This window comes from Diplotaxodon limnothrissa, linkage group LG7 (genome assembly GCF_057381915.1).
Source record: "Diplotaxodon limnothrissa isolate DT_005_m linkage group LG7, D_limnothrissa_male_GT1.1, whole genome shotgun sequence".
In the NCBI taxonomy this organism is placed as follows: domain Eukaryota; kingdom Metazoa; phylum Chordata; class Actinopteri; order Cichliformes; family Cichlidae; genus Diplotaxodon; species Diplotaxodon limnothrissa.
Window position 1 is genome coordinate 22,221,584 of NC_140602.1, and position 265,326 is coordinate 22,486,909.

Below are 265,326 nucleotides of genomic sequence, written 5' to 3' on the forward strand. Positions count from 1 at the left end.
TCACTAGAAATGCATGCCACAGTTCACAAGGGTGAAAAGAGTGAGTATAAAATAGGAGTCAGAATGAAGGCGGTTAAGCTAGTCAATGAACTTTTGCTTGCTAACTGTAACATTAGCATCAACTTATTAAGTTATCCTTTAAAAAATACAAAACTTACTGAAAAAAACTGTATGTTCTCAAAACTCTTTCTAATCTAATCAGGAATTTGAACATTTGACCAACTGATAAAATGAACTTAATCTGTCATTCTCACTATATTTAGTAAAATCTAGTATATTTGAGGTAATTTCCAGCTGCTAACATAGAGACTATACTCCGCCACCAGAGGGCGACTAGCATGTCATCGTTCATGCAGTCTGTGGTGAAACAGGAACAGTTCAATCTAGTATGCTAATGTCATCTTATATGTTAACTCTGTTCCCTCTGTCTTCACCTTCCTGTTAGTTATCTGTTTTTACCTGAAAAGACTGAACTTTTGTTTAGTTAAACTGAAGCTGCAAACACACGACGTGCAAGTGAGGTTGAACCACTAATCAGTGTGACTCTAAACTTTATTGTTCTGCCACATTCCCCATAAAGTCACACTGGTTCTTAGCTTGTCATGTGGAAACAGCTGCAGCCCACCAGTGTTTGAGTCAGAAAACAACATAAATAGGTCAGTAGGGGAAAAGTGTCCCAGCGCATTTCTTTGCATTACAAATAACGAGGCCAAGAATTTGAGCTCTGCCTGGGTGTTTGTTTGCCGTCTCAGCGTGAAAGAAATGAAAACGTCCGACTTCTGCCTGATACAAAAAATAGGCCATCAGTCTATGGGTCTCATTACAGTATGGATTTATTTATAAGCCTGATCGATATTGTAAAGCATGTTTGATATATATTATCTATGTTTTTATTACTCAAATGTTTATTTCTTAGGATGTAAGCGTGAATGCCACAGATGTGTGTGGTTTCTTTGCTTTTGCTTAAGATACTTTCATTAATGTTTTAAAAATGTACAGCAAGACCCAAATGCAGGACACAGGAGGCAGACGTGAACAAAATAACAGCAGGTTTGGTCACCTGCTGGCTCACTGAACTAAACCGGCACCTTAATTGGCTTTATTTTTAAAGTGCCTGATCCCAACAGTCACCTCAAGACCCCTTAAATTGTAATGCAAAGAAACCCCCACCAAGAATCAGATCACCCTCTTTGAGCAAGCACTTGTCAACTGTGGGAAGGAAAAACTCCCTTTTAACAGGAGCAAACCTACAGCAGAACCAAGCTCAGGGAGTCAGGGGGTCACTGACTGTTCCCCAGGCCGGTGTGACTTTGGCCTTATGCACTTAGACTTAGGTGACCATAGACTGCCACCACCAAAATGGTGGGCATGGTAATGTCACATAGTTACCTAATCACTGAGTTTGGAATTTTAAAGATAAAGAAACATATAGCCAATAAAAAGAAACAGAGATGATCCCGCGTCAGTGCTTTCCTACTCCTTGATTCAAATTTCTATGAGCAAAGTAAAATTCTGCTCATCTGTCACTTATTCACGCAGAACCAAAGGAAAAATTCATTCATGAGCCCACATATAAATGCTCCCAATACAAGCACAGACATTACTAATGAAAAATGACCTACAGCGAAATGTAAACACACTCTGATCAGTTAATATTATACATGGGAAACAACATCAGCATCCATCCATTTACCCTGTTTGTGGCATCATACCCAGAACAGGTTTGACCAAGGAGACAATGTTATGCTATTTCAGCCATGTTTAGTGGGTTATAATTTTCTTTTTAAATCTCCATCACTCACAGAAGAGGAGCTAAAGACTAAGAGATAAATTTCACACTTGAGATTTTAACTCCACATTTTAAGCTGCCTTCACTTTAATGCCATTACAACTAGGGCTGGGCGATATATCGAGTTTTTTTAAAATATCGATATATTTTCATACGAGATATAAGATGTGACAATATCGTTTATATCGATATAGTCTATGTTACGTTATAATTATACTTGTGGAGCCGCAGGTTTGCCTCTCTTTCGTCCACTTTTGTCTCTACGCAACGTTACTCGGCCTCGCCTCTCCTTCACTGAACACAACTCCGCCTCCCCCATAGCTTCACCTGCAGGCAATGACAAGATGAAAGCGGAAAATCTCCGTTAGCGAGTTACCGTGCGTGGAGCTGGACGGTGTCAACGTGTTAGCGAGCTAACCGCGCTAACGAGCTAACCGCGCTAACGAGCTAACCGCGCTAACGACATGCAGCCCGGAGGGGCTGCACGGCCTAAAATCCTTTCATTTTCTCAGAAATCGACAGTGCACCTTATGTATGAATTCTGGTTGTGCTTACTGACCGCGAACCGATTTTATGTGGTACACAGCGCTCAGCAATCTGTCAAAAAATGTTTTAATATGACTTTGCTAAGCTACGGAGTTGCACCGCTTGATGGATTGTCAGAGGACTACGGCTACCGAGGAGGAGCCTCGCGGAGTGATACGTGTTCAGTAGTGATGGGTCGTTCGCGAACGAAATGGCTCTTAGAGCCGGTTCTTTGACGTGAACGACGCGAGCCGGCTCCTTATCGCGAGCCGTCACGTGTTTTGTTTTGTTTTTTTTTCTTTCTCTCAGCCTCTCTCGCACTTTTTTTCCGCTGCACTCTGCAAGCGAGCCTTGTGCTTTACGCTGGGCAGAGGGGGGGAGGGGCGGTAGTTACACTCAGTAGCACAGGAACAGAGCCAGAGAGAGAGAAAGAGAGGCAGGGACAACAACATTAGAAAGGTATAGTAATCATCCACAACTATTTTCGGTTGCAGATGATAAAGGATTCAGAAAGTTTATTCATGCAGGCCCATATGACAGAGAATATGCATGTTCTTTTTGTTTTCATATTATAATTTATATTTAATTGTGTTGTGGTTTGCAGTGTTTTGTGTTGTTTTCACTTTAAATTTGTAAAAGAAAAAAGCTGAAAATTTAAATAGTTAAAACTTGAAATGTGAATAGTTGATTTTTGTATTATGTGATTTATTTATTACATTTTATGTGGAGTGAATAAATAAAAGTATATTTACGGTGGCCCCTAGAGACAAAGCACATACAAACTTCAAATCACGTACGAACTCTGAAGCATGTACAAACTCCAAAACACGTAAAAACTCCAAAACACGTAAAAACACGTACAAACTCCGAAGCACGTAAAAACTCAGAAGCATATAAAAACTCAGAAACACATAAAAACTCAAAACACGTACAAAAGACAACAGAAGTGCTCCAGGATGCTGGGCGCAGTGTTGAGCCTTTGTTATCTTGTGGCTACACAAGCCAGCAAGTACCAACGACCAGATTTGGTGTGTGGTAGTAACAGGTAAATGAACTTTTTTTTAAATTATTTGAATATATATGAGTGCCTGTGTATAAATACACAAACAATACACACATTCTTTCAATTGTGTAATTTAAGTGATCTAGTAGCTCTGCTTTGGAAGTTCAGTTCATGCTAGAAATGTGTTTTGGAGTTTGTACGTGTTTTGTCTCTAGGGGCCACCGCATATATTTATATATAAACATATATAAATAAAACCACTTTTTTTACGTTAGTAATTCCTTTTGTGCATAATTTTATATTATTGTTAATAATAAATTAATTAAAGCAACAAAACAACCTGAAGAGCCGGTTCGGAGCCGAAAGAGCCAGCTCTTTTTAGTGAGCCGAACCGAAAGAGCCGGATCTGTAAAAAGAGCCGGAAGTCCCATCACTAGTGTTCAGAGACCTGTTCAGAGACGTGGTGCAGCTGTGAAATCTGTCTCTTTGTTATTACGCTCAGCATCTATTAGTTTACATTTTGACTGCACAATAGACTACTTGCACTAGGGCATGTGACGTATTTCCGTTTCCAAATAGTACCGCTTGTGCGTTTCCGGTACGTTTGCTTATCTATCGGTAGCTATGCTAATGTCGCTTCAGAATGAGTATAAAAAGGAAAGTATTTAAAACAGAACATTTTCAAAAACAGGAGAAGAAATACTCCGAGCATTGCTGTGTCCCACTTTGTTCAGCTTCAGCCAAATTTAATGGCATACTAAGTTTTCATGCCTTTCCGACCCATTCCGACTTGAGAAGACAATGGCCGGTAAACATACGCCGGGATCATTTCACGATCACCTCTCACACCAGGGTCTGCTGCAGACACTTTGCCAGTGATCAACTCATAGAGCCAACAACCCTCGATGGTCGAAGGAGGCTTATTAAAGGTGCTGTACCAACACTTTTTGAGTGGAATGGCTATAAAGTTGAACCACCGCGGCGTAGTGTTTGGGAGAGAACGGAGCGACGCCCTGAACTAGTTCCTCCTGACGATCAAGAAGAGCAAAGTCTTACAAGAGATCATGACTACTGCTCAGTCCCTGAGCCGTCTGCATTGGACATATCTGCATCAGCTGCAGAAGACCTGTCCAAAGACGTGGAGACTCTGAGGAAGGAAATACAGGAGTTACGTGTCCAGCGAGAATTTGGGTTACAGCGTTTTGCTGGCTCCGACACTGACATCCGATTCTATACCAGGTACACCTAAGTTCTATTCAAGCTAACTGTTTAAAATATACCAAGGTCACCATCAGTTAAATTTCGAAAGTTTTTCCAGTCTTAATGAAAACAAAATAGATATTTACTTTTCATCTCTAATCTGTATGCTGGTTCGGTTAGTGACAAGGAACTATTCAAACAATCAGGCATTGCTGAGAAGTTGACTGAAGACATGGCAGTGATGGTAGATAAGGGCTTCCTAATCACTGATTGTTGTAAATGCAAAGTGTACTGCCCACCTTTTCTATCTAAGCAGAAGCAGATGCCAGCATACCAGGTTAAGGAGACGCAGGCCATAGCCAGACTCAGGGTACATGTGGAGCGAGTCATTAGGAGGATCAAACAGAACAAACTTTTTGATAGCATCATTACCATGTCACATGTTTATAATATCAACCAACTGTTTGCAGTGGCATGTATGCTGTCAAATTACCAGAACACAGCATTAGTTAAAAAATGGGTTAAGTGAGACAAGATGGATTTTTCCCAAGACACCAGTGCCAGTAACTTATGGAAAATGACCTGCAGCTGAGGCCACTACAGTTGCATTTCTTCCTTCTCAGCTGACAATACTTGATTACAGAACTGGTACTTGAGTGCTGATAGTTGAGTTTCAGTTATTGATAATTCAAATTCATTGCAAATGTTTAATGTTAATAATACTGTTTAATTATATTACTATATTACTATTCAGATTCAACAAAACTGTTTATCAAAATTATAAAGTAAATCACTAAATCGTTTTAAAATCATAAGTGACATTGAGCTTTTGGAACATCAAAAATACCATTTGTCATTTTCTACAGTTCAGTTGTGTTATTGTCTAAATGTATATCAGTATGCTAGGCATGGAGTTTTAAATACTTACCATGTAAATAAGTTCTGCACAAATTCAACGTTTTAATGTGTGTTTTTAAAAATTAAATTGATGCCATTGCTTAAATAACAGTTTATTGATGTCACATAAAGGTAACATGTAACAACAAAAGAATTCATGAAATATATTGAAAATAAAACATCAGTTATTTTGTTCCAGCCAGCCTGAAGGATCTGTTTTTCTTTTTGCTATGTTTTCACTGTTCATTTTTTCAAACACAGGTATCTTGGCATATATATGTAAAAAAAGAAATAGTCTGCCTTTTCTCTGATTGCATTGTGCACATCTGTATCCATGTATATTCTTTGCACTAGGTAGTCCTCTTGTGCCCACACAACAAAGTCACACCACTGCATCCCACTGATGAGCAGTTGTCCTTGCACTTGCCAGTAATATGCGTGGCTCTTTTTTAGTTTAGGGGTACCACATTCCATCTGCACATATTTGCAGTCAATAAAGTTTTGTACATTGGGACATTTGAATTCGACGAAGCCAAACTGGGGGTATTCATTGGGGTCAAAAACAACACCATCAGGAGATGCAGCAAGCAATGGGGTGAATGACCAGACCACAGGGTGAGTAGTTAACATTCATTAGCCTACTATACTCTGCTGCTATTGCAGGCTCCATCTCAGTTCCTCTCCTCATGTCTGCTGTCTGCCTTGTTCCCTTCAATATACGCTCTGCTAGTGACTCGGCCGAGCTCTGGCCTCTGACGTGACACACCTCCCGAAACCTAGAGGCAGTCACTCTGGGCCTGCGGAGCTGATGCCACTCAGACGAAGAGCTTTGCTCACGTGTAGCTTCCTCTATTTTGTGAGCCATTTCCAGAGTTACAGACAAGCTTTTCAGATGCAGAAGCTCTTCTTCTGAGCACACAAACACACAATCTGATGGCAAGATGTCATACCCCTCCAGAGGCAAGTGCGGTGTTGGTGGTGCATCGCGGTGTAGTGTGATGTACCGGGTTGTCAAAACCGGCTGCTGATATGACAGAACACTGCCCTCCTGCACCAGCCCAAAGGCACTTTCCACAAGGGGCTTGTCAGGTCTCATGTTCATTGTGGTCACAAGTGGCCTGTCCTCAATATTAAATTTTGCATATGCCTCCGTTATTCTGAACAAGCAGGGATCTGGTAACGGACCCACCATGCCTCTGTAGAAGCCACTCCTAAAGAAAACATCAATGACAATAATGTAAGGAAGAAGGTTGTTATACTGAACAACAACTAAACTAAAAACTAAAAGGTGTAAAACAGTGGTGCATAAGTTAGAGACTGGGATGTATATGTACATGACTGAGTTAGCCGTCTTCAGAAAGTGTAATGTTGTATGTAAATTAATACCTATTCTGACACATGTATGTATGAAAAAAATAGCAACATACATTTGTAACACGTGAAACCAAATTTTACAAATCTAATTACCGTACTCCAGTCTGGGCCATCCTATTTGGTACCGGCTTAGTGAAGATCATGGAGTTGATGGGTCCTGGCTTCACACCCTAACAGAAGACACATTTACTATGGATGGTGTTGCTGTTCATATGTAAACATGGACTAATTCAAAAACTTTAACCTCATTTAAATTACCACTGTCCGTGGCTTGTGCCATTGCTGTTCAGATTCCGTGCAGCTATGCACAGGGGGGACAACCGGCACTCTGAGTTGTGAGTAGTGTGCTGTTTGGAAGAGCAGTGCCACTGTGTGATTGCACATAACAGCGCCTGCCACACAGGAGCACTGGCTATGTGTCAGTATCACCGGCGATGAATCCAGAAGCTTAATCTAAGAAGAAAGAACGAAAATTAAAAATGTAACATCTTCATGGAAGAGCCGAACAGGAACATAGTTCAGTGTTATGGTTACGCACCCTCCTGAATGCTTAGTGTTTCCTTCTCTCCCTATTAAAACAACTTAACCATGCTTGATAACTGTAATAACTTAGATTGTGTATATTTGCAGTATTAACTTGTTGTCAAATGTTTCTGATCACCCAAACACACGTTGATTTAACTATCTGACTAGTCAAATTAGGAGTGATAAAGCAGGGAGACAAGGAAAACATTCAAGTTGATGGGCCTTTAGGAATGAACTTAACTAATGCTTAAATGAACTGAACCCCACTGAACGGGGATTAACAACTTTACACAGCTTCCTGCCTACACTTAGTCTGTGTGGTGCCTCACTCTTCCTCATCGACCTGTAGCACAGGGCTCTCACACCGACCTCCCCTGACAACCTGTCTTTATTGGACACTGAATAAAGATACAAGTACCATTAGCATTATTTCTGTATTACTCATTTCAGCATGTCTTAAACATATATATTTTACACTTAGCAAGAGTAGCATTAGGTAGTTAACTACCTCCATAGTTAGCCAACTACCTAACGCCATTATAACAGTGTCTAACTACAAAAGTGACATTAGTTAAGAAAACCTCAACTATAGTTTAGGACGACATAAAACACCGTTTAAGAAAACATGTAATGTAGAGAACTGACATCAAATGAAGGACATAGCGGAGTAACGTAGTGTTTGCATTTGACGTTAGCTAGCGTTTCTTTGTCGGTTAATTTACGTTTTCTTACCTTCGTAGTTGTGTATATATGATGCAGCATATAACTTAAATCCTTTATCTAATTTGCTGGCGGGGGTAGTCGTCACTCTGCAAATCCGATGAACATCGGTGATGTTCAATTTTGGGAGCTCTTGTAGGCAGCGAGTGTAGAACGTCGCCATGGTTTAACCGCACCGGAAGCACTGGAGCAGGACTACATAGAACGCGGAAGTGTTAGTGCAAGTAGTCCATTGTGAGCTTTTTGTTATGCACAAAAACAACATTGTTTTCTTTTATTTATGGACCATGATTATTTAATAAATGCTGATAATTTATTTTTGAGTAATTTCTTCATGTACATCTACGCTGTATGTAAATAAAAGTGCCCGTGTGACAGCTGGGACACAGTGTGACTAAGAACTCTCTTTTTGTTCTTAACTTATGGCTTAAAAAAATAATAATATCGAGATATATATCTTATATCGCCATCCAGGTAAAAAATATCGAGATATGAATTTTGGGTCATATCGCCCAGCCCTAATTACAACTTATATAACATTCAGATTTAGTGTTTCTTGGAATTTTTATTGAGAAAAGCAATGAGCCGTGCCGTAAAATGCTCTGGATACTGTCATTTACACCACAGGGACTCCACAACAGGGTTTCGCACACGGTTACATCACGACAGAGCTGTTTCATGGTGGTTGGCGGGGGGCAATGACCCCCCGTGTCCTCTGCTCGTCCAGACAGGCCGGACCTCCGACAGTAACGCTGTGATGTGCCAGGATCAAGTAGCCTGGCTGCAACTATCTTGTTACTAATCTGATAATCTGTTTGGCACAGGAGCTGTTTTCCATTCCTCCTTACATAACTGGGTCTATGTTGGGATTCATACTGGGCCAAGATGACCACTGAGAGGGACAGACTATCACTTTTACAGGAAGAGCAGGGCTTTGCCGTCACTTTAAGGGGGTGTAAGTTAAATTTGTCTCTTTCTTCAGAAGGGGTCAGAGGTCAAAGTCATCTATAATGTACAGCTCTAGGGTGATTTGGAGCATCATGATCTGCACCAATGACAAGTAGGATCTCCTTATATCCCACGTTACCACATGGCTTTATTGACTCTAGACCTAAAGCTGTTGATGATACTTTCAGTCTGTGTGTGTGTGTGTGTGTGTGTGTGTGTGTGTGTGTGTGTGTGTGTGTGTGTGTGTGTGTGTGCGTCAAAGCATGACTACGATTGTAAGAATGAGAGTTCAATTGCCAGAGTGTGAACAGTGTTCAGCCAGCTAGACTGTGTGATATTATTTGTTCAAATTGATTCATCTTTGTAACTAATCTTAATCATTGTGGTTTTGCAATACACTGCAGTGCAGGAGATCGGGGAGGAGTATCATCCAAGAAGGCATTAGTTTAATTCTGGCAACGCTGCATTTTGCCTGTGTGTAAAGTCGGTGACTTTCTTTTCTTAAAAGAGCTTGTAAGCAGAAACTTTAGTCAGGGCCTGAATAAGGTAATCCTGAAGAGTATTGATTTAAAAAGAATAAAAACTAAGAGTTTTGGTCAGTCTCTTTGGGAAAACAACTCAAGAAATACTAAATGTATATAAAGATAATTGAAGGACATTTAAACTACATTTTAAACTATAATATTCCACAATATTATCAGGCAAATGTTTTAAACCTGCACTTAAGTAAATGTAGAGGCATCATAACTAGTTAAAAACAGATATGCTCTAGTCTATAAATGTACATTAATTTCTTCAGACAGGATACACACTGGATGAGTGAAACCTGACCCTAATAAATTAACCTGAGTAACTCTAACCCCAGACTTTATTATAAGGCCAAATTTAAATCCGATGGAGTTTCAAAGTGTCACTGCACACCAGCTCGTACTAGCACATGTTTCCAGAGGGACTTTGATGGTGAGATATGTCATGATGTCTCAAACTCCCCCTCTGCTTACTGGTTAAGCAAACGTATTTAACCTCCTAGGACCTGGCGTCCACATATGTGAACATCACATTTTGGGTTATTTAGACCAAAATACTCAATTTTGCTCTACAAGGGCCTGATATCCACTTACGAGGACGTTATACTGCTACTGTTCTATCAAAATTTTAAACGAATATCCTCATATGTGGCTCTGATTTTTCATAAAAACAACAATAAGGTAAAAAAAAAAAATCTGGTAATTCTTTGTTTTTACATTAATTGGGCCCCAATATGCCCAAATATCAAAGAAAAATTTAAAATGCAGAGTTCGGGTCTTAGGAGGTTAATGCAAATATAGTCATTGGTTGGAAAAAATAGTGGTTACTTATGTTAAACTGGAGAATTTTTCTTTGTGTGCTTCTTATGTAACTGGCTGGGCAAGGAGAGGAGAGAACCTGCTAGTGTGCGTGCTTTACCTTTAACGTCAGTGTTATTTACATGTCAGGGCGCACCTTTGCGGTATAACTGGTTTGAGCGAGCTGTCGGAAAACACGAAAATAAGCTTCTTATCTGATGAGCACTTTTGTTTGAATCATTTTTACACATACACTGGAGGGTGAGACTTCAGAGAAGACATTTTTAAATTTTAGTTTTTTATTCCCTTTGCTGTTTTTTTTTTTTTTTAAATCAGGGATCATTTCTTTCCTCTTGTCTTTCTTGTTTTCTCTTTCCCCTCATCCCCCGAAGAATTTGCAGCAGGTGGCCGCCTCTTCCTGAGCCTGCTGCTGCTGGAGGTGTCTTCCTGTTAAAAGGCAGTTTTTACTTCCCCACTGTTGCCAAGTGATGGCTCATAAGGGGGCTTGGTTGTTAAGAATTTCTCCAGAATACTGTAGGATGTACCTTACAGTAGAGATTTTTCCTTAATAAATAAAATCATTATTTAGAAACTGCATTTTGTATTTACTCAGGTTATATTTGTTTAGAATTAAAATTTGTTTGATGATCTGAAACACGTAACTAAGCTTAATTTCCAACAGAAAAGAAAGAAGAAAATAGGGCGAATACTTTTTAGACAGATCTATAGGCGTGTAAGGACGTTAAAAATCTTCTTTAAAACATCCATATGTGAAAAACTTAAAATGTCTTAGGAAAGATAAGTAACAAGTGAGAAAACTTGAGGAATATTGCTAAAATTGCTCCTCGGCTCTTTGGCCTATGTCTTACAAAAAAGGTGAATTAAGGGAAGGAAGCAGAATAAAAACAAAGAAACAGAAATGACACATCACGACTCTCATTTAATTTCATCCGTGATTAGTTTTATTCGGCGCTTTAGTCTGTTTTTGTCGGTTTGTTCACTTTGTTTTTGTTGAGCTGGGGGGAAAAAAAACCTGCGAAGAATACCCATGATGCCTCGCGCGACTATAAAAGCGCCGTGTTTCGTTTGCGGGCTGCAGCAGTGTAGTTGTACCGTCGGGTGGTGCTTTCATCTACAGAAAGTGGAACTACAGACTTAACAAACACCAAGTTTGCTCCGAGTCCCCGAATGGTGAATACATCTGCGGAGTTTTTGTTGAACAGTGATTGCTTCGGTTGTCATAAAAGAAGTAAATATCCGCGTTTCCTCGAAGCCATCATGTTGAACACCGAGGAAAGGTATGAGGATGTTTGTTTTTCTTTATCGACATACTGAAAGCAGATGTTTGCGCTGCTGTCAGCTGCTCATATTAACGCTGTCTCTGTGTTAAAGGCGCTTAGTTTGTAAAACAAAAACAAACAAACAACCAACTAGTTAGCACGGAGCTCAGTTAGCAAGGCTGGAAGCATCTAGAAATGATTCCCCTGACAGATGTCGAGCCACTGTAAACACAAGGAGCTGAAGGTTTTAGGTTTATGATATTTACCGAGCAGGTTAATGGCGAATTTTATTACCGTCTTTAAAAAATAAGCAGGACGAGTTCACCCAGACGTTTCTAACAGTGTTAAAGCTGCTTTATGCCACATTTACACGGTATTTTTCCCGCTGTATAAAGCAGGTAAGCATCCACTAACTGTGAGCTATACGTGAATTCAATTGTACGCTGTTTTATTGTTGGAGGTGGAGGTCTTTAAGGCCGTGAAAGCCCCCTTACACCACTTTTTAGCTTTCTTCCGGGAGCAAACAAGTTGATTCTTGTTATTGAAAATATAGGAACTATAGGCCTGCATCTGCACCTTTTTTTTTTTTAAATTTGTGTTTTGTGCTTAGTGTTTCTTCCTTAGTCGCTAGAAGTTAATGAGCTCCAACTGTGAAATTTTCTTAAAAAAACAAACAAACAGCCAGACCCAGACTATTTTAGTTGGTTCACAGATTTCATATAGTTCATATTAATTTTTTAATCCAACTCCTTAAGTGATTACATTTCCGGATGTAATGTACTCCTCACCTTATTTCAGTAGAAAGTTAGTAGCCCTAACAGATTATTGAAGGCATTTTTCCAGCTAATTATTTATTTGGATATTTGCTGTTTCCAATCCTGGAATCATTTAGATGACTTAGTTTTCCTCCACTTCTAATAATATCACTGTTTTAATTGAATAATAGAAACATCTCGTTTTATAAGCTGATAAGGTCTTTATTGGGGGAACCTCATGACATTTTTCCTAATGGGGAGTTCACCTACTATTAAGTAACTGAGCAGATTTGTAGGAAGCAAGATGCCTTTTAGCTGGAAAATAATCAGTGCTCTCTGGTGGACAAACCATGTATTGGAGATACTACTGTTTTTTTTCTTCTTGTTTTTCTTTCATGAACTCTGATATTTTTCCTTATTACCCAACACATGCACTGATTTATTTCTGTGTAGACTGCCAGGGTGTCAGCTAAGTCTCACTGAACTGTGGGAAGTCTGGACAGTTATTTTGACTTTATCAAAAATAAAAATAACAATTAGTGGCAGCGTGTGTGGTTTTGTTTGTGCCTGGTTTTCCCCACCTCTGTGTGCATAGTGATATGCAAGCGCTAAGAGAATTATATTATCTTCACTTTATCTGGAGTGTGTAGTACAGTGGCTGTTCAGTGAGTGTTTACACTGGTGGTGTTTTGCACCTTATGTTCCTGCTATTGCATCATCATAGTCCTACAGGGATTTGGTGTCTTGTCTTTTGTTATGCAGCACCCACCTGTTTAACCCTTGTTGGGAGTGATTACAATGTTAGACGTTAAATAACTATTTGACCTTTTGGTTAAATGAGCATTTGCAGCATTTAATTGTAGCCTGTGTGTTTTCTTTGTATGCCTCTGCCCTCAAACAAAAAGAGAGCGAAACAAGGCCTGTTTTTGTCCTGTGTGTTTATCATCTGACACGCAGAGCAGGGAGAAGGCAGAGGTCCATTGATGCTGTGAGCCAGAGCAGTGACTATATTAGCTCTCTGACTGCTATGGCCTCGTCAGCAGAAGGCATGCACTGGCCTACATTAGAGCAGTTGCATAACCCCATTCTCTCCCCTGGTTCACTTCCCAAGAATCAATGGAATCTGCATGTGGAAAGTGTCTAGGAGTGCATTCACTCGGAAACGGCTGGACTTTCTAACCTGTGCTACCTGAGTGCACTAAGTGCCTTTTTAATTCAGTGGTTCTGGGCTCTGCGCTGTTTGCTGGTATATCCTGGATCAGTCATGTTCAATATTTCGTAACAAAGCCAAAACTGTGCCAAGCAGCATCAGCTGACATCTGGCTTTAACAGCCGCCGGTTTTATAGTTGTCCGCAGGGAGTTGGTTACATAAACAGGACGAATTCCTAACTGCCAGCATGAAACAGACATTGATGGTTTTGAAGCAGTTGGAGATGAAATGCTTAATCACATAGGTCATTTAGCAGTAATAAGTAGCAGTTATTATTCTTAATTTGTCACGCAAGATTTTTATTTTTTTGCTTTGCTTGTGCTCGCTTCTCAGATTTAAGCATGGAGTATTTTACCACAGTCACTGTCAGCCTGTTACCCACAGGGTTTGAACTGTTGGCTGGACTAAGCATGAGATTGAAGATGGAGATTGTGATGAGAAAGGTTGCTTAATTTGTTTATTAATTACAGCTTAATTACACCCCCAGCTAATGCGGGGGTGGGCAACTCCAGGCCTCGAGGGCCGGTGTCCTGCAGGTTTTGGATATTACTCTGGGTCAACACACCTGAATCACATGATTAGTTTGTTACCAAGCATCTGGAGAACTTCAGGACATGTTGAGGAGGTAATTTAGCCATTTGAATCGGCTGTGTTGGATCACACATCTAAAACCATCTAAAACCTGCAGGACACCGGCCCTCGAGGCCTGGAGTTGCCCAGCCCTGTGCTAATGTCATTTTTGGGGGGGTCACACTGAGTAAAAAAAAAAAAAGCTGATTCATTAAATTTTGGGCATTTTAAATGTCAGAAAGTTGGATTATCCACAATATGCTCATTGGCTAGTGGCAGTCAGTTGTTAGCTATTGCATTTTCTTGATTTATGGTGTCACTGGATATTATGCTCTTGCAGCTGCGGACACCTTTTTTCGTTAGATTCACATTTCAAATATGCAAGTATGTCAGTGAGAGTGGCTCATTGGAAAATGCTCTGCCTTTACCTACACTAATAAATATATTATTATTGCAAGTGTCAATAAAATTATGTGTATGTAGTATTTATTTTTCTGTGTTCTCAGCCCCACCCCGAAGATCCACCCATGTCTCATCAGATATGATGGTGACGGGGAAAAAACGGTTATTTTGAGGCTTCATATTAGGACCAATGGTTTGTTCAGGTTTGTTACCAGCCCCATTTGCATGGCTGGTATTGATTTCACCTTGTGCGGCTGTATATCGTTGAGAGAACTTGTGGTCCTGTAGATGCCTTTGACTGCTGGCACAATCTCAAATACTTTGGTGGATGTTTGTGTTGGTCTGTTGACTTGTAGATCAACTGATTTTTGTGACTGTGACTGTATCATAAAACTTTACAGGTCTGTAGTTGAAATCAAAAGTAAAAGGTCTGATTATAGATATGGTTTGATAAAGTGGCTGCTGGTGTTTTCTGTCATGAAAGGGGTCTCAAAGTCCCTCTGATTCAGCTGCAGTCTGTGCGCTCTCTGTCAGCCACAGAAATACTGTAGTAGCAGAAAGGCAGGCACTTAATGAGATACCCATCCAATACACAAATGCCCTCAAGTCTTTTGAAGCAGAAACACCCTTTTTGCTGTTGGATAATTGAGTTGATGTTTTATGTCAAACTGCTTGCACAACAGGCATGAGCATGCATACTTTTCCCTTTAGTCATGGTTCAGTTTTGTATGTAATTCTGAACATTTAAGACCATTTGTCATGGATAAAGACAACACTACAAGTATGATAAATCAAGATAGAATTTAATAATGATTTGTATAAAACATAAATGGCCCCACTGTCATTTTTCTGGTTAAAATAGCTCAGTTGCTTAAGGATTGAAGGTCGAGGAGCCAGGACATCTTGTTTCACACTGAACTGTAGAGCTGCTCCAAGGCCCGGTGTGAGATAAATAAGAATTATTTAAACTGTGAATCATCCAAAGGTACTCTAATCCAACAATAAAAAATGTGGAGCAGAAAATTAGCATAATGGGTCATCTTTAAGCAACTGCAATGCTTGAATTCAGTGTTGCAGAGCTGCTAGTGCAGATACAGGCTTTTACACTTGTATCTGAATGCATATCTCATCTTAAATGCACATCCTGTCATTATCATCAGCAGATGCATTCATTAATATATCTGTTATCTTGTTAATATAACAAGCTAAAATCTTCTGATTGTTCGGATTGTGTCCTTCAGCTCTGTTTTGAACTGTGGTTAAATATTGACCTTATGTGTCGTGTTCCTGAGTAACAAAAACGTTACATTTATGTCTCCACTGTACTTCACTGTTTGTCTGATGATTTTACTATGAAACATGTTCAACATACCCAGGATTTATTCACTTTTCTGGCTTTCCCACCCTAAAATCAGAACTGAAGGCAGCAGTCAGACAAAGGTGATCGATAAATGAACCCATGATTTCCCAGTGTAGTTTCTATAAGAGGAGGTGTGACATCATATGACCAGTCAGAAACACAGAAGGGGCTGCTGCTAGCAGAGCAGCTAATTTTTAATTTTTTAATTTTTTTTTTTTTTACACATAACTGTAATGCACAAAGTGCTGTATGATATTCTGAGCTTCAAGCACTTTAGACAGTGAGATGGGAAAAGAGATGGTATACCCGTAACTCCAGCATATCTGAAACCAGGAAGGAAATCTGGTAAAAATACTGTGCAAGATAAGACTTGTGAGTATCATAGCTCTACCTTTAAGACACGGGACAATCTGATAGATTACAGTAAATGACTGTTTAGATGTTCAGCCCAGATTGCTTTTAACAGTCTGAGAGCCAAAACAAATCAAGGTTCATTTTGTATTCAGTAGTAACTTGACCAACAATTTGATGACTGCTAAGTTGCGCACGTAGGGAAGTAACATGTGAAACAAACAGAACTTAAGAACGCATTCTCAGAAAATCATCGCAATTCAGGTTTGTTTTTCATGATGTTTGCAGAAAAGGTTATTGAGATTGGTCCAACTGTTACGGAGAAATGGGGTACAGACATCTATATAGATAATACACCATTTAAAATGAATCTTGGGTTAAATCTGAAGTTTCTAGCACCGCTTCAGCACATACAGTTTAGGTGCAGGGGTCAGTTCTATGTTTTGGCAGAGACGCCTCCTTTCACGCTGACGTTTCAGAGCACGTGTGCCTTTCCTGTTTCTCGATATTTCTCCGACATGTTGCTCTGACAGACTTACTGGTGTCGGCAAAAGTCTAAGGACTGTCCTTATTTTCCTACAGTAAATAGTTGTCCATGTGTAAGACCTAAAGCCCTTTCCCAAAGCTTTTCTGGAGCCAGGAAGCTTGTTTATGTTCAGTGTGGATTTGAGTCGAGTCGTTTTCCATGACTAATCTTGTAATTACAGCGTTAAAAGTTGGTTTGGTGTGTCTTGGGCTTCTTGGAGGACCTGCCAGAAAGCTTCCTGTTTTGGTTGAGTTGTGTGTTTTTTGGCTTTTAGCCAAACTCTGGATCAACTGCCTGTCCAACCCGAGGTATTCATCCCCGTGAAACAATTCACCTGAATCAGTTCTCATAACAACTTGCACCTCAGGAAGCGCAAACTGGCAGTGCAAGCGTTCATCCGCTTTAAAAATAAAATAATAAATTCTCTTGAATACAAACATACTCTCACCAGTCCTGCCAAAATGATGATAACGCATCTCTCTGCAATACACAGATGATCCTCACTAGCAACTTAATGCAGCACAGGCTTGTGAACGTGCTCAGTCTTCACATTAATGGTCTACAGAGCATAAAGTCAACCTTCTGGAAAAATGTAAACTAAATGGTGTTTTTGTCACTTGTGATTTGTTGGGAGACGACTAAAGGCCACAGCCCTTCAGCTTGAGTGGCATATTGGGATAGGAGGGTGTAGAGGAGGGTGTTTAGAGTGTGGCTGAAATGTCAGAGGACAAGAGCGTTGGCTTTCAAAACAAGCTGGCATTTCCATCAAGGGCAGACTGTCTGAAAGGGAAGATGGAAAAAGAAGCCTGCCTTGGCATCTTGCTCTCTCTCCCTCCATCTGTGTCCTACCTGTTGACCCAAATACAGTCGGTATCAGTTTTGTTTCTGTGGAATCGACATGCTCTATTGATGAAGAGTCTATGACCAATTTTTATAGATTACGTAACGATTATTTAAAGAAACTGAGTAACCTCCAGTTAGAGGGTCCTAAAATTTTACCCACTATAATGCACTGGCACATTTCCTGTGCACAGCTAAGCACAAATAATGAGACGAGCAAACAGAGGGTGTGTGCAGCAGACATGAACAGGCATAATACGCTTTGTTTTCCATTGCTCTGTAGCTCTGTACATCAGGTCGTGGGGGTAACCTGTTTGGTCTGCAGGGAAACTGTGGCACCTCCCTCTCATGAAAGGCACATGCTTGTTTGATACATGTGACTGTTCTGTTGCACATGACTTGGATATGTGTGTATACTTGCAAACAGATCAGTCCATCTGATGCATGTTTAAGAGAGAACGTGTCAGGTTTCACTGGCAATCGGGGACAGAATTGAGTCAGGCGCTGTTGCATAGCTGTCTACCTAAAGTTTGACGCCATGAGGACCGGGAGCCCTCCCCGTGTCCCAGCCCGACTCTGGCAGCGCCGGCCGTCTGCCAACGTCTGGTGTGAGATGCACGACTGTAACTCGAAACGCAGACCATGCTTGTTTCCGAAAGCCATGAAGGCTATTTGCAGAGGTGTTTACAGATCATGCGCTTGTTTATGATACATTCCCTCCACTGCATGTGGTGGCTCTTTGAAGCTGTAATAAATCATCGGCTTTAATTCTGTCAGTGACAGACTCGCTGTAAACAAACAGCCCGTGGAGGAGAGTCCATGAACTGGAGCTCAATACGAGCAATTTAAGAGTTTGTAGCTGGTTTGCATCACATGATTGATATTCAGACATTTGTGATTTTAATTTACTTTGAATTAGGGCTGGGCCATATCACATACCGTTCACGGTAATACCGGTATAATGTTAGGCAATGATAAGAAAATGAAATATCGCTATAAAATCTGGGTAAAACGCGCATGCGCAGTGCCTTTGTTTACATATGCACATGGCGGCGACGCTGAATGAGAAGAGCGTTTAATGAAACGGATGAACCAGAATTGGTTTGTAAAAATGCTGCAACTTCAGTGGTGTGGAACTGGTTTAGCTTTCGTCCATCAGATACACAACAAAGCACTATTTTTGGTAGAGCATGCTAGTGGGCCGTTGTTATTACCGTATTTTTTGGAAAATATGGCACACTTAAAATCAATCCTTTGAGTTTTCTGAAAATCGACAGTGCCCCTTATAATCCCGTGTGCCTTATGTATGAATTCTGATTGTGTTTACTGACCTCGAAACGATTTTATGTCGTACACGGCGCTCGGAAATTTGTCAAATGTTTCAGTACGACTTTGCTAAGCTACAAAGCCGCACCGCTTGATGGATTGTCGGAGCATTACGGCTATCGTAGGCAGGAGCCTCGCGGAGTGATACGTACTGTGCTTCAACATAATATTACCGTATTGTATGTGTATAACCTCTTTTTAAGTTTTGTGGATATTATACATGGTTATGCTGAGGATATGTTGGACAATTTCCACTGGAAATGCCTTTTGGTTAAACTGTCAACAAGGAATTTACATTTGCACTGCAAATTTTTTATATAACTTTAATGCACTTAAAAAAAGCTGCTTGTGTAAGTGAAAATACATTCATGGGTTTTGTTTGGTTTTTTTTGCACTAATAAAGTTGTGGAGTTGTAAAGTATTTTGTGTACAGGGAGTGCAGAATTATTAGGCAAATGAGTATTTTGTCCACATCATCCTCTTCATGCATGTTGTCCTACTCCAAGCTGTATAGGCTCGAAAGCCTACTACCAATTAAGCATATTAGGTGATGTGCATCTCTGTAATGAGAAGGGGTGTGGTCTAATGACATCAACACCCTATATCAGGTGTGCATAATTATTAGGCAACTTCCTTTCCATTGGCAAAATGGGTCAAAAGAAGGACTTGACAGGCTCAGAAAAGTCAAAAATAGTGAGATATCTTGCAGAGGGATGCAGCAGTCTCAAAATTGCAACGCTTCTGAAGCGTGATCATCAAACAATCAAGCGTTTCATTCAAAATAGTCAACAGGGTCGCAAGAAGTGTGTGGAAAAACCAAGGCGCAAAATAACTGCCTATGAACTGAGAAAAGTCAAGCGTGCAGCTGCCAAGATGCCACTTGCCACCAGTTTGGCCATATTTCAGAGCTGCAACATCACTGGAGTGCCCAAAAGCACAAGGTGTGCAATACTCAGAGACATGGCCAAGGTAAGAAAGGCTGAAAGTCCGACTCAGACGCCAGCAAGGTGGAGGTGGAGTACTGGTTTGGGCTGGTATCATCAAAGATGAGCTTGTGGGGCCTTTTCGGGTTGAGGATGGAGTCAAGCTCAACTCCCAGTCCTACTGCCAGTTTCTGGAAGACACCTTCTTCAAGCAGTGGTACAGGAAGAAGTCTGCGTCCTTCAAGAAAAACATGATTTTCATGCAGGACAATGCTCCATCACACGCATCCAAGTACTCCACAGCGTGGCTGGCAAGAAAGGGTATAAAAGAAGAAAAACTAATGACATGGCCTCCTTGTTCACCTGATCTGAACCCCATTGAGAACCTGTGGTCCATCATCAAATGTGAGATTTACAAGGAGGGAAAACAGTACACCTCTCTGAACAGTGTCTGGGAGGCTGTGGTTGCTGCTGCACGCAATGTTGATGGTGAACAGATCAAAACACTGACAGAATCCATGGATGGCAGGCTTTTGAGTGTCCTTGCAAAGAAAGGTGGCTATATTGGTCGCTGATTTGTTTTTGTTTTGTTTTTGAATGTCAGAAATGTATATTTGTGAATGTGGAGATGTTATATTGGTGTCACTGGTAAAAATAAATAATTGAAATGGGTATATATTTGTTTTTTGTTAAGTTGCCTAATAATTATGCACAGTAATAGTCACCTGCACACACAGATATCCCCCTAAAATAGCTAAAACTAAAAACAAACTAAAAACTACTTCCAAAAACATTCAGCTTTGATATTAATGAGTTTTTTGGGTTCATTGAGAACATGGTTGTTGTTCAATAATAAAATTATTCCTCAAAAATACAACTTGCCTAATAATTCTGCACTCCCTGTAGTGTCAGTTATATCGTTATCGCAAATTTTCAAATGTATATCGTGATAAATACTTTTGGTCATATCGCCCTGCTCTACTTTGAATTGTGGTAACAGGTTTGAAGCAGTGAAGAACTTTCTATATATAACCATGCAGACCACTGAGTCTCAGGTTAAAGGCCACAGTGTTGCAGTCAGGCTGTTTCTGCTTCTGAGTTTGATGCAAATATACAAAAACGGCTGTAGGAGTTTCTGTTAAGCTATGTTTAATTATGTAATTTAAGTTTCTCTTTTTTCCAAACCTCAAAGAAATGTTAAAACTTACTTTATTTGGCCACATGCATGAGAACCTATATGGGGAAAACTGTATAAAGGCAAAGTTCAGTTCTGGGTTTCTGGCGAAGCACCATCTTTACAACTAGTTGCACCCAGAAACTGCTAGCAACCTCCAGTAATCACATGTCAGAATTCATTCTTCCATAGCAACCACTGGTTGCCAGGGTGCTGCAGACCAGACTCTATGCCTGTGTGACTGAGGCCTTACTGAATGAAGAGAAACTAGCACAGCAAATATCAGATGATCTTGAAGTAGCTCATTATAACAGCGTGAAGTACAGTAGAAGGACACTGGTGACACTTGTTGGGAAATGCTTGTTGTGCTTGCAGTAACATGACCTGTCACAAGCTGATTTCATTTATACCGACTGTGTGAGGAGCCTCAGGAAAAGACAAAAGCGTTGCTAATATTTGGTTGCTGTAAGTGAGACAAATGCAAAAATGTTACCACATTTATATCAGGCCTGTTCAACTCATTATTCTGCTATATTTTATTATTTCTTTAGCTTTTAATTTGTAAAGTTAGTAAAGCAATGTTTATAGCAGCATCAGGCATAATTCTTCACAGTGAAGATTATAGCTGATGGATTTTTACACTGATATCTGATCAGAAGTTGGAATGAAGCATCCTCATTTTTAATGAGCCTAACATCTCTGAGGTAGAATACGTTTTTAAAAAAATTAATAAATGTCAGCAGTGTCAGGTTTTCCACATTCCAGTGTGTCTACTAAGCGTGTTGAGTAATTAAATGCTGAATCACACTTCACAAGGCTTTCCAGTAACCACTTCTCGCCCCTGGGCAGCAGGTTTGACATCCCTGGCTTTAAATGGATCCAACAAACGAGCGGGCAGTATCGTGCTAAATCTCGTTCTGCGAGCTTGTTGCTACAGGTGCTTCATAGTTGCTAGTTATATGAACATGCTTAATGAAGTTAAAATAAGGTGTGTGTGAAGTAACAAGCTAAGAGGTTTACATCAGCAGTGGATCATTAGCCATTAGTCATGAGTGCCCAAGTTTCACTTCTGTCTGTCTGAGTTAGAGATGCCCTGCAGTGTTGTAAGTGCGTGAAAGCATTCCCATAAAACTTCATTTATCTAGCTGTGGTCTTGGTGATTAGTCACTCTGCAGATTTTAATAATGCACTCTGGTTTCTCCTCATTCGCTGATGGTTTCTGTTTTGCTCTGTCAGGTATAAGGGTAGATCAAAGAGCGCCAATCGTTTCCATCCAGTTTAGTTTGGCAGGTTTGCAGCTCTTCATTTAAGTTTCTGTGAAGTACAGTCACAGTAAACAAGAACTTTAAGGCAGGAAACATATGTCTCGAAAACATTTCCATCTCACTATTTTGTGGCAGTTGTAAAAATGTATACAAAATTGTTTTGTTTTTTTTGTTTTTTTTTAATTTACACGAGTATTGAAAAATGTTTCTCCATGCTTCTCTCTGCAGTTCCTGGTTAGGGGGGTCTCTGATGCCATGCTCCATCCCTCAGGCTCCGGGGCCTCTGTGGTGCTCCTGATGCCCCTCACCCACAGCTGAAGATCCCGGGTGGGCGAGGGACGGTCAGGGATCACTCTCTCGGCGTGCTACTGCACAAGGTGAAGGTCCTCAATATTTCACACAGAGCTATAGTCCAATTTTGTAAATCATCTTCTCCACATGTGGCCACTCTAACCAACACACATGCAAAGTGGTGCCATAATGCAGCGGTCCCCAACCCCCGGGCCTCGGACCGGTACCAGTCCGTGAGTCGTTTGGTACTGGGCCGCGAGAGTTGAGGCTCAGGTGTGAAATGTGTGGTTTTCAGGGTTTTTATCGGTTTTCAGCGTTATTTTGTTATCGTTTTTATCGTTAACTCTGTTTTCCTGGGTCTTTTCACGTGTGTTATGAATAAATCATCTTTTTTTTCAGTACCGGTACTAGTTTTATTTTGTTGTATTTTCCCGCGACACCTTAAAGGCCGGTCCGTGAAAATATTGTCGGGCATAAACCGGTCTGTGGCGCAAAAAAGGTTGGGGACCGCTGCCATAATGCATGCAAAATATCAGCCTCTTAATGCTGCTGTGGTGAGAGTCCTACATTAGTCATCAGGGTCTTTATTTCAGATTAAATTGGGTTTAATAAAACTGAATGGGGTTTAGGGGGTAAACACTGGGGGAAAGGGTTGGCACGTGTTGCTGTAATTCACTATAAGCTTTTCTGTCATAACTGTTAAGTGCTTCACCGCTCAAGGTCATTTCTGACTCACTGAGCCAAACACAGGAGCGCCTGTCTAACGAGTTATACCCTCATTTCCCAAAGTTGTTTTATTTAAAGCTAAAAAAAAATCCTTTAATCTGCTCGTCTGCACCTGCAGTGGATTTAACAAAATTATTGTAGTCCTCTCTCCCCCGGACATGCTCAAATGGTATGTTTGCCATGCAGAACACAAAAAAGCACCCAAGTGAAAATGTATACTTTTATAGCTGTCTCATATTTGTGAACTTCTTGGGTGGGGTTGCACGCAAACTCACAAACGATAGAGAGGAAACAACAGTGTTTGTGTGTATGTCAGGTTGCTCCCCAAACATGTGACTGACTCTCAGGAGGATTAGAGCTTTAGGATCAGGCAGATCAGTCACAAACTGTCATTAACATCTTCATCTGTGCAGAGTGTGCAGCCCTTTCTAATATTACTGCTTCAGCAACAGCACAGAATGCTGAACGTGTTCACACTTTCACTTCTATTTCGGCACACGAGAGTCATGCATGACTATTTAGAGTGACGCTGCTGATCAAAGGTCCTGAAATGGACAGCATCCTGTGAAGGGCAGCTATTAAAAAACGAACCAAGACTTTACCTTTGCTGTTTGCCATGCTTTGGTTTAGTTTCAGTTTCATGAAACAAAGAGCTGTGCGCCACTAACTTGTTGGTAAAGACAAATGGTTTGCTAGTTCACAGAAGATCACACTTGTCTGCTGCTTCTTTAACCACTTCCTCTTTAACTGGTTTCATTTCAGCACAGTTCTCAGACAGAGAGAAGTCTTCTTCAGACTTTTGCCAAGCTTTCAGCCTCCTGGCATGTTTACACTTGCTGCTTCACCCTCGCACCAAAAGTGACACCACAGCTGGAGGCGTGTGCTGCAGTTTGATGTTTCAGCTTTCGTTCACCCCTCAAACTTTCAAAACGTTGGCATGCACAGCCAGGATAAAGATGTGTACGCGTGGATGTGATATTCCTGCTAGAACTCAGATTCCCAAAAAAACAGAGTAGGAGCTTGAAAATATGCCCCTTTATGGAGGAACCGGGTGGGGGTGGTGTTTGTGTTTATTGTCCTTAGAAAGTGTATCATATAGCATCTCACTCTGGTTTCACAAAGCTGGATTAGGATCTATTCTAAATCTCTTCTTCCTCCCTGTGCCTCCAGGATGAAAAGTTAACTGTGACTCAGGCCTCTTCAGTGAGTGGGAGCTCTACTCTGCTCCGCTTCCACTACCAGCTGAGCGAGCGCCGCTCAGCCGCCTGGGATACAGCTCTATCAGGAGACAGCCTCTTTCTGGAGATTCCTGCTGGACCTTTGGTGGAGGGCAGCAAGGAGGGGTAAGTTCAAGAGGGATATTGTTAGAAAAGCACAAAATGCCAGACCTGACCAACACTGTTCTTTGACAATAAAATGTGACTTTAATAAAGGAGAACAGAGTTTATAAGACGATCTTTTAAGTTCCAACTTTCCTCATTTTATTGTGGTTTAATAAGAAGCCACCCTGCTTTTTATTTGCTGTTGTTAAAACTCTAAACTGTCTCATCAGGAAGAAATTTCTGAGTCATTTTCAGCTTTGCCTCAGATGTGTAGAAGCATTTTAAGCATAATGCAAAACATTGTTTTTGCCTCTTCCTATTCCACTTTTAGTTTCAATGGAAGTTCAGGTTTAAGTTTGGAGGCTGGAGAGAGGAGAGTTTGGGTCCCTCACAGGACACATTTTTCTACATTTGTTATATTTGAACTGTTAGTTATTGTTGGAAACTACAAGATTAGGTTCATTAACCTGTCATTGTTTGTGTTAGAGTACATTTTCTGGCATTTTCGAAACAATTTTTCTTGCTTACTGAATACAAAGTCGTGACATGAAAAAACTGGACACTGTTAAGACAGAAATGGCTTTTGTGAATCTTTCATATTTTACTGAGTCCAGCAGAAAAACGAGCAAAACACAAGCTCTTCTTCTTCTGGAGTTCTGGGTCATAAAGCTGCTTAAATGGGACATTTCTTATGTTGGTCTAGTTTTAGAAATGTTGACATACTGTCCCAGTGTTCTCCACCAGAGCAGGTTTTATGCCAGGATGTAAGTTGTTTATGAGAAGCTATTTATCATGGTGCTTCAAATCTACTACAAATTAAAAGGCTGTGCTAATAAGTTTCTGCTTTTAGAGCCTGGCTTTGTGTTTGTCTGTAATCAATGGTGGGACAGAGTAACCTTGCCTGGTGCAGGCACCCTGCCAGTCCTAAAAACAGCCAGCTTTGCAGCTGCCACTGCATTATTATGTAAAGTTGCAGTGCTTATATAAAAGAGGGGGGGAAAAATACTCTGTGCGTCATCCCCGCTCGTCTCTTCCCTCGCTTAGCGGCTGACTCTGTATCTCTGTGTTCATGTCATCCACAGGCTCACCGTGCTGCTTGAGTTTGCAGAAGAGAAGCTCAAAGTTAACTACGTCTTCCTGTGGTTCCATAAAAACAGAGAGGATCGATGTAAGAGCTCCTGTTATTTTAAAATGCACTTCCCTTGTTCTTTCTGAAGCACGATTTGCCTTTGCCAACCACTGTATACTGATGCAGAGACCTTATCCAGGTGTACAGCCAATAGTAAGAGTGTATAAATACAGTGCTAGTATTCATACGCTATCAGTGCTACTAGTTTTTTGTGTATTCTTAACAGTTACACGTTTGGACAAAGATAACAAGAGTAAATACAACATTTTTAAATGGTTTCATTTATTAAGGGGGAAAAAAAGCCCCCTATGCTTTGGTATGATCTTAAACAGGCCACTCAGTGTGGTGGATCCGAAACAATTCTGCAAACATCAGTGGGAGAAAATTCCTCCACAGCGCCATAAAAGACTCATTGCCAGTTATCACAAACGCTTGATTACAGTTTTTGTTGCCAAGGGTGGCACAGCCGGTTATTAGGATTAGGGGACAATTACTTTTTCACACAGGGCCAGGTGAGTCTGGATGACTTTTTGGCCTAAATAAATGAAATCATCATTTACTGAGAGGTGCTTATGCACAAAGACTGGACCACTTAGAGTCAAGGTTAACACTCCAACTCAGATCATTTAATATTTGCAGTTCCATTATATTTTCCTATATTAGAAAAGTATTAAAGAAGGAATCTGAGCTAGAATATGAGGCTGGTGTGAGTCTCAGTGTAAATAAAAAGGAGACCTTATCATATGTTGGTTTGAGCAGTATATCCCAGCTCCTTAAAAGATACAAAAACTACTTTTTTGAGGTTTTCTCCAGTGAATTATCAGAAAAATGGATAGAATATCCAGTGTTCCTGTGTCAGATCTTTAAATGGAGCAGTGTTGCTATTGAAATAAGATAGATAGATAAATAGATATAGACATAGGAAAAAAAAAATGAGATGTTTAGCTTCACATTCTGAGACGTGGAGTTGGCACAAAATTGATTTGGTTGCAGTTTTTAGGGCTTAAATGTTACCTCAACAAATACACTGAGCGTTCTCCCTCATTTCCTCTCCAGTGTCCATCATCAAGACGTTCCACTACATGGGCTTCGAGATGGTGAAGCCGGGTAACCCCATGGTACCTGCCCGGCCTGATTTGGCCTTCATGGTTTACTCTCTGGAGAACAGCAGCAGCTCTGACGAGGAGTGACTGTCACATTATCCCTGACGCCTCCCTTTCCCACCCTCACCCCCCTCTCCTCTCCTTTCCACCGTTTTTATTTCCTCTTCAAACAATCGAACCTGCCTCAACTTTCCCTCTGACACACCTCTCCTCCCCCTCCTCTACGAGGTGTCACTTTTTTTTTCTTCGTTTTTTTTTTCCTTAGACTTATTTTAAGGAGGTGTTCAGGAGCGGCAGCGTGTCTGTGCGAGAGAGCGCAGACACTGCTGCTTCACCCTCCTATCTCCCCTTCTCTGAAGATAACCGTATTGTGAAGAAGCAGCATAGCTTGAACTAAGTTGTCACATGCAACGTGGGGATTTTTTCTTTTCTTTTTTTTTTTTCTTTCCTGCTTCCTCTCTCGGCCACATTGTTTATGCTGCGGTTGACAGGACAACCAACTGCTGGACATCCAGGAGAATGTTAAAGTTCAACATATCTCTCCTGACAGCTTGTAACGTTGCAGAAAGGAGACTTTGTGTTTTTGTGTGCTGTTTATCTTAAAGCTGTGTTGATGGGGGAAGCCTGGGGTGTGGTATGGTTTTACTTTATAATATAGACGATGATCTGTTACATTTAGCATTAAACACATGTAAACGTTTCTTTAATCTTCCTCAAATGTGTCGAGGCATCATTCCAGCACGTCACTCACACTTCTTCTTTTTTTTTTTCCTGCTGAGCCTGTTCAATGCCATCGCCTTCACCTCTCCCCCGCCCACTAATTATGTCAGTGAGTTGCTAAGAAGCTGGAGAAAGAGACGGCTTCACTTCACAGAAGCAGATCCTCACAATTTGCGATGACATTTAAGTCTGAGCGTCCTGGTTTTCATAGAACGTGACGAGCAGCCATAATTTGTGCGTTTTTTTTTTAAGACGTAATTGTCAAACAAGCTGAGCAGACTCGTGTCAGGCATTTCTGATCTGGAGATGTCACATTTTGAGAACAGAACAATCGGCTTTGTGACTCAAATATGATAAAGGTGCAATGAGAGGCCGGAAATGACGCTCGTTCAGTCCCGCAGATTCTTCAGCACCGCCTAAAGTGTTGATCGAAACTGGGTTTTCAGTGCCTCAAGATGCGAGTGCGAATGCTTCTTACACTCAAGTCTTATTGAAGGAATGTGTCCATTTTTCACCCCAGTTTCAGACGCATGTTGTGTGAGAGGAACGTTAGCTCGCCATCGGGGTACAAGCAGGGACTCTTCAGGTGCTTATCCTATATGCAAGAACGGTTAAAACGCAGGCGCTTTTTGTTTTTATTTCTTTTTTCCATTTCAGACTTTGGTTTTATGGTTTTAAGTACTCTGAATAAAACGCCAAAGAATTCAGTTTGTCTGCAGTCAGTTCAAATCCAGCTAATCTGAACCTAGCTTGTGTTTATGTAAAGCAATATTAACCTACATTCCCCACGTCAGCCATACTTCCTGTAACATGACCGTCTGTCCAGTGTCTGGGTGAGATGGGGCAGGGCCTTGTTTTTGTTTTGTTTTTTCTTCTGTGTTCACATCATACCAGTCTTTATTGCTACTGATTGAGCCCTGACTATAAGCTGTTAGGAAATGTCTATATGAAGTTTTCCAGAGGTATATTTTTATGTATATTTCTCTATGGTGATAGTTTTAGGGTTTTACTTTTTGTTCTAACTAGTTGGCAACCATCCAATGACAATCCGCACTTGTATTTCATGCAGGGGGAATCAATAAAGGTTGTTAACTGAAACATGCTTCCTGTTTTCTTTCCTTCAAAGAAACACACATTTTGCTTGCAGAGATGTTAAAATAGGCCATACAAAACATGGATGTTTACTGAAGATATGATAGAAATGATAGAAAAATCTATGGGGAAAAACACCAGTCACTAGTTTAAAGTTATAGTGCGTAAAACCTGAATTTGACTGAATTTGATAAATTTAGCTCATTGTTGGTATGAGAAAGGTGGATTTTATCTTGAGGCAACTGTTGTTGTGATTTGGTGCTATATAAATAAAATTGGTTTGAATCTTTTGCACATTTTAGTTGTAACAAGTGGTTATTTGACTTAATGGCGCCTTTCTGTCGTCTAGAAGCAGCCACTCAAAGAACAGCCGCTCACTGGATGTTTCTCTGTAAAAACCAGAGATGATTGTGCTGGAAAGACCCAGCACAGATCAGCAGTTTCTGAAATATTTGGACCAGAGCCACAGTCGGTCACTTAAATTGCCTTTCTTCCTCATTCTGATGCTGTTTGACCCTCAGCAGGTTCCCTTGACTGTGTCCACATGCCTAAATGCACTGACTTGCTGTAATAGTATAAGCAAAGAAACGCTGCAGAGAAAACAGACAGGAGGCAAGAAGAGCTTTTTAATGTGTGAAACCTTCGTGAACACCGAGACAGTGCAGTGATGAGGCTGATCTGAGCAAGTGAAAGTTTGTTTTTGTTTGTGTTTTTTAATCAGCTGTCAGTAGTTTCAGACAGCCACTGTCACATACACTTATATCCTACAGATCACTGTTGACTCCTCACCAAAAATCGCTACCAGCTCTCAGGTCAGTTGATCAAGAGGACTATTTTCAGCTGTGGTGGGCCTGAGCTGCAAAATACAAAACACTTCCTAAAGCAGAAAACTCAACATTCTGATCTTCACTTTCTTTTCTGTGATAGATTTTCACCATAAGCACAGTAATCTCTGTGAGCTGAACGCAGGCTGTTTCATACATCCAGTTTCAGTTATGTTTCTCACTTCTGTATCTGTATGATGTCAAAAACAGGAGATATCCCTAGCACAGATCTCAGCCACACGTCTTTGGGGGAAGAGTGGCCCATCACACCCGCCATCCCCACCTTCTGTTTGTGTTGGGCAGCCAATCGAGGGAAGCAAAAGGGCTCAAACAGAGGATGAGCTGATATTATACCCTATAACCAGCTGTAAGACTCCCAAATTAACCTCTACACTCCTGTATAGTCTACAAAGTTTTTTCTGTGTGTTCATGTTTAGCTGCTGCTTGAGGCACCATTTAAGTGCTCGTGCTCTTCCATGGCCGACAGCAGCTCGCATGTTAAAATAAAGCTGTGTCACTAATCCCCTGCACTAAACGTCAAGAGTCAGGCTGTCCCCTCCTGGCCTTAATCTTATGTTGGCTTTACGTAAAGTCACCTCAGATGGAGGCAAGTAAGTGGTTACAGCATCAGCTGCACTCACAGCACTTCTCAGAAGCTGCCCATGTACCTGCGTCCTCCCATCTCGGTTTCTAGCACTGGGTAGCGAGTTAAAGTCAGACAGTGGACAGCTAATCCCTTCAGAAAGCATTTAAACTGATGCAGATCGGATGTTCTAATAAAATCTGCTTTTCTGTGCTTCTCTACTCTCACCACTGCAGACAAAAAATACACTTTTTATCAGCTGTTCCGGCCCTTTCTGTCACATTAAGTGATCTTTTTTTTCTCAGTACTTTAAGGGACTAACTGTCTAAGTTTAGGCTCACAAACCTTATATTTATTATCTAGGACTCTTGTAGAGTAGCTTTGCATGATTTGCAGATCAAAACAAGAACTGTCCGAGACCGTGAACCTCCAAGGCTGAAAATTCACTGTGCACAGGAGTGTGTTTATGAATTCCTGGATCTTGTTGTGTGGATTTGCATTAATGTGTGGCATTACTGAAGAACATCAAGATAATGACTTAAATGTTCGTTTTTGTGCTGGCAAAAAATGTCCAAATACTGTAGCTCCAGGATGCCGATGCAAAACTAAAACACTTCCAAGTTCCAAGGCCCCCTTTTCTAAAACTTTCCATGCACATTCTGATATATCTTTTTTGGTAGGCCAGGGAATAAAATGGGACATACGTAACTTATTTTAGAGCCTGTTCTCCAAAACTGCTCTCTTGCTGCAACCCAAAGGCAGCCACGAGAGTAGCAACAGTGACTAAAAAGCTGAAAAGCTGCAGGATGACAGCCTAAAAGATACAAACATCACTATAAAGCTGACTCAAGCTGCAGACTCAACTGATAAATGTCTGGAGGTTCAACAATATTATATCTTCATTAGAGTGTGACTGCCACATATCGATCACAACAAGGAATGCCACAACCATCACGTCCTGATCGACCATCTCTTATCCAGTCTAAACGTAGCATTTCCCCATTTAGCAAATATGAACATATCATTCATTGTGTAATTGCCATCTCCCATTTCATAGCAGTTTAAAGTATCCATTACAACATTCATGCAGAATACATTATGTCCAGCTGTGTTGGCCTAAGACTGAATTTGCTTTAATCCCATATTGATTTTAACTGTAAATCCACATAAATCCTAATAAATGAAAAAGCTAAAGAAGCTTTTAATGCATCTGAAAGACTAGAAAAAAGCACTTGGGTCTAAAAGGTGACAAACAATCCAGGCCATCATTATATAAAGTTAAGGACTTTATATAATACTGATAACGATTATTAAAAACAGGTTAAGTAGCGTTCATCACCTGATGTGTATTTTGCTTTGTAATCTGACACGTGCATCATTGACCCTGGGTTTTATGTCTGTACTTAATATTTGGTTCTGACATGTGTTTCATTGTTCTTAGTTATTCTTTATTCCTGTTGATTCCCGTGTTTATGGCGTTAAACAGTAAATGGACTCATTCTCCAATGGATGCATCAGAGAGTAACTTGGGGTATGCAGGCTGGAGCAGAGCCAGAGTTCAAACTACCAACCTTCTGATTAATAGCTGACCTGTGGCACCTCATGAGCTACAGCCACCCCTCGTTCCCTTTAAATTTTGTATTCTTTGTATGTAGTACAAAAAAAGCTTTAGTTATGATTGTATTCTAAGTTTAGTTTTAGTTATTGCTGCTTTATGAAATCTAGTTACTTGACTTGAGTTGCAGTTTATACTGAATTCCTCGTGTTTCAGTTCATTCTACTATGTTTACTATGTTTTGTCAAGTCTACTTGGTTGTTTTTTCCTGTTCAGTTACTTCCTATTTTATTTTGGTGAGTCCTCAATCTCTTGTGCTTTGCTATAAGTTTTAGTGTTTTTTGTCAGTGGCATTGGTTAGTTTCCACTGTTCCTTGTTACCCCTATGTTTCCATTTTCCCTGATTACGTCCTGTGTATATAAAGCTGGTAAACTTGTGTTGACTGTTAACTTTAGCTCATGTCTGTTTTGAGTTCTGCTGGTTGTTTCTTGGGTTCTGCTTTCTGCTGAATTTAATATAAACATGCTGATGACAATAGTGGCTCCTAACGCTTGCATTACCACTGGGCTACTTTGGATTTCACCTTCCACATCTTGTCTAGTTAGTCCTTCAGTCCCTGGTACTTCTCAGTCTACTTTCCTTGTGATGCTAATGTCAGCTGGGATTCCTCATCTATCTTCTCCTCCATGTCAATCACCTCTCCCATAAGACCTTTGCCCTGTTGTTGGATGTCAGAAGTTTTGCTGATGGGTTAAATCTTGGTCAGTAAAGGTCCACAGGCTTAAACTGCCTTTTTACAGCAAGGATATCCCATAATATAATCCAGAAGAACTTAATCATATCGATGTATGTTGCTGATGGTTATTTATTTATTTTAACTTTGCCTTGAGAACAAACTATTGCTGGATTAAAAATGTTACTCTATCACCAAGTCAACTATTCTGGAAACACGTGCATAGAGAAAGTTGCATCTGTAGCTTGTAATCGACTGCGAATCAACTTTCAGTAAATAAGTGAGAGAACAGTTTTCACTACGCTGACTGGAGTTCAAAGTCGTGAAAACAGTTGTCTGTCCTATCTGCTGCCCATTATAATGGATTAATCTTGGATTAATCTAGCACTGTTGTCGCACAGCAAGAAGGTCCCGAGTTCAATTCCACCATCAGGCCGGGGTCTTTCTGTGTGGAGTTTGCATGTTCTCCCCGTGTTTGCGTGGGTTCTCCCCCAGTACTCCAGCTTCCTCCCACCATCCAAAGACATGCAGTTAGTGGGGATAGGTTAATTGATTAATCCAAATTGCCCATAGGTGTGAATGCGGGAGTGAATGTGAGCGCGAATGGTTGTCTGTCTCTGTGTGTTAGCCCTGCGACAGACTGGCGACCTGTCCAGGGCGTACCCCGCCTCTCACCCTATGACAGCTGGGATAGGCTCGAGAGTCCCCCGCAACCCTGAAAAGGATAAGCGGAAGCGGATGGATGGCCTTATTTTTGCAGTTTTACCACTAAATTGTTAAAATCTGAATAAAAATGATTTCTTAAACATTGCACCTCCCTACAGACAGCTTGCTGACGTCGTGGTTTTATTGAGCACTTTCATGGTGAGAGTGAAGGCCAAGGAAAGGGTAATCTCTCCCTCCCTCTAGTCCTGCTTCAGCATTGACACAGCAGCCTTGAATTGAGCAGAGTAGGTGAAGAGAAAGACAGTAAAAGCTCTTACTGTCACTGTTATCACAAAGTTTAAACCCATCACCCTCCCTGTTAGTGATGCAGACTTCACAGACGTGTAGATGTGTGCAAACAGGACTTCAGAGACATGTAGAACTGAAGGTTTCCTTTGAAACAGTGTTCATCCTCTCATGTACACTTTCACTGTCTGCCGACTCTCATACAAGCTCACTGTGTGTCAGGATCAGGTGTCTCTCCTCCTCGGACAAAACCTGCGCGCACTCATGTTACTGTATGGCTTCTTGGACACAATGCACAGCAGAGGCTGTTACCCACAATCCTTTGTCTGCAGAGATCAGCAAAGCCAGCCTGAATTTAGAGTTGCACAATTAGCTGCCCCAAGAGTCAGCACTAAGTAGGCCACAGCATGTCTGCTTATTGTGAGCGTCCAGTCTTTGTCATTACCAGACACACTGAGCAGTGGCGCCTTCTAGTGTCACTATTTAGAAATGCATTTTATTTTTATTTCTCCAGGTTTCTGTTTAGCAGGGCTGCTTCTTTACTGCATGATTATTTTGGTTATTTAACAGCATTGCTCACTGACTGTAGATAATAAATGCCTTTACTGAACTTTTTACAGTCTTAAACTGTGGATTTCATTTAATTTTTATCATAATATAAATAAATTAATGCAAAAGAAAAAAAGAGAAAAGAAACAGAACCATATTGGGGATATCATCTCTCTTTGACATCCTGAAGATTTAAGAATAGAAAAGACTTCTATGAGTTCAGAACAGTTTTTGGCTTACAGAGATTGCTTACACTTTCATGGGCCTCATTATTTTTCCTTGGTTAGTGTTAAAATCTTGACCAAAAGTACACCTTCACGGTTTTTCTTTACCCAAAAATGATCAGCACTCGCCTGCACACGCTCAAATCAAATTGGTTGAAGATTAATATTTCTGCAGTGGATCTAAAATTTTCTAGGAGACAATTAACCACATCATTTAGAGATGTGATTAATCGTCCTTGTGCATACGCTGACCTCACCACACTAAAACACCCCACTGCTCATTAAAATGAGGTCTAACTGTGTCGGTATCGCTTTGATTTATTTCCTCTTGCTGTTTTTAATATTATTGTCTATTTTAAACTCTTTTTATTGGCCTTGCAATTTTCTTTTTTAATTTAATGTCTAAGAAATCAGTTTTTAATTGCTTGCAGTGCAGCACTCTTGCTAATGTCTATTGTGATTTAGGTCAAGACGACCTGCTGAAGTTCAAACTGAGCATCAGAAACTGACAGAAAGTAGTTTGAAGTGACCTTGAACATGGTACCGTTGTTGGGATCTGCTGGGATTTTCTCACATAATCATCTGTCTATGCACGGTGTGTAAAAGTCACCAACATAACCAAAGCTTTGCTGACTTGGTAACAAAGGCACCAGCACAGAAAGTGAGAACCAGGAGCTTCATGGGATAGGTTTCCATAGCCAACCAGCTCCTGTAGGTGTAATGTATAGTTGGCCCGGTAAACATGAAGGGGTGTATAATGTTTAATTTGTGGAAGATGGAGACAATAGTCAACATTATCTGCTAATTCATTGGTTTGAACAGTAGATGGCGGTGCTGCATAAAACAACAACCTGAGATTCACCCTGGCAGCTCATGTGCTCAGTAGCTTCTAAATCCTTTATAACACTTGAATAAGCTGAAGAGCAAGAGGGCCAGTACAGACCAGTGGGTTTAGCTGGTATATGATAAGCACCAGTTACCTTAAAAGCTGTAGCCCATCAGATTTTATGACTGCTACATCAAAGCAAATGTGACTGAAACTATTTACAGTACATGCTGGTGCTGGTGGTGGCCAACACACTGTGTTGCTGCTGCTGTGGGATAAACTGAACCAGTGGTTCAACTCACCGTACTACAAGGCACTGAAGTGAAATTAAATCTCTGAAGTATAAACTGGTATTTCAAGGTATTAGTGCATCATTCATTTGGTTTACTGTGAGTTTATTTTATTGGGACAGTGTACAAGTACACCAAATCCTTCTGTGATGAAAACCAGATGTTGCTTTGCACCCGATTATAATCATACATATGTTTCCACCTGGAGTCCCTAAGTGGCCTAACATGTTAGATAATGCAGAAAAGCAGTCATGCCAGGAAACTACAAAAGGAAAGCAGAGTGAGACACAACATCCCTTGAAGTGACGAAGAGAGCAGCCATCGATGTCATCGGTGGAAAACCCATATTAGGTTTGACAGGTCAATCATTCAGATGTATATTAAAAGGAGGCAGGTAAAGGAAGGAAAAGCAGTCGTTTATAGACAAGGGGAAGCGGAGAAGACTTTCACAGAGAGCATAAAGAGGGAACATGCAGAAAATGGCTTTTTTTTAGCAGGTGTTTACTTTGTGTGAAAGTAAACACAGCAGTGTGTTAGAAAAAATGATGTCCTATTAGGTAAGATTAGCTCAGGAATCTTGTGACGCCATCATCTTTCCTCCTATGTGCTTGAAGCAACTTCAAGAAGCTGTGGCTCTTGAGAAGAGCTATAATGTTGGGGAGTGACAAACTAAAGTAATAGACCAGTAACAGAATTGCAGAATCCCCCCCCCCCCCAAAAAAAAAAAAAGAAACAAAACAGGACGTTGTGTAAAATGTAAATAAAAATAGAAATCATTGATTTGCAAATCTCGTGAACCGGGTTTATTCACAGTATACACATCAAATGCTGTTTAAACTGACATTAATAAGAAATATAAGCTCATTTTAAACAACACATCTCAAAAACTCTGAGACAAAGGGGGGGAAAGCTAGAAAAGTAAGTGGTATTTAAAAGAAACAGCTGAAGGAACATTTTGAAACCAGTTAGGTTAACTGACAACAGGTCAGGTCAGGTTTTCAGAAGAGGTTCCTCAGTCTTCAAAAAAATGTATCTACGAATTGTGCAACAGTTTCAGAAAAGTGCACCTCAGCATAAAAATGTCTAGACTTTGAATATCTCATCATCTACAGTAGATAATATCACAGTATTCTGAGATTCTGGAGCAATTTCTGTACACAAGGGACAAGAGTGAAAATCAGTGATGGATATCCGTGCATGCCATCCTTGAAAACAGGCAGGATCCTGTCGTGGAAATCACTGCATGGCTTCAGGAACACGTCCAGAAATCCTTGTCTTTGAACACAGTTCACTGTGCCATCCACAATCCAGGTTAAAGGTCTGTGACGCCTTAAGTGAATGTGCATGTACTGCAGGAACAAGTGCAATCTATTCAAAAACTATTTTTGGGATTTTTCACTCAACTGGACAGATAAAAATCAGCTTTAGTCACGAAAAATCCCCCCAAGCCTGCTACGTTTATTGTCAGTGCGATGAGTCAGCTCACTGTATGTTATCAGTCAAGTTTCCATTTTTAGAAAGTCCATGAAAGCTTGAAAGCCCTAAACAAATACTAAACACACCTAAAGTTTTGTTTTTCCAGGGGGGGAATTCATTTACTTCTACAGATCTGATCAGTAAAAGCAGAGATTGTAGCTGATCGTGTACACAGCACCGTAGCGTCCTGTTTGAGGTTTTTCTCTCTATTGCACAGCCCAGCTTTGTGAACGTCTGCCAGGTTATCAGATATAATCACATCATCACATTGCACTCAGGGTATTGCCACAGGAAAGTAGAAAGTTACAACCACTCACAACATCTCAATAAACAAACAAATGATGGCACCCTGTTCATTCATCTGAAAAGACCTTATTGCAATTGCTCTGTTTTTCAAATTTCTGACATCTGAGCTGAATCCAAAGCAACCACGCTGTGACTTTTTGGGAGGAGTCTCTCCTGACAATCTGTTTTGACATTGTTTTGACAAACCAGCTCTTGGCTGAGTGGCAGCTCTGAGCTATCAAGTTCCCTCTTTTTGCCTTTAATTGTACGGTATCACTAAAGGAGTCTGCTCCAAAGGGATTTTTATTGTCTCTTATAAAAATTGGTGTAGTGGCATTTTAGTGTCAGCACTCAGGTGAAATAGGAGACTGTGAAGCAGAGGCGGAGGCAGACATTTGATACACCCGGGGCTTAGCCCTAAAGGGTAGTATGCATGTGGGATTTTGGGGGGGGGGGGGGGGGGGGGGGGTTAGAAATGACTGAAAGATTAATAGGCTCTGTTTTGAGTTTTGTTCAAAAAAGAATGACTTCATATAGGGAAAAAATATATCACATGTGAAGGACACCTTAAACTAGGTTTTTAATTAAGTAGCAAGGCAGAACAAAGTCGGGGCTGTATCAAGACACGAGGACTAAACCACAATTCAGCCAGACCCAGAACTGATCTGGAATTAAAACAGGACTACAACAGTTCAAAATCAGGACTACTGAGGACTTAAGACAGAACAAGAATCAGAACTAGATGATAGTAGCACTAAAAATCATCATAGACCTGCACTACACTTATTTTTTAATTCTACCAAAGTACACTATTTAGATTGAGAAAGGTTTATATAAGAAACACTAGGTACGAGATACATGAGGACCTATGATACGGTGATACTTTTGGTAAACAACCATTTGACTAACATGTGTGTCTCACCTGCTCTTGTTCCCTCTCTGTTCTGTCCTCATTCTCCATCTCCCTCTCTGCTCCTCTCTCCCTCTTTGTGCTGACAATCAAGCCAAACACCAACATCATCAAATCTACAGTTGAAACCAGATATTTATGTACTCTTCAGATCAAAACACAAACACTTTTTTAATTGTAACATCAAATCAGACTAAATGTTTATTCTTTTTAGATTGATAAATATAAAAACATATTTGTTAACTTTAATAAGAGTAAAGAGAGAAATTGTCTGTGTTTCTTAATTGCAAATGGCACCAAATTGTATTCAAAATTGAGCCACACTTATGGAGCTCCACATTTCTTTTCCTGGTGTTTTGGTTGACATCTCTTGATGTTCCCATGTCACAGAAACAGGCTCTGTGTTTTGCCTTATATGCATCCACAGCTGTGCCACCAATTTACTCACATGGACTCTACTAACCTATCAGAAGCTTCTTCAGCTCAGAATAGAATCGTCTGGAGTTTTCTTATTAATTAACAATAAACTTAGTGTATATGTGCTCCTAAATTTGATGAAAGTGATAAAAAATAGACAGCTCTGTCTCTCTTTATTCTGACATTTGACTAATTCAAAAGATATTTCAATATTTACTTATCCAAAACAAAACAAGTTTACTCTAAATTGATGTTGTACAGTAAAAAAATGTTCTTGTGTTTTCCATAAAGTGTATGTAAATATCTGGTTTAAACTGTGAATATACTGCTGTGTATTGAAATTCCTCTTGTTTTGCATAGAAATATATTGAACAACATACAAAGCATAATATATAAAATAACACCTACCATCTAACATCTTCTTTGAAAGAAGCCCCTTATGTCCATTCTTGTATATTGTAACGCACTCAATTATTCTTTTACTCTTATGCTGTTTTGTGGATCACAAGGTTTAAAACTACTTATAAACACACACACACACACACAGTAACTCCACCAGAGTGCCAATTTCAGGTCCCTTCTGCCGGTCCAGGCCCGGGTAGAGGAGCAGGGTTGGAATTGTGACATTAAAAAACAATAATTGCTAAAATAAATTTAATTTGTAGTTCTAAATAAATTCTAACTGCATTTAGAACGTTTTTTACTCACTCTGTGTCTCTTCCATGATGTTATTTCTCTCTCCAGCAATGTAGGTTACAATTACATTAGCATGACCAATTATTGCAATTAGGCGATGACGTCATTTAGCGACTTCTACCGACTTTTAGGACAGCCAATAGCGATTTGCCTTACTGAGGAGTTGGCAACACGGATTCAGCTAGCAAACGTATAGAACTGCAGCCAATTCCAGGTCATCATCTTTTAAAGCATCAACACCTGCTGTGCTGTGATATACACTACAATGTTGCTCAGATACACACTTTTAAAATTTGCTGTCCTTGTGAAACTACTACAAAATGTAGACAAAAACATAATAAACAGTATTAGTTAAAGGACTGAAAGAAATACGATATAACTGAAGTCTACAGTGTATCTGTGTTAGTTTCCTCAGTTTAAAAGTCTGTTTAAATGAGCCTTTACCAGTCGGAGGGTTGGTGGTTCGGTTCCAGCCTGTGTGTATCCTTGGGTAAGATACTGAACCCCAAGTTGTTCTCCAATTCATCTATCAGAGTGTTAATATTAGATACAAAGCGCTTAGGTAGAAAAAACATAGAAAAGAGCTTGTATGAATGGGCAAATGAGGCATGTTATATAAAGTGCTTTGAGTGCTCGACTAGAAAAGTACCATATAAGAACCAGTCCATTTACAGCTCTGCATCTATCCTTAACTCATGCCAAGAGAAAAAACCCAAACCATATGAACAGATTTTTATGTTCCCATTCTTTGACTTTGATGACATTTCTTCTCATTATTATGGCCTACAAAGTCACCTTAAAAAGCTAATAAATACACTGTGGGTTAATTTCATGGCCTAAAAGAATATCATTGTTCACAATTCAGCTCAGCAGTCCTGTGGTCAATAAACATTGATCAGGTATACTTATACTTTTTCTATAGCTTTTTTATGTGTGACACATTGTCAGTGAGTTTGGACATCCAAATAAAATACTTTATCCTGAACTGTGGCAATTAATCTTTTTAGTCTTTGTTGTATATTTAATTTTATGTATTATTTAGTTTATCCAGTAAAATTAAAATCATGCTGTCACAAACAGACAAACAAGGAAAAACATAATTTGTGTAAATAATTTTTTTCCTTTGGTCTTTTGTTATGCTTGATCTCTTTTTGTTTTCAGCTCCCATGTTCTGTTTTGATCTATATCTTTAATTTTAGCTCTTTTTGCCAACAAAGACTTGTTTTTGTCTCGACTGTCTCTGCATTTTGCAATTAGGTCCACTCCACTACTATCACATCACATCTCTTAGTGTATTTGGTGACAGATTTTCTAGATCTTCCAAAATATCTGCATGTGGTTTATTCCCCACATTTCCCAGACATCAGGAAACATGGTGGCCCTCTGAATCTACCTTTCAGCTCTGTTCTATTTTTGTTCTTAATCTCATGAGTCATGAAGCACTGATCATCAGACATAATCCGGAAACAGTCACACGGTGCAAAATTCGTAAGGGATTTTGAAATGGTGGGATGCCCAAGGAGTCAGGACTGAAGCAGGTGTGAGACAGGTGTATTTAAGATTGTGGGAATTTTTCATTCATTCCAGAAAAAGATTCGCCATTTGGGAAAGTACTACAAAATTAAAAGCTTATCAGACAAGTCATAAACATAAATCAATATATGTCTAGAAGTATTAGTAAAATAAGTTACAATGTAAGTGTAAAGAACTGGTAACAAAGATTTAAACTTTGTGTAAGTCATTTGGCACAAAGCAATACAGAGAACAGTGCAGCTAGCTTAAATAAAAACACAGGTAGCTAAAAGCTAGCCAAACATTTGTCATAAAACTCCATCAGTCAGTACTTCTGAAGATCTTAACATAAGCTTAAAGCGCGTGCACTACAGCAGTAGAAAACAACATCAAGTACCACTCCTGTCAGGAAACAAGAAGAAACTGAGGCTACAATTCACACAGGCTCATAAAATTGAACAACAGAAGACCATAAAAACCTTTTCTGATCTGACAAGTCTCGATTTTGATTTCTGCTGCGACATTTAGATGGTAGGGCCAGAATTTGGATATTTGGATAAGATATGTGCATTACGGCGGTGCAGAGAGCAAACCTTCAGCATTTTTATGCTATTGTGTGAACATGAACTCAAATCTCAGAGGAATGCTTTCCTACTGAATCTGTGCCAAAAAGAGTTATGTCTCTCCTGAAGGTAAAATGTGTCCAACCTGGTACTAGTACAAGGTTTAACTAACAAAGTGGCTGGTGTATATGGTCTGTTGCAACTTAAATGTATTGTCGTATATCGCTGTATTAAATCTTAGCTAAAACATTTTAGTGAGCAGGCTAATATTAGCAAAGGTAGCTAGCAAACATTTTCTATATTCACCACCCTAGTTATTAGAGAAGTCGTGTACAGGTATATAAAATAAAATGTTTAAGTATGAATAAATAATATTATTAGTTTAATAAGTTAAAGATTGAAAAAAAAAACCCTGAAAACAGAAGTTAAAATTGTTTATTTTTATTTTAATAACCCATTTTCTGTTGTCAAACTTTTATCTTCATTTCAAAGATGCAAGAATTACTTTGAGAAGATTTCTGTGGAAACTTAACAGGCTAATGCTATTGATTATTTTTATGATTGTTTTCGGTGTAGAAAAGTAAAAGTGGATCATCTGGGTAAAGCATGGTGAACCATGTTGTTAAAGAAAGCTTGTAGTTTCTTTCCTTCTCTCTCCGTTGTGCTTCAGTACAACCAGGGATTATTTTGTGATTAACTTGATTCATCTCGTGTTTTTCATCCAGTTATGCTTCCATCCACGAATTTCCCAGAAAAAGTATGAGGTAAAGACCGGCAGTGTTTTTTTTTAGTTTCATGAGTCATAAAAGTCACATCATGAGATATTATTAACTGTGACACAAAGAAAAAATTAAAAGGAGATTATGAAAAGACGGGATGCCCGACTTATTTGCACGGCTGGGAAATGAGACAGGTATTAGACAGTGTGTCATATCAGGTGGGTGTGAGACTGGAAGATTTCCCCAGAACACATTTGAGATATACTGTATGGGAAATAATTGTTCACCAGACAGAATATTTAACAACATTTACGTCATTCTTTGTGGCCACCACAACTCAGCACTTTCAGTCTTATTTCAGTCAGATGTAAAAGTGCAAAAGAAATAAAAAAAAAATCATCAGGTTGGCTGTAAAAATAGGACTTTAATGGAAACCCAAACAGAGTGGATTCCCGTCTTTTATAAATTTTATATAAAAAACATTAGTTTGAACTAAAATATATATGTTATTTGCTTTGTGTGTGTTCATGCTGGTATACAGATGTTGCCACTGTGAGACGGGGCCAATTTTCACCCTGTTTTAAATAGAAAAATTTCCAAGTGTCAAATAGCAAGAGGTGTCTTTGTTACTGTCTCCTCTGTTCCCGAGGATACTGATTTTTTTCTTCATCCTATCTCAGGTTTCTCATGTCAGTAGAGCCCTGTCGGCCTCCTGGCTAAACTCCCCTCCATTTAAACGTTTCTAGTCGACTGTCTCCATCACCCCGGTCTCTTCGCTCAGCTCCTGATCCTCTAATTTAATGACGCTAGCCTGAATGCGTGAGCAGAGGGCCCCACGACACGGAGTAGGATTCCAGCTTTCAGGGCCGAGGGGAGGATTTCCTTTTCAACATGTCTGGCTGGTAAATATGTCACCGGGCTGGAAACCGATCCTGTGAAAAACAGGTGGGATGTTTTCAAACCCGCTACAGAAGTGCATGTGATCTGTCTTTCTTCCCACACACACACACACACACACACACACACACACACACACACACACACACACACACACACACACACACACACACACACACACACACACACACACACACACATTGAATGTAAAGAGAGTTAGTTCCCTGCCAGCAAAGGTATTATCTGTCAAGAGTAAGCAGCGCTGGAGTAGTTTATCTGAGATCGGCTGCTAAATCTTCTCTCATAAGATTTCTCAAAGATTTACTGTGTGTGGTGTGTCCGTACCTCAAAAGGAGTTACATTTCACTGAACACCCCTGCGGTGGAAACGAAAATGAAACGACAGTGACCTTTCCAATGACAAATCCATCATGACACAAAGGTGTGTTGTGTGAAGCCAGTATTGACTTACAGCCAGCCCGCTGTCATCACACGCCTCAAAGAAGAAAAAAACCTGTGATTAATTCTTATAATGACGTAGCAGAAATGCTCCGGTATACTCCGAGTTTTTTATAACTCTGACAATAATTTATTGTTTGATTCCAACGGCTGCGACCAGGGACCAATACTTGATCAGTTTGTTGTTATTAAAAGCTTCAACAAATTACAAATCCTCCAAATTCACTGCAACTTTGGATCCATGTACTGAGGTTACCAGATACAGTTTGGCTTTTCAGCGTGCATTACAGAGGTTTAGGTAATATAAGAGAGGTAATATAAACAGAAACATATGTAACTGATAACAGACACATGCATTTCCTTAATCTGATGCCACTATGTTGAGAGTTTTAGGTGTTTTTTGAGGTATGGCTCTGTCCACATGTGCACAGGTGTTTTGGAAAGCACAGGTTTTTCTGTGTTCTGTGCTGTGAGGATTAGTTTGAAAAGATTTACAAAGGCTTAGAAAATCAAAATGTTTATCAGGGAAGGAAAAGGAGATCAGATGATTATGATAAAGCATGGTGATCTGTGACTTTGATAAAAACCTGTAGTTTCTTTCTCTGTCTTTGCTTAATTATTGTGACATTTTTCACACATTAAGTTTAAAAAAATGGAAATGAAAAAATGCCGCTGTTACCGGTGTCACAGTTGCATCGCTTCTTTGCCCTTTCATCTATTCCAACCACTAACTTAATTATTTTCTTTATCATTTAGCAGTAAACACATTTTGTTTGTTTTTACATTTAAAAGAAAAGTATTATACGAAATAATGTAGGTACAACCAAGTAACAGCCTAAAAACACAACAACAAAAACCAAGTCCCAAAATCTGCAGTTCCTCTAGTGGCCACTTGAGGTCAAGACTGCTATGTTGAAATTTCCAGCTTTAGAGCATTCAAAAGCATGAGCACAACCTGCTACAAAAACAGTCCTCACCCCCCATTAGATAACTTTCCCCTCTATACTAACTCAACGGAAGTTTGAGGTGAGTGAAATCCTAGTATTTAATCAGTGTGCTCCTTGGTATTGTGTCTGTGCAGTTTATGGCTGTATCTTGCTAACTAAACTTTCCAGTGAAGACTAGGGACGTCAAACTGATTCTACACTGTAGGCCACATACAGCCCACTTTGATCTTAAGCAGTGAAAATCTGTTTTCTGTCAGTGTAAAGAAATCGAATTACACTTTTACTCCCTGTTACATCTTAATATTTTATTCACTTCAGTTTTATTTATATAGCATCAACTCACAACAAGTCACCTCAAGGAGCTTTATATTAAAATATATAATATAGCATAATATAAGAAAGATGTTCAATTTTAATAAGTGTTGCTGTAGTAAATGAAAGAAGCCGCTCATTGGGCTTAAGGAAATAAATGTGTTAAATTACAGCGAAACGTTCTGGTAGCTCATCGCCCAGACTGTCCTATTATAAAGCAAAGTTTTTATTCATTCACAGACAATATTCTCTTTTTGACCCACTGTAAAAAAAACACACAAATAAAACAGCGGGGGGAAAAGCAACTTTTCTATCAGTTCATTGTTTATCTATTACTTTACCAGTAGGAAAAGTTGTAAAACTTTTACAGTTAAAACTCCAAAATGTATTGGATTCACTGCTGTGCTGATTCTGGCCCCAGGCCTTATGCTCGACTCCTATGACTGATAATATCACATCACACTATTTTATGATCAGTTTTGCCCCCCCCCCCCCCCCCCCCCCAAAAAAAAAAAAAAAAACCCACCCAAAACAATATGACAGCTTCCAGCCAGGGGTGCCTCTGGAATTTTTTCATAGTGGAAGTAGCTTAAGATTCACTTTCCCAGAATGGAGTAACTTACCGGTAATGTCAGCAAATTTGGAGGGCAGTGCCCCCTTGCCCCCCCCCCCTTGGTGGCGCCCCTGCCTTCAGCTTTCATTGTGAGTTGTAGTTCAAAATCAGTGTTTGATGCCTTGGTGTCCACACCCATATTTTAAACTGTCCCTGAGTACAACATATGTGCAGCCAATAAATATCATCATCAAGGAAATCATTTACTAGTTAAGACACTTAACTTTTAACCAAAAAGAAAAGCACACAGGGGTTTCTGCTCAAAAAAGTATTAGGGATCAACAAAGTCATTAGGCTTCATCCTCTGGGGATCATTAATGCTTGCGGCCAGCCATCAAACTGATGCCGAGATGTTTTGTCTTGGCCCAAAGTGGTAGACTGACAGACATCGGAGACGTCGCTGAGGCTCTCTAAACAGCCCAAAGACAACACTGGAAGTGCCTGAGATGTCACAGAACAGGTCGTGAGAGATGTGAATCCATCCTGGCATCACACAAGAATGTCTGCACATAATTAGGTCTCTTGGTAACATGTCTCTGACAGCAAGTGGTAATTAAATCAATGATACACTCATGCTACACTATAAAAAGTCCCTGACAGCCCTTGGGTTTGTTTGTTTTTTTCCACACTCAACATTTGGTTTATCCCACATAGAAGGATGTAAGATATCCACAACACATTCAGCCTCGTTGTCTAATAGATCTTTGGTGGCATATTTTAATCATGCACAAAATAATAGAAACATGTCAGTAAAGTCAGTTCTACTAAGGACACACTGGGAAGCTGGAAGCACATCAAGGCCCAGACATAGACCTGCGTTCACTTGCTTGTATTGTGAGTCAGTTGTGTTTGTTTCTTTCTTCATTTTTAATGGTTATTTCTCTGCTGCCCTTTTGGCCCAGTCAGTCTTGGAAAAACAAAAGATTTTTAATCTGACGCGTCGATAAGAATTACATGATTGCATCTATAAAACAATAATAGAAAACAGACAGTAAAATTAAGCTTTCTGTGTCATTTCAGTGATCTGTATTAAATAAATAAGGTAAGCCTTGGCTTGGATTTCATCTTCAAAATAAGTACTTGATTCTGCAGGTAGTACTGATTTGTATATTGGTCATTTTATAACTGGCTTAATGCAAAACACCATACTGTAAAAACCTCCACTAAATTCAGTCGTAAATCTTCCAGAAGTACAAAGATATTTTACTCCAATTTATGCATCTTCCTGTGTGTGTATATTGGGTGTGTCAGTATTGGCCACACCCCTCAGTACGTCATGATCTGAGTGACACTCTCAGAGCCAACACGTTAATTCTGCTCAGAAAAAAACTAACTAACAAAAACTACTTTTATTGCTCAGGTCTTGACGTGAAAACAATCGCTGTTGGTTCACAGCAGTCTCCCACCTCCACCCACCAGCATCACTGCTATAAAGCGCCCATCCTACGGTGTACGTGAACGCGCAAGCGCGAGTCCACGCGCGGTAACAGCACCGCGGCTCGTAGAGGAAAAAAAGGGAGAGAGAGCGAGAAGAGAGCACAGAGGAGCTGGAGGAGCTGCTGTGGGAGGAGGGCAGACGTGACGGGAGCACCCAAAACAGAAGCTGCCGGGAGTACGACACGGACAGAGGGACCGGATCTTATCTGCGGCACATTTTGGAGATTTGAGCAGCCGGATACGCGCTCTGTTAACGACGGCGGCTTTTTCCCTGCGGTAAAAAAAAAAAAATCAGCACGGGTGTTTTTGGTGAGGAGGTCTGCTCTTCCTCTTCAAAAAGGACAGTCTGTGGCGGAGGGCTGTGCTCAGACTGAAGGCACGGTGGAGGAGGTAAGCCTTCCTTTTCTCCTTTCTTTCAGCTCTGTGTTGTTCAGCTCCCGCTGTCAGTAAGAGCAGACACCGGGGTGAGGAATGCCAAACCTCCGTCCTGCGGAGCTGCTGTTTGCCCCGATCAGTCAGCTCATCGGCTGCAGCCTCCTGTCCACCCCCCACCCCGCCACCCCAGTTCAGATGTTTCACCAGGACACCTTAACCCACACCGTCATTCAAAAATACCCTCCACCTTATGATGCCTACACACACCCTACACCTTTCTCACGTCACTCTCTTCCACCGTTGCCACCGCCTCGGATGAATGTCACCCTGTTTTCTTACATAATGCAGTAAATGTGCGGGTACGGTTACAGATGTTGGCTGGTGGATGCGAGACTCCACATCTGGCGGGGTGCAGCAGATAAACGTGACGCACTGGTGTAAACGGACAAGGCGCTGACCCGGGCGGGCTCTGTGTCGCAGAGGACGGGCTGCTGGAGCTGCAGCTGCGGGGCTTTGTTTTTGTGTCATCTACCTCCCTGCTAACGCGCTCTGTGAGCTCCATGACGCTCGGTGGTGAAATTTTTTTTCGTCAAGCGCGAGCCTCTCAGCTTGCTGACATCACGCTGCTGCTGCTGATGGGGCATGGCTGCTTTTTTTTTTTCTTTTACAGCAGGGCAGGATGATGTTCAGCTGCTGTGGACGAGGCTCAGTATAGATCCTGTATTATGTCCTGTTGATCAGCGTGCACTTAGAGCAGTGTTCTGCTTTACCTTCAGTCTAAACATACTTTGATTCCGGCCTGATCGTAGATTCCGAATGGTTTGATTTCGAAACGTAGGTAATTCAACTTTTTAATGCAATTTAGTGACTAAAGAATGCACTAATTTGACACACATCCATCAGATCAACAAGTCTGACACAACTCTTGTCGACAAAAGTAGAGCTGTCAACACCAAAGAGGGATTTTAAGCTGTAAGCCTGTTACAGATTGGAATGAGAGAGCAGGTAGAGGAAATATTGGTGTGATGTAATACCAAAAAGTACAAGCCATTTTGTGATGTTAAGTCGGGCTGAGGATGAAAATAAAATAATGCTTGAGTGAGAGTCTGAGTCAAAATGAGGTGATTTCAAACCAGCTGACAGGTTAAAACATGCCTGCTTGGCCTCAGTCAGACCACCGGTGCCATCAAGGTCTCCATCCACTAGCTCCAAAAGCCCCAGTACTACTTCTACCACCCTCCTCCGCTCCCTGTGGCAATCTGCATGAAATGCCACAGTGATGGCACTTTCACGAAAACAGATAACAGCACTTTTGGGTGGACGTCTTTGACAGGCAAGGAGAGACAAACACTTCTCACCACCTCCGGGTGCTCTTGAGCTCAACTGTCTGGTTTCACTCTCCCCGTTGCCGGTTCGGGATAAGGAACATGCTGCTTTTTTGCAGTGTCAACTTTGCTGACGTTAACATTTCATGCAAGTCATTATGTAAGTGGCGAGGCCCTTGAGAGCAGAACTGAAAACATTGCTTTGACAGCTCCAGCTGGCTGGCGAATGGGCTCGTGAGTGCGCCGAAGGAGCTCCAAAGCGGCCCAGAGATGTTTCGTTTTTAAATCTGTGGCAGATGAAGACATTTGTGAAAGCGGAAGAGCAGCCATTGAGGCTATTTTTCCTCACAAGTTAATATAAACACTACAACACATTCAGAGCACTCAAGGCACTAAAAGAGCAATACCAGTCATTTCAATAATTCATAAACAGTGGAAGTCTTTAATCTATTTTCTACAGCTGTTTTGAGGCTCTGGACCAATGTGTCTAGATTTGGGTTTTTCTTGACTTTTTAATGCAAAATGGATAAATCATAGTCTTGTGGTTCATTGCTCTCACATCTGCAGTTTGTTTGGTTGATGTGAAACAGGAAAGCAAATGGAAAGGTGTGAAGGAAGGGTTAGAAAAGAGAGGCTTATACGGTAGTATGAATAGGGAATATTTACCAAGCCAAGTGTCTGAATTTTTAAAGAAGAAACGGGTCAAATCTGTGCAGCTGCAGCGTAAAATTGGTTATTGTTATTGTCATAAATAAGCACGTTAAAAGACTGTTGATCAGACAGTTTGACTGATAGCTTAAGCACAACGAGTTAATTCAGTTCAAATGGATTTAAGTCCGTGAACAACTACATTTATGAAGAGAAATAGCTTCTGTGTGAACAATCTGGACCCTCTTTGTCTTTGCATGAGGTGCTGACTCATTCTTGAACCTGCTGCAGCAATACTCAAGGCTTCATGTAAAACAATATCAGGATGAGGTTAAGGCCACATATAGCATGTCAGCAGCTATGTGCATCTCTAAGCTGGTGTATTTATAGAGCCATTCACAATGGTGTGAATGGTGTGTGTGCATGCGTGTGTGTGAGGCATCTATCTTTGGATTCACGCTGACAAAAAGATTTTGAAAAGATACTGCAGTTAACTAGTCAGATTTCAGTTGTCACTAGTTTTATTTTATTTACCATGGCCATGGCTCGTTTATGCACCTTTTTTTTTTGTTATGTTTTGCCCTCACATTTTCTAACCCTGATCAGACAAATGTAAATGAAAATATGAAGGCCTTAAATTGATAACTATTCCATATTTATTTATGTGTTCGTTGTATTTAGACCCCTCTATTGTCTGCTTCAACTATAGTATGAGATTTCTCACAGTTTTATTTTAGGTGTCACCCACATGGACTGTGGTGGTTGTGGTGTGAGAGGAAACAAACCTTCACAGACATTGTTCAAAAAACAGTCACTGCGATGCATTGTGGAGCACCGAGGCATGTCTGTGCACAGTTTGACGTTTTGCATTTACTATTAGATTCTGATGAACATAAAAAGTAATGTGTTTTTTTTCATCTGTTAGATATAAATTCATAATATAAAAGATATAGCGCTATCCCAGAAAGAACCAAAGCTGTCTGTTCAAAGCAAGAAATACATGTTGTGGTTTTGTCCGAGGCCTCAACTGTTGTCCAGAAAATGTTAAAAAAGTTAGCCTGATTAGATCGAAAGTGTGTCAGTCTTCATAGACTCCCATGTTGAACTCTGAGGCATTTGCGTGCACCTGTAAACTCAAGTTATGAAAAATCATATCTATATTTTATCATCGGAGAACAAAAAAATTAAAACACATAGAGAAAATAGACAACTTGACCACCAACTGAATAAAATCTTATCCTCTTCCTCCTCACCTCAAGCCTCATCTCCTGACCTGAAGTCGGGACTCCAACACATGCAAACATGCAGAAACATGCTTGTTTATTCCCCATCATTTTTGCAGTTGCGTATTGTCAGCAGATTGCACATCTGTATCTGAACCTGAAGCATTATCTCATTTGGGGTTCTCCAGTTATGCGCAGCCATCTACAACAAACCTAAGGCAGCAAGGGAAATCCTTGCCAACACTGCACAAATGTAGTAGAGACCAACATATTTGTTGGTCTTCTTAAAAGGAGTTTATAAAGCTTCATTTCCTATCTATTTTCTAGAATAAAAGCTTTAGTTGTTGTGTTAACCCCCTCTTAAACTCCTACACTCGATCCATGTTTAGAAGAGACCTCCTCTTGGTGGTGCATCCACTGTTGCCACAATGTGTTGGTGGAACACCACTAGAATAGACCCGGTGCTTTTACGAAATCAGTTTCACTGCCTGATGAAGGAGTGTATGCTGGAAGACGCTGACGTTTTCATTTTAGATTCGACATACTCATGCCACGAGATTAAAGACATTTTAAAATGTTATATAAAGAAGACTGTCTTGGCTTTCTTTAATGCCTTCGCTAATCTGTCTTATTCCCAAAATGATTTGAAGGAAGATACAATGTAGCACTGGCAGAGTATTGATTGTGTAAATCCTGTTATCAGTGGTGGTTTAGCTTGTAGTCTCGTGCATCTGATGTTGCTGTGTCCTTCAATTTGCTCCTAACAAACTCATTTTTACATACACCAGCACACGGGTGCATTAAAATAAACAGTCGCACATTTTCTCCAGCCGGCTGGATCACTCAGTCAAACACGATTGCTGTCACACTTCTGCTGTTAGTTGAGGCCGCCTTGTGACCTGCTGACCTCTGTCACACATGTGCACCGTGAAGACAGAAGCTGGCTTGTTAAGAGCGTGGATGCTGTCAGATACAGAGTCTTTAAGTGCTTCATTTCATTGATTGAAGTCCTTCTCACAAACTCCTGAATCCAACAAATAATCCCCACACAGACACGTTTATCCCTTTTACGTCCGTCATCTGCAGGTGGGGTTAATTCACGAGCGCATTTTACTTGTTAGGTGTTATTTAGAGAAAAACATTCAAAGGAGCTGCGTCCAAACCAAAGAGACAGCCGGTGAGAATTCCTACCTCTCTTTTGTGCAGCTGTCTGATGAGATTAAAATACCTTTCACTTTTGTTTTCTCCAGAAGCTTCTTGAAAGGATTTACTGCAGTATAAAAAGTGTCAGTGGTGCAGATTGTTAGCATGATAGCAGAAGTCCTTTTGATTCCAACATGGCTTGTTTCTTGGTGGGGGCTCCGCTGTTTGTTATTCCTACAGCTGCTCAAAGCCCGGCTCTCCGTGGATTTCTGCATCCATTATCGCTTCTCACATCTCCTTTGTATTATTCATTAACCTCATGCTATGGCTGTCACTGCTTTAGGCACCATTTAACGAGTATTCGCCTTGTGGAAATAAACACGTCTTGGTTTTATTGGTGGGCTTATTTTGACATAGAGAATAGGCACACTTGATTGTGGTTCTTACAGTAGGTAGCAGCCGGTGAGGGCATGGATCAGTCCCCTGGCACTGCCCGGGGGCAAAGAGCAGCCAGCGGCACCTCTCCCCTCCATCCTGCCTAGCTGGTTACAGATGGAGAGGCAGCAAGAGAGACTTTGACAGGGAACGAGGATCATTAAGCGAGCGAGTTTAGGCGTTGATACATGTTGAAGGATTCCTTTTAAATCAGCCAGCAGTGAGACTCCCTCTGCAGATTAAGACCCTGTCTCTTACCCTTATATGTCTCTACTAGTTTCTGAAGGCAGTATATTTATGGTATATAACGAGGAATTTTCGGTGGAACTCTGACTTTAAAAGCTGTGTGTGGTCAGCGTGTTGTCAACTACTGCATGAGAGGGTAGACCTGGGGACAGCTAAGGCTGATTAATAGGATGCTAAATAAGGCTTGTGTAGAAACAGGTTTAAAACAAAACCTGCGTATCAGAGAAACCAAGCAGCTCAGTGTTTTTATCTACTGTCACCCATCGATCACCAACAGTGGACTGCCCATAATAATTTACAATTTTAAGCTTTACCCAACAGTCACAGTGAGTGAAATTGGCTAAACAGACCAAAACCATTTTTATACCAGGCTGTAAAAGTGTTTATTTCACCTCTAAAGTTTGGCATTTTAGCCTGGGAGTCAATGGGATTTATTCAGTTTTGGAAACAGCTTCAAGTAGCCATTGGAGGAACTTCAGGTTTTTGGCAGTTCTGCAAAAACTAACCACAGAGAATGTGACAATTGGCCCAAGAACCTGGAAACAGTGTCACTTACCACAAGAACTCAAGTTGATCCTCGCCAGCTACACGTTACGTTTAGCTAAACTGCTTTGTCCCTGGCTCCAGTAAAGACCTGTCCTAATAATGCAGCTGGCAGCCTCCAATGAATTATATCATGAGTTTTAGTTTACTCCCTGTGGACTGAACCACTACAAAGAACAATTTGGGACAGGAGATAAGATACTGCTGTCTGAGTTTGTGCTAAAGTCCTATATTAAAGACTGCTGCATATTCAAGTATATATGCATACATGTATCATTTTCTCTCTCTTAATTCTCCTAAAATCATTTACCAAGTGCAACAGTTTCAGCTGGCTGTTATTTCTGTGAATAGAACGATCAAAACACTGAATTTGTATGCCAGAAAACCAAAACGCTAACGAGCATTAAAATGTAAAAGTAAAGGACGTCTTTTACGTCACATACAGTTAAGAAAATAATTGTGGTATCTTTAAAGTAGCATTTTCTACTGTACTTTATGGCTTTTGCTTAGCAGGGCGAAATACGCAAGTAGTCAAATGAGTCTGGTTCACAGATTATCTTAACCACTTTATTTGGAAATTATGCCTGTAGTGAGTACACTCAAATGCTGTAATTATCTCTAAAACTGTTTGCATACTTTGTAAAGGCGCGTTGAGCCATTTAAAGATGAAATGGAAACATGTTCTCTGAAAAGATCCATCACAATTGACAGTTTGGGTACATAAAACCTATAAACAAATCCTATAGGACTGTGTTAATATTGGTGCCATTTACCCTCTTTCATGATTATCAACTGGGAGCGAGCAGAGTTATCACAACTGATATAAAACCCAAATTGTATGAAAGTGGAATTTCCCTGTGAACATTTCCAGTTTGTCTCCCTTTCCTTGTCCACTTCTGTGTGGCTTAGTGCTCACATGATCCACATGACCCCAGACCATACATTTAAGTGAACAGTGGTCTGTCAGTCATTAGTTCCATTCATTTCTTAAGATTGCAAGTTCACTGTGTTAGAGCTCAAATGGCTTTTGAGTAGATTAGTAGGGCGACTAAAGGCCATTTCCTTGGAGTCATCCATAAAATATCACATTGATCTTTTTTTGTTTGTTTGTTTTATTGAGTTTATGTGTTAAGCAGCTGAGGGGAGCCAGAATCCAAACCTCAGCTCTTGGAAACAATGGACGCACCTCAGAGGAAGTTATCCAGAAATGCTGAAAAATCTCAAATTCCTTCAGTTATTATTATTATTATTATTATGCTCATATGAAGTTATAAGCAGCAACTGAAAATGGTTGAACATGCACTTAAAGCCCTCGAGTGAGTTCAGGTGGCCAGTATTAGGCCCTGCCGTGTGTTTTAGCTCTGCTCATGATGCTGATGCTTGCACTGTTTGTCTCACTGTGTTAACACCAGATTGATGGAGTCGCTGCCCAGATTGACAGATCTAGCTCAGCCAGCCACTCTCCCCTAAAGTCTGCCAGACTCTGCCTGTGAAAATGCCTGTGAGGTTAAATCAGTAGTAATTAAAACTCTTGCCCCCCTCTGCAATTAGCACCGTGTCATTTTGGGGTTCCGAGGCAGTCGATAATGTCACATCTCACTTGTGTGTCAGTGGTTCGCTTTTTAAATGTTTTTGACATGGTGCCTACAGACTGAAGGGGGGCTGCGTTATTCCACGCTTGTGTCACTTCCCTAAATGCTGAACTACCATCTATAATAAGTGCTTGTTTCATATTCGTTCTGTCAGTTAGTTTGCAGGCTGCAGAGTCTGGCTTCAGTCACTGCGGCCTCGGCTGCGGGTCGGGAGTCGTAGCCAAATGACGCCCTGCTGAAGGGAGCTGGCAGCCGATATACATGCGAGAGGAATTTGAATACATGCACAGTACGAGAAGCAGGCAGGACAACCATGTGACCTGCTGTCTGCCACTGCTTTGTTGCAGTATGCTGTTGGCAGTGTGTGAGAGAGAGAAAGAGACAGTAGTGGCCAGAGCCAGAACAAAGCAGTCTGTGACCAGAGTTGGGTGTGGCGCTTTCAGTTTGATGAAGTCGGGATCCTTGCTGCTGGATTGCCGCTCTCTCAACACTCAACGCTTCTTCTGGTCACCAAACATTGCATAAATTTCCTACCGATTCCAAAAAACTGCAGCTACATGTAGACTGAATGACTGTGAAAAAACTAAGATAAGAAATCACACTTATTTATCTCAAGACATCTCAGGCTGTCCCTCATCTGTTTTATACATGAGCTATTCATTAAATGAGGAAAAAATAAAGAACGCTTAATGCTGTCATATTTTTCAGGGAGTGGAGCAACGGGTGTATTTCTCTTGGAATTATGGTTTTTGCTTCTTAAAATCTTGATTATGCCCCAGGTAAACATTTTAAGAAGATGGTTTACAGAGCATGCTTGTCACAGCACTATAATGTCAAAATCAAAACCTGCACCCAGGGAAATACTCAGTACTCAATGCTATTTTCAATACCACAGAGTTAAAAAAGCCAAAATTAAGAGAAATCATTTTTAAAAAAGAAAATTACAGCAGTACTGGTTTATGTAAATTTAGCCACAGCCTTGTGACTAGGGCTGCACGATTTTGCATAAAATGAGAATCACGATTTTTTGGCTTAGAATTGAGATCACGATTCTCTCACGATTTTCTTTTCCAGTATAAATATTTATTGCACTTATTAACTGCACATCAACTTCGTAACAGTTTAGACTGAACATAAAAACAATAAATAAACATAAAAACAACAAATGTCTCACGTTTTGTCGTTGCCGCAAAATGTTGTACTGCTTGAAATTCCGTCTCCACCGTTGCTCGACGCTGCGTGTATAGAGCAGGTAGCGCAACAATAGAAAAATAGTTGCGGGACGGCACTGTGTAGCGTTTGTCTAGGGTGTTGATCATTTTCCTAAATCCCTCGTTTTGCACAGTGTTGATGGGAGCCATATCTTTGGTCAGGTGATAAGTGATAGCCTCCGTAATTTCTTTGTGCCTGCGGGAGTTCGACGTGTATAGGGAAGCGCTGTATAAGGTTCCCGTTATTGATGTTTGGTTGGTTGACCGGGACGGATTTTCTTCCTCCTGTCACTTTCTCGTCATCCCTGACGTGCTCTCCGTTGTTTTTTTCCCTGCTAATTTTAGCATCACACGGCACAGCTTCTGTATCACGTGGTATAAGGCTCCGCCCTTGTCATTTGTTGAGCAGGAAGAGTGAGCGCTTGTTTTCATGCAGATTACGTCCCGGATCAAAATGCGGTACAATCGTCATCGTCTTTTTTTTTTTTTTTTTTTTTTTTTTTTTTAAATCGTTGTCATTTGGAAATGAGATCGCACATAAGTATGAATCGAGATCGCGATTTTCTAACGATAAATCGTGCAGCCCTACTTGTGACTGTATTTTTGTTGCTGATCAAATACCTGTTAAGGCAGGCTGGCACTGTGTCTGTGTAGTTGTTGGTAGACCTTCCTTAGCTTCAGTCTGGGAGATTTAGAGAAACATAGTACTCTTTAGACACAAATAATTGTGTTATTGTTTTAATTAATATTTTCTATTAACATAACAATTGTTGTCTAAACCCACAAATAATGTTATTATTCTATAATTAGCCATAGCTGCTGGCTGCTACCTTAATGACAAGTTAACATTAATATATTAATATACATACACATAATATATATTCATATTTATGATGCCTGCTTAATACTTCTATGTTGTTAAAACAATGGAAAGATTTAGTGACATCTTGAAATTCTTCATAAAGACCAGGGTATCAGTGTCAAGTTAACTGTTGACTACTGTTGATGTGTTCAGCTGCTAGTGAAGGGAGGGGCCATGTGACTTTCAGATGACTGCTCAGATGGAGGCGGTTATCACAGAGTTGTTTGTATCGATACCTGCAAATTAGTATCTAATCTGATAGTAAATTTCAAGATCAGTTAGTATCTGAGTGTCATTTTTTCTGAGAACACTAAGAAAAACCCCTACAATAAAAACAAGTAGATTTGTGTTTTGAGCAGTTCAAAAGGTACTGTAAGTACTGGTCCTGATCACATTCCTACTAGAGAAAAATGTTCTTTTAAAAATGCAAGTTATTGTGCAATGCTTTCACAGAATTGGCCCATTTAAAATTAAATCAGGCTCTGTGAGGCCCATGAACTGAAATGAGTTTAACACCCCTGACATGATTTTTAGTCTTAGTCAGAAATTCAGGTTTTCTGTGTTTCTGAAAGGAAAAACAGTCAAAGGTGTCTTGCTGAGATCAGTGTAAAAAAATGTAAACTATTCCTGTCCTAACAGTCTTTCTTTTTGCCCTCATTTTCTTCTTGGTCACATTTTCTTCCATGCCTCTTTTCTTGCGTCTCACTTTCCTTTGTGTGGCTATAAAAGCGTAGTCATTCTGCCAAGGTTGTCTGAAAGTTGCTCTGTCCTGCAGCCTGTCCTACTTTGGTGCACGACTCTAAACTGGGACGGCACAATACGAATATAGCAGGTAGGATCCGGTGGTTCGGTGGCCTTAGTCACGGGATCTATAGATGCAGTTTGTACGGCGTCTCTGTCTCAGTGTTCAGTCATCGTCCTGTACTGGAGTTTGCTGTAAATAGCCCAAAGTTACCAAATCATGTGTTGCATGTGCAGGAAGTGACATTGTCTCACAGGTCCCATGTACATGTGATTTAGCTTTTTTATTTTACACACAAACAGCATTAGAAGAATTTGGTCAAAGCTTTCCTAGAAATGTACCCACCATGTCTGCGGAGGTGCATGTCCGGTCATGGTGTAAAGTTTTAAAAGTGTTGGTGGTTATGACGCACCTGCGGTGGAGATTTACCACAGAAGCATAAATCCTACTTGATGTCCAAAAACTAGTCAGTGCATCTTCTTCTGCTACATAATCTACCACAACAACACCTATTCTGTTAGTCCTCTCTCAGGTTTACAGTTATGATAACTATTTAGTACTTCAATGTTGTTGAAACTAGAGCTTTACTGACCTCTGGAAATCCTTTGTAAAAGGACTTTGGGAGAATTTGGGGGCTTTGGTCAAACAGAATGGGTTATTTTGAAGACTTTGAACAATTTTGAAGAGAATGTTGTCCATTTTTGTGACATTTACGAGACTAAAATGATCATCTTAATGGTAACTGAACAGATAATTGTTAACACTTAAAAGGTTAACGGTTAAATGTGTATGCTGAGCAGGTAATATTTATGATAGAGATTTAATACTTCAATGTTGCTGACATGAGAGCTTTACTGACCTCTTGAAATTCTTAAAGATGTAAAAATCAGTGTCATGTTAGTTGCGCTACTATTGATGTGTGTTCAGCTGCTATTGAGGGGAGGGGCTATCTGAAGTTCCGTTTAAGCTGGAGGAGGTGAACACAGAAGTGTTGGTATCAATACTGTTGCAAAAAAGTATCTAATTTGATAGTAATTTGTACTAACAGTATCCAAGTATCATTTTTTCTGATAGATGTACTTGTCAATGTTGTTGAAACTAGAGCTGAACGGTTATTTTGAAGACTTTGATGAAGATTTTGATGAGAATTTTGTACCTTTTTGTAACATTTGGAAAAAATCAACTGATTCTTTGATGACCACCTATAACTGATAAAGGCATACCAATGAAGCAGCTTAGTCCTCTCTATTAGGCTCTTCATTAGCTCGTGTCTGTCTTGTTTGGGCTTCTAAACACTGGCCGCAACAACAAAAGCCTGCAGCCGCTGTGTTTTCATGGCCGCCCGTGTTTCCCCTTTCCTTTGTCTTATTTTCATCTTTTTTTATTTATATGTTAATAAAGCAATTAGTTAGTGTTTGGATGTGCAGGCGGTCAAAGCTCGGTCCTTCTTCTTCTTCTACTTTCTCCTCCTCCTCTCTCTGCTGCACGTTGTTCATTCATTCAGGCTTGTGGTCCTTGTGACAGCGTAACCTCTTCAACCTTCCCCGTCAGGCAGCAGTTGCTAGGAGCCAGACTCGCTCGCTCGTTTTCAAATAAGCAGCTAGTTGGTAACAATAACCCGACACTGCTGATGAGCTTCACAGAGGTGCATCAGGTAAGATGGATTTTCACCTAAATGTCTGTTATTGTGATGAAAAATGTTTTCACTGTCTTCAGGTGCTGCTTTTAGATCCGCCTCCACATTGTCCTAAAGAAATCTCCAGTTGTGTCTGGGTTGTTTTTTTTTCTCTTTCTCCATTAGTAAATGATGGCATCAGCAGATAGAAAGATATAAGACAGCAGCTTTAAATGTGGGTTATTTTTGTCTCTTTTTTCTGGACAATTAAAAATTGAAAATGGTTTTTATTCGCTCCACAGTGAATCCTTTTTGTTTTGAAAAACTGCCAAAATATTCACAGGTTTCAGCTTCTAAAATGTCAGTGCTTGCTAGTTGTCTTTGTCTTTAAGATACTGATTATGTCGAGTTGATAGATGAATCCTTAACAAATATAATGGTGTGCTGCTCTCCTAATGAGCAGTGGACACTTTCATGTATTGTAACATTGTAAAGCATGATGAACACTGTAAATGATGGAAACCAGTGTAACGTAGCAAGGATGAGTGATAAACAGCTTGCAGAGACGATGAAGAAGGAGCGACAGTTAATATTTTTTGTGAAACGTACAGTATGAATTCATCAGGGAGTCTGCCGTGTCTGCAGCTGTGGCGCTAATGAAAAGCTCTCAGTTTCCTCTCAGGCAGCAGATGCTCTTTGGTGCGAAGAGGAGAGCCGAGCAGCAGCAGAGCTACAATCTCATCTGGAACAATGATGAAAGCCGTTGGTATAAAACCATCCATGGAGGGAGTGCTCTCATTGGGCGGCAAAAAACGAAGGGAGACTAGTGATTGGCTCGAGGGTTCGGAGTAGCTGCATTGTGGTTGGCTGTTGTCACGGCGCTTAAAAGTCCACCAGAGAAAGAGAGTGTGTACAAATCAAGCTCAGGACAGATGCATGACTGTGTGTGTGTGTCTAGTTTAGATCAAGGTGGAAACAGTGGGGTTTAATTTAGTTTGAGGAGGGTGTGAAAGCTGGCCCGCTGTGGCTACATGGGGGTGAATAAAGGGTCTTTGAGTCATAACACGCTCAGCAAACACACACACACCCACACACACACTCACACTAATAACATATGTCCACAATCACGTGTCAGATGTCATCTTCCTGCATAGCTGCATTTTGAAAAATGACCATGTGAATCTGCATCTGCTGCAACACCATGTATCTTAACTATACAATATATTTTTAATCTGTTGGATTGCATTTATCATTGATTATGTAGATGTAAAAAACAAACAAACAAATACAAAAGATGTTTAGTCAGTTTTACACAAACTTGATGAGATCTACTGGCTAACACCGGTTAGCACATAATCACATGACAAAAGTCATGTGATTTGCATGTGCCACGCACTCAAGCTTAAACAAACGTTTGACCTTGTTGCGTAAAATTGTGCTTAAGCATGTCTGTGTCAGTTGTGTATTTACTAAAGCAAAAAGTGTGCAAATAGGCGACGCACTTGGCACACTTTAAAGGGATGGGTTGTGTTCAGCTGGGTTTAGTTCAACAGAAAGTAAATAGTTCCTACTTGAAACTGCTCAGAGGTTTGTGGATTTTATTTTGAGAACCTGTTTCATAGTTTCTGGAAAAAGATGGTTGCTGAGTTTGTGTTTTTTTTTTTTTTTTCCTTCATTTTTCCAAAAGAGGAGTGCAGTTTAGTTTCATTATATTAAAGAGACGACAGATTTCTGTACACTGATGTCTCCAGAGCTGAACAGCTGATTACAGAAAGTGGCTGGATGGCTAAAAACAGACCAGAGGAAGTTACCATGTAATATTTTATCTGTAAATTAAATGTTTTAGATTAGTTTTTACGATAAATCTTTAATATTTGTTTACTTATATCAAGTCATATTGTTATTGCACATTGCAGGCCTACTTGAGATACGCTTTTTATCAAAATAAGCATATTTATATTTAAGTAGCTTCTTTTTTAAAAATTTTTAACAAATATATAAAATACCCCATGACGTATTGTTTCAGCGCTATAAAAGCAGGATTATAAAATGAACATTTTTGTTTGTGTGTCTGAACTGAATAAAAATGAGCACAGATACAGGTTAGATGTGGTTCATGCTCGTACAATCATCCTCATTAGTACATGCTATATTGGCAACCTCCATTCAGGCTTTTTGAGTTTGTTTGTCTCCCCCACCACAAACCCCGGAAATTTCAAAAGCCAAACATCAAGTGCCAGGTTACTCTGTGCTGTCTGTTAGGTTTTTTTTGTTTTTTTTATTCAAATAAAAAAAAAAAAGCTCTTCAGCATCATCGCTAAAGCCACTTGCTACTTCCTGTTTGTAGATTAGGTCTTCCACCTTTGTTACTCTCAGAAAAACACAGGATATCCAAGCAAACCCCAGCCCTAGTGAGCCTTGCTGATTGCATTATTTTTCTGTTTATTTGATTTATTTGTTTGTTTTTGGTGAATAGTCTTTGCAGAGTCTGCTTTCCACATCTCTGACATAATTTGTATAAATAAAAGACACGAAAATCTGATGGATCCTTGCTTTAAATTCATCTGTAGGCTGGGCTCTGAAGGATTAGAGACCTTGGATGTGTTCATTACTGAAGGAAATTTTAATCTCCGACCTCTTCAGTCCTTCTCCAGCTGACTGACAGTTGATTAGGTGACCGAGGCAGAGGAGGGAGGCAGAGCAGCTGCTGCCACAGAGAAAACAATCAGCGAGTCACACACTGGCCTCTAAGTGGATTTGGTGGCTGGATGGAGAAACGGAGGAAAAAGGGAGGGGGAGGGGAGACGGCGTCTGCGCTATATGTCTAGATTGCCTTGTGGACTCTCTCTGTGTGTGTGTGTGTGATTAGATGTGCCTTTTGTTTTCATGATGTGTGAGTGTTAATCCTGTGCAGTGATTTTGTGTTGCCAGCAATGTGTTGAACATGCGTGTTTGTTCAAGATGAAATTTTCATGTGGGGAAACTGGGTCATTCCACCAACAAATCAATTGGATGCAATGAAATTATTGAGGTTTAACAGGAAGGTTACATTTAATAGCAAATGCATGTGTATTTAATGCAGACAAGCATTGAAATCTGGTGTTAATATAACTGATAGAAAATCATAGTAATTTAAGAAAATGTGGTTTATTATCATTGTTTTTAGAAAGCTTTTGAAGTGTAAACCATCTTTGATCGGTAAAGCTTCTACAGACAGTTGCAGAGATGTGTTGTATTTGTGTGTCTGGGCTATTACTTATGAAACTGACCTTGTGGGTAAAGCTAAAAGCCATATGTGTGCATGTTTAAGGGTTCAGGCTGTATTTGTATCTGCATCTGATATAACACTGTCTGTTATCTAAGAGATAACTGAGAGCGAGGGCAATTCTGTCAAATCACTGGGCAGTTTATGTTCCTACCCTTATTTATGGCCACCATGCCTGATTAGAGACAGAAGGAACATGATTGTTTATATATGTAGGAGAAATCAGCTTCTACAGGGAGTGCAGAATTATTAGGCAAGTTGTATTTTTGAGGAATAATTTTATTATTGAACAACAATCATGTTCTCAATGAACCCAAAAAACTCATTAATATCAAAGCTGAATGTTTTTGGAAGTAGTTTTTAGTTTGTTTTTAGTTTTAGCTATTTTAGGGGGATATCTGTGTGTGCAGGTGACTATTACTGTGCATAATTATTAGGCAACTTAACAAAAAACAAATATATACCCATTTCAATTATTTATTTTTACCAGTGACACCAGTATAACATCTCCACATTCACAAATATACATTTCTGACATTCAAAAACAAAACAAAAACAAACCAGCGACCAATATAGCCACCTTTCTTTGCAAGGACACTCAAAAGCCTGCCATCCATGGATTCTGTCAGTGTTTTGATCTGTTCACCATCAACATTGCGTGCAGCAGCAACCACAGCCTCCCAGACACTGTTCAGAGAGGTGTACTGTTTTCCCTCCTTGTAAATCTCACATTTGATGATGGACCACAGGTTCTCAATGGGGTTCAGATCAGGTGAACAAGGAGGCCATGTCATTAGTTTTTCTTCTTTTATACTCTTTCTTGCCAGCCACGCTGTGGAGTACTTGGACGCGTGTGATGGAGCATTGTCCTGCATGGAAATCATGTTTTTCTTGAAGGATGCAGACTTCTTCCTGTACCACTGCTTGAAGAAGGTGTCTTCCAGAAACTGGCAGTAGGACTGGGAGTTGAGCTTGACTCCATCCTCAACCCGAAAAGGCCCCACAAGCTCATCTTTGATGATACCAGCCCAAACCAGTACTCCACCTCCACCTTGCTGGCGTCTGAGTCGGACTGGAGACTGGAGCTCTCTGCCCAGCCACGGGCCCATCCATCTGGCCCATCAAGACTCACTCTCATTTCATCAGTCCATAAAACCTTAGAAAAACCAGTCTTGAGATATTTCTTGGCCCAGTCTTGACGTTTCAGCTTGTGTGTCTTGTTCAGTGGTGGTTGTCTTTCAGCCTTTCTTACCTTGGCCATGTCTCTGAGTATTGCACACCTTGTGCTTTTGGGCACTCCAGTGATGTTGCAGCTCTGAAATATGGCCAAACTGGTGGCAAGTGGCATCTTGGCAGCTGCACGCTTGACTTTTCTCAGTTCATGGGCAGTTATTTTGCGCCTTGGTTTTTCCACACGCTTCTTGCGACCCTGTTGACTATTTTGAATGAAACGCTTGATTGTTCGATGATCACGCTTCAGAAGCTTTGCAATTTTGAGACTGCTGCATCCCTCTGCAAGATATCTCACTATTTTTGACTTTTCTGAGCCTGTCAAGTCCTTCTTTTGACCCAGGAAAGGAAAGGAAGTTGCCTAATAATTATGCACACCTGATATAGGGTGTTGATGTCATTAGACCACACCCCTTCTCATTACAGAGTTGCACATCACCTAATATGCTTAATTGGTAGTAGGCTTTCGAGCCTATACAGCTTGGAGTAAGACAACATGCATGAAGAGGATGATGTGGACAAAATACTCATTTGCCTAATAATTCTGCACTCCCTGTATTGAAGATTGTCTGAGTTCAGCTTTAGACAGGTGAGAGGTTCAGTCATTCCCAAGGGACTAAACTTGGGAATGACTGAAGTAGGGAAGTAGAGCTAATTTGAGACAATCTAAGCTGAAGTGGTTCAAGCATCTGTGATGTTCCTGGTCCCCTCCTAGGTCAGGTGTCTCTTTGGTAGTATAGGAATGACTCTGTATTCCTAAAGCTGGAGGTGGTTGCTGGGGGTGAAATGCTCCACATTTCCTTATTCCAGCTTCTCAAAGTTTGTTTTTTGTCATGAATGATGGGGATATCCCACACTGAAAAAAGCCTAGCCTAGATGTATCATTCCTTTCTTCATGAGGTTTGTCTGGAACTCAGAGTCCCACTGGAACTTAGCCCTGTTGTTTTCGACCCCCTTTGGTGGTCTCCCATAAGGAGTTGGGGACTTCTAGTCCATATGCACCACATATGTTCCTGTCTGGTTTCCCAACCACTTAGTTATGCTTCTCAGTGTATGTGTCTCACCTTGCATCTTACATTGTGCTGCTATGTTGTGGATGGTCTCTGGAGCACCATTGCACAGTCTGTAACTTGGGTCCTGTTGGTTTTGATAGAGTTCTGCCTCTTTGGATCTGCTGCTTAGGGTCTAATCTTGTGCAGCGACATCAGATTCTCTGTGCTGTCCTTTAAGCTGTCCTTTATTAGGATTTCTTCATCTCGGGTCCTTCCTCTGTCGATTGTATATCCCACACAGGTGGTTGGTCATCCATGAGAGTTCCTCCTCATCACTGTCTATCTCCAGTTGCTTCATCCTGATGTTATTTGTGACTGCTCCAAGTCCCTGTATTTCTTGCTCTCCCTCTTTCAGTTGCTCATAGAGCCTCAGAGTGCTGGACTTCACGTGGAGACCTCTGTGCATTGTCAGTTTTCATATGTTGTCATCAGTGGTATCCATCTACTCCTGTGACCAGCTTATTATTCCAGTTGGGTATCTGGGTTCCTTTTGGCCTGTGGGATACCCAGGTACTTGTAGCTGCACTGTATCTCTGCTATTATATATTTCCAGTTGCTCCAACGCTGGTGGATGCTGGTGAGATGGATCAGTGAGTCGATGTCTGGCTGATGGTCACTCCACTTCTGAATCTATATCCATATCTACTGTTAGTGCTGGGCTGGTTTAGGTGATTGAGGCAGTGCTCAGGTTGGCCTGCCTGGCCTTAGAGTCCTAGTACTGTTCTGATAACCACCTTTGACCCTATGGGGATATTTGTAATGTGTTTCTGAGCTGTGTTCATGTATAGACTTATGCCTATTCAGGTTGGCTGAAATGCCTGAGAGGAGCTTCCACGTTGTGGAGAGGCAGGTAATTGGCCAGTAGTTCAATGGCATCTTACCCATGTAGAGATCCTTTATGATCAGGATTGTTCTGCCCTGTGTTATTTCTGCCTGGATGAGTACCTGCTGTTAGGAGCCCCTTGTTTTGAGTCCTGTTTGGCTTTGTCAGCTATTAGGCTTAGATTATATCAGGTCCTGGTGCTGCACATCCTTCTTATAATAACTTCCATCTATGGGCTAACCCCAGCATAGTGGAGCCTACCCAATACCCGCCTGTAGGATATGTTGTAGTGGCAGCCATAATAGATCTTTATGATGCACTTATACAGCATAATCAGTTCAGGGTATGGTAAGAAATTGTTGTTATTTGTACCCTGATAGGAACACAGCTGCTTTAGGTGCAGGAGGATACTGAGGGTAAACTAAAATCTCAACATGGCTGTGTCTGTTGATGATTTGCATTTGTTTTCTGCAGCACATCTTGACGTAGTCTGTGGCTTTATTTACCTCGAGTGTGTCTGTGTCTGCTGAATGTGGTGAGAGTTTGTGGTTACACTTTAAGGGAAGTGTAGAGAGCTTTGTCTGTGTCTGTTTTTGTCTCGCTGCTCTTGGCTGGTACAGAAAATGAATATACTCAGGTCACACTTGCAGACTGCTAAAGGCAGATGTTACTAGTTATTCCTCTTTTTTTTTCTTGCTTTACGCTGTCTCTCAATTTGGGGGGAGAGGAAAAATAAGAGTCACGATGCAGTGAAACGTAAACTTAAAAAAGAAAATGTTATTATACCTTTAAATTGCACACTTCATCCCCCCTCCTGAGTGAGGAAACAGACTATCTGTTTCACCATCGCATCCATACGTGATTTATTGATGAGGATGTAATAGGCTTCTTTGTTCCCAGAGAGGATTCACACACGTCTTTTGTATTATTTATATTAAAGCGTGAAAATTCACAGAATGTGGCCACATGTTTAGATTTTTCAATGATGTGTTTCAGTCATGCCAATGATATTTTTGTAAGTGTTAAATTGTCTGTGGTCCCACCCTGTTTTCTAAAACGTGCCCTGAGGCCTTGTGGGAGATTATTTTGGCCTGATGGCTGCATTCTTGGGACTAAATTGAGTGTACATAATCCCACGTCACTGATATCGCCACAAATGCACACATGCACACACTCTTAACAGCACTCATGTCTGCCCTCAGGGGCTCTGCGTAGGAAGCAGACTGGTGGCTGATACTGCAGACGGACCCTCGGCCGTCCCTGCAAACCTCTGCTCTTTAAAATGTCATAATGAATGTGATCTGTCTAAATGCTAATAATCTAAAATAGCTGGCGGCCATGAAGCCTTATTACAGTATTAAAAAATGTGTTTGAACATCTCTGACATCATCCTGCAGGATTTGGCAGACGCTGTAGAGTAATTTGATGCTGTTTTTCGTTTTTTTTTCTGTTCTCTCCTCTTTGGCCTTAACTGCCTCTTTTCTTTTTTTCCCCTTTGTAGCTGACATAAAACACATATGTGGGCTAGAGGCAATGTGAGCATTTTCAAAACATCCTCTGAGGAGTTTTGGAGGACAGTCCGGAGTCGCAGGAGCGAACAGAAAGCTGCGAGTTTGTCACATAGTTTCTGCTTCTGGGCTCTAATCCTCTGAGGATCAAGTTCCTCCGTTTGATGGTCATATCTAATCTGTACAGGATTGGTCTCGGGAGGGCACACAGGGTGACTGAGACACAGCTGCTGCTATGGTAACCTCGTGGCCCAAGGATAGTCACTGGGCATTTGGTTTCAGGAAAAACTGAAGGAGATGTAATTGAAGCATTTCTGTATCTCAGTCAATGAGGACATGATTTTTGGGTTTGGTTGTTGTGATGTGGCAAGACAGTGACATAAGAATGAGTCCTAGAAGCTGGAAATAAGTTATCATTACTGTACTTCTGGTTCTCTCAACTCTTTAGTCATTTTTTCAGTGGGTTTGTGGTTGGATGTATAAAAGAAGGCAGACAGTTCACCCAACATTTGTTTTACGACATGAAATATGTCAATAAAATCTCACTTGTGCCCAAACGAGAAGATAGGCACATGCATTGTCATCATGGCGAGCATATAGGCTTAGTGGTGTTGACCCTGCAGTCATGTGACCTTGCTGTTGTTAGTTTATATCCGAACATTAGAGTTTAACCTCCGGTGATATCGTTGAAAAATCATGAAAGTGGTGTTTATCAAGATTATCTTATTGAACAAAATCTGTGTTTTCTATAATAATAACAATCCATAGGTTTTAGATTTTGTTGGAAAAATCTGGTTGTCTTGAAACCAAAGAAGCATAAAAATGAGCCTCAAAGCCCTTTTGACATCAGAGGATCTGTTTATAGTTTTGGATATTGCATTTAAAAGATATTAATCGCATTTGTAGTCTTATTGAGAATTTTGTGTGCACCTGTTCTTCAGTATCAATCTGTCTTTGAAGGACAGTTTAAGACTGTACTTCTCTGCTTGAGGATCTTTAGGATTTGATAACTACAGCATGTGCTGATCTCGTTGAGCTAAGACCTTGATTTATGACCCTATTTAGAGTTATCTTCGCCAAAGACCCTTTTGTGGTCCCACGTTAGCCTCCAGGGTCAAAACATACCGCTGACTCTCTTTTGACACGTCATCCATTTTTCAATGATAGGACGCAGCGGAGCGTTGAGTGCCAGAGGTCTTCGCTTAATAATACAATCGCTCGGTCCACAAAGAGGAGCTCCACATTCAGTTGGTGCTGTCACACCATTACTGTTATACAGTTAATTCTAACACTATTGGCTTCAGTGTGAGTGAAAAGGAGAAGGAAGATAGGTGAGAATATCAGAAATATTTCATTATTTTCTAAAACCCCAAGAACTCTCCCTCTTCAGCATGTTGTTGCATGTCTTAAAAAGTCAAATGTCACTCATCCTGTCAATCCTTAATGTAGTAATTGTCGCTATAAAGGATAAACTGTACAGCCATACCTTTGTAAAAATTGTAATTCATTCTCCCTATTGTGCCAAAAGAGTGAAAAAAAATCAAATCAAATCATCATCAGAATTGTTTTAAACTGTGTTGAAGGCCTGTACAGTACTGATGGGGCAGAACTAAGCAATGGCCACTGTCACGGGTCGCAACAATAGGACCCAAAAGCTTTGAGACAGGCAGGATAACTAAAAGCAAGCCCTTTATTATGGCTGGTACAAAATCCACAGAATACAAAAGTCCACAGGAAAAGGAAAGCAGGTTCCAAACAAAGTAGACAGGAACACACTGGGAGGAAAAACGGACAAAAGGCGGGGTTTAAAATCTCACACGTGAGGTAATCAAGGTAAGTGGACACAGGAGGGTCATGGGACACAGCTGAAACGAATTAAAACAAGAAGCAAGAAAGTACTACAAAACTGAATACTAACCTAAGAGGAAGATTTGAAAAGACACAAAAGGATGTCGTGGTAGTTTTGAATATACTAAAACATCAAGACTCAAATGTAACTGTAAACGCCAACCACTGCATGGAATATCCGTCCATGCATTTCCGACAGACCTCCCTCACCCTGGCCACCTTTTCCAGCTCCTTTCCAAGCCAGCTGAGTGATATAATCTCTCCAGTGAGTAGAGATTATATATGTGAATCTTAAATGACGAAGCTCCTCACTATCTCTAAGGGAGAGCCCAGACACCCAAAAAGCTGAACAAACTAAGCAGTACTATTTTGTTGTTTGTCACATGTATCTTTTTTTTAATAGAAGTGACCCCAAGTGCTTTAGAGACAGGTCACATTTACCTGCCAGATCCAGAAAAACCCAGCTGAATGGTTCAAAGGGGTGTTTTTGTTTTGTTGTGTTCGTTAATTATTGTGGAAAGTAAAAATGACAGTGATTTAGTTGTCATGAAAATTAGTTCAGAATTGGCAAATTAATAATGAGTCATCTCATAAATCATGACACACTGCTCTCCAATACATAAGGTTAAAAAGAATCGGTATTGGTATGGGCAATACTGGCCCTGTATTTACTTGGTATCGCCAAAACTTGTGGTATCACATGCTGAGATCAGGGCTCCGCTGTAAGATTCCTCTCACTGTTGTGACAGATGAGAATCTAAAAATCGTTTTACTGACTTTTAGAGATTTGGAACCTTTTTATTTTTCGTTTTGTTTTTCACGTTCACATTATTTGTCTTTCCCCCATCATCTCTGCAGAGTAGCTTGAGTCAACTGAGTTCTTTTAGATTCAGAGCCCTGTGTTGTAATGAAGGGTTAAACCAGCCGTGGAGCCTATGTTAGAGCCCCATTATTATCTGTCATTACCCCACAGAAATCTGTCTCTTCTACTTGCTTTTGTCCACTCTCATGTCTGTGTGACCTACTCCAAGCACCGCGGCATCAGAGATAGCGGTGCTGGTTTTCAAGGAGGCTTGATAAATTAGGCCATCCTGTAGCTCGAGACTTGAGCTTCCAGGGATTTACTATCCAGTGCTCATGCAGGCGAGAAACAGTGAAGTTTAAGAGGAGGATGTGCTAATCTTCTGTACATTTGAACAGATTGTCACAGGAAAATGATTCATGTGGAGGGAGGAGGCAGAAAACTCTGTGGCTGAAAAATCCCTGAAGCGGAAGTGAAAGTGACCACAATGCAGTGTTTTCCCCTCAGCCTCTTATCGTGTCATGTTTCACCCGAACGAAAAGGGGACCTTGAACCATCTTCCGCTTTCTCTAATTGGATAGTCATTTCCTTTTGGATTTCAGGGTGAGAGGGAGGGGCGCGCTGACGTGGTTGAATGAAAACTGAGAGCCGAAGAGAAACCTCTACTACCGAGAACGAGCGAAAAACAGAGGCCCAGCTGATGTGAGCGACCGAACGCGTACAGCAGCAAAGACCTCACACTGTTATTGTGTTGAGCCCTGGTTGAATTTGCTGAAACGCAAGGTCTGGGACACACAATAGAGGTGGGACTGGAGCAAACAATGCAGGCTTTTCCTCAGAAAACAAATCAAAACGTCAAACAGACAGTTCTCGGAAACTGCAGCACCACTTAGCTGCGCACAGCGCTCGGTTTCCCCTTAATGAAACACCGTATTTTCTTGCAGCTCTGCTTAAAAAGCGGCCATTCAAAACACATTGTCACCTTTGTTTTCAGAGCTCCTGCAGGATGTCAGAGGTCGCTGCTGTGTTTGAGGGCCACCTCATCATTCGGGTGAAGCGTTTACAAGGTCATAAACAGAGTTTGTTCAAATTCAGACATCTGGTCGAGGCGCATTCTTCTTATTTTTGTCCTGTAAACTGGGATTTTTGGACGACCTCCTCTTCCCTTCCCTTTACAAACATGAACTCTGCCTCAGGTTGGATTAAGGCCCAGACAGCAATAATGCTAAACATGGGGCTTAGAAATCTCCCATCTCCCTGAGAATGTGTTGCACTTTGTCCACTTTTATCCACTGTTCTTAACCTGTGGATCTTTAAAATATATCCAACTTCTTTCATAAAATGTTCTTTACATTTTATCTGAAGTCCGAGGTTTTAAGTGGATTGACCTTGTACAGCTGATGCATCAGCCATCGCTCTTCCGCTGTCCCGTCCTTGCTGACTGTAGAGAACATGACCGTTCCTCTTCCCGTCAGAGGAATGACACTCTTCGAAACCCGATTGCCATAGTCAGTCTCCTGACTCATAGTGGCAGACGCCAAGTCCCCTGAAGCCTCCTGTCTTCTTCATCTGTTGCGTCCTATCAAGGTCATCTTTGTGCCTCTACGTGCTTCAGTATGTGTACTCCGTGTCCTTCTTCTTCTTTTTTTTTTAAAGAAACAAAAGAGGAGTTGATAATCGTTTATAGGGCTGGGCCATATCATACCGTTCACGGTAATACTGGTATAATGTTGGGCAATGATAAAAAAATCAAATATTGCGATAGAATGTGGGTAAAACACGCATGAGCAGTGCCTTTGTTTTCATACGCACATGGCGGAAAAAGCATGGCGATGACGGAGAATGAGAAGGGTGAAAGTGGATTGTTGAATGAAACGGATGAACCAGAATTGGTTTGTAAAAATGCTGCAACTTCAGTGGTGTGGAACTGGTTTAGCTTTCGTCCATCAGATACACAACAAAGCACTATTTATGGTAGAGCATGCTAGTGGGCCGTCGTTATTACCGTGTTGTTTGGAAAATACGGCACACTTAAAATCAATCCTTTGATTTTTCTGAAAATTGACAGTGTCCCTTATAATCCCGTGTGCCTTATGTATGAATTCTGGTTGTGTTTACTGACCTCGAAATGATTTTGTGTGGTACACGGCGCTCGAAAATCTGTCAAATGTTTCAGTACGACTTTGCTAAGCTACGAAGCCGCACCGCTTGATGGATTGTCGGAGCATTACTGCTATCGTAGGCAGGAGCCTCGCAGAGTGATACGTACTGTGCTTCAACATAATATTACCGTATTGTGTGCGTATAACCTCTTTTTAAGTTTTGTGGATATTATACATGGTTACGCTGAGGATATGTCGGCCAGTTTCCACTGGAAATGCCTTTTGGTTAAACTGTCAGCAAGGAATTTACATTTGCACTGTTACATTTTTATATAACTTTAATGCACATAAAAACAGCTGCTTGTTTAAGTGAAAATACATTGATGGGTTTTTTTTTTTTTTGCACTAATAAAGTTGTGTAGTTGTAAAGTATTTTGTCTAGTGTCAATTATATCGTCAGTTACATCGTTATCGCAAATTTTCAAATGTATATCGTCATAAATATTTTTGGTCATATTGCCCTGCTCTAATCCTTAATCAGTCCAGTTCTGAGTGGTGTCTGAGTACTTGTAGGGAAATTGCTTGGTGGGGCTGTTTTGTTGCAATGCTTCCAGATGGGCAGATAGGTTGACTCACTGCAGCTTTATGCAACTCTATGAAATTGTAATTGTTCATATCAACATTTTTAACTATCATCACTTTTAGTTTGAATAGTAAAAAATAGAAATGCTCTGTTCTGGAGTATTCCAGTTTTGTAAGTGCCAAGCTGTGAAACTTGTATTTAATGTATCTAAGTGTTTCTACGTTTTTAATCATTTTCAATCATCAATCATTTAATCTTTCTTTTTAGTTTTTCCATCTATTTTCTTCTGCTTATGCAGTTTTGGGCTAACATAAAAAGATAAAAAGACAAAACCACTCAAGCTCACAGCCATGGAGAATTTAACCCAACCCTATTGACTGCATGTCTTTGGACTGGAATACCTGGAGAGAACCCACAAAGACATGGACAGAATGTAAAAACTCCACAAAGAAAGGCCCTGGCCTAGTGCTGGATTCAAACCCAGGACCTTCTTCTGTGACCATGAGTTTTTGGTATCATAGACATAGAGCCAATTCTCCTCTGTACTTCAAGGAGCTCATTGAGGTGGTCCAGCCATTGGGAACATGGTTAGGATGTCTCCTGGGCACCACCCTGTGGAGATTATCCACATACTACAAACTGGGAGGAGACCCCAGGGGAGGCCCAGAACTCAGTGGAGAGAATATTTATCTAATCTTGCCTGGGAATGCCTCGGAATCCCCCAGGAGGAGCTGGAAACTGTTGCCATGGAGAAGGACGTATGGAATAGCCTGCTGCCACCGCAGCACGACTGTAAAGGGTGGCTGATAATGGATGGATGAATGCATGGGTTCTTAAAGGTATTTGTCTCTCACAGTAAATGTAATCTGGCAGCGAAACCGCCAATCAGGAAGCGAGGCCGTAACCGAACGCTTTGATCTATCAAAAGGAGACTTGGTGCATGGACTCGGGATTAAAACATTGTGACATTTGTCCCACTGGTGGTGTTGTAATAATTAATAAGAAAAAGAAAGATTTTTCCCTAATTGTGCTTCCAGGCTTGCTTTTAAGACGACTACATTAACATTAACATGGTGACTGCACCCTGCCTGAACTGCTCCGGCCCTTTTCGTCACCGCTCGCAGCAACATTTCAGCGCTGGTTTATTTCCTTCTTGGATAATTAAAAGCTGAAGAATGCCAGCCTTATCCTTTTTTAAGGTTAAACCCCCGATCAAAGAGAACGCAGGCCTCAGAGAGACAGTTAGGGAAAACTAACATGTGTTCTAACAGGCGACATGTCATTTCAGATCGCAGAAGCTTGAGAGCCGCTGTCAGAGGCAACGTCCAAAATGTGGGCGCAAACATGCAATTCAACATCCCCTCTGCTGATTGTCAAATGGTTTGAAAGACATGCTACTGGTAATGTTTGTGGCACCCTTGTTTTGCTGAGCTTTGCCTTTTTTTTCCTCCCTGGCTGTGTGGTGATCGGTGTCGTGTTTCAGCCCACTTTTATTGGAGTGCTGCGGACCCCTTCATCTCACAGCTACCACATCCATGGCGACTGCATATACACATGCATGCACTCACACTTGAGAATGCACAAAAAATACACGCATTAGCTGCTGACCTATTTTTGTCTGTCTGCCTTGAAGGTGTGGCGGGCTGTTGCCCTGAAGGCAAAGTGACAGAGCTGCACAGGAAGCAGGTGATTGTTTAGGCTGAACAATCACTTTACCTGTCGGGCTGCGCTGTGAGTTCATTCATCTATGAGCTTCATTCATCTGTTCAGCAGATCGGAACACAAAAGCTTATGAGAGCTTTTGTATCCAAAAGTGTAGTTCCTTGTTCTCTGGCAAACAAACGCACACATCCTGCTGCCTGTGGCATCTTTGGTTCTTTCTGGTCCAGCACTATAAGAGCCATTATTAGGGCCAGGCTTGCTTTGCTTTGATCTCCCCAAAACGCCACGGCCTCACCATTTATTACTGTGCAGAAATTATGCATGAGGAACGGTCTGTCCACGAGCATTACTCAGCCCGAGTCCCCCCCCCTTTCTTTTTTTTTTGCTTTTGTATGACTGGAAAGTAGCAGAAGGAGGACGGAAAAAAAGGCGGTTTTAAATTAAGAGTTAAAAGAGGCCAGCATCCTTTGAGGCCATTTAATTGACTGACATTTTACATCCCAGACCTTTTATGGACACTCCTAAACAGGCCAGCTCGAAGTGAGTAATGCAGGATGATGTTAGGCCTGCCGTACACTCTGAATATCTCTGGTCTTAATGCTTGCATTTAATTTAATGGAAACTTCTCATACTGATGTCCTAGCCTAACCCGTTTCGTTCGTTTGACATTTAGGGCTCTGCAGCACAGATAAAACAAAACAACCTGAGTTCATCTGAGCATTGACTTTTTTAAAAAGAAAAAATGCGGACAACTAATGCACAAAACAGAGGGAGAGGATGGAGGATGGTATTGATTGTTGTCCTGCGGACACAAATCCCAGTACAGAACAGCAAACAGAGGTGGAAACTGGAGGATCAATGAGGTATGATGGAGCCATTAGTGACACGGTGACCCTGTAAGGGGAGACGGCGTTCTTGTAGCATTGTTTGAAAAGTGGGAATATTGATGATTGGTAATTGCGCCGTGGGCTGCAGCTGATGGTACCTCTGTGGTCAGTCTGTTGACATCTCAGACGCCCGTTTCCTCGGTTGTGTTGAGCGAGCCCGTCTGCTGGTCCGGCTCACCTTATTAAGTTCTTCTCTTTCATTTTCCACAGCTCTGCGGCGTCCAGCAGTTACTCAGCATTAGCTCCTCTGAGTGGTGCTTGGCTGACCGCACCCTGAGAGCCAAAACTGTGGGCAGATTGTCTCGCGATCTGATGAACAAGTCCAGGGCACAAGCAGCTTTAATGCAAATAGACTTGGAAGGGGGTGTTTTCTCTGGCCTCACTCAGGCTGTGGGAGAGAAATACACACCAATCGTACCCCCGTCTTCTCCTCAAAAGTGCTTTTATTCAGCACAGCAAGCTGATATTAAAGCTTGGACCTTGGACTAATTGGTTCAAATCTGTGTTATAACTTTTTTCCCACCCTGTTTATTTGACTTTTTATTTTTCTACATTTTTACAGATGTCTTACATTTGCTAATTTACTCACTTAATCACTTGAAATTTGGACTTAAATGAGCTAAAATGTTTTTGTACAGACATTTATTTTTATTTATTCATTTATTTTGGGTATTCCCTGATTTATTTTGTTTTTGTCTTTTGTATACTGTAAAATTCAATATACATGACTTTTTTGAATAGGTCTACACTCAGTTTGGAATAATGAGACTGGATTACTGGAGGAAGGAAAATGAGGGAAGATGTAAAGGAACAAGAAAGACAGGGAAGAAGATGGAAATAGGCAAAAAGAGATGAGGAGGCCAAGGAAAAATGGCAGGAAGGATGAAAGGAGGTGGAAGCAGGAAAGGAAGAAAAGAAGGATGAAAACATGGAAAAAGCATGGAGTCAAAACATAAAGCAAGGAAGAAGGGAGTAGGCAAAGGGAAGTGAAAGAGGAAGGAAAGGAAGAGAAGGGGTGAAAGGAGGGGAGGAGTAAGAGGGTAGGGTGGAAAGCGACAAGACAGAAGGAAGGGAGAAAGGAAGGAAAGTAGGAGAAAGGGGTGAAAGGAGGGGAGGAGTAAGAGGGAAAGAGGGGAGGAATAAGAGGGAAGGATGGAATGATGCGAAAAGAGGGAAGGGAGGGAGAAGATGGGAAGGGAAAAAAAGAGAAGATGTGGAGGGCAGGTGAAGAGTTAAGTTAAGGTAGGATGAAAAGAGAGAGAGATGGGAAGGAGAGAGAGGGGAGGAAGGAAGGAAGGAGTGAAAACAAAAAAAATTTGTAAAAAGGATGGAGGCAAAAAGGAGGAGAAAGGAGTAGGCAGAGGGAAAAGGTAGGAAAAGGTGAGATTAGAGGGAATGAAGGAAAGAAGGGTGTGAATGTAGCAGCTATGAAATCACATGAGTTGTGTAACAGTTGTGCCCTCCGTTTTGACCGATGACTGTATCGTCATTGGTTTTGACAGGTTTTGTTTTTTTTAAGGTGCTAACCAGTAACGTCCTGTGAACACATTTATCCACCCGTGTTGATGTTTGAGGTCCCACATTAAATGACATAACGCACACAGACCCAAACCACTCCGACATCTGTCTGTCTCAGGCCAGTTCCTGTCAGTCATCTTTAGGGTAAACCTGAGGCAGTCGGCCTCCAGCACACTCCCCGATGGTGGAGGTCGACATTTTGTCTCTGCTCGCTGATCAATAGCGACTCGCTTGCTCATCACTTATGGAGTCATAGGCGTCTCCTGGGGGTTGGTTAGCTAGGAAGAAAGAGCGAAAGATGATACTGGCTCTTTGGCGAGCTTATCTAGCGGGTTGCAGAACACATTAAAATAAAAGATTTCCTCACATAGACTCACATTTATAATTTTGCTGGTTTACAGCTCACTCTGCTGCCTTTTGAAATAAAAAAAACAAAACAGTACTACTATTGCTGCTCTCACTGCTCTGTGTGCCAACATACACACCAGACATGCACAAAAACATCACATTGGGAAAATCGTGACGCTCAGATGCTAATTGATTTCAATTACCATGTTACCATGGCAACAGAGAATCACAGTTAATGTTTGATTGCAGTAAGAAGCGGGGTCTTCAATCAATAGAGCTCCCCATTGCGGCTCCATTAAAGTGTGTGTGTGTGTGTGTGTGTGTCATGTTTTACTAATGTTGTGGGGACCTGCATTTGTGCTCACACTATGGGGACATGTGTTCCTTATGGGGACAGAACACAAAAAATGAAAATAACTGAAAGTGAAGACGTGTTACAAAGTGAGGGTGTGGTTTGGGAAAAGAGCAGCAGCAAGAGTGCTGTGATGGGCTTTTCACGACGTTTCAAAGAGGGTGATGTTTCTGTGCTAGTAGGTATTGCTTACATTGTAGACAATGAATGTAAGTTAATGGAAGGTCCACTGAAGGCATGGATACATAACTGTGTGTGTTGTGTGCCAGGAGAAGGGCGGATGGCCTGAGATGATGTCATCCCCCAGTGGGAAATCTAAGAGTGGAGAGAGAATGGTGCTCTTAAACATACATCACACAGTATTGAAGGATCTGGTGCTGTGTAGTGTGTGCTGTGTAAAAATATATATCTATTTGACAAATGTGCATTTTGTGAAGTCACAAAATGCACATTTGTCAAATAGAAAAGCTAATTCTGCATTTTGAAAACATGCCACTGCTGACTGTGGCACCTTTATGTACAATATCTGCAGTATTTCCAATAACTTTAGATCTGTCTCGGACTTTGCTGTCATAGTATTTTGGCACCACTCCCTTTTGCCAGTTTGAAGGGTTTGCAGTCTTTCACCAGCATTTCACTGGGGTTCAGGTCCAGATTTTAACTCGGTCTGCACTGAAGTTTAATTGAATCCTTTTTGAGGTGTTCAGAAGTGGCCAGATCGCCCTGGATAAATAAAGGACCTATTTGTGCTTGGGATCATTCTCCTATTACATTGCACTTGAGCTTTAACCCATAGAGTGTTGACCAGATCTTCTGCTTAACATGAGAAAGTCCTGTTTCTAGCTCAGTGCAGTGTAGAAGTGGCGTCTTGCACCCCCCCCCCCCCCCCCCAAACACACACACATACAGTCCACAAGCCTCAGAGTGCTTCGCTAACTGACTCGGCACTGTGTGCATCGGTTTCTGGCAGATGTTTGTGTCTGTGTGGGCTCAGTTCCTGTGAGCTCTGCTGGCCCACTGGAATTCAGGAATTCACACACACACACACACACACACACACACACACACACACACACACACACACAGGGCGATTATTATTAAGCTTTTTTGCTTTTTTTATTTCAACCTTTAACTTTCTACGGAAAGTTGCCTGAACACATTTTTTGTTCTGCAGTAACTCTGCGTCACATTTGTGCTTAAAGTAAACACTAAACGGGAGGAACACGACACTCAGTGTGAGATGCCTTGTTAAAAAGTACGACACAGATCTGTGTCTAAAGGTGAAAGTTTTTCTATTTGTTCAGTTCTGCAACAGTTTAAAGTTGGGCAAAAAACCCTGGCGCCTTTCACAGAACGTTTGACGAGTCTTGCACAAATTTCAGCACATTGTAGACTTGATTAAGAAGTCAATTTCAACTGGATTTGGAACAATCTTTACTCAAATTTATCCGATCCTAACATGCATGTCTCCACACAGAAAGGCCCCGGACTGGATTATTACTAGGAGCCCACAGCGCTAACCACCAGTACAAAAGTGATTTCTTTTAAGTATAAGATTTTCATGCATGTGGTGTTTATCAGTTATTTTTTTCCACCTGCATATATACTGACACTCTTTAGCACCTCTGCAGATGCAGATTTGATGAGTTTCTGTCCAAATAAGCAGCTGTTGATACACACAGAGTGAAAAAGATGATTATCTTCCTCTATCTTCCTCAGATGTTGCAGGAATTCAAAATAGCAGCTTTGCGGTAGCAGATATAAAATCCTGACCTTTAAAATGTCAGGATTTCAGGAACTGAGAACAAGAACTGTTTGAATCTCTGGCTTCAAACAGCAGGGTTTGAAAATGATTCGTGAGCCCTAGATTATTATTTTTTGAAAACTTGTGTAGGTTGAACTTTCGATATATTCTTTTATATTTTGTTGAGGACAATAATAAGGTGTGGTCCTCATCTGAGGTGATGCTTTGGGAGTGTGTGTGTGTGTGGGCTAAGCTTGCTATGATACTGTAGATCAAGAGTGAGCCTGCTGAGAGTAACACTGTGCCTGCAATCCTTAAATGATCTTCAGTGACGAGTGATCCTGGCTTGGAGAGTCTGTGTGTCTGTAAGGAGGCAGAAAAGACTTGATGTGCAGTCACAGTTCAAAGTATAATTAAACCCTGTAGTTCCCATTCTTCCACTTGAGTTTTATTAGCACAGCACTCAGTTTTGGGACGGGTAAGAGTGCACCTTTTGTGTTGAAAGATTGTACGTTAAGTGTGTTTATGTGCGTTAACAGTGCAGGGGGACTACTGAGGTCTGATGTTTATTGCTGGTGTATTGGTGAGAACCGACTGTGGGAGAGGAGTGGGTGTTACTGTTTAGACCTGCAAGACTAGTTGAGCTTCTCATCTCCATTTAATATCTTGGATGTGTGCCTGCCGTTCCTGGCAGGTTTCTCAAACTTTTCTGTGATCCTGAAGACTATCCGACTTAGGGCTGAACGATTATGGAAAATAATCTAATTGCGATTTTTTGCCCCAATATTGCGATTGCGATGCGATATGCGATTATTTTTTAAGGTCTTTGTCTTCTGTATTATTAAACAAAGACAAGCAATACATCATATAGTATGGCCAATACTATATTACATTAATTTTAAACTGTTCTTTCCTGGAAGACAGACCTCTGTTATGATGACATGAGGTGATGCATGAATTGATGACTGACATTTTTATTTAACTTCTTCAATCACAACAGTATATTTGAACATACACAATAGTTTATTTTTAGCTTACAAACATCTGAGCATAAAGTGCTGGCAAGGAACCCTGGTGTAAACATTAAAATGAAAGTCAGTACAATGTGCAGATTGCAGAAATATACATAAAAAAAATCAGTGGCTTTACCACACTCAGTTTTTCGACATCTGTGAACTACTAGACAGTCATTCAATTAAAAAATAATATTAAATAAATAAAAAATACACACATCTTACTGATCTCTGCAGTCAGTAACATTACACATAAAGTGCAAACATAATAGCAATTGTATAAACACACACACAAACACGCCTTTAAAATTTAAAGGCGTGAAATTGGACGGTCTAGTTCTGATTAGCGTCACCGCTGTCTCGGTGGAGTTTAATAAACTCGGCCGTCTGCTTCTTGCTATCTAAAATATAACCAGACACTGGTGTAAATTCTCGACTGTCTCATACTTCTGTTTAATAAGTTTTCTGTTTGACGTTTAGTCAGCTGTGTGAAAACCAAGGAGGAACCCACCCGGGGGATTAATAAAGTTTTATTTTATCTAATCTAATAACTTTAATCTCAGCCAAACCGATTTACTCACGAACAAACAAAACACTGAAAAAAGCCCAACAATAACATTTTTAGGTTGTCTAAGTGACTTATATATTACGTTTAACCCGAGCAGCGAAACTCCGCGGTGATCTGAAAATGATGTGCCGGGAGTTGTGCCGCTCTCGGCCGCATCAGTAACCCTCGAGCTCCCGGCTAGCTGTCGAGCTGGTGGGTAGCAGACGCCTCTGAAAACGTCGAAGCACTTTTGCAAATATGGGATATCTTGATAAACCGAGCAGATATTTGATGTTTACACAACTACTTTCTCGCCTGAAAATATGTTAAAAGTTTATTTTGTGACCCAGAAAGATTAGTATGAGTAATTTTAAAACTTAGTAGCGGCCGCCATTGCTGGAAACTGGAGTTTGGCTGGGCCGCGCTATGAATTCTGGGATATGGTAGTAATTTGGACAGCCTTATAATCGCAGTATAATCGCAGCCTTTGCGGTTAGAAAATTGCACTTGATCATGTCGCGATATTATCGCAAATGCGATATATCGTTCAGCCCTAATCCGACTCCTGTAGTGCCTTCCTTGCAGCAGCACAGTAATTTATTTGCTACACTGCTGATGTAAAATAGTTCTTATTCCAGTTCCCACACATTTGGAATTTAGTTGCAGTGTTGGGAGGAGGCTGGGTGCACACAGGGAGTGCAGATGTGAACGAGCAAATGTAGCTGCAGGTTCATAAACTTATATAAAAATTGGTTTATATTTGGCTGTATACAAGATGGAAGCTGTATCTGCAGGTGTGAAAATATGAAGCTAGTGCAGATGTGTTTTAAAACTGCAATCTCTCTAGTGTCCAGCAGGGGGACGATCCTTTGGCTGCAAAAAGACATTAGATGTATGTAAATCTATGAGACAAGAACTCTACTTATTACTTGAATTATGAACTTGGCAAACATTTTACTCATGATGTCGTGGTCTCAGTCATTCATTTCAACTCTTCCTTTTTTTTTTTTTGCCTGTCCCGTTTGGCTCTTTTGCCATCAGAATTATTGTCTAAAGGCAAAGAAAGATGCCCAACGGATTTACTTTACCAAATTGACCATCCCAGCCTTGCCGTAATGGTCCATTTGATTCACCTTTTATTGTTTATTTTATTTTCACTTGCTGAATACGGGACAGACTTGACTGGGGGAAAGAAGGGGAGAAAGAAAGAGGGAAAGAGAAACAGCTGAGAAGAGGGACGGGGGAGAAGGGCAAAAAACAAAAACCAACAGAACGGCAGAAAAAAAGAAAAGAAAAAAAATGCATATATCAATCACCTCGATCACCTGCTGAGAAAGAAAAAAGAAAACAAGCAGAAGAAAACAAGAGTAATAGAATAAACAACATCACAATGATATATGGGAATATGACAGTAAATACTAAATATTAAACATTATTGTGCAGCACATAAGATCAACAGAACACAGTGTGCTTTGAGGTAGGAGCCAAAAAGGGTGTAGTTTGTGGGTGTGATCACCCGTGTGTACACCTGTGAGCATGGACGTGCTTGTTTTTTTTTAAAAGGTTCCTTCATGTAATGATCTGCTAGAGGGTGTGGGGGGGCCACAGCCCCGTCCTCCAGGGCATGAAGCAGGTATGGAGGAGATCAAAACTCCAGACATCCAGAGGCCCCCAGAACACAAGAGACCAAGGAAGACCAACAGAGGGGCAGCCGCGCCACTGTTCCAGTAAGAGCTGAGGAGAGTCCCAGATGAGGGCTCACTCAGCAGCCGCAGAGCAGAAGCCAGGGGGAGTTGCAGTGACGCGCCCGTGAGCTCCGCCGGCAGCCAGCCGTACCTGAGTGACCGAGCCCCAGGCCGAGAGGCCGGGGGCACCCTACCTCCGAAGTGGCCCGAGCGAGCCCCAGGCTCCAGGTCCTGATAAGCGGCCGCCAAGGAGTGAGCCGGTGTGTATTTAGTTGCAGGGTTGGGAGGAGGCTGGGTGCGCACAGGCGCATGGGAGTGCAGATGTGAACGAGCAAATGTAGCTGCAGGTTCATAAACTTATATAAAAATTGGTTTATATTTGGCTGTATACAAGATGGAAGCTGTATCTGCAGGTGTGAAAATATGAAGCTAGTGCAGATGTGTTTTAAAACTGCAATCTCGCTAGTGTCCAGCAGGGGGACGATCCTTTGGCTGCAAAAAGACATTAGATGTATGTAAATCTATGAGACAAGAACTCTACTTATTACTTGAATTATGAACTTGGCAAACATTTTACTCATGATGTCGTGGTCTCAGTCATTCATTTCAACTCTTCCTAAACACAATGTGATGTTTATTTTGTTAAGTAGCGTCCCATTTAGACAAGCTAACTGATTATAACACATGTAGCACAGTCATGAACTTTTCCAGACATCACCCGACAGAGGTGTGTGTAAGAACGCAAAGGAACATTGAACATTAGCTGGTCTTTGGCCTGATGTTTGACTGTGCTGATATGTGAATAGTAGAGCTGGGAAACACCACAATATTTCTCTCAGGTTTGGCTAATATTGCGATTTTGAACATTTTGTTTTCTTTTGTTACTCTGGCTGTTACGGTAACATCTATTGCACCCTTTTTTTTTTTTTCAACTGCAAATTATGTCCTCAAAGTTAAACTTTAACAGTATCTACTTTATCCAAAAGGAACATATTTTTGCTGAGCCCTGAGAGGAGTTTTTTGTCTCCAAACGTAGTGGATGATTCATAAATGTGCTGGCTCCAAGTGTGCTATTGTTGTGTGCTACACAGAAATTACTTGATGTGTAAAAAATGTAACAGTGTGAGTCAAGGGTGCATCTGCATTGTAAGAAGATCTTGGTGTGCAGCGTTCTCTTTTCAGTGAGATCCGTCTCTAATTTGTCACATCTGTTTCCAAAATTCAAGATGGCTACTTTTCTACAGTACACAGTCTGTTTTAGCAACCAGCCAACACATGTCATATTACAGTAAAGTAGCAATCTAAAGTGTCCACTTAGCATCTAATAAGTGTTATTCTACCCTCTATCAGGTCAAATAACATCATATAAACTGTGGTGCACCATAATTGCTCTCAAACAAGGATGCACAGCATGTGTTATGATGGGTAACAATTTGAAAAAGAGATGAAGCTTCCAGCAGTTTTGTCTGAAATGTTGTTTTTATTTTGCCATCAGACAGACAAACAAATATGTCGACTTATATTTTGCATTTATCAAATGGATTGCACGGGGTATAATTTAGCACACAACATTTGACTTAAGAAGATTTCTAATAATCTGCCTGAAGTCAATAAAGCCTGAGGCAAACGTTAATGTTGACCATATTTCAACTCAAAAACAAATAAATGGGTTTAATATGATTCTAATGCAACAGTTAATGGATATTTGCAGCCGCACTGCACACTTGTCAACATCATTGAAGAGATGGCGCTATGGTTTTATGGGAAGTCATGGTGGATAATAACTCGGCAAACAATGTTTGAGAGTACCCGAAGTCTTTTTTTTTTTTTAAGGGACGCAAACAACAAACCTAGAGTGTTATTCAAGCGCATGAAGTCAAGTTATTTATTTATTTAACAAATGCAATTCCATTAATATTTACAGCTAAATATCTTTAGAATTATATTTGCTTGTACACAACAACCCGGCACCATTAGCTTTCTCTTTCCTTTAGAGCTGAAACAAGTAGTCAGTTAGTTCATCTCTATAAACAGAAGCCTGCACAATCAATAAGATAGGGATTCATTTTTGCTTTGTGAAAGTGCAAATACTGAACAGTCACAAGAAGACCTGAAGAGGAATTGCAGCTATAGTCTGAGCTTTGAGACTATAGCTCAAATATATCTTTCAGCACTGTATGGAAACGGGGCGTGGAAATCATAGGGATTAAATGCAAGTAGAAAACTGGTTTAGATGTCCGGTGGCTTCACAGGAAGCCGGAAAATCCTGGCTGTTACCTCAGAGGCTGATTCTTCAGATAAGCCGATGGATTCCTATCCGATCACATAGTTAATCTGTAGGTATTTTATCAACAGTTATTTTAATAGCTGATTTTTAAATTGATTCAAAAACTAATTTTGAATTTTGGATTGGTAGGCAGATTAATCAGTTTAGGAGCTTACAGGAAATCCTCCTTTTTTTTCACTACTTTCTGTCAGTCTCCTTCTCTTTAATTATCTATTTAGGAGCCCTGTTTTAAAACATCTGCAGTTTTACTCCACATGCGTATCCGTGACCCTGGGCTGAACCTATCCGGCAAGTCAGATGACTTCCACGCTCTCATTAAAACATCTTCTACTCTTTCAGTCTCTCTACTTTTAAACTACAAGCTCATTTCTCCACCATGTCAGCTTACGTCCTTATCTCAACACGCTGTCAGCACTTCAGATTCAACCATGTCAAAACAAGACGTAACAGATGTTCAGCCCCGTCCTGTGCTTCGCCTTCCTTCCACCACTTTTGCTTTCTATCATCTCATCTCCTCCCTTCTCTTCCATACCCGACTTGTATCAATTTCCAGCTTCATCCATCATCCTCCTTAATTCTGTCAGCAATAGTTAGAGTAGATGTTGAACATACAGTTAAGGTCATGTCCAGCTATATTATTAAAGGCTTTTGTTTTCTAAAAGTCATCCAGTTCCTCCCCGAATGATCTCACCGCGTGCAGCTGTTCGAGGAAATGTCAGAAACGATTTTTCCATCTCCCCCCAAAAAATGTTGGCAGCGAGGTCGCAGCTCTACCATGTGTGATTTGTGACCTTGACTAGTTACTTTGACCTTTGCACCATCCACCAGTCTCTACCTCCTTCTGGCCAGGAGCGTCCAGTGTAACCTGCATGAACTCTCTGCAAGGCTAAATGCTGAAATGCAGGCGAACAGGTTCATTTTCTGCTCTGGAGACTTGCAGTCCGCTGACTCGGGCAAAGGTTTAAAGGGAAGCCAGTGGTATTAGCTTTCGAGGCAGCAAAGCAACACATATATATATTTGTGGGGCGGGGACGTCATTACCCGAAGTAGGGATTTGGATTGCCCTTTAAACTCCTAATCCACAATATCCTTTTATTTTGGTGACATCTGCAGTGTTTTTCAAACGGTATTTCCCAGCGACCACACGTCGGGAGCTGAGTTGTAGTTTTGCTCTGTTTAGGCGGCGACGTTTTCTTCTGCTGATTCCAGACAAACTGATTTTCCTTCAGGAAGCCACCTGCCAGACATCAAAGGAGATCTGCACACTTTGTTGCTCTGGGTTCACTGAAGATTTGATTTGATTTCAGTGTATTTAATTCCCTCTTCACTCTCTGCTATAGCGTTGTTTGATGTGCAAGAATGTATCGTGCAGTTTGCCAATATGGAGAAATGTGGAAAGATTCTTCAGTCTCCCCCAGGCTCCTGCGTCTCCTTGTCATCCATTCTCATTGGGAAATATGCATGCTTTTTGCCCTCAGTGGCTCATTTTTGGCCTGTGACAGGAAGACATGCCGACAGCAGTCATAAGTTGCTGCTTTCCAGTTTAATGACTCTCTGAGTTGGACTGGCAGCTGAGCTCAGCAAGCTGCAGAGAGCTGATGAAGACGAAGCAACTGGAGAACTGAATGAAGGCCACAGCAGCTGGGCTCAGCAGCAGCTTTACAGCGATGTGCAAGACTGTGCTTCATCTCATTGTGAATCAAACCTCTTCGTTATGCTGATAGAGTAGGCACACACTAGTCTGCTCAGTAGTTATCCAGTAAATTAAGATGTCAGACTTCTTTTTTTTTAATGCTGTGAGCGGTGGATGTGCAGCAGTGACGATTCTATAGTCTTTTGGGCCTCAGGCAAAAATTCACCATTGAGCCCTTATAAGATGCTTCTAAAAATTAAATGCTAATAACATTCAATTAAAAAGCTCTCGTGTTATAGAAATAGAATTCCTGAAAATCCATTCCCTATTCAGTGTTTACTACTTCCTTTTCCACGTGTCATTACGTCACATTTATGTGTGGCTGCATGTGTCCCGCAGTGTCTGTCCAGAGGGGGGAACTAAGGTGGGATGAACAAGATGTAGCTTCTATTGTGTCTCCACATAAATGGAGGCATGCATCCACTTACTCAAAGGAAAAATAAATGTTACCATTTATGAGGTTATCCTTTGCAGAAACCTTAATAACCAACTAGTTTGTGATGAATAAATAACACATCAGACTAAAACAATCAGCTGCCCCTCCAAGTGAGAGTCTCAATCCACGGCTGTAAACTCAAACTCCAGCTCTTGTTTTATTACAGCGCAGTGACACGTGTGCCAGTTCTCCACCTGCTCCAGGTTCATTTAGCTGACAGTGTATGTCCAACCACAGAGGAGGGAATCACTGGAGAGACATTGGAATTAAATTGACCTGAACGGTGAACTTGCTGGTAAGGAAACGTGTCATGTGAAGAGCCGGGGCTACCTTCTGAACTGAGACGGAGCCTTTAAAGTGACAGCAAAGGGGTTGGTGTCGCTCTCTTGGAGGACATAAAAATGCCAAAATGAGGTTCTAAATCTGGGTGGCCCATCCAAGTAAACTGTGTGTGTGTGGGCAGGAGGGGCTATAGTGAGGAACAGTGTAATTGCATCAACATCCATAAATCAAGCCTTGGATTGCATTTTTGCCATTATTACTCACATCGTTGTGACCACAGTGTCAGGGAACTTTAGTGTTTGTTTGTATATTTGTGTAAAAACACCAGAAATTCCCAAAAGGAAACCAGCACAGCGTACACGCACCGTGATGAATACTGACTCTATTTGCATTTCTGCATAATAGACTTGAAACTTTGACCGTCTACCTATTTGAGCAGCTCATTAGTGTCCCAGCGAGTGATTGCGTCAGTTATCTTAAGTCCCAGGCTCTCTGTCATCTCTGCCTGTCTCTCAGCTCTGCCTCCTCTGCCTTTGCCCTGTCTTTCATCCCTCACAGCTCACTTCTTTGTGTCTTACAGACACTCGGCTGTCTGTTTCCTCCCTGTTTGTCTGTGGGCTGCTGCAGACTCCTGTAGGTGTTCAAGATTACTCCAGACAAGCAAGAGGGAGAGGAAGGCCTGTCTGGAGCGCTCAAAGGGCGAGTGGCTGGCTCATCCTCTCCTCTCCTGTCTTTATCTTTCTGTGTTTGTCGGCCACATACTGTACACATAGCTCAAAGGACAACTAAAGGAAGCTGTGTTGCTAACAGCCGCCCTGACAGACGTTTGACTTTGGCTGTCTGGTGCGTATTTGTTGTATCGTAGAAAAAATAGAGAAGGCATGAGAGAGATGTAGCAGATTAGAAAATTCAACCAAAAAAGAGAAAGTAAAGAATGAAGGAAACATTGAGGTGAACTGGCTCCAGAAAAGAAAAGAATAGTTAGTTAAATTAACCTTGAAGTATTTCAATGGCTCCATCAAACGGATGCAGTCTGAACACTGTCGAGATTTCTGGCACAACTTCACCTACTTCTCAAGCGATAAAGTCCAAACTAACAACACATGTAGTGTACAGAACAACTTCAGAGTTTGACAGTAAAGCTGTTCCATATATTATAAGTAATGCTGGAGCTTTGATTGCCCAAGGAAAAAGCAGTTACACATTTAAGTAGAGAGGTAAATATAAACCGTTACCATCAGTTAAAAATCAGGTAAAAAATGCTGTATATAAAGAGTTATATTAATCTAGTGCAGCACAGAAGTGCTATAGTCTGTTTCTGATCGTGTCCCAGACACAATATACAGTATTGTTGTTTGTGCAATTGAATTTAAAAGCGGTTTGTCTCCCAAAATCATTAATCGATGGAAGAGCACTTTAAATTTTCAAGTGTGACATTTGAAGTTTGTGTGTGTGAAAGATTGAGAGGGAGAATGGAGTCCTGTGTCCACTATCAACAGGGAAGTGGTGAATTGCACCATTGTGCTCTCATTACAGCCACTTTTGTGTGGAAGGTGGCAGCTGTTAATCTTGGCACACAGCTACAGTACTTGGATTATCACACACACGCACACACACACACACACACACACACACACACACACACACACACACACACACACACACACAGAGTGTATGTGGCTCTGATAAGCTGTGGCCAGTAGCCTTTAAATTCATGCAGCAGCTACTGTTCCTCATTGTTTTGAATAACTATCAGCCCACTATCAGTTCTCGACTCTCCCTTAGCATCGGGCTCTTGCTCTTCTTTTGTGGCGGCTCTCATAGTGGTTCCCTTTACGATACGAAACAGAAAGCCCATTGAGTCGGACTACTGTGTCGCCCTGACTCTGATGACCCTGTTGTGACTCAATGTACTTGGAAGTGTTTGACGCTGTGAGGGCATGAACTGATGTCTGAAACCAAAAATGTCTTAACCGCCTCCATCTTTCTCTCTCTCCCTCCTCTAGTTGGGATGTCCTGAGTCAGTCCCTTGGTCCCTGAGAGCAGCTTGCTGATGGGACCTGCTGCGCCGCCATGAGCCTACAAGATGGCGGCTGCAGCTACACCGGCAGCGCCAATATGGCCACCATTAGTGGCAGCATGCGGCGGCGCCTGGAGGACCAGGAGTTCACCCTGCGCGTCTATCCGGGCTCCCTGGCTGAGGGCACCATCTACTGCCCCGTCACCGCCCGCAAGAACACCACTGCTGCTGAAGCCATCGAGTGCCTCATCGAACGGTTACACCTGGACCGTACCAAATGCTACGTGTTGGCCGAGGTGAAGGAGTTCGGTGGGGAAGAGTGGATCCTCAATCCCAGCGACTGCCCGGTTCAGCGGATGATGCTGTGGCCAAGAACCGCCCTGGAAAACCGTAGTGGCTTGTGCAGTGGCGAGGATTACCGCTTCCTCCTGCGGGAGAAAAACCTGGATGGATCTATTCATTACGGGGGCAGCCTGCAAATGTGGCTGCGGGTGACTGAGGAACGAAGGCGCATGGTCGAACGGGGTTTCCTCCCCCAGCCTGCAGGGAGCGACCCACCTTGTGACCTGTGTGCTCTCCCGGAGCTAACGGAGCGCGCCCTTTTGGAGAGCCTCCGTGCACGCTTCCGCCAGGAGAAGATCTACACTTATGTTGGGAGTATTCTTATCGTGATTAACCCCTTCCAGTTCCTGCCAATCTATAATCCCAAATATGTCAAAATGTACGACAACCACACGCTGGGGAAGCTGGAGCCCCACATTTATGCTGTGGCAGATGTGGCGTATCATGCCATGTTGCAGCGGCGGAAGAACCAGTGCATAGTGATTTCTGGTGAAAGTGGATCTGGGAAGACCCAAAGCACCAACTTCCTCATCCATCACCTGACAGCTCTCAGCCAGAAGGGCTTTGCCAGTGGGGTGGAGCAGATCATCCTGGGAGCGGGGCCTGTGTTAGAGGTAAGGAATTAAATTAGAAACTAAACTGCGGTTAGCATTTTGCCTTGTGACCAATAGAGGACACATGGGTGTATTTTTAAAATGAACAGTGGCGTTTTTGTGATACCTGACTGTCTGATTTCATTTAAAAGGCACAAAACTTAGTCTAGCAGTCATCTTCCACTGCACAAACTTTACTAAAAAAAGGTAAACAGCATAAAAGATGGATGTAGCTAGCATGATGTCATACATAACTTAGCTAAGTCCTGTTTTGAAGCTTTGAGTTAACCAGTGAAACCACACTAGCTGAGGACTTGTCAATCAAAAGTCATTAGCCAATGAGCATACTATGGATAATCCTCATTTCTCAAATTGGAACATGCAAAATTTGCAAAATTTTGAATATAGTATTTTGGGTCATACTGATTCTATTCAGTATGTCTCTAAAATAAGTGACTGATTCCACTCATCAGGTGGACTTTCAGCTGCCTCTGCAGCGAGTCCCTGCTTTTCCGACTTTACTGTTGGAATGCACTAACTGAGTGAAGTCACTCTAAGTTCCGATATTGGACTTCTGAAATAACTGGAATGCCCCATAAGTCTAAGATGAGTATCTGACGACATGTAAAGTCTGATTTGAAGAGGATTGCTACTCTTTTTGATGACATTTGGTACCACAGCCCTTTGCAGCTTGGCAAATGTTGTGCTCGCTAATAACGTCTGTCTCATTACATGGTTGACTCTGATTGGTTGGTTTGTAGAGTTGTCTGAATCGTGTCGCAGGGTGTGTTTTGTGACCAAGGCTGCAAATCACCCACTGATCCATAGATCTAGACATTCTCTCTGTCTAGATCCCATTTGGGTTTAAGCTTTACTGCATTTACTACGTTTTTTGTCACTATTGTCAACTTCGTGTAAAGCTGTGCAGTTCATTTGGGCATCGAGACTAGAAAGGTTTGATAGTTAGAGCAAGACTCAGACCCAAAATGCTTCAGAAAACATCATAAATGTTCAAGCTGACTTGTTTTCAAGATGAATATGGTTCATATGTTGTTCATTAAGACGCCCTGTGTGTAGAAAGGAAGTGACCAAAATAAAAAGGCCAACGAAATCTGTAGAGAAGTCAGTGGGAATTTTTTTCCCCCCTCTGGTGATGGAATGTCAGCTCATGAGACCAGGCATGAAATGGATTATAGAAATGTCCCTCTGAAGCTGGAATCCCTTAACAGGCAGGAAACCTATATTTAGCAACAGCTTTACCACATATGACTCCTTATACTTAATATTTATTGTGTGACCTAGATATGTTGTTTTTCTGCAGTGTCCAATCTCTGCATTGACAGGAGAACGGGGGGAAAAATAATGGAATGCTGCCTAATCTGCTGTGGATTATAAATCAATAATGGATTATGGATTATGGAATTTCATTGGGAATTCCATGTTTGGTCTGTTCAAGGGCAGCATGTTCTCTTCAGCCTAAACATGACTCTGTGTGGGATATGTGCCCACCCGTAGTTTGTTGTTTGCTGGCAGCCATTTTGTTCCTCAGCTCACAGCTTCCTGTCAGGATGTATGGGGATGTCATGTCAATATGCAGCTGTGCATGTTGACACCACATGCATCCCACGTGCAAGTCTGTACAGTAAAATAAATCTGCTGTACACTCAGTCAGAAATACGGTTTGTCAGCTGGAAATCATGAATCACCTTTAAAGACCCCCACGCTGCCTCTGGGGAAAGAAACCTGTTACTGCAGCTGGTTTGGGGAAAATAAAGGTTTCTGGTATGTGTGAGACGCTCATTCTTGTTCCAAATTTCAGAAAAAAATCTTTGGAGAAACACAGTTTTCATGTACCTTACATGGCTGAGAGGTTTTTGTGCACCAACAGAATGAAGGTTATGTTACACGTGTCAGAAATGCTTTTTTCTTTTTTAGCCACATAGCTGTGGTTCAACACACAACTGCTTTGATCTGCAGGCTGACTGAATACCTGTCAGAGCTCAGTTGCCGGGGGCGACATCACCACAAAAACTGACATGCTCTTTTTGTTTAATAATAACACAGATAGAGGAACATTACAGTACTCTCTGAGGAAGTAGATACTATTTGGCTGCATATGTGCTTTATTATGGAGGCTGTGACTGTGTCCCATGTAATTACTTCCCTATCAATCACCTGTCTGACTGTGGTGTGTCAAAAAAGGTGCGCACTAGGAATGTTTAAAGATTAAAGATTTTACACTAATACACTTTTTTGGCTTAAATACTTCTAAATACTGTCGGTGCTTCTGTCTGAACAGCAAGCATGAGTTTTACTGTTGCTACATTATGTTGCTCATAACTCATCTGAGTAAAAAATTAGGTTGAAACAGGTATGAATAGATGCTAAATGTTCATTTTAAATTGTCCTCAGTCCAATCATTGCAACATTTTAAAGATCACATGATATAAAGTAAAATGCTAGCTACCAGAGCTGTCAGCATTTTAGTGTGAACCTACACCTTTACAGTAAAATACTGTAACAACTTTTAACATTCATCCAAGTCAGAGGGTCTGAAACCTATCCTAGTTGTGATAGGCTGAGGCGCCGGTTACACCCTGGACACGTCGCCAGTCTTAAACATATTTAAATAAAGGACGTTGGTAAAACGGTAAAAATATGGTAAAACCCCGGCATCTTTGATCACCAGTAATCAGTCATTTATTTCTGGTATCTTTTTCTTGTCGATGGATTTCAAACGGTAGAAAACAAAAACTCATCAACAGAGGGGCCAGCATCTAAAAACTGTTAAATACCAGCAGCTGTAGTTTGTTGTGTTACCAACAAGATGGCATAAAGATCGTTTTTCTGTCACTTTCAGAACACACAAATTCATGTGGCTATCTAATTTCTTTAATCTGACAGACTCTTGTAAACTGGCGAAATGTCAGATTAAACCAGCCGGATTATGATTAGTGAGCATTTTAGAGATGCTAGTAGGTGGATTTTGTCAGCTAATTTGATGAGCTGCCACTCGTCATCCTCAATATGAGCTCACAGCATTTACATTGGTAGAAGGCCAAAAGACACATAACAGTAACAGGAAAAATAAGAAGAAAAATGTTGAATTTCTCGAGGGGTCACTATAGCTAAACAATGAAAGAGAAGCATGCAGTGTCATTACATGTAAAAAAAGAAACTATGCACTTCATGTAGTGTAAAAGATGAATCGGTAGCAGTTATGTGTCACATGGCATTAAACCAGCGTGCAAAGAATAGCTTTTAATGTGTTTAAAATGAGAAAGCAGGAAAACATCGAGTGTTTTCTCCTTTCAATGGGAAGATCGGCGCCTCCCCAATATAAGGAGAAGCAGATTTCTGGGGTAAAAAGTTTACCAGCAGGCAGGGCACAAGAGTGCTTTGGTTCCATTCTTTGGTTTCCACAAGTTGTAATGGCAATTACAGAACCATTTGCTTCGGTCAGATGCTGCTGCTGCACTGAGGCTTTGTGGTGGTTTGAATGTGCCCCTGAGGCAGAGTCAGGCTGAAAATATGAGGTCAGAGAAGCTTATTAGATTGATTTCAAATGCATGCCGGTCCAGATGAACTATTAAAATTCTTGCCACTCTGTTTGGTTCTCAGTAGTTTTATCTCCCTTTTGTTGAACGTCTTCCCTCTTCATGCCTGTAAATTGGATACTGTCTAATACAGTGCATAACTTTTCTAATAAATTACTGCCAGAGCTCAGTCAAAGCTGCCTGTTGTATAGACTGAAAAAATGCTTTGGGACCAATCTGTGACTTTAGCCCAAATAAATCAAATTAATGTGTATTTACCACCCAGCTTCCACATCTACGCATCACATGTTCTGACAGATACATTTACTGACCAGTTAAGTGTTATCCCCACATGCTGGCTGCTGAAGTGCTGACCTCACAATCAGAGCTTGACTAATGGGGGATTTTTAAAGGCTGATGTAATGATGATAACAGGAAGGACAAAAAAGTGATAACCATTAAGGCAATTTTGTGATATCATTATGGAGGAAACAGAGCTGCATTCAAACAGTTTTCAGCTTTTACAGAATTTTTTTATTTTTTGTCTAATGTGTTCGTAATATCAGCTCACAATTTACAGATAGAGCTGGGCGATAGAACGATAACGATATGTATCGCGATATAACTTTTACTCGATAGAGAAATTAAGCTATCGCGATAGACCTCGCCGCTCTTGTCCTCTTAAAAAAAAAAAAAAAGGTCAGCCAATCCAAATTAGGTAGCGCAGAGCCGAACCAATCACAGCCGCAGCGTCACGTCGCGTGACTTGTTACGTACAGCACAAGTGCCAAGCCGCACGTGTGTTTGTTTGGGAAGCAGCCAGCGCGTAATGGAGGAAATGAGTGTGCCGACTAGAAAAATCAACCGAGCGTGACCTTAAGAGAAAACAGATGATGGTTCCAATGCCGGAGAGACTGTCGAACAGAAGAGCCAAAGAAGTTCCGTAGTGTGAAGGTATTTCGGCTATTTCAAGTCTGACAAAAAACAGAGTAGCGTGCACTGTAAATTGTGCCGAAAGCAAGTCTGGAAATACAATAAACTGGTGCATGCGTCACCAGTTTATTGTGACTGGTGAAATGAATTTCTACAATACTGTTACTGTTAATTCTACTCTCTGCAGTGTTTAAATGCTTACATATACACACAGTTACTGTCCCTCCACACAGACGACTCTGTTCTGCTTCTATGCCCCAGCTTTGTTTACTTTTTCCCACCGAGGCTTCTAGACTTCTGATTGGCCAACATTTCTGCACGGTTAGGAATCTAGCGCCACCTGCTGCTTTGGCATGTTCATAGCAGCGTTTTCCTTCATTTCTGCCTTTATGTGTGGACGGGATTATTTTTTAAAACGAAAACGGAAAATCTTCGTTTTCAAAAATACCCGTGTACGTGTGGACGTAGCCTCAGTCTCTGACTGGAAGCGCTAATTCGTCATTCGGCTTTTGTCAGACTAAAGTAACTGTTAAAACTGTTTGAAAAGCTCAGCTATACAACAAGGAGAGATTGAGAATTTCCTTTTAGTTCTCAGTTTATTTGATATTGACAAAAGTTAGTCAGTTTTGTCTGTTCTTCTGTAAAACAAACTAAGATTTATTTTTAGAATTAATATTTTGTTTCTAAGTGGAATTGACAATTTAGTCTGTTTTGTTTGTTCTATTTTGAAACTTAAACGCTTTAGTGGCTGCCTTTTGTGTAGTTTGCAATATTTGCCTTTATTTATCTGAAAAAGTCTCATGTTCCTTAAGTACATCTACCCTGTTGAACTTATTATGGGAAATAAATATTTAAATCAAAACAAGCTGCTGATTATTTCACATTTTACTTGTGAGCAACGGCACATTTAAATCTTACAAATATAGTTATTTGGCTTATATCGTGATAGATATCGTTATCGTCTGAAATGAAAAAAACATATCGTGATATGAAAAAATCTCATATCGCCCAGCTCTATTTACAGATAAAACAAACTGATGTGTAAATCTGTTACTGTTTGTTAAATGTTTTCTTCCTGGATTAAAAGCAAAGCCCATGCAGATGTTTCTTAAAATTTATTCTTTCCAGCATTTGCCAGCAGGGGGCGACTGCTCTGGTTTCAAAAAGAAGTCCGATTGCGAAAAAAAATCTGTGTGAAAGCTGATTTCAGCTCCTTTGATCTGTGACTTCAGTAAACACTGTACTAATAAACTTATGGTTTCAGTTAATGGTTTAAAGTTTTATTTAATACAACATCTTACTCATGTTGCGGTCCCCTTTAGAGTGAAAAATTAAAATAAGGGGGCGCTAGTGAGCCGACATTGGAGTAAGACGTGTTGGACTGGGCTCCCACTTGGCTAGTTTATATTTTAACAATTCCAAGCACCTTTGAAAAGCTTATTTAAACCAACTGTCACTCCCCCATTACACCTGTGACCGAAGAAGGAAAAAAATCAAAACAAAACAAAAAAGCATAAACAGTTAGGGAGTGAGATTTAATTACCAGTAATATAAATAATATCTTAACTAAGATTAACGAGTCAAAATCTGGCCTGCGTGTTATTATATAGTTCATCCATTTCTTCCAACGTGATACACACAGGTCCCTCTTTTATTTCACATCCACTGTCATTTTCTCCATCCTGTAAATATCCACTGTGACCTCCATCCACATGTTCATAGTTGGGCTCTCACATGAAAGCCATTTTTTTATGAGGGCTTTTTTGCCTGCCACCAATAAAATATTAAACAAATATTTATCGTTCTTTGTCCATCATTCTGGGATGAGTCCAAAAAATAAAGTTTTTCTTTCTAAAGGCAAATATCTTCCAAATATCCCTTGTATTGCTACATGTGTTCCCTTCCAACAAGCTTTAATAGCATCACAGTCCCAGAAAATATGATAACGATTTGCATTCGTGTTTCCACAATTTCTCCAGCAAACGGGAGGGTTACTGTCATAGTGAGATTTTTGGTAAGGTGCAATAAAATATCTTATCAGGCTTTTCCAATAACAATATGGATAATATGTCCATATTATCCATATTGTTGTCCACTCTTCCTCCGTTATATCTATTGCTCCCTCCATTTCCCATTTAGTTTTAATATATAGGGTCGAGTGTGATTTCATGTTTATTAACCCTTTATACAGGCCTGAGATGATGCCTCTATCTTTAGTTGCGCTGTATGCCCTTTTAAATAAGTGTAACAGCAGTTTGCTTAATTCAGACTTAGATTTTACCTTTTTGCTGACAAAATGCCGCATCTGTAGGTATCTTTAAAAATCCTGTGTTTCTAATGAATATTTTTCTTTAACCTTTTCAAAACGAAGAAGTCTACATTCCTCCATTAGCATGCGCAAAGTCACCAATCCTTTATGCTCTTTTATTATTATTTCCCAAACTAAAAGTCAGCTTGATCCATTTAAATAGTGTTTATTAAATCTTGCGGGCTACTGTCTGCTATAATAGCTTGTAAGGGAATGGAGGTCAGACCCTCCTCAATGCCTTTCCACTGAGCATCATATGAAGGATTACACCAGCATATCATAGGCCTTAATTGTGCTGCCCAATAATAATCCTTGAGAGAAGGAAGGCCCCATCCCCCTTTTCCTTTATCCAGTTGTAAGGTTTTAAATCTAATTCGGAGTCTTTTACCTTGCTATGTATCTTGACAACATTTTATCCCATTCATTAAATTGTTTCTGGCTTATTTCCATTGGCAATGTTTGAAATAAATATAATAATTTGGCAGTATATTCATTTTAATCGAATCTATTCTCAAATATAAACTTAGAAACTGCGAGATCCTTAGGTGTTATAACTCCCAAATATTTTTACTCTGTTTGCCATGCTAAATGATACTTATTTTTAATTTCTTCTGATGGATTATAATTGTATTTAAGCAGTTGTATTTTACTCATCATAACTCGATAATCGACCAAAGTATTCAAATGATTGCATTAATTTAGGTAGAGAGTTTGCTGGTTGACACCAAAATATTAAAATTAGTGCTGTCAGCGTTAATCTTGGTAAAATGATGTTAACGCCATAACCGCATTAACCGCTTGTATGTTTGATTTGTTGTTTGTAACGGTACTTTTATTAAATCTCTTTCAATAAAAGACCTTGATTAAAAAAAATCCAAATGAAGTAGGGTATGTCACACGGTGGGACTACCTTGGGTTGGTAATCTTTACTATCCAAAGAGCTGTTTTTGAGGAAATGTACAACTTTTTTCTTTTTTGGAGTTGAAGTACACAGTTAGAGGAACTTAAGCCTAGACATATAAGTGTATACATCCATGCTTACCACCAACACTAAGGTTCAGCAAAATTAAGAGGTAGAGCAGACAGAAGCTGTGATACTTTTTCAGCTTTGTTTTTTTTCTCCCAAATTTGGTGTCTAGGTTAAATTTTTCATTTCAGTTTCCAAATTGTTGAATGTAGAATCAGTGGAAACATGCAAAAGAGCCATATGAAGCTAGAAGATCCTACCTCAACTGATTTTTGGACAGCACAAAAAACGTGACTTTGCTGACCAGAGGCTCACATCACTGTGGCTTCATCTGACTTTTATAAGCAGTCTATAAAAGTGTAATGGTATTTGAATATAAACAACACTATTACCTTGACTTTGTGTGTCAAGACTGAATGCAACGCTTTTTGTTGTATTCCTGTAACACTGTTTAATAAGTCATGCTGACTGTTGGACTATGATGTGATTCTCCCAGACGTTGGGGATTTTCAAATGTATTAAGATGAAAATAACAAAAAATGCATCGAATCAGTTTTTTGGTATTCTTCTGATAAATTCCTTGAAGGCCTTTGATGACATTCGATTCTTTTGTTTGTTTTACATCTAAATTGCCCTGGCAAGGCTAACAAAACACAGTTCTTTGGTACCGTATTTTCCGGACTACAAAGCGCACCCAAATATTAGCCGCACAAGCTAAAATCAGGGGAAAATCCTGTTTTGTACATACATTAGCCACACCTGACTAAAAGCCACAGGTGTTTCAATGTTGACTTATCATATGTAAGAGAATATGCACAAAGGGAATTGTCAGGAAAAAGATGGCTTCTTGGAGACATCCCTTTTTATTAATATTTTGAAAAACAAGTTATGGGTACATATTTGCATAACTTTTTAGGTATATGTACAAGTAGCGGTAATTACAAGTACGAAACATGTACTGTGCTTCATAAATGAGTAACAAATGTAGTACATAACAGTAACCTACAGCACACCAGAAAAATAGATTCGGCCTACCTTTTAGGCTCAGGTGCAGTGACACGGCTTTAACAAGAAGAAAAGTCAGTCATTCACCACCATCTTTCTCTTCTTCCTGCCCACTAAAACCACCAAAGTCCTCTCCTCCAGTGTCGGATACCAACAGGCTCAGGATGGCTTCGTCATCCACTCTCCGCTTCTTTCCTTCGTTGTCACTTTCAAAACCAAAGAAATCCTCGTTGTCAGTGTCAGAGTCGAACACCCTCTGAAGGGCCGTGGCGGTGTCCTCCTCTTCATCATGCAGCAGTCCAGCCCTTCGAAATCCGTTGGTGATCATGGATTTTTTAACACTTTTCCACGCTGTCAGAATCCACTGGTGGAGTTGGGCATAACTTGCTTTTCGCAAGTTTATCGCCGCTCGTCATCCACACCTCCCACTGAACGCGTAGCGCTACTTTGAAGTTTGTTTTTCGCGCTACTTCGACCGGCACTACGTTGCCTGGCGGACGGACATGTGACCAACATGCCATTCTTGAACCCCAATACTGTGTGTCTGATCACATGCCCTTCCGCCAGGCAACGTAGTGCCGTACAACAGCGGAACAAACAAAACAAATCGTCTTACGATATGACAAAAATCACGGACAATCCATAGAAAAGCCGCACCTGACTAAAAGCCGCATTGTTCAAAGCTTGTGCAAAAAGTAGCGGCTTATAGCCCGACAATTACGGTATTTCTATCTGCCAGTTTGTATACTGTATTGTTGTCACCCACGCTAACTAGATGCATCTACTAAAAATCTCAGGCAAGCATGAATCTTTTTCCTCAGATCAAAGTCAGAGGTCAAGTGTTTTTTGAAGATCTGGTGAACGTGATACTTTAGTAAAGCCTGACACAATAGATGTATCTACTAAAAGTCTCAGATGAGTTTGAATTTTGGTAACATTGGCCCACAAATATGACCCACCAGGCAGGTGCTCTAGAAATTCTGCTTCTATGGTATTTGCGCTAACTAAGGATTCTGCTGCCAGGAGGCTGAGGGCTAGCACAGGTGGCTGCCAGTATCTTCTAAATTGCTTTCATAGTGTGGTGGTTTACACATTTGTCTAACAAGGAGAAGATCCCTGGTTTAATTCATGGAGGTGACACAAATCTGTCAGCAAGGGTTTAAAAATCCGCCAAATCAAACATGCAGAGCTACCTGCTGTGGCGACTGGAAGTTGGTTAGTTTACATCATAATGATTCATTAGATTTTTCTTATAGATTGCCTGAGACGGAGCAATAACGAAAGCAGATGTCCAGATTTTTACATTAATGTCAGGAAGAGGTCTGGAAGAAGAAAGAAAACACTGCAGGATGAGATATCTCTCGCTGGCAGAAGATGCTGCGGTTGGGCCTTGATTTGACAACATTTGTATAAAAGCCCGTAGCCTTAGATAAATCATTCTTTTTTGGATTGGTGTAAGAGGCTTACTGCCAACTGGATGAATGGAGGGAGGGGGGGCAACCTGCAGATGAGTGAAAAATTACTTTTTAAACCTTGTTCCTTATAAATATTTTAAATCAATTATATTAAATCTCAGGCCTTGACAATGACAATAAATAAATAAATAAATACTAAATACTACTAAATGCCTTCCCGTGTACGTTTGATTGACAAAATTAAAAGGAGATTTAAATGGAAACACCAGGTGGGCCGTGAAGGATCCAGGCTGGGATTATTTCCTTCAGTTTTCAAGCTGTAACAGTGAAAGCTTCTTCCTGTGCTCAGGGAAATGAGACAAAGTGGGCTTTTAGTCAGCGTGAAGGTAAAACAATAAAATAGCCACACTTGGTGCAGCTTGAGCTTGTGGCTTGCTCTTGGTACATGGAGGCTACTGTGAAATTCCTAGGTTAACAACAGTGGAGACAAAAGCTATACGCGTGTTAGTCATTTGTTGAGTCAGTGTGGAGGACTGTACTTTTGCACACCTCGGCAGATGTGTTCATGCACACAAGACATTCCTGCAAAACAAGGGCACAGGAAAAATAGTAAGAGAAAAGCACCAAAATACTTGGCTCCAAACATACGAAAAGATTACAGCGGCCTGCTGGGGTAGCTTTGGAGTTTATTTGAACCTCCTAATGGGCTGTCGTGTAACTGGCCTTTTGCGTAGTCAAATATCACAGTATTTGCAGTCCTTACAGGCAGATAACGCCCAAATCTGTCCTCATTTCTTTTGGTTTGAAGTTCATATTCACTGCCGATGACACTGTCTGTCCAAAGACTTTCTATTGTTTCGAGTACTCTGTTTATACTATTCTGTTTACTCGTATTAAATCCGTGGATTAGTATGCCGTCTGCACTTCGTCTGAAAGTTGTCTGCGCCCCTGCACTGACATGCTCGGCTACTTCTGGCTGCGTGAACGCTTTTTTTCCTCATTAAGCTAAGTAACTGCTGTTGTCGGGACTCAGTGCGACGCTGTGATGATTCCTGTTAGAACCTAAGTGAAGATTTGTATTTTTTGGCTGGAGATCTTTGGAAGTTTGGGCTGATCTAATAGCCAACCCTGTTGCACATATTTGTGCATTTTTCTGCATCACAGTGACCTGATTGTTCACCTTTGCTCAAGGTAAAGCACGCTGCAGTGAGTGAAGAGGCTGTGCCTGACTTTACCCCCTTCTCAAGGACACTGTGTGTGTGTGTGTGTGCGTGTGCGTGTGTGTGTGGTTTTAAAGGCTTAAAGACTCACACAGCTTTATTTCTAGTGACTGATGACCACTCAGCTCTTCATCGGCTGCTGCATCAGCCGCTGCAGGGGTTCAGTCTTGTGACCTTTTTTCTTTTTTTTTTTTGGCTACAGTGCAGCCTCTGTAGCCTCTGTGTGATGCGTCTCAGAAATACAGCAGTGCAGACACATGACTAACAATGACTGTCTTCCTTGCATCACGCCAGCGGTCAAATCCAAGTATTCATGATATGCTGTCATCGTCCACTGGAAACTTTTCTCGTCGCGTAAAAGCCTTTAATAATGCGCCGCAGATGTCCAATAACTGCCGTCGTGTGTAATTTGAGCGGCATTCAGAGGCAGGCGACGGCAGAGATATGAGCGTACAGCGGGAGAGCGCTGACGGGAAGACAGCTGGCAGGCTGATGGGAAGGACTTGGCTTCCAGTGTCCGTCTGTGTCTAGCAGTCCAGTTGTAGTTGTGCAGTCAGGTAATATCAGATGAGATGTTCTTTTTTTTGGTCCCCTGCAGCCTATTAAGTTTCAGAGAGCTGATACACAGGAGGTGAAATTTGACTATTATTTGACTGTTTGATTGTGAGATCAGATCAAACCCAGAGGCTTGCTGAAAATAAAGAGGCCACTGACATTATGTTGGATTATCAGTCATTTAGAGGCAGGAAGGGAAACTGAGTGATGATGAAAAAAATCCTTCACTTTCACGTAAGCTGGACAGACTTTTGTGCAGAGCCATACATTTAAGCAAAAAGTAAATAAATAACTAAAAAGATTCAGTTTCCCAAAAGCTTTGTGTATGTGGAGCAGCCGTTCTGTGTGCCACATTTGGAAAACATGCACATTCGGTAAATAATATCGAGTCGTCATCTGACTGAAGGACGGGATTTCTGAAAGGCTGCCGGCTGTGTCCTCCACAACTAAGCGGTAGAGAAAGTGAGTCATTAAAATCTTAGTGTTTGAGTTACTGTCATGTGAAGAGCGGAGGCAATCCATGAAAGTGAAGCAGTCTCTCGCATGACGAGCAGACGTCTGCATCTTAAATCCGTCCTGAAGGCCAGGTGAGGCTTTGAGACTGACCCCAGCTGTGTGCTGCTCTGTCTGGGGAGGCAGGCAGACAGAGCTCCCCCGCCTCGGCCGCGGGGACCACATTACAGCTTGCCTTTGTTCTGGTGGTGTGGCCGGCAGACCTGCCTGCCTGCCTGCTGCAGGAGTAGCAGAACAAACTCCCCCTTCACCAGATGGTTCCCATCCAGATGCCCCCCCCCCCGCTCTTAACCAGGCCCTCAGGGAAAGGCTCTGTCTCCTGTGGCTGATGGATGGCTCCAGGTAGTACCTCAGCACTCTGATACAAAACAAAACGTGGGTTCAAAGGAGCGTGCGTCATTAAGTATGAGTGTGAAATGGCTTGAGGACCTGTCCGGTGCTCCTATCCAGCACCACCAAAACTGGGATTGGAGACAGCTACCTGGGTTAAAACGGCACGTACTCCCCGGGCATATGGACACATTTACAGTACGGCAATGGTGCCACAGCTGCTGGGGGTGAACCCACTGAACCTCACAAACCAGGTGAGAACTGCAAGGCCTGTTATAAGGCTGGCAGCTTGATAGAGGATGCATGGATTATAGCACCATCGCTCAAGATGCGTGCGTATTGCAGGAGGTGCTGTTTTTATTCTGCTTGAATGAGGGCACCGCTGCTCTGTGTGTGTGTACTATTCTGCATGGCGTGTGCAGCGCTAACCTCTGTGCACCGGAGAGGTGCCTGTCAGAACATGTTCTATTCTCCCAGGAGCTGGGGAATAGGAGATGTTCACTCATGACTGACTGTGTCCTTGGTCTTTAAATCACAATGAGACATCGGAAAGCTCTGTACTGCCAGAGCTGCTCTAGTGCAGAGGACAGGCTGGTTTTACTGCACAGTGCTCTCCTCTGTGCTGCTGTCCCACCCTCACTCACTGGTCACATTACCTCTCCTTCATCTTTAGCGCATGCTAGAGTTTTAACTAAATGAGCTATTTCCTCTTGATTAAATGGTGAAGAAGTACAAAGCAAAGCTCCGTCCACTCTCACATGTCTGGAGTCTTCTCTGTGTGACATCTGGAGTGTTTCTTTTGCCAGTGGCTACTTCTGTGAAATTCTCTCATTACATGTGCTTTAACAACAACGGCTACCTTTTACATCTCAGGATCGCACTCTGGCTAGCCTTAGCAGGTGTGCGTTGGCTAATCGTGTAGCCCACCTTGGCTCCCAAGCGTTCCTGTTAGCGCTTCCATCCGCTTATAATCGGTATCCTCTGGGCAGCGAGCACTCTTCGATGTGCTCCCAAACATCTGCTCACTGGATTATCCTCATCTCCCTCTCATGCACTCTTTCTCTGGAGCATTCCTGCTTTCCTTTCTCAGGAAGCTCAGTACAGCATTTATCCCCTCAGACAGCTGTACACAGTGTACTCAAATGCTCTGTAGACATATAGTTGACCTGGACAAGGTTCAGCGTAATATCATCAGCCAAGTTTTTTTTCCTTTTCTCGCTGCTCCTTTCTGCATCCTGAGAATTTTTTTTCTTTGTCATCTTTTATTAGCTTAAAGGATCCTGTTTTTATTCTGCTCATTTTTATCTTTGAACTCTGCTAGAATAGCTTTGCATGATTCGCAGTTCAAAATAAGCCTTATTTACTTCATACTCGGCCTTAACAACAAGTTGTTTTAGCTCGTTTTCCTCTCCCTTAAAGCTAACTTGCTTCTGATTATCTGCCCCTCATTAACAGGTGATTTTAAACAGGTGAGCGGAGCTTCTGCAGTGACCATATAAGGATTCTTGTGCACATGCATGCGTCAAAGAATAATAAGTACCTATCATTTCATGCAGTGGAGTCTGTATTTTTGTCTTTTGGACAGTAACACTGAATGGATGTGCCCATTTAAAAACAATAGCTGACACAAATATTTCACACAATGCTGTATGGCCAGGCGGTGATTTCCTCTTCTTCCTCCCTGCCAGCAGTGTCTTTTTTCTCTTGATGACTCTCCGCGACTCCGCCCAATAGATTTAGCGAGAGGCTCACGACAGGAAATTGATAGTTAAAACGGGCCTGATTCAATCTGATTCTGCTTATGTGGTGTCACAGCAATCAGGCCCAGATGAGATTACTGACATTAGTGCAGCTTTAGTTGGACACAAGGCCATCTGGGCTTTATGGAGGCTATTGAGCAAACTAGATCTGCATTTGTAATCTTGTCTGTTTGAAACCGTTAACTAGACTTTCATCAATCAGACGGAAACTGAGCCCCCGAAAAAAAAGTTGTTTGTTTTAATTTGTCATACAGATATCTGTTTATCTCTTCAGTTTTTTCATCCGCGGATTCTCAGTGTCATTTCAAGACTGCTTCCACAATTGTTAAAATTAACATCTTCCCCATTCACCCTCTAACGTGCACGAGTCGGCTTGGTTTTCATTACCTTTTGTCCCAGCATCATGCGGTTGTGAAGCAGCCTTTGAAAAGTTATTTTAAGCCTGTAAAGACAACAAACTCTGCCTTTGTTTGCAAGTTTCTGGAGGAGGCTTGCCTCAGAATAATTGGTAGCCTTGGTGCATAACAGCAGCATATGGTGTTACACAGAGAACCAAACATAAGAAAGGAGAGATGTCAGAGAATAATGTGTGGGGTGGGTTCAGTTGGTGTGCATGGTATGTTTCTGCACAACAGTTGTTATTTTTATCTAAAGGTGGATATTCAACTAATAGCTGCAATAAACATTGAGGTAAAGTGCTTGTATGCAGAAGAGTGTACACATGATAGAGACTATACATGCCTCATCAGAGTTGAGACAGTGCTATTTTTTTCTTTAGGGTTCACACAAAAAACATGTCATTTTGTAATCTGAATCAGATTTTGGGTATTATCGGGTTTCTAGTGCAAAAAAAAAAGGTGCACGTGCATGTGAAAGAAAACGGCTATGGCTACATCCATTTTAAATGGAGTTTTCAACTGTAACGCCACCGCAGAAGATCAGCGCAGCCACACTGACCCCAACCTCGCAATCCAAGATGTCGCCTATCAAACCTACCTAATCCTACCTATCATACCTAATCAGGTCAGGCCAGATGATCACAAAGGAACAAAAACAGGAAGTTCAACTGCAACAGGACACATTAGAAAAGCTAACTATTAAAAAAGAAGAAGAAGGAAGTAACCAAAGGGCAATTAACATGCACTGAAACATAACTAAAAGCCAATGGGAACCACAGGAAACATGACATGTACAAGTAGCTGGGATACCCTCAAGGAAATTAGCATCTAATTTTTTTTTGTTGCTATTCTCCTTTGGATGAAATTTTTTTTAAAAAAGTCTGGCTTTACACTAAACTCCTGGAAAGCTTTTCTTCATAAAGATATTTTTTTAATTATTATTTTTATATATATACCCAAAAAGATACCGTAACTTAGGTATTGCCTAACTACATGCTGCAGATACTGGCTTCTTGTGGCTGCTCCATTTGTTTTTTGGGGGGTTTTGTGGTGAGACCCCATGCAGCTAAAATCTGGCTCATTTTTGCTCACGTCACTGCTGCAGTAATCACAACTTTAAATCTCCCCACAAACCCTCCTGCTTGCTTTTTCTTCTTTATAATTCTGTCATTCCTTATTGAGAAACATATCTGTGTCACAGACTGACTCGGTGAGTCTGAAAGCACTTTTTAGCAGGTGTTTGATTTCCTTTTTTCTTATAGCACGTATCACTGAATTTAAATAACTAAAGGAATGTGCGTGTTTATTTAAGGACTACTTCACTATTATTATTGAATTCTTTACCTTTCAAAGGACCTTAAACAAATAGATACTACATACAAAGAAGCAGAAACATCCTGTTGCACCCAGTTGTCCTAATGCTTTACATCAGCAACTTCAGTTTCTACTACCCAAAGTATCCCACAGAGTTTCTGCTAGCTAAAACTAACTGATAAACACATGTTCTCTAGCCTCACAGAGAATAACAGTTTGCCTCCATGATGTTTTAGCTACTTGATTTCTGTGTTTTTTAGGATTTTTGCTTTTACATTTTAGAAATGTGTTTCTATATCTTTCCCTGAGCTTCTTGTATATTTGTTTAGTCCTTTTTCTAAAACCAGGCTGAGAGTCCATTTACATGTCAGCAGCTCTGTAGTTTTGCTCTGTGCTAAATGCTAACATGACAGTGCTAAAGTGTTATTTTTATGTATTATTTTCAGCATATTTAACCACTTTTTAGAATGCTAGCTTGCTAACATTTGATAAGTACTGCTGAATCTAATCATCATCATCTGCTGGTTCAGTCGTCATGAAACTTAATGAAATTAGCTAGGATACCAAGTTTTGTAACGTCCATACGGGGTTCACTACAAATAAAAAAAATATTTCTGTGTATTTGTTTGAAGAAACTGCATCATTAAATGCATCATTTGTACCGTAATGTTTGTACATTTATATGCACATTACATATAACAGTCACCTGATGGTTCCATCGTGGTAGAGTTTGCAAAACCTGCCCTTAGGATGTCTTTCTGCTAGCGTTTGTAATGTTGCATGTCAAAAAAGCCCGTTTTGAATGCAGATATACACAAATAATAAAAGCTTCATCTGAACAGTGTCAGAACTCATTTATAGAAAAAAGGTTCAGTCATTTAGGAGGTGTTTAAAGTAGAGCTGCTGTTCTTCCACATTGAAAGGAGGCAGATGATGTGATCCAGGCAGCAATCAGGATTCCTCTTGGCCTGGACTTTGGATATTATTGTTGTTTGTCTGTTGTTTTGGGCAATCCAGTTTCTGTATGACTGCAGTGAGAGCTTGGTTTGCATTGCCGGCAGTAAGTCAGCCCCATTCCTGTGGAAGTTGGACTCCACCAGGGCTGCTTTTTTCCCCACTAATTGTGTGGATGCTTTAAGCATCCACACTATTGAGTTCCTCTTGGGACTTCCGTACACTTTTTGGCACTTAACTACTTCCGCAATTTTCAGCCGATTTTCACCGTTTAAATTTTAAACTATTCTGCTATTTCTGCTAATGTGTGCTATGTCTTTTGGTATTTTTCACTATTATACTTTTTAAAATATTAAGCTTAATTTGTCCCATTGAAATGAATGGGAAACTTCTGCAATTCTGCTAAAATTAGCTTGTTTCTGAAACTTAACTACTTCCTCATATTTTCACGTAGAACAAGCATTCAAGCTTTAAAATGTTCACAAATTATTGGGCTATTCATGTGTGATTCAGCTTTTTCAAATCTTTTACCGTTTTACTTTTATGCCTCTTAAAGTTTTGAGTTGCACAATTGTGATTTTTCACAAAATACATGCGTTGTTATGGTTGCTATGCTCTTGGCTTCCAGTGTGCCACTGAAGCTTTTGCAGTCTTCTCTTCATGTCCGAACAACTGTTTGCTACTTGCTCAATTTTCACTCAACTTCCACAAATTATACATCAAAACGTAGGTATTTTTGCTGGCTTTCAGGAAATGTCACTATCATTGTTGTGGGATTTATAGAATTTTGGCAAATCTCCTCAGACCAACACAAACTCTCAAAACTCTGCATAGAAAGTCAATGGAGAGCTTGTTCAAAATCATCGCTGGATTTCTGTAATGAGAGGCATATTTGAATCGTCATATCTCCTTAACGAAGCGACTTTAAGACATGAGGCTTGTCCCGGTATATCTTCAGACACTCCTGACGCTCACAATTCAAGAATTTCTTTCTCACCTATTACCGTTCTGAAATGAGTTGGACTTGTTTGAGGGTAGGAAATTCGTCCGTCGCACAGATTTCTTCAGATTTCAAACTCTGGAAATGAACCACTTTTTTCTCTCGTCATAACTTTTTGTTGGATTTCCACAGAGACCTGAAAATTTCCATGACTGTTCACCAAAGCCTGCTGTCTCTTACGGTGAAAGAATGATATCAATGCTCCAAATAGATTTCGAGTTACAAAGCGTTGTTTGAGGGCAAGTCAAGGCAGTTTTTGCTTCACTCTACTCAGTTATGGTGCATTACAAGTCAAATATCTTTAATAATTCATATTTTAATGATAAATTGTTAACACTGGAAGATTCCCCCATCTCTTCTGAACAAAACGGTGTAAGAATGACCGCTCTAGCCCCTACGGTTAGGAAATTATGGTCATTTGTTTGAGGGGAGTCGTCACTATGAGAAATAGACTGCAATAATCCTGTGCCTCTCTGTGCTGCCTGTGTAAACAGATGCACCTGTTTTGGCGGGAAAACGTAAACAGCCACTCTGATTGGTGGATTCAAATTCAGCAGCTCCCAGGCTGACCTAGAAACTTACTTCTCTCTCCCTGTGTGTGTGTGTGTGTGTGTGTGTGTGTGTGTGTGTGTGTGTGTGTGTGTGTGAGAGAGAGAGAGAGAGAAAGGCTTTTAATGGGATGATCTCATTCTAAGATTCAAATTCAATATATTTAGACTGGTTGACTGAATTGGATCTTGTGTGTGTGTCTCTCTGTGCATGTGTGTTTCCTTCTGTGTACATATTTCTGATTGTGTGGCTGTTATATATTTTTTTTGCTGATTTTTTTCATTTAACAAGTATATTTGAGGGACTCTCAGCATGTTCAGCATTTTTTCAGCTGTCCATTTTGCTTTTCCAATTTTTCTGTTTAACTTATTACTATTGTGCTAAATCAAACTATTTCTGCTATTTTATAAGATTTGTGCTTAATATACTATTTCTGCTTTTAATAGGATTTGTGCTTAATATAGTATTTCTGCTTTTTATAGGATTTGTGCTTAATATACTATTTCTGCTTTTTATAGGATTTGTGCTTAATATAGTATTTCTGCTAAATGTAGTATTTATGCTTAATCATACTATTTCTATATATTTCTGCCAGGCAGCCAATCCTCTGTGCGAACTCAGACACATATCACATATCAGGGCCTGCACGGCTTCCCAGCCAGCCAATCATGTCTGAGGTCTTCCGTTTCCTCTCTCGTCATATCTCAGCGACGGTTGTACAAAGCGCAATGAAAATCGCAGTCAAAGTACACCAAAGTCCGCTGATTCACCCAGCACAAGAAATATGCCTCTAGTCCACCTAGTTTTTGAGTTACACAACGTTTTGTAACTCCAAAAAACTGCGTTTTTCGCCTCTCACCGCGATCTAATTCTGACTCCTCATCACCCTGTTTTTCAAGACGGCTCCTCTCTTTCCCAGTGGCGCAGTTGGTAATGACACGGGTCTGCAAGCCAAAGATCGTGGGTTCGATTCCACCTTGGTCAACATGTTTTTTTCCCTACAAATTAATACACTGTCACAGACCAGTAATTCATATTCATCATTTATTACAATTCTGCAAACTGTTATGATTTTACCAGCTTTTCTAATATGGACCTCACATTCTTAACACTCCATGGCACAAATACTCTTCCCTTTAGGCTCTGTGTATGTGTGTGTGTATCAATATTTCTCCCATTTTAAAGTATTACTCCTCTATAATTGTATTTCTGTTAAATCAAAGTACTTTTACTACATCTTAGTACTTCTGCTCAATCATAGTATTTCTGCTAAATCATAGTATTTCTGCTACTTTTTGGTACTTGTGCTAAATACAGTATTTCTGCTAAATCATACTATTTCTACTATATTATATTTTTCTTTCTAAATATAGCATTTCTGCTATATAATTGTATTTATGCTATGTTATAATATTTGTGCTAAACCAGAGTATTTGTGCTGAAACATAGTATTTCTGCCAAATGATAGTATTTCTGTCAAATTATAGTATTTGTGCTAAAACATAGTATTAATTTAAAATTACAATATTCATAGTTCATCACAGTGTCTCTGGTAAATCACAATATTTCTGCTAAGTTCTGCTATGCTATTGTGTTTCTGCCAAGTATTATGTTTCCTCTAAGATATTGCAGTTCTGCTAAGTTATTACATTTTAGCAAACTTCTTTTGCTTCTGCAAAGTTTTTACAATTTCTGCAACTTTTCAGCTTTTTCAGCTAGTTTTTGCAGACAGCTTCAGCTTAAAGCATCCACACTGCATTTTCGCAGGAAATGCAAATTTTTCTAGTTCTGTTTATTAGACTGAATTTCAGGCACAGCAAATTGCATAAACATAACCCTAACCCTTGTCTCAGCTTTTTGCGAATGATGTGGTCCTGCTGACTTCATCAGGCCGTGACGTCCAGCTCGCACTGGTGTGACCCGGTTAAGATGAGGATTAGCACCTCCAAGTCTGAGGCCATGGCTCTCAGCCAGAAAATGGTGGCGTGTTCGTATCTAGTCTGGGTGCAGGGAGGAGCTGCTGGAGTTTTAAGTATTGTGTTGAAAAGAGTTGACCGTGAAAGCGACACTGGCATCAGTCTGCTTTCATTTTAACTCTCAGTTTGATGGATTTTAGTTCAGCTGCTGTGCAAGCTGGGTAATAGTGGTGTTATCAGATCGGCATGAAGTCATCACTAATGGTCTGTGGAGAACACACACTGCCTTGTTTTTGTCTGTGTTTGTAAGTGTGGGTGATTGTGAAAGTTTCAGACAGTAGCAGTCCTAATCACGGTCTTTGTACGCTGTCACAAAACAGGGATTTACACAACAAGCACATGAACATGACGCTCACCTGTCAGGTTTCAACAGGTTTTGATGTTGAAATCCACTGAAACAAACCAGACACCCCAATACTTCAAGTGAAGTACAGTCATGCTTGGTCTAGCCATTCAAAGCCCAGTAGGCCGCTGTGGATAAATGAATGAATGAAGGGATGAATGGTACAGCTGTACCATTGAGAGTCCTTCTGCTGAGTGTGTGTGGACTGGGTGGGTGCGTGAAAAGACCGGGAGTGGCCGGTGGAGGTTTGAACTTGTTTTCAGACTGAGGCTGACAGGTGCACATGCCTGCTTGCGTTTGTATTGTATTGTTTCAGTGCAGTATTTACTGCTTGGTATGAATGAGGCAGCACTGATGACATTTGGCAAACTACAGTATATTTGTGTCTACAAGCCTTCCCTTTACACTTGTGCTGCACAACATAACATAGAGTTTAATCTAATGATTTTCTTTAACTTTATAAAATCCAAAGAAGACGCAGCATTGTGAAAACAATCATAACATTCAGTTTCAGTTATAATAATGATATAAATCAAAGCTTATGATATTAAATCTAAACCTAATACGCCCTATTTCAAGCTTTTTCCAGTTGTAATTCTTTGATGTATTTGCTCAGTGGTGCCTGTCTGTTCTGCTCTGATCTATATCCTTTTCACGGCTGGTGCAATGACCTGATTTTCCCCACGGGCATCATTAAAGTTTCATTTATTTTTAATATTTAATTTAATCTAATAGACCATAGTTGACTGATGCTGCTGCCATAACCTGTGATGAAATAGCAAGGTGCCCAGTGCTAAATACACCTAAAAACTGCCGTTTTATTCAAGGAATCAGAGCTGCTTTATTTTCTGACAATTTGCTCAGTCTGCAGTGTTCAGTTTGGTTTCTGCTAATTATATTTTATTCATAAATCTGTGTCAACTTTATTTTAAGATTCTCTTTATTCAAATAAAATAGAATAGAATAGGATAGCCTCTATTGTCTTTGTACATATACAATGAGCTTGAGATTCACCAGTAAATTATTTAGGGTTTCACTTGTTTTTTTTTTTTAACCACATCCTAAACAACCACATTTTATTTAGAAAGTATGAGATGTTCCCCTTCAAATGTCTCATACATGGATTTATTAACCAGTTATCTGTGATCTTCGTCCTTCAGATCTTATTATTATTGTTGTTCAGATGCAGATTTTACATTTGGGTTGCTGTTTTTTTGTTTTGTTTTGTTTTTTTACAGCAATAATTTCCAAGCAGGGACCACAAGCAGAATTAGATTAGACATTTATTGAAAGAGAAAGGTATATGGAATAAGTGTAGATGTAGGACTGAGAGTGGGATTTAGGGTAAGCCTCAGTGAGGACTGCTGGCGAGCCAGGCAGATCCCCAGGTATTAATGAGAGGTCTGAGAACTGAGAATGGGGGAGGCAGGGTGGGGTATGAAAATGAAAACAAACATCCTGTAGTGCAGGAAGGCATATATACTGGAGGCATAGGATTTGAAGGGGAATGCATAAGGTGTGGCCCAACCCCTGAAATTCAGATAAATGATCTCCAGTTCCAACTATCACCTCTATAAACGCAGATGTTTTGGCAGTTTGCTGATCTGAAACCTTCACTCGTGTAATCTTCCCAGGAGTGGATGTCCCAGCAAATTCTCCCAGGTCAAACCATGCAATGTTGAAAAAGCTGAAAAAATTAGCTGTCATGTCTGGCTCCACAGGTCTCAGGTATATCAAATATTATCATCTTGGCATATCATTTTTCTGCTTCTGGCAAAAAAAACAAGTAAAGCGCATACCAACAGTCAAGCACGGTGGTGGAGGGATGATGATTTGGGTTTGTTTTGCACCAACAGGGCATAAATCAGCCATGTCAGCTTCTCTGTACACACCAAAGAGTCAGATGTGAGACTATTTGTCTAATAGCTGAAGTCTGCCAAAACAGAGTCGCACGACAGGACACTGAGACAGCAGCACATCTATAACAGGATATATAAGAAAGAAAAGAATCAAGATTCTGCAATGGCCCAATCAAAGTCCCAGTCGAGGAAATGCTGTGGTGGGACCTTAAGAGAGCTGGACATTTTGGACTTTTTGTTTGATGTTGCCTGTGTAAAAGTGCGTTCAAACAACGTACACGGCATTTTTATGTTGTCTGAACTGCACGAGTTGTGCAATCAGCTCAGTGTTTGACTTTTCCTATACGATGTTTCCATGTGGCAGAATGGACGGGGCAGAGTCACGTGACAACACAAACTGTAGTGTGTTTTAAGGGGGACAGTATGTATTGTGGAAAAACGTCTGCATGCTTGTGCTCTTACTCTCAGTATGATTAGCAGGAAACAGATTGGCTGAATGAATAGAAATAACTGCAGCATCTCCCTGGTTCATGTCATGTGACTCATATTATAGCTACTGAAATATGTAATATGTCTGCCTGTGAGTAACACGTTCCAGCAGTTACGATGACAGGTTAAAAATGCATGTAGCGTACAGTTATGGTGCCCTGGCTCTGGTGTATCACTGCATCCACTTGGTGTGACTTCTCCTTGATGCAACAGCCCTGCAGAGAGTGGATGAAAGCACTCTGCTGCAGCACCCTGCCTCTCTGCCTTCATCTTCTCTCTATCCCACCCACTCTGCTACAGCACCACCGAAGGCACACAGTGGAACGACGGAGATAAAAAAGGAAAGGGGGAGGACAATAGAGAAAGAGGAGAGTCAAGGAAGGGAGGAGGGAGATGAGAGGATCTCGCGCTTAAATAATGTAGAGCGAGAGGATCGTTTTCAAGTTAGCATGGCTCCCAAGTGCCCCAGAGGCTGGTAATGCCGACAGATTTGACTCTTCCTAAAGACCGTCTCCATGGTCCTCAGAGGCAAAGGCGTGCAGTGGAAGAGATTCCTCCGGGTGGCAAAGTGGGTGGCAAAACTCTTATCCCCTCAGCAGCAGTTTGTTTGTTCACCTTGTAAACAAACGACGTGAAGAAATGTGTGACTGCCTTGTTCAAGCTCGCTTTCTCTCACAAATAATGTCCCCACACTAGTCAAACACTGTTGTGGCTCTTCTGTGCCACCCACCTCATCACATTCATGTTTACTTACTATGTTCAATGAAACAAAGCTGCGACACTGCTATCACTGCACCGTCATGACACGTTTGATAGCGAGCATGGCGAGAGGGGCTGAGCATCTGTGGGTTTACCCACTGTCTTTATGTATGCTTGTGTCACTGTATAGCTCACTGTACGCATGTATTTTGGTTTTGGGTTTACATGCGGTGAGCGTTCCAGGGCTCCTGTTCACACTGGCACTAAATTTTTGCGGGATCGGTGTAAAAATAGCTCAGGTTTCTTCTGCTGCCGAGTGAAACACCGTCTGAAGCACTTGGGCTCAGAGAGAGCTTAGCTAGAGAGGGGAGGAGAAAGAGGAACAAGGCAATGAAGCTTTCAGATGGGGGAGATGGAAGTAGAAGAAAAGCCTGAAAGGAAGGGAGAAAAAGAAAGACGTAGGGCTAATATTAGACTGTCATGTTAAGCTAGAAGAGGTATCAGTTTCTTAATTTCAGGAAGACAAAGAGGAAATAGTGCAGCCTCGCAGGAAGGCAAGATTGTCTTAATTTAGGTGGCTTCATCTCCCTCCAAAAATTTCCTTCCCCCCGACAGGCACAGATAAGACAGGAAATGCTGCACTCCTTTATTGAATTAGTTTGCCAAATCCACAGTTCATGTAGGGCACTAATTTAGCTTCCCGACTCTTTCTTTACCCCCGGCGCTCCGGTAACACAATACTCTATCCATGAGTGCACAAAGACCGAGTTACTATCGCTCAGTTATGAACAGTGAGGTAACTCTCAGTTACAGCCGACGTTATTTATTTGTGTTTTTGGAGAGTGTGGAAAGTGGACCTGTTCGCCAGAATACTGTACTTATAAATCTTTTTGTGTTTATGTCATAAATAAGGAGCTGTGTTTTTGAAGAGTGAGTTCATGTCCAGAAAGGTTTCACTTGAATATTTCAAGCTGCGCAGCTTCAAGTCTGATGTTTGGAAAGAAAATGTTTTTCCAGAGCGGCCGTGTAAGAACAGATGCACAGATCTGTCTTTTTGTCTGCTGACACCTTTTCCACTGTCTCAGCTGATACTGATTACTACTTGAGCACCGCTGCGTTCTTTATTAGGAATTACAAACTGTATGAAAGCTACAGAAATACCAGAAAAGTTTACTCTTTACTTTCAAGCGCTGAAAGTGATTTAAAACGTATTTGCGCAAATCATCGTCCTAAGGAGGAGATAACAAAGCTGTTTATTCTTAGTTGGCTGTTTACCATGAAGCTCACAGCGTAGCAGAAATGTACAATCCTGCAAGCATGTTCATGCTTATGTTACCTGGTGAAAATCAAGGTTTAGCTGCTGGGTCGATGTCAGCAAACGCTCTGCGTGAATATCACTCTGGATCTGTAGGTGTATGAAAGAGGTTAGCACGTTGCTTCAGGTGCTTGTAGAGCTGTTAGGAAGTGTTCACAGCGGTGGATTGTTGTTGTTTCCAGATTAAGAATTGTCGTCTCTTTATAGTCAAGTTCCTGATTTTTCCCTGCAATAAATCTCAGTATAATGATCATAGCATATGTTTGTATGTTCCCTCATCTTTACAAGTATAGTAGTTTACAATATGTATTTTGTGTATAAATATATTTAAACTATTTTTAGTGGGGCAGCACGGTGGTTAGCACTGTTGCCACACAGCAAGAATTCCACCATCAGTCCGGAGTTTGCATCTTCTCTCCGTGTTTGCGTGGGTTCTCCTCCAGTACTCCGGCTTCCTCCCACAGTCGAAGGACATGCAGTTAGTGGGGATAGGTTAATTGATTAATCTAAATTGCCCATAGGTATGAATGTGGGAGTGAATGTGAGAGAGAATGGTTGTCTGTCTCTGTGTGTTAGCCCTGCGACAGACTGGCGACCTGTTCAGGGTGTACCCCGCCTCTTGCCCTATGACGGCTGGGATAGGCTCCAGCGCCCCCCGCGACCCTGAAAAGGATAAGTGGAAGCGGATGGATGGATATTTTTAGTGTAGTGGCACTTTTGGATCATTGGAAAGTTTTTTCATGCATAGCTGTAAATAAGCGTTCATCAGACAGTGATGCTAACAGTGCTTGTAACTGATAACTTTGAATATGTAACCATGAATATGTAGCTTGCAAAGAAAGAAGAATACATTTGGTTTTATTATTCATTTGTCTGATGTTTATGAACAGCCGTTTTTGCCATCTTACTATATATAGTATTATAATGAACATAAAATAATTAACATGATATGTTAACCTTAACATGCTTTCTTACATGAATGAAGCGAGCAAGAACCTCTGGCTTGGCAAAAACTGCCTGCAGGGCGGGTTTTTGCTAGTTAGAAATGATGTGTATATGGTCACTCCTCGAAAGCAGATCACTCTGCCAACTTTTTTCTTCCTCCTGCTTGAATTAAAGTTATGCACCTGTTGCGCAACTGTACTCACATTTTCATCTGGCAGGTTATAAAAGAAGTCGTGTAGCTCAAGTAACAGCATAACGGTTTGATTTATAACTTTAATGTGATTACTGAATTTACCACAGTGTTTTTAGACAAATGTCATGTGATCAGAGTAAGGCTGTGTGTCCTTTGTCCTTTCTGTCTTTATTGTCAAAGAATACAGGGCGAAAATAGTAGCGTCAGAGATTAAAAATACTTGTCCGTCCTTTTTTTAAAATATCATCATAATGTCTGATTTTGTCACATTTTTCCAAAAAGTTGCAGAGACGGAGGCTTCCACTTTCATAAGTGTGTGAATTACTATTAGACCATTAGAGGTTTAACCTTTTAAGTGTGATTTTAGCCACTGAGCCAAACGCATGCTGAAATGCTGCTTCATAACTTAATAATAGGCAATAAATTGGTTGTTTATTTTCTTCAAAAATTGTTTATAAAGTTATCTGTGCGGTCGGTAGTAACTGTTATAGTAACCCATTTTCTTAGCAATATTACTGTAAACTCTTCACAGAAGAAATATGTTGCTCTTTACACCATTCATGGGCTAGGTGGAAACTTTTGTCTCACAAATGCATAAACAGACTGCATTGCAACATCCAAATATAAATGCACTTCAGGCTACACACACTCCTCCCAGTCAAATCCCCAAATTAATCATCTGTCACTGCAGCGCACACACACACACACACACACACACACACACACACACACACACACACACACACACACACACACACAGTTGCACACTGCAGCATGCAGAGGTCCAGCTCTCGGGGGATTAACACTTCAACACGCTCAGTCGTGGGATTTTCCCACACCACCTCGCATGCTGAGTTACATTTTATGTCATTCACACCGCGCTGCGTTACAGGATCGCCGCCAGCTCCGAGCGCACTCCCACATATTCACAGGGTTTGCCTGAGAAGCTGTGGTGTGTTAGAGCGCTGGATCCAACTGAAGGGGGTTTGGGGTTGATTGGGCACCTTCACGTTTCTTGAAAGGTGTCTGTTTTTATCTGCAGAAAAACAATAGGTATGCAGTACACACAAGCAAACACTGCTCAAGTCGGTTCTTCAGAATAGGTTTAGTAATAAATATTTCAGGAGGCGTTAAATACAGACCTGCATGCCTCTCTCTCCCTGTCTCTGCACGTTCACATACAGCAGTATTTATGCATTTTTCCTACTTTGTGAGCAAGAAAAACTTAACGAAAAACTAAACTAAACTTCAAACTAAAAGTCACGCCTTTTGAAACCTGCTGGTTTGCGCTGTGAGGTTGAGAACTTTTACTCTGAAGGTGAACAATCTACACAGTTTTTGTTATTTTAGTTCTATAATTAGACGACTACCCATCATAGCTTCCTGTTAAAAGGGAGTTTTTTCCTCCCACTGTTGCCAAGTGCTTGCTCATAGTGGGTTTCTGTTGGGATTTTCTCTCTATTATATAATTATTATTGCAGGGTTTTTACCGTACTGTATAAAGCACATTGACGCAAATGTGATTTGGCACTCTTTAAATAAAATAAATTAGAAATTGAATATATTAGGGCTGAACGATATATCGCATTTGCGATAATATCGCGACATGATCAAGTGCAATTTTCTAACCGCAAAGGCTGCGATTATACTGCGATTATAAGGCTGTCCAAATTACTACCATATCCCAGAATTCATAGCGCGGCCCAGCCAAACTCCAGTTTCCAGCAATGGCGGCCGCTACTAAGTTTTAAAATTACTCATACTAATCTTTCTGGGTCACAAAATAAACTTTTAACATATTTTCAGGCGAGAAAGTAGTTGTGTAAACATCAAATATCTGCTCGGTTTATCAAGATATCCCATATTTGCAAAAGTGCTTCGACGTTTTCAGAGGCGTCTGCTACCCACCAGCTCGACAGCTAGCCGGGAGCTCGAGGATTACTGATGCGGCCGAGAGCGGCACAACTCCCGGCACATCATTTTCAGATCACCGCGGAGTTTCGCTGCTCGGGTTAAACGTAATATATAAGTCACTTAGACAACCTAAAAATGTTATTGTTGGGCTTTTTTCAGTGTTTTGTTTGTTCGTGAGTAAATCGGTTTGGCTGAGATTAAAGTTATTAGATTAGATAAAATAAAACTTTATTAATCCCCCGGGTGGGTTCCTCCTTGGTTTTCACACAGCTGACTAAACGTCAAACAGAAAACTTATTAAACAGAAATATGAGACAGTCGAGAATTTACACCAGTGTCTGGTTATATTTTAGATAGCAAGAAGCAGATGGCCGAGTTTATTAAACTCCACCGAGACAGCGGTGACGCTAATCAGAACTAGCCTTCTGATTAGCTAATCAGAAGGCTAGACCGTCCAATTTCACGCCTTTAAACTTTAAAGGCGTGTTTGTGTGTGTGTTTATACAATTGCTATTATGTTTGCACTTTATGTGTAATGTTACTGACTGCAGAGATCAGTAAGATGTGTGTATTTTTTATTTATTAGTTTTATTTATTTAATATTATTTTTTAATTGAATGACTGTCTAGTAGTTCACAGATGTCGAAAAACTGAGTGTGGTAAAGCCACTGATTTTTTTTATGTATATTTCTGCAATCTGCACATTGTACTGACTTTCATTTTAATGTTTACACCAGGGTTCCTTGCCAGCACTTTATGCTCAGATGTTTGTAAGCTAAAAATAAACTATTGTGTATGTTCAAATATACTGTTGTGATTGAAGAAGTTAAATAAAAATGTCAGTCATCAATTCATGCATCACCTCATGTCATCATAACAGAGGTCTGTCTTCCAGGAAAGAACAGTTTAAAATTAATGTAATATAGTATTGGCCATACTATATGATGTATTGCTTGTCTTTGTTTAATAATACAGAAGACAAAGACCTTAAAAAATAATCGCATATCGCATCGCAATCGCAATATTGGGGCAAAAAATCGCAATTAGATTATTTTCCATAATCGTTCAGCCCTAGAATATATCCAATAAAACATGGTATTACTGTGATGAAAGGTTAAGGTACTAAATCATAAAAATGGCAATGCAGTTTGAGCTGTTTTTTCCCTGTCTTTATAATCACCCTTCTGCTACTTCTTCTACGTTTCCTGCTGCCTGTGTCTCTGTCCATTTTCTTTATTCCTGTCCTCCTCTTCCCCTTAGCCTCCCTCTTTTTCTGTCCCTCTCTCTGTCCTCCTCCTCGCCGACAGTGGTGGACGGCCTGTTGACAGTCCTCTGCAGTGGAAGGAGGCTTTTATTGAGTGTTCAGCCCTTCCTGGGGCCAATAGGATCCAGATGTGTTGCCAGCACACAACGACAGCAGCCATTTATGGAGAGGGAGAATGTGTGTATGCATGTGAGACAACCTGTGACAAAGATGTGATATTTCTTCTTCTCAGTGTGCTCTGGAGCTCTTTTTAACACGTGTTCACATGTGTTTGGCTGCGTGGGACGTGTATTTTTCTGCCCATGTGACAGCACCAGATGCGCTCAGGCACTATTTTCTGAAGGATGGACACACATGAGACACGCACCAAAACGTTTGTGAACACACAAAAAATGTACAACAATCATGAAACTGAACTTGTGGCTAATTGTTAGGCTTTGGTGCTGGTTTTGGCTGTTTTACAGCTGTACTGTTTATAAGGCTGGAGAAACGTGCAGTCAGCTGAGGCTAAACAAGCCACTTTGATGAGTGTTGAAACACTTAAACACTGTGTCCAGATGATGAATCCAAAGTTCTGATATTTCTTTTTAGTTTGACAGTTTTCTCAGCCTTGTCATGCTGCAATTACTGGTAGTCCAAGCTAACGGCAACCCCTTCACTCAGCCGTGTTGTGTTTTTAGGTTGTTTTTTTTTTTGTAAAACCTGAACACCAAATATACATGAGTTCAAAAATAAAGACATGATGAGCCCAAACGCTGTCATCACATACACTGATTTTGCTTTGTGTTGAATGTCATTCATGTTATTTCAGTACATGCTGAGTCACTGACCATTGCAGCAGAGCCCTGTGCTGTTATAATTAAAAGGAGTCACTTAGCTAGCATTAGCTTTCTCCCTACCATCAGCCTTATTGTGATGATAGGAAAAGGTGAGGCCAGTTGTGTCAAACATGTGCCCCAAGGGCCAGATAGGAATTTCAAAGGATCCAGTTGATGGCTTTGTTAAGTGTGGAAACTGCTGTGAAGTCAGTAATTACATCATAAAAAAAGATATTATATATATGTTGCCAATTCGTCTTTGTTATGTTAGTATTACCATGCAGGAATGGAAATACACATAGATAATTGCTCCATCTCGAAAGGAAAGTGATTAAGTATACAAACCACTTCATACAGACTAAAAGTTTGATGCTCTGTTTTCTCTTCTTCCAGTATCAGGTTAAATTATCGAATGTTGACGGGTGAATAGTGAAAGCTTATCTATGTGTGTAAATTTAATGTTTGATCTTTATTTTATTTATTATTATATTTAAAGGCTATCTATCACCAAGAAGTTCCAGTGTGCAGCTATCGCAGTAGAAGTAAACAGCAGCATCAAGAGCATAATGAACACGAATGTTAGTGTTAAAATAAACACTCATGAATTCACATGCCCATTTTCAGTCACATGACTGTCCTATCTTATTTGCTGCACCAGAGTTCCTGGTTACAACTTTATTTGTTGCGTTCTTTAGAGCTTTAACACTCATTCATGTGTGAATGATTGGAGTAGGCAGTGCTCAGCTGATCAAGTTTCATCATTTCATCATCATTTTTATGTGAGTGCACACAGAGCCTGGAACAGGAAGCCTGGGTAACAAAGAAAGCTGATGGCCACCATCATGATACTTGTTATCTCTGACTGTCAAACCAGCTAATGTAAAGAAAGCCTGGATATGCTGATATACTCTAAGGTGTTACTCATGTTGTTGTGTGAAAAGAAAATTACAATATGGGTAGAAAGACCAAGTTCTTATAGGTTAAATCATTAAACACAAGTGTCTGTTTTAAGGTTAGGCTAAGTGTTGAGTTAGTAGTAGTATAAGCCTCCAGGAAGTGAATATGAGTCAGTGAACGGGCTTCATAAATACACAACTGTGTTTATACGTGTACGTGTGAATGCAATAATGGGCTCCTTTTAACATGATGATCTTGGCACAGGCACAGAGCTGCAGATGACTAATGCAAGCGTGGAGTGTGCCAGATATGAGCAGAAACACTCTGCTGCATCTTTTGGATTAATGTTGTTGCGCACTTGTGGTGTTTCTTGTGTTAAATAATGTTCTGTAGTGGAATCCACACAAGTGCAACTATATATATTGAGAATAAGCCTTTTATCTTTCACAGCTGTTAGACACGTTTGTGAATCAGCAGGCCAATGTCAACTTGTTTCCCTGGTTTTAATTCTTCTTGTGGTCAAATTGGGCAATAGATTCTGGGCATTTTATCAACTGGAGGACGTTGTTATTCAGTAAGGTTTTTCATGTCAAGCACCAGCCATTAAGCCATGACGTTAACGGCTCATGCTCACCACATGAAAGAAACCATTTCAGAGTGTGTCACCTAATATCAGAGCATTATTAGCCCTTAAATACAGCCCCGTGGAGGGTAGCGATGAAGCCGAAAGGTAAAACCAGAGCATGTGGTACAGTGGATCTGACCTGACTGTTTGCATAGTAATCGGTGTCCAAATTTAAGAATGCAGTTAGAAAAAAATGAGCCTTGGGGTGATGTTTGCTTAGGAATGTTCCTGACTGAGTGAATTAACCTGGAAAAACAAGTGTGGCAGCTTAGTGCTCACAGCATGTGACCTACATGAAACCAAACCGTAACCACACCTTACAGTAAAGTAAGGTGTGTGTTTTGGAGCCCAAACTTTGAACATTGTGGTTAAAACATGGCACGCACACGTGCTGTACTTCTCTTTTCCTAAGTCTTCTTCACACCTTTCCATAACCTAATCATGTTTTCCTTAAAGGTCAAGGAAAAGTGATTACTAGTGATTAGAAGAGGTAGGGGGTCATTTTTTGGCTTGTAGAGCTGATCCCCTGTTTGTATTCTGTGCAAGCAGATTTGTAACTCACTCAGAGAGAGGAAAAAAAAACCCAAGACATAACATAGTGAAAGCTGTTTTTTTTTTTTTTTAAACTATATTTCAAAAATTCACTATATACTGTAGGAAACACTAATGCTAATTCCACACAGTTGTTTTAGCAGCATTATATAATCTTGATTATATAATGGCTAGCTTAAAATAGCAAGCTCAAATTTTATTTCTAAGCGTTGGAGTAGGACTGACAAGAATTATTACACACGGGACGACTCTGGATGAACATTGCATTCTTCCTCGCTGCCTTTTTCACCAATGTAACAGCGACTTACACGGGCCTTTCTGAGCTCGAAATGCGCCTTAGGGTGCTAACTAAGGGCAGCTGGCACAGTTGATGTTACCCTACATAACAGGAATTGCACAGACCTCTGTTGCAGCCATTTAATAAACAAACCAATGAGTTTTCTGTTTGAGTAAATGAAACCACACTTTTAAAAAAAGAAGAAGAAATAAACAGAACATATAAATTGTTACAAAAATAAAACTTTATCTCACTTCTGTCGATTTTTCTTTAGAGGAAGTCCCAATCTTTGTGGTGGGTGTCGAAACGTTTTGTATGCAGGAACATCCCTGCTGACAGCATTAATGCTGTATTGCTTATGAAATAACAAGATGGGTGGAAATGCACAGAAAAGCTAGCTAATTTAATAAGATATATATATATATATATATACTAATTGTATTAATGGTTTGTCCGAGCTAGCTATCGGTTATCTGGTGTTTATTAAGCTAGTGCACTCACTCTTATTATATTCTACAGACAAGAGGGTTGAGTGTGTGCATGTATGTCTATATATTTGCTAAGAGCCCATATTTTATTGCTTTTTCGCTTTACTTGTGTGTTAAAACACAAACATGTATCTGAAGTATTGTAAATCCGGTATATAGAATCATACTTTGTGACTGTCGTGTGTTTTCGTGAGAAAGATATGTTGAAAAAAGGTAATGTGCAAGCTCAAGAATTCAATCCATGTACGATAAATGCGAGGAGAGTTTGCAAACACGTGGGAACGTACATGTCACCACATGTTTTGAGATCAGCTATTCCACATAATGTATATAATTTTATTACACTCATATGTTTACAAATTAATTCCCAAAAGCTAAACATATGTTGATAATCATCAACATCTGTTACCCTAGGCAGTTTCTTTAGTAACTTTCATCCAGATTGATCAAGGCATCTCAGAGGAGTTCGGGTACATGCATGTGCTATGATCATTATAATAAGATTGGCTTCTCCTTTACCTAAACCACCCCATGTCCTTTCTCCTCATGCTTGCTGTTATGCGGTGGCCCCTTCTTTGCTGTGTGACCTTTGTGTGTAATCACACAAAGGCCTACCTTGTGTGATTACATAACCGCAGTCCTCCTTCTTCCATCCTCACCTCTTTTTCACTCCCAACCTTTCTTTTTCCCAGAAAAGGAGAGCTCATCCCATGTGTCCAGAGGAAAGGACAGAAAAAGAGTTGAGGAGTGCACAAGAATTGGGGGAGTGCATTCAGAGGACAGAGGAAAGTTAAAAAGAGAAGATGAGATGCAGATGAAGCAAAGATCTTATTGCTTAACTTTATTATGTAATTTAGAGTCTTTGATGTTTTAGAGATAAACGGTTTATTTACATTTGATCCAAGCAGTCTGGGTTAAATGTTGTCGTCTGTTTCTTGAAGTGAATTTAGTGCGTCTCTGTGTGTGTGTGTTTATACTAGATGTGGTTAAAGACTTAAGGAGATTTTAAGCTCTGCCTGTGTTTATGTTTGCACATATTGAGCGTAACAACGACGCTGTAATTTTAAAAAATTTAACCATCGTGCTATTTTTTTCTTGTATGAGGACAAAACTGTCATACACCAAACATCACATCTATATATAACGCGACATACAAGCTTTTTTGCAATATACATGAAACTGTTTCCCGTATCTCATTTTCCCCTCCTGTTTACAAGCAGTGCATTGATCAGCAGGAACATCCAGAGATGAATAAAAACGCACATTTGCATACACATACACACACTTGCACAATGCTGTCATTTGACACTGTCGCAACCACCTGGTCGGCTGCATGTGCGTGCGTTACAACCTCGTCTGCACAGCTAGAATAAGGGCTGCATTGAAGCTATCCCCAACCACAGACACAAATCCTCACACACACACACACACACACTTGCACAGATATGCTGTTTTTCCCAGCCTGCCATGTAAAATCGAGCTGCACCTGCTTGCAGAGGAATGCAATGTGATGTCATCTCAGCTGTGAGTGAGGGGCACTTACCGCTGAGGGGGGAAAAAAAGAAACTCCTCTGGGCTTATGAGTAGCCTTCTGGAGGAATCCACACAGCATGAAGTCATCCTGAAAAACTGTTTTCGGGGTATTTCTGCTGCTCCAGATGTTGTTAAACCACACGTCATACAGAAAATCAACAGTGTAAGGATGGAGGGGATGAGATGGACACAAAGTTAAATAGCGCTGGCATCATTTTATCTGTGCATCACTTTGTTTGTAGTGAATTTGCCCGATGACTTTGACTCATTGCGACTCATGCTTAATTCATCAGTGTTCATTGTTTCAATTTAGTACAACAGAGCTAACAACCCACCAAAACTAACGGACTACATCTCTTCGTCATGCTAATGTTATTAGCATTTTAACCTTTAGAGGGAACATATTTGGCACAAGAAAAAAAGCCTCCATGTTTTATTAAATCAATATGAAGAAATGTCTTATGTTCATCATTATGGTTGGCCTAGAAAGTAGATAAAGAACTTGTACAAATATAGGCTAGTAGCATGCTTAAAGAAGATCCAATTAAACAAAAAGTAATGATTGTTACTAATAACAAGGAAAACAGGGATTTCGTTCCATTGGTTCATTATTCATAATTGACTCATTCATGAAAACTTTTCTCTCTTAAAACTAAAAACTTGGGGAATTGAAACCATTTTCAGTCATTTGAAGCACTCACTGCTCCCTGAAACACAGAAAGCTATCTAATGGAAGCTAGCCCAGCAGTGGTTTTGGCACGTCTCCACTTGTTTTTCATAAACTAGGTCACCTAATGATTTTTGAAAGTGTACGAGGAAATACTGTGGCTCTGCTGGGAAACAAGGGAAAGAAAGTAACAGAGAGGGAGAAAGCATGTTATTAGAATTGGTATCCAAACCAATTTTAGCCATCGCTTTGAGGAAAGGCTTGACATGCTAATTACCATCCTAGCTCCCATCTCGCCCCCACTCCACTTCAACATATAAAATGCAAAATTTCATCCCAAAATAGGAGAACCACTGCTTGCTTCCTCAGTGCTTGTAGAGCACGGGCTTTCTGCAGGAGTGGAGAAAACAAGTGGCTCCTAACGTAATGTGACAGCATGGAAGGACCCACAGCACATATGCATTCATTAACATATTGTTAGAATGACGCTTGGACTTAAACCTACACACACGCACACAGTGTTATAGCTGGATTAAGCCTTGGGCTCAGCACATTTGCTTCGGCATAAAATGTGACATATTGCCGGGAAGCATCTTTCATTTGTATAAGTGGACGCTGTGGTGAGCTGCTTTTAACACATTTAAGTTGTTTATTTCTGTACTCCATATGGTCCCACAGGCTATGCACTGAAGGCTGGGGTTAATTCAGATTATGTTGAGTCACTTTGGATTTTCAATTCAAATTCAAATTTGAGGCCAGATTTACTAACATATTGCACCAGCACAAACCTTAAAAAAAGGTATTGTTGTTATTTACAGAAAGCACAGTGAAAAATTAGGTGTAAGATGTGGGAATACTTTTGCAACATATCCTGTTCCTGTGTATTTCTGGGAGTTCCTTCCTCAAGGTGCAAACTTTAGGGAGGCAAACAATAAAATCAAGCGTGCAAACTGATTTACGAATGTTTGTGACATGCAATTTACTGCTAAATGCACCAATAACGCCAAAGAAGCCTGTCTAATTTTTGGTGCTTGATATTGAAATGAACTGACTTATATATTCAATCAAATAAATGCTTCTTGTATTTTGACAGCATCCGAAGAAAACAATGTGATAAAGTATGACTTAAGATATTTTAGTCCTCGCTTGTTCAACTGGTTGCATTAAACTAATTCCCCTCCTTTCACAGCATCTTTCCTTATCAGTCTTTGTTATCTGCCCGGCAACAACAGAGAGATTTTTAACTAAAGTAGGTCATCAGTACATAATATAACCAGTCAATATTTCAAACACTTAGAGTAAATCTTATATTATCCCTCTAATAATTTAACAGCTTTATTCATTTTTTGTTTTCCCTTCATAGGTGACAGTGGAAGCCTCTTTTTTTCTCATACCTGTGAAACTGTTGTTTAAATCCAGTTCGGAGTAAAACTAGGTCACAGTTTGCATTTGTATAAACATGACAGGAAGTTTTTAAGTCGCTGTTGGTTTCTAAAAAAGAAAATGAAGATTTCTCCTGTTTAGGTCCATCCATCCACCCCAGCCTCCTCCTTGTCAGGGATTGCCACCTTTCTTTTGCTATTGACTTAAAATGATTTTTAATTATTTATTTACTTTAAATTAAAATGTTCACAAATAGTTGCTGGTGCCTTATTTTACCTCAAATGCACAAGACTTAAATGTGCTTCATTTGAAGCAGACTAGTATCAAAATATCTAGTTTCCTTGTTTATATTTATAGCACTCTAATGATTAATACTGTACTGCTAATCTTTCTTTCCCGATAGAAACCCTTCATTTCTTAATAGGGCTTTTATTTTATATCATATGACTACTGTTGTGTCCCCTCCCCCGTGTTTGTTCATGTTTACCAGACCCCCTTCCTGTCTGACTTCAAATTGACTACCGGTTGAGGAAATACGGTTTGTTTGGGGGCTTTGTCCGAAACAGTACAGTGAAGACAGGAAATTAGAAAATAAGATAGCGGGGCATGGCGTGGCAACAAAGACTGTCTCTGTTTTATTTACTATTTATTAATAAATAGTCCAAATAAAGTTAAGGTTCTTCTTGATTAGCTTAGTTTTTTCCTTTTTTTCTGTCTCTGTTTTGCATCTGTTTTCTCGCTTCGTCTCCTCGCGTTCATACATTGAGCACACACTGATGCAGACACGAACATATAGACGCACACGCGCACAGACTAATCATAGCGTGTGTTTTCCTGTGCTGTGGTCGCAGCAGGCGTTGACCATGAAGCAGAGTTCAACAGTAAATCATCCAGACTGTGCCGCCCTGCTTATTAATCTCTTTCAAACATAAACAGAAAGCACACGCACAAACTGCGTGGGGCTTAGCACATGCATGCAAACAGATGTGCGACGGGCAAGTGTCCTTTTCACATACATCGTACCAGTGCATTTATCACTTCTTTTTGTTAATGATTGTGAGTGACAGTTTCTGTTAGGGCTGCTCACTTCAATCATTTCAGGAAGTGGATTTTCCCCCTTCAGACTTTAAACTGGAAGTATTTCCCACAGCAGAACGATTGAGGATGAAAGCTCTGTCATTATCATTCTGAATTGCAGTTTCGATTTACATTTCGGGAAATCAAAGGAGATCTCACTGCCAGTCCACTCTCCGCCTTTGCCTCCTTTTAGTTTTTTTTGGTAGTTACCATTGTGTGTCAACCACTGCAAGACTGGCACACATTAAAGACCAACAGGGGTCTAAAAGATGGATGTGCAGGGGAAGCTGTTGCTTGGTATGAAAGTGAAAGGCCTGGAAAAAGAACAACATCAACCTTACTTAAACCTTGTTTTGTTGCTTCTTTCTTCGGGCTGCTTTGTCCCGGTTGGCTCGCTGAATGTGTGTCAAGTTCTGTTTTTAAATGAATCATCACAGAGATCAAAGCCTGGAGCAGGGTTTTACTTTTTATTAACCGTGTTATTCCTGAGCTGTAGTATTCACCCAGAAGCCACAATCAATTATCCGACGCCCACACCGTTCTCCCCCGCTCCCCTTCTCCCCCACCCTTTTACTCTGCTGGCTTTTATGAAGTAATTTATCATCGCTCCAAAATACTGATTGCATCAGCCGGAAAATTTACCGTTGCTACCACTTTATCCTCTCTGAAAAATCTTCTTATTTTCTGCCATATCTTTATCTGTGGGCTTGTTTCCTTCTTTTTTCTCTTTTCACTTAGTTTTCCCCATTTTTTTCTCTTTTCATCATGTCCTCTCTCACAAATGATCATCCCTTCTTCATACTCTTTTGGTCTTTTTTGTTTTGTTTTGTTTTATGTCTGAGCTCTGTCTTCTTTCTTGTCCCTCCCTTTCGTTTGTATCTCTGTGGTGCATTCCCTTTCCTTGTTGCCTCTCCTGTTGCCTCTCCTCTCCTCTGCCTAACTAACCAACCCAGCGAGGCCCATCAGACTGCTAATGAGAACCTGAATGAGTCCTCCAGGGGTCTCTAATGATAGTTTCTCTCTATGTGTGTGTGTGTGTGTTAGCAGAAATGCCCACAGACTCCCACAAGCAGTGACTGTGTCTGTTTTCAGTGTTGCAGTGTTTGCCTTCAGAGGAATTTGGCAGTTTAGTGCGTGACTGACGTGTCTGACTGTGAGTTTTAACTGCGTGTTTGTGTATTTGTGTGTGTGCCCCTTTTGCAGGCCCCTTCCTGTGCCTCATGGCCTCTGTTACAGTGCTGTGATTGGTAGCTTTCCCTTCATATGTCAACATATTTCAACATATTTTTTTTACTTTTCTTCAGAGCTGGTAGATATAACATCTACTGAAATCTGAATGCTAACCCTAACCTGTTGATACTTGGTTTATCTTACAGGTGTAAACTATTAATCATAGCTTGCCAGCACCTTGTACCTGTGCGTGCTGATATGTAATCCTTTCTGTTTTCTCTTCAGGCCTTTGGGAATGCTAAGACGGCCCATAACAACAACTCCAGCCGCTTTGGGAAGTTCATCCAGGTCAACTATCAGGAGAGTGGCACAGTCAGGGGGTGAGAGATGCATGCTGACATATAAAACACATCTATAGAAGCCATATCTAGAGCTGGACCGATATTATTTGCCAGTGTATCGGCATTTATGAGACAGAGGGCGCTCTGCAACTTAGCTGTTGGCAACATGTGCTTGGAACACCACAAACAAAACAACGAGCTGATCCGAGCAGAGTCGGGCAGTGCATCAAGCGATCCACGACTTTTGACAATAAAACAAGATTACATGTCCTCGCTGTTTAAAGGAAGCAGCCGAAAGTAGCTTATTGTCATATTGTGTTAATAAAGAGTCATAAATTACTACATGCATGAAATGTTAGTTAAAAGCTTTTTGTTTAAAACAAAAAAAAAATATTGGGCCATTTATATGATTTTAGAATCATAGGCTGCTGGGGGATTCCCATGATGCATTGAGCATTTCTTCTTCAATCACCTTTCTCACTCACCATGTGTTAATAGACATCTCTGCATCAAATCATTACTTGTTATTAATCTCTGGCTCTCTTCCACAGCATGTTTTTTATCCTGTTTTCCTTCTCTCACCCAAACCGATCACGGCAGGTGGCCCCGCCCCTCCCTGAGCCTGAGGAGGAGGTTTCTTCCTGTTAAAAGGGAGTTTTTCCTTCCGACTGTCGCCCAAGTGCTTGCTCATAGGGGGTCAAATGATTTCTGGTTTTTTTCTCTGTATGTATTATTGTAGGGTCTACCTTACAATATAAAGCTCCTTGAGGCGAGTGTTGTAATTTGGCGCTGTATAAATAAAACTGAATTGAATTGAATAGAATCACCAAATATTGTTATCAGTCTTAAAAATCAATATATCGTTCCAGCTCTACTAGATACACATTTCATGTTGTTTTACTCGTTTTTTGTTTTTTTTTTAATCAAAAATTTGTTTTGTTTTGTTTTCTTATTTTTGTCTGTCACTTTTGGTCAACAGCTTTTGTTTTTAAAGGTGTTATAAAAATGAATCTGACTTGAGAAATAATTTAATAACAGATATAATAGCAGAATAATGCCTACAATTTATGTATATTATTATTATTAACTTTATATATCTCTTAATATTGTGCTATGATTTATAAATATAAACATGTAAGTTACAAAAAACAACATTCAGCCATTATTGACGTGCGATTATGTAAATTCTCATTTGACAAACTATTAAAAACCACAATTCAGATAATTATACCTCTTACCTCTTCCTATTGTCTGCTAATCTGTTAAAACGCCCTGTTTAGGATGAGTATGGCAAAAAAAAGCACATTCAGTGTCCATGTGATATTGAAACATTGTTCATTTCTGATCATAATTACAGCAGCTTGTTCTTAAATTACTCTTGTGACTTAGTGCGGCTGCATTTATGTTTATTTCCAGCGCATACGTAGAGAAGTACCTGCTGGAGAAATCACGTCTGGTGTACCAGGAGCACAATGAGAGGTGAGTGCAGATCACATATTGTTTGTTTGTTTGTTTGTTTGTTTGTTTGTTTGTTTGTTTGTTTTTCTTCTTCTTTTTTTGCTGGATAAACCCATACAGACATCATTAGAAGATTTGTCATCTGCAGCACTTGGCTCACTTTCCACATTGTTTCATCAGTATGGATCGCTGTTTTATCACACCTAGAATGACTCAGCAGCAGCTCTCATGCTTTTGAATGTAAATAACATCTTGTTAATCAGAAAGAATCCAAGTCTTTGCTTTGTGTGGATTTAAAATCCATCAAAAATAATCTGTTTAACTTTGACTCCACCTTTAACGGAAATCCAATTTTTCCTGTGAACATTTCTAAAAGGTGAAAATAACGAACTTCAATAAGCGCAGCTAGAGGTGGTGCAGCCATAAATAATCTAAATATGATACATGAAACACTGAGACACTTCCACTTGCCGGAAAGCTAAGATCTTAAATGCGTATCTTTTCGCTCACATGCTCTTTGTCTAAGAAACTCAATGCTGAAATAGTCTTCATTTCCCCTGCAAGGATATATCAGGTGGCCATCTGACTGAAACCTCTGCCCTTTGTTTAACTCTCAGGTTTTCCTCTGAGTTTAGGCATTTATTGACACAGAATGGGACAAATACTGTGATACAGATTTCGAGATATTACATAAGGAGTCATATTTCCTGTCCAGTATAACAGTGTAAAACTGTCTATTTTTACTTTTTATACGTATAAACACACTCACATGTGTATGAAGAACTCATCTACCTGACGTTGGGCATATGCACGCACATGCACGTGTCTCCACCTGCACCTACATCCTATAAATAGCTTTACTTGTCTCAGGTAACACAGAGACACACCCTAACAGTTCATCATATCGCTCCCAGGTGACAGTAAAAAAAAAGCCACTGATCCCACCAGCATAATAGCTTCATGCGTGGGGAGGAGGGGAACTGTCCAACAGTCATCTAATCGCTCTAACCCTGACTGGTCTGGGCTTTTTGTTTCATCCTGATGACAGGCTCTGGCGGCCATATTGATAGGATAGAAACTAAAGTCAGGACCTCCCAGACGGTTCATCCTTGAACCACAGAGGTGGGGGAGAAGGATGATAAACTGCAAACTATCTTAAATCTTAAAGTCGGTTCAGTGGCAGGTTGCCTTTGTACGATCCCACCGGAGAGGAAAAAGCACTAGGGAGTGAACTAGCTGAACTTTCCAGGGATACTGTTGGGGCTTAATGACTCTGCAGAAACTACAAGGGAGGGGGCTTTACTGTATTCAAGAGCCGTCACGCAAATCCCAAGTGTGGATACTGTTTTTGCTTGTTGGTATTTTTTGTTATTGTTGTTATCTTATAAGTTGCCCCTGTTTTATGTTGTCTAACGCATTGAATGAGAGACCCCATTTTTCCCACATTATTTTCTTCTTCCTGCCGGTTAAATGCAGAACTGAATTTAAAATTCTTCTCCTCTCATACACAATCTTGAATAATCAGGCCTTTCTTCTGTGGAACCAGAAGATGATTTTGGAGACATGCACCCTGGAATCTTTCGTGTGGAATCACAAATGAACTTAAACTGAAGATTTAATACTTAATACAGTGTTCAGCTGATAGCCACCCATTTATGTTTCACTGCTTCATTCAGGCATTCAAGTCATTGATTGGTGTATTTGAATGAGAGCCTGATGGATTACATAAGTTTTCTGGGCAAAGCCATGGTACCTTACCTACATGAACTCTGCTTTTCTGGTCTTACAAAAATAAAAGCCCAAAAAAGACTGAAAGCAGTCGATCACGAGGTTTGCTACTTGATACTGTATTCTGGTCAGCGGTTAGTGTGAAGAAAAACTCTGTGGCAAAAAAAAGGTTGTAAAACAGTTCTTTGTGGAAGGTCAGAAAGAATAATTTGGGGTTGAGTGCATTTGTTTCTTTTGTGTTTACGGTTGCGTTCAGGGCAAATGACGAGTAACCTTTGCCCTGTAACAGCTGGATTCATTAAGCAACTTTATCTGGATTCATCTGGATAACTCATTACTGCCAAGTCCATGTATTATTTACCAAACCTGTATATATGCAGTTCATGAAGCTCAGAGTAAAATATCGCAATACTTTGGAATCGGATGTAGAGATTATGTAATAGCATCTTTTATTTGAGAGGTGCGATGATAGAAAACGTGAGCTTACAGGTTGGGAGTCTTTAATATCCTCCGTGGGTTTTATAAGTTTCCACCACTCCATCAAACAGTAAGTGTCCCTCTGCAGAGAAGGGAAACTCGTTTCCAGCTGTAATAGAATTACCTCTCAGCGCACTGGCCAAAGCCCCAGCCTTTGTCACGGTTAATCACAACTCGTTACCTTGAGCCCACACGCCACACTGCCGCTTTGTTTGTCTTGAAAAGTGAGACCGCCGGGTCAGAGGGGTGACTTATCTGTTACATGTTGCAGGTTTGTTTTAAGAAATGTTCCGCAGATAACGCGAAAGGAGTCTCCTCCTCAGGGGCCGTTTCGGCACAGCGGGGAGATATGAAAGCTGCTGTCCTTAGTTCACCTCTGAGGAAATTTAAAAGAAATTAATACAAGAAAAATAAATCTTTTTCTTTTTTTTCCTTCTTCACCGTCTAACTCAGGAGTATCAAACATAAGGCCCAGGGCTCGGAATCGGCCTGGCAAGAACTCCAATCCGGCCCACTGGATGCGTTTGGAAAATATAAAGGGGGGCATAAATTTTAGACTGTAATCAAGTAATAGATAAACACTTAAAACAAAGAAAAATTCTTGCTTCTTTTCAGTATTTACTACAGACATTTCTATTTTTGTACAACGTGTCCACAGTTAAATAATAATTAACAAAATCGTGCTGTTTTAAAACTACAGGACAGTCAGGCTTTTTCTGTAATTTTACACATATATTTCTTACAGTTTAAGCACATTTATATCAGCAGCAATTCTTTATCATGTACAAAAACTGACATATACAGTTGAAAAATCACTTCTTTTTCTCATACTGAGGTATCCAAGGGATTAAACGTACAGTTAAACTTCTTTACACTGACAGAAATGGGATTTTCTCCAGTCTGGCCCACTTAAGATCAAAGTGAGTTGGATGTGACCTACGAAAAATATAAAGAAGTTTGACATCAGTGCTCTAATGTGTTTCTGTGTGTTTCTGTAGGAACTACCATGTGTTTTACTACCTGTTGGCTGGAGCCAGTGAAGAGGAGAGGAAGGCCTTCCACCTGCTCAAACCTGAGGAATATCACTACCTCAACCAGGTCCGCACACAAAAACACACACGCCCAAACATAGATACAAATAGCAAAGTGGGTGCTGCTTTCTAGAAAAGCTTCACGTTATTCTATTATATTTTATTATCTGGCAAGTCATTCAAATCCAGTTTCTGTCTGTTAAAATATGAATCGATTAAAGCTCCAGCAGCACTTGAAATGTGAAGAAACAGCTTTATTAATTTGACTGATAAGCTTTGGATAAAGGCCTCAATTTGGTTCATCACCAAACAGGTTACAGTGAACATTTTAAACAGCTTACGTAAAACAACCAATCATATATGTCCAACTTAGACAGTCATCAGTGAGGCACGAATAAGGATGGAGTGAGCACGTGCTTGTGGTTTAATGCACATCATTGCCAATGGAAACCAACACTGGTTTTAGAATATCTCATTGCCTGCTATATTCAGTTTACATGTAGTAAATAGTATGTAGTGTGATCAGTAAAATGTGTGATCTTATATTAAAATAATAATATAACTGATGGCATTTTGGGAAAAAATTAAAAGACTTTTTTTTTTTAATTACACATAAACAGCCCATCAAAATGATACAACTATGAAATATAAATATCTAACATGAACATCAAGTAACCTTCCTCACTTAAGGCAGGATTATCCACAAATCCTAATTTACCGTAGCCTAATGCAGTACTATAGCACTATAGACAGAAATATGTCTGTAGACTTTGTCAGGATGTATTTATTATCAGATATAATCAGATATATCCGGACCTCTAATTTAAAACAACAAAAATTCAGATATAAACAATTTCCAGATGAGATAATGAGTTACAAATGAAGACACAATCATTATAGCAGGGATGGAAAGCTTGAGTCTACAAAGATTTTAAACTGATAGCATGTTAACCGATGCACATCAAAGCCTTTTTTTAAAAGATGTAGGGCAAAAAAATGCTAATTTTATGTAAATGATTCATAAAAAAAAGCAAATATTCATCCCAAATGAAAACCGGGTTAAGTTATTATTGATTAGTAAAGCTGAAAAATCTCTGCTGGATCTTATTTACTCACTTAACTCAACTGGGACACATACATATCTTTGACTGCCAGAAATTCAACTCTTTTTCTCACATGTATGTGCGGCCGAGTGTGCATACATGCCTGGTCACATGCCAAAAGCCCCCCCCCCCCGTGTGTATCTTTTGCAGTACATCTGTGTGTTTTGGCAGCTGATGTGTGAGGATTCATATTCCCTCATGCCATGAAGGTAGCACACTGGAAAGATGAAAAAAAGATTCTCTCTCCTCATCTGCCCAAAAAATAAAATTTTTCTCCCCCGTTCTCTTTAATCTCCCCAACAACAACAGCAACAACAACCCCCTCTTGTTAGCTGCCAGCTTACTTTGCAGCTCTGTTTCCATGGCAACTGCAAAACTCACGACTCAGTCTGGCGCTGACGAGGACTCACGCAGAGGCTGCCGGCAGTCGTGTAGTGGTGCGCACTTACGCACACGCCGATGTCACAGAAGAGCAGAGCGATTGTGCGTACTTAGCTCTTTGTGTTACTCTGTGTTTCTCGGTGGATTTGACTGAAGTACATTTGCTCAAATACTTCAAAGCTGTGCCCCCTCTTTACTGTGCAGTGCACTTAACTTACTGTGATTTTGAGAGTGTAGATCTGCTGACTGAAGCCAGTGTGAAAGTGCCTTAAACATCAGTTCTTTCAGTGGCCAGAAAGGGATGTCTCCTCTGCTTGCAACAACACCACTGGTTTCCTTATAAGACGCCTACGAGGAAACCTTTAGTGTGCAGAATTGCTACTTCCAGGTCGTATTGAGCAGAACACAAAGTTAATTTTGTGGATTTAACTGGTAAATTTTATGGTCATTGAATCAGAACGGAAAGCGATCCAGGATATTGTCATCAGCTAACAATCTGCTGCTAGCCAGTCTTTTTTGGTGAGTCTTGTTCCTCAGCTCAAGGCTTCCTAACTAGACTTCATTTACCACTGAGTTACATCGTGGTGGCTACGTCTGTTCTGTATGTCTTAGCACGTGTCAGTCAAAGCAGCAACATTTCATAACTTTAAGACTTCACAAAATCTAAACTATTGAGTTCCAGTGGTCTATCCGATATCCCTGTGTTGGTATTGTTCCTATATCATCATAACAATGCTGGTCCAGGATCAGCATTGCAACTGACCAATCACTTTATCTGAACAATTAGTTGGCATTAGCCAAGAAGTTAGCTGATGCTAACACGAGTAAATTTAGCTTATAGCAAACCTTACTCAGTAATATATTTGCTACACTGCTAATTATTAAAGAAAACACTTGTTTACTTTTTGTTTTAGAAGAGAGTTTTATATAAACAGGCATTTTTCCCCTTTTTCTGCCATGTTGTGATGTCAAGGCTAAGACATCACAGCGTAGTTTGTCCATCCACGATGATCACTGCAAATGACAATGTTATGATGGTATGGGATACCATCATAACATCATAACGGATACACTGTCCCAATGTTAGGAAGGGTGTTTTTGACACTTGCACACTGGATTAATTTCTGCTTATAGCTTTAGTTACTAATTCCTTTACTGATTGTGATTTACACATTAGAAGGTGTTGCAGTGTGATACAGATTTAAGCTTAAAGTTAATGTTTAGGATAACTTAGGATAAATAAATCACTAACTTAACCAGTCTGAATTTTAAAAAAAGCAAAATGATTACAAACACAACTATAACATTAAGGAATCAACAGCATTTATCCAGTTGTGCTATGATAGTATTGTAGTAGTTTTAATTTAGATAGGAAACGCTTTCAAAATTGTAATTAATTAATATTTGCCACTACTTTTACTTACATAAAATATCTAACTACTTTTTGCACCACAGATGGTGTGTTTTTTTTCCAATGCCAAACCCTGATGAGGTCATCGGGGTTTCATTTTCGTGACTCTGTGGATGTGTGTCTGTTTTCGTGAGATTCTTTTTCTCCCCTCACGTCTTAACAGTATGCGTCATTGCTTCCTCAGTCTTTTTAAAGATTGCATTTTCATACTGTACGTATGTGTAACTCAAGCCTTCTTAACCCGCTCTGCCTTACTTCCAGATGACAAAGAAATCGCACAAACTCTACTGGGACAATTACTATGAGAGTGAGCTGGTCAGTATCGTGTGGATGACAAGCTGTTTGTGTACGTCTGTGTCCATGGGTGTGTCGTGGTACACTGGGTTTTTGGTGCCAGTCTTAGTCTTGTTCTTTCTTGGCTTTCCACACCCGCCCGCTTTCAGTGAAAAAGATGGAGGCGACCTGGGCTGACCTCCGCCGGTTGTGCTCTAAAATGTTTAAAGGGATTCCTTAGTGTAATCTTTTGACTGTATTTGGCTGTTCCGTCTCAAGACGTTTGCTCTTTGTACTTTGTCCAGTAACTCAAGGTTTTTGCCTGTTTTTCAAAGTAAATGAATCTCTTTCTCTCGTTTAAAAAAAATAAAATGACGGGTGACGACATGCTTATTAACAGTATTCGGACAATAAGGCATCCCTTTAAACTTGTCCTTTGGCTTTTGCGTGCTTTGCTTTTGGGGAATAGGTGACAAATTCAACACTACCATCTTTAAAGGGAAGGTTCAGGATCTTAATGTGAGTATGACAGAAGTTTTGCAGTTTTGGTTTGTTATCACAGAGCCACAAAAACTGCTGATATTGATAGCATCGATTGCTTACCACAGTAAGGAGGGAAAGGAGTAAGAAGAACCTTCAAGCACTCAAAAGTGTCGCTGATCCAAATGATACTAGTAACCATGTTCAAAACGAGAAGCAGACTTGCAGCAGCGACACTTTCCATCAATGTTAAACAAGCATTTGTGGTGAGGGCCTTCAAGTATGTTGACTAGGATGTAAATTTAACATAATTTCATGCTTCGCGGTAACATTAAAGATAGGGCAAGCGCTAACCTGAACAATTGGTAAAATACTCCTAAGTCTATTAGTCAGCTTGAGCAGTGGTCAATTAGCTTCACATCCTGAAACTTCCCTCTAGCTGTGTGGTCCGTTTTATGTGTGTTTGTGTGTGTTTTTGCCGTTTCATTGGTCTCTGAGCCTGCCCGCTGTCTTGCCAGCCTCCACCTGAAGTGAGTAATGTTTGGTCAGTGGGATTTGTTGTGTTTGTTTAAAGGCCCCTGTATCTGCTAATGGGAGATTATGTTACTTAGACTTTGCTGGCGAGCAAACACTTGACATGAGAGTTGGTCAGTATAAATACGACCTGTGGACTTACTGTATTTCACTCTTGACTTTGGCTTTTTCAACTCTTTGTTTCTTAGCTCTGAAACATTTCTTTTTGTTATGAATGAAAACAAATATTTTGAGTATTCTCTAAAAAGCTCTCATTGGCGTTGTGAATCCCTATTAATTTTACAAGCTAATGGACTTTTCTCATACCACACCTGCAGAATATCCTTTACTTCATATCTTGCTTGGAGGCATTTAACAACATAAAGTACAGCGATAGCACACATTTATACTCAACTTGTTTTTGTCTTTAAACGGCTATAATCTGTTACTGCACGCCCATAACAAAGTCATGATAAAATAACGTGATATTTACAATCCCCATATATTATTACCTGCATGCCTGTATGTTGTCAGTACAAACAATGGCAGTAAGAAACATTGTTGTAAATATAGCTCTAGGTAATATTATTATTACTTTGAACTTCAGATCAAACTGTTGACCTTGAAGGTTAGTTCAGAGGTAAAACGTGACATATTTTAAGTCTTACTGTACTTTGTGCATGTTGGCAATACACACCACACTACGAATCGTACTTTAGTTTTTAGGCTTTTTTGTCAACCATGAGCTCAAACACCAGAAACATAAGCTCCTTGGCTGAGGTAGCATACTTAACAACTGCTTATAAGAAGAATCATTTAAGTCATGCTGAACATGTGGCTTTTGCTGCAGGAGTGGTTTGAGAAATTTCTGTTGAGGTTTTTAAGATACGATTTGTGTTCCTCTCTTCATTTGATTCATGCTGTATCTCTGCATCATTTGCACCATTTACAGTAAATGTTATGAAGCCACGTTAATTACTGTGCTACGCTTCTGAGGCCATTGGATTTTCAAGAAATTGGTGCAAACACGAGATCCTACAAGGATCCAAGAAGCCAGGCGTGAAACTATGACGTTGTTGCTGAACCGGACCAGTTAGCAATCTTCCATGAAATTGGTTTCACTTAAGTGTAGCTTTTTTAATCTTAGATTTAATAGACTGTTTTTAATTAGATTTCTTTCTTTTATTATATTTTTTGCAAGGGAAGCAAAAAGGCATACTGTTAGGCCCTAACCTCTGTACACCATCACCAATTTTAGATCAAACCATCAACATGTGATTGAAGTTTGGACTTAACTCAAGGGTTTAACCAAAGGTTTGTAGTAACTGTTTAGGAATTACAGCCATTTTCATTCATAGTCCCCCATTTTCAGAGGCAGAAATTGCAAAGGGAAAATTGACTGAAAAGCGGTTTCATGGCCTGTTCCCTCTTTATTTCATGAAGCAGATAAACGATCTGTAGTTAATTCCAAGTGTTAATCTAGCGTTAGGTAGCTGTTCATTGGACCTTTAAATGCCAGTGATGGCATGAGGAAGGCCGTCATTAGCCAGGAAAAAAACAGAAACCCCCCCCCAGAAAAACATAACAAACTTTACGAAGAGTGACTGCACCGGCCAGCTCAGCAGTACCAAAAGTGCTGAAAGCCCACAAAGGACTAAAGTGCATGATCGCAGAATTCTTTGCATGGTAATGAAACCAAGAAAAGAATGTGGTGGTATACAGAGGTAATGTTACACAAATGTGCCAAAGTCCAAATACTTAGAGAAGCTGACTGTCTTTTTCATTATGATCCATTACTTGGAAGCTTTGCTTTAGTAAATGGCTCCTTTCTGTTATTACTTTCTCGTACAATCCTCCCATCTCACTGTTTGCTGACACACTGTCTCTCCCAGAGGTCATTGAATGACCTCATGAGAGACCCCACCACCCAAGGAGATGATGTCAGTGTCTACACACACACACACACACACACACACACACACACACACACACACACACACACACACACACACACACACACACAGAAAGAGTGGCAGCTTTTGACAGCTGCCTGATGACCTGACCAACCCTCTGGGCCTGTTTGGCCTCTGACCTCTACCACTGGTCAATGTGTGCTGCAGTAAATAGAGACGCACTTTGAGCAGTGACAAGTGTGTACAGATTCCAGATGCAGCGTCTGGGGCTTAAAATACCACTTAAACAATGAATGTGAATGAAAAATCTGAGTATTTAACTAAAGATCCTAAAGACCAAACATTTTCTGGATGTTTGCATTTGATGTGTGCAGTCTGGTGTTTGGTTCTGGGTCTCGGTGGCTGCTGGTTTGCATTTTGCGCTTGTTTGGGTATCTCTGGTTTTTGGCTGTGTGGAATGTCTAGAGATGGGTTGGCATGCTGATGTTTTTTGCACGGCTGGTCCATGGAATAAATCTTGACTAAAGTCATGGTAAATAACAGGAAAGCCTTGACTGGACGCACGTTCAGTTTTAACAGAATCCTCGAGCGATCTGTTAAAAAGCTTCATGTGCACAGTCAGCAGGGTTCCCGGCTTGATTTAATGCACCAGAACTGTTGCAACTGGCCTGAAATTACAATTTCAAGCTCTGAAGTGAAAATAGACTCTTTGTTTAAAATAAGTAAGAACAGATTGTTTCTTAATCATCACTTTACTGCACTCAACAATCCCTTGTTCTTTTCTCGACTTTTGTCTGAGCACCACGAGCTAAGGTTTTGGTTTTCAACCCAAGTATTCCATTGCAATTGCCAAAATTGATCTCTTTATTTTCTCAACTTCCTTCAACGTATCACATTGTGCTGTTTGGCGCCGATTTAAAACATACCCGGCAATTTGAAAACTGGCTTTTCCTGAGTCTCGATGTAGCTCGAGAAGCCTCAAAACCCCTTTGTTGCAATTGGAGAAGCTCACTGTAGAAATGTGCTGATTGTTGGCTCTGCAGTTCCTGACAAGTTCGAAGCCAAAGGAAAACAATGGAGAAGCAGATGAGCGTTGAATGGTAAAGGGTACAAGAGGCAGATCCAGAGTGTGGATTATGGGTTCCTGTGTCTTCTCTCGCCGGCCGGTCACTGTGGTATGTGCTAATTATGTGCCTGACAGAGGCTCGCTGTTGGAGCAGAGACACGCCGACTAACTGGAGGGCTCGAAGAGACAAACACACACGCTATGATTGTATACGTACACATCCTCGCGCTGCTCATTCCTTTGCTTTACTCATTAATTGTTAAAACACTTTCAAACACTGTGCGATGGCTCATGATTACACAGGAATGTACTTGTGTTCACTTCGCAGGGTTTCCCCCTTCAACAGCTGAAATAAACCCTGTAAACTGTATTTTCTTTTACATTCATTACACAAAGGAATGTGCAGTTTCTATAAATAATTGCTGTTAGTTGCTTAGCTGAGTCTGATGACCATGATTATAAAACAGTTTAAAGTTCAGTTTCTACATTGTGGTCCAACCCAGTGAATGTGCTTTTCTCATAATTAACTGCCATGTGTCACATAAACTCATGTTAGACTTGACTTATGAATCTAAAGACGCAAGATTCAACTTGAGGGAGGCTATAAAAGGCTGATGGGATATTGTCGTCACCCTGCTGGGCGGGCAGGCAGGAGGCCGGGCGAGATAGACACCCAAGTTTGCGAATGTGAGAACTCCAGAATGAAGAGACATAGGACTACTACTGAAAATCTCGGACGAGTTCAAATCTGAGTAACCTCGGCCTCAAGTTCAGGGGTCAGAGGTTACGTTTTCTGAAAATCTTATGAATCTGATAACTTGAGAATGAAGTGACGCAGGAGTTTCAAATTTATACCATAGGTGCATTTACTAGGAGGCTGAGGGTTAAACTGGCTGCTGCCATTATTTTCTATTTCCTAGGGGTGGTCTTTTGCTGCTAAACCTCATCTGCTTCAATGCTTGACGTGATGCTCTGTCTGGCCTTTTTTCTCTTATGGCTAGCATCAACATTTTGGCACAAAAAAATGCTGCTCAGTGGATATTTTCTTTTCTGACCATTCTCTGTAACCCTAGAGATGATTCTGTGCTAAAATCCCAATAGAGCAGCAGTTTTTTTTAATTTTGCAGCAACAGTCATGCTGCGTTCAAAGGCACTTGCATAAAAATTAAGTCTCTGTCGCATTTTGATTTATTGAATTGCTTCTTTGTTATTGTCTGTTTTTACAAGTAGTTGAACTGGTGTACCTAATGAAGTGTCCAATAAGTTTATAAATAGAGCACATTAGTAAGACACAAATATCTAATATTTTAATCTTTGACTTTTTGCACATACGTTAGAAAATTGCAATAATTCACAATTATTTTAATTGCATTTTTAGAAAAAGCACTTAAAATAAATCTCATCAGGAGAGCTGAGGTCTTGTTATTGGGGTTCAGTGTTATTTTGCAACTTTCTTTGATAATTTGAGGAAATCGGGCACATTTTATATTAGAAGTTCTGTGGGGAAACCCTGCTTAGTGTCACAAAAAGACAGCATGCTGTCTTTTAGCTTCTGGTACACACTTTAATAACAGATACAATATAAAGAATCTTGTTTTTGTTGAATTTATGTGCTTTGTAGTGATTATGTGTTCGTCTGTTTTTGTGTGTTTCCACCTGACACCAGCAGGACTGCTTCACAGTGGAAGGAGAAGATCTAAAACACGACTTTGAGCGGCTGCAGCTGGCTATGGAGATGGTTGGCTTCCTGCCCACAACACGCAAACAGTAAGATTAGCTGCATGGCTACAACCATTAGCTTGTAACCTGTTCTTGTGTAAAACTGAGTAAGATTAAAGAACTACAAGCCAACAGTCAGAGTCTGAACGCTTTTAGAAACTTATCTCAGTACTTTTTTATTTTATTTTATTTTTTTGAAGAAACCTATGCACTGGGACAAAAAACAGGGAATTGTCTAGCTATGATAATGTTACCACACTAAAGCAGACTAGCGCTCCCTCAGTACCCCTGCTCCTCTTGATGTTTTCACCACAAAGCATTTTTAGTCTCTCACAAGGTGCTTCAGCTTGTCTCAGCAGCTCAGAGCATGTTGTGCTTTCTTGTTTACTTTTTTACAGTCTTTCTAAGATTTAAATCACTAACTGAACTAACTGTTAGCTAAAAAAAATTATTGCAAAGTGTAATTTTTTAGCTTTAGCTAAAAAAAGAAGCGTGTATTCTTATCTTACTCTTGAAAAGAAAGCATATGAATTATATAATAAAATATATAAAAAATAAATACATTTTCCCAAATTTCCCAAAACTATTTCTATAGGGCTTCATATTAATACCTATGTTTTGTAAACCACAGTTCTTGGAAATTAATCGATAGGATTAATTACTTCAGTTTTTCAGTCCCTACAATATGTATTTAAGTATAAATACGTTTTCATGATGCCCTAATATCCACTGTAAAGCCTGCTCAGTAAGAAGGTGGAGTTTGTTGATGTGATAAAGAAAAGTACCTTTGTTCCTTTTCAGGATTTTCTCCCTGCTGTCAGCCATCCTCCACCTGGGAAACATCCGCTACAAGAAGAAGACCTACAGGGATGATTCCATCGATATCTGCAACCCAGAGGTCCTGCCCATCGTCTCAGAGCTGCTAGAGGTGAGCGGCATGGTGCAGATCGTGACATCTGTCCGCCAACACTGAATCAGCAGCATTAAAGTTGATTTGGCAGACATGAGTTTATGCTTTGAATCAATAAATGTCACAGAGCTGTGTATATCCAACATTGCTCTGTGAAAATCAAATGGAAAAATTGCACATTAAGATATCTGAGGAATTTATGGTGCTGACTTTAGGCTGAAATGCAAAACTCTTGATACTTTGAAGAGTAATAAAAAAATGAAGAATTGGAGCAGAACTTTACCACAGGGCTTGTTTGTTCTCCCAAAATTCCTTCTTTGCCGTTTTTTTATTCTCACAGACTTCATGAACTTTAAAAATAAGTAACATCCGCTCGAGCAAATAGGCGTTTTTCTATGCTCTGTTTTTGTTGAAAGCTGTGAGAAAAATGTGATTCCTCCCACAATGTGGGTTTTACAAAAAGCCTTTTAGAGAGCTGAGGATATAGGTATACAAGCACAGCTTGTGGTGACAGCGGAAGTTAAGAGGTGCTTCAGGTCCCAAAGAGCCGTCCACCCATCCAGTACTTTCACAAAGTACTGTTTGTGTAGAGGTTATTTTCAGAGCTCTTATCCTGGTCTGTTGTTGCTCTCCCACCAGGAACAATGAGTCCCTGTTACTGTCCCAATTTTAACTGCAAAGTTTAATCATATTTAAGTTATTGTAGGAGCATTTTAAATACAGATAAAAGCTTTGTTAAGGGTCATTGTGATTCATTTGTTTGTTAACAACTGTTGTTCTTTAATTCCGCTCCCTTTTAAAAACCAAAAAACGGTTGTTTTTGGCTTGTTTTGTCATTTCTTCAGCATTACACTCGGGCCATTTGTTTTCATACTGGGAGCACATTGTCTCTGAAGATGAAGTTCAAGTAGAGTTCATCCAGCCTTTGATTTCAGCAATTATATTGTAGACTGTTGCAGTAAAACTCAGACTAAAAATAGACTCAAGAATAACATTAGTTCACGCCAGGCAGAAGTCAAGCTCTGCAGCAGTCGCTGCAGTCCAGCTGATCTCAGTCCCAGCCATATCAGCTGGTGGCTCAGCTGACATCCACCTCAGCATCCAGCTGGCAAATGTTATGTTAGGATCTACTGTCTAACCTGCTTATAGTTGCTGTGCATGTGCAAGCCACTTTGCAAGCCACTTTCACCCAAGCTCTTCCTTCTGTTGGTAGCTCCACCCATCCTGTGTTTTCAACATATGCATATGGAAGGGCGTTATAGAACAAAGGAAGTCACTCTTATTTTGACTGTAGTGGCTCTGAGTAAACTACACTTTTGGTGTTAAACAAAGCAGTTGAATGTTTGTTTGTTATTCCTCCTTTTTGTAATCTAATGACTGAGATATTTTATAACCATCTTTTTGTTTTGTTAACATTTAATAATGTAAAATTAACACATTTTAAAAGATGCTCTTGTGTACATACACAGACTGTATAAGAAAGATAGCACCCACTAATTTGCAGGTGTGCTTTTAAAATCCCAACTTAAAAAGCAGAGCATCATGATCATTACCATCTTGTTTCTTAGGAACCACATGTGACCATACAGTATGTTGTCAGCTAAGGCGAGCTAGCTTGGTTAGAAAGGTTCGTCCACAAACTACATCACCCAGACGTAGATACCTACTAAACAGTGCTAACCTTTAGCAACATTTGAGTGCGGGTGAAGCCTGTTACTCTGCTGCGGGCTCTTTCACTCACCTGTTCAGTACTGCATGACTTTAAGCGTCTGTGGAATTTCAACTGCTGGTGACTCTTTAACTCTCCTGGGGAAAATAGAGACCTGCAAAAACATTTACTGGCAGGGTTTATGTGCCACACAGTGTTTATAAGTTTATGAAGTTGAGCTGCATTTGGACTCATTCTTGACGTTGAAATCAGACCATAGACACACACAAACATGCACACACACATACATAGAAAGGACAGCTGAAATACCCACATGCTGCTTGGACGTGTCATTTCCCAGTCCCTGTTACAAACTGCAACAATTAGCCGGATGCGCTTGTTGAGTCGGTGACAAAACAATGTCCGAAGTGTGCCGGAGACTCCTGTCAACAGCACAGCGGGGATGTTATGACTGTGTTCGCCTGTAACATCCAGGCTGGTCTCTTTGTTTCCCCCAGGGATCCAGAGTGGCAGTGCGGCGAGTTGAGCCACATGTAGGCCACATGCTCAGGGCTCAGTTTTTTAAGTTCAAGTTTATTTGGATGTCTGTTATTTGATGCAGAGCCTCTGGCTGTCTGTCTCTTGGGTCTTATAAGATATTCTTAAAAAGCCACGAAGAAAGAGAAGGAAAGAAAGAAAGCACAGTGCTGACCTGAAAGATGGGCTCATAATGAATCCCTGTTTTGAGTGGATCTTAAGCATTAACATTTGTGGTGAGATGCAGTCTTTTGGTTGGATGATGGGAAAATATTATCATTCATTATGTGACCATTGAATCAGGTAGGCAGAGAAGTTTAAAGACTGTGACAGATTAGGTGATCTAAGAGTTTACGTTTAAATACTACTTGTAGTGTTATTTAATGTACACAGTCTAGAAAAATAACAGGACCTGCTGGGAATCAAGATTGAGTTTAAATATTTACCCTTTGAAGCTTGGCAGTAGAACTACAAGCTCCTTGATCTGCCTATGATTTAGATATAGATATACTGAATTAGTATGACCTATGCAAATTGGTGATGTTGTTTCATCCTTGCAAGCTTAGCTTTACGCTAAGAATCTGAATGAGTGTCTAGACTACAGACAGGCACCATCAAAACTCGTTAGCACTTATGTTTTATTGATGGTGCATGGTTTTACTTTAAGGCACTGTGTGAGAGAGTCTGTTAAATGGTTAAAGAGGTTGTTCAGGTCAGCTGAAGGGAGTCTCATGTTGAGTCATGTGAGGCTAGGACTGCTTGAAGGCAAACTCTGGCTCTAAATGAGTCCTAATTTGCATGAATGTCCAGCGTTTGATGTGTAAAATGGTTTCGGGCAGGATGAGGTATGTTTACTGCTGCACTCACTGCTGCTGTGGCATATTAATGCAAAGCACCTTTCAAAGAGAACCTTGTGTAGATTGACGCACAAATGGGAATAAAGCCAAGTGCCACTTCCTGTTTCCTGTGGAGGTGAAACAGGAAGAGGAAGTAGAGCTTGTACAGGCTGATGTACAGTTGACAGACTGGATCCTCTGAGGTCTGGAGTTGAGTAATTTGACCTAACCAGAAACATTTCTGTGCAAACTGGAAACCAGCTTACAGAGAGAAGCTTTCTGTCTGAATAAATGCGCTGAAGCCTGAAACTGCTGATGGTAATTGAATGCTAAAAACAGTTTTTCTTTTGTCTATTTTTTTCTTTTTCTTCTTTATTTTAGACATTCGCTATTTATTTTGCTTTTTAATTGCTGCATTTAGTTTTGAATATGAAAACCAGCTGTCTAACGTTTGCGTTCTGCCCTTACAATAACCAGTTGCCACAGTTTATTCTTATATCTGATGTTAACTTACTAACAGCATCAGATATTAATCTACTCTGGACATTTACGATAAGAGGATAGATATCTTTTATTGACTCCAGTAGGGAAACTCATTCTCTGCATTTAACTCATCCTTCTGTAAGTACAAGGAGCAGTGGGATCAACTCCAGATGTAAGCTTGGTCGCAGTAACAGAAGACTCAACCTTGCATGTTTTTGCTGGCAGGCAAACCTGGGGCTCCTGGAGGAAACTGCAAACTGCAAACAGAGGGGCCCTGTAAGCATCCAGGACCCTTTTTCAAACCCAAAGCAGCTATCGTGTTGTTTTGGGTTTTGATATGTAATAAAAAGATCTCCATTAGGACACAGACGGGCTACCAGGTGTCACTTTTAGCCCAGTTCAAATGATCTTTGAACCATGATAGTGTGTCTGCATAGGAGAAAACGTATGTGAGATGCATGGCACTGCGTTACTGTGTGTTTCTCCAGGCATTTGATTACAGTGAAGCATTCTGGGGATCCAACAATGTGTGCAATCTTTCAATAAACAGCACGTAGCTTGATGGGGAGGACTCTCTGTGTAGGTTAAAGTGGACCTGGACAGATCAAAAAAGGCTGCAGATTATTAAATTGTGTCTTGTCAGCAGGATGCTAAAGTACCAATAATAGTCCAGTTACCACAGACTGATTGGTTCACACATTTTTGACACTGCCTACAACAGGTTGACGATGGTCTACACTGCTTTGCATATTATTAATGCAAAATCACACTGTCAATTTAGACATTAATGGTGATAAATAATGTTGACAGGGAAAGCCTAAAGTCCTTTCAAAACAGACCTGGGCATTATACGGCCTCCTGACCACCTCCTGCCCCGTGAGTGTCCCTGACCAGCCCGCCACACATCAACAGGAAGTCAGGACTCAAACCTAAATCTTGCAGTTGTCTTGTTTCGGTTGCCAATTACTCTTTCATACACCCCCCCCCACCAGAAATTCTGTTTCAGGGTGAAATCACAATATAACTTGGTTGCTTTTATTTTGAAGGCTACTGAAAGTTTTCTTTACACTCATGCATCTGCAGTCTCACTGTGGAAGCAATGGAACTGACGCTCATGAGAAGTGTGTTTTCTAGCCCCAACAGGCTTTAGCTGACACGCACAAAAAGATAGATTGATGCCGCATGCAGAGTTTTTAACAAACACATAAACCGCTAAGTATTCGTTTACTGAAGTCAGAGGTAAAGCCATCTGCTTGGTTTGTGGAGAGCAGATTACCATGTTTAAGGATTACAATTTGAATTATCATTATGAGACTAAACATTCAGAGAAATACAAGAACTTGACCGATGCAGAGTGGAAACAGTGGAAACACATTTGAACCTTTACTAGCAAAGCTGCTATGGAGTATGGTGCTAGAGTATAGGACCTGAGAGCAGGAGTTTGAGGGTTTTGGGAGAAGAATGGCAGATTTGAGAGAGAATAGAAGGCACTAGAGGTGGGAATCACCATACATCCCACGATACGATATTATCACAATACTTAACGCACGATACGATATTATTGCAATTTTTAAAAATAGTTTGCAATATTCAGATTCTGTACATAAAGGTAAACTTTATCAATATTCATTTTATCTAATATCAAATTCTCACACTCAGTCTTTCTCTCATTTCAGTCAGTTTTATTGTTGACAAACTGAACGGTTTGTATTACAGTCTAGTCCAACTTAACTGAATGCAACCATCTGGTACAATTATAGCTATTCTGAACAATGCAATTTATGAAAACTATGCAGCCCATTCAGCAACTGAAGAATTTGAAAGTAAATAAACAAAATATAATTTTACATTAAATAAAAAAGTTTAAAACGTAATTAAAATAAAACGTGTCTTAAATTAAAATAAGTAAACTGTCATGTTTATTGCTGCCATAAAAAAGTTAAACATATTTGGACAGTGAAGGAATGTCAGGATTCTTGCTCAGAAAAAGGATCAACATGCTCTGAAGTCAGAGCACAAAAACTTTTTTTGTAACAAAATATCGATTTCTGCTGTCCCTGTATCGATACATTATTAGCAAAAAAAATATCACGATACTACACAGTATCGATTTTTTCCCCCACCCCTAGAAGTAGGGCTGGGCGATATATCGAGTTTTTTAAAAATATCGATATATTTTCATACGAGATATAAGATGTGACAATATCGTTTATATCGATATAGTCTATGTTACGTTATAATTATACTTGTGGAGCCGCAGGTTTGCCTCTCTTTCGTCCACTTTTGTCTCTACGCAACGTTACTCGGCCTCGCCTCTCCTTCACTGAACACAACTCCGCCTCCCCCATAGCTTCACCTGCAGGCAATGACAAGATGAAAGCGGAAAATCTCCGTTAGCGAGTTACCGTGTGTGGGGCTGGGCGGCGTCAACGTGTTAGCGAGCTAACCGCGCTAACGAGCTAACCGCGCTAACGACATGCAGCCCGGAGGGGCTGCACGGCCTAAAATCCTTTCATTTTTTCAAAAATCGACAGTGCACCTTATGTATGAATTCTGGTTGTGCTTACTGACCGCGAACCGATTTTATGTGGTACACAGCGCTCAGCAATCTGTCAAAAAATGTTTTAATATGACTTTGCTAAGCTACGGAGCTGCACCGCTTGATGGATTGTCGGAGGATTACGGCTACCGAGGAGGAGCCTCGCGGAGTGATATGTACTGTGTGTGTATAAGGACCACAAATGGCACCTGTTCAGAGACATGGTGCAGCTGTGAAATCTGTCTCTTTGTTATTACGCTCAGCGTCTATTAGTTTACATTTTGACTGCACAATTGTGAGCTTTTTGTTATGCACAAAAACAACATTGTTTTCTTTTATTTATGGACCATGATTATTTAATATATGCTGATAATTTATTTTTGAGTAATTTCTTCATGTACATCTACGCTGTATGTAAATAAAAGTGCCCGTGTGACAGCTGGGACACAGTGTGACTAAGAACTCTCTTTTTGTTCTTAACTTATGGCTTTAAAAAAAAAAAATCGAGATATATATCTTATATCGCCATCCAGCTAAAAAATATCGAGATATGAATTTTGGGTCATAGCGCCCAGCCCTACCTAGAAGGCACACTTACCTGTGGCTCTACTACAGTAACAGGTGGATATGCCCACCACCTCACAGCTGAAACTTGTGTGAACCTCTAATATGCAGATGCAATATCACTGGCTCATATTTTCCTATAGAGTTCTATTCAGGATTCTTTGTGTGCAATGTCTCTGGAAAACCGTCATGCTCAGATCAGGCGGCTCTGCTGTGTTTGCTTTTACTTTTTGTCCTCACTAGGATCTAAAGGTGCTCCAAAAAAATGGCTGACTTCAGTTCAGAATCACTGGCCCCAAACTGGTGCTTACAAACTTCTGATTATTAGAGTATTAAGATCTGTGATCATGACAGGGCATCGCGCCTGTCACCAAGCAACTAATACATGGAAATGTACCAGTTGAAGACCAATCACTGAGCTGCAGAATAGGCTTTGCTCTTTGTGGAGGGATTACCAGGCAGTGTGAAATGAGGTCTGATTATGCCCCCCGCTCCCCACCAACCCACTCACTGCAGAGTTGACTTGTCCTGCCCCCCCCCAAATTTATGTCAAAGCATTTAGAGGCCACTGACAGAAATAGATCCATAATGGTATTAACTATAACATTGACACCCTTGCTCTTTAAACATGAAGACATCAGGCAGCCTTGCGATGGCTTGTTCTCACATGTATACACACACACGCGGAAACACACACACACACACACACACACACACAGTCTCAGGAGCAGCTGTTCGGCCCACGCCCATAATCCCCGTAGATGGAGGAGATGTGTGCAGTGACATCTGCTTCTCCCAGTGTGGCCCTGTCATCGCTGGTTTGTCTGGGGCCATTTTTAGAGTGAACACAAACTCAAATGGAAAGTCATATAGTACTGTACTGAATATCATGTGTGCTGCTTTTGTGTCAGCTACGTTGGTTAAAAGCGGCAGAGATGTCAGAGTTATGGTCAGCTAAATACATACAGACAATATGTGACAAACACTACAACTGAATCAAACAATCATCTGCGTATAGGTAATAGAACCAAATGGGATTGTCTGTTTTGGACTTGCTGACATTTCATCAAATGAGTGAAAGAGTACCGATTGGGTAAACTTATAAATTAGCTGCATAGTGATATAGCGGTTAGCTTTGTAACCTCACAGCAAGAAGGTCATCAGTTTGAACCTCCCAGCCAGCTGGAGCTGAGTGTGTATGTTCGCCCTGAGCCTGTGTGGGTTTCCTCTGGGTACTCCAGTTTCCTCCCACAGTCCAAAGACACCGCTGGTTCCAAACTGTCCGCGGTTGTATGAATGCTGTGTGAATATATGGTATAATGTGGCTTTAAATGGCTGTAATAGATACCACAAGGGACATATTGGTGAAACATGCATAATGACTAAGTTTAAAAGGCCTTTATTCTGTGTACCTAGTGCAACCTCACTGTGGGAACTGTAGGATACATAGTCAGTCACCATATCTCTGCTCCCATATCTTTGCAATCTGTCTCCTGTAAATCCCCCCAGCTTTGCTGAATGTCTTATTTCATTAGTCTCCTAATCAATGTTATCATCATCATTGCCTGTAAAATAAACAGTAAATCTCATTTCAGGTTACATTTTACTGATAGAGTAGAAGTGATCCTGTGTTATAGCTATTGTGGGTGATATCCCTTTGTCATCACTGATTATTTGTTAATAAGTCCAGTAGTGAGTGCCCTGATGTCTTCCTTGAAAATGACACTTTTATTCTTGCTTTTCTTTTGTGCACAGGTGAAGGAGGAGATGCTTCTTGAAGCACTGACAACCAGGAAGACGGTGACTGTTGGAGAAAGGCTCATAGTGCCCTACAAGCTTGCAGAGGTAACCGCACCAGAGTGAGACACGTGCCCCAAATGCAGTGGCTTTGTCTCACCGTCTAAAGCTGCTAAATCTTCTATGAACCTCTAGTCCTTCGGTGCCACGACACATTTAAGAAAATGCAGCAAAACAATATTCGTCTGTTCTGCTTCTTGATGGCGCTGCTCTGTGGTGTCAGCAGGAGCGTGGCTTCATCACATCCAGTGAGTCTCAGTAAAAGCACGTTGTTGCTGAACGTTTTGTTTTGAAGTGCGTCATCTGTACTGGAGATTCTTTGTTTGTGTTTGCTTGCTTTAGAGTTTGTCTGGGGAGTTTGTTGTGGCATTCTCTTTTGATAGGGGTCTTCCTCTGCAACTTCCTGTTTCCTGTTAAGCCAAGCAGTGGCGGTTTGAGTTAACCATGTTCTTTAGACTCACAGTCTGAAGAATTTACCTCTTTGTTGCCTCTTTTGACCTAGATAAACTCCACTGAAGGGCATCAGAGTGCTGCTGAATATTAATATTCAGTGAAGTTTGCTTATCTCTCCCTCCAAGCTCAGCAAAGCACTGCATAGTCCTGCTCTGTGCTTGTGGCTTCAGGGCCTTTTGTCTGAGGAAGGAAATGCTACACATTGATTGCCTGTAACCCCGTTAAGCTCCACCTCTCCATCTGATCCACAGCCTAGTTTCACCCAACAATGGTTGTTCCCACTCTCCCACACCCCCGTTGCTTCAGTCATGTGTTCTTGTCTTAGGAATGTGCAACCTCCACTGGAATATACAGCACAGAGGCCAGAAACACGATCCTGCCTCAGTCTGTTTGTCTGTCTCTTTCTCCTCCAGTCGCATATGTTTCAAAGCATAAATTCACTTATTTTTGGACTGGCTGTGTGAGACAGGCTCAGACGATGTGATCAGAACTCTATTCCTGGATTAGAGCTGCATTTCTGATTAAATGATGTTCGCTTCTGGCTTCTGGTGTTTTCCCCCTCTGTCCTTGTTGAGGTGGTCGTATCTCGAGAAGAGCAAGAGATAAAAGGATTCACGGGTACCTGCAGAAACCTTCAGGTACTATGTCATCTGTGGAGGAAGTGGTAAAAAAAAATAATAAAAAAACGAAAACAACAGCAGATTAGCATTATAGGAAATCCTCAACTATCCACTCAAAGAAAGAAAAACGTGTCATATATAACATGTTACTTTTAATTTGTGCCAAGATTTATGCAATCCATGGAGACAGGGCAGACTCGGTTTATTGCTCTAATTCAGATTGCGTACAGAACATTGTTATCTATCAAGTAGCAGCACATAACAGATAATGATTACTACTTCGCACTATATATGTAGACCGCAAACATATTTTATTAAAAATATTTTTTTAAAACAATATTAAAATGTTTCATAATGATGAAATTAACATTTAACATTAGATTAATATTACATATATAAATAAGGCACAAGTTTGGACAAACTGGTGGACTTCATGCTAGCTTTAACTCTTTACCCCATAAAGACGACGTTTAACACCTCAGTTTATGTCAATAAAGACGTGGCTCGATGACCATTAGAATAGTTTCTTGGTTTTTCCAAGAAAAACTCTGCACAGGCAGAGACCACCCTCACTAACCTCTGTTCGTTAAACAGGTCTAATACGAAAGAAACCACTCAGTTCAGAAAAAGTGTTTCAAGGGTTACTCCTTGTAGCCTTTCAGGAGGTAAAGAGTTCAGTTTAGCTTTTAGCTAGCTTTACATGGATGTTGCTGCAAATGCACTGTGTCATTCAGCCTGGCCTCTGTAGGGGAATGACCATATTAGGGAGATCTACTCTTCTAGTATCGCACAGGGCCAAGAGCAGAAAAAAACTGTCTGAAAAAATGAGTTTAGAGTCTGAAGCCTGAGGTTTTGGCTCATAGAGTTTGTTTGTCCTCATTATTTGAACGTTTGGCCACATTCAAGATGGGCATCCTCAGCTGTAAGAGTATATGTGTCACAGAGAATAAGGAAAAGTATAATGGATCCACCATAAGCATTATAACAGCGATCCTTAATTCAGCCTTTAAACTAAATCAAATACCAGAGGCCATGCCATTTTCCGCATGTCATCCCCCCACACTCTTTCCCCAGTTTCGTGTCCACTCATTGCGGCATCAGTAAAAGCATAATGCCAGAAAATCACACTCCACGTAAAATTAGAAGTGAAAACCTGCCCCGATCTGACGGAGGGTCGTGGGAGCGAGTCGAGGCCACCTGTGGAATCCATAACACGCCTGTTTTTATACAAAGGAAATGTGGAAAAAAGAACCTGGCAAATGTTGCTGGTTCTTCTCAGAAATGATTTCTTCCTGCTTGGATAAGAAAGGTTGAGAAAATGTGCTAGGCAGCTGTCCCATCCACCCGCAGTGGAGGTGGGGAAATTTGGATGAGGTGTTCGACCTGCTGAACCTCAGCAAGCTGCGGATTGGAAGATGTTGGTTTTCTAACTTTATCGCAGACAGTCCCGAACCTGAGTGGACGATCTCTGGTTGAATCATGTAGCTCTTGGGGTTTATCATAGAGGAATAATGAGAGTAAAAGTAAAACCCAGCTCAAGCAGGAAGATTGTGCTTGGCAGCTATTGTTCTGTCATTCAAGCTTCCTCAAGAAGTTACTTACTACTACTACTATGACTTACTACTCCTACTACTTAAGCTGGCTGTGCCACAAATAGAGAAATAGTGCAATTACTGTTCGTCATGTCTAACTAAATGTTAAAGTTTCACATTCAAAAATATGTTTTGGACATTGTTTATAAACATGCATATTCAGAGTTTGACAGATTGTTTTCAGATTCTTTTGCTGAAAGTAGAACATTTCTTTCAGCAGAAATCTGTTTTGAGCTGCAGATTTTTTACTATCTTAGTTGTACGTAGTTTAAACATAGTTTAAAAGCCAGTCACACAAAAAGGTAACTCACACAAGTTTGGTGTGGAAATTTGAAGCCTGCATTGAGCAGTATCTCAGTAACATTTCAACCATCTTTATATATACATTAGCTGTCAGACGTAAGCTAATAGTGAAAGCAGGATATTTTTTTTTACGTTTTTTAAGTTGTGAAACGTAAAGAAAAAAGAAGGGTTGTTGGTCAAGAATGTGATGTCATAAAAAGGGGGTACGGTCATCTCAGGCACACAGGCCATCTGCTGCTCAAAAATACTGTTTTGTAACAAAAGAAATAAAGAAAAAAGATTTTGTTTGACATCAAGGCTCCAGCCCGGTCACGACCCTCAATTGGATGAGCAGGAAAAAATTAATGGACTTTATTAAATAGCTGTTATTATAGATATCCTTTGTTATCCAAGCTGGATGCACATAACTCTGACCCCAGTGTGATTTAGTCTGGGTTTAGAAGCGAGTGTGTACATGTGTGAGATCTTGATTGCATGCATGTGTGTGTGTGTCTGTAAGCATGCGTGGGTCCATGCTGGTCACGATAAGGCAAGCGGTTTGACAATTTTGATGTGGCTACAGATTATTTGACTCTACCACTTCCTTCTTCCTGTTTGAAAGACAGACATATTGAAAGAGAAGTGTATGTGCGGGGATCAGGCGTTGATGGTGGGGAATAATCAGACCCTCATTCAAATGGCTTCCATTCATCTATGAGGCGTCACTTTATGATAGTTTTAAGCTATATGATGATGAGAAGTATAAAACCACTCCCCTATTGGTGATGGATTGTAAAATGCATCAAAAACACCCAGTAAACATACATATATGGGCACTGACACAGATAACAAGTACATAAATGCAAATGAAAAACATATGCATACTGGCATATTGTGGTGAAATACCTAGATAAAACATCCTGCAGCGAGGAAGCTAGCAGGCCACGTGCAGTGTGAGCTCATGCTGGTGTTTCACGCCTCCTGTGGTTTTTCAAGGAGGAGGAACGAGAGAAAGAGATGGAGACAGAGAAAACAACAAGTTCCCCTTCCAGGGCTTTATAATCAGAAACACCAGCTAAGACCCAGTTTAACAGTCCGTATTGCTGCACTTTCCAAAAGCCTCCGATAAAGTCCTGCTAATTATTTCATCTGTTGCTTAGGTGGGCATTGAGTGAAACATTTTCTACGCATTTGCTTCCAGCCATATTCCCTTCTAGTTCCTAACTTGTCCCATTTTTATGAATAATTAAGTGACATGGCAAAATACAGAGACGACACGTGCTCAGTGGGCATGTCAAATGTTCACTTCAGATCTGCCAATCCCAAGTTCCTGCTGCAGCAATTAAATTGTGATTCTTTTTGTATTATTCATATCAATCTTACATAAGTCTGTGGGCACAGAAACGTCACAGGCCTGCCTGCTAAAAATATATCACAAGCAATCAATAATGTAAAAGAGAGGAGGCAGCTTTTAAAAATGCACGTTTTTGCTTCATCATAGTGGTTTGCTGCAAGACTTTCAGTCCTTCGTGCATCTGCGTTGGTGTGCTCGGCCTCTGCAGTTATTAAAATAGTGGTTAGAATAGGCCCAAAAAACTTTTAGTAGAAACTATCATCTCTTATGGTTTCAGCTAGCCCACAGATATCAACAATAAGTGTATGATCTGAGAGGAGAACACTAACATAGCAGCAAAGCAAAAAGACATACTCGGAGACCAACACCCCTGCTGAGAAAAACATGCCCTCCTTTGGAAGAACACCTAGCTAACCCTCTAAATGTTTTTGACACCTCCCTCATGGTAATCAGTAGTAACCTTTACTCTCATAGGAAGTCATTTCAACTGCTCCCCTCAAAGCTGAGAAAGGCTTAATTTGTGAGCCTGCACCAGCAGTTATTTTACTTCTTGCTGCTCGAAGGCAATGAATGCCATTGATATTCTGAAGACAGTGGATCGCCGTGCTCCTAATTGCTAGGTAGCAAACTGCTATAGTTAGCTAACAATACTGGTAGCTTTCTGATTTATCTACATTCTGCATATAACTGTTATAGGACTAAAACTGCATGTGTAGGAATACTGAGTGTCCAGATCCTATCTGCCAGAATCTAGTTTTTATCTCAATAAATGCTTAGCTAGCCTGGTATTAGTGCATCCCATAAAAAAATGGTAAATGTTCGATCATTCCAGTCTGCCTGCCAGGAATATTTGGGGTTACTATCTTGCCCAAGGATATTTGGGCTGCTCTCCGATGCATCCACTGGAGCATGACTGTGTATGAATGTTACATAGAAAGCACTTAAACATGTTGTATCCATCACTTTATAAAACGAGAGTAGAAAAGGACTGTATAAGAATAACTGGTTCTGCTGAAGGTTTCCTCCTGTTAAAAGGGAGTTTTTCCTTACCACTGTCACTAAGTGCCTGATCATAGGGGGTCTTCTGATTGTTGGGGTATTCTCTTAATTAACGTAGGGTCTTTACCTTACAATATAAAGTACCTTGAGGCAACTTTTTTTTAGGCATTATATATGTTGAATTGTGAAGTTGACTGACTTGAATTTGCCATAGGGCTTTTCGATAGTCACATGACATAAGGCTCTGTGAGGGATAAACCTACATCAAGATGAGAGAGTTATTTACAACAACACAACTGATTCTGTGATTCTTTTTGATTGTCCCATAGATGAAATCCTCTCTGATTGGATCACACTTAGCAGCCTTTTCGGATTGGGGTATTGCACAAATATTTTGGGGTTCCTGGCATAAAAATATTTGACCTAGCTGAAGCAGATTTCCTTTGTGTCATTACACTCCCTGTTCAATCATAACACTTATTAGTGACAGAGAACATGCTCTGGTGTCCAAGTCAGGTCTGCTTATGTTAGCTTAGCATGATTTTCATCGTCTCTAAAGAGAAAGAATAGTTGCTGTTTTGCTCATTGAGGCACAGTGGGTTGGGTTTTTTTAATGGATCACAAAGTGAACTATAAAAAATGTTGTGCAAATACTAATCTGTAGGTCTGGAGATACTTAAGGCTCTGGCTCATGACTGAAAACTCCAAAAGTATTACAGCACTGTGCACAGCGAGCCTACAAAACATAAGACCACTAACTCTGAGCAGACAGGGAACTTAAACAGGGGCTCTGTTTGCCCTTTAAATACAAAGTGGCTGTTGTTATACTGCCTAACAGTTTATTCATAACAGGAGCCTCGGGTACATTGCCTTTTCTAAGTTACAGTAGCACAGCCACTGATAGGCTGTTAACATTGATGGTAACTTACTCAATCTTACTCAAGCAAGTAGCTCGATTATTTTTCCTTAAGCAACTTCTGATTGTTGACTGCTGGCTCTTTTCAGTTGCCTGTTGCTGTAATTATACATCCTGATGTTTTGATGCCTAAAAATAAAATAACCATGTTATACATTAATGGAACAAAGGTTATTAATTTAGGTTTGAAATAAGAGGATTGATCCTCACGTGTCTGTAACATTAAATCACTCAATACTGTAAACTGCAAAGCTGCTACGCTGGTCATTTTAAACCACTTCAAGGTCACTTTAAATGATTCAACTGTAAATTGGAAACTTAGACTGTTATTGATCCTTTTTACCCTAATTTTAAAATGTATATTTATTCCTTTTATCTTTACCTCAGTCTTAAGTGTATATTTATTCTTATTCTTCTTATATTTATTGTTGTTTTTTGCACTGAATGGAACTGGAGCCTTGTCGCACGTCTCTCTATATACTGTACTGTATATAGCAGAGATGACAATAAAGTTAACTTTGACTTTGATTATGCTTAGGATCAATGCTAGCAACTAGAGAAAAACTAGCAATGCATTGCAAAAACACAATGCCAGTCACCTCTGCTCATCTAAATAATAATAATAAATCATGATCATATACACTTAGTGTCCATTATATTTGGTAGTACCACGTTGGATCTCTGGTTACTGCAGATTTGTTGACTGCACATCCATGATGCAAATCTCCTGCTCTGCCACATCCTAAAGATGCTCTGTTGGTGTTAGGGCCGAGAGGGCCAGGCTGTGTGTGTGCACTCAAATGCAGACACAGAGGGAGGCAAAACGGGCGTGAACACAGTGCTTTATTTACAGTGCCTAGTGAACTTACAAAGCAGGAAACTGTGGAAGCTATGAACTGTGAATTGTGAGGCCAAACTATGAACATGAAACTCTGAGTGCTATGACTAGGTGCTAGATTTCACGGATGGATCCTGGGAATGGAAAAAGGGGCAGCGGCTTGGATGGAGGTACGCAGTCAGCGTTGTAGTTTAAAGTGTCATGCGAGGAGGGGGTGTCCAAGGGGTTCCGGGTGAGGAGTATCCAGAGAGGATCCAGAATATACTTGGAGTGAGGGACTTGGCAGGGAGGCAGGCAGGTGTAGTCCAATGATGGAAAGGAAGCAACCAGATGACAGAACCAGCATCCAGGCGGAGATGTGAGTAGTTTAGCTTGGGAAGTGCGACTGACAGGTGGGTCCTATGACAAAGAAAACACGGTGAGGAGAAAAGCAGTAGTTAAGGGGCTCTCACAAGGGCTTGGCGGCGTAGCACTAACGTGAGTTAGCAAAAGATCTGGCAGAGGTCTGTTGTGAATGCTGGTCTTATATGCTGGTGACTTGATTGGAACCAGGTGTGGAAGCTGATTGGAGTCTCTGCCTGAAGGTGGAGCCCAGCGGAGTGGAAAAACCCCGTACTCACCCGGACCATGACAGTTGGATTAAAATCTGGTGACTGCGGAAGTCGTTTTAAAACCGTGAACTCACTCTCATGTTCAGGAAACCAGTTTAAGATGATCTGAGCTTTGTGACGTGGTGTGTTATCCCACCAGAAGATTGGGTGCACTTTGTTCATACGGCAACAGACATGAGCATCAAATATACTCAGGTAGGCTGTGATGTTTAAAGGATGCTCAGTTGGCACTAAGGGTCAGGAAAAATTCCCCAGACAATTACACTACCAGCACCAGCCTGACCTGATGATACAAGGCAGGATGGATCCATGCTTTCATGCTGTTCACACCAAATTCTGACACTACGGTCTGACTGTTGCAGCAATGTTTGTTGTTGCACCAACAACCATGCCACATTAAAAGTACTTAAATGACTTCTCTGCCCCGTTCTAATGCTCAGTTTGAACTTCAGCAGGTTGTCTTGATCGTGTCCACTGGCTGAATTGATATCTGTATTAACTAGCAGCTGAACGAGTTTACACATAAAATGTCTTTGCGTGCATATTCAGTACTTTTGTGTGCATAGAGATTAAGCTAAGAAGACCATAACATCAGTCATTTAAAGTTGGAGCTTCTGGTATGTAGATTATTCTTGCAGTCAGGCTAACTTCTTTCCTGTGCTTTGAGTCTTTAGGCAGATCAAAGTTAATGTTTGAATAAATGTTGTTGTTTTCAGAAAAATCTGGATGAGGTTTTTGTTGCAGCCATCGCCAAATTATGAGCAGTTTTTGATTTAAAACACCATCCACTGATTCATTTTTCTCCATTGCTTTTCTGTCTGTTTAATCTCTTCCATCAAATGTTTCAGCTGCAGCAGGATTTTATTAGAACGTTTTCTCTGCCCACTTTACACATTTAACATTACAATGATCCAGTAACAGAACAAGTGGGGAAAAAAAGCTAAAAAAGTTACTTGAGCAAGACTGTGAGTGAAAGCGGTAAACATCCACAGAGCTAGCTTCTGTTTCAGATTATAAAATCCATATGTTTTTGATCACGTTGTTTGTCTGTGTGTGTGTTTGTTTGTGTGTAGGCAGGCACAGTGAGGGACTCCATGGCCAAGTCACTGTACAGCGCGCTGTTTGACTGGATTGTGTTCAGGACCAACCATGCCCTGCTGAACAACAAGGACCTGGAGGACAGTTCAAAGGTAGGAATGAAAACACACTCCACGAACACAGAGTCAGACACCTTTAACAAGGTCTAAACTGGATATCTCTGATTAGATCGCCTTTCCTCCAGTTATTGTCGTCTTGATTTCACCTGTGTGTGTGTGTGTGTGTGTGTGTGTGTGTGTGTGTGTGTGTGTCCAAGTGTCCAAATAAAGTGATCTCCCTCAAAATTCATATTAGAAATATCCTTCAAATATTGTCATTAATAATATTAGTTAGGTTACACCACCGGCTCATACCCTTAAATGGAACAGAGCTGTTATGAACTGTAGTAATTAAACCTGATTTTAGTACTTTTGTTAGACAACTATTATTATCATTATTATTATTATTATTATTATTATTATTATTAAACGATTATACCGTTACACTGAGTAAATATTGGCCATGTTGTTCTTTCTTCTATTTCTGTTGCCTTTTGTTTTATTCCTAGAGGCAGAGGGTGTGATATGTGTGTATACGTGTGCGTGTGTGTGTGTGTTGGCAGCTGGCAAGCCAAACCCAGTGGGTGCATCGAAGGAATTGGTAAACAGATCGTTGTGTGTGTGTGTGTGTATGCTAGGAACATTTGGGCAGATGGCATCAAGTTCCCTTCAGCTCGGTTTACCCCCCATGGTCCTCTGATGTCCCAGCACTCTGCCTGTGTGTGCGTGGATGTGTGTACTTGTCTTATTCATATCGTGGGGACATAAATCTATTTACACAGTCACATTGTGGGAATTTGCCCCTTTCTGTGGGGAAAAACAGTCCACAGGATGTAAATCATTTGATTTTAGGCTGAGGACTTAGTTTAAGGTTCGAGTATTGATGAGCAGTGCTTTAGCCTGCAGGAAATGAATGTAAGTCAATGCAGCGTCCTCTGAAATGGTGAAAACAGGAGTGCGTGTGAGTGCCTCCCTTGGCACTGACATCATCTGTCTGTGTGTTTGTCAGGGGTCGATGAGGGTGCAATTTCCATCAAGGTCATTGTTCTTATGTTCAGATACCAGATTATATATATATATATGCCATGTGTTCTTGTATGTTTTTTATGCCAAACTATAAAAAATGAGCCTTCAGAGGGAAATAAAACACTGCTGAATAACATTCAATTAAATGAGAAGCAGCTTTTACAGTCCATTTCATAATTAAAGGCCTTCTCTGAGTGAATGCCTTCTTTAGATGGTGCATATTAATGATGCATGATGACATGAATCTTACTGACACCCGGGGGGCAAGTGAGAGGCTGGAGCAAGTGGGACGTAAAGGGAAACATCTCTAAATAAAGATGCTGTTGGTCAAAGCATCATGCATTTCTACTCATGTTTACAGTGTTTCAAAGGGAAGAGTCTTCCTTTAAAAAGAAATCACGCTGATTAAATCTGAGGTCTGCTGTCTGCCTGTTCCACCAGATCCTGTCTATAGGAGTGCTGGACATCTTTGGCTTTGAGGATTATGAGAACAACAGTTTTGAACAGTTCTGTATCAACTTCGCCAACGAACGACTTCAGCACTATTTCAACCAACACATCTTCAAACTGGAGCAGGTAGGGTAATGTTACTGTTTTTCCTTTCCTTTTCTTTCCTCCACACAATAATCATTGTGCAGCCGCTGATAACACGTCATTGCATTTTGTGTGTAGCTGGAACTACAGTGACGTTAAAAACGTGCAAACATTCAAACAGGATCTGCTTCTCGACGTCTGCATATGCACGCACTCAAAGCGGTGAGGTGGAGGGACATTAGTAATTTTTTCTGATGTGTGACGCATGGCTTCCTCTTTAGTTGAACCTCTGAACGCAGTATGTTAAAGAGGTGCTAGAAGAAAAGTGCTTTGATGTGCAAAATCAGTGCAGGTTCCTTTTAAGTCAGATGTGTCAGTACATGTGTCAAAGTCTACTTCATTTACAGTCAAACAGCAAGTAAGTAAAGCTTTATTTATATAGCACCTTTCAAGATATAAAATCACAAAATGCTTTACAAGATCCAACAATGCATAAAAAGCAAAACAGCACATTTAAAAAGATATGTTTGTAACTGGTTTTCATAAGAGACCACAGAGTCCACCAGTGTCCAATCCAAAGGAACAGATTTCCAGAGTCTGGGGGCCACTGAACAGAAGGCTCTGTCTCCCTTTGTTTTCAGCTTAGTGCAGGGGACCATCAGCAGGCCCTGGTCATAGGACCTCAGGGACCTGCCAGGGACATATGGATGCAGTTGCCCTCTGATATAACCTGGTGCCTGTCTGTGAAAAGCTCTCCAAGTCAATAAAATAATCTTAAATTCCACTCTGAAATAAACCGGAGCCCAGTGTAGCTGCATGAGGATTGGAGTCCCATTTGAGTCACATTGTGTTGTTTTTTGTCAGAAGCCTGGCAGCAGCACTAAGAGGTATAAGTGTCTCCTTTATCCCAGATGTGCATTTTTCTGGCACAAAGATAATTATTTCAGTTTTGTCTTGGTTTAGTTGAAGAAAACTGTCTGCCATCCACTGTTTAACAGTGTCTCATAAACTAAACTAAAATAAAGTCTTTCATAAACTGTGGAGTTTAAGCATTTCATTTGGGTGAAATTAGGCGTACAAGTGAATATCATCTGCATAGTAGTGATAGGAGATCCTTACAGGTTAACAGTCTGTGTCCTGGGGGAGCGAATACAATAAAAACAGCAGAGCCCCCAAAACAGAACCAAGGGGTACACCAACATGAACTGGAGGGGGAGATCTGTACTTAAAACTAGCCACAAAAAAAGATCTGTCAGATAGGTATGAAGAGAACCACTGTAAGGCCGATCCTGATACATCAAGGGCAACTGCATCAAAAGCTGAGATCTGGACAGATGCTAGGAAGCATCAGCTGCTAAGTAGTCATCTACAGAACATTCTGGACATGACAACTAAGGCTGGTTGATAACTTGATAATTTTTATTGAAAACATGATCATGGGAAACTCTTTAGTTCTTCATCAGCCTTAATCACGCCGGTTGTATTCCTCTGGTGAGCGTGCGTAGTGCTCCTGTGACACTACTGTGAAAGCAGCTGTAATTATGCAGTTGGGCTAGGGTAGCACACACATCTATTAATGTGAAAGGTCAGAGGAAAAAGTGCTGAATACTCAGAACAGGCTGACAGGCTGGGTTAGAGTGCATGAGTCAAGCTGAGCAGCATGGATCTGACAGCTTAGTGCTGCTAACATAGCTTTGTGCAGGTCGTTGGATTGACTTGTTTACTATTCATGCCTCCTTCTCTTTCACCACTGCTGCATCTCAGAGCAAACTCATCTGCAGCATCAAAACTAGCCTCTATGAGTCAAAAAATCCCACATCAGTTACATTATATATTCATGCTGTTTTATTTGGATGCCAACTGCTAACCCACGTAATATTCTGCGTGCCGTGTTGTTTCTGTTGTTGTTTCCAAATCACATCGAGTGGACAACAGAACTGAGAAGGAAAAATAGAGAAAGATCATTTAGGGGAGATTATGAGTCTCAAATCAGACGGACTGTGTCAGAGTAGCTGTCAGCTCTCCTCTCCCTCTTGCTGAACACTGATAGGCCGTGGCAATTTAACATGCTAGCTGATGGCTGACGGTGAAGCTAAGAGAGGAAGGGAGTGTGAAAAAAAAAAAGAATAATGGCAGCAAACAAGTGCAGTAAACGTCTCTTCAGTCTTAATGAAGATAACAAACCGGCAGTCAGCCAGTGCTAATGGCGCTGTTATCTGTTTCTCACTGTTAGCCCTCAGGCTACACACACATGCAGGATAACATTTTAACCCAGCCAGTATTTTTCTACAATTCAGAGAGGAGACTGGCAGGACTGATCAGAACGGATTGCAACCTAACTTCAAAAATAAGTCCTTATCTGTCTTTCTGCATCCAACATCTGACAGAGTGATTTGTATCTAAAAACTCAAGATGTGATGTTTTTTGCACATTTGACTTCAAATTTATAGAGATCTGTGAAAACAGTATTTCCTCCCTTTCTTGATTTCTTTGTTTTTTGCATATTTCTCACACTTACATGTTTAAGATTGTCAAACACATTTTAATATTAAATAAAGATAACCCAAAAAAATACAAAATCCTTTTTTAAATGGTGTTTTCATTTAAAAAACTAGCCAAACCTACCTGCCCCCGGGTTAAAAAATAACTATTCCCTAAAACTAATAACTGGTTGTGCCACATTTGGTAGCAAGAACTGCAATCAAGCATTTGTAATAACTAGCAATGAGTCTTTCACATTGCTGTGGAGAAATTTTGGACAACTCTTATTTGCAGAATTGTTTTAATTCAACCATATTGGAGATTTTTAAGCATGTATATGTTTAAGGTCATGTCAAAGCATGTCAATTGGATTTAAGGCCATACTTCAGCTAGGCCACTCCAAAACTGTCATTTTGGGTATTTTTTAGCCTGTCAAATGTGGATTTGCTGGTGTTTTTTGGATTAGTGTCCTGCTTGATAACCCAAGTGAGCTTGAGCTTCAGGTCACAAACTGATGTTCGGACGTTGTCCTTCAGGATAATCTGGTAGAGAGCAGAATTCATGGTTCCATGTTGTCATTGATGTGTTCTTGGAGTAATTTTGGTAGCCTATCCATTCCTGGGGAAGTTCACGACTATTCCAAGTTTCCTCCATGTGGGCATGTAGTGTCTCTCACTGTGCTTAGGCGGACTTCACAAATCCTTAGAAATGGCTTTGTAACCGTTATCAGACTCGTAGTTGTCAATGACTTTGTTTCTCACCTGTTCTTGGCTCTTTTTATATCCTGGCATGATCTTTTGCTTTTTGACACCTTTTAGCCTACTTCACTTGATCTATTTAAGTAATTTGATTTGATTTGATTGATTGATTTGATTTAACTGCATTTTGTATTTTTTCAGGTTAGTTTTACCAAATATAAAAAGTTGTTTGGTGATCTGAAACCTTAAAGTGTGACAAATATGCAAAAAACTAAGAAATTGGGAGTAGAAAAAATGTGTTTTCATAGCATTGGTGGCCTTAACATATTTCCAGTTAAGACTCTTTGAAAGAAACTATGCATACTATGTTTTTCTGCAGTGCTGTAGTTGAGCTCTACCAACTGAAGCACCGTGTAAGAATAAAAGATTACCTTAATTACATAAGTCATCATCTTATTCGTTTTAAAAGTACAGTAAATTTATTTATTTTTAGTTTGGTCTGTCACTGATGAATATCTCTGGTTTGTAAGGTGCTTCCATTTAAAGGCGTGTTCCTCTGTTACATTGAGTTAGTAAGAGTCAAAGTGCTCCTGAGATGGCCAGTCTTGCATCAAATATTGTTTCAAAAGAGTTCATGTTTATTATCCTTAATCACCGGTGTCCTCTGAAACTTTGGCTATCATTGAGTTTATCTAACAGAACAACAGCTGAGGTGGTGTTGGGCCCCTCTGAGGGAAGCTGGTAGAGCTTCAAAATAAAGAGCTGCCAGATCTCAACTGATTTGCGTTTGTTTGAATAAAATTGCGAGCCTTACTCTGATGTGATACGGAGAGAAAGCTCTTCACACCTACCTGTGGCTTTGTTTTGAGCCTTTGACTGCTGACCTCAGATCAGCTGGCACTCACCTTTAGAAGGTAACTAAACACTAATCATGACCCTGTAGGTGTTGTGGGGTGTTTGATGTCAAGTTTTATTTGTGGGGTTCAGATTACCTGGTTAATCCCAGAGGAAAACTCTGCCTTTCTGAGAGTTTTCTAAGATTTCTGGCATTAATAGATTACTGTTGTGCAGTCTGAACTGCCGTTGCTTAATTTTGTTGGAGTTGTACTCTGAGTATTAACAGTAGTATCAAATGAAATGGAGATGCAATTGAAATAAAACAGATCATATTGTCTACTTCCAGCTAACTGCAGCTCTTTACTCTTTTCTTTTTCACTTTAATTTTTTTAGTATTTTTGAAGATGTGATCTATTTTTTTACTATTAAGGTTGAATTAATTTCTATTCAACCTTTAAGTTTCAAAGACTGGAGCCATTTGTGGATTCCGTGCTTGGGTTGTAGCCCATTAATTGAGCTGTAATAAAGATCTACTGTTTGTGCTCATTTTTAAGAAGGATCATGTGTCCAGAAAAGATGTAAGCTGTTTTCTGAATGCGAGCAAAATGCATGCTTTCTGTCAGCTCATACGCCTCATTTTTGAAAGGCGGTTTTAGCTCTCCATCAAGGGGATTTTCCTCCTCTCTTCCCTCTGGGCTACAATCCGCTCTAGCCAACCAGCTGGTCTTATCAGTGCTGCGTGTTTATCTTTGGAACAGGAGCCAAAGCTAATAGCGCCGCACCAACCTTAGCCCTCAGCTGGATCGAGGAGGGTGTGAGTGTCTAGTGTTTACACTCTACATGCCAGTTGGTGCTTGATTTCTTGTCTGTACGAGGACCGTGTATCAAAGTGAGAAAACATATATGATGGCCACCGCCTAAGGCAAACACAGTATCGTGTTTACCTTGGGAGATATCACACTGACTCCGAACTGAAATAAAAAACATGTGGAAAGGTTTATCGTCATCTGACAGAGAATTCTGCAGCTTACTTTTTCCTCAGACAAAGCAACGAGGTATTTCTCTGAATTAATAGGATCCTTAGGAACGTGCCAATTTTACCAAAACAATCTCTTTATTGTATTAATGGTCATACTCATGAATTCATTTTTATGGGGCGGCTGTGGCTCAGGAGATAGAGCAAAACGCTGGAGTCCAAATCTTTTGGACCACCTACAATGAAACCATAAAAACACACATAAAAACAATCGGGATGGATATTTATGCTGTTATGGACCGGGTAAGGAAAGGATGTCACAATGAAAAATATCAGCCTACAAAGGACTGAATCCAAACGTCGGGACATGCTCCTAACGAGACGGCCTTGGTGTCCATGGTGTCCTATCTCCTCCCAGATCTGAACCAGGGGAGTCACTGAGCTCCTGACAGTCTGAGGTGCAACCTGGCAGAAACATAATGTCCCACAGGTGTTCAATTGGATGTAGGTCAGGTGAGCATGAGGGCCAGTCGATGATATCAAATGTTTCATCCTCCAGGAAAAAGCACAGGGTGCTTGTAGTGGATCTCCCAGTTCTAGTATTCAATGGCAATTGGCTCCATGGTGCCAGTCAGCGAGCACAAAGACATTCATACCAGTGACCTGCTGTAGGTGATTTTGTAGGGCTTATCCTGGTCCTTCTTTCACAAAGGAGCAGATACCAGTCCTGATGGCTTAAAGACCTTCTACGGCCCTGTCCAGCTCTTCTAGAGTAACTACCTGACTGGAATCTCCTCCATGCCCTTGAGACTGTGCTGGGAAACACAGCAAACGTTTTGGCAATAAACATATATTGATGTGCCATCCTGGAGCAGTCGGACTACTTGTGCAACCTTTGTAGTGTCCATTTATGGCTTCATGCTGCCAGTAATGACACTAACTGGAGCCGAATGCAAAACTTTAACTGAGGACCCACCAACCTTACAACATTAATGGATAAGTCTTTGAATTTTCTTTGACATTTCATGGTCTCTGGTCTCTGCTAGTTTTCTCCTTTCTGGATGCCCCTTTTTCCCCAAAGCACACACTCCAGCCCGTCTTTTTTTTTTTTTTTTGCATCTCTGCCAGTTTTGACGTCTTTTTCTCCTCACCCTTTTAAAACCACGAGAACTTGCTCCATCTCCAATTATTGCACCACTGTTCCTCCTGTCCGCTCAATAAAAACACTCTGCTGTCATAATAAGAGAGACAGGGAGCTTAGTGAGTTAGAAATATAAAGACGGAGGGAGTGGAGAGATAGCAGGAGCAATCGAGAAACACACACACACACACCCTCCCTCACCTCTACACCGGGGCTTTCAGCCAAACACAATCTGGGTTGCTTGAATGCTGCACTGAGTTACGCAGGAGAGAACAGACACATGGTTGACTAATGGATGGAAGGATGACCACAAATCCTGACCAACCTCATCGACCGCAACAGAACTCCCGGCTCACTTTCGACTTAGCGGGAGGTTTGAGGGCTTTTATTGCTTGCAGATTGGATTTTAGGGGTCCAATATCAGTTACATCTCTCTCTGTTTACAGTGGTTTGGTTTTGCCAAATTTATTTCATCATGTTTTGTGGAGGATCTGAAGCCTCTATTGTACTGGGGAAATCTTATCAGCCTTATATTTCAGAGACAAAGACAGAAAGATGGCCCTCAACAGAGTCTGAGTTAAACTTGGTATGAGTTTAAATCAGAACTAAACACCCATCCACAGAAAAGGTAGTAGAAGTACTTTTTTCAGTGCCCCAAAACTGATTAAAATTAAGTTAATTTTGATAATGTTTTTTAATAGCTGCCCAAATAACAGGCGTCACAAAGATAGCTGAGAGTTTTTGTGGAGACACTCCGTGAACAAATCTGCACAGTCACAAAAAAAACAAGCAGGCAAGTGACCTTGATCGTCTTCCCCCCCTGTCAAAGGGAGAGCCCGGACACCCTTTGCAGGAAGTTTGTTTCCCCCACTTCTGTCCTCGATGTCATTCTACCAAGATTTTGTGAGCACAGGTAAGGTTAGGAGTAGTAGATTAGGGAGTAAATGAACATTTTCACGCTCAGGCCTCTCGTCTCTCCTCCGTGTACCACACAATCTGCTCGTCTCGCTCTTTTTTTCTCCCCTCACTTGTGAACAAGAACTGAGAAACTTGAAGTCCTCCTGTTGGGGCGGTGACTCTTTCTTGACCCAGTGTGGGCTCTCCATCCTTTTCCCCACTGAGAACTGTGGCCTCAGACTTGCTAATTCTCATCCCAGCTGCTTCACACTCAGCTGCAAATCCTGAGACCAATGGTCCAGGCAAAGGAATCTTTCTTCTTTTAGCCATTTCTCTTCTTCCTCTGTTATATTTTCTCCAAGCAAACCCACCATCTGCTTCCTGTTTACACCAGCACCTGTGCCCACTGAATGGTCAGTGTAATATTTTTAAACAGACGTGTCAGTAAAGGTAGAAATCATTTTGGAAATGCTCCAATGAGCAGGGATCACTTCCACTTTAAAAACGACTTTAAAATAAAAACATATCAGACTGGATATAGCTTTAGTGCGTCTCCTCTGTTAGCATTTTTTCATCTGAGCTCTCCTTTCTGCCAGCTCAACTAGAACGAGACCTTGATTGGCATTTATTTGCTACTCTCAATTACTGTGTTAACAGGACTTCCATGAATAGGGTCTTGCATATAAAAATTAGAGGGTCGCTCTGCAGTGCATAAAGAAAATTCCTAAAGCAGCTGTTTCTAAGTTGTCGGATCTGGTTTGCTGTTTGGTTGAATCATGACTGAAAGACCTTCTGTACATTCTTCACATACTGAGTCACCACTTTGTAGTCCTCTGTCTGCTGGGTCGGGCTGTTTACGTTAATGTGCCTATGTAATAAAATGGCTGATTAGTGCTTGCGTGTGTGTGCTTATCTCATTATCAGAGTGTCTGTATCTAATTGCCCCTCTCTCTCTGACTGAGTGTGCATGTTCACAAACTCTCACAGACACAACAAATGTAGCCAGATGAACCGCGTCGGCCAGCAGTGCCGGCGCTCGTCCTTGATGAGATTTAAACAAAAAGAGATTTAAACTTCTTTACGCCTCTGTTTTTATTTTACTTGATCCGGTGCGACCTCGGAATAAAAGCAAAACACGCCACATGTTCTAAATGCCTCATCGGTGATTCAGCAGCCTAAAACAAGGACAGGGCAGACATGTTGCATATGTGAAACTATGTTGCAGCTCCGCTTTGAATTTTTGATCGCTATTCAGTTTAACAAATGGCCAGCATATGTTCCACTATATTTGCTCTCTAATAAAGCCATATAAAGGATGCAAACATGTAAATGTAAGACTGAACTACACTATGACACCTAAAAATGCCAAGCACACATAAACCCTGAACTTGTTCCCATACAGTCACATTTACAATTGGGTTTATTTTAGGATTAGTCATTAATCATTATGCACATTCCTGTGTTACTGCTTGTTTTTGAATTGACTTATTGCCAGGGTACAAACACACCCAACTTTTTGCTGGGAAACAGAAGATGGAGTGTGGTGAGGAATTTTCACTTGTTGAGTACTTTTTAGGTTCAAGTAAACCCTTTTTGAGGATTAGACATGGTAAGAAAGCTTTAGGAAGTCTTTGAATCCATCCATTTTCTTCCATGTATCCAATTCAGGGTTGAGTCCAGCTGCCACGGGGATATCTGACTGAGTACATCATGGGCAGGTCGCCTGTCTGTCGTGCGACAGAAACGTTTCTCCCACTAAAAACGTTATGTCCAATCAACTTACCTATGGTTGGGGCCCAGTCTAGAATCTGTTCAAAGCAAAAGCTTCCACCACAAATTTGGTAGGCAAAAATATGTGACTGCTCAGTGCTGTAAGAAAGCAGTTTTTGGCTGATGTGATTGACTCCAACTTCTGCTAGCGACAAGGTGTAATAATGTTCTCAAAAGGCAGTCTGGCTCAGCACCAGGACCCACACTGTGTCTGCGCAAAAGAGGTGTAAGGGTAGCGATATAAGTGCTCATTTTACATGAGCTCACACACGCCCACTAGAGGTCGCTAAACTCGTATTAAGAGCTCATGCAAACAACCAATCCAGTCATTTTCAGTGATCAGGAGATTTCTGAGGACTTGTTTGCAGTGTAGCCCGTGTCGTCGAACATGAAGGCTCTAATCGTAGCACAATTATCAATTCATTGTTCTTACTGTCTTTGGATATTGGCTGCTTGTTTAATGCTGTCCAGCTGATTAATCTGATACCCCCACCCTCTTTTCTTGTGGTTTTTTTTCAGCCAGGTTTCTGCTTTGGTGGTGCTTGCCATTAAACCTTTTGCTGAGTGTGCATCCTCTTTTCCAGCAGCCTAACTGAAAGACACTCTCTAACCTGCAAGGTTTTGGAGCAGGACCTGTTTACATGACTTTCTCAAATGTACCTCAACAGTAGTTTTCTTAGTAGAGCAGAACGTTAACCTCATCCCGCCCCAATCAACTTTTCATGCTTTCCGCCTCCAGCTGGCAGAGGCTCGCTGATTTCTTACTTAGGGGTGTCAAGGGTACCAGGGTCATATCTTTCAGAGGCAGACAGATCTTGCCAAATGGCTTTTTCTGACAGTCTGCAAGCAGCCAGGTGTTTTCCTAATGGTGGCTCAGGTTTTTCAGCGGAATGAAATCATCACTGAAGACTTCCTGATTGAGTTCTATGGAAAGCCAGCACAAGCATAAGCATACTCTTTGGCCTGTACGAACCATGCTTATCAAAGTCAAAATCTCATGCAAAACAGAACATGTTTGGTTGCAGCGCTGGTAAACAGCTCTGCTGCGTGTGTAAGATGCTTAACCTCTCGTGCTGTAGTGCAGCTAGAGACTGATTGATAGATATGCCTGTGGGAAAATATGAAAGCAATTCAGAAGAACAGCATATGCAAGAAATCCTGTCAGACTTTAGCTACATAGCGATCAAAGACATTAACACACGGGTTTTTTGTCTCGCTTCATTTGTGTTTCGCAAAGTTACTGACCATCCTTCTCCTGTCTGTTTGTTCTTGCTTGCAGGAAGAGTACAGGGCAGAGGGCATCACCTGGCACAACATCGACTACATCGACAACAGTGGCTGCATCAACCTAATCAGCAAGAAACCCACAGCTCTGTTCCACCTGCTGGACGAGGAGTGCAAGTACGGCACCTGTTGATTAGCATGGATCGTGTTTGTTTACTAGATAATCATTAAAACTGTCAGTCGAACCATTTTCTGCAAGATATTGCACAACTGCTGGTTTCCTCCATGTGTTATAAGGGAAACGGTGTATTTTATCAACTATAAAATGGAATCAGAGGCCTGAAAACTGAGCATGGGTTCTCAGGGAGGCTTCAGGTGACCCTTCCTCAGTCCATGTCCACACTAATACGTTTTCGTTTGAAAACACATCTTTTTCTCTCCATTTTGGCCTCTGGTCCACACTGAGACGGCGTTTTCGGTAAAGGAAAACACAGCGTTTTGAAAAAGCTCTCCAAAGCGGATACATTTGAAAAGGCCGTTTTTCGCGTTGCAGTGTGGACAGCGAACTCGGAGACGTTTTGAAACGGATGACACATTTTAGTCATGTGATGCAGTCATGTGACCAATTAAACTAAGATAGCGGAGGGCATTATACAGCAGTTGTTTTGTTTGCACTTAATTTTGACAGCCCTATTAAAGATTAATATCAGTCTGTACATGCTCCAGATAGCTTTTCTTCAAATTATTTTATTCTCACTCGCTTTTACAACTTTGTACCTTTGTGTTACTCGCAGCAACAACTCCACCTCATTGTTAGTCTATTTAAAAAAACTTTTCCTCAACATTTTGCCGCAACGTTTCAAAGACCCGGAAAGTAAATAAACGGCAGACAGAAACGAGGCAGGTCGAATCTTCTTGCGTTTCACGCATGCGCAGTACTGGAACATAAGCGTTTTCGTCTGTTTCAATGTGGACGCACAACTCTGTGAAAACGACTGAAAACGCTAGTGTGGACACAGAGCGTTTTCAGACAAAAACACAGTTTTCAAATTTATCCGGGCTAGTGTAGACGTAGCCTTAGTTATACTGCAATAGACCCTTGGCTGCTGGGGGCTTCCCATGAGTGTTTCTATTTTACTCACCTGCTTTTGCTCTCTTTGTGTTTATACACAACTCTGCTTTTAATCATTGGTTATCATTAATCTGTGTGTCTTTTGTCCTGTCTCCCTCCCCTCACACTTAACCAGTTGCGTTAGATAGTTTCTTCCTGTTTCTTTTCCTGTTAAAAGGGAGTTTTTCCTTCCCACTGTTGCCAAGTGCTTATTCAAATAGGTTGTCTGATTATTGGGATTTTCACTAAACATGAGGAGAGGATATAAATGTAGCTGATTATTGGTGAAACCAGTTGAAGAGCAGAGTATAGATAGGTCTTTTATTGCTTGCAGTTTGGTTCTTGCTTTTAAACTTTGTCCCCTTGCAGTGTGCTTCATCAATGATGGTCACGCTACACGGAAACTACTTTCGTGCATCTGTTAAACTGAAGAGACCGATTGCTCCCTCTGCAGGCTTTTCATTCATTAGCCTGATCGATACCAACACTGGGACTCGTACCAGGGTTTAACCAAAGATATACTGATTCCTCCCCCACTTTTACTGTAACAGGTTGTGCTTTTTCTCTGCCTTTCCTATGGTGAAACATTGTACTGCGGGTCAGCTCTCTGTCTCGGCATCTTTCTTCTTCATAAATCAAATCAAATGCTCCCCCAGCCCCCTCGCATAGAAAAACACACCAGGCGGTGCATCTTTGGAACCATATTTATCTATGTTAGCTGTCATCTTACCTGCCACTTAGCGTAGCTGCTTCATCTGGATGTAATAACATTGGGAGTGGACCGAATGCCGTGTATGTATTTGTTCGTACAGCGTGTGTGCGTGTTGGGGTGTGGGGAAGCAATTTTGAAGAAATAGGGTCAAAGGGGGATCTCTGAAGAAAAAAATGAGGCAGACAGGATCTCTCCCAGGGTTTGTGCTGCCGCAGGAAGGAGCTTCATGCTAAATGACTATAGCAAAAGAAGGAAAGTCTCTTGGAGATCTCATCACTCACAGCTAGTGCAGCCTTCAGGGCCTCTGGAGAGATGGATTATGTTACTGCAGAATCAGACGAGTGTGGGGGCTCATTTTGACTTTAACAGCATCAAACTTCAGGACCTCCACCTGGGTAGGCAGGGCGGTCTGGAGGTGCAGGGAGGAGAGGTGATATGAAACATCTCCAGGAATGTTGATCCAGCCAGCAGAGGTTAGTAGTTAATGGCTTAAATGTCCATAAAGCAGAGGTGAAAATACCAAAGAAGAATGTGCAAGTGGAGGCCTCGTAAGCACCCTTGTGGTTAAATTTAAATCATGGGATTAAATATGTGACAGGGAGTTTTAATCTCTTGGGGTTAGAGGAATGGGATGAGCGCTTGAGAAGTGCAGGAAAGCAGATGTGTGGGAAAAATGTGGCAGGTGGTGGTAATGTTTGTAACTTATTTTTTATTTTCCTGAAATAATCAGAAGATAAAAAGTCTCTAAAGACCAAAGTGTGTCCACTTTGGTCTTTAGAGACTTTGAATGCGAGCCTGATGAAATCAATGTCTTTGCAGTTTCCCTCAAGCTTCCAATCAGACCTTGCTGGACAAGTTCAAGCGTCAGCATGAAGGAAACAGCTACATCGAGTTCCCCACTGTCATGGAGCCTGCCTTCATCATCAGACACTACGCTGGGAAAGTCAAGTACGGAGTCAAGGTAAGACGAGTCTCTGCTGTCATGCAAAAGATCTGATCTGCTTTTTACAGTAGCACGTCACCACCGATGATCATCCTAGCCTCAGCGTTGTAGTTTCACCGTGTCCCCGACCCTGCACGTGTTGGTAATTGCTTATAATCTCAGGGCAGCCAACTGTAACAGTAATCCAGGATTTATGTACCGTTTGCTCTGTTGCTGCCCTGGATTTACAGAACGGCCCCACCTGCTAATAGCTGCGAATGAACCCAAAATTAGGCATTAAACCGAGCACGCTGGCACAAACAGTTACGTGAAAAAAAGAGATTTTTTTCCACTGATATCTGTTAATTTTGCTGCGGACTTCATTTTAAATAAAGTGTTAGGAGACATGTCTCCAGTGATAACATCAATTTACTGATGAAGCCAGGAACTACAGTTCGGAATCTGACATCCACTTTTCTACCTTTCGTTTGCATCAAATTGAGATTTTGATAGTCTGAGCTGTCTCACTTCACTCGAGTCTTTATGGATCCTGAAACCCTGCCGCAGATCTGCTTGTTCTGTCGACCTATTTTTACAGTTAGATCTAATTCTCTGCTCGTTTCCAAGCTGCGTTTTGATAAGAAGCACATGTGCTGGACTGGATCGAGCGTATTGTTGTTTCACTGTATAATATAAATCCATAACAGCTGGTTATCTCAGCTGTGGAAAAATATCTTATATTTGCTCAGAGCCAGTGAGTCGTTTGGTGCAAACCGTGCAGCGAGAGCCGCAGACGTGAAATGTGCCTGACGTTGGCTCGGCAGCGAGCGCACAGCTGATTTGTTTCATATGGACAGAGAAGGGTTTATAGTTCAAGCTTTGTTATGATAGCACCACTTCAAGTTGGAATATTTCATTCCTTACAGACAGATGGGGCAGAGGGCGTGGGGCATGTGTTTCTCCACTCGTATGGATGTGTGAGAAGATTTTTCCTCACCTCGTGCTTAATGTGAAGCGAAAGGTGCATGACAACAAGCGTGAATTAAGTACATATCTACAGGCTGTAAAACTGCTTCATTTTAATTATGGCTTTGAAGATTAAAGCAATATTTTGACATTTTGTATACTAATATGTATTTGCATTCTTGCCAAGTCTTAGATGAAAATCGATGGCGCAATCATGCAAGCTATTTAACTCTATCCACACAACTGAGTAAAGAAAAGAGGTGAAACATTTGCCCATAAATAGTTGCAAACTCTGCTGCCAAGTGCCTTTCCACAGCTTTACAAACAAGAAATAAAATCGCAGCCACAGCAATAACTAAGGTCCTTGTTTGTTGTAATACTTCAGCTTTGTGCTTTCATGCTTTAGTCCTACAAAGGTTGCCTAACGTTCTTCTTTAAATGAAAGAAATAGGCTGTTACTCAGTTTTGAAAACACGTCTTTCCTTCATCCAGGACTTCAGGGAGAAGAACACTGACCACATGCGTCCCGACATTGTGGCCTTGCTCAAGAGCAGCAAGAACGCCTTCATCTGCGGCCTGATGGGAATCGACCCCGTGGCGACCTTTCGCTGGGCCGTGCTCCGCGCTTACTTCAGAGCTCATGTGGCGTTCAGGGAGGCTGGACGCAGACACACCCACAAAAAAACAGGTGAAGAACACCCTGCAGGTTCAGTATATGCAGTAAACCGTTAAAGTTAAAGGCCAGGAAAAAAAATGTTCTGCCATAATAGACTGTATATAAAAGATGGCTGTTGCAGCCACAACTTCTTTAAAAAAAAACAAAAAACTTTTTTATGCTAAATGTGACCACACATGGGTGAGAGAGTAGACTGTTAAAGCTGTTAGCTAACACTGGAAAGCTTGGTTTAGCAAGCTGCATCTGAAAACTTATGGGTGCAGTGTACAGACATGGAAACCTTCCAAAAACACTATTTCATAATCCAAAACTGTTGGCTGGGCTGTGTGTACAAATAACAGCACAGCAAGCCATGTTAGATGTCAGGTAATTATGGTATGAAGACTTGAAGTAAAAGCACTCTCCCCCCCTATAGTTGTTACGAAAGACTAACTTACCTGCAGGTGCTACAGATACTTTTATGGTGTTTTCTGCATTCATTTTCAGAAGAAATTATATTTACAGAAACTTTCGGAGTTTGTCTCAGATTACTATTTGATAACATTTCTTTGTCCAAAATGAGGATAACAGTGACTAGCTATACATTCAAATATATTAAGTATACAGGTGTGTAGTATTGTTTTCCATAAGCTAAACTGCGCATCGCAAATATTAACCAAGCTGACAGTAGGAGCTACAGAAAAATGATTGATTGTTAAGATGTGGGCCTTTTTAAATATTTGTACATGGTTAGTTGGTGTATTTACCTTATCATAATAAACTTTCTGTCTTCAGTCGGGACTCAAGTAGCCAGGCTATGTAAAAAGTGCAGGGGGGTGTGCTCATGGTTGAACAGGAGCTCGGCTACAAACTTCCACAATTGAAAATTTTGCTTTGCCTTTTGTTCGCTTTAGGAAGTTTAGCAAGGTTTTCAATCTTTTATAGATTCTGTGAGGACAGATTCGGTACCACTACAGTGGGCACCAGAGGAACTACGTCAAACCTTCAGTATTAAAAATCAATAGTCGGCATTCATAAGCATTTGACTCATGGTTTTGAATGACAGTAGGTTGTTGTGATGGAGTTGGTTCATTATTCCCAGCTTATCTACTCTCTGTGTAGATCTAACCTCCAAACTCCAAAGAGCTTAGTGACTTAATCCACTCACAGTATAACCATTATTATGTTTAATATTCCTGATAGATGCTTGACTGGACTTTACTGTCATATTTTCTCTCCCTCTCTCTGGTTTAGGGAATGATGCAGCAGTTCCCTGTGCTGTTGTTAAAACCGTTGACAGCTTCAGTTTTCTTCACCACCCTGTTCACCAGCGGAGCCTCGAGATCCTTCAAAGATGCAAAGATGAGAAATACAGTAAGTAACCGGAGTTTCCTGCACACATTCATACTAATAGACGGTGGGAAGAAAGTTGGAGAGACTTGTGTGCAGCCTCAGTTCAGTCCCACACACTGTGATTTCACCATGGATACGGTTTTGTGCTGCAAAAGGATTGTCATGGATTTTTGCAGTATTTTGTTCATACATGTTTCATGTTTTATGGATTATTAACCAAAAATTGAGACTGATCAAACTGAAATAACAGTTTGTATTAGTTATTTGTGTTTTTCTCTATTCCTCACCTTACTTATGATTTTTTGTTTTGCAAAGGTGGAATATGTGAAACAGTTTAGCCTAGAAGTGGCAGTGTTACTTTTGTTTCTTAGTGTGGCTTTCTTTTGTTTCACTTGCCAATAATTGTTACATCATCAGTCAACAACCAACCTCCATGACTGACTTGAAAGGCAAACTAGGCTTGCTGCGGGTGTAAGCGATGCTAGGCTAAAAGTGCAGCCTACACACAGTTTTGTAGCACTCTAGTCTAACTGACCACTCAAGGCACTTAAAACTACAAATCAACTATAATGAACCATATGTTCATACGGCAGGTCAGTCTATACACAGGGGTGCACATAAGTGGTCCGCAGGTGCGCATTCGCTGTCAAAATAAAAGACGTGCACCAGATATGAAGTTGCAACGCGTGTTTGCGTACATAAGATTTTCAGGAGGACAGACATTTGTTTAGAACTCTTAAAGATGTCGAAGAAGCTCCTTTAAGCAATTACTTTGGTCTTCCTCCACCTCCAAAGAAATGTCAGAAGGAGTCCGAACCACAAAAGAAGCGTGTATTCTCGGAAAAGTAGTTGCAGGAGGTGAGCTGGCTTCAAACAAATGATGAACACATAGAGATGTGGTGCAGAATATGCCGTGAAAATCCGACTCTAGCGGACAAAAACAGTGCTTTTTATATGGACGCAAACGCGCGTTGCAACTTTTTATCTGGTGCACGTCTTTTATTTTGACAGCGAATGCGCACCTGTGGACCACTTATGTGCACCCCTGTCTATACACCTAAAGCACTTTATATTTCTCATACCTACAACTGATTTAGAATCGCCAACTAGCCTACCATGCTAATCTTTGGACGCTAGTTTTTTAAATAGCAGAAAGTATTTAGGCAAGTCGACTAGTCTAAGAGAAAGAAAATCTCCCAAAAACAATACATAAACAAATTATGTGTTGAATGTCACTAAAAAGTGTAGCACTTACAAACACATTAGTTTGAGAGTCTGGCTAGTCTTAGCAGTTTAGCAGGAGTTTTGTACATGCTATCACCTACACGCTGGGATTTACACCAGTACACTGTGTCATGCAAAAGTATAAAAGCTGGCAACAACATCAGCTGCCTGCATAGGCAACCTGGTAGGCTTTGCATGGATTCAACGCAATCCAAGGCAGGTCACACATTACTGCTGGTTCCCAGGATCTGCAGTCATCATGTTTTTGTTTCATTTATTGACTGCCTGCTTTGTATATAGACTGTATAAAAGTGAAAAACAATCTCTGGGGAGCGCTGCTTCTTCTTTTCGTGTTAGTTCGACAGACTGGACACTAGGATGAGTCAGTAGCTCCTCTTGAGCTATAAATTGGTATTACGGAAAGGTACAGCTGGTCCTAGCTGAATACTATCCCAACTTCAGTAGATATACAACACAGATGTCTTTGACACAAAGCTATATTTCTTGCATATATAATCTTGCATATTGCACCCTTCACGTTCGTATGATGAGTGTTATCCTTATAAATAATAAGGATGTGGGATTTCGCTTGTCCTCATATGTGGATTTGTTTTGTCAGATTTTAAAGATAGGTTTGCAGGGTCAATATTTCAATAAATTTGAAGCCAGAATAATAGGGACCCTCTGTAAAACTGAAAGGTCAGCACTTATTTGAGCGTGCAATATTTTTTGGTATTGATCATTTAAATTCAATTTGCTAAGAATATGAGAGGCATTCTTTTGAAAATTGATGTAATTTTTGAGGTTTAATGTGTTTTATCTTCACTTATGTATTAAATGGTACTATATTGAATTGTTATGATTCATATCTAAGTAGAGTTTGGAAGGTGATCCTTGTGAAAGAGGTTTTTAAATGGATTGATTCCTTGTGAGTTAAGAAGGCACATAGCTCGGCCTAATGAAAGGAATGAATCCTGTGCTGTATAGATCATAATGGGTGGCTTGTGGTTTTGAGGCCCGGTAAACTGGTTCTGTTGCAGCCATTAATAAGAAATCAGGTATGTGGGTCACTCTGAGCTCTGGGCAGATTGACTCAGCCTAGGAGCAAAGCTCATAACCAAAAATTTTCCCACGCATGAGTGATCGGACAAATGAATCAGGTCTCTGTAGACCAGAAGGGTTTAATGACACCCACGGTTTTTCTGGCCGTCCTTTATCACTCCTTTCAGCACTGATAATCACATTTGTGTGCCTGAGTGTGTTTTTGCATACTTCAAGTCATGTCATGTATCCTAATGTTGTAAAGCAGCACTTTGCAGAAGTGGGATTTAGCAGCTTTCCAGCAATGCAACTCATTTCAAAGGAAATTCCCAAGAGAATTTCTCAAGTCTTTATTTTTTCCTGTAAAAGAGAAAGTCTGATGATTTTGCACCTCGACATCTGTGTACTAGTCATGGTTACTACAAGTAAGCCTGTGAAAACAGTCATATACTGTAATGTTTATATTTTGCTTTGAAAGAGCCTTGTTAAGATAATATCTGTAATGCCCAAATTACGGGTAATCTGGGCAATTTTCTTTTGCACCTGCTGTTTAGGGCAGCCAATCAGAAGAAGGCTAAAATAGCTTGTTTCAGATAGCAAAGCCACTCTAATAGAGTCCAAGTGGGACAGAGATACTGCCCTGAAGATAGTTGTTTGTCATGTATAAAGAAGAAGTGTGTTAGAGCAGTGAAAACGAAGAACGGTAGAGAGTTGGAGTTAGGGGATTAGTGGAGACCCTTAAGCGCTGGATCTTAATGCTGTGGCTTCAAACACGGGGTGAGTGAGATGTAGGTGTTGATAAACCCTGTGACCTTTGACTCCTTTTTGTATTTCCTTTCCTTTTCCTCCCTTCACCACTTCCTATCCAGGTATAACCAGGAAGAATCCCCGCACCCCCTTGTCAGATCTTCAAGGCACCAACGCCCTCAATGAGAAGGCCAGCTGGTAAGTTCGAGTGTGTATTATTAGTATTAAATAAAATGCCTCTGTGCTGATCTTCACTCTTCCTCCCTCCCTGTAGGGATGGCTACAGCGTTGGATGTAATGGTCGCACCTCCAGGTCGGGTCGCCTCTCTTCAATGGGAAGCCCCGCGCTGGAAGAAGATGGGATCTTCCTCAATTCGAACAACAGCAAGCTCCTAGAGAGAGCTCAGGGAATTCTAATGTGAGTGACATATCACAAAGTCACAGTAGTCTTTTTGTTTGCTTGTTTGTTTTTGATAATTCTCAATCCAGTATATCACGCTGAGCACTCGAAGCGCTTTTACCCTGCAAGCATGCATTCACCCATGCACACGCAATCATACAGTGCTTTGTTCTGTGCACTTCAAGCTCTTTTATCTATCACCCACACACTCACACAATACATCAGGAGCAATTTAAAACCATTGACCTTCCAATTAGTAGACAATCCACTCTACTTCCTGAGCTTCGCCCGCCCCTGTTGGTCTAATATTAGTAGTGATACGCTTTAAATGGAGCCTATTCTGCTCATTTCCTGCTAACTAATTTTATTCTTGGACTCTACTAAAGTAGCTTTGCGTCAGTCACAGTTTTAAAAACTCCTTGGATATCTTACACTCTAACTTGGTGCTGTTCATACGCTGTCTGAATCTTCTGATTGGCTTCCCCAGTTGTAAACTGGAGGTTTAAACGGCAGATGTGTCAGGCTTCTGGTGCTGACAGCCAGATCTTCGTGCCCATTTGAGGGCTATCTGCAGTCATTAACATCATACAGAGCCAAGGAAGGAAATAGCTGTCTAAAAGCAGCCGTTTTGAGCAGACTGTGAGTCACAGGGATTATCCACACACACAGACTTCATGAATCAAAACTTTGGCATGTTTAATATAATGTCACTGTAACAGTATAGAGTATAGCCGGCAAAAAATACAGACAAGTATAATAGGCTGTCTTTAAAGCAATGGTTTTTAAGGTGCTTTCCCCCAGCATACTGTAAGGCCTGTAAGGCTGGATTGTAAGAAGGGATAAGAGAGCGTATCAGCACTAATACAGAGGAAATAAAAGATGTTAATAGCTGTTGAGTCTGCTGATAATATCTGCTAATTATAATTTCTCATGTTCAGGAGAAACAAAAACTGCAAAACTAAACCAACTCTTCCCAAGGTAAGACGCTGACCTGACACTACGCAAAACTTAGTAGGTGTTCATTCACTTCAGTGATACACAGGTTTGTAAATGATCCGGGTTTTTGTGCGCAGCACTTGCTGGACATTAAGTCTCTGCGCTACCTGAGCAGCGTGACGCTCCACGACCGCATCACCAAGTCTCTGCTTCATCTGCACAAGAAGAAGAAGCCTCCCAGCATCAGCGCTCAGTTCCAGGTCAGTGCCGCTTTCTCCCTCTGCTGGAGCACTCAAAGAATTACAACAACACTGGTGACACAGCAGACGGCAGCACGAGCACGTGCAGCAGCATCAGTAACAACAAAGAGCAAAAGTGTGATCATTTCAGTTTGTGTGTGCAGGCGTCGCTCAATAAGCTGATGGAGACTCTGGATCAGTCGGAGCCGTACTTTGTCAAGTGCATTCGCTCCAACGCTGAGAAGGTGATCGCTCCTGCAGAATAGCCTCCACTCCTCTTAGTGACCGACTGCTGGATTGTGTTTAAGCGCTCCTGTTGTTTTTCTGTCCCACTTAGCTGCCGCTGCGCTTCAACGACAGTCTGGTGCTCAGACAGCTGAGGTACACAGGTATGCTGGAAACCGTCCGGATCAGACAATCAGGTTACAGCAGCAAGTACACCTTTCAGGTAATCCCCTCCTAACGCAACTGCGCTGCAGATCCACAGCCAAAGCCATGTTATCACTATGTTGCTTAAAAGATGTTTTACTTTATTGAGAAAATAACATTTGTCATGATGTTTAGATTTCCTTGCTGTATTTAATCTTAACCAGAACTCTGTCTTCATGTAACAAAACACGTTTTTAATGTTGTATTTTCATCACAAAATGAATCACCAGAAAATGAACATACAAAAATCCTTTTTTCAGGACTTTGTGCATCACTTCCATGTGCTGCTGCCTCGGGGCACTAGCCCCACAAAGTCGGGCGTCAGGGAGTTCTTCAGACGGATCCACCTGCCCCCTGCTGGGTACCAAGTGGGCAGCACCATGGTACGAATTCTGGAAATTATAAATGGACTGTCCTTCTCTCTATATGTTTTTTTAAAATGTCCCATGCAGTGGACTTCAGCAACTTCACTTTACCTAATGTTTCTGTATGATGCAGGTGTTCCTGCGCGAGGCCGAGCGCCAGCGTCTTCAGACCCTCCTGCACCAGGAGGTCCTGCGGAGAATCGTCATGCTGCAGCGCCGCTTCAGGGCAGTTCTGGAGAGGAAGCACTTTGTCAACATGAGACGAGCTGCGTGCACCATTCAGGTGAGACGCTGTGATGGGATGGGCCTAAGAAGTGGTCCAATTCTATAGCTTTGTTCCTCTGTTCTCCTTAATGCTTGAAGGGTATCACTAATCCAGTCTGGGACTGTTTAAGCATTAGATGATTAATAGCTGTGTATTAACTCTTTAAGTGTCATGGTTCTTAAAACATAGTCTCTCCTTTTGAGATGATAAGCACTTGTGTCCTCACAGGAGAGCTCTGACCTTCAATGATGCTGCGTTGGGATATAAAGTATGATATTTGTCTTCTTGGTCTTTAACTAGCAAAGTCTCTAACACAAAATCCATGTTAATGCGATTGCATCCATATACCAGATAATGCTCCAGTGGATGTCCTGAGTCAGGCACCGCCTTTGCCTGAGTGTATTCAGCTTTCATTTGTCTTGTTATAAATCCAGAGCAGTGTGTTTTCATCTAAAAGGCCAAAGTCAGTTGCTATTTAGCTTACTTTGGTGAGCACGATCGATCTAGTGGAAGCAAAAGCCATGAAAGCTTTTGATAGGTTTTTGGGGATTTGGTGCTATACGAATAAAATTGTATGAAATTAAGTATAAAGCTACTGTATTAAATCATGACTGAATATGTTACATTTTTAATGAGTTATAAGAAAGAAATAACACGTGTGCTACAGAGTAAATACTGTGGAAAAAACGATGCAGCACTAAGTGGTAGAGAGAGGATGAAAGACAACAAATTTGCTCTTTCTGTTTTTTCTGGAAGAGTTCTTGGAGAGAAGCTGTCCAAATCCTCATGAGACTGAAAGAAAACACACCAGGTCATTCCAGAGCAGGATCCATTCAGGCACAGATAACTTTTACGAGAGAATATCAGAGCATCGAAACATAAACTGTCACATGTGGGATTTTTATTCTGTGCTTGTTGGTTGCATTTCTGCGTGGGCCTTCCAAGATTACAGTTCAAGTTTTGGAGTTGGGCTTAATCAAAATAACGTGAGGAGTTTTCTGAATCAAACATTCCTGCGGTGTCAGTCATACTGCATCATATTGATTTGACATAGTGAATGAATAACAGGCGTCAAATTTCATACATCTCTTACATAAACTGCGTCAGTTTAGCCTCACAGATATGCACATATTTTAGGTGGTCCCAAAGGGGGATGAGCATCTTTTTCTTTTAAAAAAATATTCAAAGCTTAGCTCAACATATTCAAGGATCCCCAGCCTGACTTTTTTCCCTCACATCTATTTTGTCTCACCGTGCTTTTCTTTCTCTTTCAGCGATGGTGGCGTTTCTGCCTCTTCAGGCAGTCCACCATTGACCTGAGCGTTGAGGAGGGAGCGGCGTTGTGTCTGCAGGCGGCTTGGAGGGGTTACAGAGAGAGGAGAAAGTTCCTGCACTGGCGGGATTCAGCGATCGTCATACAGAGGAGCTGGAAAAACTGCTGCCATCGGAGGGCTCTGGCAGCTACTGCAATTCAGACAGCCTGGAAGGGATCCAGGGAGAGGAGGCGTTACCACAGAACGCACGCAGCGATGATACAGTTACAGGCGAGGAGCAGAGGATACCTCGCTCGACTCAGGTGAGTGAAGGAGTTGAGCTTGTAGGTAGTTTGAATCAACTGATTAGTGTCTTTTAAATACAGCGTGTTTATTTGTATAGTTGGACTGATGCACTGACACATTAACATTGTTGCATTTAAACAAAATGCAGCCAATGAGATTTACACAGGAATTCTAACCAGGGCTACTTTGGAGACCTTATTGCTGGTTTAAAAAAAACAAAACAGTGTTGAACTCGAACACACTTCAAACAATCCAAAGGGACACCTGCGCTATCTGTCTGTATGCACAGTCTAGGATTCACAGTTGTATCTGCTGCCACCAAGTGGTGTTTTATGTGAAAATGTGTAGAAACCCAAGTTTTTGGCACAGGAAGTAAAATCATGGTGGTGCCTATGTGGATAATAGGCTTCTGTTTCCTCACTATTACTGTTTCCAGGTTTAGAGACTTCAAGGAGCAGCACGAGAGACTTGGTGAACAAACAAGTCTGTCAGCAGCGATGGAGGCAGGAAGAAGAGAGCCCGCCTCATCCGGACTGGAGAGTTATGGCCAGGACATCTCTGCACAGCTCCCCGAAGACTCTAAGTCTGTTTCACTTTATGGAGCAGAGATGGAAAAAGAAGATGACTTGGAGCGAAGCAGGAGCACAGACGAGAGCAGCCATAAGAACCGGTCGAAACGAGAGAGCAGACGAATGAGAGAGCTGGAGCAGGCACAGTTCAGCCTGGAGCTTCTTAAAGTCCGAAGTACCAGCTTGGGGGGTTCGCTGCCAGAAGACCCGGTCCCAAACAGCAGCAGCAGCTCTCAACAGGATGAGCATCACAGACATTCACCCCAAGGGTCCCCGGCTAGTCAAGGAAGTTTTGAAGTTCTCAGTGTGGAAGACATGGAAACTGAAGGCTCCGGAGGATATAGTTCTCAGCTCAGTGTACTTCAGGAACAGCCCAAGACGCTGGATATTCAACTTCAGCAGGGGCTGAGAGATTCCAACTATAATGAAAAGCCTGTGACTGAGTTGCCAAACAAAGTGGAGGCCCCGAGGGCAACTTTTTATATTGCTTCTGACCAAAGTCCAGCTCATGAACCAAAATCTGAAAGCCCCAGCAGTTCTTACAGAGAAAGAAGGGAGTCCACGTCTCGAAGGCCTGTAGTGGTGTTGATCAGTATGCAGAAAGAGAGTCCTTTGGAAGAGGGAGAGCTGCTGGCAGCCCAAACTCTAGAAAGAGCTTCTCAAACAGGAGCACCCAATGCCCAAATGACCCCTATTGCAGGCCTTGAGATAGCATCAGACAGGGAGCAGCCTCTCGGCGTTTCCACCCAAGCCAAGAGAGACATATTTGTGGTCAGTAAGTCTTCAAAGGCTCCCTTCACTCGTGGAGAGAGTCAGGAAGGTCCAGGGATTTGTTCCGCAGAGATGGACATCAAAATTGCCCTGAAGCCCACATGCAGCGTTCCTGCCGTACTCCCCACTCTGCAGGAGAGGAAGACGATTAGGTCAGCAAAGGAGGCCCCCAGCCCGGTCCTGGACACCAAACCTCCAAAGGCCCAGAAGAAGAGCAACGCCCAGACTGTGATTGTGAACATGGTGGAGAAACCCTCTAGTACTGTGTTCTCCCCACCCAGGCGCAAGCTGCCGTTCTCCAAGTAAGTAAACTGTGCTTTTGTGTTTGTTTAGCAGGGCCGAGGCGTATATTTGCCTCTCCAGAGTGCACTGAAGCTATTTAAATGGAACGCCATGAACACACCTGCAGTGCCTCTTCTGTTTCGATTGAATGGAAGAAAACTCCTCAAAGCAAACTGTTTACCTCGTGGTCTATTCCATGGAGGGGGTGGAGGGGTCTTTATCTGCTGGAAGGGAGAATCTTTTTGAGTTAGCCAGGACAAGCAGGAGGCGTGTAGAGTGAATAGTCCCAGTGGATAGTTGCACAGTTGTGTTAAGCTAGGTCTTCATATGGTGTCAATAGAACAACCTGGGCCAGATAGGTGCACAGTTTCATCCCTTGGAGCTGGTGAACATAACCCTTAAATATTGTGATGGCCAAAAGAAGATGCTTAAGAAGAATTGCTTAAAGAAGATGCCAAAAATCAACTCACTTAATCCGAGTCATTTTATTTTGAAAGTGCAATATGAACAGCTGCAAGCCTGCAGTGCTGTTTAAAGGCTAATGATTCATTTCCCCAAATCTGTATCACCAGTTTTCCTTCATTACAAAAAAAAGTCGACTTCATTAGCGCTTTTTAAAGAGACCAGTTAACTCAAAGTAGGACCTTTTAAACTGTGGTGATTTGATGCAGGTCCGATAAGGATTTGGTGAACCAGGAACGATCTCTCGCCATGTTCAGAGATGATTCCAAGTCTGCTGGATCCAGAAGCAGAGAGGTAGGAGCCTGCAGCTTCTACACATCACTTTAATTTCATTTGCACATCGTAATTATTGTTATCTTTACTCATTCAGTTCAGACTCAAGATTGAGATTTTTATTTACTTTGAGTCAAGTTTAAGACACAAAACAAGTAAATACAAGCACGCCAACAAACACACACATACACACACAGCTGATATATTCTTATGGTTGCCTGGAAGCAGGTGGGCCGCCCCGGCCCCAAAAAGAAAGCCCGAATGTCCCGGACGCGCTCCGACTTCCTGACTCGCTGTAACTCAGAGGGGGCGACCCAGTCGGATGACGATGATGAATACTACATCCCTGCCCACTCCTGCACGCTGCCCCCCTCTCTGTCTCCCCCACACTCCCACCCCGACGCTGACTGTCACAGTGACTCCGAGATGGTAAAATACCGGGTCTGCGGCGGTCACCTGACCTCCGTGCGAGTAACCTGTCCACTTCGGTCCCCCTCTCTACCTTCTTCTCATGTGCATCTGGCCACACGACAGGGGGACGAGCCTTTTAACACTGCTAACCCCACTTTCAGTTTTTCAACGCTGTCAGACCAAAAACATGTTTCTCTGCTAAATATGGCAGCGCTGTTTGTGTTTTTCCTCAGTGCTGATAAAGGTCACTTGGTGCTGTGAATGGCCTTGCACACTGCTTTGGTGGCTGCTAGTTTGAAACTAAGTCCAAGCTTCTCGACCACACTACCGTTTTCACTTTGCTCTATCAGCTAGTTTAATTCAGATAATATGTGCTTTGCAAAAATGTCATCATCCTTAAATTATTCAGACAGGTTCTAAATGCAACAGGGTCACTTCGCTTGCATTGTTTCATTAGATACAAAATTTACAGATTTACAGAGTGAAGTGCAAAGTCATCAAGTTTTGAAAGCTCATAATTATTCGTAACCTGAACCTATTATGCTTTCCTATATTTCCTGTGATATATACTCATTGGTCATTAGTTACCTTGCCTTCTAAACTGATGAATTCATCGTGGCACAGATTCAGTACGGTGCTAGAAACACTTCCTGGAGATTTTGATCCATCTTGACATGATAGTGTCACGCATAAATGTGCTGCATATTCATGATGCTAATATGCCGTCGCACCACATTCCAGATGTGCTCTGTTGGATTGAGATCTGGCGACTGTGGAAGTCGTTTGAGTGCAGTGAGCTCACTTTGATGTTAAAGAGAGAATTTCTGCTTTGTGACGTGATGGAAGCACACTGTGGTTTTAACAAGCAGCTATTTGAGTCGGTGTGTAGCTCCAGCCCTGAATATGTAATGAAACAATGAAGGAAGCTCATATTAAACATGTCCACAGATCAAGTAATCCCTGCAAGCCTAAAGCGTGAGCTTCAGACTGCTCTAAACCCTCCATCTCAGACGTATTACAGAGGATAATATCATCTCTAATATGGTCATCTCAGCACAGAAGCCACACCCACCTGCCATTTAAACCTTTTGTCTGTGAGCGTAAGCCAATCAAAAGAAAGATGCGTAGGTCAAACACTGAACTAATGACCTACAGCAAGGGCAAGACTACAGAATGGAGCTTGGCTAAAGAAAACGGTATGTGTAACAGTGTGGAGCTAAAACTGAGCACAATAGGTTCACAATAATAGAAGATGTAAAAAACAGCTCAGTGGTATCTGTGAATGAAAATTCAACATGATAGGTGAAGCCTCAGCTTATCTACCTGTGGTTGTCCCCCTCACCATGTTAAATTACAAATCCTCTTAGACCAAACTGCTCACAGTTTTGCATCTGTCATGAAGGAAAAATAAAATGCTAAAACTCAGAATGAGTTTATTTAGATATTCTTCTTTTACAGCACTGAACGCAGACTGTCCCAGCGCAAACTTGTTTGACTCGTGTGATGTGGTCAAAGACGTTGTTCTCTCATATTCTGACCTCCCAAACTTGACCCGTCCTTGAAACAAAACATCTCGTATTGCACTGCACGGCACTGCTCCTGCATGCTGGAGCCAATTAAAGCTGGACCAGAGTAACTTCTCACTAACAATGAGATTTTCCTACACAGTCTAACACATATGACTTCTGTTTGCCTATCACACACTCTCATTATCAGGCCTGTGCATGTTTATGGTGCCGATTTTTTCAGTTTCTTCACATGAAGTTAATGTGATCATTTATTTATTCGAAGTAGTAATTTAGTAGTTGTAGTTTTGCAAATAAACTCTGCTAAAACCATAAAACTCTGCAGAATTCTTAATCAAAACATGTCACAGTCGTGTCAGCTGACAGATTATAAATATGTTTTGTGGTCTTTCTCACTCACTGTATCTTTCTCTCCAGTCGTCTCACAAAGACCAGAAGAAAATCCATAAGACCATGTCATCAGGGGACTTGGGCAAGATGGAGATCCTCAGGAAAACCTCCAGTCAAGATGGAAGGTAGATCTTCCTCAACTTTCTCTTGTCACATCTTACTTTTTATGCTAGATGTTGAAGTTTTTTGTTTTGTTTTGTTTTTTCAGCAGGATGAGAGGGAAGATGCGATTCTGGAGTAAAACGAAACACAGTGAGAAAAAACTGTCAAGGGAGAAGCAGGCCATCATGAGTGAAGTTGGAGAAACACATGGTAAAAATAAAAGCTATTCAGCATGCCACATACAGCCTCTGAGCAGATTTATAAGCATGCAAACGCTAGATGTGCTCACAATTATCTCTGAACTGTAAATAAAAATGAAATACGTCACCTGATTAGCTCTGGACAGCCTCAGCATTGCTGCTGTTTCTAGATCGCTTTCTGGATCTTCCTCTTGCTTTGTGATTTCTTCATGGATGTGGATATGCAGAGAACAGCAGGTTTAATATGAAGGATCATTGCTGGTGATGAGAGAGCTGTGTCTCAGCAGTTCAAGAGTTTCAAAGCTTAAAGGCAGAGCAACCAGGAGCACACTAGTTTTTAGTCAGTTGCAATCACATTAACAAAAGTCACCTCGAGGTGCTTTCTGTTGTAAGATAAAGACCCAACAATAATACAGAGAAAACCCCAACAATCGGATGGCGCTGTGAGCAAGCACTTGGCGACAGTGGGAAGGAAAAACTTCCTTTTAACAGGAAGAAACCTCTATCTGAACCAGGCTCGGGGAGGGACGGCCATCTGCCATCTGATGAGAGAAGACTGCAGAGAGAGATGGGCCTCTGACACAGATCACCAGGCACAAGTGAACAGGACCGATCCATAAATAGCAGCTGTGTTAAATGTTGAAAAAGACTTCCAAGAGGAGCTCTACTTCCAGAATATCCTGGTCACACCCATGTGTGGTACACACAAGTGAATAAAAACAGGATCAGAGCTGCAAGCATGAATTTGTTCTGGCAGTAAATTTGAGACATGGTGTAATAAATTTGTGAAGAGTAGAAGTGCACAGTATAGCATAAGGAATAGTCGTTTTTAATGGAAAACAAAACAAAAAAATTGTGTATTTTATTCCTAGATGAATTAAGCCTAAACCTTTGGTGTCTTTGTGTAGCAGAAGGCCCGTCTCCTCCTCACAGTCCAGATTTGGAGGCGGCTTCATCTCGGGGGGTCAGAGACAGTAAGGAGAACAAGGAGCCGTCTCCCAAAATGAAGAGACGTCGCAGCGTGAAGATCAGCAGCATCGCTCTGGAACCTGCCCAGTGGCAGAATGACGCGCTGCACATCCTCACCTCGGCCCACGACTATCGCAGCATGAACGACTTCCTCATGAAGAAGGTGAGAGGGCAAAGGCCGCACACGCCTCACTGACTCACACAAAGAGCAGTGTTTGTGTGTTTTCGCTGTTCATAGAGTTGTAAGGGTTACCTCGTAGTACGTAACGTTTAAATTCTCATGCAGCGTGTCGTATGTGGTTGTCTGTGTAAATTAAACATCAAACAGAATTAAAGGAACAGTTCACCCCAAACTCCGATTCACATATTGATCCATATAGATTATTTTGGTGTGCTTCGCTCCCTCAGATTGCCGATCTTGATTCTGAAGATGGTAAAAAGGACACCATGGTGGATGTTGTTTTTAAGAAAGCGCTGAAGGAATTCAGGATCAACATCTTCAACTCGTACTCCACTGCCCTCGCTGTGAGTCTGACACCCTCTTTTACTCTGTCATTGCTGTCACACGACCAGGAAGATTTTAAAAACCGAGATGCTGCCACTTAAACTAGATTTACATTTTCTGCGTCCTTTCCTTTCTTTTTTCCTCGCCACCAGATGGATGATGGTAAAAGCATCCGTTACAAGGATCTGTACGCATTGTTTGAGCACATCCTGGAGAAGACGATGCGTATGGAGCAGAGAGACTGGAGCGAGTCACCCGTGAAGGTGTGGGTCAACACGTTCAAGGTGTTCCTGGATGAATTCATGACGGAGTATAAGCCCATGGAGGGAACCATCGGCAGGGTAAGACCAGTAACATCTGGATGAATTCATTAAATGATAACAGAGAAATTCTTTCATAGGATATAACATCATAAAATTGCTAATCTTAAGGCATTACTGGTAAGAAATACAGAGAAAACAAATTTTGTCATGTTTGCTTTTTTCAGGCTCCAAAACGAGAACGCAAGAAGTCAAGGAAGAAGGAAACTGATATTGTGAGTTTGTTAGTTTCAAAGAAAAAATTACTTTCATACCATCAATCATAAAAAGCAGATATTGCAACCAGTTCTGCAAAGATTTAAAACAGGGCTTCACAAACCTGAGTGGTAAATACTAGGGGTGCAACGATACACAAAATTCACGGTTCGGTTCGATACTTTGGTGTCACGGTTCAATATTTTTTCGATACAAAAAAAATGTTCATGCCTTTTTAATTTGTCATTTATTAAACTTATAAATATATATTTTAACTCAAAAGTACAGTTTTTAAATCTAATGTTGCTGAAACAAAAGTAATTAAAAAAATAAATCTGATTGAGGAATCACTCATCTTTGGAAAAGAGAGTTTATTACAGAGAAATGGCTCTTCCCAAAATAAAAGCAATACTATACACTTCTTCTGGGCTATATTCTCAGCAGCATATTGTAGCGGGTCAGGGCTGTTCGGGGTTCTGTTTGTACAGTTATGTTTTGTTTATGTTGCCATAGTGACGGGTGACGCCCTCTCGCTGCGACGGTGTGTCCTTCCGGGGTCAGAGGGTGCCCTGTGTGTTGTTGTTGCTGTGTGGTTGCCGCGCTGAGTAGTTAGCTAGCGGCAGTGTTCTTCTGCAGATGTCAATAAACGGCTGTGCTCCCTGGCTAGCTCACGGGAAGCAAGACCAAACGACACCTCCGTCTCCTCCTTGTCTGAGCTCGCCACATTGGTGTCAGAAGTGGGATGATGGTGGCACCCCATGTTCTGACCCGAGTGACTTTTCCCCCGCCGGTCATGACCGGCCGGTGCGCCAAAAGAAGGCACCTGGACATTTGCAGGACTTTGTGTGGGGTAATGGGGTCGTCGGGGACGACTGACCCCTTAGGTGGGGGATATGTAGCGGGTCAGGGCTGTTCGGGGTTCTGTTTGTACAGTTATGTTTTGTTTATGTTGCCATAGTGACGGGTGACGCCCTCTCGCTGCGACGGTGTGTCCTTCCGGGGTCAGAGGGTGCCCTGTGTGTTGTTGTTGCTGTGTGGTTGCCGCGCTGAGTAGTTAGCTAGCGGCAGTGTTCTTCTGCAGATGTCAATAAACGGCTGTGCTCCCTGGCTAGCTCACGGGAAGCAAGACCAAACGACACCTCCGTTTCCTCCTTGTCTGAGCTCGCCACATTGGTGTCAGAAGTGGGATGATGGTGGCACCCCATGTTCTGACCCGAGTGACTTTTCCCCCGCCGGTCATGACCGGCCGGTGCGCCAAAAGAAGGCACCTGGACATTTGCAGGACTTTGTGTGGGGTAATGGGGTCGTCGGGGACGACTGACCCCTTAGGTGGGGGCTATGTAGCAGGTCAGGGCTGTTCGGGGTTCTGTTTGTACAGTTATGTTTTGTTTATGTTGCCATAGTGACGGGTGACGCCCTCTCGCTGCGACGGTGTGTCCTTCCGGGGTCAGAGGGCGCCCTGTGTGCTGCTGTTGTTGTTGCTGTGCGGTTGCCGCGCTGAGCAGTTAGCTAGCGGCAGTGTTCTTCTGCAGATGTCAATAAACGGCTGTGCTCCCTGGCTAGCTCACGGGAAGCAAGACCAACCGACACCTCTGTCTCCTCCTTGTCTGAGCTCGCCACATTGGTGTCGGAAGTGGGATGATGGTGGCACCCCATGTTCTGACCCGAGTGACTTTTCCCCGGTGCGCCAAAAGAAGGCACCTGGACATTTGCAGGACTTTGTGTGGGGTAATGGGGTCGTCGGGGACGACTGACCCCTTAGGTGTGGGCTATGTAGCGGGTCAGGGCTGTTCGGGGTTCTGTTTGTACAGTTATGTTTTGTTTATGTTGCCATAGTGACGGGTGACGCCCTCTCGATGCGACGGTGTGTCCTTCCGGGGTCAGAGGGGCGCTCTGTGTGTTGTTGTTGCTATGCGGTTGCCGCGCTGAGCAGTTAGCTAGCGGCAGTGTTCTTCTGCAGATGTCAATAAACGGCTGTGCTCCCTGGCTAGCTCACGGGAAGCAAGACCAAACGACACCTCCGTCTCCTCCTTGTCTGAGCTCGCCACAATATTAAACATATCAGGTCCCCATAAGGAGAATCATGTGCTAACGGCTGTCTAAATGACTCGGGTAAAGTTTGTAGCATGCATGCTTGTTGTTTTTGTCTGCTTCCACTTGTCTTTGCACTAGGATGATGTCGGCGTAAATGTGCAGTCATATTCGTTGTGTTCCCACTAGTCCTGTCAGCGTTAATCTCGTTGAAATGACGTTAACGCCACAACACGGCAAATCTCCGTTAACGAGCTACCCCTGCATGGGGCTAGACGGCCAACACGTTAACGAGCTAACTGCGCTAACACACTAGTTCCCACCCATGTAATTGAGCATTGCGTGGCACATCCAACATACTGTTTTACTTTAGTCCATGACGCGCTTACCTTCAGGGTCATACTTCACATGAAAACCAAAATAATTCCAAACGCCAGATCTGAATGAGGGTGGGGGAGGTTCAATTTGCCATGTTGCAAGGATAGCTTAACTTCTGTCTCGCTAGCTTGCCCTGCGCTCTTCCTTCTGGCAATGCTGTCTGTGTTGAACGCTCAGTGGATCTGTGCTCGACAGTGCAGCCTAGGCGGAGTAGTCGAACGCAGATTCACTGAGCGCTCAACACAGACAGCATCGTCAGAAGGAAAGTTGATAAAATAAATTACAAATTTTGTATTGTTCAATACATATGCGTACCGAACCGAAAGCACTGTATCGAACGGTTCAATATCGATATGAGTATCGTTGCACCCCTAGTAGATACAGACATCTTTTATATGCAGTCTCTGCTTCATATGTCAACTGAGCTGACTGGCAGGTCTGCTGCCCCCTGCAGGTGGAGGAACACAACGGCCACATTTTCAAGTCCACTCAGTACAGCATCCCCACCTACTGCGAGTACTGCTCCTCCCTCATCTGGATGATGGATCGAGCCTGTGTCTGCAAACGTAAGCACTACACACAGAACACATCTGTCCAAAACACACATTTAGGAACTGAAGTCAAAGCTCCAGTTTACCCTGCCCAGGACAGGTCACCAGGATACCACCCTGGAGACAGGCCTGGGGTAGGGACTCGAGAGCGAGCCTCTGTGGCTCAGCTATGCTTAGTTAAAAAAAGCTCCTTGGGTCCGCCCTCATGTGGAGGGCACAGGAGGTGCTGTAGGATTTTTTTGTTCCAGCTTTCAAAACTACTTTGTGGTTGTCATTGGGGAAAAAAGGTTAACTAACCAGACACCCTTCAGCATGGTGGGGGTACAGTGTTTTAGCTTCCAAAAATAAAAATGAAGACCAAATAACGAAGGAAGTGTTGCCATGTGTCAGTGCCAAATTATCCTTATTAGAGCCTTATGTTTATTAGAGCAATGTCACAAAGTGTGGCTCACAAGACTGTTGAATTCTCAGTTTGTTAGTTGGCCTCGAGGAGATAAAACATCACATCTAAATTATCTACAGTCCATCCACCCATATACACATCCATCCACCTTTTTTGTGATGCTTATCTGGGTAAAGGTTGCAGGGGCATCAGTCTAAGAAGAGGTACCCAGGCCTCCTTCCACCCATCCACCTTCTCCAGCTCTTCTCAGGGAATGCTAAGACGTACTTGAGCTGGCCGAGAGACATAACCTCTCCAGCATGTCCTGTGTCTACCCTGATTGTTCTCCCAGTGCGCAGGAGTCATCCTTATCAGATACCCAAACACCTCAATGTGAAGGAGCAGCAGCTCCAGTAGAGAGCGGGGTCCACCCTAGACAGGTCGCCAGTTTATTGCAGGGCTAAAGCAGAGGCAGACAGCCATTCACACATATGGCATATTTATCATCACCAGCTAACCTGACACGTATATCTTTGGACTGTTGATGGAAATCCAGGGAGAGCTCATGCAGACTCATGGAGAAAGCAGGACATAGTGGATAGTGAGTGGGTAGATTTGAACACAGGACCTGCTTGCTTGGAGGCAACAGTGCTAACCACTGCACAATGTTTCTGGTCTTAAAGTGAAATATAAACAGGTGCAGCAGGCATTTTTATCTTTAAAACTGCAGGGATAAGAGCTACGTGCATAACGTCTGTTATCTTAATGCAAAATCATAGTGAGGTGACACTTTTCAGCACTGTTGCTTTAGTTTTTCTGTCAGTAACTGTCAGCTGTCCGCTGGTCAGTTTAAAATCAAGCATTAAGCTGTCTGCCCAGGATCTTTCTCTCTCTCTCTCTCACACTCACACACACACACACACACACTAGGGCTGGGCCATATTATACCGTTCACGGTAATACCGGTATAATGTTAGGCAACGATAGGAAAATGAAATATCGCGATAGAATGGGAGTAAAACGCGCATGCGCAGTGCCTTTGTTTTCATACGCACATGGCCGATTGTTGAGTGAAACAGATGAACCAGAATTGGTTTGTAAAAATGGTGCAACTTCCGTGATGTGGAACTGGTTTGGTGTTTGTCCGTCAGATACACAACAAAGCACATTTTTTTGCAGAACATGCAAGCGGCCGTTCTAAGATGCTCTTAAATCTGGGAGTAATCTGGGTCCTAAACTCCGTATGCTTCAGGTCAAACAACACTGCAGCATCACTTAGAGTTAAAAACTGTCTAAATTCTTTCATCTTTAATAAAACGATCATCATTGCTGCTTTACCAGGTGTAACTATAAAGTTTAACTTCCAGGCATCCATGAAAACAAAAGTTATTACATTTAACGGAGTTAGAAGTTAGCAGGAAGCTAGCGGAAGTTAGCTCGCTAGTTTCGCTAGTTACCTAAGCATGATATTGCATGTTCTGACTGAGAGATTTCTGAAAAAATTCAAACGTACAGCTCTGCTATCACTTCCACCATAAATGAAGACAGGAAACTAAACAGCAGTGACGTTTGTAGGGTTACTGAAGTTTGGCTAGCTGGTATATAATGATGTGCTACGTGATCGCTAGCGACACAGCTATGTTAGCATAACATAAACAGTGAAGCTGGAGGACGAACACTAACACTTTTCCACTTATAAAAGTTAACGTGAAGGTTCTTCATGGTTAGAGACAAATGCAATCGCATGGCAGGATGCTGTAAACGGACCAAACTTCAGTCAGGAGAACAACTGAGATAATCCATCCACAATACGAGGTTAGTCATTAATATACTGCAACAACATGGGAATAGAGCAGCTGCCAGAGAATTCAACATTAATGAATCAATGGTACAGAAGTGGAGGAAGCAAGAAGAATGAGTTTAATAAAGTTTGATTTATCTGACTGCTTTGTTTCGCTTAATGTGCCTTATAATCCCGTGCACCTTATGGTCCGAAAAATGCGTACTGCACACTGCAGTTTAATGTTGCAAAGCACCTCTTTTTGACTTCAGTGGATATTATACATGGTTATGCTCAGGATATGTCAGCCCATTTCTACTGGAAATGCCTTTTGGTTAAACTTTCAGCAAGGAATTTGCATTTGCACTGTTACATTTTTATAAAGCTTTAATGTACATAAAAACCAGCTTCTTGTTTAAGTGAAAATAAATGGAAGGTTGTCTTTTTGCGCTAGTAATGTTGTGGAGTTGTATTTTGTCTCGCATCAATTATATTGTCGGTTATATCGTTATCGCAAATTTTCAAATATATATCGTGATAAATATTTTTGGCCATATCGCCCTGCTCTAACACACACACACACACACACACATATATATAAAAATACACACCAGCCGCAGATCCTAATGTTCTCCTAACTCACTTACCACACCACTCACACTCAAAACTGTGTAGTTTTTCTTTCCACTCACATGGCAGTCCTTACACACACACACATACGCAAAAAACTAACACACTTTCCCTGCGTGCCTGAGTGTCTGCAGAATTCGATTAAACCTCCCTCTCCTTTCATGAGTCCGTCTTTGATCTAGTTACAGAGCTCCATCTGCACTCTCTGAGAGCAGACATCCCATCCCGGCTCTCTGCCGCCTCCACGCTTGCCCTAGCCTTTGAGGTGGTAAATGTCTACAGCACCGACTGCCGCTGTCGTGACTGTGAGGAGTTTGTAGAAATGCCTCCCGTCTGATTGTCGTTTGTTTTGTCTACAGTGTGTCGCTACGCCTGCCACAGGAAGTGCTGTTCCAAAATGACCACGAAGTGCAGCAAGAAGGTAGGTGGAGTTCCTTTTTTTATGTGACACTTGTTTTAAGATGACACGGGTTCTCTCCGCCGTTCAAAATATGTAGCCAACAATCGAAATCACAGCGCAGTATAATCATTAGCTAAAATAATCACCTTTTGCCCTTTTGGTTTATTTTGTGGTTTGATGTCGTCTGAATGTGTTACAGTATGACTAAAGGAGTTTGTATCAAGTTTTTCTCCATTAATCCTACTGAAAGAATTTTAGCCCTGAAAGAAAGGAAGTCATAATAAATAAAAAGTCCCGTGCGTCATCAGTACACACAGATGTTTACCAGCTTTAGGTAGATATTACTGTATAATGCAGATGGGAGTTTACGTTTACGTCATCCTTCATCATCGAGCTGTAACGGTCACTGGTCTGTGCAGCCTGCCAGTGGTTCAGTTTAATGTGCAGCATTATTTACGTTTGCAAACAAGTACGACCCGGAGCTGTCGTCACGGCAGTTCGGCGTGGAGTTGTCGCGTCTGACCAGCGAGGAGCGCACCGTACCCCAGCTGGTGGAGAAGCTCATCAACTACATCGAGATGCACGGCCTCTACACAGAGGGCATCTACAGGAAGTCGGGCTCCACCAATAAGATCAAAGAACTCCGACAGGGGCTGGACACGGGTGAGGCTGACTCACAGATCAATGAGACACACATTCCAAATACATATTACAGGATTCCTGCCGGGGCGTTTAAAAGTGTGAAACAAGTCTGAAAGTCAAATTGAGAAAATAAAGATCCTAAAAAGTACGTGTCGCCATCCTAATGAGCTGGTTTTATGGGTGAAAATGTGTACTGTCATAAAAATGTGGTTTAGTTGGTGACTAATTATCACTAATTACAAAGTACAGCTGAGACAGATGGCACTGTTATGGAAAAAAAGGAATTTTTAATGAGGACTAAAAGCTAAAATAAACTTGAATCCTGCCAGTTTTCGTGGCCGTTTATTAAATGATTTTTAAACTACATGTATGAACTACTGCATCATTTGGACCAAAGATCAAAGAGAAACCATGTTAACTTGTCTGAAATCATGCTCTTTCAGATGTCAGCAGCGTGAATCTGGATGACTACAATATCCACGTTATTGCCAGTGTGCTCAAACAGTGGCTCCGTGACCTGCCAAGCCCTCTCATGACCTTTGAACTCTACGAGGAGTTCCTGAGAGCCATGGGTAAACTCATGCTTATGCTCTTTACCGTCTGTTTGCTGGTTTTCAGCCCAGGACCGAGTTAGCTTGAAAAAATGCGTTTGCCTGAACTCTGTGGTGTTTTTCTGCCTTTTCAGGTCAGCCAGACAAGCGGGAGGTGATCAACGGAGTGTATTCTGTGATCGACCAGCTCAGCAGGACACACCTCAGCACACTGGAGCGCCTCATCTTCCATCTGGTCAGGTGAGTGATGACTTGAATCAATATGACCAGGCAAACAGCTTGTGCCTGGAAAAAAGGGTTTTATAATAAGATCTGAATCATGTTTTTGAGCATCAGGTCGAAGCTGCAGAGGTTTCAGGGCCTATTATATATATTATTATTTTCACTAGTCGTCAGACACACTGGATTAGAGCTGTGTTCAGTGGGAATTGCACATCAGGATTAAAAGTATTATGCTGTTACAGGATTGCCCTGCAGGAGGAGACAAACAGGATGTCAGCCAACGCCCTCGCCATCGTGTTTGCTCCCTGCATCCTTCGCTGCCCCGACAGCATTGACCCACTGCAGAGCGTCCAAGACATCAGCAAGACCACAGCGTATGTTCACAAACTGACCCTGCAATTTTACAGTCATTATTCATTAAATGCCAGAAACCTGGTATACTGCTGTAATTACAGCTTAATAACATCTAAATGTAACTGCATCTTTGGGCTGATGTCAACAAAAAAAACTTCAGCCTCTTACATTTTGAAAAGGGGGTTTTCAAGAAAAACAAACATCTCCTTATCCAAGTGTGTCCAAGCCTATCATAGGGTACCAGAGCATCTCTGCTCTGTTTGCTTCCAATTTAAATGGCTCTCTGGTCCGCAGGTGTGTGGAGCTGATCATCAACGAGCAGATGAGCAAGTACAAGGCTCGTCTGAAGGACATCAGCAGTCTGGAGTTTGCAGAGAACAAAGCCAAGAGCAGGCTGACCCACATCAGGAGGTCCATGGTAAGATCAAAGTGCAGTAGGTGTTAGCATAGAGGCTGAGGTTGTCATTGAGCGAAAGTTTTTTATTTTTTATTTACTCCTTCCTCTCACTCCTCATCAAAATGGATCCGTTTTCAGCTCCACGAGCAGCTGGCATGGTTGTCGCCATGGCAGGAGTTCATTCCTGTGTGTTTCTTTACATGTGTCATCAACACTTTTTGCTGTGTTTTTCTTACACATGCAAAAAGGTGACCCAAAAAAAGCATTTGAAGGGGATGGACACTTGTGTGAATCATTCATTTGTGAATTATTCTGCTGTAATAATACCTCACAGGAGTTTAATTCTTTACGTCAAAGGTCTCTTTGGGACACATAAGATCATTTATACCAGGGAAACAATAACCTCAGAAGAAAAGTGTAAAGTTCTCAAAAGCACCCTAGTGGACTGACGTACTTTCCAACTGCGTAGTTTTAGTAAATGGTGATGATGCAGCCACTATTCATGCAAGTAATCGGCAAGAAACTGAGATAAGAGGTTCATTTAGGCAAAAAAAGCTACAAAAGATTCAAAATTGGAGAAATTGAAAATTTCAGCAGGAAGCAGCTCATGCCTAAATACAGTATGTAACATTATACAGTATACCTTCTATTACATGATTTCACCCAGGAATGCAATTATTGTACTCCCTAAGGAGCATCCTGCTGTGTAATCTGTCTTTCTGGAAAGCATTATTCGGGAAGATGAGCTAACTTGTGCTTCACAGGACAACCAAATTCCTCCAGCATCCACATGGATCCACACTTTCCAAATAAGAGTGTTTTTTAATGATTTGCAGGTTCAGAGCTATCTCGCCTGGATTTGTTCTTATAGGTAGAGCATGTGTAAAGTGCCACACGTCCATGGTTGTTGTTTTCTGGGCCAGATCTGGTCAGCCAGTCACAGTAGACCCTAGTTCCCAACTTCCCACAGCAGACCCTTGTTGGGCTCTTACATAGTTTTTGCTGTCATAAAACTGCAATGCACCAAGGACAAAAAACAAAAGCAAAGACACATTAACTGGTGAGAGAAACAGAAATGTCTGAGTTTTATCTTTGTTGAAAAGTGAAATGTGAAAAGTCGTCTTTTGAGGCTGTTACAAAGACTTGCATTCAGCCTAGTATGAATCATGAATTCACGTTTGCCCACTTAGGAATTTCCTGTTAATTAACTTTTTAATCGAACCTCAGCATTGTTCAGTTGCCTATCAATTCCTCCCTCGGCGTCTTTTTACACTGGGTATTTTCTGGTTGGGAAGATTTCTTCAGATCTTTCTCTTTCTAACCAACTGTAGCTCATTTTAATCTGGAAACCTCTTTTGACCTGTAAAATAACCAGATCCATACTAAAATGATAACCTTCACCGCTCCTTAATCCTAACCTGTCCTTCCTCCTTTCCTCCCCCACACCCTCCTTCCAGAAACCCGTACTAATTGCCGTTAGGTTTATGAGCATTACCCGCACTACCACCCCGGTATGTATGCCCCTCCCACAACATGTACCCGCCCACCACCAGTCCTGTCCTGTCCATCAGTCTCTTAATTCCGTCCACTCATGCCGTCTGTAACACCACTCATCTCATATACCTGTAAGCTACTTCTATGTCAGGTGTCTGACTCTTTGTTTGTGTTGCTGTTTTGTTATCAGTGGGTTGGCTAACATGCAGCGCAGCAAATCATACAACACCAGAAGTCTTTCAGCTGGCATTGTTATATCGTTTATTATAGCAACGTGGCCTCTGGCAGCCAGGTCGGGTGTTTGTATTAAATAATTAACATTGCTGGTAATCATTTTCTCACAGTTTCAGTTGTAATTTGAAATAATGTATGTAATGTATGTCTTCTGTTTAGCAACTGATTATTGATTATATTGATGATAATCAGAAGTATAGGAAGGTGGAGAGGGTCTGTAAGCACAACTGTACTCAAATAAAAACATTAGCTCGTTTATTTATTGTATTAATATTAAGTATTATTACGTTTAATATTAGCTATAAGTTATTGCTTCAATTCTTTTTAAATATACTGGTTTGTCGTCATCATTAGCAGTATATCAAAAGAGGCCGACTTCAACATCATAAAACTGTATAAAAGAGATGGATGTAGCCATTGATGAACTATTTTAAATCAGGATTTTTTTTATTGGCCAGCAGGGGGCAGCTCGTCTGGTTGCCATAAGAAATCAGACTGTAGAAGTCAATGGGGAAAAACGACCTTTTTGCTACAGTCATTTATGACCTCAGTAAACATTTTCTTCATACCCTTCATAAAGCCTGGTGTTCATCTTAGACTACAAGAGACGGCAAAGCAGCTTGTGCTTTAGCTAATGGCTGCTTTATGTTCACAGCAGTCCACAGCTACATGAGGATACGGTGTCCGTAGTTTCTCTGTCTCTGGTTTCAAAAAGCCTCGACAACAGCAGATGAAATGTTCAAATTGACGCTTTAAATCAATGGCTGCTACAGTCTAAAGTTGACTTTACAGTCAAGCAAAAGTTGAACAACTGACCTTTAAGTCAAATAAGCCACAGCATTTTAAACACAAAACAGTGTTTATGTGCAGTGTAGCCTCTCCAAGCATTGTTGTTTGTATAAACTGTATTTATACACTACATTGTTTCTCAGATAATGTACTGTAGCTTTGTTGTTTGTGTAGATTTAATTATTAATATAAACATAAATAGTGATGTTCTGTGAAGTCTGGAGGGAGGCAAAGTAAGCCATTATCTTGACTAGTACATAGTAAGCATATATATATATATATATATATATATATATTAGCTACATCCAGATGTTCCATAGGAGACATCTTCTCACATTAAAAGACTTTGTGCCGTGTTCACACTTGACGTTTAACATTTCCAAAAACAAACTGCACTATAAATAAACCCTGAAAATAGAAAGCATATGCTTTCGGCTACGAAAGCATTGAGGCTAACTTAATAACATCAACTATTTCAGGTTAGCAGAGCTGCATCATAAGCAGTAGTGTGCATTTCTACAGCTTCACGGCTGCCGTCACTGTTCTTTAATCACTGCTGAATGTTTATGCTTCTCTCAAAAAAGGCAGCTCACTAACTGTAGCCCCACTGATCGCTCTTTGCTTTCTGTTTCTGTTTTACAATGTACAGCCTAACACAGCTAAAGTTAAGGTAATGCCAACCTGTGTGTGTGTGTGTATGAAGTGATTGTGTGTAACTGTTCGTAGTGATTATCACCTGACCTCATAGTCTTTCTTTTTAGCAGTGATGTGGTGAACTGTGCTCAGTCTATCTAGTCAGTATGTGGTCAGAGCATCCACCTACACCTGTAGCGGCTTAGCTTTGTGTGCTTCATCACTGTCTCTCCCTGAACATTCTGGTCACTTTGGACTTCCGCTAACACACTGTCTCTATAAGTGTGTGTGTGTGTGTGTGTGTGTACTTGCAGAGCAAAAGCCGTGTTTGGCAAAGCACCACCCACACGACCTCACCTCCTCTCAGCCCCAGAGCGCCCTCTGGGGTTGATGGAGAAACTGCCGTAGGAGGAGGAGGAGTGGAGGACGCAGCAGAGGCCGTGCTCAATGACCAGCAGGAGCTGGCGATGCAGCAGGAGGAGCGAATCCTCGCAGAGCAGATTGAGAGTCTGCAGAAAGAAAAGTATGCCGTTTCTGTGGTCATACTGTTACATTTAAGTTGTGCATTCCTGTTACACATGTTACATATTTAAAGTCAGACAACAGTGCAGGCTTTAAAACCACCTAAAAACTAATGTAACTAATGTCACCTGGAAACTCAGAGCAAACATAAAATTTATTTTTGTTCTGTCTTGTAGCTGCCGTGTGCTTCTATGTGGATGGCTTTGGGTCAGTTGCATACAGTAATAAATATCCCAAAACTTAAAATATGACCTTTAATGTGTCTGTCAACAGGGAGGAGCTGACCTATGAAATGTTGATCCTGGAGCCGCGAGCATCCGATGATGAAACTCCTGAATCTGAAGCCTCCATCGGTACAGCAGACAGCTCAGAGAATATCACCATGGATACGGAGGGAGCCACCTCTGACCCCTCTGGTGCGTGTCAGTGTTTGTGTTCATGTTTCAGTCCCTGCTTACTGTGACTAACTGCAGGTAACGATGTAATCCAAAGATCCTATATAAATGCTGCCAACTCACACTCTCACTCAACCTTCATCATCCTTATATTCGTTTAAGGTAATGGCTTAATGGCTCCAGGTAAAGTCAGCTAATCATATTCTATTTATGTCTAATAAAGGATAACCATGTGAAATTGTCTACATGAAAGTAAATTTTCCTAATTTTGTAATTCAATTAGTTGCTTTTTGTGTAATAAATAATAATAATAACTCTCTCTTATCACTGCCATCTTTGTGTGTTCTTCTTCACAGATCGCGGCACAATCCGATCCAGAAAGTCAGAGGCGAAGAGCAGGCGAGCTCTGCGACGCCAGCCCGACTCCCAGGATTCAGCAGACTCCACTTCCACCGTCTCCTCCTATCACCCTTCCTCCTCTCTCTCCTCCAACGCGTCTGGTTCTCCTTCCCCTCACTACAGGTTCCGTTCCTCCTCCTCCGGGCCCTTACTCACCTCCTGCAGCCTGGGGACCCCTTTGGCTGAGGCAGAGGGGGGCCAAAGTACCGGGAAAACGCGGCACAGGCTCAGGCTGAGCCGCAGCTCGCCACGGGAGCCCTCGGGAAGCCATCGGAGGGAGTCGGACTTCGGCTCGGGGCCGCAGCAGCTGGTTCTGTACGGCAACAACGAGTTCATGGTTTGACCCCGAAACGACCATTCACGGGAGGCTGAGTGAGAACGGGAGGAAGACGAGTTTAGGGCAGAATGAGGCTGGTCATGGGGCAAGGTTTACGCCAAGAGTCGCCTGTTGCCCCTCCTTGGTGCCCAGCCTTACCTCCTCCCTTGGTCCAGTCAAAGCAGGAAGGCGATTCTGACAGAGAGGGACAAAAACAGCAGCTGGTCACTGAAGGATGACTGACGACTAATGTGAAATCTGGAGAGAAGCAAAAAGACAAGTTTAACTGTGTTCGCTGATCCTCTGATCTGAACCGTTTGACCCCTGCTGGAGCCCCAGGGGTCAGTCAGAGGAGAGGGAGGGGTGGGGGAAGAGGAACGGAAGGACGGGTGGCGAGACACAGGACACCACACCCACACCTGCAAAGCCAAACCTTTCAGAGCCTCGTCTTTATTTTTTAGCATGCGGGCAGATGGTGAAAGCCCCCCAAAAGAAATGTAGCCATACTGACCGAACTGGCGGACAACCAACTTGTCTGTAACCAGCACCAAGCTAAGTCTGCTTTTCTCGTTTACACAGGACACACCAGCCAAGAGGCTGCATGCTTCTCCATCACAATTTTTCTTCAGTTTGAAGGAACTGTCTCTTACAGCTGTATGTTAATTATTATTATTATTGTTATTATTATATTAAAGAGGAGGAAAAAAGGTGTACATAAAGAGACAGTCCAGTGCTGCTGCTGGGTTGCTCATCGGTGATCAGTCTCTACGGCCTGTTTTGCAAATATAAGTATCTGAAATTCAGGTTCCACTTTTGTTTCTGTGTCGGTTCTCCTCTGTTTACTGCTGGCTTCTCTCTTTTTTAATATTACACAATGAACAGAGAGCACTTTGGTTGCACTCTTGAGTCGTAAAAGAATTTGGAAAAAAAAATGAAAGAAAAAAAAGCCACCAACCTGCGGTTGTAGCGCAGAGCGTCGGGTGTCACGCGAACTTGACCTGCAGTATGAGATGTCAGTCAGCCATACGTGTTTTGTTCTGTCTTTCTTTGCCCGCAGCCTTTTATTACCCCCCACCCCCACATTTCAGAAACATCAGTGTTACTGCGTCAGAACTTGAATTTTTTCTCTTTTAATATATATTATTGCTGTATTATAGTGTACATGTTGGTATTGCTGTCAATAGTTTTTGTTCAGATGAAAGCCATCGTTTTGTTTTTTCTTTCCGATCTTTATTATTTGTTGGAGTGAGTGAACGAGTGAATGATCCCTTCCATTTTTATCAGCTCCCACTTTGTGCATGTTTAGCCTCTCCTCCGTAAATATGCTTAATGGAAGGACTGAAAAGAAGAAGCAGCTCTACATCCGTCGTGTGACACTAAAACTAACTGATGTGAGCTTACAAGGGTTAGTCTGAGCTTTACTGCACCTGTGGGGAAACACTTGCACTCATCATGCACTCAAACCGTCCGCGATGTCCTCTGAGCCATGCCTGTTCTTCTTCTTCACCAGTACAGTAGCTCCTCTTCTCTCCCGGCTCTGGCTGTGATAAGTAGCATTTAATCTGCCTGTTAACCTGTCAACAAAAAAAAACTAGTAGCAACTAACTCAAACCGTCCGTGTGTTTCTGCATATTCTTTCTCTCTTTCCTGTCTCTGTCCATAAAGTATCCAAACAGTATCCGTGTGATGTTGAGATTCTTCTCAGTAGCTAAACAGCGATCATGTCTCCGTGATAAAGCTGCGATCTCTCTTTGCTTGCCGCGTCTCTGGAGGAACTTTAAAAGCTGGAAGTCTCAGTGATGATTTAGTGTGTGTTTTTTGGTTTTTTTTAGTATCACTTTGAACCATTTAGACATTAAAAAAAAACCTGTTTTCGGAGTTGAGCTGAAAGGGCATGGCTGATTCTGGTCAAATGTCTTTTAGCTGATATTTGATGGGATGATGTTTGTTGTGTATGTCTAAGCTGTCCATGTGGAGAAAAAAGAAGAAAAAAAAGGAAAAAGTGAATGTACCTATCACTGGAAGGCATGCTCTGCTTTCTTTGGTTGTTTTTTGGTTTTGTTCCTCTTTTATACACAGTGTATGTGCTATTTATGATCATGCTTTTGGGATGTACATTGATTTAAAAAGAATCTGTTATAAAAAGGTGTTATAAAAGGATATATTATCCTGTGTACGGTTCATTATCTACTATTACTCATGGCGACATTTTAGCAGGCCATACTCAGTCACTCATTTTTTGTGCTATAAAGCAAAAAGCAAAAAAACAAAACAAAAAAAAAGCCTTGTGTCTGTCTGCGCCACTCTGGACACAGTTATCACAGTATGTATGTATAAGGTGCGATTTGTGTTACATTTCCTCTTTTTTTTAATGATATAAACATGTCTATGGTTGTAAGAAGAAAAAAAAGACTTTATGAGGGAAAATCCATCTGCTTATTAAAAAAGCAAAATTGCAGCCAAGCACGAGTGAGTTGAGTCATCTTTTGAACCTGACTTCACGAACCAAAAGAAGCTCACACAATCATTCACTCGGTCAACACCAACAAAGATCCAACCTGAAATAAAATCACAAGAGACGTCTTCGCTTGTGCAGAGCCCACCTGCAGTACCACCACCCACCACTAGTGGGAACTGTCCCACAGTTTGAGAACCTAAGAGGAACGTATAAATCTTTAAAATAAACATTTGTTGTTAAGGAAGCATATTAATTCATTGAGCTAGAGGGCTTTCATCTACTCCAGATATTTATGAATTGTCATTTATGTTCTGTGACGCGCAAGGGCGTAGATTTGGTTTTGGCATTGGTGGGGACGGATGATTCAACCACTGAACTCTGCCCTGTTTCTTTTTCTTTTTGTTTTTGTTTTGCTTCTTAATAAAAAGAGGAGAAATATACTTGCCTACATATACTATTCTACGTGCTTTTAAACCATTTAAAATCACAATTCATAGTTTTATATGTGAATTATATAATGTTAAATTACTATTAAACAAATGACTAAGTATTTTAGGCTTTAGTGTACTTCAGCCATAATCCATATAAATCAGGTATCATACAAAAATAAAAATAGCTTCAAATACAGTCATGACAATAAAAGAATATGACTTTAAGGACTTAACATCATTACTTCAGTTACAGTACACCAACATCTGTTATACTTTGGCACTAAGGGAACACTGAATGACCTGCTGGTTTTTGTCCATAAAACTGCTCATCTAAGATTACCACAAAGTAAAAGATCTCTCAGCAAAATTATGCAACAGTTTAGGCACAATTGCCCCGATCAAATCAGTGAGCTGAGATTTTCTGTTCTAAACATGAACTACTGTTACAGCGACAGACATGGACTACTGGTGTCCCACACAACAACTCGATGTCCACTATGTGAAGGAGCCAAACACATGCCTGCTCCTCTCGTTAACTGAGATAAACTGCTGGCATATTTGTTTTACATCTATACTGTCCAGTCTCTCCTGGTGGACATACAGCAGCATTGTTTAATCTCATTTGAGTCATTGTTGACCTTAGCCATCTTTTTAGTCTTCTGAGAGCACTGAAGCTTCTTTCAGCCTCAGTACCTGCGTTTTATCCTCAGATTACAATTATTATTCTGTGCTTGATGTGCCTCACCTTTGGCCCTGGCTCTTCCCCTCTGACTGCACTAGGACATATTGCTACCTGATAAAATAACACATTGATTCGTGCCATATAAAAAGTGAGACATGTCAATTCAGATTCTTTGTCAAATATACACTAGTGAATCAATTTACATCAGCAGCCTAACAATTATTGTCATGATAATAAATACTAGTTAATCTATAGCACCAAATCATCAGTCAGTCACCTGTGACCTCGCCTCTTCACCTCTGTCTGAGCTACAACATGGCAGAGCTGCCTCTGTCACCTGATGAATAACAGTGAGACATTCCACATACATGCAGTCACATATGTGCCTCATGATCCAATTTCACCTGTGATCTTGCATCACCATTGCTCTCTGAGCTTTGTGTTGGTTCTTCTGTCACCTGACAAATAGGACATACATGACAATAAAATGTGGAGCTGCTTCAGTGTTTCTGTCAATTTGTGCAGATCTTGACTCATCAGTAATGTTTGCAGGGTGAGTGCATTTTTAAAACAATTTGTGCAAACTGCAATACAAGGTGGATATTTGCAAAATCATGACTACCTCATGACATTTTGTCTCAAAAATTAACCCTATGAATATGTCAGTACCATTAGGATGAAATTATTGTGTCACCAACATTTTAACGTTAGACATATAATTTTAACAGCCTCTGTAAACTAATATCCTGACTTGCTCAAAGCTGCCGTTTTCTCTGACAGTTTCAGTCAAAATTAGAAATGCTGCTCTGAGACTGAGAGAACTAATAGTGCTGCATGTTGTGCAGTTAGTTTCCAAAACACATTATTCGTGGTTACATACAATTTTAGACTGATGTGGGCCAAAGCCTAGCATAACCTGTAATGTTATTATGACGGACACATTTTATGAGTTAATTTGGCTTTAAGTGACTTACAGGTTTCTTTGAAAAATACTTATATCCGGGTTCTTCCTTTTTGCTGCCATCCTCCTCGCAGCGCAGGTTTGCCGCTGCTAAAACTAAACAGAGCTCCATGAAATGCACAGCCAATCACATTGGCCATATTTGTCACATGAGGTAGGACTCCAGTAGAGGACGTAATTTAACTCTTTCTGCACCGCTGGGTGAATGAGACGTTGACAGATCGTTTTTGTTTTCTTTCTATCGGGTTTGATTTTCTTTACTCGAATAGATCAAATTATTGGTGGGGACAATTCAATAATCTGGTTCAGCGATTGGTGGGGACATGTCCCTTCCGTCCATGCCAAATCTACGCCCTTGGTGACGCGTCATTGGGCTGTAGTGTAGTGCAGTGTTTTCCCAACCACACATAGGTGTGCCGTGGAGGATTATCTGGTTTCACCTGATTAGTACTCTAAGCAATCGGCGTAATGGGCAGAGCAGTTACATTATCTTCTACTAAAGGGCAGTACAACCTGCTCTAATTAAATTGGTTGCCAACTGCCAGTAAAACAGAAGAAGGAAGAAGAAATTACATAATAGTCATTCTGTCAGGCAACGCAGTGCGTATAAGGAATAGATAAATATTTGAAAAGAAAAGGTAGTCAATCTGACCTGGGTGCTGGAGAAAATTCTTACCCAAATGAAGGCCCTAGCATGAGTAGTGGTCAGAAGAAAGCGAGAAGGGCATACTCGGGACAAACCGAGCCAATTCAAAACAAAAACTATCAATATGCTTTTGTGGCATTTTTGTTTGGTGTGATTTTTCTGATGTGAAATATGTGCTGTGGCTCCAAAAGGTTGGGAAACACTGCTCTAGTGCCACCATCAGTGCAGAGAAAGACATGGAGGGTGCGAGAGGGTAAACCAGATGAATAAAAGAAAAATTAGAATTTATTAACACAGAGTATTTCTTTTCTACAACAGTTATCCAATAAGATTTGCTCCAGAGGAAACAGGGGAAACTGCAATCAGAAACAGTTACATAAGCTTTTTGTGTTGGCACCACACCTTCTCACCTCTGTGATTGTCTTCATGCTGATGTGTTTTGAGTGATGTGTGGTATGTTTTTTTTAAGCTCAGGTTCAGATAGAAAAGGTCTGAATACAATATATTGATTTTTACGTTATAGCCTAATAGTGAAGGGATTTTTTTCTCCAAATTTTATCTAAAATAACATAATGCGTTAAAGCCACGTACCACTGAATTACTCATATAATTATCCGAGTACATAAAAAAGAAACAAAAACCAGCCTTATTTTAAGTGAATGCATGATACTTTCACAACCACAGTGTGAAAAACTAAGTGCACCCTTTGCACTTCCATAGGAATAAAGAGAGTAAGTAGCAGAAAATGTCACCTCCTCTATAAAAGCAGAAGTTTTGTCTGTTTGCAGGTCTGGAGCACTCAGGTGTTTGTTAACACAATGTGAAGAAGGAAAGGCATCGACAATGGTCTTAGAGAAGCAATGAGCTGCTGCACATCAACCTGCAAAGGTTATACATCTGGTCCAGTGAGAAAGATTATTCACAGCTGAAAAATAGTCAACAGAATGTCCCAGTAATTTCAACCCAAGGTCTGATTTCTAAAAAAACAAAACAAACAAAAGACATGGCAGTACAGCCTGAGGAGGTTTTGGTCAGTCACTTCAAGGTCCCCAGCCCAAATCACCATCCCCCCGCCACGGTGCCTGACAGTTGATAAGAAGTGTTTGTTATGCTGCATTTAATTTTCTCTAAATGTAGATCTGTGCATTTTGGCCAAACGTCTCCGCTTCGCTCTCGTCTATCCAAAGGACATTGGTTCAACAACTCTTGTGGTTTGCTCAGATGCAACTTGGCAAACCGAAGAATACCAAAGTTCTCTAACGTGTGAGTCAAGTGTGTCCAACGGTTAATGCTTGGAGAAAACTGGGTTGTGCAACAGGACAATGGCCCCAAGTGCAGCAGCAAATCTACAATGTCTGAAAATGAATGGATCAAGGTGCTGCAATGATCCAGTCAAAGTCCAGATCTCAGCTTGACTGGAATGCTGTGTATGAATGAAACACCATAAAGCTCAGTGAACCGAAACAGACTAACCGCTGTGAGAGCGGACCACAATTTCCTCACTACTATGTGATAAAGTCACACAGTAAATAATTACATCAAGTTACTGTTTCTGAAGGTGTCTACAAACTTTCACAGAACAGCAGAGGGGCTGTGAAAACGTTTATACTGGACTATAGGAAAATGATCAATCATGAGCATCCCTGGTTGGTAGAAGGTGGCAGCAAACGAGCGCAAGATAAAATAAAATAAAATACTTCGCAGAATATTTATAATACTGTAGAATACGTTTTTTGTTGATGTTGTTTTGCTTTTTTGGGGGTGGGGGGGGGGGGGGGTGTTGTTTTTTACCGTCTTTAACAGCTTTTTAAAAACTTTTTATTTCAAATTACTTCAAAATCATTACGGTCACACTCTACTTTTTAAAGTTTCGCTTAATAGTGTAACTTTTTAAAAATATGAATTTCTTTATATTTGTATTTTGTGTCATACAGTCACTGTATTATTATTTATTCATTTATATAACATAGGCTATTCAAATCTACGGTTTGCCGTAGAACAAAAACCGTGTGTCATCTAGCGGCTCAAAAATGAAAGTGAACGAACAGCAGAGAAGTTTCCACGTTTACCGAGAAACGTGCGTGTGAGTGTGTTTCTACCGCTGGCACATTCACGGACGTTCAGAGCGGGCCGAACGAGCAGGAAGGAGACTGGTTAGAAGGAAGAAAAAAAGAGTTTCTCTTCCACTAAAATGAAAGCAGGGCGCAGTTTTAAGTTGTGAAATGTCGTGGCGGGGGTTCACCTGCTGGGCCCTCCCTGAGGAGTCCGCATAAGTACAGTTATTCTCTCCAGCTGACTTCACATCTGTCACAAGGCTCAGCAGACTTACATACTTACTTACCTGCAGGCTGCACGGTGAGTTCAATACACGCTCTCAGTGACTGACTACAGCTGTGACTGAGGAGGCAAAATTAACTTTAAAAAGGTTCCGTTTAAACACTGACTGTTGTTGTTTGTTGTTGTTTTGTTTTAATTTTTCATCTGCAGATGGCTCAAGACAGAACTGTTGTTTTCTTTGACCTGGAAACCACTGGATTAGGTACTAATCTAATAATATAACGTTTCTTGTTGTATTTTGTTTTATTTTATGTTATTTTAGATAGAGCTTTTTTGGAGTAACTTAAACCTCAGCATCACTGGATGTCAATGAAATGAAAGCAGTAGTTACATGCAGTTGCAACTCTGTGCCTTGCCTAATACTGCATTCACCAATTTACCAAAACAGAATTACAACACGCTTTAAGCACCAAAACATCACTTTATTTACTTGATAGACGGCCGCTGCTGCACTTAGTTTTTTTTTGTTTTAAAAAATAAATAAATATATATTTTATGGGACAAACTTCCTAGATCAGTGATCCCCTACATTACCTTGTGTTGTTCACACATAAAAAATGTACTGATATTATCCATCATGTCTTTCCAATCCAATCTGAAGGCTTTACCTGCCAACACACACGCGTGTGCACATCATGTAAAGCCCTTACTCTACGCGATAAGGAGGGTGGTAGTTTCTGTTTTTACTGCTGTCTAATCTAATCTTACACTTGTCAGCCTTCCGTTTCCTCAAGCTCTCTTTGAGGGATTATAAAAAGTGTCAGGCAGCTTTAAACAAAAAACAAACAAACAAAAAGCACAGAAACCACGGCTGTGCCCACGTGCTAGTATCATACATGTTCTGCATTATATGAACAGTACATTTAACATTAAATACACACTCGTGTTTCAGGACTGCATGGCTGCAGTTAATTTGAGAAAGAGTTCAGCAGATTACTCAGTGGAAACCACAGCACTGTTCAGTTAGGAAGTCAGTCAAAATTATATTTCCTGTCATCGTTGGGACATAAGACACGCCATAGATGAAACCAGATGCTGATTTCGTTTCTGTGATTTGAGCTAGCGTGGGTGTGAGAATGGTTTCATAGGCCAGGCATGTTGGTGTCACACGTCTTGGCAGGAGTCCATTAAAGAGAGGCGTGTTACTGACGTCAGTATAAGCGGGATCAGCAAACAGCCCTACCTGCAGGACAAAAAGAACAGCACGCAGAGAGCTGAAGATTAACAACAGCAGCTGATGATATTTTCATTTTCACTGTAATCTACAAATAGGGAGTGATTATCTGTTATCACTTCCTGATAACAAACATTATGTGTTTTTGTCTATTTATTTATGTTTAATACATCTACCGGCCATTTTTTAATGTTGCGTAATTCTCCAGTGGACTTGCATCCAGAAAATACAATAAGCTGTTTTCCATCATCTTCTGATTCACACTCAGTCATTTCAATCTGGAAGCAGCCCTGAAATGTGAAGGAAAAACTGTTCAGTTCACAAAATAGAAAGAAGGGTTATCCCTATCAGGCGTAACATCCTGAAAGGTGCAGAAACTATCATCCAGCACAACAAAGAGAATGTTCGAGCCCCAACTCCTGCACAAATGTATGTCTAGGCACCTCTCCCATTTGTTTGAAAACTAACCACACAAAAACTTGCATGCTCTGTAGCATCCTCAAGACTGTCTGTTTTCTAGTGCTGTGCGATACTGTAAATTTTGGTATCGATCCAATACCAAGTGGATTAAGAGCAGTATTGCCGATACCGATACCTTTAACTTATAAGGGGAGCTTATGTAGGTCAGAGCTGTGTGTCATGATTTATTAGCTGAATTATCATAAATTTGCTTATTCCTGAGTACATTTTAATGAACACCAACACAACAGTGTTGGGATTTTAACTACATACGATTGTGTTAGTATCGATCCAATACCAGTGTTGGTATCGATATTGCGATAGATCTGCCCACCAGTACTGTTTTCAGCATTTCTGTCAAGGTATCCATGTGAGTGACAGATGTTAAGAGTGGTGTAAGATTTCTCATCTAAGTCTTGACAAGGATAGAAATATTAACATTATAACCTGACAAACTATTGCTTTTAAATGGGAAGCTATCATCCTGTTCATGTTGCACTGCTTTCTGCAAAAAGACTGTTCTATTATAACTTGTGGTTATCTGTTTTTCCTTTTGTCCCGTCTTCTATTTTCAGACACCACGGTGTGTGACATCATTCAGCTCGGCGCCATCTGTGAAGACAGGATCTTTAATGTCTACATCCTCCCCCGCCAGCCTCTCACAGAGAGCGCAAAACGTGTCACGGGCTTCACCGTCAGCAACAACCGCCTCTTTCTCCACGGGGTTCCCGTGGACACCATCCCTCTTGCGGAGGCTCTCACTAATTTCATCGCCTTCCTGCGCTCCTTCCACCGTCCAGTGCTGCTGGTGGCCCACAATGCAAAGCGCTTTGATGCACCTGTGCTCACCAGGTGGCTGCAGAATTGCTCCCTCCTGCAGCAGTTCCAACAGGTGGTGTCTGGGTTCCTGGACACCTTCTTGCTTAGCAAGGACCTGTTTCGTCTGAGCAGTTACTCCCAGGAGTCCATGGTCCGGCGCTTCCTGGGAAAAAGCTACGACGCTCATAATGCTGTGGAGGATGCCAAAATGCTGCAGGAGCTGTACAAGGCCTGGAGACCTACCACATTTAGCGTCTCCAATTGTACCTTCGGGACAAAGCAAAAATATTAAATAATTTTAATAAATAAAATAAATAATGTTAAAGCTGACCTTTTATTTGCTGTTATGTTCAGGTCAGTGGACAAACAGGAACAAATAAAATGGAGTATGTGTGGTCATAAGTTATCAAGATTTAACTTATTTACTGTTAAATGTAATGTAATGTGTCACATGCAGTGCAATCTTCCTTTTCTGTTTCCCTTTGATCTCATTGAGGCCTTTTTGTAGCCTCTGTGGACCAAAATGCAATGGGTCTGCAAAATATTTTGTTTTTTTAAAAAAAAGAGCATTACCCACATCTTTCTCAGCCTTAATAAAAGATCTGCTACTACAAAGTGTCTCTCTGTGGTTTCTAAGGTTCAACTGATTCTGTTTTATCCCAGGTTTCTATAAGAGCAGGAAATGACACCTTTAAACTGCACCGTATCCTGTCTCAGCTGACTCTTCATTTCTTGAAAACTGTAGAAGCTAGACTGCTAACAAAGAGACAGACAGACAAGCATATGGAACCAATTACACACGTCTTCTTCTCTAGAGGGCATAGTTGTGAACCTTGGGCTTGCTGGTTAACACCAATGATTATATCAAAGATTTATTTTATTTTATTTTTTCTAGTCAGTGGTGGAGCCCAACATAGCTTGTAATTTGTATAGATGACTTGCTATCTTTTTGTCTCTTATAGATGGGAGCATTCTACTATTCAAAATTTTTGCATGACTCACGCAGAAAAAAATCAGTATGTCAAACAAATATATCCTCCTTAGAACCAGCCTATTCATTTATGTCCTCTGTAATGGACATTTGTTTTTGGTCTATATCATTTGACTTATTTAAGCTACCCTACCAAGTCCTGATGTACAAAATAAGGACATCCTGGGGTTTCCATTGACATCTCATGTGTATGTGTGGCCTCTTTTAGCTCCAAAGAGGAAGAAATAACAAAAAAAAAGTTAAATGGGAAGGTTCTTTATTTCTCGGTTTTCAGTTGCATGTTATACCTAAGCGTGCGAGTTTTTTTAGTTGTGTTTTTCATGTATCTTCATTGTATGGTCCAATATGGTCCTTTTCGTCGAGGCTTTTGTTTTGAAACTTTCAAGCTTCCGGTCGGTCACTGCGCAGGTGCTTTAAAACATGGCGGGGAAAGCTTGACAGACTCGGTGTACAGTAAAACTGTGCCGACCAAATGTAATGTTTTATCGCTAAACACTTTAGGCCAATGAAGATAGTCGCTTTTGGACTTTTTTAGCTAACCTCTCCGTTGCTCTCACTAACGGAAGTTATTTATTCGTGATGCAAAAAACTGAGGAAGCTGAAGGCGCTCAACAGTCGCTGGTTTTCTTTGACCTGGAGACGACTGGACTGGGTACGGTCATACTCTAACTTTGTTTTACGTGAGTTATTATGACCGATAAAACTGTATCATGGTGATAATGTTGTAAACTGCGGTTAAAAGTTGGAAAGACACACACGGTTGACCCACTAAGCGCACCGTGCACACATGTATGGAAGATAAATGGAGCCAAAATATTCAATAGCTCATTTGTTTGTTTTTTTTGGTCATTTTTCTTTTCTTTAAAAGAAAAAAACAACTATTAAATAGCAGAAAATGTGCAGAACAGCATCTCTGAATGCACAACATGTTGAACCTTGAAGGCTACAGCAGCAAAAGACCACTCCTGTGAGCTAAGAACAGAAAGTTGAAGCTATAATATAGATTTGGACTGATATTTGATTATTTAAAAATCATATTCCAGTATAATGGCTGAGTTATTTATTCTTTCAAAGACAAAACACAAACAGATGTCCCTCAGGTTTATTATTTGTAGTCATTTTTTTTACCCATTTATGCTAAGCCCATGTCTGCTGCAGGAAGCTGCACAGTGGAAAACAAACTGTGCAACATCAACAATTATTAACTTATTTGAGGGTGTTTTTTCTGTTTCTTCTTTATTTATTTTACTTTCATTTATTGGCTCTTAAAATTGCTCTTGTTTCTGCTAAAAAACAAACAAACAAAATCTTCAGGTAGTCATTTAAATTTGAAGCACATGAAAGTGTTCATGTTTTATTCCTCTAGATCCAAATTGTGAGATCGTCCAGCTGGCTGCGGTGAGTGGAGGCCACTCGCTGAACCTCTACGTCGTCCCTCGCTGTCGAATGCAGCAAGGAGCTTCCAAGGTGACTGGCTTCAAGGTTCACAGGCAGAGGCTGTACCTGCACCGGCAGCCTGTTCTCACCAACTCCCTCAGAGAGGTGCTCGTCTCCTTTATAGCTTTCCTTCAGATGCTCGGCCGCCCTCTCGTCGTCGGCCACAACATTCGCCGCTTTGATTGTGTGCTTCTGGCTCGCGCGCTAGATGAATTTGGTCTCAGAGCAGAGTTTGAGTCTTTGGTCTCAGGTTACGTTGACACTCTGCCGCTGTCACGTGAGGTGCTGAAGGACTATGGGCTGGAGAGTTTTCGACAGGAGAACTTGGTCAGGAAGCTGCTGGGCGTGCGCTACAAGGCCCATGATGCTCTGGAGGACGTGCGGGCTTTACAGGCACTGTATGATGTTCTTCGGCCCAAGCCGGAAGTGATCTGCAGGCACAGATTTACTCTGGACACCATGGACGACAAAACACCTGTCACAGTTGCCAAAGTGCACTGCAGACTACCAGGACAGCGCCCCCTGTGGGAGCACTTCAAACAGACCGTGACGGTTACGGAGGATCATAACAGAACCTGATACAATTTTAATTCATTATCTGAGACTTAAGAAATTAATATTAAAAGAAAATAAGTAAACATAACAAAAACCTGTACACTGGATGTAAGGAAATAAAGCTTTATTGCACTTTTCTACAACACAAGTGGTCGAGCCTTAGGCAGTGTGGGGTAAATTTTAAAATGCCTTACTCATCGTTGACCTAGCAGCTTTACTTTCATTATTATATTCAGATATTTGCTACCAGCTTTATGACAAAAGAAACTTCATATACTTAATGTTTCAATGTGTTCTATAGAAAGCTATATTCGACATTAATAAATGTGTTGCATTTCTACTCTGTTCCAGATTGTATACTCTCACATGCTCTTTTCTGCTCACTAGCATGTAAAACATTCCAATCAGAGATGCCTACACCGCCCTCCCCTCTCGCTCCTCAGGGCTGACACTGAGGTGTTCATAAGCGTGTCCTGGGTCTGACCTGCTGCCCATTCAAATATCCTCAAGAGCATAACAGACACACCCTTCTCTTAAGGCTTTGATCTTTCCAGGGAGGCTGTGGAGAACATCATCAGGTCACCCCAGTCTGCTACACATTTGCCACTCTATGACATTGTGTTATAACAAACATTTCTATGATATAATAGAAGTACTTGCTACAATACAGTACTGTCACACGGGGGGGGGGGCTGTAAAAGTCTGTGTGTGTTGTTCATGTTCATGCTCCAGAGGCAGGAAATAAAAAACAAGTTCAGACCGTACAGTTAACAGAACCTGGCTTTATTAAACCGTTTTTACATACATGTTCTCTGCAGTACCATGCTACAGCATCACCGCATTCAAAAATACTCAACCATGCCCTAACTACAGACATATTCTAGTAAATGTTCCCATAAAAGGTTAAAGAAAACAATGCAAACTGTATTTGAAAGTCATTAGTTTACAGTAAGGAAAAAAAGAGCCACAAACTTCAGGTGTCCAGTATTCAAATGAAAATGTGACTTACAGCAAGATCGGCAACAAAAAGGTGCGTGATCATTAAATCAGAAGTTACATTAAATACAGTACTCCACAAAACAAAGATAACATGAAAACATGGCAAACAAGAGATGATTCGTTAACAGTGTTTTGAGCTACAGAAGGATGATTTGAGGTAATCAAGAAAAGTGATCTAAAAATAACTTCACATCCTTCTTAATACTCTTCTTTTTTTTAAAAAAACAACAGTAAACAAGTAAAGGTTTACCGCATCTGCACTGGGGACAATCAACCTACATCACAAGCGTGATAATAAAGCATTAACACGGCTTCACTCACTCTGAAAAACGTGTTCAGTAGTAGGTTGGCAGGCTGATAGAGGACCTATCATTGAATATTTGAGTTGAGAGCCTATAAAAACTACTACGAGAAGAAAGTGCACATCATTATTGAGTGAATTCAGATCGACCCTGGTACTAGAACCGGAAAGTTACACAGAAGTTTGCACCATTACCGAAATAATCTACTATTACTACTGCACCAACATGTAAAGTGGTCACCAAAAGAGATTATATTTTAGGAAAAGAAACCTGTTTAGCTATTATAATAAACATGTAAAACCATTTACTTCATATGTATCGCCACGTGCTGATTAATCGTTACAAACAACAGTCAAAAAATCTCTCCAATACAATAAGGTATAAAATTCAATGCAGCATTTTGTTGTACAACTGTACAAAAAGACAAAAAAATCTTTTAAAGGTACTTTTTGTAATTAAACTGCAGCAAATGTTAACTAAAACCTTTATCACCAGGGGGCAGTATTTCACCAGTAAATGCCTTTGTACAAACTGTTCTAATGGCTTGCCTGGTTAAACAAAGGTTACGCTGATACACCATCTTGTGGTACAAATTGGTATTACACAAAATTGCCGTCCAGCCCTGGTTAAGGTTCTCTTTATATTTCTTCAACAAAAAAATATATCAGTGTTTTGGATGTAAAGTCATGCCGATCAATTGTTTACATTCTGCTGAAAGCTTCATTTAAATTTAAAAGTTGTTAAAAACACTTTCAAAACAGAGGAAATTACAATAAGTACCTTAAAGCAGGTTTAGATAATTGTTAGTTGACAAACAAGATGTTTGACTCGGTATGCATTTATGATTCTCGAGGTGTAACAATTCTCCCAAACTACAAGGTTCATACCTTTTTTTTTTTTTTTTGCATTCACACCAAAGACAAAGTGAAGTATTGCCGTGAGTTATTTGCGTGAATTCATGCACATTGAAAACTGCTGAATGAGGTATTTACAGCTGCTTTCTTTTTTCCCCAAGATGCTGCCACAGCGGATGGATCTGAGTTTTTGATTTGGCACAGTTTTTATGCCAGATACCCTTCCTAATGTAACACTTCAAGTTACTACGCTACTAACAGCTAACAGGACAATGAGGAGTACAACCAATAGCTGGAAACATGTCAGAGTGATTTCAAAATTTGAAAATGGTGTAAAAATCCATTAGGTTGCATGAGTTCCCTCACTTTTTTCCGCAAAGTGAAGTTTACCCGTTCAGCTCTATATACCCTCAGACAGTCTCAATGCCCGTCCTGTCCGACAGCTTCAGCTGTTGTCCCAAAAACATTTGATTCCCCAAGAAGAAAGTGTCCAGTGTATTAAAAATGGTTCTCTTTGCTGACGATACAAACATTTTTTGCTCTGGTGATGAACTGCAGAATTTATTGGAGGATATGACTAATGAAATAAGTAAAGTGAAGTTCTGGCTTGATAAAAATAAATTATCATTAAATTTGAATAAATCTAAACTTATGTTATTTGGAAATAGTAGTTTAAATACAAATGCAAAGATTCAAATAAATGGTGTTGATATTGAAATAGTCAGTGAAAATAAATTTCTGGGGGTAATAATAGATGAAAAACTTAACTGGAGAGCTCACGTAAGATATATTCATTCCAAAGTATCACGAAGCATTGCAGTACTAAACAAGGCAAAACAGGTATTCGACAGAACATCACTTCATATTCTATACTGTTCACTGGTTTCACCATACTTAAGCTATTGTGCAGAGGTCTGGGGCAATAACTATAAAACCACATTACATTCACTTTTTACTCTTAAAAAAAAAAAGCAATTCGAATCATCCACAATGCAGGTTATAGGGAACATACAAACTCACTATTTTTGCAGTCTGAAATATTGAAAATTGACGATCTAGTGAAATTCCAAACAGCACAAATTCTATTCAAAGCAAAAAATAAAGAACTGCCAGGTAATATTCAGAGTATGTTTTTTTTGAAAGAAGGAAGTTATAATTTAAGGGGTTTTTGTAACTTCAAAACAATGAAGGTACGTACTACAAGAAAAGGCTTTTGTGTTTCTGTTCATGGAGTGAAACTATGGAACAGGCTGAATATGGAATTAAAGCAATGTCCAAACATAAAACTGTTCAAAAAGAGTTATAAAAATATGATCTTCTCGAACGATAAAGACAAGGAAAATATTGAAATTAAGTGAATGTCTCTATTTAAAAACAAACAAACAAACAAAAAACTCATGATGTGATATTATAGTATAAAGTATATCAGAAATCTGTTCGCTATTTTTATTACAAATTATATCAGTAAGGAAGCTGACTAAATATTCACTGATAATTTATGGCAAAGGGGTGGGATTAAATAAGTGTGTACTTCTTCCCACTCCCTTTCAACATGTAAATTAATCAGAACGGGTTTTTTTGTATGTAATTTGTATAGTATTTTTTTCTCTCTTATTTTCTTTTCTAAATGTACTTGTATATTGTTCACATGTTGAAATAAATTACCAATCAAATCAATCAAATCAGTGCAAAAGTTCTTTGATACATCCAGATTAGCACAATGCAAAACGTACTCCCACCTGTTATGGGTGACTGAACAAACTCTTCAAATCAACAGTTAACTTGCATCCAATTAAAGCACTAATTAAAGTCTGCACTTCTAGTACTTCTGGACTTTATGTATAGTCGACAAATAGCAGGCGTCCCTGCTTGTTACTTGAACAATCTTTATTACATCTTTCATAAAGTTAGCATGCTTTAACTGCTCTACGTGAATCCCAGAGTACCTACATGACACAGTATGGTGGACGTTTGTATCATGGTTTCGGTCTCAGAATTGTTACACCCCTACATGGTTGCCACATCGTCATGCTTATTTATTTTTATTCATTCATTTTTAATACTCATGAGTTTTCACCACTTTGACGGGATGTTTCCAGACTGTAAAACATGCGCTGGTAACAGAAGCAGTAACACTCAGCAGGCTTAGCTTCACTGTGATTGGTTTGTAGCACTGATATAGTAATCACAGAAGGTGCTCTGGAGAGTGCTACTGCTCTAAAACATGCACAGGCATCTCAGTATCACACTTTGTACTTTTTAATGTTTTTCTTTTACTTTCTTTTTTTTTTTTGCCTAAAATTAAGTTTGAAAGGTGGATATTCTCCAGTTTGAGCTAAAGTTAAAATGACAACACTGATCCTGGAACGCAGTAGCTGGCATATAAAACAGATGTGCTTTGTTGTCCTTAACAGGTTGGTTGTCTGGCTGTTCAAAGCACTGAGTGGTGGTGAAGTGTACAACAGTAAACATCAGCCCCACAATGCTGTTTAGTTCATTACAGCTAGTGTGTGTCACCTTCATAATTCAGGGTATAAAATAACATGCAGGAAAAAAATTGAGAAATTAACTGTACTTGATGTTTTTTTCCAGTTATCACCAATATTTTTACAATCCACCTTCAGCTAATTGAAAACTTTTAATCATGTTGGATGTTCTTCACTTGTCCTGGGACGGCAGATGTTCAGATTTCTATTTTTGAGCAAACTAAGGACCTTAAACACCAAAACAGCAACTAAACAGACATATTTTACTTTTTATTCTGCCCTCTATCCAGCACCTATAAAGAATTTTGGATGTGCAGATCTTCTGTGTTTTATGAGTACTTGCACACACGAAAAGGGTAAGAACCAATAAATCCATCAGCATTGGATTAAAACTGGAGTTTAAAGCTAGAGAAGAGTGCTGGAGGTGGCAGAGAGGGCACATGTTACATTTTAGGGGTTAAAGGGGAGCAGCAGGTACCGATGAGGCTCCTTTAGCTTCTATACTATCTTGTAAAAAGTGCACGAGTCATCGAGCTCAGGTAAAACACAAGGACAAACCTCGACACTTCAAATCACAAATACAAACAAACAGGTAGTATGAGCTTTAACGACCACAGACCCACAACTACAGAAGGCAGCAGGCTCGAAAAAGGGTCATCCCCGACTGCGAGGTGATGTGTAGAGAGACGCTCTCGTTGGCCGAGACGAACAGGACGCTGCCCCGCGTCAGTGTGAGGTCGGAGAGAGCAGCAGGCGAGGTTCCCGTGGCTTCACCTTCAATGACCAGGAGGATGCTGGCGCTGTCGACTGGAGAAATATTGTACTGCTTCACTGAGGCTGGGATCTGCAGGATGGAAGGGTGACAATGAGTCGGTATTTAAAACAAACATTAAAAAACGAAAGAAAACATTCGAGACTTTCTGTTTAAAGGTGGTGCTTGCAATAGTCCAATGACAGTTTGGATGTCAATCAAAGATGTGTATTTTTAACAGTATTAAAATCACAGGTGTTGTAATAACATCAATAATGGTTTATCATTAACTAAAGGTAGGTATGAAAAACCATTTTGCTGAACTGGAATCAAATAAAATCTAGACACATGAAAAAGTAAAATGACACTGTACACGACATATACACTCACCAGACAGTTAACTACACATGTTAAACTGCTTCTTATCTAATCAGTCACATGTCGGCACCTCATTGTACTTAGGGATGTAGATATGGTTAAGAAGACTGATCATCAACGGGGGGAAGAAAGGTGATTTAAGCGATTCCTTACTTTTACTTTACTGTCTGTAATTGGGACCTAACTTCCTGAAATCAGTGAAGTTTAGCATGAGTATTCATTGATCTTTGCTAAACCTTTCATGCATGAATTATGACAACCTCAATCAGGATTTTTTTCCTTCATCTTTAGGCATGAAAAGATGAATAAAAATACTTAAGAAAAAATCCTGATTGAGGTTGTCATAATTCATGCATGACAGGGTTAAATAACAATAATTACAATGAAACACATCATACATCTATAGTCACACTAAGCGACCAGTGGATGGCAGGGTATGGAGTGACACATCAGTGTCCAATGTATTGGTTTATGTGCAAGTATACCATCAACACTGACCCAAATACAAGAAAACAGCCTTTGCATAGCTGTCCACTGTAGTGACCACTATGCGTGAAAGGGTTAATTTGGTCAGATTGTTAGAGTCACATAACTGTGACTCAGCTGCCTTCAAAAAGTGTTGTGTTTGTATTGCACGATTAATTTGCAACTCCTTAAATCAAACCCCTAAAACGAATACTGAAACTAGTAAAAACTAAAGTGAAACTAAGCAGTTTTACAAAAACTAAACTCAAATAATAAAAGCCACTTTGGAAAATACATGAAAATAGAAGAAACTCTAATTTCTTTCAAATTTGTTTTCGCACTCTATCAGTTGAACAAACTACGTGTCAAAGCGTCACAAAGGCAGACTGATGGAAGGAAGGTTTCTATAATATCAACTCAGAGTGCACATGGGTTGAGAGTAAAAGTTTAACTTTTTAAAAACACAAAACACAATATGCCAAATATTACATTTTAAACTAAATTCTAAGAAAAATTAAAAACAACAAAAAAAACTGGTTATTATATACACTGATCAGATATAACATTATGACCACCTGCCTAACTTCTGTGTTGGTCCCCGTATTGCTGCCAAAACAGCCCGGACCCATCGAGGCATGAACCCCACTAGACCTCTGAAAATGTGCTGCTGTATCTGTACCAAGATGTTAGCAATATATCCTTTAAGTCCTGTAAGTTGCAAAGGGGGCCTTCATGGATTCTTTTGTCAAGCACATCCCACAGAATGACTGGATTTAGATCTGGGGGCTTTGGAGGCCAAGTCAACACCTCAAACTCATTGCTGTGGTCCAACCATTTTTTGCTTTGTGGCAGGGAGCATCATGCTGCTGAAAGAGGCCACAGTCAGCAGAGAATGCTGTTTCTATCAAATGCTGTACACATCAAAGTAACATCCACATGGATGGCAGGACCCAAGGTTTCCCAGCAGAACATTCCCCAAAGCGTCACACTCCACCAGCTTGCCTTCTTCCCATTATGCATCCTGGTGCCAGGTGTTCCCCAGGTAAGCAACTCACACACACCTGACCATCCACGTGATGTAAAAGAAAATAAAACATGATTCATCAGACCAGACCACTGCTTCCATTGCTCCTTGGTCCACTTCTGATGCAGATCAGCATGGACACCCTGACCGGTCTGCTGTTATGCAGCCACATACACAACAAACTGTGATGCTCTGTGTATTCTGATGTCTTTCTATGAGAACCAGCATCAACCTTTTCAGCAGTTTGAGCTACAGTTACTCATCTGTTGGATCAGACCACACGGGCCAGCCTTCACTCCTCACATGCATCAATGAGCCTTAGTTGTCCATGACCCCGTCGCTTATTCAGCACTGTTCTTTCTTTGGGCCACTTCTGATAGATACTGACCACTGCAGATGGGGAACAGCCCACAGGAGCTGCAGAGATCCTCTGACCCAGTCATCTAGCCATCACTCCTTTTCAAACTCACTTACAGCCTTGAGGACAAAATGTTCACTATCTCCCTAATATATCAAACCCACTAACAGAAGCCTTGATAAAGAGACAATCCGCGTTATTCACTTTAACTAGCAGCGGTCACAGTGTTATGTCTAATTTGTATATAATGTCAATATATCACGTAAAGTTAGTTGTTTTTTTTCTCAAATGACAAGGTTTTATTTTAAAGATGAGATCAACTATACAATTTTCTAACCTGTATCCTCATGACAGTGAAGTCTGGCACGGGCGGGTTGTATATGGACACGCAGGGGTCAGAGGGGTCCTGAAGACACGGGAAGATTTTCGAGGAGGCGGGGGCGGGGCTGTAGTTCAGCATCTCACAGAGCGTGTTAACATCGATGTATTTGGGTGTCAGTCCGGCCCTCACAGTGTTGTCTGAGCAGGCCATGCACTCAATACAGTCTAGATGGGTGCATAAATAGAAAATCAAATATTAAAATCAATTCCCAGAAAATCCTGCAATGTTAAACAGATTCAGATGCTTTCATGTGGGCGAACAACAGAACAGGGCAATTTTCCAGAGATAAAGATGAGCTGAACACATCATCAACACATCTCATAGCCGGATTGCATTTTATTCTGCTGAGACAGCTGCTAAAAAAGACACTGCGGTAAATCAGTGCTTCACAGACTGCTGAGTTCACAGAGAAGCTCTTGTGTATGCTTCATGTTTCAAAGAAGATGACACCAAAGCTCGACATTTCTGGTAAAAAAAAAAAAAAAGAAAAAAGGCTGGCTCTCAGCATTTTGCAGTTTGCTCCCAGTGGATGAGACAGTTTTACTAGCTTCCACGTCATCTGCTGAAAATAACTAAATCGATGTATTTAACATCAACTCATCTAAGGAATCAAATAATACACACAGAATTTACTGGAGTTGGCTACTTGGTTATGTTAGTGACACCCAAAACATTATTTATTCTGCCTACTATTTTCTCCTCCTCCCAAGAGACAGACACCATTTACTGTTTACTGTCAGACAAACACCACTTTTTGTGAAAGTTCATTAGCTGCTGGCAGACCACGTCCTGTCTTGTGTTTCCCTACCTGCAGACTGATTAGTTCACTCCTGTGGCAGTCTTTGATATAATTTAGTTGGACAGATTCCAGTTTAAACATCTCTGACTGTACAACAACATGTATTCTGCTCTGTCACAAGCTTTTTAGTATACTTCAGGGTTCTTCAGTGTAAAATAATAAAAATGCACAATCCTCCTTTAAAAACTCCCTGTGTATTAATCTGTAGCTGAACGTAGTTCAATATTTGAGTAGCATTTTCTCAAAACTACAGAGGCCTGCAGTTTTGAGACTTTATGATCTATACTTTAAGATTTGTGGTAGAGATGCAGTGGACGTGACGTTGAGAGTAACAGAAGATGGATAAAAACATTGTTCATTTTTATGATTGGGATTAAAGACCTAGCGCTTCTATGACATAATAGCTCATCCAGTTTATTCACCTTCACAATTTACAGGTTATTGACTGTAAAATGACAAATGTGATCCATTAGGTGATGAGTGTGTTGTAAGCTTGACTAAAATTCTGACCAATACTGTAGAGAAGTGAGTCTTGTGGACAGACAGAAGCCAGTCTTGGCATAGTCAAATTGGTCGTTCAGACAGAAAAGCCTAAGCTGCTAAATAATCCCATACTAGCTCTTAAAAGCCATATCTGCTGCTCTGTTATGCAGAAGAACTGCAGCGACGCTGGAAAGTCAACAGTTTCAGTCACGCTCACTCAACTGAATCTGGAGCTCTATTGTACTAGAATCTTATAAATGTAAATGCTATCTACTGACCTCCATAAAGGTAAGCGTGAGGCTCATTGGCTCCCAGGAACATGGCCTGGCCTGGATTCAGGACCACATGATTGAGGAAGTAGATTGAGAAGCAGCCAATGTCTCCAGGGTACTGAGAGTGGAGACGGAGCAACAGGTCACCACTGATGCCTGACGTGTCCTTTCCAGCTGCAGCTGCAAGGATCACAAACATCCCGAGGTAGGACTGTGTTAGCAAAACATAAGATCAAACTGAGCTCTTATTTTTCTCTGTGTTTTAAAGTCATTTTTGAATAATTGCAGAATGGTCGACTTTGCTGCCAGATGCTAACACTGCTAGGTGTGAACGCACAGCACCGTTCCCCTGATGTGAACTCAGGGCAACACAATCACAGCTGGACCCTACCCTTTCACTGTAGCTATTTATTCTAACACAAATACCCTCAAAACATTATTTATACTTCAGCAATTATGTTTTAGTAAATGCTTCAAGTTAGCGGATACCACACTTTTTCAGGTCTTACATACTTTTTCAATTCAATTCAGTTTATGTAGTGCTAAATCAAATGCCTCAAGTCAAATGCTTGCTCATAGGAGCAAGCACTTGGCAACAGTGGGAAAGAAAAACTCCCCTTTAACAGGAAGAAACCTCCAGCAGAATCAGGCTCAGGGAGGGACGGCCATCTGCCCCGACTGCCTGAGGGAGTCAAGATTAAAAATATCATCACTAGCTAATGAGAAACCTTCCTATCCAATGCCAGTATACAACAGAATCACACAAAGGTTTCTTAGCCTTTATAATTTTAGTAATTACTCCAATCTGACACACAGATTCGATCTTCAACATGTAGGTCCTGGTTAAAATGTGGGCAGAACTACAAAGTCTAAGGAGCTTGGAAAGGAAAGCGTCTGGACTTCTTTAAGTTCCTTGAAGACGTTTCACCTCTCATCCGAGAAGCTTCTTCAGTTCTAGGGTCAAATGGTGGAGGGTCCCAGATTTAAACCCAGTGGGAGTTTCCCCCCAAAGAGGGACAAAAGGACCCCCTGATGATCCTTTACCTAATCACATGAGCCAAGGTGTGAAAACGGGTGTGGGTCACCATCAACCAGGGTTTCGGGTGAGCTCATTGTGAAACCTAGCCCCACCCTATCATGTGATTTCCTGAGGTCAGATGGCCCAGGGTCCCTTTTTCCTCCTTGGGGGGAAACTCCCACGGGGTTTAAATCCGGGACTCTCCACCATTTGACCCTAGAACTGAAGAAGCTTCTCGGATGAGAGGTGAAACGTCTTCAAGCAACCTAAAGAAGTCCAGACGCTTTTCTTTCCAAGCTCCTTAGACTACGATGACATGGATGACTGAGAACCTTCACAGACCCAGAACTACAAACATAACAGTAGATAGCTGTAAGCTGTGTATACAAGAACATACATTTAAAATTGCGCATTAAGAGATTAGTTTTAAAAATTATCCTTGGCTATAAAAACAAATACTGCAAATCAGACTTTGACTCTGCAATGTCAATGTTTTTTTTTTAAATTTAATATAGTATAGATCTTTTAAAGAATCTACAATTGTAAATTAATCTCTTTTTAATAAACTGTTTTCAAAATATTTTTTTTGCCTTCAGTGGCCTTGATTAAATGTTTGTGTAATTTACATTAAAACTGCCTCAGAAATGTGTAATAGTTAAACGACACATATCTACATACACATCATGAAACCTGTTGACGATCATTTAAATAAATTAATTCTCACCGTCTTCCGTGACCCTTTTCACCAGCTCGTTGAGGTTCTCTACCACCACCTTCTTCTCCCAATCCATCATCCTGGTGAAGCACCTCTTCAGCGCCTGGCTCGTACGGTCTGCATCTCCCACGCCGCCCCGCAGCTCTTGTGCTGCCCCGTGACCCACCAGAGTGTGGAACTCTGGGACCTCTGACAAATAAACACACACAGATTAATTTTGTTTTATGACCATTTGAAGCAGAGTACATGTTTTTTGGTTTGACACAAAAAATCCAAAACTCACTTTCAAGAAATTCCAGGATCTCTTCCACTGGTCTGAAGCCACAGAGGCCTTCGAAGCGGGTGAGAGCAATGGCCATCTCCGGTTTGTGGTTGGTGTCTGGGTAGTGCTCCGGAAACTGAGTGTGTAGTCGAGTGGCTAATTCCTGACCAAAACATTATAGAAAAAAAACATGCGTTTTCATACACATACAAAGGAAAAAAGTATGTCCTTGATCCTAAAAAACTTGAAAATATAATGAGTTTAGTATCACTACATGCTATACAAGTAGATTTGAGTAATGCTTTCTCCTGATAAATCATTTAATAATGCAGCTGACATTTGCCTCCACCCATAAACTTCAGCCAGTTCACAATGGTGAGCCAGCTTCAGCAGAACTTGAACTCTGAGCAGGTGTGGGAGTCCGTGTACTCACCTTGTTGGGGTGGGCTTGTATTGACAGAGCCGTGTTGACCGAGAGAACTTTGAAGAGGAAAGGCAGCTGACCCTGGAAGGTGTCTTTCACCTTTGAGCCCAGACATGCAGGGAAGTGGGCGATCCACTGGCCCAGGGTGGTCTGTGCGATCCTGTTGTCCTTAATCTGGGCGTCACCTTTTGGATGAGCGCCCATCCACAGCTGGAGAAAACAGCACAGCTTTCAGCTGAATAACAGCTCATACTTTATTTACTTTATTTAGAAATATTCCTGTTGGTGTTGCAGCAAGAGGTTCCAAAAGTGGGCACACTTTACATTTCCTAAGTACTAAATCTTAATAATAAAAACCACAGTTTTGTAGCTCTCCTTATTTTCTTTTTATCTGCCTTGAAACTTTCTAAAAAACCTATGAGAGGCCCCAGATGTCTTGCTGACTGAGAGAAAAGCCTGCGATTATACATGGACCCAATTAACCCAATACTCCAAACCATGGTCATTTATAGCGAGTGAAAAGGAAGGAATCCAAACTATGAGAGTGTAATCTACGGGATCAGAGCGCTATTCCAGTTTGTAAATAAAGGACAAGCTCTATCAAAGTCACGTGTCAGTGAGCAAACAGATGATCCAAAAACTAGACACCTACACTGTACTTCCTGACTTCATATCAAATTTGACAGCACACTAAGGTTGAATAGTGTTTTTATATTTAATCAGGCTACCTCCAGAGTTTCCATTTGGAATCAATGACGTTTTTATGGAGTCTTTTATTCACAGCATGGTTGTTTAATAGATTGTCTGCTGGGGGAATTTGTTTTCTATTGCTTGTTAAGCTGTGCCTAAAACCACTGAATGAAGCACAAACTGTGTGTTGTATGGAATATATCACAGAATGGGTGTGTAATGATTCAGAGATTTAGAAAATCAAATATAGTTGGATTTGATTCTAAATCTTTTTTACACTGGTTCTAGAACACAAAACACACTGAGAATACCTGTTCAACCAGTACAATTAATTTCACTTTGATCCATGACTAACTGAATTGGTTTCCACATCTTGTTTATCAAGCTGTGTAGCTTTAAAGTTTAAATGGACTCTAATGTGTAAATAACTGGAATTAAATGATTATTTTTACTGCTAAATAACCAGATTAATAACTTTCTACAACATATCTTGCAATCTTGCATACTTATATAGTATATTTATATGTTCTTGGTTCTCAGTGAGAACCATTTGATAACATCTCTGCAGTAGGTGGCTCAGATAGGGATCATTTTCTGTGGAAAAAAAAAAAAAGAAAAGTCATACAACCCGTGAAATGCCCCCTTTAGATTGGTCAGGTGGTGCCAAGACCACCCCTTTTATGCGAACGGGCAGGGGAATGCCTGGGATAATTTAGCCAGTTAACTAGTTTTGCGTGAATGTTTATTCATATTAGGGGCCCAGGTCTGAAACGTAAAGCCTTAGGTACCTTAAATCTGCGTTATTTTTACTAGCCACCAGGGGGCAATGGCTGTGACTATAACAGGAAGTCTGTGGGGAAAAAAGCAACAGCTGTGGGAAGAATTATGGTGACAAGTCCCTTAAAAAGAACAAAACAAAATAAAACACCAAAAGTCAGTTAAACAAAAAGACATGTCACATAATGTGTTGATCAAAGTCATCCTTCTGAAAATGTGTACAACCAAGGGATGTGGTCCACAGTACGTGAAAATATCAGCACTATCGTAACCTGAACTAATGACCTTTATGACAAACACTGCAAAGCTGTTGTGGCTAAATAAAGACAGACTTATTAAAGGCATGCACAGCACCGAGCCTGTGCCAAGACAGCCTAGGACACGACTGCATTTAAAACCAAAATGATTACGTTATTTTTGCTTGGCTGAGGAGTTGTGTATCATTAACGGTAACATAAGACTACAGAGCTAAATTCAAATGTTAAAGATCCCTCATTGCTGACAGTAAGTGTAAATAAGCTCAAACGACTCAAGCGTAGCTATCTCAAGAAATGGTAGTCCTACAATTCTATTCAAACCTATTCCAGAAAACCAGAGTGAAAACCAAGTTTCCAGCTCTGTTCCAGCATAGTGGTCTCAGGTTTTCAGAAAACCTGAAAACATTAAGTTTCTTTAACTTTTAAGAATGAATCACATGCATGCTTGTACATTTTCAATACTGAGTGTTAAATGTTCACTACCCTCCCTCCAACAGGTACCCCAAATATCTCTGGGCCTTACCTCTGCATAAGGTTTATCAGCCTCTACGACAGCAAGTGCATCTCCGCCAATCACCAGCTTGGCCACCTCGCTGTCCAGTCCAACCTTGCCCCATGCATAATTTTGCACAGCACAGGTCAGGGGAAACACTGAGGAGGAAACATTTAATGTGCAATAAGTGTATAAATATTACAAAAAACAAAAAAAACAAAAACATACAGTGAGTTACAAAACTCTAGTATGAGCCTCTTTAATGTTCTACTGACAGGTGCATATGCACACAGCAGCCAGTTTATCAGCAGCAGAACTGAGACAATAACACATTAGGCTTCCATCTTCACACACAGTGAGACCCATGTCGAGCTTTTAATGGTGATAGCTGTACTGCTCTAAGATCATTCAAACAACAAGCTATCTTTAAATATCATCAGAAGCTCATGGTAATAATTGTTTTTTGTGCCCACGATCCAGTAATCCTTTATAATGCAATACCAATCATCAGAAAAAACCTGCGTTAAAGTCATCTATAAAAATATTAAAATGCATTAGATTTATGTAGGTACAGGAAAATCGCCTCTACCTTACACCTCATAGTTTTACTTATTAGGCTCTTTGTTGTGTTATATTCGGCTTTTTATATGATGTTAATTTATTTAATAACACTTTTTATTGAGTTGATTGATTTAAATAATATATCTTTACCTCATTACCTCTCTTTCTGTCTTATCACAGTTTGAACTAAACAAGTTTCACTGGATTTCTAATAACTACCTGCTTCGCTAAACCAGTAAGACAAGCGGAACGGATTGCTGGGGGTACATTTTTAATCAGAACACCGGGCAGCTGACGGTGCAGCCTTCACAGGACAGAAACACACAGTAAGCAGCTTTACGTTTGGCAGGCTCTGTTTGCCGGTTTCAGACAAATGTAGCTGAAAGTAAAGGTTTTATATGCGGTAGGGAAAAAATACTAAACTCCATCTTTGTGGCTGAGGTGCTAACAGCACAGTGAAAAGGACAGTGAGCCACACGTAAAGCAATCAAAACGCCGGCTGAAACAATGAGGTGGTTTTTCGGGTAACGCCGAGCCTCCCGTCATATTACCGAGCAGCACCGGACATCACGCAGCGTAAACAAACATCTGCTGTTAGCTAGCTGAGTATGTATCTGTAAAAGAGATCATTTCAGACAGTTTAAAAGGAGTAAATCTCTCACCTCTCACTTCCTCCATGTCTGCGACGTCGACTGACGGCTGCTGGTGACGTCACGACGGACGTGGCAGATGTTTTTTTTTTAATTTGAATAATTCAACTGAATAATTTCAGCTTTTTACCCACAGAGATAATTGCTTGGAAAAGAACAAAGCAAAAAATTAAAACTAAACGCCACAGATTGTTTGTTTGTTTTAATATTTATTCGACCATAACTGGTCACAGGGCATTCTGGACATGCCCTACGAGGACATCCGACAGTTAGGACCAACCCAAAATGGAAAGAAAATAAAACAACAAGAACAATATACATATAAACATATATAGCTATAGATATATCTATAGCTATATATAGAGAGTGTGTGAGTGTGTGTGTTCTTTTTATAATAAGTAAATTAAAGTTGAACTAAAAGAGTATGGAGTTTTTTATGCATTAAAACTTTTCATACATATGAGATTTTTACAGAAGTCTTCTCTTATATATATTTTTTCTATAAATACATTACACATTTTTCAGAAAATTTAATGAGCCAGCTATGAAACGAACTACGAGTGGAAATGTGGTTGGTCCAAATGACATACCTGTGGAGGTATGGAGATGTTGTCTTACTGACCAGATTGGTTGACACAATCTTGGAGAATGAGAGGATGCCTGAAGAAAGGAGGTGAAGTGCACTGATATGAATTTTCAAGAACAAGGGTGATGTGCAAACTGTAACTACAGAAGGATGCGAAAAAGAGGAAGACCTCAGAGAAGATTCATGGATTTAGCAAAGGAAGAAATGCAGAGGCATCCACAGGATTCACAAATAGTTTATTAATACTTTATTATTATTATTGTTGTTGTTGTTGTTGTTGTCATTATTAGTTTAGTAATCAGTTTGTTGGGTAAATAAGATTGTGGGGGTTTTTAATAACAAAAACTCAAATAACATCTACAATATAAGCCATGGACTCATATCAACATCGTTATGCTCAATGCAATGCTCAGGATTTTCTCCAAGTCTGTTGTGGCCAGAGCTATCCTCTACACTGTTGCATGCTGGGGCAGCAGGTTGAGGGGCTGCTGATGCCAACAGACTCAATACACCGATCTGCAAGGCCAGCAATGTTGTGGGGATGGAGGTGGACTCTCTTAAGGTGGTGACGGAGAGGCGAATGTTGTCCAAGATAAAGACAATGTTGGATAATTCCTCCCACCCACTCCATGACATGCTGGCTAGCCACAGGAGCACGTTCAGTGAGAGACTGAGATTACCAAAAAGCACCACTGAACGACACAGGAAATCATTCCTGTCTGTGGCCATCTCCCTGTACAACTCATCCACCTAACACACTGTATACTGCAATAGCTACATCCTTTTTGCACATGCTCTTCTTTCTTATTCAGATATTTAGTCGTAAGTGACTTATATGTATGTATATATTGTGCTATTTCTTACTTCTTGTTTTGTCTATTTTTGTTACTGTTTGTACTGGAGCACTGTAACCAACATAATTTCCCCTAGGGATCAATGAAGTATTCTGATTCTGGTTAACAATTGCACAATATAGTGAAGTAAGATAGAAACAAGGTTAACATGTAGGTAAAGAAAATAAATAATAATAATAAAAATGATAAGACATAACAACTGGAATTTGCTTTTAATCTCAAACGGCGCCGAGAGGGGTTGCAGGTGGCGCGCTTTGATTACCTGCGCATCATTTGACGCACACGTCATCGTCCAACTGGCTCAGTGCGCATGCGCTTTAAACTTTATTCGAGGAAGTGGTAGGACAGGCACCAGAAGCGATAGGGAAGAGTTTGTTGTTAACTCCACCTTCAGAGAAGACAAAAAGAACACCTCGCAACATTTTCAAAATGTCGGAATTTGATACCAACCCGTTCGCAGATACTGCCAGCGAAAACCCTTTCAATGTAAGTACGAGGACTGAGATTATAAGGCGCAGTCGGTGACATATCAAACGGCGGCAGTTAAACGGTAGCCAGCACGCCAGGAAACTTGTTGGGTGGATGTCGGGGCGGGAACCTACGTCTTTGAGGATTGCAACCATTTGGCAGGAAGTGTGACTGACAGTTTTTTAACCAATCACGTGGCTTGTAAAACGGCTGCATATCCTGTGAGTTTAGTTGCAGGAAGTTAAACTTGAAATGTGTGTCAGATATATTTTTTAAGCCACAGTACCTATTTTCTGCTTCCTTCGGAAGATAATGTACATTATTGTGTGTATTTCTAATGTCTTAGACGTGATTTGTGATAGTTCTGGTGGTTTGTAATGTGACGTTTATCGAAACTGTTGGTTTTCTCTCTACAAAGAGCTTCTAGCACACAGGATGTCTGATAGTAGGCCAGTTGTTTGTGGAAATAGGAACGTCCTCCCTTCACTTTAAAATATTAAAAAGGGCGAGCGACAAACTAAGGTCTTTCTTTATATGCACTGAAATAATATTTAGTTATATGAACAGATTTATAGTAGGAAAGCCTACTGGGAATGTTCTTATCCTCATGTTCCCATACATTTTTCTCTGGATAAATGTTCAGAAATAGTGAGAGTAAGAGTGTTTAGTTGCTATATCTTTATAGATTTTCTTTTGTTCCCTTGCACTAAAATGGGTTAATAACTGAAACAAGCCCAGAATTTCACATTTGGTCATTAATGTTTCTGTTGGCTTTTTCACAAAGACGTGTTGAAGCTTTGAGGGGTATACTGTAAACACAGCCAGGTTTTCTTAGTGTTAGCAGGCTTGACAAAACCTAAAACCCTAGTCTGAGGTAATGGGGATCACAGTGGTGGTTACTGCTCCGGACAAGGCTATGTGTTCAGTCTAAGTTACCAAGGTAATTTGGCCAGTTATGAAGAGAGCCACTTTTGAGACACAAGAAACTGTCACGTTAGGTTTGACAAGCTCACTGACCCATTAATTGTACTTTGTAGTACACTCAGGAGCTAGAATTATTTGCCATTCATAAAGGAAGTGGTTTGACCCCTGGCTGCTTCAGTCTGCATGGAAAAGTGTCCTTGGGCAATTTTACCTCCATTATTGCCTAGTCCTCATCTGAAATTGAAAATGAAAGAAAGTAACAGAAGTCATAGAAAAAGACAAGTAGAATAAAGTACAATGTGAATATGTGTGTGAAAAGGAAGATGTGGCTTTTAGTCTTTAAGTGCTTTGAGTACTCAGTAAGAGTAGACAACCCCTTTAAATGCACCAGTCTGTGATTTAATATTATGCCAGCCAAGAAAAAGGATGAAAATGAAATAAATGGCTGACACAGAGGCAGCAGCAGTTAGGGAGACTCTGACATTGATTAATCCCTAATGTAAGTTACTCTTTAAAAACCTAGTTTTTGTCACTGTGTCTCATACTCCTTTAACACAGTATTTAACACACAGAAGTTTCAAACCCAACAATGGAAGAGCACCAATTTAAAAATGTTAACCATCATCTTTTGCTTGTTATTTTTTATCCATATATATGTGTATATATAAGAATGCATGATTTATTGTACATGTGTATGTACATGCAGGGAAACAGTCCTTTTATATCAGGTTTTCTCTTTCTCTTTCACGGAAACCTTTGAAGTCTGTCAGGAATTATCTCACACTCCACAAGTTTTCTTTTTTTTCTCTAGGACATGAGCTAGATATGTTAGCCTAGTTTCTGCAGTAGTAAAGAACCTGTTTATGTTTTCCATCTTTCCTTCTTATTATGCAATATGAAATTCATAAAGTAAAAAAAACAAAATTAAACCTGTCATAACTCTCCTTATTTAACAGTTTTTGAAATGAAGTGTAACATTTTAGTAACAGTGGCCATTCTTGAAAATGTAGAATTAGATAAAATGCAACATAAAAGGTGAATAGAAACTTAGCAGATTAATCACAATGGCTTGATCATGATATCAGATTTGAATAACCGCATAGATAAGTGGGTGTTTGCATCTGTTAACACACACGTGCTGTTGTTAGGGTTTTTCAGTTCTACCAAATGTTAAGAAATCCATCTTATTGCAGAGAGAGCAACAGTTTATAGGAGCATTCAGAGTCCAAGGTTCAACCAGGCCTCACATTTAGTGTGACATATTTAACAGTAAATTGCTCTTATCACACTCCAAATCAAAACCAATGACCTGTGGGTACTATTCTGTGTAAGATTTAAGTGGCATTATGCTTTTACAGTATTGCAGAATGGAACTTTTGTTATCTCAAGTGTTCAATAGGTGTGACGTCAGTGGAGACTTCTGTTTGTTTGGTGGGTGGACTGGATAAATACCCTAGTAGCAGCTGGAGTATAATATGTACTCTGAAAAGCAGTTCTATTCATAAAAGCTCGCTGTCTGTGGTCACATTAAATATTTAACATGTTACCAACCTTTGAAAGAATATTAAAAATGTTAAAATGTGCATGTTTGTGGACTGCAGACTGCACTATGCTGCTTTTTCCCCCTGTAGGCCTTTCTGAGCATGTGCTTCTATCATTTGTAGCACTGTGGTATCTAAATTATTATTTTTGGGCCTTTGCTGGACAGATGCAGTGAAGATGTTTACGGGTGGGAATGTTTACAGGTGTGTCACTTTCCTATGGTTAGGAAAGCAGGTAGAGAAAGGGGAATACATGCAGCAAAAGGTCGCGGGTTGGAGACGGACCCATGCCATACTGCTTTTGGTCACCTGTTCACCCAGTGAGCTAAACCTGCACCCCATGGCTGTGGTATCTAATGTAAAATGTAGTAGTATCCAGCTGCTATTTTGAAATGGCCACACCTAGGGAATCAGCAGTTATGAGAGCATGTCCGGTTTCCTTGTACAGAGACGTTAAAGTCACTGTATTATTTTTGTATTAAAATATGCCATGTTTACATGTCATCTATATACTTTATGCAGTTTTCCATATATCGGCATATATGGAAAACTGCATCTTTGTATGTCTGTCTATTGTTTTGAAGATGCTGTCCTCTTGTTTGAGGCTTGTCCCAGCTCGGTTTTCATTTCAGAGACTGTGTAAGTTTGCTGTCATCAGTTACTTTATTCACTGCTGTCGGTTTGTCTCTCTAAAGGATGTATAATAAGCCACTCCTCGCTGTTTACTAAGCATATGTTTTTTTTACCTGTGCAATTAGGTAAAGACGTTTTGAACGAGAGCCTTTGAATATCTTTGCAGGCAACAAGGAGTTGTTTCGTAAAATGTATCATGGGTCATTTAAGTTGGGTTTAGAGGTTAATTCCATTCACCCTTTTCCCTTTATATTGCTAGCTGTTGATCATCTCACTCAGACGTCTCTATGTTGCCGTCTGGGAATGTTTACAGGTGTGTCACAAGCACATATTAACAAGCAGGCGAGCTCTTATCACACTGTTGGTGAGTGACGTGTCACGTAGTCATGTGAAGTACTCGTTCTGTCAACCTTTTAAAGGAAGGACTGATTTGTCCCAGATTATTGAAGTGATTCTGGAAGTTGTTACTGTGTCATAGTTTTTGTTTTTGATCACCCACCGAGTTCACACAAACTTGCAGATGCAGCATTTCTCAGGACTGCATTGTACACCATCATTTCCAAATAAAAGCTTAGTTGTTACAATATGTTCTAGTGTAAATATTAGATATTGGTGTGTGTATATATATGTGTTTAGATGTTTCTTTTTATGTGCCAGTCTGGGATTATCTCTGAGACCTTGTCAGAGTAATTTACAGCATAGTTTCAGGTTCTTCCAGAACATCACAGGTTGTTGAGTTACATTCAAACCTTTTATAAGGAATGTTTTAATGAGGACAAGGTATGAGTCTACATATGCACAAGTTACATTTTACAACATAGTAGCAACCACCACACCCTATCAGTAAATTGTTTATTTCATATATGTATATGACAGTGGTTATAGCTACTGTTGCATAACCCTCTGCTTTCTGAATTTTAAATATTGCTGTTGTGGCTGCTGCCATGTTGGTATGTTGCTGAAATCGAGACCTGAAGTAGACAAAGGTCATTGGGAGGGTTGCAAACACAATATGTAATAATCTGTGCCAAATCAAATATGCATATCCTTCCACTGTAACTCACATTTTGAGTAAACCTCAAGTGGCCATCAGAAGAACTGCAGTTTTTGGAACTTGTTCAGCTGCTTCAATTTTCAGTCCCAGAGGGCTTAACAAACTGAGCCTTAGGAAGCCATTATTTCCATTGTCAACTGTCAACTAATTCGCTGCTGCTAGACTTCACGAAGAAAAGAACTGACTAGGGCTCCAAATACAAGGAGTGTTTGACTCCACTGCCCAGCCCTCTGAAGAATCCAGATATCAAAGGGATATTCATAGAAATCAAGGCTCAGATACTTTCCCTACTGAAAGACGTGAAGAGCAGGCCAGAGGTTGCACCACCATCAGAAACAAGCTGGTTCAGCCTATGTCGTGTGGTGTGTCTGCTCAAGACATGGCCATGGAGCAGACAGTATGGAGTTTCTGTTCATCCTCTGTAAAGAAACCATGAACCTCTTCTGACTAGGACACAGGAAAAGAATACAAACCTGCTAACTCAGTTTTGTGATAGCCCCTTCACTGGTTATGTAGGTTATAGTTATTGAACCTTTTGGAGGAAAAAAAATCTCTCCAATCTACCTGAAGACATCTCTGATTCAGACTCTGACTACTGCTGCTGAACAACTAGGCCAAGTTTTCCAGACTGAGCCTACGGGCCCCACCCCCGACACATCTTGAGCTGTGTCCCATTTTAAGACCTGGATTTTTTTTTTCAAAGCTGGTATTTGTAGCTGGGCTGAATTTGAGCCTTTATTCTGAGCGAACTGCTGAGTGTAAAGGTGTGTCTAAAAACTTCAGGTACTGGATCAGAGAATCTCATCGTCGTCGGGGGCTATAGATTGGAGAGGAGAAAAAAATCAGAAATAATTGTGTCAGGTGTAACTGGGACAAGTGGTAGCAATTAAGTTAAACAGAAGCTGAAGCTGTGTCAGGAAGATGGAGAACAATAAAATATTTGTGTAAGTTTAATTGAGACTGTAATTTTTCTTTGCAGGGTCTCTTTGGTTGTCCTTACCGATATTGACTGACAACCACTTAAATACAAATACAAAAGGACAATTTGCAATTAAGCTGTTGGCACATCCTAGAAATCTTACCGTCTTCCTTTCAAATAGGACAGACCCTTGTTGAATTACATCACGACACATGCGTGTTACCGGTACATCACAGGAGGCTCCAGAGACCCTGTTGGGCTGAAGTGGCGTCATGTATGGCAGGAATTCACAGTTACTGTTGTAGTTTTGGTGTGAATAAAAATTTCCTGGTACCTTTTTACCCCCCTCATATTTGTTTTTGCATGCCAATATAAAGTGCATCATTAAAATTTTTGGTCATGTGTTGGGATGCCACAAGCTGCCAAAATAGTGTCATCATCCAGTGCAGATGTCAAAACATGCTTTCTAGTTTTTTATTTTAGATTTAGGTTGTGCTTTACAGTTTTAATTCCTTAATAAAAAGGTTTATTGGAGGAAGAAAACTGTATGTGAATATAATGTTTTTAAGCCTTTAAAAGGTCTCCAAAAGGTCTTAAAAGGCTTTGAGAGAAATCTATAATTGCGTGCATGTGTGTAAAATGTACTGAACTGCATTGATGGAATTTATCAGGGCCTGACTTTCTTTTCTCAGACGTGTCAAAATAAGCAGTGCCTTCTCATATTATAGAGTGGTTAAATCAATAGTGAGCTCACTAGAGTCATTTAATGATTACCAGTGCTTCTCCAGGGGTAATATTACCAGGAACCTCAGAGGTTATTGCTGGATGTTATTGTACTTTACTTTATGACTTTGGCAAAGCATGATACGAGATTTCATAATCTCGGCTTTTTTCTTTTTGAGGGTTGCTTTCAGTGTTTCAGGAAATGGTAAAGCTTATAACAAAGAGTTCTTCTGGAGAGAAAATGAACAGCACTAAATGAATTTCTTCTTTGTAGATTTTAAGTCTAAATAAACTTGATATTCTTTATTTATTTATATTTATAAATATATATTTATTTTATTTTATATTTATTTATATTCTTGCAAAACTGTTCAGTTAAGCCATGTCAGTTAAGCCATGTAAATGCACTTACCTCTAATAGCAGCTCACCAAACCTGGTACAAGAGGCCTCTTTTTCATTACTGCATAGCACCTACACTTATTTCTGCAGCTTTTAGCTCAAAGATAAGAAATACTTCCAAGCTGTCATCATAGACAGAAATTGGATCAAAATGTATTTGTAGATTTTCAGGTAACTCATTATTATAAGTTGATAAAGATGCGCACGTGTTTTTATTATTATTTATATTGTTTTTCCAGGATCCCTCTGTCACTCAGGTGACAAAATCCAACATCGAACCAGTTGACCAGTACAACCCTTTCTCTGCTCAACCCAGTGTAAGACATCTGGAAGCTACATTTTCTACTCATTTTGTTGGTTTTGAAACCATTTGATGGTGTCTTATCTGCACATTTCCTCATTATTTCGTTTTCCTGTCAAAATATTGTATCTTTTGTTTTTTCTCACCATCTTTCAGTTCACCATTTCAATTTTTTGGTCTTGGCCTGCTTATGTCGCCATTCCCTTTATCTTCTTAGCCTTGTTTTCCTGGTATTCCTTCTCTTTTACTGGTTGCATTTGAATCTTTTATTTGCTTATTGTTGTTTTTTAGGATGGACTAGCAGCTCACACCACATCTCCTGCTGTGCTACAGCCATCTACAGAGCCCAGTCCACAGGTGAGAATTTATACCAAACCCACCACTTCTCTGATTAAAAAAAATATTTTTATGAAGGTGAATGAGCAGGTGTGGGTGAGATTTTATAACAATCTAGCATTATTATTGCACAATTATGTGACCTCACTCTGTTTTTTCAGTTGATGGATGGTGGGAATTATGAGATTGAGATACATCGAAGCCCTGATTGACAACAAAGAGCAGAATAAGACTCAGTTGCAGTTTACTGAAGCTGTAAGACGGCCCCAGTCTGTCAGGAGAGGTTGGCTAATGCTAACATTGTGCAAAGCAAGCTAAAAATACATCTGGTAGTAAAACATTTTTGAGAGCAACTCAAACCTACTGTAGAAGACCACTACATCTAAGCCAAGATGAGCAAGACCATTTATTGAAATTCAATAAATACATTTAAAAAATTTCAGTTCTTATCCTAGGTCTAGATATCACAGATGGGCTCTTAATCACATATTCCTACTGCAGCACATTTAGAAGAACTCATAATAACTACGATGACAATTGGATGTTATTTAGTGACAGTGTGAATGGAGGTGTGCATTTTGTCTTGCCCTCTGCTGTGCTCTGGGTACTAAAAGTTTGGAAACCACGAAGAAAGAGTATTTTCTTAAGTTCCAATTCTACTTATCCTGCCTGTTTAATTAAGTTATTTTTTCACACAGATGCTGTAGCCGTTTCTTTTACTCAAAGCCATTTAGTTGCTACATCGAACTAAATGTCCAAACCTTATTTTGCCAAAAAGATCACAAAACTGAGCTTTTAATTAGGGGTGGGTTTTTATAATCGATTTATCGATTAAAATCGATTCTGGCTTGGATAACGTGAAATCGATTCATTAAAATTGTGAATCGTTTTTTTAATATAAATTTATTTTGCCCGAAATGCCAGAATCTCAGGTGAAAAATCACAAAATTTCAATAACCACCAAACAGCTAAGACAGTAAATGAGAGCAGGTACACGGATTCAGCACAAAGACGTTCTAAAATGTTTAGAAATTGCATTTTTTAGCAACACGTGGCTAGGGATGGGTATTGATAAGATTTTAACGATTCCGATTCCATTTTCGATTCTGTTTAACGATTCGATTCTTTATCGATTCTTTTTTTTTTTTTTTTTTTTTTAAAGGAGAACACTAAGGTCGATTAGCTTAGAACTTTGTTTTATATCTTCTCTTTGAACAAGATAGAAATTTAGGAGTAACATGGCCTTACAAACCCAACAGTGAGATCTTGAGAGATCCAGCCTACGGCTCTTCAATGGGGTGTCACAGGGTCCCCAGGAAAAAAAATTGTAAATGTAAAATAATAAAATAAATATTCTTGTGAGACATATCACATATTGACGGGGTCGGGTTATGTTAAAAAGTATAAATTGTTATACTTTGTTCATTGGTTCAAAGGTACCCCACACTTCTTTTTTTGTTTGCTTGTTTGTTCATTTGAACTGTTACTCTGCCAGAGTACTCATATTTACAAGATGGCATTGAACGCCCCATTGGTGTATCAGGAAAACTATTTTGTACGTATGTTCCTTGAAGGGGATTGAAGTCGTTCTTTTTTCCACCGCAGCGAAGGGCTAGGAGTAGGAGAGGAGCTGCTGTATGTTTTTGTTATCGAATCGATCTGATTGTGAAATAAAGCATATGCAGTGAGAAAGCAACTCCAGGAGTCATCCCTGCCTTAAAGCTGCAACATTCTTCTGCAGCAATAACAAAGTATAACATAAATTGTTCTGTGGCAATTACACAAGAATATCCAGTAATGTCCCTGCCCACAATTAAACACATTCACTTACCAAAAATCGGGGGCATCTGCTGTGGCAAATGGGTGCAAGCCTTTGACCACAAACTTAGACACTGCTCGGTGACATTAGTCTATCCTGGCCTGAAAGGAGACGCTACCGGTAGACTGCAGCGAGAACTGCCAGCATCTGAGCCAGCCAGACTCTGTCTGTCTCTCTCATCATGGTCACCTACATGTACAGTAATGGCAGGTCTTGTAATAAGGCAGATTGCGCTAACATAATATGCACTGTTAGTTGATTATTTACCTGCCGCATTAACGGGAGAGGACGTGCAAACGTTAGCGCTGCTGCTGGGTTGAGAGTCACGAGTCCGGAGCGGAATTAAAAACGCGACATTCATTTAAGGTCATCGCGTGTTTTGTGAGCAAATGCTTTTGCATATTCGTAGTGTTTCCTCCCTTAAATGAAATATCTACTTTGCAAGTTGCCCTGTTGTCATCGGTTCTCATAAAGTATAATCAAACTTTTGAGCGTTTGAGCCGCTTAGGCGCCGTGTTTCCTGCCAGGTAAATGACGCTCCGCAACGTGGTGACGTCATTCGGGGCGACTGGAATCGATAAGGGAATCATTTGCAAAAATGGCAAACGATTCCAAGGAATTGAAACAGTGGGAACCGGTTCTCAACAAGAACCGGTTTTCGATACCCATCCCTACACGTGGCTCATTTTAGAATTCTAAAATAACTGGATGTGTCTAAAGGGCAATCTGTCCCTTCAGACTCTCAGTATGGTCCTTACGTCAGGATGTGTGGTTGCTACACAAACATCTACTCACTTTACACATTATTATAATGAAGCTCTTTGTTCTGTCCTATAAATATTCATGAATAGCAAAACAGATCACCTGCATCCTACCTCTTCCTGGCAAGTCAGAGATCAGATATGATAACCATGAATATGTATTTCCTGTAATATGTCATTTAAAAGTCAAGTACACCCTTTTAGATGCCTGTGAAAACAGATGCAATTCAGAGTGTTTATTGAAGTGGCTCACAGCGACTGATTGCTGTCTTGGGTGTTAAAAACTGAAACTAGAAAGCTTATATGTGAAGTGAATCATTTCTGCACCGTTTCCTTGCTATTTGCATGAAATCGGAGTCTCCTGACAGTGGCTTAGGTAATTTTCTGTGCATCTAATGTGGTGGTTGAGTGAAGCGTTTCCTCCTTTTTCAGGTAACTGCTGCTGCAGCTCAGGCCAACCTGCTGAGGCAGCAGGAAGAGCTGGAGAGGAAAGCTGCCGAGCTGGACCGCAGAGAGCATGAGCTACAGAGCAGAGGCCTGACAGGTCATTTAAAAACAAAACTCCTCAGCACAGCGCCCTGATAACAGACAATGATTTGCAACGTGGGCATTATGTACCAAAGACAAATATAAAACTACATCCTTGCACTCACTGGCTTTTTTTTTTTTTTTTTTTTTTGGCTCTGATATTCATATCAATAGGGCTGCAAAGAGCTATAACAATAATATGAAGATCATTATCTGTTAATTATCAACTCTGGTGAATGACTGAATGTTTGGTGAAATGTGTCTTCATGTGCTGCATCTGCTGATGTAAACTTGCGGTGATAAGTTTTTAGTTTAGTTTAAAAAGCAGATGCTTAGATAGGTTTATGTAAACAGTGCAGTTATGTTCCAGAGGCACAGCAGTGACATTATCCAGCCTGCTTAGGTAGGAATGCTGCTGTACATTGACTCCCACACACTTGCGTAAATGACTCAGATGAATGTGTCAGTATTTTAAAAATAACCACCGGTTGCTTTTTGTTAAACTCTATTCGTGCTCATGATATATCTGCTGTCTTGTATTTATAGTTTGCCATGCTGATGTTATCTCTTGACTCGACAGGTAAAGAGAACAACTGGCCTCCACTTCCAAAGTTCTTCCCCATCAAACCATGTTTTTACCAGGACTTCTCAGAGGAAATCCCCCCAGAGTGCCAGAGAGTCTGCAAGATGATGTACTACCTCTGGATGTGTAAGCACATTACATTTTTAGGGGGGCGGACATTGGAAGTCTGAGAAGTAAAAACCTTTCAGGAAGGTTTGAAGCTCTGAATCGGTGTAAAAATGTACCCTAAAATCACTTCTTAACAACACCGGTTGGTGTGATGGGAAAAACACTCCAGCCAGTACTGTTTAGTTTTTGTTCTTCTTTGCTGTATACATACATGATACTGAAATTCTGACTAGAATACAATCACTGACTCTCTCTACTGTCGTCCTCAGTCAACTGTGTGACTCTGTTCCTCAACCTGCTGGCATGTTTGGCTTTCTTCACCACGGCTTCAAGCAATGGTGTGGACTTTGGTCTCTCCATTCTCTGGCTCATCCTCTTTGCTCCCTGCTCCTTCCTCTGCTGGTACCGACCCGTCTACAAGGCCTTCAGGTGAGTCCCCCCATCATGAAAGGTACTGTATGCATCATTTGACCCCGTGTGTGGACAGTGATGTGTGTTTTTAAGAACTCTGCTTAAAATGCATTTTTTCATCTGGATTTTACAGACGTGTACATTAATGCATTAGCTTTTGAAATGTTTGTTCCCAAATGTATTGTGTATAAATTTAACAAAAAACCCTGTGAGTTTATTTTTAAGTTTCGATCAACTGCTGTGAACAAAAAGAAAAATGTCTGATAACTTTGATACTTTTTGTAACAACGATAATGCTTCTGCGCCAGATGTATTCGCTTTCCCTTGTAATTTTTGTGCTGTCACAGTGTGTATTTCACACATTACATTTATATTACAGCGTTGCCATGGTAAAGATTTGCACTTGCACATGTCACTTACATTCATATAACTGTACTCCTGATATAAATGTGTTTTCTAAGTCTGAAAGTTTAATGGATGGTTTTTTCCTCTTTTTTTCAGGACTGACAGCTCCTTCAGCTTCTTCTTGTTCTTCTTTGTGTTTTTTTGCCAAGTGGTAATCTTCATCATCCAGTCAATAGGCATACCTCACTGGGGCAACAGGTGAGTGTCATGTATGTCCTATTTTTCAATAAAAACTTTAGTTTTCCAGATGGCTTCTTCAAAAGTAAATATGTGGGCATTACGTTTATGGTTTTTAAGCATATACTTGAAATAATATGTTAAGGATATAATAGGATAGCTTTTTTTTAATTACCCTCTGCAAATTTCAAATTATTATTTTTAAACTCTAATCTGTATTTAATTACATATCTCTATAAATAAAGCTTATATTAGTCCAGCATGTTATGGTAGATATATGCATTGCATGAAAGTAAATCAGAGTCCTATTTCAATTTCAGTTTGTGCATCTTCATCACAAACCACAGACATTTTGGATATAAAGTCGTAACAGTTATTTCATATTCTGTTGGCGGCTTTAGTGAAATTTAGAAGTTTAAAAAACTATTTTTAAACACCAGAAATTGCAATAAGTATATTTTAAGTTCAAGTTCGAACAAATGTTATAATTTAACATATAATTTTGACAGAATAATTATGTTTATATTAATATTAATTCATAGTATGTATGAATCTCATAAGAGCTTATGAATAGATAATAAAATAACTGGTTTCGCGGGAGTATTCACGTTGTGATCGTGTCCCCCTGACTGACAAAGTGTTTTGTGTGCTTGTGATTTGTTGCGTTAAATAATCAGAACTATTACCGGTCATTTGGCCTGTCAGCTGCCGTCCTCTCTCTTTCCTTCATTTTCTGCAATCTTTCATCTCTCACGACAGAAACTTTCCATTCTTCAGCCTCTAGCCTGCTGCCTCTCTGTCTGCGGGTAACTCTGTAAGTTTCTGCTGCTTGCAGTCTGTTACCCCACCATTTCTTTGTTCTCTTTTCCCAATCTAAATGTGTTTCAGCTTAAACTGCATCAGAATACGGTGTCATAACCTCTGCTCTTTAACCAGTGATCCATTTTAAATACTAACCTGCTGTTTTTTACTTTGTGTTTGTTTGTTGTTGTTTTTTTTCCTATTTTTTAACTTCTTAATATTACGATCAAATTAATTATAAATGTATTAAAGTCAAACAGAGTTTTAAAGGTAAAAAGAAGAATAAGAGCAACAGAAAATGAGGGCAGTGATGTTCATTTATTTCACGTTAATTATTTAACCAGTGGTTGGCATTTGTTTTTGTCCGGCTGCTTCCAAAACACATTCTTCTCTTCTCCTCAAATCGAATATAGCAGCGTACATGTGTTGTACGCTGTATGTTGTATGTTTCCTTCTGTTGAATACAATTTTAAGTTTCACTGATGCTGTTCATAAGATCACCTAAAACTCTGCTGTTTGTTGCAGTGGTTGGCTCTCTGCATTCACTATCATCAGTGAACACCGTGCAGTGGGAATCATCATGATCATAGTGGCCATCCTCTTCACTTTGTGCGCTGTGATGTCTGTCATTCTGCTCAAGATGGTAAGAGTTGCCTCACTTTTCTTTTCTTTTTTTCTTAATTTTCTTCAGAACACAGTTTTTATCTCTGGTTATTTTACTTGTTGACTCACTAATCAACAGTTGCTAGATGTCTGTGTAATGTTATGGTTGATTTTTGGTTAACACCAGTGCAAATCCTTCAAGTGCACCAATCACAATGAAATGGAATTCCAGCCATTCATTCATTCTTACATGTGTGTCCAGTTCAGGAGCCTATCCCAGCCCTATGCTTCTAATAGGGCAAGAAGCAAGGTAGATCCTGGACAGGTCACCATTGTGTCACAAGGCTAACACAGAGAGAAAGACCGTCATTCACACTCACATCTAAGGCATTTTTAGAAATACGACATGCTTATCTCTAGTCTGTGGGAAGAAACCAGTGTATCCAGAGAGAAACCCATCTGGCCAGCATGTTTGAACCAGGAACCCTCTTGTTGTGCTGCCTGCTAAATTCAATTTAGAAATAAAATAATAATTCCACTTCATTTTTGTAGCACCAGATCAAAATTGTCATTGCAAATTGCTTTATGTTAGAGAGAAGCCAAAATCAGTTGATCCCCTATGAGCCGTACTTGATGATTTTTAGTAGGAAGAGACCTCATGCAGTACCAGGCCGAAGCGGGATTTATTTTCCAGCAGAGGTACAGTGGGGCAAAAAAGTATTTAGTCAGCCACCGATTGTGCAAGTTCCCCCACTTAAAATGATGACAGAGGTCAGTAATTTGCACCAGAGGTACACTTCAACTGTGAGAGACAGAATGTGAAAAAAAAAATCCATGAATCCACATGGTAGGATTTGTAAAGAATTTATTCGTAAATCAGGGTGGAAAATAAGTATTTGGTCAATAACAAAAATACAACTCAATACTTTGTAACATAATCTTTGTTGGCAATAACAGAGGTCAAACGTTTACTATAGGTCTTTACCAGGTTTGCACACACAGTAGCTGGTATTTTGGCCCATTCCTCCATGCAGATCTTCTCGAGAGCAGTGATGTTTTGGGGCTGTCGCCGAGCAACACGGACTTTCAACTCCCGCCACAGATTTTCTATGGGGTTGAGGTCTGGAGACTGGCTAGGCCACTCCAGGACTTTCAAATGCTTCTTACGGAGCCACTCCTTTGTTGCCCGGGCGGTGTGTTTTGGATCATTGTCATGTTGGAAGACCCAGCCTCGTTTCATCTTCAAAGTTCTCACTGATGGAAGGAGGTTTTGGCTCAAAATCTCACGATACATGGCCCCATTCATTCTGTCCTTAACACGGATCAGTCGTCCTGTCCCCTTGGCAGAAAAACAGCCCCATAGCATGATGTTTCCACCCCCATGCGTCACAGTAGGTATGGTGTTCTTGGGATGCAACTCAGTATTCTTCGTCCTCCAAACACGACGAGTTGAGTTTATACCAAAAAGTTCTACTTTGGTTTCATCTGACCACATGACATTCTCCCAATCCTCTGCTGTATCATCCATGTGCTCTCTGGCAAACTTCAGACGGGCCTGGACGTGCACTGGCTTCAGCAGCGGAACACGTCTGGCACTGCGGGATTTGATTCCCTGCCGTTGTAGTGTGTTACTGATGGTGACCTTTGTTACTTTGGTCCCAGCTCTCTGCAGGTCATTCACCAGGTCCCCCCGTGTGGTTCTGGGATCTTTGCTCACCGTTCTCATGATCATTTTGACCCCACGGGATGAGATCTTGCGTGGAGCCCCAGATCGAGGGAGATTATCAGTGGTCTTGTATGTCTTCCATTTTCTGATGATTGCTCCCACAGTTGATTTTTTCACACCAAGCTGCTTGCCTATTGTAGATTCACTCTTCCCAGTCTGGTGCAGGTCTACAATACTTTTCCTGGTGTCCTTCGAAAGCTCTTTGGTCTTGGCCATGGCGGCGTTTGGAGTCTGACTGTTTGAGGCTGTGGACAGGTGTCTTTTATACAGATGATGAGTTCAAACAGGTGCCATTCATACAGGTAACGAGTGGGGGACAGAAAAGCTTCTTACAGAAGACGTTACAGGTCTGTGAGAGCCAGAGATTTTCCTTGTTTGAGGTGACCAAATACTTATTCGTAAATTAGGGTGGAAAATAAATTCTTTACAAATCCTACCATGTGGATTCATGGATTTTTTTTTTCACATTCTGTCTCTCACAGTTGAAGTGTACCTCTGGTGCAAATTACTGACCTCTGTCATCATTTTAAGTGGGGGAACTTGCACAATCGGTGGCTGACTAAATACTTTTTTGCCCCACTGTAGCTCGTTTGGTGTCTCCTCCCATACAGGGATGACCTACCTGTTTAAACAGCAATTTTCTCACAATTTCTTCCTCCTCAGGTCCACAGCATGTACCGACGTACTGGGGCCAGTTTCCAGAAGGCGCAGCAGGAGTTCTCTCAGGGCGTCTTCACCAGTAAAACCTTCCAAACTGCTGCTGCTGGAACAGCTTCCTCTGCTGCCCAGGGAGCCTTCCAGGCAAACAACTAATGGTAGATTTAGCTAAACTGAGCTTGTTTAGCAGGTCAATGTCTGTACATTATCAGGTCTGGATAATTAATTAAACTAAAGCTGAACAAATGAGCCTTTTGAAGCCATCGGCCAGATTTCTGGAAATAAGAATTTGACCTCATAATGTACAGACCCTGAGCCAGGTTAAGCTCCTTCACCCTTCACCATCAGCATTTCCCTGTATCTCCTTTTGCTTGTCACTTTCAGTGTGTGCTATGCAGAGTTATATCGTCTGAAGTGGGTGTTTTTAAAAAAAAACAAACAAACAAAAAAGCAAGCAGTGGAGGGAAAGTGCAAACTGGAGTGTAAAGCATGAAGTTGACTCAGTGCTATTTCAGCATTTCTTGTACATAAAATATAAATATTTTACATTTCATGTGGGTGCAGTGAGCTTGCGGTTCTCCACACTGATGGAATATCCTGTAATATAAATAAGATGAAGTGTTTGTCATTGATTGACATGTATTTTGTCCTGGAAGCATATCTCTTTGCTTTTGTTTGCTGCACGTTTTCAGTCTGAGGAAGAAATGGATCTGACAGATCGTGCTAATTGTAATCTGTGTGGCCTTAAAGTTTTGGATATTCTTTGGATGTTATTGCACAAAATGACTTAAACCTGGAGTAAGATGATCTTGGTAGTTAGCTCATGATTTCTACATAACCAAGTGCATCCACAGAGGAAACCACATCGCTCCACATCATTTCATGCTTGTACTCAGATTTTTTTTTTTTAATCTAATTCGGCAGACTGAGGTTCTGATGTCCTTTTTTTTTTTTTTGTTTGTTTTTCTCCAGCCGAATATTCTTGCTGAACTGGTAATATTTACAAATGTTATCAGGATCACATTCATTTTTTTCTTATTTTTTAGCAGCTTCAGCTATGTCTTCTCACTACCTTGTTTAAGAGATGTTTCTAAGGAAACCAAACGAGTACTGAATATAAAAATGGAACATTTTTCTGATTAAAATAAGTAGATCAATATTTCATATAGATTCTTTAATGGACTGAGTCCATCCAAGCTAGAGTATTTTTTTAAATTTACTAACATTTAATGCAGGAGAAATGTTAGAAAATTTGCAATGATTTTTTTAAACGGTGTGAATATTTAACAACAATCAGAAAGTAAGTCGGGTATTCTGATTTCTGAGAAATCAGATATGTATCTGATTAGATGTGTGCCAAAGCAGTGTGAATATGATACATTTCATCAGAAATGTATCAGAACACATCCAGTTTCAGTAAACAGCTGCGGTATTTTCATTTCTTCTTGGAAATAGTGGAACATCTTCCTTGTATTCCTGTAACTTGTCCACTGAGCTCTAAATTATTTGTGTGCTGGTGTATATTTTCTACCTGATTTCATGTATTAAAAAACATGTGTGTGTGCGTGTTTATTGATTGTACTGTTTCAAAGCATCAGCTTGGATGTAACATGTTCCTAAATGACAAGTGCAAATTTGAATGTTTTTTTATGACGTTCCTGCACCGCATAACAGTCTGATTGGAGGTTTGAGCTTATTTACACATGTATAGTAAATATGGTTTTAAATTCACACATTTCTGAATGCAGATCTGGATTTTGTATTTTAGCGTCTATTAAAATTTCTTTGCTTTAATTTAAAACTGTTTTCCTTACTTTCCTTTTTTTAGTTTTACAGAACATTAGCGATTGAGCAATATGGAGACACAGTTGAGAAGGTTTGGACGTGTACGGAGGGTGGATGGTGGATATGAACAAAAGAATTTCCTGCATCTGGACGCAATAAAGTACATGTTATCTAAAAAGTAATCGGTTCACATTAGCATTAGCCCAACATCTGACATGATCAAAGGAGACATAATACCAGTGACGTGAAGACAATGGTACTGCATCAATATGAGTTTGAATATTATTAAAGCTTAAGTATTTTAATCCATAAATGTCACATACCTTTAAATTGGGTAACAATTTGAACTAGTATGATAGAACAAAGATAATGTTTTGCTTAGTGTTGCAAATCAAAAATTTGGGGGAAGAAAGTTGATATATTGATGCTTAGTTGCTACAATATGTAACAGAAATTTATCTGTATTGTGGACACCAGTGCTACCCCTCAGCCTCCTAGTAGATGCACCTTTGATATGAAAACTCATTCTCAATCTCATTCAGAAGATTTTCTGAAAGCTTGACCTCTGACCTTGACTTTGAGGTTGAGGTCACAGATTCAGACTTATCGGAGATGTCCGTGGCTAAACCTATGGCATCAATTTGAAACTCCTACATTGTCTGATTCTCAAGTTATCGCATTCACAAACTTGGGTGTCCATGCCAATAACCCATTAGCCTTTTATGGCTGAGGGGCAATGAGTGAACTAGAGCTGCAGGGATATCACATCGGATGCTTTAATCAGAGTTCTGAGGTGTTACCGGCATCCATCCATTTCTCAAATTGTTTACTGAGTTGTCCAACAGCAGCTGAGATAAGGTGAGAGGCAGGGTACACCTTGGAGAGGTCACCAGTCAATCACAGGACCATCACATAGAGGCAAATGACCACTCATTTTCACATTCATGCCTCAGAGCATGGCTGGGTATTGTCACAGATTTCTACAACCAATTCAGTTCTCTTTCACAATTTTATTCGACTCAATTCAATTTTAACTCAGCCAGAAATATTATAATTATGATCATTTATCTCGGAAATGTGCTGTAGAAAGAACCCTTTAAAGCTTGTAAATTAAATATATTAATTTTTAAATTAAGAACAGATCCTAAAGCAGTTACAATAATGCACTTTTTATTTAGCTTTTTATTTACTTCTGAGATTTGTGGTATTTCCACAGTATTTCAGCTCCATTTTGCACATCTTCCATATGCCTTTGCTTTTGTCCAGCTTTTCACTGGAGACAGTGAAGGCTTGGTGGCGCCTTCAGTGGAGTAGCCATGATGGTTCATGTGCAGCCAGGTTACTTCACTCCTGGGTGGCTACCTCTTTCATACTCGGAAAAATACTTTTATATTTAAAAATTGATTTCAGGAATTAATGAATCGATATAAGATTATTTAAATTAAAATCTTAATTAGCAAGCACATTTAACTAAATGCAACATACTGTAGACAACAGTGGTCTTTAATAGATCCCCCTCCTCGGTGGATGGAGAGGGAGACCTACGTGACCAGGTTGGGTCTGCAGTGATCCAGACAGTCTGTGGAGAGTCTGCGCTAAGACCATGACCGCTCTCCTTTGACCATCTGCCTGCCTGTCTGTGTGCTTTCTCCAGCCTCCATCTGGAGCTCAAAATAGCTGAAACTACTTTCCATCAAATAAAGCCATCGACAACGGGACCAGACAGCATGGCTGCCCGAGCAGACAGGCACTGTTAATGTTATTAAAGGTGGAGACAGAGATTCTCTTTATCAACGTCTGCAGCGCAAGGTGAAAGCTGCAGAAGGAAACAGTAATCCACTAGGAACTGCTGTGCACATCCTGCAGCTATTCCAGTGTACTCTCAATGAAAAGAGTCAATTCAGCCAAGGTAGAAAAAATATTTGCACAACTATTAAAATATATGTACTTACAGTTAACTAAAAGCACTTTTAAGGCTTCTTAATTGATATTTTTCACAACTTGTTTCACAACATTTGAGTCACATATAAATTCTGCCAGTTTTAAAAAGTTCTCTGGGGTTGAGGTTGATGTGTGTAGAATAAAAAAGTAATCAGCTGTGTCACAGAGATGCAGAGTTTCAGCATCAGTTTGACAACAATGGCTTTTAAACACAGTTTGTCCAAAAGATGGCGAGGTAGAGCCCTGCTATACGTTAGCTGCTTTAATCTTAACTGTGCATCAAAATGTTCTTCTCTGCTACTTCTCTGAAGTACTGACCAGATCAGAATATCGGATCCCCAAGTGAATAGCAGCAAGTCAGTGTCAATAAAATAATCGTCAATTTATTTAAAGAAAGACGCATTTCTCCTCCTCCTCCATCGGAGGAGAAAAACAAATACACCAAGAAATGCTTTCCAGTTTATAAAAAGAGCCAGCACTGTACATTCAGGTGAGTCAGCCTTGACATAATACAACTGCACATGGATTACATCATCTGCTAAAGTGTGGTGAGACAAAAGACTGTAGTTTTACCACTAGAGGGAAGCATGGCTGTGGTTAGGTGCTGTGTGGTTAGAAGTGCTGACTCACTGTCAGAGAGACTTGCAGCAAAAGCCTGTGGTGAGGTATCCACACAGGGTGGGATGCTACACACAGTTTATTTCTGCCTTTTTTGACTGGAGCTCCTGTAAAGTTACTGGATATTACAGACAGCTAACTGTAATATCCAGTAACCTTACCAAACATGATGAAGCGCAAGTGCTGCTTTTATTTTTAACACTGGCATCGAAAGATGCTTATTGAGCAAAAGCAAAAAAGATGTAAATGCATAAACAGTCATATATGTTCAGTCCTTCACCACCAGCTCCTGCCAGGTATTAGGTTGTTTGTAGGTAGAGGGAGACAAAAGCCAGTAGTTGATGCAAACCTTCGTGTTATCCTCTCAGTGTGGTGCTGACAGTTTATGCTGAGATTCCCTCCACTACGCTCCAAAATGTGCCAAGCTCAAGGTCAACCAGGAAAAAGCTGAATGAGGATCATTTGTGTGAGCAGGAAGGAAGGAAGGAAGGAAGGAAGGAAGCCTATTTTAATGCTGTGTTCTTTTTGTGTTTTCATCAGTTTGTCCTCACTGTGTGCTAAAGACATTTAAAGTCTGAAGAAACTTGAATTTTCTGCAGATCATTTGAATAAGTCCTCTGCACTGCATCCATTCTACTAGACACCATCTGAATCCAGAGTTAAGACTGGGAGGCAGAATTAGTGCCTGACTGATGTTTAGAGCAGTCTGATCAAGCTTTACTTCTATAACTCTCACTTGCCTAGAGCCTAGAGTTTTGCTTTTAACCCCCCCCCCCCTCCAAAAAAACAACCCCACGACAAAACAAAGAAAACAAACAAAAAAACAAAAAACAAACCTAATTGAACATTCATACAGTGTAAGAGGAGACATGTGGGCATAAACATGCTACACGTAAACCATCTGTGTAAGGTCCCCTTTGTGCCAGTTAAAAGCTCTGACCTGTTGGCACATGGATACATGACATTGGGGGTAACGTGTGCTTTCTGACACCAGGACTTTGTGACTTGTGTGCTGCCAGTCTGGACCTTCATACTTCTCATGGATGCTCAATCTGACTGAAGTACGGGGAGCTGGAAGGCTGGGTCAGCATTTGGAGGCTTGGTTGAGCCACAGTGTTCTGCTGAGTCAGGCTACCATTGGAGGATGGTGTCGGGTGGGGAGAGGGTTATCCGGAGAAAATCTACAACAATGTTGTGAACGACACACTCGATGCTTTTCAGTTCAGTTCAGTTCAGTTCATTTTTATTTCAAACATTTCAAACATGTGCCTTCACAATCATTACAAAATATCATTCCATTATTTGTTTGAAAAGGAGTAGGCTGAAGTATTTACTTATTTGTCCCTACCCCCTCAAGTTTTACCTCTCATTCATTTAATTTTTTTTTTGTCTTAAATTAAACAAACAACATATGAAACATATAAACATATGAAGTAAAACAAAACATAACATACATAAATCAAAAACAAGAAATTAGCAAGCCCCACCACAGTATAGTTTCTTTCATATGAAAAATACAGAATGTGTATATTTGCAGATACACAAGTTATGGAAAAACAACAAACCAAAACAAAACAAAAAAACAAAAAAACAACCAAAAAAGAACCGCAACACCATTACCAGCAACATTACCATCCTGGGTTAACCCCGTTTTCTTCATTCTTATACTTATTTAAAATTAGGTTTTTATATTTTACTTTAAACTGTTTTATGTTTTGACTGTCTTTTATTTCTTCTGTTAGACTGTTCCATAATTTAACTCCTGCAATTGAGATTGACATAGTTCTTAAAGTTGTTCTAGCACTTTGTATTTTTAAATTCCATCTCCCTCTTAAGTTATACCCACCTTCTCTTTCTATGAACAATTTACAGATTTCTTTGGGAAGCAATTTATTTCTGACTTTATACATTATTTGCGCTGTTTTAAGCTTCACCAAGTCTTGGAATTTAATAGCTTGCATTTTGACAAAGAGTGCATTTGTATGGTCCCTGTACCCTACATTATTTATTAATCTAATGGCCCTTTTCTGTATTATAGTTATTGTTTGTGTGTTACTTTTGTATGTGTTTCCCCAGACCTCTACACAGTAGCTCATATATGGCAGTAGTAAAGCACAGTATAAAATGTGCAGTGCTTTCTGATCCAACATATGCTTTGCTTTTCCCAGGACGGCAATGCCCCGTGCCAATTTCCCCCGAACATAAGTAATGTGTGGCTTCCAACAGAGCTTGTGGTCGATGATCACCCCAAGAAATTTTATTTCATTTACTCTTTCTAAATATACATTGTCAACACATATTTCTACTTCGATGTTTTTCTTTTGGTTTCCAAACAACATAAATTTGGTTTTATCGAGATTCAATGATAATTTATTTATATCAAACCACTTCTTTAATATCGTTAATTCCTGTGTGATCATTTCCAAAACCTGTGGCAATTCCCCACCTGCACACAGTATATTTGTGTCATCTGCAAATATTACAAACTTTAAAATCTCCGATACTCTGCAGATATCATTTAAGTACATAATAAACATTTTTGGACCCAGTACTGAACCTTGAGGTACTCCACAAGCTATATCCATCAAATTAGATTTATATTCATTTATTTGTACATATTGTTGCCTATTCCCTACATAGCTTTTTAACCATTCCAAAACCACTCCCCTAAACCCGTACTTTTCCAGTTTTTTTAATAGAATTTCATGATTAACAGTATCAAACGCCTTCTTTAGATCTAAGAAAACTCCGAGCGCATACCTCTTATTATCCATACATTCCGTTATCTTTTCCATTAAATCTATCAGTGCCAAAGCTGTTGATCTGTTGTTTCTGAACCCATACTGACTATCTGTCATTAATTCATATTTTTCCACAAAACTGTCAAATCTTTTTATGAAGAGTTTTTCCAGTATCTTAGAGAACTGGGAGAGTATTGACACTGGTCTATAGTTTGTAAAATGATGTCTTTCACTGGTTTTGTAAATGGGAATAACTTTAGCAACTTTCATTTTTTGTGGAAAAACTCCTTTTTGAAACGACAAGTTGAATATATATTTTAATGGTTTTACGATACCATCAATAACTGTCTTTACCGTTACCATATCAATATCATTCCAGTCTGTACTGGTTTTGTTCTTAAGTCCTCTAACCATGTCATAAATCTCTTTCTCTTCCACTGCTCTTAAAAACATTGAGCTACTATTCCTTTCAATATTTTCACCAGTGTCCCTTTCTATTCCATCAACCTTTATTTCTTCTGCCAGTTTTGGCCCTATGTTTACGAAGAATTCATTAAAGCCATTTACTATCTCCTCCATGTTATTAATACTTCTTGTCCCTTCTATAAAGTATCCAGGGTAATCATTATTCCTTGATTCATTTTTGATTATTCTGTTTAATACATTCCATATATCTCTTGTGTTATCTTTATTGTGTTCTAACCTTTTAATGTAATACTCTCTTTTACAGGATCTCATTATATTAGTTAATTTATTTTTGTAAGTTTTATACTTCATTTCAGTTTCTATTGTTCTCTTTTTTATGAATTCTCGATATAGGGTATTCTTTTTTTTGCTGGCATTTTGTAGTCCTTTTGTCATCCATGGTCTTCCTGCATAGTTGTGTTTCCTATTGATTTCAATTACTGGGCAGTTTTTATCAAGTAATGTGTTAAATGTTCTTAAAAATCCTTCGTAAGCTTTATTAACTTCTGTTTGTTCATATACAATATTCCAATCTTGCTTTAAAAGTTCATTTCTAAGACAATTTAAGGTCTTCTCTGTTCTTATTCTTTTGTAAATAATCTTATGTCCATCGTTGTTCACTTTATAATGGCAATTATACGATGCAAAGACTGGTAAATGGTCACTTATATCATTGATTAACAGCCCACTTTTTATCTTTCCTTCTATTATATTTGTAAATATATTATCTAATAGAGTTGCACAATGAGATGTTATTCTGGTCGGTCTTGTTATCAGTGGAAATAAACCTATGCTGTACATGGAATCAATAAATTCTTCTGTACTCTTATTATGATTTGGATTCAATAAGTCAATATTAAAGTCCCCACAAATAAACATTCTTTTCTGATTTATATTTGTAAATAAGTCCTCCATATTATCCTTAAATATCTCAATCTTAGATCCTGGTGTTCTATATATACAACTGACAATTAGGTTTTTCCTTTTTTCTATAATTATTTCCACTGATAAACATTCCATCACTCCATCAATAACAGTTGTCATTCTTCCCATTCTTTTGTACTTTAGGTTTTTATCAATGTAAAGTGCCACCCCACCTCCTTTCTTGTTGATCCTGTCTACATGAAGGAATTCATATCCATTTATTTTAAAGTCTTCTTCTTTTCCAGGAGTTATCCAGGTCTCCGATATGGCTATCACATTGAATGGCTGTTCAAACTGTGTTATGTAGTCTTTGATGGATTGAAAGTTTGCATATAAGCTTCGACTATTAAAGTGAACCATTGTTATACCCTGTTCTACCTTGAATTCCTTTTTAAGTTGCTCATTTGTATAATAATTGCATTCATTTGTCTTATTGTTAAAGAAATTACAATCAGGATCTATGTTGCTGTCATACATCAATGTCTTATTTTCAATATCTATATGAGTTGTTAGTTGAAAATTGTCAGACATCTGCGTTGGTTGTGCACTTGGACGGTCACATCATATTTAGCACTGCTTTGCATTTATCGGTTATATTTTTCTAGTTCCGTCATCTCTTTGATGACTAGAACCTTAGCCTGCTCTGGTGTTCCATTTAACTTAATGAATATTTTACAGTCTGACGTCCAAGTTGACTGTATTTTCTTCTGTTTTCTTAATATTCTTGCTTGTCTTGCAATGTCTGCATTTTTCTTGATTAGGTGTTCATTTAAATAAACATTTGTACCTTTTAGCTTTCTTCCTTGCTTGAGCAGTTCTTTTTTCTGTTTTCTATTAACAAAACGAATGATAATGGCAGGTATTTGATTTTTTCTCGGAAGAGGATGGCATCCCTCAATATTTTTACTGTCCATTTCTATACCTTTGCTTTTAAAGAAGGCCATTACCTGCTCTTCCAAAGAGCGTAGCTCTTGCTCGGGTGGCTCCCCTCTCTCTGCTGCTGCTACCCGTGCGTATGTCTGATGCTTGGTTTCCAGTCCTGTCACTATCACATCATTTACTCTTGAATATTGTTCCAGATCTGACACCCGTCCTTCCAGCATAGCAATCTTCTTGTCCTTTTCCTCGCTCTGCCTTCTTAGTTCTTTAATATCATCCATTAAATTGAGTATCAGTTTTTGTTGTTTTGAAATTGTTGTTATTTCTTCAGACATAAAGTTTAGGGATTTCTTTATGTCCTCCAGTTCCTCCTCATTAACGTTGCTCCTCTTAGGCGGCATCTTAACGCTCCTGGGCCTGGTGGAGCAGGAGGATCCTGGGCCTAGTGGCTGCTGGAAGAGCCTGGGCCTGGTGGCTGCTGGAGGATCCTGGGCCTGGTGGAGCAGGAGGATCCTGGGCCTAGTGGCTGCTGGAAGAGCCTGGGCCTGGTGGCTGCTGGAGGATCCTGGGCCTGGTGGAGCAGGAGGATCCTGGGCCTAGTGGCTGCTGGAAGAGCCTGGGCCTGGTGGCTGCTGCAGGATCCTGGGCCTGGTGGCTGCTGGAGGATCCTGGGCCTGGTGGCTGCTGGAAGAGCCTGGGCCTGGTGGCTGCTGCAGGATCCTGGGCCTGGTGGAGCAGGAGGATCCTGGGCCTAGTGGCTGCTGGAAGAGCCTGGGCCAGTGCTGCAGAGTGAGTGGTGCTCCAAAGAAATCCAGATGGCCAGGCCACGTTTTGATATTGTATTAAACGTGTAACCGTTGTAAGTGCTGCATCCATAGATGGTATAAAAAGTGAAGACGGTCACATGACATCCACTGGTTAGTGAAGTCGTGTTATGAAGTTCTGAGCTAAGTGTTTTCGGTGTTAGCATCTTGGCGTTTTGAAAGCATGGGGTAGCTGTAGCTCAGGAGGTAGAGCAGGTCACATTCTAATCAGAAGGTTGATCGTTCAATCCCTTTGAATGGGTGAATGAGGTAAGTTGTATAAAGCGCTTTGAGTGCTCAGGTAGAGTAGAAAAGTGCTATATACAGAATCAGTCCATGAAAAGTGAGTGGTGGATGTGACTTTGACACTGAGGGCAAATACTTGTGATTGGCTGTCATTAGCTCATCTTACTTTACAAATATTTACAGAAATCGTCATTGTTGTTCATCTAAGACTTCCAGTACAACTCTGGGTCTAGGCCATGCCACCTACACAAATACTCTGCAGTGGTTAGATGTATAGGTGCAGGGTAGGAGGAGTACAAAGAAACCAACACAGTGCACTATTTCATAAAGCTGAGATCCTTCAACTTCTCAATCAAAATGCGGGGAATTTTCTGTCAGTCTGTTGTGGCAGACAGGACACTTTGCTCTGGTCTGATGAGCATTGAAGCTGGTGACACCAAAAGACTGAAAAAACTGATTGGGAGGGCTGGTTCTGTGATTGGCTGTAAAATGGAAACATTTGGAGCTGTGAACAAACTGTTATCCATCAGGGATAATCCTGACCCCCCTCTTCACCACTTACTGGACAGGCAGTAGAGCACTTTCTCTAACAGACTGATGCCACAAAGACAGACATCTTTAATCTTTGATACTTGCTGTTACCTTCTACAATATGATTTACAGTCGGGGGAAGTAATTGTTTGATCCCCTGGTGACTGTAAAATTGCACACTTACAAATGTAGTGAAGTAGATTTTGGGGTAGGATTTTACATAATGTCCGCAAATGCAGCACTAACATCCACACCTTCCCAGCTGATAATTAGCAACCTTATAAGAAACAGCTGTGCTTCACAACCATGTGGAGGCACTTGGTAGTCTTTTCCCATCCAAGGTGGCTGAGAGCGTTAGGCAGCTAAGCACTGCAGATCTCAGGAAAGCTGCTCATTTCAGTATTGCCCTTTAGATAGTGGTCAGTGGGACTTTTGTGTTGTGTTTGTGTGTAGTAGAGTGGACCTTGACGACTGTTTCCCTCTTTTGTTACAGGATTGTGCCATACTGCTGCTGTATTGTTTAGTTTTATTCTGTTTTGTTGTCATCTTACAAACGTTTATGGAGTGGCCTCACCTGACTCCTGGTTTTATGGTCTTTTACTCCAAATTGTTTTATACATTTTAATCAATCTTTTATAAAGAACTGTAACTTAGGGTGTCTTTGTTTTATTCATCTTTTACTAATTTGTTCAACTAGTTATTGCTTTGTTTTGTTGCTTTAGTGGAGGTGCGGCCGCTTGTTGAGGGGCTAGGCACGTGAGGTGGAATCCCCTCCCCGATGCATGAGTGTACACACCGGGCATGGGTAGATTGAAATCTAAATGGTGCAATGTGAGTGACAGTGAGGTTTGCAGTGGAACTACACGGGTGAGTAATTGGTGGCACCCTTGGACGCTCCTCTCTGTAGGTTGCCTCCTCAACTGGTCTGTCTCCACCGTTTTGTTTAGTTATTTTATTGAGTTATTTTACTAGGGTAGCACTGTGGTAGCGAGCCTGTTTTAATCACTGTTTGTTAATAAAGTGTTTTAAATAAGAGTGTTGCAGTCTCAGCCCTGCTACCCTAAGAATTTCTCTGATCTTACAGTTCTATGCTTTTAGTTTTTCTTAATTTTGATTTGTAAAACTGATCTGCCTCACCTCTGCTGTTAATAACGAGCCTGTGGGCTTTGGTAGCTAGTGTAATATCTATATGGCTATAAAAATCTTTCCTGAGGTGTAACTCTTCCCGGGTTGCGTTGTCAACATTCCTTAGGCTACGTTCACACTGCAGGTGTTAATGCTCAATTCCGATTTTTTTTTATCAAATCAGATTTTTTTTTTTTGTCTGCTTGTTCACACTACAAATAAATTGCGACAGCAAACGCGCTCTAGTGTGAACGCTCAAAGCGGCCCGCATGCGCAAAAGAACGTCACACACAACGTGCTCTGTTTAGACCCAGAGCAAACAATATTGTTTGACTGATGCCCTTAATATAAAGACTTCGGACTTTACGTTTCCCAATTTTTGCTTTAAGTTTTGTTATTTACATAATAATGTAGATGACCTAATAATGATCCTTATTGCTGTTTTAGAGAGGAGCGGTGCTTCAAAGGATAGTTGCAGATTTGTCAGAATCTGCAGATTATACAGTACAAATAAAATGTTCACGTTTGTTGTCTTCCCAACAGTTTCACTAACATCTACACTTATTGGCCAGGAAGCGTTTGCGATGTCTTCTCCGGCGCTGATAATTGGCGTCTGTCTTGTGTCAGTGACGTAAAAGACTGATTTAATGCGACATGACCGTTCAAACAGCAGTCGCTTTCTAAGACATCGGATTTGTTTCGGATTCAGTAGCTACCACATACGAAAGTGACCCAGATGGGATTTGAAAATATCGGATTTGTGCCGTTCACACCGTCATACCATGATCGGATCCGGGTTGCATAGGGTCAAAACATAAGCGAGTGCGACGTTTGTGACAACAGCTGTGTGCAGATCAACAATGGATAATATATCATTGTGGGAGAGAGTATGAGCGTGCAGCGTTTAAAGCGTGGAAGTACTGACCTTACTTTGAGTTTGATTCCATAAAAAGTGACAAAAACATTAGCGTCCATCGTGCGTGGGAAGAAAACTTCTTTTTACAGCGAAAAAAAACCCTAAACTTCCAAGCAAGCACCAAGTGCGCTATGACGTAATGGGAAACTCAAACTCGCGGATTCTTCAACTGACCGCAGCACACCTGCACCAGGGTAAACCTCCGCCTACCTAACTCCTGCTTTACAGGTGAAAATAGAGCAAAAGGACCGCTGAGTCTTTGACTTTATTTTCTGCTGTGTTTTACTTGCATCTATTTGAAAGACTGAGTGTAAACACAAAAAATTAGTTTGTGCTGGAATGTGCAGAAAATAGGTTTAAATATTAAACAAATTTCTTCCAGTCAGAGAATGTTGCATATAAAATTTAATTAAATTTTTGCTTGATGCATAAAGATTAAAACTAATAACACAAGTTTTAAAAAGGGACTTTTCCATTTGATTACATTGTATGATGGTAGAATTGGGCTGAAAGATCTATCGCTTTATCACCTATTCAGGTTGTAAATAGTTTTTAAAAAGTAATTAAGTAATTAATTACTTTTGAAAATAAGTAATCAGAGTAGCAGGATTACTTTTTTGGGGAAGTAATCAGTAATTAGTTACTGATTACTTTTTCAAGTAACTTGACCAACACTGCATGTAACTGAGTGAAAATATGACTTGGTGGTGAAATCCTTTTTGGCAAGCACAGCAGTGAGATGTTTGGTCCACCAGGTTTGCACACATCTCATGAGGGATTTTGGCTCACTCCTATTTTTAGACACTTTAAATCCTTTAAGTTTCTTGGTAACTCGAAGCTTTGGTCATACTAAGTGTTTTGGAGGAAGGTTCAGAGGAGGTTGGAGATTGTTACCATCAGGGGCTCATCCGGTCAGGATGAGAATGAACAGTCAGCAATCACTTGCAGGGTTTTCATTTTATTGAATAATGAGCAATGGAAAGACACACATGGAATGCTATCTCTGAAAGGAAATAGTGAGATTTTAAGTAACTCAAAATAATACAGAAACTCAGCTGCTGCCCCATGTGGGAGTGAAGAAAGCATGAGCTGTAGGTGAGTGCAGTCCTTATATAACGAGTGGCAGGTGAGCGCAATTAAGGGAAAGCACCACACCCAATCAAAGGTGAGGAAAAGAAACAAGGTGCATCCAGTGAAGTGAATGTGCTGAAAGGTGAACCTTTACAACACTAAGCATTTGTCTTCTCCAATCATTGCGGGTCTAGTTTATGCAAAATAACTCAATTTATACTTCTTCTCCCCCCACAGCACTTTCTCCCAAGCCTTCACTGAATCATTTAGCACTTACTGGTAGATTTAAGATGGACCTGTACTGCTGCTTGCTTGGTCGCCCCATGATCGGAAGGTCGGCGGTTCGAATCCACTTAACGGCTACCCTGAGGTACCCCTGAGCAAGGTACCGTCCCTACACACTGCTCCCCGGGCGCCTGCTTAGTGGGCTGCCCACTGCTTCACTGAGTGAATGGGTCAAATGCAGAGAAAAACAAGTAATTTCCCCATGGGGATCAATAAAGTATCCATTATTATTATCATTGAACAGTGGGACCTTGCAGGTGCTTCAAGATTTTAAACCAATTTAGTGTAGTATATCTGTGATTAATTGATTGTAAACCGTATATCACATGGGCACACACCCAATCTGTGGGAGCCAGACTTCTGGTTGGATTGTAGGGGAAGGAATACTTATTTCACTCAGTGACACACAAATCAGTTAATACCTTATATTTAATGTGAATTTTTTGATTGATACTTTGTCTCC

General features: G+C 40.7%; 6 protein-coding genes across 7 annotated transcripts; 4 read left to right on the forward strand and 2 right to left on the reverse strand.

The window, feature by feature from the left end:
* Positions 1–5,612: 5,612 nt before the first annotated feature.
* On the reverse strand, positions 5,613–8,222 carry LOC146628253 (uncharacterized). 2 transcript variants are annotated; one of them, XM_085357683.1, is made up of 5 exons: positions 8,046–8,222; positions 7,620–7,711; positions 7,047–7,241; positions 6,882–6,958; positions 5,613–6,625 (listed from the first exon to the last, which is right to left on the reverse strand). In XM_085357683.1, exons 1-5 carry the CDS (start codon positions 8,194–8,196, stop codon positions 5,986–5,988), a joined length of 1,155 nt encoding a protein of 384 aa, XP_085213809.1. In that variant the 5' UTR covers positions 8,197–8,222; the 3' UTR covers positions 5,613–5,985. The 2 variants fall into 2 exon arrangements, with proteins under 2 accessions (XP_085213809.1, XP_085213808.1); XM_085357682.1 differs by lacking the exon at positions 7,620–7,711 and having other exon boundaries at positions 8,046–8,128.
* A 3,194-nt stretch (positions 8,223–11,416) lies between these two features.
* oaz2a (ornithine decarboxylase antizyme 2a) lies at positions 11,417–28,648 on the forward strand. Its single transcript, XM_085359436.1, is given in 6 exon segments — positions 11,417–11,604; positions 22,518–22,584; positions 22,586–22,666; positions 24,477–24,649; positions 25,711–25,796; positions 26,814–28,648. Coding segments are annotated over 6 exon segments (651 nt in total). The 5' UTR covers positions 11,417–11,494; the 3' UTR covers positions 26,948–28,648.
* Positions 28,649–46,568: 17,920 nt separating this feature from the next.
* Positions 46,569–206,855, forward strand: LOC146628255 (unconventional myosin-IXAb-like). The gene is made up of 43 exons (XM_085359437.1): positions 46,569–46,840; positions 88,084–89,053; positions 128,559–128,653; positions 130,031–130,093; positions 133,276–133,375; positions 136,465–136,518; positions 142,115–142,215; positions 142,969–143,095; positions 151,440–151,529; positions 160,220–160,336; positions 161,750–161,884; positions 171,922–172,043; positions 174,509–174,650; positions 176,070–176,265; positions 177,487–177,606; positions 180,720–180,795; positions 180,872–181,015; positions 181,936–181,975; positions 182,071–182,193; positions 182,337–182,417; positions 182,510–182,620; positions 182,862–182,984; positions 183,100–183,249; positions 184,506–184,807; positions 185,227–186,432; positions 187,084–187,168; positions 187,373–187,576; positions 189,502–189,599; positions 189,683–189,786; positions 190,685–190,908; positions 191,154–191,270; positions 191,403–191,591; positions 191,738–191,785; positions 194,629–194,740; positions 197,877–197,938; positions 198,388–198,580; positions 199,003–199,131; positions 199,245–199,350; positions 199,575–199,706; positions 199,981–200,104; positions 203,548–203,756; positions 204,029–204,171; positions 204,507–206,855. The coding sequence occupies exons 2-43, from the start codon at positions 88,151–88,153 to the stop codon at positions 204,890–204,892; spliced, it is 7,386 nt and encodes a 2,461-aa protein (XP_085215563.1). The 5' UTR covers positions 46,569–46,840; positions 88,084–88,150; the 3' UTR covers positions 204,893–206,855.
* A 9,547-nt stretch (positions 206,856–216,402) lies between these two features.
* On the forward strand, positions 216,403–217,839 carry LOC146628256 (maternal protein exuperantia-1-like). Its single transcript, XM_085357684.1, has 2 exons — positions 216,403–216,475; positions 217,190–217,839. Exons 1-2 carry the CDS (start codon positions 216,403–216,405, stop codon positions 217,837–217,839), a joined length of 723 nt encoding a protein of 240 aa, XP_085213810.1.
* A 4,168-nt stretch (positions 217,840–222,007) lies between these two features.
* mpi (mannose phosphate isomerase) lies at positions 222,008–233,245 on the reverse strand. The gene is made up of 8 exons (XM_085357685.1): positions 233,228–233,245; positions 232,035–232,162; positions 229,797–229,997; positions 229,385–229,526; positions 229,111–229,290; positions 227,375–227,548; positions 225,770–225,978; positions 222,008–223,300 (listed from the first exon to the last, which is right to left on the reverse strand). The coding sequence occupies exons 1-8, from the start codon at positions 233,241–233,243 to the stop codon at positions 223,082–223,084; spliced, it is 1,269 nt and encodes a 422-aa protein (XP_085213811.1). The 5' UTR covers positions 233,244–233,245; the 3' UTR covers positions 222,008–223,081.
* Positions 233,246–235,000: 1,755 nt separating this feature from the next.
* On the forward strand, positions 235,001–251,618 carry scamp2 (secretory carrier membrane protein 2). The gene is made up of 9 exons (XM_085359438.1): positions 235,001–235,141; positions 241,557–241,634; positions 241,910–241,975; positions 244,967–245,078; positions 245,643–245,771; positions 246,023–246,182; positions 246,666–246,767; positions 248,073–248,190; positions 250,540–251,618. The coding sequence occupies exons 1-9, from the start codon at positions 235,085–235,087 to the stop codon at positions 250,687–250,689; spliced, it is 972 nt and encodes a 323-aa protein (XP_085215564.1). The 5' UTR covers positions 235,001–235,084; the 3' UTR covers positions 250,690–251,618.
* The last annotated feature ends 13,708 nt before the right edge of the window (positions 251,619–265,326 follow it).

Excerpts from the sequence above, each read along its gene's own strand:
- LOC146628253 (XM_085357683.1), bottom strand. The coding sequence starts at position 8,196 with ATGGCGACGTTCTACACTCGCTGCCTACAAGAGCTCCCAAAATTGAAC. Across the intron at positions 7,712-8,045 it reads ATATATACACAACTACGAAG|TGTCCAATAAAGACAGGTTG; the intron begins GTAAGAAAACGT and ends ATCTTTATTCAG. Across the intron at positions 6,959-7,046 it reads GGCACAAGCCACGGACAGTG|GGTGTGAAGCCAGGACCCAT; the intron begins GTAATTTAAATG and ends GTCTTCTGTTAG.
- LOC146628255 (XM_085359437.1), top strand. The coding sequence starts at position 88,151 with ATGAGCCTACAAGATGGCGGCTGCAGCTACACCGGCAGCGCCAATATG. Across the intron at positions 199,351-199,574 it reads CTCATCTTCCATCTGGTCAG|GATTGCCCTGCAGGAGGAGA; the intron begins GTGAGTGATGAC and ends ATGCTGTTACAG. Across the intron at positions 199,707-199,980 it reads GACATCAGCAAGACCACAGC|GTGTGTGGAGCTGATCATCA; the intron begins GTATGTTCACAA and ends TCTGGTCCGCAG.
- LOC146628256 (XM_085357684.1), top strand. The coding sequence starts at position 216,403 with ATGCAAAAAACTGAGGAAGCTGAAGGCGCTCAACAGTCGCTGGTTTTC. Across the intron at positions 216,476-217,189 it reads CCTGGAGACGACTGGACTGG|ATCCAAATTGTGAGATCGTC; the intron begins GTACGGTCATAC and ends TTATTCCTCTAG.
- mpi (XM_085357685.1), bottom strand. Across the intron at positions 229,998-232,034 it reads CTGATAAACCTTATGCAGAG|CTGTGGATGGGCGCTCATCC; the intron begins GTAAGGCCCAGA and ends TGTTTTCTCCAG. Across the intron at positions 225,979-227,374 it reads TCACGCTTACCTTTATGGAG|ACTGTATTGAGTGCATGGCC; the intron begins GTCAGTAGATAG and ends GCACCCATCTAG.
- scamp2 (XM_085359438.1), top strand. The coding sequence starts at position 235,085 with ATGTCGGAATTTGATACCAACCCGTTCGCAGATACTGCCAGCGAAAAC. Across the intron at positions 241,635-241,909 it reads CTTTCTCTGCTCAACCCAGT|GATGGACTAGCAGCTCACAC; the intron begins GTAAGACATCTG and ends GTTGTTTTTTAG. Across the intron at positions 245,772-246,022 it reads GATGTACTACCTCTGGATGT|TCAACTGTGTGACTCTGTTC; the intron begins GTAAGCACATTA and ends TGTCGTCCTCAG.